Source organism: Emys orbicularis, chromosome 7 (genome assembly GCF_028017835.1).
Source record: "Emys orbicularis isolate rEmyOrb1 chromosome 7, rEmyOrb1.hap1, whole genome shotgun sequence".
NCBI lineage: Eukaryota > Metazoa > Chordata > Testudines > Emydidae > Emys > Emys orbicularis.
In genome coordinates this window covers 73644037-73927381 of record NC_088689.1, presented here as the reverse complement: position 1 = coordinate 73927381, position 283345 = coordinate 73644037, and the positions used below count along the sequence as shown (strand labels likewise).

Genomic DNA, 283345 nt, shown 5'->3' with positions numbered 1-283345 from the left:
TGTCCTATCGTCAGAGGTTAAAGAGAACAATTTTTCTCCCTCCTCCTTGTAACAACTTTTTATATACTTGAAAACTGTTATGTCCCCCCTCAGTCTTCTCTTCTCCAAACTAAACAAACCAGTTTTTTCAATGTTCCCTCATAGGTCATGTTTTCTAGACCTTTAATCATTTTTGTTGCTCTTCTCTAGATTTTCTCCAATTGATCCACATCTTTACTGAAAAGTGGCGCCCAGAACTGGACACAATACTCCAGCTGAAGCCTAATCAGCACAGAGTAGAGCGGAAGAATTACTTCTCATGTCTTGCTTACAACACTCCCCTAATACATTCCAGAATGATGTTTGCTTTTTTTTGCAATAGTGTTACACTTTTGACTCATATTCAGCTTGTGATCCACTATGACTTTCTGCAGTACTTCTTCCTAGGCAGTCATTTCCCATTTCCCACTCTACAGAAATTGTGCAACTGATTGTTCCTTCCTAAGTGGAGTACTTTGCATTTGTCCTTACTGAATTTCATCCTATTACTTCAGACCAGTTATTCAGATTATTTTGAATTTTAATCCTATCCTCCAAAGCACTTGCAACCCCTTCCAGTTTGGTATTATCTGCAAACTTTATAAGTGTACCTCTATGCCATTATCTAAATCACTGATGAAGATATTGAACAGAACTGGACCCAGAACTGATCCCTGTGGGACCCCACTGGATATGCCCTTCCAGCTTGACTGTGAACCACTGATAACTATTCTCTGGGAACGGTTTTCCAACCAGTTAAGCACCCACCTTATAGTAGCTCTATCTAGGTTGTACTTCCCTAGTTTGTTTATGAGAAGGTCATGCGAGACAGTATCAAAAGTCTTACTGAAGTCAAGATATACCACGTCTACTGCTTATCCCTATCCACAAGGCGTGTTACCCTGTCAAAGAAAGCTATCAGGTCGGTTTGACACAATTTGTTCTTGACAAATCCATGCTGACTGTTACTTATCTCCTTAGTATCATCTAGGTGTTTGCAAATTGATTACTCCATTATCTTTCCGGGTACAGAAGTTAAGCTGACTGGTCTGTAATTCCCCAGGTTGTCCTAATTTCCCTTTTTATTGATTGGCATGATATTCGCCCTTTTCCAGTCTTTTGGAATCTCACCCATCTTTCATGACTTTTCAAAGACAATCGCTAATGGCTCAGATATCTCCTCAGTCAGCTCCTTGAGTATTCTAGGATGCATTTCGTCAGGCCCTGGTGACTTGAAGACATCTAACTTGTCTAAGTAATTTTTAACTTGTTCTTTCCCTACAAACAAGTTCATACGAGCTGCAAGCTCCCCTGCTCTCCTTGTGATTGCCATTGGGAAGGCTACTTTCAGGGATAGACGGAGAAGGGAGCAGGAGGCCAATGGCTCAAATGGCAGATTCATAAGAGCCAGCAGCACTAGGTTAATGTCCCAGTTAGAAGCTGGTGCTAATACTGGAGGGAAGGTTCTGACAAGACCTCTCAGAAATCTCATGGTTGTAGGATGGGAGAATATCGAGCAGTTGTCTATGGGAGCATGGAAAGCATTGATCACTGCCAGGTGCACATGCAATGAGCTAATGGGTAAACCCAAAGATTTCAAGGAGAGGCAATAACTCAAGATGGTAGAAATGTCAGCATCCTGTGGAGCTTTGTGGCAGTGCTGGCACCAGCTTGATAATCTCTTCCACTTCACGGCATAGCATTTTCTCAGGGACGGCTTTCTGCTGTTACTGAGGATGGATTGGACTTCCTCCGAGCACTCTTTACGCTCGTCACCCATCCAAACACTAGGCTGGGAGGAGGCACGAATGCTAGAGAAACTGCGGACAGTTGTTGGAGTTCCATCTCGAGCCATGAGTGGCAGAAAGAACTGAAAAGGCAGGCAGTCCACAGCACCACTTATGCCCTTGGTTCAGCGCACAAGAAGGTGCAGGGCACAAACACTGCTAGTGATCACTCTTCCGGTCGTGGGTGCATGGAGCACATGTGCAAACCTATTGCGAATACCCATAGGGACCAGCACTCAAAGAAGAATATCGTTTTACCATGAAAGTGTGGCAAGGAGAGATCCCCTGACCTGACAAAAAGGAGATGAAAGCCCTCTACCTCAGAGCAGTCAAACCCTCCCCTCGCCATAGGAGCACGCAAGGGGACCTGATTACAGCTGACATTCGCTGTGCCTAAAGCATTCCCTAAATTCTCCATCCAGTCACAGACAGAAGTTACATCTGTTCTGACAAATCCAGACTGCCTACTTTTTAATCCTCCAATGATTTTACTTATAGATCAACAGCTTTGTTCATTGACTTATTAAAACAGTTTGTTCCATTATCTGTTCTCCCCACTATGCTCAGTCCCCCCCAAAAAACATTTCTCTGACCATTGGCTCTGGGGTTGCCTTTTTCCCATCCCCGGAACTTCACCCGCCCTCCACGTGTTTACAAGTCACCAGTGGCATCAATACTACTCCAGCTAGACCCTGCGGCCCTCCAGGGTGACTCCATCCGAGCCTGCCGCCTGGCATGCATTCATGGGGACCAGGGACAGTACCTTTACTATGAGTGCTTAGCAAGTAGACAGCTCTTTCCAGATTCAGGGCATGTTACAAACAAGGAATCAACTTGCAACCCTCCTGTGGGATCGGGTAGTATTAAACCCTTTCAGTGGGCAGGGAGGTCGAGGCCTTGAGTTGCCTGAGGCCACAGAGGAGCAGGTGTTAAAGTCAGGCTGAAAATGCAGGCTCCTAGCACCACGCTCAGTCTACACCCCTCTCTCATATCAGCCTGCTTCTTCCTTGGTTCCTCCCCTTTCCTTCTCACTTCTCAGGGTTTGTCTACACTACCGTGCAGGGTCGATCTAAGATACACAACTTCAGCTACATGAATAGCATAGCTGAAGTCAACGTACTTAGATCTACTTACTGCGGTGTCTTCAGTGTGGCAAGTCAACAGCTGACACTCTCCCGTCGACTCCACTTGCACTTCTCATGCTGGTGGAATACCGGAGTCGACGGGAGAGTGCTCAGCAGTCGATTTATCGCATCTATACTAGACGCGATAAATCGAACCCTGCTGGATCGATCACTGCCCACCAATCCGGCGGGTAGTGTAGACAAGCCCTCAGTGCATTAAGCTCAGGGCCGGCTCTAACTTTTTTGCCGCACCAAGCAAAAAAAAAAAAAAAAAAAAAGGCGGCTGGACTGCCGAAGCAAAACAAAAACAAAAACGGCAGCCGCAGGGAGCGCGTGGAGGGGCTCCCCCCTCTGGCCTTGGGGTGCCTCTCCCAGCCGGGCAGGCAGAGCCCCCAGGGGCTGCAGGAGGTGCTGGCTCAGCCGCTCCTTTAAAGGCGGCTCAGCTGGGCCGGGCTCAGAGTGGCGCAGGAGGCGGAGGCCGGTGCAGGCGGCGGGGAATGGCGTGTCCCGGGGAGCCCGGCGGCACCGTGAGCGGCGGGGATCGCTAGTTCCTGCCCCCCCGGGGGTCCGTGCCCCTGCAGGGCTGGGCTGGGACTGGCAGAGCACGGGGAGCCGGACGGGGGCTCCGGAGCTGCGGACCGGGCTGCCAAAGCAAAAAAAAAAAAAAGAACGAACCACGTCAGGGCGGCCGGAATGTGCCGCCCCAAGATTGGCCGGAATGCTGCCCCTTACAATGTGCTGCCCCAGGCACGTGCTTTCTCGTCTGGTGCCTGGAGCCGGCCCTGATTAAGCTCTAGTAGCTTGTCCAGTGAAGGCTGCAGCACGTTGCTATTATGAATCTCCTCCTTTGCCCTGTTGTCTAGCTGGAGTCTGTCAAAACTCTGGCACAGGCTTCACTTGTAACCATTAGTGAACCCCAACCCACTGCTCCTGGGCAGAATCACAGCCCCTTTCTCCACCCAGCCTCCCAGCGCAGTAACTCCCCAGCTTTTTCACAACCCCCCCCGGAAGATGCACAGTCATTTACCCTTCCTCAGTGCAGTCACAGACCACTCCCTCCCCCGATGCAGTACACTAACCAAGGCCATTGCACGAAGCCCAACTCCCTGAAACACCACCGGGGGGAGGTCCACAAGGGGTTATTCCCTCATGGGCAGTGGTGGTTCTTCACTAGAACTTGCGCAGCTCTTTGGGCACAAAGGGGCCCTAGAGAAGGGAGAGCATCAAGAACTCATGTTATAAATTATGTTTCCCTCAACTCTTCCTACTTCAGCTCTGCCTCTCGGCTAATCCCTATGGCACATGGGTGATGCATTCACCCCAAGCCCACCCACCCACGTGTATGATCACCAGGGTTAACCACCCTCAGCCATGCCATCCCTGGAATTTATCACAGCTCTCCCTGCCCCATCCCAGGCAGCTCCTTCGTTTCCCTAGATCCAGCATCCTGCCAAGTTACCACCTGTCCAGAATTCTCCAGGACTGTTCCATTTTCAGGTCATCCACAGGATATCCCAATCCCAAATTTCAGCCACTCTCCGTGAAGGGTTTGCTGGGCTGATATTTGGTAAGTTTGGGGTGTATCTCCCCACCAGCTGCCAAGGGCACTGCATGCCCCCCCCCCAACCAGTGTGGTTCCAGAAGCGATTCACTCAAAGAGAAGGACGGACATTCTATCCCTTTCCAGCAAGGAGAGGGACTTCTGGCCTCAAAAACCCAGGGCAAGTCACGGACTCAGATTCTACCCCCTTGCAAACCACAGGCTCAGAGACCTGAGAAGCAGTCTGGCACCCCAGGCTACACTTTCAACTGCTACAACATGTGATCAGAGACAAAACATAGGACCATAATTAAAGCCATGTACCAATCCATCCGCCACAGGACTGCTAAAGACAGACACCAGGTGCCTTGAAACCATGAGCGAGACAGGAATGGAGCCCCTCAAACCTTCTCAAGCCAATCCACCTGCGGCCTCCCCAAGCTCTTTCTCAATCCTAAATGCAAGCCCGCCACTGAAAGACTCAGAGATAAACTGTGTTCTAGACTCCCTGCCTTGTCACTCTGGCCCACCCAGCAGGGCCTGATAAGGGATCCAGGCATGCCCCAGACCTAGGGTGACACAGGACCTTCAAGTCCATTGAGATGAAAATGTCAGGAACTTCCAGAGCAAGCCCAAAAGCCACCACCACAAGATAAAGTTCTACTTCACCAGCCCAAACCCAGACCAGACAACAAACACCTCCCAACGAGGCAGGACAAAGCACCATGAGCCTCCCTGCCCCTAAATGATCACTAGACACCTACAATCAGCCCTAGAAAGACTCTTCATAATTCACCCCTTTCCACTCCTGGACCCCAGCCTTGATAGCAACTGACTGGATAGGACAAATCCCTACCTCTACATGTGCAATTCTGCAAATCCTCTGCACACAGGAACCCTTCCAGCGAGGACAGAACTAGGGTTAGCTTGTCAGCGCACACAAAGGGAGTCCTCCACTTCTGGTGCAATCGCAATCAAAGCAGCACATGCACCCTACCCAGGGCCGGTGCAACCACTAGGCGGACTAGGCGGCTGCCTAGGGCGCCAAGTGGTTGGGGGCGCCAAAAAGCGGTGCCCCCCCAAAAAATTTTGAACAGCGGAGCACCAGGCTGCCGCTGCTCCCTGCCTCCCGGTTCCAGAGGGGCCGCCAGCGGCGCGGCTAGTCCCTCCCCCAGGGGGAGCAGCCGGCGGTGGAGCGGGGAAGGGGAGGGTCTAGTGCTAGCAGTTGCGCCTTCTTCCCTGCGCCACGGGCCGAGCCAAGCTCCCCGCCGCCCCCGGGGCTCTCAGTGGCGGCGGCGGCAGCAGGCTCGGGTGGGCTGGCTGCCTGTGCCGCCGCTGAGAGCCCCGGGGGCGGCGGAGAGCCCGGCTTGGCCCGTGGCTCGGGGAAGAAGGCGCAGCTGCGCTCTGCTCTTCGGGCAGAGAAGCTGGGTGTCTACTCCACCTGCAAGGTACCTAGCCGGGCCGCGGGGAGTTGCACGGGCCCGCGGAGCACCGGTGGGTGGGCAGGTCCAGTCCCTGGCCTGGGGAATGGTGTATGTGGGAGCAACCCGGGCACCCCTCCCCAGCCAGACCCACCCCCTCCAACACCCACCGACCGGCTACCTTCTCCCGTGTGCACCCCCTGCCCCAACAACCCACCCTGTCCTGCCACTTTTACCTCTGGGCAACCGCCACCCAGCAATCCCTCTCTCACCCCCCCCAGCCACCACAGTCACCTTCACCCCTGCATCAACCTCGGGACCCCCCCCTCCACCTGCCATCTCCCTTCTGCCCACTCCTCCCTTGTGCAAACCCCTCCGTGCCACCTTCACCCCCCTGAAACAACCCTGGGCACAGACACCCCCCCGCCTGCCAGCCCCCCTCTTGCCCACTTCTGCCTTATGCCACTCCCTCCCTGCCACTGCACCCCCTGCAACAAGCCCCTTTTGCCTCTGTGCAATCTCTTCCCTGCCACTACACCCCCAGCCCCGCCCCCTCCACCTCTTGGTCACCTCCACCCCCTGCAACAATCCCGTGCACTCCCCTCTCTGCCACCTTCACCCCCTGGAAGAGCCCCCATATGACCCCCCTCTTTGCAGCCCCCCCTCCCCCCGGGTCCCCTGCACTTTGTGAACATCTGGGCCCCTGGGGGGAACTTGGCTGTAGGAAGGTGGGGGCTGGACATCAGAGGGGGGCGCAAGGTGGAAGTTTCACCTAGGTTTCGCCTTGCACCGGCCCTGACCCTACCTAACCCCTCCCCCGCTGCACAGCACAAGAGGGTGCTGGCACAACGCTGGGGAGCACAAGCCTACCTTTGCTGCCTTCCCTGCAGAGCCAACACAGCTACGGGAGGGAGAATTGTGCGCTTTTCCTTGTGCATCATTAACAGATCTGAGTGCTGAACTCCAGTTAGCTAGACTTGTGCTTGTGCATTGAGACCAACAGGGCTCCACAGGTGTACTGGCAGATCCTTTTGATACATGAGCTGGAAAGATCCCAGCGTGGTTGTCAGAGCCCGGGCTGAGTTTGCAGGGCTGGCAGACAGAAAACAATTCTTTCTGCTTGTGAATTGACCCCATTTGGCCTGGAATCGCTAATAGAATCAATGCAGGACCCCACAATGGCGTTTCACTAGACACTGTGCAGAGCAATGTCAACACTATCAACCTGCAGCACAACAGAGCCAGCAACCCCACTCAAAGCCAGACACGACACAGAACCCTAGACAAAATCAAGTCAGACCTAAGATTCCCAAGGAAAGAAAACCCTACACTGTACTGCTGGGCCCCCAATCTGGTCTGTCACAGGCACTAACCAGAGGTTAATGCTAGCCAATACCTTAGCACACTAGAACATAGAGGACACAGGCAGATCTTCAGCAAATACAGACTCGGTGAACAGAGGACTAGGCACAAAGGCCAGTGCGAACTGGGAGAGGGAGGAGCCTGCATCCAGAGTGAGGAAAGAGATGGAGACAGAGAAATGCTTCTTACTCTGACACAGAGTGCGTAGAAAGAGAGGACTCTGGGAGGAAGCAAATTTAGCTAGAACACGGAACACACAGAGGCGTGAAGGCAGTGGAAGTGAAAGGCAGGGCTGCCAACTAACTGGCCAGGAATGAGATAACAACAAAAGGGATTTGTTACATGCTTGGACAATAGCTGGAAATTAAGGAAAGAATCTAAAAGTAATCTGTACCCCTCCCCTCCCCAACATGCCAAACTAGTCACCTGACCCCCCCAAATGCCCCCACCCTTACCCCCGATGCCAAGCCAGCACCCCGATCCACTCCCACACCCCACTCTGAACCCCAACAACCCCTCCACATACAACCACTGCCCTAGATGCCAGGCCAGCACCCTGACCCCTAGTACCCTCGCACCCCACCATGCAGGTACCAAACCAGCACCCTGATCCACCCCATCCTGACCCCTAGCACACACCCCCAAACACACAACCCCTGCCCCAGGTGCCAGGCCAGCACCCTGATCTACCTGACCCCTAGCACTCCCCCCACCATGCAGGCACCAGCCCAGCACCGTGATCCACTCCACCCTGACCCCTAGACACACACACCTGCTCCAGGTGCCAAACCAACACCCTGATCCACCCTCTCCCCCCCATGCAGGTAGCAAACCAGCACCCTGATCCACACTCCACCCTGACCCCCAACAACCTCCACACACACACCTGCCCCAGGCACCCATCAGCACCCTGACCCCCCTGTCCGGAGCCGTATCCATACCCCGTGGACTCACCCTCCGGCTCCAGCCGCTCCTCGCTCCAGCTGACCCAGGAAAGTCCCGTCTCTGCCCCCGCCTCCCGGGGATTCCGGAGCCCGCCTCCTGCGCCACGGGACCAGCCGGGGCGGGGCCTCCCCTTCCCCGCCCCCACTCGCGTTCCGAGGGCCCCACCGGCCCAGAGACCCGGCGCGACCCCTGCAGAGCCTCGCTCAGGCCTTGCCCCCTTGGGAGGCCGATCCGAGCGGGGCTGCAGCTGAGCTGGGGGGCCGAGCAGTGAAGCACGGAGCCCAAGGACAGGCGTTCCCGTGGCTGCAGGGCTGCTAGGAACACGGCTGGTTTCACGGGGAGGTGCCACTCTGGGCTTGTACTCCTGCAGCCTGAGCAAACTGCCCCTGCCTGAACTCTGCCCCCTTTCAGGGAGGGAAGTGACATTCCCCAGTCCCTGCACGGCTCAGGTGGGCCACCAGCCAGGTGTCCTCGGGGGAGGGGGAGCAAACCCGGCGATGCCCCGCACCACTCAGGCAGGACCTGAGTTCCGCCTCCACCCTTCCACGGCACCGGGAACAAAGGGAGCAGAACTGCAGCGTCCTCCCCAGGTCGCAGAGTGCCCCAGAGCCCACCGCCTGGGAAGGAAGCTGAGGCCTCAGGAGAAGGATCCTGCAGCTCACAGGCCGCCCGCATCTGAACAGACTGTCACCCAAACATTGTCCCGCCTCTTCCCCATCGCAGGGCCCAGAATGATCAAACAGCATGGAAAGGGAGTACCAGGAAAATGATATATTTGGGGTGGGATTTTCAGCCACGTCGGAGTGACTTACAGCCTTTCCCTGGGACTCGTGCGCGATGCTTTGGAAAATCTCACTGTTAAATGCTACTGAACAGCTGGAAACAAGGAACTGAGCCAGCCCCATATTACCAGCAAGGGCTCAGCGAGCCACTGGTGGGCCATTGGCCACAGTTCAGGAACTACTGCCATAGAGATTTGGGTACTTGCTATGTTCAGGCTACCAAGGCTGTTCCTCCGGGGAAGAAAGTGAACTCTTCACACCTGGCTGGTTTTCCATTTTATTATTGCAAATTTATTTTTCCACATATATTTTCCATATATTACATATAAAATATTGCTCGCACTCCTCTCTGAACCACATGCCTGGTGAATTTACAGGGCAATTCCCTTTGAAAGGTGGGCAAATCAGGAAGCAGAGCCCCATTAACACACACAGCAGCAGCAAACTCCCCTGTCAAGGGGGAAAAAATACACATCTGTTACATTCACTCTCATACACATTTAAGGTTCACCCCCACCAGCCCCTCCTCCCGTGGTCTCATAAGGATCAGCCTCAGGAGACCAGATGACATACACTTGGTAGGACTGGCTGACTTTGTTCATGTCCTGAGTTAGGTTAGGATCCACTCATCCTCCCTTGGAAGAGATGGCGTTGGTCTACATGTAATGAAGGCAAAAAAGCATCCCCGTAGGGAGCATGCAGTTTCAAATCACATCCCGTGTTCTTAAACATTTTACAATGTGCCCAAGGCACTTTATAAGGCATAGGCAGTAGAGGAAGGCTAGTCTTGTGCTAAGAGTCACAGCTGGATCTGCTGTACACATACGTTGGGGAAGTCACTTCATCTTTCTCTGCTCCATTTCCCTCCTCTGTAACAGGGGAATGATGATAACCCACCTTCCGAGGGGCTGGGAGGCTGAATTCACTAATGACAGCAAAGTACCCTGAATGCCTCAATAGTGAGAGGAGGTGCAGGAGAACCGTGTTGGATCTAATTATACAGGACTACAGAAGGGTAAAGTCATCCTCTCCTCTGAGCACTAACCCCCAGGTGCGTGAAGTTTTATGTCAGATCTGGCCCGAAGCACTGCAAGCTCTTCAGCCCAGGGCCTTTGTATCTGCACAGCACCTAGCACGCTGCGGCCTCAGGGCACTACTTAATGCAAAGAACTCTTTAAACATATGCAGACCTGAGGGAAGAAGGTGAAGATTGTGGAAATAATTCAGGGATGGCCACACTGCAGCTTAAAACCTCTAACTTACCGTTCATCAGCCGACAGCACCTAGGAGCTCGACTCAGCCCAGGACCCCACTGTGGCTAGGTGCTGTACAAACACAGGATGAAAAGCTGCTCCTTGTCTTAAAGAGCTTTCAGTGTAGGCCAGCTCTGGGCTGAGAACAAGCAGGAAGCGGGTCAGTACGGGGGGGGGGGCATTCCTGAGAAGAGCCCACGGAAATAGGGACTTCCCTGAAATTAAAGTGCTGCCTCGGCCTGAACTATGGAGTGGCTGGCACACGGATTGCTTTCTCCATGGCGCTTCTGTATAGCCATCGGCACCAGCTCAGCCAGGTAAGCACCGGCCACGTGGGCCCACAGGACAGGAGTCTACTATAAAAGACCTAAACTGCTACAGATTTCATCTTTGCCATAGTCACTTAGACTTTGTTCACAGCCAGATGTGCCAGCATGACTTAACCCTGCTGGGAGAAGAGAGGCATCTTGCCTTTTGGCTCCAACCATCTGGTCACCCTTGATCAGCCCGGCGAGATCAGGTACTAGTCTACAATAAGCACCCCCCACTGCTCCTGAGCTAGCCGACCAGAGGAGTGGGGTTTGCAGTCTCTTTGACAGGCCTAGCTACCCCAGAGGACTCTGGTATCTCAGCAAAAAATTGCCTGACTTTGTCATCTCGTGCCATCCATGGTCCCCAGAAGGCAGCCTCTCTGCCTTCCCCATGGCACCCTCCCTGCTGCCACCTCTCCCACCTTCCTCCCTACAGAACAAGTCCTCTTTGCCTCCACCCCCAGCCCCTCAAGGGCATAACCATCTGTGCCCCTACCTCCCCTCCCTGATGTACGAGGTGCCTTCTACCAGGGCAGACCCCCCTCCCCAAATCCAGCCCGGAGGCAATGTGCCTCCCTGCAAGGGCAGCTCATGCTCGTATTGTCTCTATGTCTCACCATCAAGGAAGGATAACCCTAGGACTTCTAGAGCACCAGGTACCTTAAGCCTGCTTCCACCTCAGAGTCCCATTTACTCCCTGCCCCTCCCCCCTATCCCCTTTTAGTACCTCTCTGCTCCTGCAGGGAGAGCTCTTTGATGGGAGGTAAAAAGCCCCTGAAGGGCACTAGTGATGCTGGGGCTGTGGGTCCAGATGTTCTTAGTGTATTGTCTGCATGAGTCAGAAGGGGAGGTGAAGTCAGGATCAGCCCCCCCAATCCTTCCCCCTCCCCCCCCCAAATTGTAGGCACTTTGGTTCCTGGATATGTTCAAGGCAAGAGAATCACTGGCACTGTCTGGATTTTTGGTCTCGCCAATCTGCCCGTCCCAGCTCTCCAGGGATGAGGCCAGGTCCCCTCAGACCATGGCCAGGCCCTCGGAGTGGCTGTGGCCGTGCGCTGTGCTGGCCGTGCTGCTGTCAGATTTGTAGCTCTTGGGAGCCCGGCTGGCTTTCAGAAGCACCAGGAACGTGTCTGTGGAGATGGCGCCGAACTCAAAAGTGAAGGTGCCGTAGAAGACAAGGATATTGATGATGAAAATCCACTCGCACAGGGCGGCCACGTGCTGCAGCACAAAACTGTCCTGGACGAAGAACACGCCACCTGAGGGCGTCAGAGTCAAGGAAACCCACAGCAAGAGGCACCAGCATCTCTCTCCAGCGGGCGGGGCAGGCAGCTGCAGCGGGCAGCCTGGGAAAGGCGGGGCCGGCAACTCCCCCAGACATGTGAGGCCCGGCTGAGTCAGTGTGGGATGTACTGAGAGCCTCTACGGGGAACGGAGCATTGCTCCTGGATACAGGGAATTACCTGACCCCCAAGTGCTAGGCCTGCCTCCAGGAGGGGTCTGACAGCCCAGGGCAGGGGGTACAACCCTGAACCCCCCCCAGTGCCAGCCCCAGGGCAGGGGATAAAGCCCTGAATGCCCAAGTGCCAGTCCCACTGCCCCAGGAGGGGTCTGCCCCAGGGTAAGGGGTAAAGCCCTGAATCCCCCCAGTGCCAATCTCACTGCCCCAGGAGGGATCTGCCAGCCCAGGACAAAGGGTACAACCCTGAACTCCCGCCCCCCCCCACACCCAGTGCCAGTCCCACTGCCCCAGGAGGGGTCTGGTAACAGCAGGGCTGATCCTTAGCTTACAGCTGGGGCCCAATCCTGCTCCCACTGAAATCAGCGTCAGAACTCCCATTTTACGTCAGTGGGAGCAGAAGCAGGCCCTAGACTGGATGCCGCTGCTCGTGAGCATGATGAGTAACACAGCCACGGGGACCCTCAGCTCCTCACATGCAGGGCAGGGGGGTCGCTGTGGCTCAGGCAGCCCGTCTCTCTCTCTGCCCCTTGGTCTGTTAGCTATTGCTGGGGCAGCTTACAAAGGTGCTGAGCTAGAACGAGATGCAGCCTTTTGGAGTGAGTTTGCAGGGAGCCATCCCAGCGGGTTGAATATAAACCCACGAGCTGCAGGGCCAGCCAAATGCAAACAGTCTCCAGGGTGGAACAGGACTCTCATGGACACTGAAGGGTTAATGATCATCCCAGCGTGATCCTTCCAGCACAAAGTCTGTTGTCACAAAGGGAGCTTGGTATGCAAGGCGCAAGGGTGGGCCCTGTGCCAAGAGTCCAGAATCTCATCCACTTCAGGGAATACCCATGAGGGCAGGGCCAGCCCACCAAGTCCCCATGCTGCCTCTACCACCATTTACCCCACCCCCAGCTGTCAATCCCCTCCCTCCCCAGCAAGGACTCTCTGCATCTCCTGCCTGGCCATTTTCAAAGGAGCCCATGGGAATCCAGCACTCACATCCCACTGAGTTTCAGGGGCAGCTGGGTGCCCAACACCCTTAGGACTTATTGAAATCTCCAGCCTCTGTTTCTTGCCCACACTCCTGTATGAGCGCCCCTCATTACAGCCTACCGTCTCCTCCCCTGGGACCCCTTTCCCCTGCCTTGGCCTGCAACTCTCTGGGAAACCCAGCTCCTTCATTTTGGGACTGTGCACCTTTGCTCTGCGTACTCCACTCCAACTGCTTTCCAGCTCTGACTGCCCCAGCCTCCTCTTTGACTACAGTAACTCCTCACTTAACATTGGCTCCGTTAACATTGTTTCGTTGCTGATCTATTAGGGAACAAGCTTGTTTAAAGTTGCGCAATGCTCCCTTATAACGTCCTTTGGCAGCTGCCTGCTTTGTCCACCGCTTGCAGGATTCTCTGGAAGAGCAGCCCCTCCTTGTGGGGATTAGAACCAGGGGGGCTGGCAGCCCCCCACCCCCTTCAGCTCCCCTAAATTCCCTGTAAGGTATGTGGCTAGGCAGCTGCCCAGCAGCAGTTCAGGTGGCCCTCCCACCACTGCCGTGCGGCTCCTACCCTGCCCTCTGCCTTGGAGCTTCTCCTGCCTCCCCCCTCCCATTTTCTACCCCCTCTCCACAAAGGGGAGGAGAGGGACAGAAAGGAGGGACCTGGAAGCTGTTGCTTCCTGTCTGATCTGCTTAAAAGGGCAATGTACTTGAAGTGGGGTCTGCATACTTAAAGGGGCAATACACATCTCTCTCTCTCACTCATGCACGCACTCCCCCCCCCCTCAGCACTTTGGAAAGTCAGCACCTATGCAGCCGTGCATGTGCTGTCAGGAGAAGGGAGGGGTGTGCTCCAGCTGGATAGCTTGGGCTCATCATCCTGTTCAGTTTTTGCAGGGAAGTGTTTGCAGCTACTGCCCTGCATCTATCATGTTTTCCCCCTCCTGCCTCAGTCCATGCTGCCTTGTAGAGTGTGAGGCTACATTAACAACAGCGTATTAACCCTTGAGGGCTCAGCCGATGCTGATTCATCATTTAGCAGCAAGGCATTCCCTGGGAAATAGCCCACCCTCTGACTCCACCACCTCAACCAAGCTTCACAATCATCATTGCTGTGTACAATATTAAACTGTTTGTTTAAAATTGTTTAAAACTTGTACTGTATATGTATATAATGTCTTTTGTCTGTCGAAAAAAAATTCCCTGGAACCTACACCCCCCCCCCCCCATTTACATGAATTTTTATGGGGAAATTGGATTCGCTTAACATTGTTTCGCATAAAGTTGCATTTTTCAAGAACATAACTACAACATTAAGTGAGGAGTTACTGTGCTTATTCCATGGCTTTCCTTTATCCATTCGTCTGTACATGGAAATCTGATGCCTGGTTTGGGCAGATCTACACCATTCTGGAAAATAAAACGGAAGGGCCTTCCCAGAAACTGGTCCCTCATTGCTGATGGAAGTTCTTCCTCAGTTCCTTCTAGGACATGTAATCCTAGGGAAATCCCTTACTCTTATCTAGCTGGTTATTTCCTTTGCATTCTTTCCAGCCCCAGCGCAAGCATCCCTCAGAATATCTCCCATGGACTGCAACTTTTCTCCTAAGGGACCAACCTCTAGGCTGGGAGGGGAGTCGGACCTGGAGAGCCCTGTCCAGCTGGGGGCTGCGGGCCTCAGTCATGTCGGTTTTATGCCTTTTGGCTGCTGAGACCACACAGCTATTGGCACAGAACTCGCCAATCAGCCAGCAGAAGGTCACGACTCCAGGCCACTCGCACCAAGGCCTGTGCCCCGGGAGCCCTCTGCAGCTGCTCTTGCCATGTCTCTGCTTCTCCACTTGCTGCCCTCCTCTCTGTCAGGTATTCACAGAGTGTGCCAGCCACCACAGTGCCTGGTGCTGGCTCCAACCCTCCTCTCGTGTCCTTATACGCCCCTGCCTGTCCCTTCAATCCCTGGCACCTCCCTGCTCAGCTACACTGGTTTCTGTTGCCCTTTCGCCATTCTGGAGTTTACTGATGTGGGGCTTGGATCCCAACCTCCCCCTAGGCATTGGGAATGTGTCCCACTTACCCAGCCAACACTCCACGGCCCCCAGCGTTCAGTATTCTGCATCCCTGCCCTTCATACAAATCCTCCTCTGCATTTCCTGCCCCACAAGACGATCACTGAATCCTAGATGCCCACAGCTCACGCCTGCCTCCTTCCCACCCATCCCATCTAAAACAGAGCAGCCACGGGCTGTCTCCAGCATGCTGCGTCAGGAAACGCATTACAACCACTGCCACCATGCACCCAGCCCGCGCTTCTATACAACTCTTCTCCTACTCGGCACAGCCGCATCATCAGAGTCCCCTCTGACCTCTGGTATCTGCACTGGCGTCTCCTGGGCTCCCCTGCCATCCTGCCCAAGGGCTCTCGAGCTGCACAAAACCATCACCTTGGTTCCTATTTTGTCCGCGACCTCAGTCCAAATAACCCTCTGCTGTGTCAGCCCAGACACTAGGGGGCTTTCTTCCGGCTAACACAATATTCTCTTCTTCTCCCCCAGACACCCCTCCTTCTGCTCTCTTTATAAACCCCAACGCCTGCTAATTTAGCTGCGCACGAAGGGCCTTAGTTTAACCAACTCCACCTCGCCTTTCCCCTCACCGCACGGCTCCGATTCAGCGACCCCGCTGGGTTTGCTCCTGTGTTTGCACAGAACACATTTATAGCTCTGCCCAGCTCCCTCTTTTAAACCTGGATGGTCAGTAAATAACATTGCAGCCGGCTGGCTTATCCAGGGCTGAGGACTCAGAACACTGCAGCCGCCTGTTATTTGTGTTACAGTAGCACCTAGGATCCGTAGGATCCAGGACTCCCTAGCGCTAGGCGCTGTACAAACACAGAACCCAAAGACACTCCCTGTCCCCGAGAGCTTACTGTCTGACGGAAAAAAGGTTGTGACTTGGCAGCGGCAAGATCTGAACCTACACTTACAAGGAGCCTGGAGCCTAAATCCAGTCCCTTAGATGATTGCCCCTGCTACCAGCTAGATTGGAACTCAAGAGGGCTAAGAAAGCTGTTTGCTTGAAAGCTACAAACTGCCAGCAGCAGGGCCAGGGGGACCCCATGGCAAGGGATGCACTTTCCAGGAGTGCTGAAACAAGCCACTGAATCCTGCTGCCGAAGGGGTGAACGCTATTCCACACCCAGGCTCAAGTCTGCCATCAGCCAGTAAAACCTAGTGTGTGGGCCACCGACTTCTGCCTTCCCTCCACACCCCCTCCACTCAGCGAGCACCAGCCCCCATCTCCTTTGCTCCACCTCACCTTAGTCGGGAGAGCCTTCTCCTCTGCAGCTGTCTGGAGCACCCTCCCCAGACCACTGCCCCGCCTCGACTCTCCGTCCCATTTCTAATCTCAGCAGCCAAGGTCCCTCTCCCTTGCCCTGGCCCCCTGCTGCTATTATTTCTCCCTGCAATTGGACTAAAGGCTGTACAGCTTTTGGAGGATGGTGTCTGTATAACAGACTCGGTGCTAAGTCCAGGGGGCTGCTCCGAGCAGTGCAGACGCCAGTGACGATTTTCTCTAGGTACGGTCTGAGCCATCAGATTTGTTGCCCAGCCCGCAGAGCTGCCAACGCTGGCAATTCGTTTTCACACACCTCAGCTGCCCATTTCTTACCCACATCCTATTGCCAAGGAAAGGATACTGAAGACAAGGGTGATGAAGGCCAAAGCGGAGAGGATGCTGCGCAAGTGACCAGTCCAGTAGTGGCCCCTGGTTTTCGCCATGCGGTAAGTCAGAACCGACTGCAGGAACACAAAGAGCATGCTGGTAGGAAATGCCACACCTGCGCCAATGTAATGCAGCACCTTGGCATAGTCCACCTGGGAGACAGAAACAACCAGGTCAGGGCACACAGAGTCCCACTCCGCTCCGTCGCCCAGATGCTACAGTTCACAGCACTCTGGCCTTCCTCTTTCTAACTCTAGAGTTTGGGTTCTAGCCCCTAATCAGATTTCTGTCTCACACACACACCTGCATCAGATGTCACTTGCACGCACGCTTTCTAACTGGAGAGTCAGGATCCCAGGGCCACCATATGAGCAGCTGCCTAATTAGAACCTAAGGGGCATCTGGCACCTGGTTTCAGACACACTCTCCCCCCGACTCTAACGTGAGGCTTAAGGTCTAAACCACCACAAGGAGGGGGAGGGAGAGCTCTCCCTCTACCTGGGAGCAAATCTCACACATAGGCAGAGCTGTCTGGGTCCCCACATTGAGGTCTGAGGATTCCCCAGAGAGCACTCGCAGATGAGTCCAGACTGACAATGGATTCAGCAGGGAGACATGGAACAGGTCTGGCCAAGTACTGTCCTCTGTCCGGGAAGGGAATCCATGTTTACACGGTTTCAGCGGGTTAGTCTTTGGCGTGGCAGGGCAGCATTCCCGCAGGCAGGGGGCCCCATGCCTCTGCATGTTCCCAGCTGTTACCAGGCTGGCTCTATGGCTGCCCAGAAGGCTCAGACACACACGGTGAATTTGGCTGGCTGGCTTGATGCAAGGAGCGAATTAGAGCAAGGCTGGGGCCAGGGTCGGGGCAATGCAGCCAGCTGAGCTGTGCCCTCGGAATACAGCATCCACAGCAGCCTCCCGAGCAGTGAAGCCAGAACCTATCACACAAGGGAAAGGAGAGAAGCCAGGTGCTCTGGGCAGGCGACTGGTTACGAACGGCCCAGCAGCCCATCGCAGAGCTGGGGGTGCCCAGAGACCTAGTGCCAGCCCAGCATCCCCCATGAGGTTTTGGGGGTGGCCAAGGCGAGCCTATTCCTGCCTGTAGGTAAACATCCCCCTTCCCGAGGATGGCCTGATTGTGGGTAGAGAAAAGCAGACACCACTAGAAAGCAGCGTCTGCCCAGACACGTTTCCTGGCATCGCTTCAGGAGGAGCAAACATCCACCCTTGGCGGGCGCTGGAGGGAGAACAGACACATCTGTGATTCATCCGCTTTGCTCTTCTGATGGGGGGAGAGCCGCTGCCAGAGCCCAGAGACTTGGCGCCCCCTCCATGCACAAACCCAGGAGCACCAGTGACATCCGGCTGGGAACTGAAGCTGGGGGGAGAATCTCAGTTAACCCCATGGGAGCCAAGCTAGGTTCCACGCAGCCCTCGGGATCTGGGCACCTCGCAGTCATTCATCCAACCTCACAGCTCCCCGGGAGACAGGGCAGTGCCATTACCACCACATTACAGATGGAGAAACTGAGGCACACAGAGGCTAAGTGACTTGCCCAAAGTCGTGCACAGAGTCTGGTAGAGCAGGAAACTGAACCCTGGTCCCCTGACTCCAAATCCAGTGGCTCATCTCCCAGGGCCTAGGCCACCTTTACTCCTCTGACAGTGATTAACCCATTAACCTCCTCCCCCCTCCCCCTCAGACTGGGAACCCTGGCATTGGGTCATTTGTTTTTGGGGTGGGGGGAAATTCTTTGCCCGCAGCTAAAGCTCTCCATAGCTCAGCCCAGGGGATAGGGCTCCCCACAGAGCGGGTCACGCCTGAACCCAGTCCATGGCTGGGTTCAGGCGAGACAAGGAAGGGGTTGCCCACTCCAAGTATTGGGCACTTTGCCTCCACAGCCTTCCTTCCCTGCACCAGGCCCTGGTCTCTGATCCAGGGCATTAGCTGGCACCGCATCCCCAGGCTGATTTTGATGCAGTCTGCCCCCGTCGCCTGGAACTCTCAAACGCCTGCCAGTTCACAAGGATAAGCTCGCTTGAACCACGGTGCGAGCGTGCCCGCAAAGCTGAGCACAGAGGACTCAGGGCAGCCTGGCCCCCGGCTGCACACAAGGCAATGCTGATTCCAGGTAAAGCGCTTTACGCCCCCACCCAGAGCTGGAGGGAGCAGATCCCATCACACCCAAGCCATGCACCTACGATCCAAGTCACAATTCAGAGCCATTTCCTAGACACGTGCTGAGCGCTCTCGACTCCCGTTGGCTCAGCTCCTCACAGGATCAGGCCCTCAGGGAGCAGACTGCTTTGCCAAGCGTTTTCCCCTGCGCTGCCAACTGCTCTGCAGTCTGGGTTTCCTTGCAGCACCCTCCTGCCACGCTCCTTCTTGCGCATGCAGAGCGAAGCAAATCCCAAGACACCGCCCCTGGCTCCCCAGACATTTCAGGGTACAGCCCTTCCTAGCCAACCTCACAGAACTCCTGCCCTACTCATCTGGCACCGGCCTCCTCTGCCTGGTGCAAGAGCCTTCCCCTCTGCAGCTCTTGACATCTGGAAGAGCCATCAGCTGAAGAGAGGCCCTCTCTTTCCTGCTTGCGCCTCTATCCCTCTGCTAGCTTTCAACTCCAGAGTGCACTGCAGGGAAGCAGTTTCTGCGCGGTCTCTGCTCTCTGATGCCGGATTGCACAAGCCCATCAAGTGGGGGGAAGTTGATGAGCACACTGGGGTAGTCCCCGCTGATCTGACAGCTGGAACGGACCTGGTGACAGCATCCACTCATCCAGGTCATCTTATCTGTCCCATGTCTGATGGAAAAACCCCAGAGTCCAGGACACAGGGGCACCAAATATTGTGTTAGTGACACAATCCAAAGGGAAGGAACCTTGGACTGCGGCTATGCGAACATCCCTAGCGCAAAGCAATCCAGCCCAGGGGCGAGGAAGGGGCTGCTCTGGCCTCACGCCCGCAGAATATCTCTGCTGACCCTGTGACAAAGCTGGAAGGAGACATGCCCATAAGTGCCAGGTTACATGTTGGAGCCAGGGCTACAACCAGGATTTTGCTAAGGAGTGGGCCCAGGTGACCTGCCCGACTGCCCCAGATTTGACTGGCATTGTGACCTGGCGCACAGGCATAGGGGCTAGAACTAGGAGTGCTGGGTGGGGGCAGCACCCCCTGGCTTGAAGTGGTTTCCATCATATACAGGGTTTACAGCAGGAGCGGGCAAAATACGGGCCACGGTGCAGCAGGGCTCAGGCAGACTGCCTGCCTGTTGTGGCCCCACTCTGCAGCCTCTGGCAGGGGTGGGAGGCGGCTCTGCGTGCCCCAGTCCCCAGCACCATCCTCACAGCTCCCATTGGTCGGAAACGGAGTGGTGCTTGTGGGAGCAGGCAGCGCACAGAGACCAGCTGCCCCCCTCTCCCCAAGGGGCGCGCAGAAATGTGTCAACAGCAATCAGCCGCAGCCGCTTCCGGGAGCGGTGTGGGGCCACAACATGCAGGCAGCCTGCCTGAGCCCTGCTGTGCCGCTGGCCGGGAGCCGCCTGTGGTAAGTGCCTCCTGGCCAGAGCCTGCACCTCACACCCAGTCTCCTGCACCCCAAACCCCTGCCCCAAGTCAGAACCCCCTCCTGCACCAAACTCCCTCCCAGAGCCCATACCCCTCACCCTCTCCTGCACCCCAACACTCTGCCCCAGCCCAGAGCCCCCTCCTGCACCAAACTCCCTCCCAGACCCCGCACCCCCTCCATTAATATAGTAGAAATGTGCGGCCCGTGACGACTTACCAAAATTCGTGGAGTGGCCTCTCTGCAAAAATTATTGCCCACCCTGGTTTAAAGTTTGATTCAATGGCTCTCAGCACCCCCACTATACAAATTGTTCCAGCACCCCTGCGCACAGGGCCCCAGCACCACTCAAATTTGGCCCAACTGCCCCTCTGTCTTGCCTGCCTACCTGGGGAGACCCATCCCCCTGACCCTTGAGTACCAGGGGCTCTTTCCCTTTGCCCCAAGACTCCTGGGACTGACCAAAAATTTTACAAACTTGCACCTACGGGCACACCCCTGGGGTCCAGAGGCAGCCATCAGTGGTTCTCACAGGAGGGCAGCAGGTTTGCTAACATCAGGGCGAGTCTCTTTCACACAAGATCAACCCCTGGTTTCTAGGCTCTAGATTCCCACCGGGGACAGAAGGCCTACATGGATCTGGGTATCAGTGTCCAATCTGGGGACGCTGGCGCATACAGCGAGATGGGGTCTCTCAGCACCTGCTCACCCAATCCTGCTCAGCACAGATGAATCCTCGCTATTTCCATGCCTACAGTAAATGCTAAGCCAGAATGTCAATGCAACATGCAGACTGAAATTTGAAATGCAGAACAACTGCCTGAGCCAGCTCCTGCTGCAGCCCCTGGCTGGCTGGGGGCTTCGCTAGATAGGTTTTGGTGACAAGATCAGAGATTGCAGGGCAATGTTATTTCACAAATATTTACTTTACAAGATAAGAGTTAAATGGAGACTGGCAGCTTAGTCTGGGCCCATTAGGGGTGAGCAAATGAAGGGGAATTCCAGAGCCTAAGAGGAAAGGAAATTTACTTGCATGAAGTGAAAAAATTAATGAAAATGGGGGGTTGATCCTAAATACTCCCGTGATGCTGGAAACACCAAACACAAGCGCTGGGAGACAGCGCGCTTCGGCCCGGGTTCAACCATGTAGGGCGAGTGACAGGCAATGAGTAACCACCCGGAGCAGCGGTGGGAATGAGTGTGGTGCTTATGGCTCCTTCAGCTTTAACACGCTGCGGGGTTATTAGGAGCACAGGGAAGGGAATACAGGATATTTAACTTGACAGGCCGAACGCAACCGATTTGTGAGTGGATCAAAATGCCCCAAGAGCTTCAATAAGGAGGTTTTCTGCACACGACTGGGCCACTGGGATCCCGCTGCATGCAGCTGAGCTAGAACCCTGCGCTGGCTTCCCAGAGCCCCCATCTGTTCCCTCCCCCCTAGAGGAGGAGTCTTACCTGAAAGTTGCCAACCATGGTGAGACCGGCGGCGCAGATCCAGCCTGCTGCCAGCCCCAGGGTGTTGAGGAGGGACGGCCCGCAGCACTCGATGACGTGGGCATATCTCAGCAGGCCCACGAGCATCACTGGGAGATGGAGACAAGGCATCCCGTCAGACACACGCCCACCAGCTGCAATGTCTCACCTCCCAGAGCCATCTTTGCCCTGCCTGAGCCTGCCCAAGGGGCAGGAGAACAAGGAGCTCTTCGCCCACCCCTCTGTCTTGGAGAGGCCAAGCAGACCCCTGGCCAGCAACAGCTACCACCTGGAGATGATGACACAGAAGCCCCTTCTGTCACAGGTCCCAAGGGCCAAATTCGGTTCATTTCAGCCACAGCTCCCGGCCTTGGGGCGATGCCAGGAGACTTGCAAGCCCTCCCAGCACATACTACAGGGCAATCTGCTCCTGCTCCTAGTGCAGGAAGCTGGGAGTGCAGTGGGGAGGGTGAGGAGAGCAGAAGCCGAGGCCCCTTCTCAACTTCCAAAGATTTTGGATTAAATGTTCTCTGTGGGTGAAGTGCAGACCCAAAGGCTTTGTGCTGAAGAGCTTACAATGCTTTGGGCCAGACACGTAAAACTTCCCACACAGCAGCGGGGAACTGAACCCCGCCATGCACGGCTCTCCTAGGGCCAGGCTGCGGGAGGCACCAGTTGCACAGCAAGCTGCTGGGGCTCTAACAGGCTGCAAAGGGCGGGGGTCTGTGACACTGACGCCAGGTTGCAGTAGTTACTTGACCTGGACTTTGACACAGAGAACTAATCCACGGCACTCAGCAGCAAGGGATCGAGGGCCAGAGATCCACCCCCCCGGACTTCCCAGGAGCAACGGGGTCCCTGCACATCCCTGGAGGGTACGTTTCTAGGGCCTGGACAGGCTGGGGAGTAGCCACGCTGCCCGCCCTCCCACGCAAGCCCCCTGCAGCGGGAAGCTCTCGCAACCAGGGAACCTGGGTTTGGTTCGCTTTATATGCAAACAGACACCTCCCAACCCGCACTCTGTGCCCCATCCCTACATGGACAGCTGTGCCCTGCATGCTGCCCCTGGCCGTCCCCTCTCTATGCAGATTGGATCAGTCCCTGCCCTGGCGCTCACCCCTGCCCTCCCATCGGGCTGAGTCCCATGTCTGAGCCCAGTGAGGTTCCCCACGCTGGAGTTCTGACCCCACTGGGCCACGCCCTCCTCAGCCTCTCGTCTTGGGCTCTGCAGCAGGTGCATCTGGGTCAGCTCAGCCTTAGGCACCAGCAAAGCAAGCAGCTGGCAGGGGCCTGTGGCCCCACCCAGCTCTGCACCCTCCCCCATCAGCCGTGACAGGTCAGGGAGAGCTGGTGGCCCTGCGTATGGGAAGGGCAGCGCTGCCCCGGCCGGCTGAGCTCCTGCAGCTCTGCGTCCCCATCCCTGAGCAGCACAGACTTACCCATGAACGATCCCAGGCTGCAGATCAGGCTGAAGAAGCAGCTCTCTGGAGGGAAGGTGCCACACTTGCTGGGGAAAGGAGACAGGGCCTGTTAGAGACGCCACACGGCACCAGGCCTTGGGTGGGCCACTAGCCCAGGGGAACCAGGCCTGCCCAGGGGAACCAGGCCTGCTGGCAGTGCCACCAATAGCTGGGGCAGCTGCCCTCCTAGCCCTGGCCTTGCTGCCCCACTTGCTCCCTCCATTCCCCCTGGCTGATTCATGGCCATTTGCCGTCCCCTCCCCCTGCAGGCAGTGTGGTGCTCCTGGCTGCCTAGATGTGGTGCTGCAGGTGCACAGGGCAGGGTCTCATCAGGAAGCGCTGGAGTGGGATGGGCTGCTCACAGCTGGCACACCCCCACACTGCACGGGTACCATGCTGCAGCCAGGTCCCTGACGGGCTGGACTCGCAGAGGGGTGCTTGGTGGAGGCAGGAGGTTCTTCACTCCTTTGGTGCCCCCCTGCATCCATGGGAAGCTCTCACCTCCAGGCCACAGGACCAGGGCTGGGGCCCATTCCCAGCGTGGGTGCCACAGAGGGACGGTGGGATGGGGGGAGGTACTACCCCTCAGCTGAGATTCTTGGAGCTGCTGTCCTGGCCAGCACCCCTGAGCTGCCAAGCGGGAGGGTGGGCGCTATGGCTTAGTGACATGGTTGCTGGGGCATTGCCTGCTCCACCCATGCCCTCAGAGAGTGTCCTGCCATAACCTGCCCCCTCAGAGCGCCCCCCACAGGGCGAGGGATGCTGCATAGAACACCAGCTGCTGCCCTTGCATCTTCATGCGCCGCAGAGCCATGGCCAGGTGTTCAGGGGCGGAGACGGGCTGCCCAGGACGGCAGGGCATCAGCCACATGCACTGTGCCTGGCAAAGGGGAGGGCTCGGGAGCGCCTCACTTCAGGTGGGTGTAGGCAAACCAGCACTTCAGACACAGCCCCTGAGGCTAGCCACCACACGCACACGCCAGGGACCCCTCCCTTCCTGTGCGAATCATCCCTGCCTCCCCCCCGTGCCCAGCTCCCTGCCCTCCCCAGATCAGGACTAGCTGGGAGGCTTGGAGGGGGCTGGTGTGAGGACTCCCTGGGCAACAAGCTGGCCCAGCAGAAGCCCTGGGGCAGGCGGTATGGGGAGGCTGGAGCTCCAGGCCGTCTCTCCGCAGCTGGGAGCGAGCTAGAGCCTCCAGCGAGCATTTGACCTTTCCCCCACTTCGCAAACAGGAAGCCAAGGGGAAATTCCAACCCCAGCGCCCACTTCTACTTCATGCAAGCCGTCCCCTTCCTCCTCTGCCACAGGCGCTGTGGAGCCCGGCCTCCCATCCCAGGGCGCACACACACACACACTGCTCACACACCCAGTGTGCCACAAACACACACAGACACTGCTTACACCCTGTGTGCCACAAACACACACACACAGCTCACCCCCTGCGTGCCACAGACACATGCGCTGCTCACACCCCGTGTACCACAAACACACACACGCCACAAACACACACGCACTGCTCACACACCCAGCATGCCACAAACACACACACTACACACACACACGTGCCACAAGCACACAGATGCACTGCTCACACACCCAGGATGCCACAAACATAAATGCACTGTTCACACACCCAGCATGCCCCCCCCCCACACCCCATGCCACAAACACATGCTCAGGGGGTCCTTTCTGCAAGCACTCGCAGTCACCACAGAAATGCCCCAAGACACTTTCCCAGAGACCCCTGCTCCATGCACCCAGCACCCCCTCCATTCCCATGTGTGTACGCCACCCCCCAGCCACAAACCTCTGCACAGAGCCCATCAACCACACACTACAAACACACGCCGCCCTTCCACACAGAGACCAGCTCCACGCAGACCAGTCACCCCTCCCCCAGATCACTGGGGCGCGGGGTTGGAGCACCAGGCTTCCCAACGCTGCAAGCTCCACAGTGCTACAGCCACGGAGATGCCTCCAGACCTCAGCCTAACCCCACCCCACAACCTGCCCTGGAGCCGTTTCCCCTCTTGCTCCTCAAAAAGGATCCTGTTAATGACTGGCAGGAATCTAGCCTGGACTCACAGGTCCTGCCAGCTGCAGGGTTTGCCCACCAGCTGCTACGGAGCCCTGACCATCACCCCCACTCAGCACTGGAATCGCCCAGCTGCTGCTAACCGAGACACAGCCACAGGGTGACCTCTCTGGCCGCAGAGCCCCAGGGGCACCAGCTCAGCAGCACCCACAAGCACCCACTGGGAAGCAGCTCCGAGCTTGAGTGCCAGTCCTAGCTCCCGAGCCACATAAGCAGCAGGACACCTTCAGTGCAGGCTCTGCCAGCCAGGTCAGTTCAGCCCAGTCCCTTCCCTCCATCTGCCAGACCGGCTCCCTGCCCAGCTACGCTCTGTCCCCAGCACCTGCTCAAGGGTGGGCCTGGGAGCCAGCAGAGCTACACCCCTATGGGTTGTTCTCCGGGCCCCCAGCAGTAGCATGGGATGGCAGCAGCGCCCGGGCAATGCCACCCCTCCTACCCACTGGCTCCCGGTCTCGCTCCCTTTCCGTTCGCAGCGTGCTGCCAGGGGCAGACAGGGCTGGGAGCTCATCGCTAACAAGCACTTGGCACTCACGAGGCAGCTGAGATCCGCCACCTCAGGCAAGAGGGAAAGTTGTCAGCAAGACGCTGCAAGCCACAGGAGCACAGCTCCTGGCAGTTCCAGGAACAACCTGCCCCCCACCCACAGTTCCAGGAACCGCCCACACAAGTGCACTGGACCGGTTCAGCAGGCACTGGATTGCTGTGCCATTTAGGGGCATTTTTGCTCTTACCTGACCAGAGGAATGTGATCCAGAGTGCAGCACGAAATGGGGCCGTCCAGCCCACAGGACTGGTTATAACTCCTGGGGAGAAGGGAACAAGACACCTTAGATAAGGGGTCAATACTTGTCGGGCACCAGACTTGCTGAGCCCACCAGCTTCTGCAGATTTTAAGCCTTTGTTAAAATAAGTTTCCCAGCCCTGCTGGCTGCAGAGAAAACCAGCCCAACGTGACTCCATACAGTGCCATCTGCCTGCGTCTGCAGCCAGGCTGACACAGCTCAGAACTGGGGCCTGACCTCAGCTGGCTCAACGGGACGCCCGCACAGAAGCTTACCAGTGACATGTCAGTGCTGCTAACGATTTTGCTGTGAATCGTTTCAGCAAAACTCTTTTAGCTACTCTGGGGTTGGGGGCAGAGTCCCCCCTGCCCCCAGCCTGACCCCTCTCCAGTTTCCCCAGGATCACTACAGACAGCATCAAGCACAACTCAAGGGAGCTCTGCGGTTCAGCTCACGTGGCATCTGGATGCTGCTCCAAACAATCAGAAGCTCTTGGACCCGCTAAGCTGAGCTGTCAGGCTCCCTGGGGAGATGCCACAGGCAGGACGCTGCCCGCTGGCAGGGGTTGACCCCTCTGCTTCCAGCAGGACCCTGGAAGCTTAGAAGCCCCCGAGAGAGTTACAAATGAACCTGCGTCCATCCTCTGGACAGGCTCAATCCATGTCCCGGGAGAAGCTGCAGGGCAGTTTGAGTCTTGGGCTGACGTTCAGATCAGCTCTCCTTTTATCCAATCAGATTTGCCCAGCTGAGTCCACAGTCCTGTGCCAAGAAGCGGCTCATGGAGCAATACCCATTTGGACGGCTCCAGTCAAACAACCCCAGGGCCAGGGACCAGGATGGGTTTCCTGCAGCAGTTTAGTCCCCATCTCCCAAGAGCAGATGGAGACGGGCTGCCCATTAACTGTGCCCATGCAGTCCGGGAAAGGGGGCGTAACTCCTTCCTCCCCATCAAACAAAACCAGAGAGACAGCAACGCTCCTGTCTGCTCACTAAAGCCACACGTCAGTGAGGAGCAGCACGGGCAAACGTGCGGGGATCCCCGTTTCACAGCACGCTCCCCAAGGAGCCCTGAAGAGCCAGGAAGGTGGGCTGAAGATAAAGCCAGAGGCCTGATGGGACCTCTCCCCAGGGCTCCTAGCTGTGTGCATGCATACAGCCCCTTCCACAGCTGGCTGCTCGCTACATGGAAATGGCCCATGGTTCATGCCTGGGCAAATGAGTCCATCTTGTGGCCCATCCCCACATGCCTTGGAGAGAGGTGACTCTCACTAAGGCCTGGTCTACACTACGAGTTTAGGTCGAATTTAGCAGCGTTAAATCGAATTAAGCCTGGACACGTCCACACGACGAAGCCCTTTTTTTCGACTTAAAGGGCCCCATTAAACCGGTTTCTTTACTCCACCTCTGATGAGGGGATTAGTGCTGAAATCGGCCTTTGCGGGTCGGATTTGGGGTAGTGTGGACGGAATTCGACGTTATTGGCCTCCGGGAGCTATCCCACAGTGCTTCATTGTGACCGCTCTGGACAGCACTCTCAACTCAGATGCACTGACCAGGTAGACAGGAAAAGCCCCGCGAACTTTTGAATTTCATTTCCTGTTTGCCCAGCGTGGAGAGCACAGGTGACCATGCAGAGCTCATCAGCACAGGTAACCATGATGGAGTCCCAGGATCGCAAAAGAGCTCCAGCATGGACCGAACGGGAGGTACGGGATCTGCTCGCCATATGGGGAGACGAATCAGTGCTAGCTGAACTCCGTAGCAATAAACGAAATGGCAAAATATTAGAAAAAGTCTCAAAGGCCATGAAGGACAGAGGCCATAACAGGGACGCACAGCAGTGCCGCATGAAAATTAAGGATCTAAGGCAAGCCTACCACAAAGCCAGAGAGGCAAACAGAAGGTCCGGGGCAGAGCCGCAAACATGCCGCTTCTACGCGGAACTGCATGCCATGATAGGGGGTGCAGCCACCACTACCCCAACCGTGTGCTATGACTCCATCAATGGAGAAACACGCAACAGGGAAGCGGGTTCGGGGTACGAGGAAGATGATGATGAAGACAATGAAGATAGCTCACAGCAAGGAAGCGGAGAAACCGGTTTCCCCAACAGCCAGGATATGTTTATCACCCTGGACCTGGAACCAGTAACCCCCGAACTCACCCAAGGCGTGCTCCCAGACCCTGTGGGCACACAGGGGACCTCTGGTGAGTGTACCTTTGTAAATATTACACATGGTTTAAAAGCAAGCATGTTTAATGATTAATGATTAATTTGCCCTGGCAATCGCGGCCAGTACAGCTACTGGAAAAGTTTGTTAACGTGTATGGGGATGGAGCGGAAATCCTCCAGGGACATCTCCAGAAAGCTCTCCTTCATGTACTCCCAAAGCCTTTGCAAAAGGTTTCTGGGGAGGGCTGCCTTACCCCATCCGCCATGGTAGGACACTTTACCACGCCAGGCCAGTAGCACGTAGTCTGGAATCATTGCATATCAAAGCATGGCAGCGTATGGTCCCGGTGTTTGCTGGCATGCAGACAACATCCATTCCTTATCTCTCTTTGTTATCCTCAGGAGAGTGATATCATTCACGGTCACCTGGTTGAAATGGGGTGATTTTATTAAGGGGACATTCAGAGGTGCCCGTTCCTACTCGGCTGAACAGAAATGTTCCCCGCTGTTAGCCACGCGGTGGGGGGGAGGGGTGAAGTGATCATCCCAGAGAATTAGGTGTGGGGGGGGTAGTTGGGTTTGTGCTGCATGTTAACCCGGAAACCCCAGCCCCTCCTTTTACATTGCAAACCCATTTTAAATGGCCAACCCAACAGGTGCTTGGTATGGGAAATGAGGGCGCTGCTGTTTGAAACCATTCCCACATGTTATGAAGGTTAAAAAAGCCAAAAGACTGTGGCTTACCATGGCTGCCAGCAAGCCGAAATCTGTTGCCTGGCACTCCGTGAGTGATCTCTCACACCAAACCGGCAGGCCCTCAATACAAGAGGAAAAATGCGACCTTGTAACGAAAGCACATGTGCTGTGTAATGTGAACAGCAAAATTTAACGTGAAAGAGTGTACCCATTGTTCTCTAAAACGTGTCTTTTTTAACCACCTCTCCCTTCTCCTCCACCAGCTGCAAATGTTTCTTCTTCGCAGAGGCTAGTGAAGATTAGAAGGAGAAAACGGTGGACTCGGGATGATATGTTCTCGGAGCTCCAGATGTCCTCCCACGCTGACAGAGCACAGCAGAATGCGTGGAGGCAGTCAATGTCAGAGTGCAAAAAAGCACAATATGAATGATAGGAGAGGTGGCAGGCTGAATCGCGGGCTGAAGAGAGCAAGTGGCGGGCTGAAGAGGATAGGTGGCGTCAGCTTGCTGACAGAAGGCAAGAATCGATGCTCCGGCTGCCGGAGCATCAAACTAATACGCTCCAGCGTATGGTTGAGCTGCAGGAAAGGCAGCAGGAGCAGAGACCGCCGCTACAGCCCCGGTGTAACCAACAGCCCTCCTCCCCAAGTTCCATAGCCTTCTCACCCAGACGCCCAAGAACGCGGTGGGGGGGCCTCCGGCCACCCAGCCACTCCACCCCAGATGATTGCCCAGGCATCAGAAGGCTGGCCTTCAATAAGTGTTAAAGTTTTAAAGTTTTAAACTGCAGTGTGTCCTTTTCCTTCCCTCCTCCCCCACCCCTCCCGGGCTACCTTGGCAGTTATCCCCGTAGTTGTGTGATGAATTAATAAAGAATGCATGAATGTGAAGTAACAATGACTTTATTGCCTCTGCAAGTGGTGCTCGAAGGGGGGAGAGGAGGGTGGTTAATTTACAGGGAAGTAGAGTGAACCCTGCTGTACTCTTCTAACCGCCCTGGTGTCTGGCTGCGCGTAATCAGCGGCCAGGCGATTTGCCTCAACCTCCCACCCCGCCATAAATGTCTCCCCCTTACTCTCACAGATATTGTGGAGCGCACAGCAAGCAGCAATAACAATTGGAATATTGGTTTCGCTGAGGTCTATCCGAGTCAGTAAACTGCACCAGCGTGCTTTTAAACGTCCAAATGCACATTCTACCACCATTCGGCACTTGCTCAGCCTGTAGTTGAACAGCTCCTGACTACTGTCCAGGCTGCCTGTGTACAGCTTCATGAGCCATGGCATTAAGGGGTAGGCTGGGTCCCCAAGGATAACTATAGGCATTTCAACATCCCCAACGGTTATTTTCTGGTCCGGGAAGAAAGTCCCTTCCTCCATCTTTTGAAACAGACCAGAGTTCCTGAAGACGCGAGCATCATGTACCTTTCCCGGCCATCCCACGTTGATGTAGTGAAACGTCCCTTGTGATCCACCAGGGCTTGCAGCAGCATTTAAAAGTACCCCTTGTGGTTTATGTACTCGGTGGCTTGGTGCTCCAGTGACAAGATAGGGATATGGGTTCCGTCTATCGCCCCACCACAGTTTGGGAATCCCATTGCAGCAAAACCATCCACTATGACCTGCACATTTCCCAGAGTCACTACCATTGATATCAGCAGGTCTTTGATTGCGTTGGCTACTTGGATCACAGCAGCCCCCACAGTAGATTTGCCCACTCCAAATTGATTCCCGACTGACTGGTAGCTGTCTGGCATTGCAAGCTTCCACAGGGCTATCACCACTCACTTCTCAACTGTGAGGGCTACTCTCATCCTGGTATTCTGGCGCTTCAGGGCAGGGGAAAGCAAGTCACAAAGTTCCATGAAAGTGCCCTTATGCAAGCGAAAGTTTCGCAGCCACTGGGAATCGTCCCACACCTGCAACACGATGCGGTCCCACCAGTCTGTGCTTGTTTCCCGGGCCCAGAATCGGTGTTCCACGCCATGAACCTCCCCCAGTAACATCATGATTTGCACATTGCTATGGCCTGTACTTTGTGAGAGGTCTATGTCCATGTCAATTTCCTCATCACTCTCGTCGCCGCGCTGCAATCGCTTCAATCACCTCCTCGCCTGGTTTTGCTTTGGCATGTTCTGTCCCTGCATATACTCCAGGACAATGCACGTGGTGTTCATAGTGTTCATAATTGCCGCGGTGATCTGAGCGGGCTCCATGATCCCAGTGCTATGGCGTCTGGGCTGAAAAAAGGCGCGAAACTATTGTCTGACGGAGGGAGGGAGGGGTGAGTGACAAAGGTGGCTGTGCATCAGGGAGAAACACAAACAACTGTCACACAGAATGGCCCCCCCAAAGATTGAACTCAAAACCCTGGGTTTAGCAGGCCGTTGATTTCATGGAGGGAGGGGGAAGCAAATGAATACAGAACAAATCTGGTCCATCTATCTTTTACATCTTAGGCTGGCAGCAGACGGTGCAGCATGACTGATAGCCATCGGCATCTTCTGGGTGCTTGGCAGAAGATGCTGTATTATGATTGCTAGCCATCATCGTCAAGACGGTTCAATAGGACTGCCGGCAGGACTGAGTCTCCAGGAAACAAAACATGTCTGCCCAGGTGCCTCTGACCCAACTCACTGAGGAATACGACGATGATGGATACCAGTCGTAATACACCATCTACTGCTAAAAGGCAATTAGCTGCTGCTGTGTAGAAATGCAGTACCACGTCTGCCGGCACCCAGATGACATATGGTGACGGTGAGCTGAGCTGAGCGGGCTCCATGCTTGCCGTGGTATGTTGTCTGCACAGGTAACCCAGGTAAAAAGGTGCGAATCGATGGTCTGCCGTTGCTCTGACGGAGAGGGAGGGGCCTGACGACGTACCCAAAACCCCCCGCGACACTGTTTTTGCATCATCAGGCATTGGGATCTCAACCCAGAATTCCAATGGGCGGCGGAGACTGTGGGAACTGTGGGATAGCTACCCACAGTGCAACGCTCCGGAAGTCGACGCTAGCCTCGGTACTGTGGACGCGGCCCGCCAACTTAATGCACTTAGAGCATTTTATGTGGGGACACACACAATCGACTGTATAAAACCGATTTCTATAAAACCGGCTTCTATAAATTCGACCTAATTTCGTAGTGTAGACATACCCTAAGAGGATTTACAGCTACAGCCTCTCTGTGCAGGCAGGGAGGAGTCACACATGGCTTTTTGCAACCAGTGGGTCTATTGCCCCTTGATGGAAACCGGAGCAAGAGGCCAGGGCAGGACCAGGGCCAAGGGCAAGTCCTGAGTCAAGCTCTCATCGCAGAGAAAAGAAAGGCCAGGATAACAGCCAGAAAAATCGCTCAGAGAGCCAGACGCGATCAGAGGGAGCTGTGGGGAAGTGCCAGGATGGAACACAAGCCAAGGGGCCAGGCCAAACCCGGGGCAGGATTTATAGCTTTGGCCAATCAGCCAATCAGCAGTCGCTGTCGGCAAGGGACCAGAACGGCCAGGTCAACGGGCAGAGCTGGGAAACCTCCTGAACATAAGACCGGAAGGAACCTCGTGGGCAGCAAGTCCAGTCCCAGCCCCCACACCGCCATCGTGAGGAGAGGACGAGTGGCCTCCCTGAAATCAGACAGACGACGAGCACAGCTGCCACTTCTCAGCTGGCCCCAGCCCCAGGAATGCCTATGAACAGCGATGGCCACAGCCCCAATTCCTGGGCATTGTTACAGACCCTCCAGGGGAACTTGGAACCACCTGACCTCAAATGGGCCCCCAAATGCTGCGCTCTCACCCTGGACATGGTCCCAGGTGGGGAGAGGGACGGCTGTCGAGTGGGGGAGTCTATACAGCTCTCGAATGCTGGAGCAGACGGGCACGCACACACCCCTCCATGGGCGAGCTGCTTTCCCGTGGGTCCTGTCTTCACGTGGCAGGGCACACACGTGCCCCGGGAAGCTCTGCAGAAGCAGTGGGGCGAGGAAGGAAGGAAGGAAGGGGGCCCACACCTCTTCCCATTTGACCTTCTGAGGCCCCTCCCAGCTGCTCCAGACAGACAGGTCTCTGTGTGTGCAGTGGAGCTGTAGCTGCGCGGGTCCCAGGTCTCCATGTGGCAGCCAGTGGAGAAAGCCAGCTGCCTCTAGGAGAGCCGTGCATGGCAGGGTTCAGATACCTGCTGCTGTGTGTGAAGCTCGTCAGACTCGCAGGGTTGGCTCCGGCTGCTCTCTCATGTGGCTGCTGAGTTTCCATTGGCAAAGGTGATGGTTTCTCCAGGTCCTCCTAAACGGCTAGTGCTGACACCCAGGGATCTCCTGGCCCCAGTGCCTCCTCCTCACCCCCTCTGAGTGTGGGGCAGATGCACAGGAGAGGCTGTGTGCGCAGGGCAGCCACTGGGACCCATGAGCTGCCCAAGGTAAAAACTGACCGCGTGTCATCACACAGAATGAGCTGGTGCTGAGACAGCCTCCCACGCTGCCAAATTCTGCCATGGCAAAGCATCAGAAACCCCATCCCACAACAACGGCGCAGACACCTGGCGACCCCGTCCCCTCCGCTACAGCGCAGCTGCCCGGCGACCCCAACCCCTTCGCTATAGCACAGCTACCACACTACCCCATCCCCTCCGCTACAGCACAGCTGCCCGGCGACCCCGACCCCTCCGCTACAGCGCAGCCGCCTGGCGACCCCGATCCCTCCGCTACAGCGCAGCCGCCCGGCGACCCCGACCCCTCCGCTACAGCGCAGCCGCCCGGTGACCCCGACCCCTCCGCTACAGCGCAGCCACCACACAACCCTGTTCCTCTCCGCCACAGCACAACTGCCCGGCAACCCCGTTCCCCTCTCCAACAACGCAGCTACCATATGACACTGTTCCCCTCTGCCACATCACAGCCGCCCGGCAACCCCGTTCCCCTCCGCAACAGAGCAGCCACCACACAACTCCATCCCTCCCGCTACAGCACAACCACCACACGACCCCGTCCCCTCCACCATAACACAGCCACCACACGACCCCGTCCCCTCCGCAACAGTGCAGCCACCACACGACCCCATTCCCCCCCGCCACAGGACAGCCACCACACGACCCTGTCCCCTGCACTACAGCACAGCCACCACATGACCCTGTCCCCTGCGTTACAGCGCAGCCACCACAAGACCCCGTTCCCCTCCGCTTTGGCGCAGCCACCACATGACTCCGTCCCTCCCGCTACAGTGCAGCCACCACATGATTCCGTCCCTCCTGCTACAGCGCAGCTACCCAGTGACCCCGTCCCCTGCGCTACAGCGCAGCCACCACACGACCCCGTTCCCCTCCGCCAACACGACCCCGTCCCCTCCACAACAGCGTAGCCACCACATGACCCCGTTCCCCTCCACCAGAACACAGCCGCCACATGACCCCACCCCCTCCGCAACAGCGCAGCCACCACAAGACCCTGTTCCCCTCCGCTACGGCGCAGCCACCACACGACCTTGTCCCCTGCGCTACAGTACAGCTGCCCGGCGACCCCATTCCCCTCTGCAACAGAGCAGCCACTCTGCTCCTCCACAGGGCTGCCCTTTGAGCACAGGAATCCATTGGCTCCAGGGCAGAAAGGGCCAATTGCCCCCGGGTGGGAAAGGAACCAGCCTGCCCCTAGTTCTGCCACCACAAACCAGCCAGACGCAGCAGCAGACGCAGAGGCCAGGCCAGCGGGTCCTGAAGAACCTGTTAACAATCCTTTCACCCCAGTTCCTTGGCAGGCAAAACAACACATGGAGCAGAGAAGGCCCTGGGTCCTCTGAGCCAAATCCAAGCCTACCTGGGCAGGCCCTGGGCTCCTGTGCTGCCCTGTCCCCTCCAGGAACTGAGCCAGGGACCCCAGCTCCTCTGCCATCTCTCATCAGACAGATCTCCCCAAGCCAGTCACCAGCACTGAGCCCTCACAGCAGGCCCTAGGGATGGAGGAGAGCTGGCCAGGCCAGTGCAAGGAGGAGAGACCTTCCAGAGTTGCAGGAAGGCTGGGCTGTACGAGGTCTCTTCCCTTGGAATCAGTTGTGCCCCCATGCCGAGGAGGCAGTGCCCACAGTAAAGAGCCTAGGCAGCATCCAGGCGAGTTGGGGCATTAACCCCACACACCTGGCCAAATGCCACCTGGGTGGTTACATCTTGCTGCTTCTGTTCTCCCTGGATTGTTCAGCTGGATGTGGTAGCATTCTTCACTTCCTGTCCTAAAACTGTCACTGTGCACTGTGAAACAGCTCTCATGCTCCACCCCAGAGAAGGCTTCAGATGAATAACCACTGCTTACATTGACACAAATCTTGTTGGGAAGCAGTTCAGGTTGCTATGTGTATGTGTGTACACACACACACACACACACGTGCACACAAGCAAGGAAATGGAAAGTTAACCCACCTAACAGCTAATGCGATATTGGGATGCATTAGGCGAGGTATTTCTAGTAGGGACAAGGAGGTGCTGCTTCCGTTATACAAGGCGCTGGTGAGACCTCATTTGGAGTACTGTGTGCAGTTCTGGTCTCCTATGTTTAAAAAGGATGAACTCAAACTGGAACGGGTACAGAGAAGGGCCACTAGGATAATCCGAGGAATGGAAAACCTTTCCTATGAAAGGAGACTCGAGGAGCTTGGTTTGTTTAGCCTAACCAAAAGAAGGCTGAGGGGAGATATGATTGCTCTCTTTAAATATATCAGAGGGATAAATACCAGGGAGGGAGAGGAATTATTTCAGCTCAGTACCAATGTGGACACGAGAACAAATGGATATAAACTGGCCGTGGGGAAGTTTAGGCTTGAAATCAGACGAAGGTTTCTAACCGTCAGAGGGGTGAAATTTTGGAACAGCCTTCCGAGGGAAACGGTGGGGGCAAAAGACCTCTCTGGCTTCAAGATTAGGCTAGATAAGTTTATGGAGGGAATGGTTTGATGGGATAACATGATTTTAGTCAATTAGGCAATAACATGTCATCGCTAGTAAAATGAGGGTCCGGCTGGAGAATCTTGCCTGTATGCTCGGGGTTCTACTGATCGCCATATTTGGGGTCGGGAAGGAATTTTCCTCCAGGGTAGATTGGCAGAGGCCCTGGAGGTTTTTTGCCTTTCTCCGCAGCATGGGGCAGGGGTCGCAAGCTGGAGGATTCTCTGCGACTTGAAGTCTTTAAATCACGATCTGGAGACTTCAACAGCTGAGTTAAGGAAAAGTGGGTGGGTCAGCTTTTGTGGCCTGCATCATGCAGGAGGTCAGACTAGATGACCATAATGGTCCCTTCTGACCTTAAAGTCTATGAGTCTATGAGTAACAGCACATACCCTCTCCTCCTGCATCCCCCACCATTACCACAACTACTGGACACCACAGCCCATCCATGTTAACCTTAACTCTGCCCTTTCCTGCCCTCTGCACACACCCCTCAAACAGGTTATCCCCCCATCCCCTAGTGCTGGCAGTTGTGGATGTTGGCTGCAGCAGTGGTTGTTGGCAGCAGGCAGCTTGGTAAAGGGTTGTGTGCAGAAGGGAGTGATGAAGGACTGGCATCCCCAGGGAAACACGTTCCAGCCCAGAGATGGCTGCAGGGGAGCCATTCATGTGTCTTACCAGCAAGGGATGCAGGGAGAGACAGTCACACCTCTAACATTCCACACTTACACAGCCCTTGTATGATCAAAGCATTATACAGACATTATTCACCCTCCCGACACCCCTGGCAGTAGGAGAGTGCTATTATCCCCATTGCACAGATGGAGAAACTGAGTCACAGAGCATGGACATGACTTGCTCAAGGTCACCCAGGGAGTTGGTGGAAGAGCTGGGAGTAGAACTCTGGACAACCCTGACTTATGACCCTTGGCTCATTAATCCAGGCAAAGCAGGAGAGGTGGGGAGGGGAGGGAAGGTGTGGGGGACAGAGCAGGAACCCATCTGTCTGGGTGGGATGGGGTTAGACTGGGCTGTTCAGGGTGGAAAGAGCAGGTCTGTGGGGGAAGTGGGGGGTATGGGCAGAAGTGTTACCTCAGGGAGCTCCATCGATTTTCAGGAAGCTCAAAGCTTGGACAGGCCTCCAGACAGGGTGATGGGGAGGGCTCCAGCAGAGCGGGGGTGGGAGAGGAAGGGAGGGGTAGGAATTCCCTGAACATGCACTGCTGTCCTCCCCTGCCTGCTGCAAAGGAACAGAACCCCCTGCAGCCAGGCTCCTGGCAGCCCAGAGCCCTGGGAACCTGCCCCAAAGCCCCCTCCCCTCATCTGCTGACAGAACAGGGCAAAACATCTCCTCCCAGTCTCAAGGGGAAGTGGCGCTGCTCAGGCTGCTCGCAGGCCCCCCGGGGCCCAGTGGATCCACCCCCCTCCCACCCCAGGTTGCTGCTCCCCATCCGGCTCCTGTGCTAAATGGTCATGACAGATTTCTATAGCGTCCTTCAGGCTGGACTCCCAAAGCACCCAGCAACAAACCCACCAGAAACTGCATGCTGGAGCTGCTGCAGCCACCTCTGGGCCAGAGCCTGAGAGCTGTTCAGCAGCACACAGCAACACTGCACAGCCATTGAGGATGGAAAGTGGAGAAAGCCACCATGGCCAAGTGACCATGCAGGTGGTTGACAGAACACAGCTACCAAAGCCGAGACCCCAATTTCTCCAGAAAAGGGGCGGGGGGAGGGGAGGGTTCATGTCCACAAGGGACAAGCGGCTGGGTTTTAGGTCCCAGCTGAAAGTGCCCCTAGTACCACGTTTGGACACTGGTTCTGTACTGACTCAGGAAACAGCAGCAATTCCTGCATCACCTGAGCCGGCCCTGCAGGTCTCCCAACCAGGTACCAAACAGGCTGGGAGACCAGGCAGGATCCTGGCCTGGGGGGGTTGGCTCCTGGCTCTGTCCGGCTCAGAGTGGGCCTTTGCCCTCTCCACCACCTCTTCCGTGCTCACTCCCAGGGCCCTGCCACCCAGCAGGGAGGCTCAAAGCATAGGCTTGCCAAATCCGGCTGGGCAAAGGGCAGTTCATTCCCACTGATTTGCACAGCTCTGCCTGCAGATGGCCTGAAACAAGGCTATAGTGTAGAGAGCCCCAGCTACTCCCCCAGGCCCTCCTTTCTGCAAATGGCCCCTCTGGAGCTGGAGTGGCTTAGCAGAGTGCCTGTCACAGCAGGACTCCCAGAGACTGTCCAGTACTCCTGACCCCAGAGCTGCCTCTCAGAGCTGCAGGGCTAAGGCTGGATTGGGGCAGGGGGTCCCAGAGTGTGACCAGACAGCAAATGTGAAAAATCGGGACGGGGGGTGGGGGGTAATAGGAGTCTATATAAGATAAAGACCCAAAAATCGGGACTGTCCCTATAAAATCGGGACATCTGGTCACCCTAGGGTCCCAGAGGGCTGCAGGATCAGGCCTCTTCCCTTACCATCCGACAGAAGTGATGTGTGAGCTGCTCCGAGCTTGGCCAGGGAACGCAACAACAGCACCCTGGGAGATGGGCCAGGAATGCAGGAGCTGGCGAGGTGGCAGGGGGCCTTGGTCAATTGCTTACTCAGCTAACAGTTCCCTCTCCGCCCGCCAGCCATCCCAGGGAGGCACCGCTCTCCCCTCAGCCCAGCGGGAGCTGAGTGTGGCAGATATTTACCTGCAGATCCCAGCCACCCTAGGGCTCCTGGCATGGAAACAGCTTGGAGGCACGGGGCTGTCCCTCAGGCCAGGCCACATGACGGGCTCCAGCTGGAGGCAGGACCATGCCCCCGAGCTCTCTCCCAGACTTGGGGGGGTGGGGGAGCCAGGGAGGGAGGAAGCTGGGACAGGGCCCGCCAGACCCCTACAAAGATCTGAAATCAGGTCACTTCCCACTTTGATCGACTTCTGCTGTAACACTTTCAGGCACTCCCCTCATCCGCCGCACAACCCGCTCCCCCTGGGCACCCACCCCCAGCCCTTCCCTGGCAGACACACAAGCACCCTCCCATACGGGCGTACACCCAGCATTCACACACACATGTACCACAGCCACAGCTCCGCAAACCCCAGCAGCACCGACACCGCCCACTCAGGGCTCTATAGGCACAGCGGGCCTCGAACCCGTGTCTTCCAGCTCCAGAAACACAGGCCACAGGCATGTGAGTTGGAGGTCTATGTCACACAGCTAAGCAGTTTAGATTCTCCCCGATAGACGGCAGTAGACCATTACGGCTGGGATTTCAACAGAACCACAGGGTGTCTGGCACCCAGTTCCCTTAGGACCCAGGCTCCCAGCCTAAAATTCCATCTGACCTTACAGATGGAGGCCTCCTTCTCAGCTCCATAATTAAGGCTGAGTTTCGCAGTTAAAAGAAGGTGTTGTCTTTGCTAGGCATAAATAAAAACAAAGGCTGGTGGTTCTCAGAACTCCGCCGTGTACTAGAGAGCTCAATCTCTGTCTTACCGGCGAGTTACAACTGAATCTGTTTGGTAATCACAGAGTTAAAAAGGACTTCCCTTTGGAAAGATTAGAATTGGCATTTTTTCAGACCCTTCTCGTTTCCATGTGGCTCTGTTTTCCAGACATGAAACCTCAGAGACGGGGAGTTAAGCAGTCTCTCCTGCATAGGTTTGGGTTTGTTTTTTCAAAATTAAAACCAAGTTCTTTAGCATTACTCATCGTCAGCATTCTGTTTATGCTATGAAGCCAATGGAGAAAAATGCGTTTGTCTGAAGACAAAATAAAATATTCTGCAGGAAATAGCAGTGTATATTTTTTTTCCTTGCACCGAGAGCTGTGTACACCAGCCAGAATATACTAACCCATTGCTTCTACCTCTGAGCTCTTTACGAGACACGGCAAAGCCAAAAGCCATTCAGAGAAATGTCCAAATCGAGTCAATTTTCTAATCCCCACCTCTCCCGGACACCTGGTCCGATCTGTCCATAACTTTCCAGAAAGGTCGACCCTCTGCTAAGATCTGCCAGGAGAAGCTGCAAGGTCGGTTTGGTTTTGGCAAAGTTGGGGGAGGGGTACGTTCAGCCTCAACAGAGCAAAGCAGCGAGTTCCAACCTTTTCCATGGAGACTCACACCCCTCTACGATTCCCTTAACTGCTTATTTGCAGACTTTTTCATGCTCTGGGGGGTTTGAGTGGAAACCTTCTAACAAGGGTTACATTATTTACTGGAGCCGCCTTACTCACATATTGACCATGTTCTGGTGGGGGGCTTTATATAGCACCAGTCACACGGCCAGATCCTAAAGGGCTTTGAACGCTCGAGGCTCATCCTGCAGGCTCCTAACACACGTGACTAGCTTTACTCATATCGGCAGCTCCCTTGAAGCCAGTGGGCCTGCTGACACCAATCAGGTTACTCAAGGGCGGAAAGGTTTGCAGGACTAAAGCCCTTAATGAATGAGCTCTACGCCAGGCTTGCCTTGCCCTGCCAATGAGCCACAGCAGGTGACTGTTTCACAGCAAGGGGCGGCGCCGCCCCGCAGGTCAGGGGAGGAAGTGACGTGTACCACGTTTCATTGCAATGGCAGGGGGAGGTGGAGTGTAGCAGGCCAAGACCCCCAAAATAACACCCTACAACACAGCGCCCCCTAGCGCCATGCTGGAGCATGGCTTCAATACCACAGCTGAAGGGGGCCACCTCCTGAGTCAGCAACACTACCTGCTGCTGAACATAGGCCTTTGCTGGAGATCCCCCATCCATGTACTGCCTAGGCCTGACCCTGCTTAGCTGCTGAGACTGGTTAGGATTGTAACCCATCGGGCTCTGGCTTCTCTACAGTCTGTCTCTGCCCAGCATGTGAACAATCCACCAATCCCCCCTCACCCTACCCCACCTCCCAGAGTCAGAGGGCCTGGGGTGGGGCATATTGGTGAAGAGAGGACCTTAGCGACCCGGAGCCAGGTCTAAAGGACAATCTGGGTCTGGATGTGGGGAACAGGCCCTCTGTGGAGACATGCCATGGAGGGGAACATACTGGGCCCCGCAATCAACAGGACACCAGCCTCCAGCCCTAGCAGCCCCCCCACACTACTCCACCACCAGGCTGCGATGCTGGTATTTGGGGCCAGCTCTGGTAAACAGGAGCTGATCCACACGAAATGACAAGGACCAAGAAGGACCTGGAGTTTCCCCATCACCCGTCTAACCTGATCAGCAACCGCTTTCCCTTTGATTTGCTGGGCAAGGCCAGCCTTGGCCGGAACTAGGTCGGAGACAGAATGCCTGTGTGCGGGCTGGGTCACTGACCTCAGCCCAACCCCCAGCAGCTAGGCCGTGGGGAGAGGTACTGTGTCGCCACACCCTCCCACACACCTGCCCGCATGCAGGAGCGGCCACCAGCTTTTTTGCCGCCCTAGGCGGCGGAAGGTCCCGCCCCCGAAATGCCGATGACGACCGGGGCAGCCGAAGATCCGGCCACCGCGGTCGCCGCCCCCCAAATGTTAGCACCCTAGGCGACCGCCTAGGTCGCCTAATGGGTTGCGCCGGCCCTGCTCGCATGGCCTTGTGTCTCGGTGCCAGCACAGGCCTTTCCGCCCTGCTCAGAGAAGGACCTGCCATGACAGGCTCCGCAGCCAGTTGGTGGAGACCCCCTCCCAGCCAACAAAGGTCCCATCCCACCAGGGCTACTTACCAGTTGTGGACTGGGCAGATGTGGTTGTTGGAGAGTGCCATGGCATACCTATAGGAGAGAGAAGAATGCCTGGGTTAGTTCAACCTTCGATCCTCACTAGATCACCCCACCCACACCCCTTCCAGCCCATCACGCCACACCCCCAGCAGCACTTCCTCAGGGAGATGCACAGACTCAGGGCAGCAGCCACAGGCAGCCTCTGGGAGCGTCTCCCAGAGCAACTGAGCGGCACTGGAATGCTCTAGCTCGGAGAGTGACCCCACGCTCCCAGCCGTGGTTTACACAGCCTATTGATCGAGACTGAGGGAAGAGGGCTGGATCCGTGAAGAGCTCGGATTGATTCCCACTGCCCCTAGGACCTTCAGGGGGGAGGGGGATTGCTACATTAAGAGGATCACCCTCCATGCAGGTCAGTGTGTCGCTCCCGACGGGTGTTAGGAGAGGGCAGCACTATAATAACTAGGCTGGACGACATCAGCTCGAATTCACTGAGCAGCAGAGGAACAGGACAGGGAGAACCTGATCTCAGCTGTATGCCCCAGGGTGGGGACGCCTGGCCAGAGCACCTGAATCGGTATCTGGTCACAGCATCTCCCTGGCTGCAGCAAGGAGCCTGCACAGCTACCCTTAGAGCCACCCAATGGTCTCACCTGCCGTTCACCACCTGCCAAACCATCACTGCTGCATTTCCCTGTTGCAGGAGGACCATGGAAAGCCCCGGAAAGCAGAGTCTAGTCTAGCCACTGTGGTGCTGAATAGGAGAGTTCTAGCAGAGGGGTGCCGATCCCTACTGCCATCCAGATCCCCCAGAGTGGCACAGGGACCCTCCTCTCCCAGCCCCCAGGAATCTCTGGTACCCCAGCAGCGTTCTCCCCAGGCTTGCCCTCCACAACACACCCACTCACCAGGGCTTGTGCTCTCCCCAGCATTTCTGTCTCTTTCCCCTGAGATCCTCCTGGCCCCCTTCATTTCCAGGGGCAAATCCCCTCCATTCCCTGCAGACTGGATTGGGGAGCAAAACTCTCCATCTCGTGCAGCCCCCAGGGTTCTCTGCCCTCTTTGCACAGTCGCTCCCCGACCTCGGTCTAGACTGTTTCCCAAGCACCAAGGGGCATCTCCTGGCAGCAGCTGGCACACACCCAAACACATTCTCCCTCTGACCCCATGCTGTCCGCCGCCTCCTCCGGGCCGAGCGTCGCTCCCCCACTGCCATGGAACCTCCAGGCCCTAGCGCTCCAGCCGCCTGCCCAAAGCAGGAATCTCCGGCTGTTTCAGCCAGCCAGACTCCTCTAGGGAAAGGGCTCAGTGTGTCCCTCTCACATGCACAGTCCAGTCCTCCAAACACACCCTCCCGCACCTCGGTGACACCCACAAACACAGGGAGAGAGAGGATTCATTCACAGGCACGTCAAGCTGCATTTACAGATGGCTGCCCCTTGGGATCCAGGGCTGGCTGCCAGACAGCGCTGGGCAGCTGGGCTTGGATCACAAATTAGCCACGTGGCTCATTAAAGGCAGGAGTGTCAATCACTCAGAACTCAGTGGCTGCCAAGGTAGCCAAGCCCAGTTACAGTGATGAGTCTAAGAGGGTTGCCCAGGAGGGACAGGTGGGCAGCTTGGTTCATGGGCCTTTCCCAGGGAGAGGCCGGGATGCTGGAGAGACTGAACAGTCAGACAAGCAGGCACTGGGCCCAATGCTGCTCAGGGCTGTGCTACTCCTCACTAGCCTCTTGGAGGCGCTAGGGCGCAGGCCCGCAGTCCTTGTGCATTCCCAACGCCTGCTGATGTTGGGGGCACAAAGATGCAGGATCAGGGTCTCCCAGGGGTAGCGCACTAGTGACCAGCGCAGGGGACCAGGGATTAGGTCTCCTACTCTCTTACCAACTCTGAGGGATCTTGGGATAATCACTTAGCCTCAGTATGCAGCTGCAGAATGGTTAATGCTTCCCGGAAGGCACAAGGCCTAATGGTTAGCGTCTAACATGCTCCAAGGCCCTGGGGGGGGGGCTGGTGGTTCTCCACGATCTCTTTGCGCTGACCCTTCTGCACCAGTTCCCGCTTCGAGAAGGGCAGCTTGGTGCTTGGCCGGCCCTAGAGCATCGGGCGGATCCTGCCCTGGGCTGGCTCCAATTGTGGGCAGCTGCTGACGCTAACGATGACCAACACCCGTTAAAAATAGGCACAAGCACCAGTAAGAAACCTCTCTAGTTACCACGGTGGCCACGTAACATCCCAGGGTACTAGGGGCGTTGTACAGACAGCCAGGCCTGAGGGCAGCACTGCTGGGACACCCACAGGCAGGGCACCGCTGCCTGACGTACCTCACTTGAGGTGCAATTCCATAGGGCTACAGGGTCCCAACCTCACCCCAGGTCCTGCTCTCCCTTCCCAGGGGCTGCTGTTAACTCTTAGCACCCCGCTAACTCCCTCCCTGCTCCCAGAACAGGCATCATCAGCAGCTCATCCCAATGCACCACGAGCCCAGCTGGGGTAGCGTAACTAAGCAGGCAGATCACCCAGACCTTCCGGCCCTGCCCCTCCAGCGCACAAACCGCCGTTTCTCCTCCAGTTTCTTTATATCACACACACACCCCCGCCTTGCTCTCCCACAGGAGCTTCCTGTCCTGTTCCTCTGCCGGACTCTCTGATGTGCACAAGCTGGGGTCTGTCAGTGGAGCAGCCAGCTCAGCATGACAGGTGACAATGCCAGAGGTGCAGAGGACCTGGCTGGATTTTCCCATCCCGGGGCATCTGTGGCATTGGCATTTCGAGGGCTTCTTCCGACCGGCACAGCGACCCCGTCAGGCGTGGAAGCCACCGTCACTGCACGGTGCTGAAGCCATCTGGAGAGAGCAGCACTCAATGCATTTCTGCTCCCCTTCTATGACCCTCCGGGTGCAGCAGTTGCTACAGCAGCCAGAGGCAGCTTTAGCCAAGACAGCTCCTCTGGGGGTATTTGGCCCATGAGAATCAGCCCTGAGGACACAGCCAGGGACTACGCACATCTGAGGGAAGGGCTTGGAGAAAGGGAGCCTCAAGGGAGCTCTCCAGAGAGGACTCCAGGTAAGGCTCTGCCCTGAAGAGGGGCTGTCAAGGTGCCATTGGGGAGTCCTCTCCACGGGTCCGTCTGCACTGCAATCGGCAGACATACCTGAGCTGGCTTTCAACTAGCCAGACCAAAGCTAGCTCCAGGAATGATATCAGTGAAGCTGATCATTACTCCTGAGTCACAAGGGGCAGACACTGCCACTGTTACTCCAGCGAGTAGATCTAGCTAGATCTTAGCTAGCTGAGGTACGTCCACACTTGCTGCAATCCCACATGCCCGGCTGGAGTTCACACATACTCTCAGTGGCTCCAGGCCACCTGGGCCCAGTTCACAGGGCCATGACATCCCAGCGCTGAAAACTCCCCCTGGGCTCTGCAAACCTCCCCCAGCCCCCAGGCTCCGTGCTCCCCGCATCGCCGGGACAAGGTTCTGCCAGCGATGCAGGAATCGGACATGCCTCCAGATCTCATGCTCTCACCTGCGCTGGATCTGCAGGGCTGGCCGGAGTAATCAGCAGCCCTGAGGCTGGAGCCACACGAGAAACAGGTCTGCTCAGCACCCAGGGGCTGTTTGTCCACAGTAGGAGCAGCCTTGGGCAGCGAAGGCCCCAGGTTGACACTTACTGCCAAGAGCAAGAGCTGCAGCCTCCCCTTTCCTATCAGTTTCAGCAGCAGCCAGCTGGGCAGTGCTGTGGGTGGGAGGAACTACATTGTCCCCTCTTATACGTATGGGCAGGTGAATGGCACTGAAGACCCTTCACCAGGCAACATTCATTGGAGGCCTAGTTTATTTACAAGGGTCACTTAGGCAGGGTGACTGATGCACTAGCGTCATTACTGACCAGATCCACACTGTTTTATAGGGCTAGGAAGCCAGCAGCCCATGGATGACACCTGAGCCCCTACAGGAGAGGCTGTGGGTGGAGGCATGCAGAGGTCCTAGGTGAACACACAAGGCTGTGGATGCATATCAGGGGGAGGATGTGTAAGGAACTGAGAACACTGCACATCTCTCTCCTGTCTTCAATACGGGTCAGGCCAATTGGCCTGGCCGGAAAGGCCCCACAGGATCCAGTTTTGGATATTGCACTCCTGGATTGGACTAGGATTATTAATACAATTCTAGCGTAGCAGCATTGCAGAAGTCAGAGAACTCCGAGACGCTATGTGTTGGTCGTCTCAGCTAGCCAGATGCCTGAATTCAGTAGCGTGTACAGGAAGTAGCTTTATCCATGGCAAGTCACTTAAAGCACAGTGATGTAGGAACCTAGGCATTGCCAGACCGGATCGGACCAACAGTCCATCTAGCCCTGTAATCCTGTCTCCTGTCCAGCTGCAACAAAGGAAGATAAAGACACCACACCACACACCTGAAACCTCACTTCAGTTTCCAGATGGGGGCAGGGGGTTCATTATCCTCACTCTGGAGTTTGCTGCATTTTCTTCAACTTTGCATCAATCCACAAAGCTGCCAGGGCTCCCAGGAACCCAGAGCATTTGAGACAGAGTTAATTCAGCGTTAATTCAGAGTGGCTCCAATACCAGCAGGGTCACGGGGGCTGAAAGGCTCCAACAATGGGTAATGATAAAAAGCAACTGGGAAGTGGCCTGTTTGATTCCACAGCTTCAGCACAAGGCAGCTACTAATGGTTGGGGAGGACAGGAAATCAGGAGCCCCAACGAAGACGACACCAGACACCACCGAGAGACTTGGAGATTAGAAACATGGGCAAATAAACTGTGATTCAACTTCACATGGGGGATAGGAGGGGGAAGCAGGAGAGTTGGGGAGAAGCTGAGGCATGACACAGGACAGCAGATTAGATGAGCTGGACAGCAAGAGAGATCAAAGCATCCTTGACTGGTAACCGAGCAGGGAGGCGACAGTCAGCGTCTGGCTTCAGGATGACCACGCCCAGAACACACCTTTCAGTTCTGGGCACCGGAAAGACACTGACCCATTTGCAGGGAGCTCAGAGAAGAGCAGTAAAAATGAGCTGGAGCAATGGATTCAGGAGAAGGGATTAAACACGTCCGGCTTGGCAGAGCCACTAGGGAGGGTGATTGAAGTCTGAAAGTACGGGAGGGGAGTACGGAGGCGAGAAGAAGTGGAATTACTGGAATTACTTAGTGCAGCGAACAGGGTGTAAAGGGAGCTCAGCTCAGTTAAACTAGGAAAGGGGAAGGCTTGGCTTCGCTCAAGAGAAAAATTCCTGGCAATGAGACATGTTATCCTTTGGGAATCCTCCCTTGGGAAGAGGCGAAAGACCCATCGCCTGGGACCTTTCAAATTTGCCTTGGCAAGAATCCCGGGAAGTTCACGGCAGTGACTAGTCCTGCCTGGGGGAGGAGAGAGGGCTGATTTAAAGAGGTATTCTCCATCTGTAATTCCTACTGGCACAACCCACAGCAGGCACAAGGTGTGGGTACATCGAACCTTCAGCATCTGCTGCTAAGCTTGCTACAGGGCTGGCGAGCCCGAGACACTGACATCTCCCCTAGCCCACGCAACCCCCTGACAAGGTGACCCAGAGCCTTGAGCTGTGCTGTCCAGCTAAGACACTGAAAGGAGCATAAGCCCTCCGCCCATCTCTTCATCAGCCCTTCCAATCCACCCACCTCTTCCCCTCCAACCCACCTGCCTCGGGGCTCCCCTAGCCCAGCCCGATTTGCAGGATGGTGTCCCACCTGTAGCTTTCCCAGAGACCTCGGTTGGCACTGATCACCCATGGGGGGCAGTGATGGGATGATTGCTGCCTAGGGCCCACTAGGGGGCAGTGATGGGGGAGGATCAACAGGCAGTGTGTGTGGGGGGGAAATTACTGCCCAGAGCCTAGGGCCCCCATGGAGGCAGTGATGGGGGGATCACCAGGCAGTGATGGGGGGGGGGAAATCGCTGCCTAGGGCCCCATGGGGGCAGCGATGGGGGGCAATCGCTGGACAGGGCTCGCTAGGAGGCGGTGATAGGGGGGTGGAGGAGAGAATTGCTGCCCAGGGCCCCCATAGGGTGCAGTGATGGGGGAGGAATCACCAGGCAGTGATAGGGGAGAATCGCTGCCCTGAGCCCCGATGGGGTTAGTGATGGGGGGAATCGCTGCCCAGAGCCCAAGGCAGTGATGGGGGGGATCGCTGGACGAGGCTCACTAGGGGAGAGGGGAGAATTGCTGCCCGGAGCCCAGGGCCCCCAAGGGGGCAGTGATGGGGGAAATCGCTGGACAGGGCTCACTAGGTGCAGATACTGTGGAATCGCTGCCCGGAGCCCAGAGCCCCATGGGGACAGCGATAGGGGGTCGCCGCCCCGGGCTGGGCTCCGATGTCCGCGCTCCCTAGCGCCCCCCAGCCCAGTACTTACACGATCCACATGCCGGTGATGGTGACGGTGGGCAGGGTGACGGGCAGGATCCCCCAGGCGGGCATTCTGGTCCCGGGCAGCCAGCAGCGGCCGGGGCGCGGGCCGGGGTCCAGGCGGGGCTCCCCGGGGGCTGCTCGTCCGAAGCTCGCCCAGAATCAGCCTCCCCATCGGCGGCCCGGCCCGGCGCAGAAGCGGGACGGGGCTGCCCGTGTGCCCGGCCTCAGGGACCCGGCCGGGAGCGGGGCGCGATCAGCGGGAGCGCTAGAGCCCGCCCGAGTCGAACTCCACTTCCCCAGCGAGCAGCAAGCTCTGGGCCGGCGGGAGGAGCGACCCCGGCTCGGGACGGCCCCGCCCCTGCCCCAGCAGGCAAGTGTGCGCGGCGCCGGCCGGGGAACCCGGGGCGCTTTCCCCGCGGGGCAGGCCGGGTCCCCGTAGCTAGGCAAGCTCCACCTTGTCAGGAATCCTGGGGCCCTCTCCGGGTGGGGCCCCTCGTTGGCTCTGGGCCGGGGGTACCTAGCATGGGCCCTGCAAAGTCACTGCCCTAGAGAGGGACCTGCGGCTGCTCTGGCTTCTGCCCCAGGAGGGACGTGGTATGTAACCAGCTGACCCCCGAGCACTGTCCAAGCACTCCCTCTCCAGTGCACTGGAGGCAGGGCTGGGGTCCCCGCCGACCGGCCCAGCGCTCACAGCAAGCCAGCTCCGGGGGGTGGAGCTGCTGGAGGGGGCCCAAGTCTGAGCAAGTTAGAGCAACAGGGAGCCGGCTCCCTCCAGCAGCTGTAGGCAGGGCCCTTTGTCTGTCTCCCACTTAGGGTGACCGGATGAGAGGAAGAAAATATCGGGACGGGGGGGAGGTCCGCCGGCGGAGCAAAAAAAAATATACCGCGAAATATCGGACAAACGCCGACATATCGGGGCGTCTGGTCACCCTACTCCCGCTCAGCAGCTGGGCTCTTCTCTTGCCCAGCTTCTGGCTTGAGTAGAAACAGCGCCCCTGGCGGCAGGGCCTGCATTGCGGCCCTCGGCCAGCGTTTCTACCAGGGCCTGGCCCTGACCGGTAGTTATCTTCAGACAAAGCAGCTCTCAAGCCCTAAGGAGACAGGGTGGGGGAGAAGGGCTCTAGTACCAGCTCCTTCAGAAAGGTGGAGATAAGAGCAGCTACTTGTAACACAACCGCTGTGAATAGCAGCAAGGCCCGGAAGGGTTTGTTTGTGGAAGCCTGCGTGGCAGCTCCTACTGTCCAGAGCTGCACCCAGGTCCAGGAGCTTGTAGGCTTTCCTGCCTGGGAGTTAAACTCAACCCTGCTGGCTACTCTGCAAGCCAGATGGGAAACCCTGTTCGCTCACCAGGGGCACCTTCCCTTCCCTTCCAAGTCTCAGCCTGCAGTGCTCCATTTCTATCAGTCCTCACCTCTGGCTACAGCTGTGTCTGGTGGGAGCCGGAGTCACTACACCCAGCCTTTCCGCCTTGGAGCTGGAAACTGCTCTCTGCTCCATGCTGTGGTGAGTAGATGTCAAGGGCGTGAGAGCTGCACGTGTGACCCTGGGGCACTCCTGAGTCCATAAATGTCCCATCAGCCCAAATACCCTCTTCTATCGGAGCTGCTCAGATGCTCACTGAAGTAGTCCCTAACACCCCTGTCACTGAGGGAATTTCCTCTTTTCGATAGGTGCGGGAACGGACCTGCCCAAGCTGACAGCGGAAGAGCCAGTCATGGCTGTGGTGAAGGTGAAAGCCAAAGCTGGTAGTCAGACTCCTAGCCACATAGCAAAGCATTGGAGAGTGAAGGTGGGGGAGATAGTATTTTTTATTACCCACCTTGTCTCTCTTTTATCCTGGGCAACAAGGATACACCACCGCTGCACACAGAGTAGTTGGCATTCTACATTGTGTAGCTGGCAACAAGTGGCTAAGAAACCTTCTTCCCAGAGCCCAGGCCAGCGTAGGAGAAGCCACCCACTACAGAGGCACCTACCCCCTGGCCAAGGGATGGCTTCACTAGTGGCCTGCTGGCTTCAAGTGAACTGCCAACGCTGAGTCAATTGCAGGATTTAATTTCCATTGAGATACCTCAAGCTCCGGCTACTGCTTCCCTGGGGCAGTACACCTTTAGGATGTAGGCTACTTGAATCAGAGTAATGCATGCTGAGAGTCGTAGTCTCCATGGGTCTCCCGCAGTTGAACGTAACCACAGGCCGTTTAATTGAAGTCCATGGAGTGTATGGTCCCAAACAGCAAAATCAGCCTTAGCTATCACAGCTGCGTTCCCAGGCTTTCCAAACATCTCCTGCAGTCAACCACTAACCACAAGGAGGTTTGCACTAAGTATACTGTGCTCTTGAAACATCTTTCCCATACTGCACGCAGGGGAGGGGCAGCTAGATCGGTCCCTCCCAGGATAAGAGAGGAGGCTTGGAAGCTCGTCTCTCTCACCAACAGAAGTTGGTCCAATAGAAGATAGTACCTCACCCACCTTGTCTTTCACCTACTAATGTGAGCCCTGGGCTAAGGCTCCTGCTGCAGTTTGTCTCCAACAATGGACCATAGCTCTGAAACCCCCTCTGCTGGCAGCAGGCACTACTGCACAGACAAATAGCACATTGTTATCGCGCTACCAAGAACAATACACTCCAGTATGGTAGGGCTCCAGGGCTAATGACGCAGCTGCTGATGGATGCAGCATCCTTTGTTAGGGATTAGGTTATTTACAAACAATGGGAAGAACAGTGTAAACCGAACAAGGCTGCTTTGGGATTGCTAAAGCTTTCATTTGCACGCACAGGTGGTCTGAAAGAGATTGGGGCCAGATGTTCCAAGGAGGCTGAGCAGTGGGAGCTACTGACCACATTTGAAAATTTGACCTGTTATGGATCCAGGAGCGCTCACTTCTGGTCTTGTAACATCTAGGATTTTGGTAATAACTTTCCTCCCTCTAGCGGATTGGCTAAGTTCAGTGACTAAACATCACTGGAGTTAAAGGGACACTTCCATTTCTTTTTACATGGATTTCATTTAAAAGTGACCAACTAGGTTCAGGTTCTACAATTGCCCCTGAGTTCACAGGGCAGGTGTGTGGTTTGACAACCATGTTTTATCGTTTTAGGAGGGGTTTATTGCTTCTGTTGCAGTTCGAAAGGCCCATCCAGACAGGTGAAGCAGTAACACTGACTACATGATGTGCTGTCAATCTACAGATAAAACAAACTTTTTTTTCCATGTTGCTTCCATTACAGGCATCTTAATTGTTACATGGAACAACAGTAGGTAAAAAAAAAATCCCAAGTGTGATTTTTAGTGATCTTTTTAGCAACACTTTGTCAAGCATATGCAAAGAAGAAAAATAAAAGACCAATCCTAGCTGAAAATATATGCTGACAGTTTGCTCCTATTGTTGTACTGTACTCACCCTCTCCTCAGTGGCAGTAGATAGCACTACTGTTTGTGTGCGACTACAGTATGTATGTGCTGTCACAGTTCAGGGCAACTGCACCTGTATTTCCCCTCTATGGTTCAGCAAAGGCACCCACGCTAGGCTCCCAACTCCCCTGGCTGTCACCTCTCTTGCATGGAGACATCCCTCGCCCTTCTGACCAAGGGATCTCCAGGCTGAACAGTTCCCTGCCTTCACTGTTATTCCCAGCAGAGACAGGCTGCCCCAGCAGTTCTACTTGCTTTCTCTTCAGAGACACTTAGCAGTGACTGCCCACAGTTCCAATTACCACACAGCTCTTTTAATGGAACCCTATTTATTCTTAGGGTAGAAGCACTTCAGAGAAAACACAAAAATAATAAAAGAACCTACACACATGCTAATAACCAGAGATCATCCCAACCCTAACATGGGCTCTGGTAGGAACAGTCCTGGGTTTCCTTGTGGTTTCAAGTTCATCACAGAACAAGCACCCAGTTTTACGGGTCTAGGCCCAGTCCTGCCAACCCTTCCCTAAGGACTAGGCCCCTCTGTGGACCAGGGGCCTTGTCTGTTTGTTGGATCAGGAAGACGACTGAGCCTGTTTAAAACCAGGCTATTTATCAGAAACGCCATTCTTTGTCTGTTGGTCCCTGGAGAATGCAGTTTGAACTAGTATATGCGAACCTCTCCAGCTTCAAAGGGCTAATAACTGGAGGAATTACATTAGCAACCTGCTCCTCAACAGCATGTACTCAATTACATTGTTAATACAATGGACCCCAAAGGTATTACACCTCATTCAATAAGGTTTAACTGAATTGTTTGTCCATGATAACGTCAGTCTCACATGTGCCATGTATTTATTTTTACAGTTAAGTTAGCACATAAGCACAGGCTAGTTGATGCAGTGAAGTTACTGTCTGCTGATTACTTTTCAATAGATCCTTAACCTTCCACAGTGTTTAGACCAAAAAGATGCAGTTGCAGTGAATGATTTCCCACACAACATTTTTTGTATGGGGAGTGTGGATGGTGAAACTCTTGTAAGCAAAGGAAGTTGTTGGTTGATTGTCTATCGCAGTTTGCAGTTCTGTTTAATCAAACTGTTTTGTGTAGAACAATTACACTTTAAACAAAAAAAAAGCTACTCAGAATTTCCACGTTGGGATCACAGGAGAAGTGAAACTGTCTTGCATCAATATTGTTTGGTTCCCTAATTGTCTGAATTAAGATGCAGAGCTCCTCAGAGCAGCAAGCAGGTTTGCATTACCCTGTTTAATATGCAGTGCCCATACAAAATAGTTATGAAGTAGCTGGGAAAATGTAGCGATGCCACTGTCTGGCCAGCATTCACATTGTGAAATGAACGCACCGGGGACACAGGGTAGACATAGTGAAGCCAAGATGCTGTAAGATTGTAAACTTCAAGCAATCTACATTGGACAGAAGGTTATAAAGAGGAGTTTGGGGAAAGGACATGAGAACAGAGGGGCAGGCAAGAGACCAGAAACTGGAACTTGATATGGAAGGTGTTGGGGAGCCAGTGGAGGGATGCAAATAAGGGCGTGACAAGTCAGTGATGGGAAAGGAAGATGATTGTGGTGGCACTGGAGGGGAGAGGACGAGCTGACAGCAGCGAAGGTGACTGAGGAATAGCCCAGAGTCGTAGTAGGAGGGATGGGAGAGGGAAGGATGGATTTTTAGGCCTGCCATAAAAGCAGCAGCAGCAGAATTTGGTAATTGGCCCTTCAAATCCCAATGCACAAGGCTCCCTTCCTGGTACCATTCCAGGAGGCCCACAAGGGCTACCAAGGCAATGTCTCCCATGACTAGGCATTTAGGCCTTCGCCCTCCAATTAAAGTCAACCCAGCACACTGTTTTAAGCACTCTCTTCGGGAGGTGCTCTTACTTGATCTATGTCCCATCTTTTCGATTCCAAGGGCGTTGGGGCGGGAACTGGGGCTGTGTCCTGCACAGGTCTCAGCACACTGCAGCACTTAGGAGAAGATCCATAAAGGGGCAGAAACTACAGGGAAACACAATGTCCTTCTGGACACATGGAAACTCTAGGACCCTGCAGGAAGCCACACTCTTTTATGCCCCAGCAGACTCCAAGCCGGGGGACATGAAGCCAGGACCCCTCTCTGAGCAGTGCTGGGCTCTCCTCAGGGGAAGGGGATGGCTGCAGTCAGAGCAGCCAGGCTTTGTGCGGAGACATCGCAGGGCTGGCATCACTGGCACCTGTTCACGACCTCAGCACGGGCTGTGAATAGCTGCACACTAGCAAGAGGCCAGGAGGAGCTTTATGGCAAAACTAAAGCATTTCTGTGTCCACAAGAGCTCTGACAGCCCTACCCTGCTCAGGTCAGAGCCATTTCTTCGTAACTCTTTGCTGCCATTCTCCCCTGCAGCCTCTCTGCTGCAAGCCAACTTGGCAACCGTCTCATTGGGGGTGTCCCACTGCACAGGGACATATCCTGCTACGTGATGGGCCCGGCCAGCCTGGCACAGGGGGCAACACCCTTGCTCTTCCCAAAGCCCAGATATCAATGCCACTGACTCGAGAGAAAAGGAAGGAGCCACCAAGCTGGAGTGTTCATTTACAGGACATTTATTACACTGTAAAAAGTCCATTGGATTCCCAGCCATTTATTCCTTATGTACACTGTCTATCCCCTGCGGCTCTGGGTTTCCTCTGAGTACAGAACACGCTGGCTCTGAGTCGCTCCCCGTTTCCAATGGGATTTCTGCAATCAGCCCGGAGAATTTATAAAACTAGTTCAGAAAACAGGAAGAACTGAGATATGGTACATTCCAGCTGGCTCGCTCCGCTTCGGGAAGGGATGGCAGAGAAGGTACCGGCATCCACAGCGTAGGGAGAAGCAAAGTGCAATGCTGCCAGGGCTTTGCTGAGCTGCTGGAGCTTTGGGGGGCAGGGAAGGAGGGAAGCTGAGCACCCCAATGCCCATGGTGGGACTTGACAAGCAGCAGCTAGCTCCTCTCTCAAGCTAAGGAGCATGCAGGCCCGACGGCTGGAGAAGAGAGCACCTGCGGCTGGAAATAGGAAGGGGCCAGTGTAGTGTCTAGGCAGGAGGATGCTGTTCATTTCATGGGGAGTTGCTCCCCAAGAGCTGCTGTGGGAGAGGCATTGCTGGGGCTGCTTTCAGCTGCTGGCTTCCATCTAGTCTGCCCAATAGCTAACACTGGTTGGATTCTCTCCCTCCTCCCAGAAAGGCCTCAGCGTGTCACTCAGACCCAGAGGGAGGGGGTAGAGTTGGTCTCGCCAGGGGTGCCCACTCGCGCCCTCTCGCCATTGGGCTGGGGGGAGCTTGGTGATACGCTGCAGTCCGGAGCCAGGAAAGCGCAGCCTGCACACCATGGCCAGCAAGCTCAGAGCCACGCTGAGGGGGCTGTATGTTTCTGGGGAGAGGAACGAAAGCCAAACCCCTGCTGCATGGGGATGCCCAGGGCCTGCACCAAGAACTAGTGCCGAGGACAGTGGACATGGAGGATGAACCAGCTGGACTGAATGATCATAGGGATCCCAGGAACCCAGGCCTCTCTGCTCCCACAGCACGGAGCTTCCCTCTTCACCTGCTAACAGCAGTGGCTTGGTCACAGGCTGCTGGGTAAAGGTGGCTGCCTGGCCCCTGAGATTGCAAAGGCAAGGAGGCGGTCAGTGGTGGTCAGTGGCACTGAGCTCCCCCTCCAAGGAAGGGAGCCAGTGACTCCTGAGCAGTAGCCATGAGAAGGGAGCAGAGGCCGACACGCTCCAGGGAGATTTTAGCAGTTGCCCTGCCAAGCACCCTGCTGCCCTTCTGCTCAAGCTACCATCCTCTACAGCCAAGGTGGCAACTACCAGGGAGGATCTAGCTGGTGTCCTCCACCTGCAGCACTTCCTCAGCAAGCCATCCTCGAGCCCCCTCACTCTAGTTGACTTCAGAGGTTGTCATGGGATCGGTGGGCCGTGCAGTGGCCAGGAGGGGAACTGGGGAAGTGGCCTCAATCAGGGCAGGGTTGAGAATGATTGGCAGAGTCATAGGCGGCACCCCGACCTGCAGGGGGGAGGCGAGAGGCTGCAGGATCAGTGGTGACTGCGCCATATGAGGAGGTACATCTGTGACGGGGCTCATCTTCACCGATGCCACCGCAGAGAGAGGGGAGCCAGAGGCGCCTCTGATGGCTGGGCCGGGGCCTGGGGCTCTCTCAGAGTCTGTGAAAGGAATGGAGAGAACAATTCTTTGTATTAAACCCTCTCCCAAGTAACCCCGAGGCAAGCAGGGATCACGGGGCCTGCCCCCAGGCCGGCCTCCCACCCACGCCCAGCGGGGATCGCAGGGCCTTCCTCCCACCACCCTCCGCCGAGAGTGGATCACGGGGCTTCCCCCGGGCCAGCCTCCCCCAAAGCCGAGCGGGGATAGTGGGGCTTGCCAAGGCCAGCCTCCACCCGAGCCGAGCAGGGATCGCGGTGCCTTCCCCCGGGCCACCCTCCCCAGTCCCAGTCAGGCAGCCTGAGCAAAGACACAAGCCAGGGCAGCTCACGAGCATTCCCCCATCACTATAACCGCAGAGGGATGGAGGCCTAGGCTTGTCCAGTTGAAAACTGAAGCCCACTCCACAGCTCAGAGCCTGCTCAGGAGACCCAGCCCCTGCAGTCCAGTCTGATTGAGGCTGAAAGTGGCTCCATTGAACCCAAGCCCAGCTGGACAATGCTGCTGGGAAGGGACGAGTGCTTGAGCCCACAGGAGACTCACCACTGGCACCCAGCTCAGAGGACTTCTCCGAGGGTGCTAGGTGGGCGGCAGAAGCAGGCAGGGCAGGGGCCACTGGTTTCTGAGGATGTGGCTCTGTTGGCACACTGGGGACAGGTTCTAGATACATAAAACAAGCAGTGAGCCTGCAGCCCCCCATGAGCCATACTCCCCCCAACCCCACCATCCAGCCTCTCACCACAGTGCCCTACTCACAAGCCCCACCACCCCAGGCCTATGGGCTCACCAACAAATGCAAAAGGCATTCCCTCCATCCCAGGCCTATGGGCTCACCAACATCCTGGCACTGGAGGAAGGCTCCCCCCCCCCAGGAAGCAAAGATCTGGCCTGCAAGGGCAGGGCCGTGATGGCAATTCCCCAACCCTGCGTACCCTGGATGACTGTCTGTTTGAAGAGCTCATCACGCAGTCTGGGCAGGAAGCAATCTATCCGCTCCCAAGTGATCTCCCAGAGGTCCGAGTACCCTGTGCGTGAATCAGCACTGTGGAATATTCCAGCCGTGTCCATCACAAGCAGCATGTTCTTCAGAGACTCTGGGATGGCCTCTAGCTGCAAAGAGACACTCTTTAGAACAGAGCTGGAGCAACTCAGGGACAGAGAAATGGAGGCACAGAACAGCTGACTGAGGGTCTTGGAGCATGAGACCACTGGGGGAGATGGGACCAGGAGGGTTTCAGAGCAGGGGAGGGGAGAGGAGGGAGCCGGGAGTAAGAGTGGGAAGAGAAGGCACCATGAGGCCCAGAGAACAGGGGAAGCATTGTAGCACCCACTCAGTGCCATACCAGTAAGTCGCTGGAGCCTGCATGCATGTATTTGTCCATGAAGTCCAGGATCGTCAGCCACAGAGCAGCGAACGTTGTCAAGGAGAGCAGCGGGGAGAGATGCTGCAGGAACACCTAGAGTAGCAACCACCACCACAGTAAGGGACACGAGTTAAGAGGCAGCACCAAGCCACAGGGCTGCGACCCTCAGCTCTGGGGCTAAACCCTCCATCCCAGAGCCCTCCCTTTTTCTGGCAGGTTCAGGAGAGGGATAGGCAGGAATCCAGCCACAGGGCTCCGAGGGCTCCGGAGGCAGTGCCCAGGACCTGATCTCCCCTCCTTTAGATCTCCAGCACATGCTGCTGCTCAGCTCCGACCCCCACACTTCCATGCCTTTGGCACCCACTTCCCCTGGGCCACGGGCCAAATGCTGATCAAGGCATTATCACTGATCGCTCTGGAGGAGGAGTGCAGTGTTAAGGTGCCTGTCTCCATCCTCTGCGAACAGGAATGTTTCTGAATGCTGGGATGAGGGGGACATGCTGCAGTCTGGCAGCAAGACACCCCCCTGGAAAGCAGGCATTGCACAGCATTAAGTACAGCACGTGCAGTTCGGGGAGGTGCCCATTGCTCAGGGCTAATGCCTGGCCAGATCACACACTGGCAGTCAACCTTCAAGCCCACCCCCACAGCAGCAGAGTTGGTCAAAATCCAAGCACAACTTTTTAGCTAGACCCCAAGCAGAGTCTCGCCGAGCTGTCTGCCACAGAGCTCCGCACGCACAAGCGGAATGAGGCGCATCCTTGCCTTGGAGAGCAGTGTCGAGGCTCTCATTCTGGTCTCTTCCATCCCACCAACATCAGCTGGACTGACGTTCTCCAGCAGTTTGGTCAGCAGAGGGAACAGCACCTAGTGGATCAATGACATGAACATGCTGGGGGTCAGGAATCGTCACCACAGCAGAGGAGGTTGCTAACCTGGCCAGAGTGGCTGGCTCATGGCATTCTGGGGACTCACACCCAGGCCAGCAAGCGCAGAGGCAGCTCAGGATATGAGAAGGACAGGGCTGCTTTCACACCTCAAAGAGGTTCAGCTGGGAGTCTGGGCAAAGGGGTTTTCAGAGGGACTGGGAGTGGGGAAAGCCCAATCCTTCACTGTGAGTGGGCAGCTGCCTGGAACAGCTGCACTCCCATGCTAGCCACAGGGCATGGGAAGCCAGTGCCCTCAGCCCCTGGACGGCTTGCTCCTTGACTCCCCCATACAGCACTGCTAAAGCCAATGGGAAGTCAGCCAACTCCAGCTACAGTTCCCAGAGGCAGCGCTCCCCTGCTCAAGTGCACAGCCCAGCTGGGAGGTTACCTTATTGAAGCAGGACTCCCACTCCAGAGCATCCAGCGCCTGCAGATCATGCACAAGGAGAGCCCGCTGCAGGTAGGTGAGCGCCTGCATCCGCACCTGGCGCCGGGCATCACAGCACAGCCAGGCGATACCTGCACACGGGTGAGAGTCAGAATCTCATTTCCGCATCAAACATAGGGCGGTGTCACGTCCTCCTCTGCCACCCCGTGGGTGAGTGTAAAAGCTCATTCTAATGCAGTGCAACACTTTGCCGTGCAATCTGGAGCCTTGGGTGAGAAGTGCTAGGGAAGGGCATATGCTGACCCTCCTTCACCCCCCGGAGAGAAGCTATCCAGCACCGAGGTCACAGATGGTGAACGTAAGGCCTAGAGTGGTGAAGTGACAAGTCCGAAGTGAGCCAGTGGCAGAGATGCCAGGTCGGACTCAGGTCACAGCCCTGCTCTGATCACTAAGTCACGTCTCTCTCCAACCCCGTGGTGCTGGACGATGCTCAGCCCCAACCGTTCAGAACAGCAGTGCTGCTGCTCACTTAGTCACTGCGGCCCTTTCCCATGCTGCCCTGCAAGCTCATCTCAGCTGCCAGGCCCCTGGCCTGGGTGAAACAGGACGTTAGCCAGTGGGAGGGTATTGGTAGTATTGGTAGCAACAGCCATGTCAAAACAGCCAAGGAACAGGAGCAAACGCACTGATTTCTTCTCAAGCTGGGCTTGGACATCACTTGTCATACAGCTGCTGTCCAGTGTCCTTTTCCATCTGGAGAGGACACAAGGAGCAGCTCTAGCTGAACTCTCCTCCTTCCCCCCTCTGCAGGGCTCGGCCCTGTGTACCAGCCCCCACCCTGACACTGGAAATCTCCACCCCATCAGCAAAGGAAAACGGGGGGGGGGAGGGGGGAGGGGCGGGCTTTACCTTGCAGCAAGGGGCACCAGCAGTTGGACCACAGTGTTTGAGAGTCTGCTTCGATTTTCTTCCCTGCGGCCTCCAGGTGGCGCTGCTCCTCTGCCCAGGAGCTGTAGATGGTGGCAGCTCGTGTGTGGAGGGTGTGCATGAGGTCCAGCAACTGCAATTAAAAGCATCCAAGTAAGCAATGCACCAGGGATGCCATTTCATGGGGAGGGAGGCAACTTTAACCATGATTCCTGAGGCTACTTGGGCACCTGAAAACTCAGGATTTTTTTTCCAGATAACATCTTAGATACAGTGCTCCTGTCAGATAATAATTTCTAATTCCTATATAAAGAAAGAAAATTAAATAAATATTAAACCCACTCAGCTCTAATACTAACATGTTCTGATATCTTGTGTCAATTCACTTAAGGGACACTGGTTTGGTTTAAAATTTTAATGTGTAAACTTACTTTGGTACTAATTCTTGAATACAACTAACTATTGAAACAATTGTAGAAAAATCTAGATTACTTTCTATCACTTTTTTGCAGTTCATCAAGCTTGGAATATATCATTTAACTTTTGGAAACATCCTACTAGGGCAAGGCCCCATGAGTTTATACTGCCTGGGATTCTAGGGGTGTTACCCCACTACAAATAATAGACTAGAAACTGACTTTAAACAAGAGTGAAACTGACACTGTCAAGTCACTTTCATAGTATTGCTAACCCCAAATGTTCATGAATCAGGCTCACCAAAAATCGTGAGATTGGCTTTAAAAATCATGAGATTATGTATAAATAATACATTTGGTGTTCTTTTTATTTACATTCTTTTTATTTACATTCTGCTTTTTGAGCCTTTACAGTGCACTCGGGTCACATTTTGAAGCTTTCTCCACACACACAAGGGCTAGAAATGTCATTTCTCTTTAAGAATGAAGGATGAAATCATCACATATACACTTGACTCCAGGAGCTGGGGCTTTAAGGAAAACAATAATTATCATGAGACTCATGACAAAATCATGAGAGTTGGCAACACTGCCTTCTGTTTAGAGGCTAGTTACTTTCCAGAAGGATCTTAAACACAACACTACAGTGCTTGAGTTGCAGTTTTCACAGGAGAATATTTAAAACCAAACGCCAAGAAAATTCCACATTTTAAAGTTGAGAAAAGAATTGAGACTTCTGAGGTATCTCAGGGCCAATGCAGGCAGGAAAGAAAAATAAACAGCACTGGAGTTCTGGGCAGCTCTTCCTCTTGAAAGAAACTTGGAGGGTCAAATCTCCTAGACATTAATCAAGTAAAACTATTGCCATCAATGCCTCCACTCAGAGATATTAACATCACAATGAACATATGATTACATGTGTGGTCAATAACTATACACTTCATACTTAAATATCCGAGCCATCTTATCCAGAGTTACACATCATATATGCATTGGCTCAGGGACTACATTTTCCCACTAGGTGCCTTTGAAAATCTGGCCTTTTGTCTGTGTCCTAGGGTGACTAGACAGCAAGTGTGAAAAATTGGGACAAGGGGTGGAGGGTAATAGGTACCTATACAAGATAAGGCCCCAAATATTGGGACGGTCCCTATAAAATTGAGACATCTGGTCACCCTAGTGTGTCCCTCAGTGCCCCATCTGTACAATGGGGATAACAGCACTGCTCTACCTCACCGAGGGGCTGTGATGTGAGGCAGTCATACTGTGGTGATGGGGCCACATAAGTACCACAGATAGAGTGGGAACTTCTCTATATCTGCTATCCCTTCCCTGGGTTTTGGCTCCTTCTTTTCACATACCCCTCTCACATTTCCCTCTTTGCTGAATAAAAACGGGGAGTCTGGTGGCACCTTAAAGACTAACAGATTTATTTAGGCATAAGCTTTCGTGGGTAAAAACCCACTTCTTTACCCATGAAAGCTTATGCCCAAATAAATCTGTTAATCTTAAGGTGCCACCAGACTCCTCATTGTTTTGTGGATACAGACTAACACGGCTACCCCTCTGATCTTTTCTGAATGTAAACTTGGCTCAGAGGGCTTGGCTGTATTTCTTCTGAGTCCTCTGCTTTCTCTCTTCAACACCCCCCAGGGATTCCTGTTTTACAGGTTCATCTAAAGACTTCCAGATCCTTAATTTAATCACCAACCTTTCTTATCTTAATCACCCTGCCTCTGTTTGTAAACAAAACACTGACTCCCTGCCCCAAGAGCACAAGCTGCAAGAAGCACCTCTCCTCTGCAGAACTCACATTCCACACTACACCTCTACCTGGATATAACATGAATTCGGATATAACGCGGTAAAGCAGCGCTCCGGGGGGCGGGGCTGCGCACTCTGGCAGATAAAAGCAAGTTCGATATAACACGGTTTCACCTATAACGCGGTAAGATTTTTTGGCTCCTGAGGACACCGTTATATCGGGGTAGAGGTGTAATTCTGTGAAGTTGAGAGGTCCGCCTGGGAGCCCACCTCCTGTAGGGAACTCAGGGTGGGGCAGGACCCCCCCCCCCACACCCTTCCTAATTGGCACCCTTGCAACTTGCAGGATTCTAGTGCCCAAAGCAATGCTGTGTCCTGCCTTCCCCTAACCCAGGGCTAAGGACTTCCACTCCTCACCCAGATTCGCCCACACCAGTGAGGGGTGGGTGGGTGGGTGTGTGTCACATCCTTCTATGCCCCCCACTGGGTCATGCAAGACAGGGGGACAAACACAGTGGCAGAGATGAGCCTGTCTTTAAGGGATGGGAGGAAAAAGCACTCCTCTGGGAGAAGGAGAGAGGATCAGAGGAAGAACCAGTGATGAGCTCCCAAAATCCTAAGAACCGGTTCCTTACCGGGTCCTTGGCGGCACTTTGGCGGCAGGGGGGGGGGGGGGGGGGGGGTCTTCACTCGCTCCGGGTTTTCGGCAACAGGTCCTTCACTCGCCCGCCGTCGAAGTGCTGCCGAAGATCCGGTAGGGAACCGCGCGGTGAGTACAAGCCCCACGTGCCTGTCTCCCCCCCGCCACCCACCCATCTGACCTTAACCCACGTATTGCCCCCAACTGCCCCCCTCAGAACCCGCAACCCATCAACCCCCCCCTCCTTGTCCCCTGACCACCCCCTCCCAAGACCCCCCACCCTAACTGCCCCCCAGGACCCCACCCCCTACCCAACTCACCCCACTCCCTGTCCCCTGACTGCCCCAACCCCATCTACCACCACCCCGACAGACCCCCGGGACTCCCACGCCTACCCAACCCCCCCTTTCCCTGTCCCCTGACCGCCTCCCCATAACCTCTGCCCCCTCCAACTGCTCCCTACCCCTCCTCCCAGCCCCGGCTGGCCCCTTAGCATGCTGCTGTGTAAGGATGCCGCGCAGCCGCTGGAGCTTGCAGCCCCACCCCCTTACCCAAAAGGTGAAAGTAAGCTGGTATGCCCCTGTACAGCATACCGGCAAGAGCCGGTGTGCCATACTGGGGTGGCCCGGCTTCCCCCGGGGGCAATTTAAAGGGCCTGGGGCTCCCAGCAGGGGCTGGAGCCCCAGGCCCTTTAAATTGCCACCAGAGCCCCACTGCTGGAGCCCTGGGGTAGCGGGGGGCTCCAGGGGCTATTTAAAGGGCCGGGGCTCCAGCTGCCTCTGTCGCCCTGTAGGAGCCCCGCCGCTTCCCCCAGGGCTGGGGGAGCCTTGGCCTCCCCAGCTGGGAGCTCAGGTGGGCCAGACAGGATGGTCCTGCGGGCCGGATGTGGCCCACGAACCAGAGTTTGCTCACCCGCCCGCCCCTTTAGTAACCGGTTCTACACCAGCTTCTAAATTTAGCAACCGGTTCTTGCGAACCGGTGCGAACCGGCTTCAGCTCACCACTGGGAAGGACTAGTGGGTCGCATGGGAAAGAATGGAGCCCTTCTAGGTATGTGGGGAGGGAGCGGTCCCGCTGGAGAGAGGGAGACAATCGCAGTCATGCTGACCAGGTACAGTCTGATCTTTTCTGCGTAAAGCCTGTAACAAGGCTATTGCTCAGGGACTAATGATTCAGTTACTGAACTCTAGGTCTACAGCATGACTTCCCACAGGACAACACCCAGCATGGCGCTGCATATGGCCAGTCAAGGTCCGCATTGAGAACTGTTTCCAGACAGAGTTGACTCCTCCGCCCTTCAAAGACCTCCAAATTCCGAACACATCCTTCACTTCCCTCCATGGAAGTGCCCTAACTCCACCTCAGACACACCCCAGGGCTCACACATCCTTCGTTCCTCTATCACAGACACCCCTCACTATCTCATCACAAAATCCCCCCCATCCCAGTCACATTCTTCAGTGACCCCCACAGCTCCAGCCACAGCCTTCACCCCCCTCCCGCCCCCATCTGCCTGTGTCTCCCTTCATCACACAGGCACCTCCTACACTCCCCTTAACATTACAACCAGACACATGCCTGACCCCTAGCTGAGCACTGATAGAGATGAGCCCCACCCCTCTCGGGGGAGTTCCCACCAAGGGTGGGCAGCGGGGCCCCCAGATGGGAAAGGAGAGGAGGAAATCCTGGCTATACTTACGTCCTGACTAACCTGTAAAGACACAGTGTGGTAGCTGGCCGGAACACTCTCGTCATCCTCCTCATCGCTGTGGGAGTGGCTCTGGTGCTGGCTCGAGGCCCGCGAGCGCCTCAGCGAGTTCTCTTTTGGCTTCTTCTTGAAACGGTTGGTTTTACCGTCATACTTATGGCTCTTCGCCCGCTTCTCCTGGGACTTGTACCCTAGGGAGCACCAGGGGCCATAACATACTCCATCATACGCACTGGGATCCCAATGCAGACTGGCCTGCAAGCCCCTCTCAATCTACATGCTAACAACATGCTGAAGCAAAGGGCCCAACAACCTCATGAGGTGCCGAGTGCCCCCAGAGGTCTGTGGATCCTCAGAGCCTGTTGGAACCAAGCCCTGGGCAGCAGCACCACCAGGACGCCATTTCTCTGGCTGATGGTGCTCCTCTTTCTCCACATTGCAGTCACACGGTTCCCCTCACTGGCAGGAATGAGGGACAGGAAGGAGCTGTGGAATGAGGTCAGCACTAGCTCACTACTCCAGCACCCATGGCCGGACTGACCCCCACTGGGTGATCTGCCTGCTGCAGCCAGCCAAGCTTTAAAAGGCCGAAGTGACAAGGCCTCCCCCTGCCCCCACCCCCACCTCTGAGAAAATCCCACAGCCGATTGGCTCTCCTTCTCTGGGGGTGCGCTCTGCTTGTTCCTTGCTCCTCTGTGTGCTGTTGCTGGACGCACCCTAACCAAGCCCCGCCTCACCTCCATTCAAACTCGCCTCTACAAAGATGCGGATGGTTTTGACGCAGAGCTCGAAGTTCTCTGGAGTGACATGAGCAGCATCTCGCACAATGAAGGACAGGGACTCCACGCACTTCATGAGAGATTTGGTGTCGTGTGGGCCCAGGTCCAGACCCACAGTCAGGCTATACTGGTTCACGAGAGGAGATGGACCCTGCCTGCTGAGCCCAGCCATGGGTTTGGGGCTGTCAATGTCGTCCTTGCCAACCTGCAATGCGGAGCACTAGCAGTGTGAGAGGATGTAGCCCTGTGTGCACAGCACACACGCGTCAGCCCATCCCCAAGGCCAGAGACAGGCCCTTTTCTCTATCACCAACAGGAGGTACTGCTGCTGGCAGGACTCATCTCCCCTCCTTTCCACACTTGTCTCCTCCTGTTCACCTCCTCTCCACCTTTGCCTCTCATCCCCCTTTCCTTCCCTCACCCCCCTTGCTCTGTTCTCCAGTCCCATTCCCTTCAGACCCCACCCCACCCTGCCCTCCACCCAGAGCTGTCAGTGAACTGCACCCACTCACTACAGGGCAAGCACGAGCTAGATGCACATTGAGGAGGATGGGATCTGCAGGGCAGGGAGCTCAATGACAGCTGCACCCTGACTCCAGTGGATACATGTCCAGCTGTGGTGCTTACAGCTGTCTCACTTCTGTACACTCTGCTGCTACAGCGGATCGAGCCTTCACCCCAGGCAGCCCTCGCCTCACTCACCACCAGCCAGCCGCTGTTCACCACATCCACGTCAGTCACGGAGCGATGCATCTTGCCTTGCTTGCTGTGATCAGCATATACCTCAGAATCAGAGGTGTAGCCACGGTCCAGGCTGACATCACTCGGGTGGTAGGACAAGGAGATCTCACTGTCAGACTGAGCACCTTCAAGAAGAAATGCATAGAAGTGAGCCAAAGCCAGAGCTCCAGAGGATACAAGCCAAAAGAGGGTGCTCCAGCTCACGAGTTCCCAGTTAGAGGAGGACCTGGCCAGGCCTCATCTCCTCTTGCTTTTCCCCCATGAAAGCAGCCATCAGAGCAGCACCCTCAGGGGAGAGGGAGAAAGACCAGATCTTTGTAATAGTTTATCCCCTGTAGCAGACTCTCCTCTTCTGAGGGAACACATGATTTATGCTGGGAATTCCCACAGGATTCCCCATGCTCCAGCTGGCTAATATGGCTGGGGACCTAGAAGGAGAGAAAGTCCAACGCTGAAGCCTGGACAGGATAAAGATGGATCCCAGCCAGGGGTTCCCAAAACTGGCCTCCAAAATTGCATTTGCAAAATCTTTCACACACCCCCATTTGTGCATGTGCCCCCCTGCACCCACACTGCCTGCTACATAGCCATACAGAACCGGGGATATATGCAGATCCAACCAAAAACGTGGCCTGAACTGCTGAGCCCCATTTGTATGCATGGAAGTGCTTTCATTCCAGGCACTCTACTCCAGCGGGGCAGATCAGAAACATCACATGGAAAAGGGGAGTTTGAGGAGAATTACTGCAGTTGCTATGGTGGGACAGGGCAGCACAGCCAATGTGTTGGAGAATTTCATGCGCTAGATAGGGCCTCGGGGTCATTCACCCAGCCCCACCTCTGCACTAATCTCATGCTCTCCAATAGCCAGCAGTGTACTTTAGCATGCTGTGTCATAGGGGCTGCCTTCTCTACACCTGGCATTCAGTTTGATATCACACATTCCCAGCTAAGCAATCCTTGCTGGGGGCAGCACTGAAGCCAATGGGATCACTTATTTATGGGCAATTGCTGGGTGTTCTTGTACCAAGAAATGTCCGAATGCATTTCTTGGTACAAGACTCATGGCAGAAGAGCTTGTGGACTGTTACATTGCCACTGGGTCTTGTCGTGTGCTTGTGCCACCAACAGACAGCAGTGCTAGAAGAGACTGTAGAGAACAATCCTGGGCTGGCCCCTGGAGAAGCCAAGATGAAAGGCCCACCAGCCCCGTCTCCAGCAGCTAGGAGTCTATGGCAGCAGGACTTGCCAAACCAGCAGGCATAACGCCCCAGGACCTAACAAGTAAGAGCTGGGGAGAGGAAGGAGGCCCTCTATTGTAGGCCTATGGCAATGAGCTTTGAAGGCACATCAATCAATCATTTTGCCATGTGCGGGGGGGTGGGGGGGGAGGGAGGAGCTTAGATTGGATTTGCCAATGCTCCCAACTGGATTGCTCTCACATGATCGGTAAGTATCAAGTTGAGACAGTGGGGGACTGGTGAGCAGGTTTTGTATGAGTGGCCAGTGCCCTGTCTATGCCCAAATGGATTCAGAATCACAAATGTTTGATTGCAGTTTCCCAGCACACTGCTCTTAAAACAGCCACAGAGGAGCCAGTCTCTTCACTTCCTTGCTGTCTCCCCCTGTAAGAACATCTAGTAAGATGTGGACAATAGCTCGGTTTATATTACACCCCCTAAGAGGGGGATTAATCTGTACTGCCCAGGACAAGACCCCCCTCCCTCTCTTGGAACACAGCAGTCTCTCTCAGCAGCTGTGCAATCTCAGCTTCCATTGTTCCCTCTGGTGCACGGGCTACTGCTCCAGGAGGAGATGGCAGAGCAGAGAAAGGGACAAATCATGAGTAGGAGTGAACAGCAGGTGCTGGCTTTTAATCTTGCTAATGTAGTTTAATATCAGCTTTGTTTTCCTGCAGTCCCCTTTGCTAATTGAAAAGCCCAGGGAAGCAGCTGCTTATCTGGCAAGCAGGCATCAGATTTCCTAGCAGCAGCCCTCTGTCTTACCTGTGTCATTATCTGCCCTTGCTGTAACCTGCAGGGCTGGGGGCGGTTTCACCCCTGACCCGATACACTCCAGGAGGGTGAAGAGTGTGTACCAGTCATCCCCGGAGTGGATGTTAGCAGCATTGGTCTTCAGGAGCTCGTGGAGGCCATAGGCAACCTGGTGGCTAACTCTGGACAGCATGCTGGGCTTCATCATTAGCAGGATACGGAGCGAGAGGAGAACCTGGCCAGGGAAGGTGGCAGTGAGTGCTCACGGCCAGCGCTACATCCAGTCCCATTTCTTATCAGAGTCCTCCTCTCCCAGTTACTTAGAGCTAAAGGCTGCAGCTTCTTCAGCAGAGTTGCGTGCACTGCAAAGGACTGTGAGATTAACCCAGCCCCCTTGCTCGCTGGTGTGCAGTAGTCACATACAGTGTGCTTAGGCCCCTTAGTCCCTGGTGGTTGGCAGCAGACAATTTCTGTGAGCTGGAATCTGCTGTAGTAGGATGTCAGCAAAGCAGCACAAGCAGGGACAAGGCCATTCAATGTGGTGTGTAAAGAGTATAAAACTCCCCATCACCCAGGCAGTGTGTTAGTACAGAGAGGCTACAAGCCAGGGATTGTAAGGGTGTCCCTTTAGGCACATACGGTTAACACACAAACTTGGGTGAAAGCATTTTAGTCACCACTGTTCCACACAACACCTTTAACCCCTAGGACTGAAAGGGTGGAGAAAACCATCAGTCTGCAGTTCAGTCTGTTCACTTGTCAATTGGACTCTGAAGTGCTCTCAGATGCAGGTGCCCCACAGGGTGTGAATCTGTCAAGACCTGACACTACTTTTAACTGACTAGGCTTTAAGCGGACGTTGTCCCTTTGGCTGTGAGATTCCCCTCTCCCAGACCAGGTCCACCTACCCTCCTTCTCCATGACAAGGGGCATGTTCAGATGCCTTTGGGGGATGGGTCTTTCCCTTGCTAAGGGCCCTTGTAGGGGAATTCTTCTCCGTCATCTTCATTGCTCTGAACCCATCAGACCAGGCTCCATGGCTTTTGCCTTTTAGCTGTAACTCTCCCCTTCTTAGCAATTCAAACAGCTCCCAAAGTGCCTTGAAGTCTGCAGCAGGGCACCAAATCCCAAGACAAGTGAACACGTGGGAAGTGGTGCTGCCACAAATACAGGGAAGAGGCCAGCACTCAGAGCACACAAGTGATGCCATGCTAGGATGACTAACAGCAGCGACAGCGGGCTGGTGAGTGCAGACACAAAACCCAGTGCACCGACCTCCACCAACCCCTTTACCTGGGCACTGATCTCCTCCCGGCGCAGGAGCCGAATGGCCAGCCTGAGCAGCCCTACCACCGCTCTTTCCACTAGGAAGCAGAACTCCAGAGCATGGACGCACAGGTGATAGAGGTGGTCTCGCACTGCCTGCCAGACACATCCCACACGGTCCCTAGCCAACACAGCAACAGGAGAAAGGGCAGGGTGAAGGGAGATGAACAGCAGGGCTGAGCGGCTGCTCTCAGAGACCTCGCAGGCCTGGTATCTCTCTGCTTCAATTGGATGCTCCAGCAGAGAGTTACCAACAGCAGATCTATGGGAGCTCATTGCTTCATTATTCACAAGCAACCAGGTGAGGGAGGGCACCCTAAACTCAGCTTCCTTAGAACCTCCTGGCCCCTTTGCTCATTTTGCAACCCCTTCCCCGCCTCAGGTGTGCCAGACGCATGGGGGCTCCCACCAGCCCCACCGGCCAGCCCGCCCATTTTTAGCAGATCTTTGCAACAGGCCACCCACCTCACCATCAAGGCGATGTGGGGGAAGGGTAATTCTTGATCATAAGACTTGGCACTGCAGCTACACTATCCCCCCACCTCTACTCTAAGAGTCAGGTCTCCCCCACCTCTGCATACCTAGCTGGGGCAGATACCATTTTAGTCTCCATGTCCTCTAGGTCTCCCTGTAGTAAGCAGAGCTTCACAGGGGATGGCTCCTTTGTTTACAGGTACTGTGGTGGAACTACTAAACCCAGCAGTTGTGCTTCAGCTGGCAAACCAAGCCCATAAGGAACTGAGCCCCTGGACCTACACATCAGCTAGTCACTGCTGGAGCAGTTCTGGAGACTGTGTTTGAATGAAGGCATTGGCATGCAGCTCAAAGAATCACCTATTCTCCAGCACAATCCTCAGCAGCATCTCCAAGCAGAAAGCAGCGTCCTCCTCATCATATGTCTCCTCATCAGGAGTTACGGAGATCAGAGCCTGAAAGAGCCAAAGATCATCAGTACCCATCATCACCTCTGCATGCAGTAGAAACCCTCCCAGAGGGACCAGCTTGTGCATTCCCCCAGTCACACAGCACTTCGCAGCTTCTGCAACTGGATCAGCCATTTGGGAGAGCAGAGCTGCCAGATTCTTTTTCTGATGCGCTAACTAATGTTCAACTACCAGGTATTCAGGCATGCAGCTTGCCAAGGGAAGGCAAGAGGGACGGCCCCAGGACCCCTAGGCACAGCTACACGAGTTCTCAAGCCTCTGCTGAGTCCCACAGTGCTCCTTTAAGAAGCTATACAACAAATTAACACCTGGCTCTGCTCTTAAGGAAGTTCCCATCCCAGAGACAATGAGAAACCTTGAGCCAAAAGCTGAACTGAGTGCTGTTCTTAAAGTACTCCTAGATAAGTCTTCTGGAGAAGGACCTGCAAGGGAAATATTCCACCGCAGTATATGTTACATGGCTGTAATTACAGTGTACCCTCCTGACCACTATCCTCTAGCCCTACAACCTGCCTGTGATGCCTCTCACCTTCATGAGCTCCTGGAGGGACTCCAGCTGGAGGAACTTGCTTTCAGTGATCAGCTTTTCGGGGTCACATTGCTGCAAAGAAGAGAAGGGAAAGGGAGAGTGCTGTGAGCAGAGACACAACCTGAAGAAACACAGCTCATGCAGGTCTGCACACACAGAGTAGATTGGAGAGGGAGCTTTAAGCCCATTTCTAGTAACTCAGTCCCCGTCCAACCAATACGCATCACTAGAAGCCATTCCTCCTAAAGAACCTGGCCTCCACTGGGCAGATTTTAGGGGAGAGAAAAAGTCACCTTCTGACTGTCACATCAAGGAAAACCTGTATTTGTTACAAATCTATTCTCATCAGCTTGTGCTTAGTTATGGGACTCTAAACTAGAGGGCACATCTCAGCTTCCTATGGGGAAGCGCCTGCATTTTCATGGACTTATGGAACGTGGCTCCCCATGGGCGAGTGTTGTTAGACCTGTACGGAGAACACTACAGCTCCCTACAGCTGTGCATATGCAGGTATTCTTCAGGGTCTTTAGGTCCTTGAAGTTTTCAAGTCCTCTGGGATCCTGGCTCCAGCTAAATGGTTAACACTCCTCCACAGGAAGCGGGTACTTAGAGTTACAGCCCCACTTCCCATTATCTGTGAAGGTCTGTCCTCTCATACACACTGCGCTCAATGCATTGCACTCTGTGCCAGATTATTTTCAGTCCTGTGCATTACCTTGATGCACTCCAGAGCCATTCGCTTTGCCTCCTGGTTCTCTGTAGATGGCCCCCTCATACCAGATTGTTCTGTACCGCTGAGGGTGAGCCAGCTAACAAAGCTCAGCACTGTGGATTCACCGCTGCAAACAGAACACACACATCAGCCACACAAGAAAAAAACATGCATGTTCTCTAGCACCCACGAGGGACTCACTGGGCCACATCTCCCTGTGCCACTCACCGGTTAGATGGGGTCTCTTCCCGCTGCAGAGAGATCTTGCCATTGGGATCCACAAAGTCTTCAACCTGGAAGTCAGACCAGAGTGCATGTCCCAGTGTTCACCTCTTTCAGCTCTGTCTTCTTCACATCCCCTAATCAATTTTCCACTCTACCTTCCCATCCCTGAAAGTCTACACTATCTGATCTATACACAGCAAACACCCCGGCCCCCACATACAGACACTGTAACCAAACCTGCAACCCCACAGGCAATACACCTCTACCCCGATAGAACGCGACCCGATATAACACAAATTCGGATATAACGTGGTAAAGCAGCGGGGAGCCCCGGTCCCTTTAAAGTGCCACCCGAGCCCCGCTGCTTTACCGGTTATATCAGAATTCGTGTGGAGCCCCGGGCCCTTTAAATCACCAGGGCTCCGGCAGCCGGGCTCGGGTGGTGATTTAAAGGGCCAGAGGCTCCAGCTGCTGCGGGGAGCCCCGGGCCCTTTAAATCCCTGCCCGAGCCCCGCTGCCAGAGCTCCGGAGGTGATTTAAAGGGACCGGGGCTCCCCGCAGCGGCTGGAGCACCGGGCCCTTTAAATCACCACCGGGGAAGCCGGTCCAGTCCGGCACGCAGGACTGGACCGAACCCGATATAACGCAGTCTCACCTATAAGGCGGTGAGATTTTTTGGCTCCTGAGGACCGCGTTATATCGGAGTAGAGGTGTACCACAGAATTGGGCCTTCTACAGTGCACTGTTGCAGTCCTCACACCATTGTATTTCCCCACACAGACATGTCTTGTCATTTATTTTAGCAGATGTCAGAGTTGGAATTCATCAAATTCAGTTAAAAAAACAAATAATCTGCCAATCTGAGATGCAGGAGCCCACAGGTCACTACTGTGCTAAGCCCTTCAAGGGCTGTCTTGCTCTATACACGCACTGCTAAAGCCATGCCTTTCCAAGCGGGCTCTCCTCCCCTTTGAACTGCGACTCTGCAAAGCTGGGCTCCTCACTTGCCCTGTCTTGAATTAGCCAGGAGCTGGCTGTCATTACCTCCACCATGGCCTTGGGCAGCAGCTCTGCTCGGAAAAGCTGCAGCATGGCCTCCATGATGTTTTTCCAGCCCTCCCGCAGAATGTCGCCATGGCGATGTGCCAAGTGAAACACAGTCTTTGCTGCGATGTGGGCCTTGGGATTACTTCCAAAAACACTGGGCAAATTCTCGATAGACTGCAAGAGAGAAGAGTGGGTGGTGGTCTGTCAGCAAGACACATTTCCCTTTCAACACAACCCAGGATGGAGTGCATTGCGGACCCTGCTATGGGACAGATGATATTTCTAAGAAAGGCTATGGGTAAACTACAGCTAGCACTCAATTTTGGGGAAGGCTGGGATCAGCTGGCTTCTCTGACCCTTGCTGAAACACCAAGGGAAGACAGATTGCGCCTTTGTAGCACTTCAGCGACAACACTACTATGCTGACAGGAGGGGTTTTCCTGTTGGCATAGGTATTCCACCTACCTGAGAGGCGGTAGCTAGGTCAATGGGAGAATTCTCCTGCCCATACAGTGCTGTCTACACCAGGGGTTAGATTGGTTTAACTATGTTGCTCAGGTGTGTGGATTTTTCACATCCCTGAGCAACGAAGTTATACTAACCTAATTTCCTAGGGTAGACCAGACTTAAGACTTTGCACTACAGTAATTCATTCCAGGATCACAAAGCTCTTTACTAATACTTCATTCATCACAACTCCCCTGAGAGGCAGGAATTAACTTCTCTGTACCTCAGTTTCCCTTGCCGCCCTGGTCTACATCAGGAAATTAGGTTGGTATAATTACATCATTAGGGGAGTGAAAAATCCACCTCCCTGAATGACAGTTAAACCAATCTAACCCACAGTGTAGACAGCACTAGGTCGGTGGGAGAATTCTCCTGTAGACCCAGCTACCACTTCTCGGGGAGGTGGAGTACCTATGCTGATGGGAGAACCTTTCCCGGCAGCATAGGTAGTATCTGCACTGATGCTCTACAGAGGCACTGCTGCAGCATTTTAAGTCTAGACAAACCCTAAGTAACATGAGTATATAAGTGACTTGCTTAAGGGCACAGCTATTCCCACCCAGTCAATGGCAGGGCTGGGAACAGAACCATGAGTCCTGATCTGCAGTCTCCTGTGCTAATTACTAGATCACAGTCCTTTCATAAAGGCAACCTGTCCAACTGACCCACAGCTTACCAACACAGTGTGTTATGCCATTCCATCAAACTGATCACATGCTGCAAAACTGAGTCGCTCAGTAAAGCAATATAGCAACCATGTGAATAAGGATCAGAACTAATATGTCCAATGTTTTTGAGGAGCCCACCAACCTCTCAAGAGGAGGAACACTATGCCAAGAAATAGTCTGTGTAAGTAAGGAACAGAAAAGCCAATAACTCTGTTCTATCCCCAAGGCTAATTGAAAAGGGGTGAGAAAGATTGGACCAGTCAGAAGTGTGGCTCTTCAGATCTCATACTTGAAGCCCAGAAAACATGTGTCCCATCCCGTTATCCCATTGCTCCTGACAGAGGTCCAACTGCAAACTACTTGCTTTGGCAGAGACTGCTGTCAGTGCTAGTGACAAGAGCTGTAATGCAGGAGTGGGCTCTATGCGGCAAGCTTGGCAGGAAAGTTTCAGCTGCCTTTGTTCCATTTCCAGTGCCAGCCCCCATATTATTATGACAGAACCACAGGAACATCAGTGAGCTCTCACATCAAAATATGAAATTCAATATCCCTTGGCTTCCTCTGTGCACTGACCAGCCACATCCAACTCATCCCAACAGACAGCAACTCCAGAACACCCAGTAGGTGAGTGTCTAACTGCAGAGAAAGGCAAAAAGAATGACACTACTGAATCCACTGGAGAGCAAGGTGATCTTGCTTACAACCAGTTGATTCCTTGCAGAGACCTCTTCCATCTCTTCTCTCACAGCTGATCGCCAATATGGCGACATCTTGCAATTGCAGTACCTCAGAAAAGATACCTGATCACTAAAATGTTTGCCTAGGGAAGCAGCTAACAGCTAACCTAAACTAAAATGGTCTCTCCTTACTTTTTCACTGTTGCTCTTAGTCATCTTCTCAACCCCTTGAAACACTGCCTTCCCCTCCATTATATTACCTCTCAAATATCTGTGGTCCCCAGGCTGTATGGAAATTTAGGGCTGCAGAATGTAATTGGTACAATTGGAATACAGCTAAGGATAAGACCCTATTTCTTGTGGAAGAGCCAGTGGCATTTTTCAGGACTAGAAGTCCTTGATTTTACATCTCCCACCAAAAGATGCACTTGCTAAACTGCAACAGAACTCGGGCTGCAGTGCGCCAAATTCCAGTCTCACAATTGAATGGGATGCAGCAAGCAATTGTTGGAGTCTTGCAGGGCTTAGTCTAGTAGTTTGGTACAGTGCTCTAAAAGGTTGGGATCAGCAGATTTACATAATTCAACAGTTTTTTGATGGCATACACTCTCCTGCTTGCATTATCTACTGACACTCTCCAAGCACTCCAGATCAGGACTATCAAGTGTTTCATCTTTATGGTCCTGATCTGTAGAAGAGGATGGAATCTAGAACATCCACCAATCTGATTTTACCTGCCTCTCTTTATAACCAAACTGGTAGGGTTTCATTGTTGCCATTGCCACAATGCAAGTGCCCCCAAACACACAACGCAACGCTTGCACCCTTCTTCTCCTTCCCTTTGTTTCTTAAAAAAAAAGAAAATCCTCCAGCAACCCAGACTCATTTATCCCACCACGTTTCTGTAACGTCAGCCAAGAGAGAGAGAGAGTGAGTGTGTGTACGTACATGTACTCTAGGAACTTCTTCAAATTCCTGCTCTATTATTTCCTAATAATATGTCTACACTGCACATGCTTTACAGAAAGGTGGAGTATATACACCACTCTAGCACAGGTATAAATACCAATGCAGATGGTGAGACTCTGCTTAGGCGAGTATAGACACACCAGAACCTTATGATATGTACCTTGCATGGCTCTCTACAAGCCCAAGCAATGCCTTGTCTGTCTACACTGCTATTTTTAGCAGTGTAGTGTCCCGCTGTCTTCCTGCTGCCTGAGCTTTTCTCCACCTCAGGGAAAGACTCCAGCAGAGAGGAAAGGCTCTGGCAGAGGGAAGACAGAGGCAAAGTCTCCGGCAACTCTCCGCTGCTGGAGCCTTTCACTGCCACAGTTCCACCCTGCCAGAGCCCTTCACTGATGCATGTAGATACATGCTGCAGTGTGGATGCAGCATGCTTTTCACTGTGACATGTAGCCACACATACCCTACATGCTGCTGCCAGTGGTATGCTGGGTATGTCTACACTGAGTAGAAACTTCTGTGATTCAAGCCACCTGACTAGTCTTCAGTCACAGAGGTTTGTTTTAGTTGCTTAAGTGTAAAGCATCCAGTCCAAACAGTTCCTTTTCTCTAGAAGAGGATCACCAACAATCCAAAATCCTCTTCACTGGATTCATTCCCAGGATCATCATCCTGCTCTCACCCAACAAGATTTCAGAGATCACTTGTCTTGATCTCTTTACTTCCCTGTACCAGTGCCTGATATCTTAAATGATCCTGTGTTTTTTTTATCTGTGCACACAGTGTTCTTCTCAATGCGTTCAACTTGTAGGTTCATGAATCTTTCTTCAGCATCTTTGATCCTGGCATCAAAGTAGCATGCTGCTTCCTGATTCTGCTTAACATACTGCATGGTCCACCACTATCTACCAAATACAGGACACCTTGGAAAACTTGGGCCAAGACTTACTAACCTGGGCAAGCAGAGGAAACTTCAGCCAAAAATGTATATAGGGCACCAAGCCCTGAATGTGACTATCTTCAGAGAACACCTCAGATTCACTGGCTTTAGCACTTGGGTTGGGCTGACTCACCTGATCTTCTCATCAGATTCTGTATATCAAGGGTCAGAATTCAGAGCATTTATTTTACTAATCCCCTAAAACTGGGTAAATGCAGAGCCCCTGCCACAGCACTTTACACTTAAGCAACTAAACTACGGCATGTTTAAAAACATTTAGGTCAGAAAATGGCCATTCTCAGCACCAAATTACACTCAAAAGTTAAATTACAGGATGAACAGTTGCAATGTCTGCTCTGGTTTGGGATGTGTAAGGTCATGGCCTTGGTCACAGCAAGATGGACAGAAGTTTATTGAGTCCAAGTAAGAGGGACAGGGACTGCCACAGGTGATCCCTTCCCATCCCTGACAAAGCTGCTGCTGAAAATGCCACATAAGCAACACCTAGAAAGAAACAGCGTGGATATTAGGATATGCTGCTATGTGGAAACCCTACTTTATTACCGACAAATCACATTTCTCCATTCACTTGCATTGAAGAGTTCACTCCAGAAATCCCTGCACTGGGGCTGAAGAACAGGACAGACATATCTGCAGGGGGTGTCATCACTTGTAAAAGTTAACCTCTCCAGAGCAGAGACTTTGAGACAGAAGATAATATATGACAAGTATTTGCTTCCAGACCCCACCCCACAAACTCACCTCGCTGCTGAGGGCAGTAAACTTGCAGAGAGAAATTATGAGATTGTCAAACACATCACTCAGGCCATAGTGTGCAGAAATCATTGCACATTTCCTGAAAGACAAACCACAAGCAATGTAACCAGGACAACACAGGACGTTCCCAGTCTATAACCCCAGGTCAGGTTCCCTCTCCACTGACAATGCAGGACCATTCCCCTGCATCTCGCAACACCACTTCACAATGCATGCCAACGTTAGCAACCCACCTCTGTTCTGTGCTGCCACCCTCCAGCACAAACTACTGGCAGGTGCACAGAGATCCTGAAAGCCTGATATTTCCTTGTGCTAGTACAGAAAACAAACTGCAGCCTCAGAGACCCAGGCAGACAGGACCAAGGTCCCCAGTTCAATCCTTAACGTAAAAGTACAGGTGGTGAATTTGTTCATGGTGTTGAGGTTCAAAGTTCAAAAAGGCCCCAGCTACAATGGTGTAATAATTGAGCTTTTAAAATGTGCTTACACCTAATTTGAACTCAGCTGTGACCAAAGACCCCCCAATACAGACTGCTCTGTCTAGGGAGGGATTTTTGCCAGACCATGGAGTTTTGAGAACTAGGTTGGCCAAAAAACATGCTAGGACCTACCCTGGCCACAACTAAGTTTAAATGGTGCTCAATCACTTTAAATAATTTATTACAACAATGTAGACCATACAAAGATTGAGTGGTACCAATCAAAAGCCTTTAAGGATTGAATCCACACTAGCCCAGGGAAGAGCACTAGCCAGTACTGTGGGGCTGCAGGCTGGGAGCAAAAGCTTCTACGTTGCTAGGGAAAGACAACAGCTGACCTTCTCTATGCACCCTCCAGCTGGCAGACAGGAGACACTGCCCAAAATGGGGATGATTTACATCCACAGACTGGAAGCCTACTAGATCTCTGCGGAGGAAGAGTAGGGCTACCTGAAGCCAGAGATAGCCTTCTGGATGATTGTTTCATCTAAGCTCTTGTCAAAAACGTAGGATAGGGCTGCAATGGTGGGGCCCCAAGTCATGGTGAAGAGATCATGATCGTAGCTTCCAGGAGGCACGTGCAGGAAGATGCCTTCATCAGTGGCACCACGATGCAGCAGTACATTCCATATGTAGTTTTCCTTCACCAGGCCCGTCTGCTCTTCTGGCATCACTATTTCGTCATTTCTAACAGGGATGGAAGGAAAGGTTAGGTTTGACTCAGAATGAAAAAATCTAACATTACCCCAGCAAGCAATAGACATTGATCAAAACTACAACTTATTTGTTGAAATCTGGAGATGCCTCTTGAGGAACTTCTAGGTACTTAGCACAGGTGGCTGCATGACCCTCCTTCTGGAGGAGACTTGAAAGGGAGCCCCAGACTAAGAAGTCTGCCTCACTTCCAGACCCAGTTGTTGCACGCAATCACGGATTGAAACCAGCTGAGAGTCAGAGTCACATCCTGCCTCCTCAAAGCTGTAATCCCCTTAGCTTCGAAGTGGCTGGGCCTGGATTTACTGAATAGGATAATTTCTGAGCTGTTATTAAAGCTTCCTCACCCACAGCCAACTCTGCGCACGAAAGGACCACAGCAGTCAGGAATTCCCCCAAGCAGTGGTCTGCGTGCCAGGAGCCCCAGGGATGGGGAGCAGAGACCAGGAGCAGACAGTTTCATGAGATAGAAAGGGACAAATGCAAAAGCAAAATATACAAGACCAAGACCTGGCCACACCATCTCAGGGCACCAGTGCAGCATCAGAGAGGGACACTGCATCTGGCACTACAAGTTCTAATACAGTTGGAAGCCTGACCCAGAGGAGTGGTTTCTTAGCTACAGTATTTCACATGTGCCGCTCTCACCCTGCCATTCCTTCACATGTTGATAGAAGCCATGTTCTTTTTAAAAAAAACCTTTATCTTAAGCCTTGCGGATTAAAATACCATGGCAGGGATCCAACTATATAAATCCAATTCAATAACTGTGACGAGCCTATTACCACAGCCCCAGATTGAGATGAAGATGGTCCAAGGCAGACTGGCACATGATCAGCAGAGTTCACTAATTGTGCTCCAGAGGTCTTACAGACCAGAACAGAGCCGCTATGCTCGGTGAGTACATGGAAATGCGATAGAGGGCTGAATACTTACTTGATGGCATGGTACATGTCCTCCAGTATGTCCTGTTCAAAGTCTTTGCCTCCATTCACCCCCTTCAAGTTCTTCCGGAATTCCTGGGAACATTACAGTTAGCACCAAGATGATTCTCTTAAGAATATTTCAAAAACGCTAACTTAAGTGGCACTCAGCAACTCAGAGGCCCATATGCAGCTTGCAGACTCCATGGGTCTGATTACTTGTCTGCTTGCCTTTTCTGGGACTCAAGAAACACTGACCATTACACTATAATTCAGGGAGTATTGAATAATCCTTTTAGTGGCATGGGAGGTTTCAGTAGCCTCCATCCCAGCTGCTGACAGGCAACATTACATGGGGATGGTCCACTAATGTTACATGTGATTAGCTTCAACTGTGCATCGGGATGACAAATACACCACCTCTGTAAGAACACTGTGCCATTACTTTGAGCACTCTGCACTTCCCCAGTTGCTTATTCACTTAGCATCACTTCTCTAATCGACTACTCTTTTTTCTATTGCTTCTTTTCACTCTTACTAGGTCTTATGATACAGCAGGTCACAAAACTGTGTTTACAGAGTAAAAGCAATTCAAACCTTCCCTGCATGTTACTGCTTAGCTTTCATTTCTTCAGACTGCGTCACTCTTGTACTTAACCCCAACACTACTGTTATTTACAGTACATTGAAGAGTGATGAGTGGGCCAGACAAAACAGAAGATGGGAGAAACAGCAAACGAAAGAAAGCCAGAAAGGTGAAAACAGAACACAGTGCTATGGAAATGAAGAGAAGTAAGAGGCATCATAACAGTCACGTGCAGGGAATCTGCTCTCACCTCTAGGGTCATTGGAACATTCTGCTTGCGGACATTATGGTTATGCTGGTCAGTGTTCAGCATAATAACTGCGTAGGCCAGGGCAAAGCAGGCGTCACTATTAGCAAATGGAGAGCCATTTGATTTCTGAAAGGCAAATACAGCCACAAGTCAGATCCATGGGCGAAAGATGCACACATGACCTGAGATCTCCATTTTCCTGCCAGCACAACAGAATCCAACAAATGGACTGGCTGAAAAATCAGAACTCTACTCCCAGCTTCTGGACAACGCCCCGGAAGAAGTCACTGTGGCATCCCCCACCTACACAGTAATGTTATAGAACACCGGGAGCTCAAAAGAGGTCAAATTCACACTGTGATATGACATGTCAAGGATGGCAAACATACAAAAGGGGTGAAGGGAGCATAATTTCTTCCCACCCAGTACGCACCCGCCAATGTTCTGTGAAGGCTTCCAATAGCCTATGAATCACCGGCGCCTCTCCTGGTAAGCGAAATGCTTCTAGGTAAAGCCGTAATGCTTCATCCAGTCTTAAGCCTTGGAAATTGAAAGTCCTGCAATAAGAGCGAAATGCTATGAGAGACTGAAACAGACAGGAGAAGAAGGTAGGGCAGACAAAACAAGGCATTTGTGCACTCAGAGATTTACTGACTGGAAAACACTGAGAATCAACATACAGGAATGAGCCATACCGACTGGTGGGCAGGGAGTGGAGGGAGATGGGCAAGAGTGGTAGGTGGAAGAAAGCGGAAGGAAAGGTCACCAATAACAGCCAGTGGATAGGAGCAAGGAAGGAGGAACAGCGGTCATAGTAGCTGGTGATCTGTTTAGCTCCTGAATCAGTTCCCCTTTGTGACCAAATACAAGAAACAGATACCAACTATGGAAAAATACTCACCCCACAAAGCTCTCCAGCAAGTCTATGTTCTTACGGTCACTCACAAACTCCCCAATCATCTTCTTGTCTAGCCGGGGATTTTCTCGCAGCCACTGGGCCACCTCATTGTTGTCCATGGGGATGGCCAGAAGGTTCTTCTCCTGCAGAAACTGTATCCCTTTCCTTGGCTTCTGGTTGAACTGCTCTGTGCCAGTTATCAGGAGCTGCAGGAGACAAGCTAACAGTTACCAGTTTGGCTGAAGAGCCCTACAAAGCGGAGAACCTCTCTATGGAGATTCACTTCCACTTTTTACCTACAGGTGCTCTTGGGGGTCAAAAGCCACAAAACAAAATTACTTCAAAGGCACTGTGAAAAATATGAGTGACTTCAGGACTGAATACGTTGTTATACTTGTGTGATCTTGCAAGAGGGATCACCCAAAGCCAGATCTGCAGACCTCCCTCCTCAGAGACACAACAAAACAACAGTGACCAGCACAAACCACAAAAAGCTTCAAGTCTCAGCCAGTGACTAATTCTGATACTACAAGGTTATCCAGCCCTCCCCAACACGGTTATTCAACTAGAGCAGAGGAAGTCGCAAGATGAACTCTGAACAAATAGCAGGAGATCAGGGCTACTCCTCTACAACAGTAGCTATTTTTATCCAGTTTTTTTGGACTACTGGAATCTCATTCTAAGCCACTTACAGGAGTGCAGGTAGCAAGAGTCCTATGCACCTATGTGGCACGCAGAAGCAAGAGACACTGAGGGTACGTCTATACTACCCGCCGGATCGGCGGGCAGCGATCAATCCAGCGGGGGTTGATTTATCGCATCTAGTCTAGACGCAATAAATCGAGCCCCGAGCGCTCTCCCATCGACTCCTGTACTTCACTGGTGCAAGAGGCGCAGATGGAGTTGACGGGGGAGTGGCAGCAGTCAACTCACTGCGGTGAGTAGATCTAAGTATTCACGTAGCCGAAGTTGTGTAACTTAGATCGATGGGCACTTCAGTGTAGACACTACTTATGCCGATGGGAGGGGTTCTCCTGACAGTGTAGGTAATCCACCTTCACTGAGAGGTGGTAGCTAGGTCCATGGAAAAATTCTTCCATCAACTTAGCACTGTCTATACCAGGGGTTACACTGGTACATGTGGATTTTTCACACACCTGAGACACACAGCTAGGCCAGTGTAAATTCCTAGTGTAGACCAGGTGTTAGAGAAGTAAGAACTATAAAGAGTTCAGCAGGTGAGACAGGAACATCTGGAGCTCCATCAGGACAACCAAAACCAACTGAGAGTCTGGGACAATACAACATAAATGGATTATTTATTTATTTTTAAAAGACAACTCAATTCTGTTTATACTTCAGGACCAGGATTCTATAACAAAATGTCTACAGTGCAATAGAGCACCTGGTTAAGTAAGGGTTAACTGAAGGTTTTGTCGTGTTAAGAAAACCAAATGCACAAACAGCTACATGAACTTTACTAAAGCCCCAGAATAAATGTCAGTTCCCTGTTAGTTCCCATCACCATGAAACCGCTAGCAATGACCTAGTGAACTAAATTCACGACCATCCCAATTCTAACTCCCCTGGGCTCTCAGTACCTCAGAGCCCATCCCCCACTCCTCTCTATCCCCCCATGTATGCCTGTGTGAACTTTCTCAAAGTACAATGAAGTACACAGCTCCTGTAGTGTAGAGAACACTGGAATGCAGTCAGGATAACATCTGTTAATGATTGTGAAGTGCATAGATGCTGCCATGATGAAGCCCAAGTACCTACCTAGCCTACATAGCCTGAGGGGTTACCTTGATATGGAAAACCATTACTATATATTTGGAGATGCAGGACAAAAAAAGGTGCCTATTCCAGACTGTAGGCACCTTTGACAGTTATCTATCAAAAAAAAAAAAAATTAATCACCTGTATGATATATGGCGAATTAAACCTCTGAGCAAAAGATGTGATCCACCTTTCTTAAACAATAATCCTCAAACAACCTCCTCTCCCCAACAGCCTCCATAAAAAGCAGCCTTACAGTGGGATGTGAAAGTCAACAAATTTGGTCCTTTTTAGACCAAGGGAGGAGAGCAAATTCCAAAGCGGAAAGGCCATTATAGAGAATATCCTGCCAACAATTCCCTCCCTTATAACTGAGAGAGCTCGAACTACAGCTCTTACATTAGTTACGGGGAAGGAAGGGGGATCTGAGGTACTGCAAGACAGTCCCACACAGTTCAGAGCTGTCTAAATCAGAACCAATGCCTTAAACTCCACTCAAACCACAGGCAGCCAAAGCGGATCATAAGGCACAGATGTAATGTGCTCACGGTGAAATACCCTGCACATATACATTTTGTGACAATTTGTTTCTGAATAGATGTAAGATAGCCCCAAGAAAGCACATTATTATCTAGTTGAGGTGACAAAGGCATGAATCACAGTAGTGAAATCTGCATTGGAGAGAAAAGGTTGCAGCCTTCTAGCCTGATGCATGTGTAAAAAGCCATCCTGGCCACTGCTGAAAGCCAACCCATTCAACCCAAGTTGCAACCACCCATAAAGGGATAGTTAAAATCACCATATCTTTTGATTGCTTGCCCCAGCCTACCAACACCACCCTAATTCATCTAGACTGGGCCTCTGTCAATGAAATCATAACCCTGGCTTCCTCTCTACGCCTCCTAACAGACTCATATATACGCTGAATGTATGTATGCAGTACAACAGCTCAGCTACAGCGGTGCAGCTGTGCCACTGTAGTGCCATAATGTAGATGCTTCCTACATTAATGGAAGGAGTTCTTCCACTGATATGATTAATCTACCCCTCCAAGAGGTGGTATCTAGGTCTTCTGTCGACCTAGCTGGGTCTATAGTGGGGGTTAGGTCAACCTAACTACGTTGCATGATATTTTTCACAGCCCTGAGCAAGGTAGCTAGGTTGATCTAACTTAGGAGTAGAGGGAAAAGCCTGAGAGAGAGGGAAAACAAGACGGAACCCAGCAGAACTCCATATGAGCGCACCACTGAAAGAAGAGCAATTACCCAATGCTATCCTCTGGGATCTCTCTGAGCAGTCTCATCCACTCCCTCCTACCCTGGGGTCAGCAGGCATGTCAACACCATCTTGCTTTTGATATCAAAGACAGCTGATAGATCTAACACCACCTGCATGGATACCTGACCTTCATCCAACTTGAGGAGGAGACCAACTACTAAGCAAGTGCAGTCTCTATGCCATCCTCAGATTGGACCCTAGATTAACAAGGGTCAAAGAAATTGAGGCATCTAGATATGGGAAGAGTTGTCTTGTCACAATCTGTCAATTATCTTACCCATAAAGGGTACCCACAATTGGCCAGAATGCCATTTTCAAATGGTGGCTTCTTGAGACCAGGCTGTACCAATGCTTCGGTAAGAGTAGCAAGCAATCTACCCTTCTTGAAGATGATGATGACCACTTCCATTAACATTAGGCCCAGCAGTTTCCCCAATGGCCTCCAACAGCCTGGAGCACCATGGATCCAGAGTACAAGTTCAGGCATGAAATTTCCCCAACACTCCAGAGCACTACCAGAGTGAAACTCAAGTAGACACAAAGTAATATCTATTCCCTTAAGACACTGTCCTGCCTCCTTTGATGCAGTTTGGTCCTCAGTGTGTGACTACTGAATTTATTATACACACAAAGGTCTCAAATTAACATTCTAAAGATTTGATTAATCACAGCAAGCCAAAATGTAAATACTTTATGGAGGAAGAAACAGGACGATGTCCGGAGAACCAATTTACAGTAAGTTAACAGACCGCACCTTCTTTTTGCTCTTAATTTCCATCAGTTCCTGAGTTCTGGGCAGGAGGCAGGAAAACCGAGTAGGCTTCCTGGGGATGTTCTTCTCGGCTAGGAAGGAAAGTGAAAGTGTCATTACAGCCAACCCCTCCCCCACAACAGCATCGCTCACTATGGTGCACTGAATGATTTTTCAGTGCCCCCCTTCAATCACTAAGCCCTGCTGCACTGCCCTTTCTGCAAATGCCGTAGTATCTCACTATAGTACCTCCTGGTCCCCACCACACACAACCTTCCTGTCACTGCTCAGCAACTCCAGTACCACTCATGTGCACAGGAGCTTCTCAGCCATGATAACTTCACACACCCGGTTTATTTTTCTGCCTCCTCTGGGGCTGTTGCAGCCTGAGAGTGATGATTCTGTCTTAGAGAGTGCTGTGCTAACCGTGACTATCTGTTTTTGCTACAAGCAAAGGGGACCCACCAGTTCCAACCCTCTCCACACATACAAACATCGACAGTAGCCAGGCTCTGTCAAATACACCACATCTAAAGTAACTTGAGCATCCCATGCACATGTGTTTCTGGCTCTGAGCAGGTTCCGTTAACACGTATAGCACAGTCCACTATAAGGTATTAATACCAAAGAACGTAGGTCTGAACCATTCCCTGCATGCAGATGTTCAGTCAGAGTCAAGGTCCTGTGGGGACTATTACCTGCATCACTTCCTCCCTCCAAATCCTGGCAGCCCTGCTTCATCTGGTCAGCCATAAGACACCCACTGGTGGGCGGGCATGCCCCGGACAGCTCCGTGACCACACTGGGAGATTTCCCTTCACTCAGCACTCTCTCATTGTCTGTGGGCAAAAGAGAAGGCAAGAGAAATCAGCAATAGAAGATGGACAAGGGCTTCTGAATAATCATAATGCCTTTTACTTTAATTGCTGTTCACCACTTGAAGGCCTTTGCATGTCTTACCAAAAGAAAAGACCAGTTACTGACCTTATAGGAACTGAGAGACTTTGAGATGTGTTGCCCTCATTGATTTTGTGATCCCACTCCTTCCCTGCTACTGCAGAGTCCTGCTCCTCTGGGATGCTGTATTGACAAAGGAACTGAGGGGCAGCTGGATCCACTCTGCCCTTTATATTCTTGGGTGAGTCAGTTCCTTCTCTAAGATTCTGTATTGGTGAAGGAACTGATGCATCCACGGGTATTAAGAGCAGAATGGGTCTAACTGCTCCTCAGTTCCTTTTCCAATACAGAATCCCAGAGGAGCAGGACTTTGTGGTAGCAGGGAAGAAGGGCAGGTTGAGGAATCCGTGTTGACAACACATCTCAAAGAACCTGTAAGATAGGTCACCATTTTTTCAAGTGGTTTTCCACACAGATCCCCCTCTTGGTGAGTAACAAGCAATTATCAGTTTGGTTGGAGATGCGTGCTAGGAGCCTTGCTTAAAACAATAACTGCAAGACAAAATAGGCATCTGATGTGGAGGCCTCTACCAAAGTATAGTGTTTTTTAAATGTCTGAACCAAGCTCTTTATAGCGGTCCCAGAAATTTCAAAAATAAGGACATTCTTCAAACTGGCAGCAGAGGCTGCATTAGGTCCAGTGAAATGAGCTCTAATGGGAGTAGGTGGATCTAACCTGGCTAATTTATAATATGTCCTTATACAATTGGAGAATTCTACATGAACCTTAACACCCTCTGCAAAGATCACAGTCAGTCCAGGTGAGTTCCTGAATGATTTTGTCCTGGTAAGGTAGTATGACAATGCCCTTACTACATCATGCATGTGAAATTTAGCTTCCAGGGGGTTGAACGAGGCTTGGAGGATGAATAAATTGGTTCGTATGGAACCCTGAAACAACTTTGGGCAAGAACTTGGGATGAAGCCTAAGAGTGACCCTGTTCTTATCAAACACTATTATAAGGGGGACCCAACAGGCAGGTGTGACTCTCCCCTACCTGAGCTGATGTAATGGCTACTAAAAAGGAACTCTTCATTGTAGGTGGTAAAGGGAACACATTACTAAGGGCTCAAAGGAGAGACATCAACACATTAATACTATAGTGAGATCCCAAGAGGGTGAGGTCTCCCAAACTGGGGGGAAAACACGAGTTAGGCTCTTAAGGAATCTAGCCACTGTAGGATGAGAAAATACAGTGTGGCCCAAGATGGGGGGGATGTGCAAATATTGCTGCTAGTTGTATCCTTCTGGAATGAATAGAAGTCCCAACTGTTTCAGGGATAAAATAATCCAATATTGTTTAAATGAGTGTTGTCAAGGGAGACAGCTTGTGGTAAGATGCCTATATAGAACACCCCTTCCACTTAGCTTTGTAACTCAGTCTAGTTGAGGCTCTCCTGCTTTAGAGAACATTCTGAGCTACAGCTGAACAGCTTCTTTGGACAGATATCAGCCAGCCAGCATCCAGGCTGTCTGACATAATGATGCTGGGTCAAGCTGTAGGATGTGACCATTGTTGTGCAAGACTACGTCAGGCACAGTGGGCAAAGTGACTGGGGGCTGCGATGAGAGGTTCACTGGATCTGAATACCAGAACTGCCTTGCCCATGCCAGGGCTATCATGATCACTGATGCAGCAACTTGCCTCATTTCCTCAGTATCATGAGGATTGGGAGGGGGAAATCACATTGGTTCTGGTATTCAAAGGATGAGAAAGGCAAGTGACAGGGAGCCTAGACTGGAGACCACTCTAAAGCAGATCTGTCCATTCTTGTTCTGAACTGTGGCAAACAAGTGTATTAATAGGTATACCACTTGCAAAAGATTCTGTGTAACAAATGGTTATTTGCCTTATAGTAATTGTGGTACTTCGAGAAGTTGTCATCTGTGGAGATCCCACTGTAGGTGCACATGCATGCGACACTGAAATCTTTTGAACAGCAGTATCTGTTGGGCTGCGCCCGCACCGTGCATACCCTCCCACTTGAGGGCATTAAGGACAGAGCAACCACAACCATCCCTCACTTCCTTTACTAATTCAGAGTCCCAAATAAAGAGGGTCCACACAGATGACACCACCTCAAAGAACCACAATCACTATTAGGGAAGTAACCCCTCCTTTTCTTAGAAAATTTGACAGGGTAGATCCCACTGTAGGTGACTGCTCAGCAGTGCCCTATCTGGAAAGTGTGACTGAGGAGCCTTCATTGTCACTAACTGAATAGTGATGGAAACACTGCTCTGCCAAATTTTTGCATCTGATCTTGCAGCCAGATCAAGGGCTTAGTGTTTAAATCAAAGAAAGGGGATTACTCCACATACTGCCTTGCAAATTTTGGATACGGAATGCATAGGTTGCAGTTTTTGCTCTTGTGGAATGAACTTTTAATATTTGAAGGGAGAGGAATATCATAGAATATCATGTGATACATTGATATACACTATGTGATCTGTTTTTACGTTCTCTGGGAAGAAATGGCTTGACCTTTGAAGCACCAGAGATATCAATAAAAGTACAGGGAGATAGTCTGAAAGACTTTGCCCTCTGAAGATAGTATAGCAAGTCCCTTGAAATGGCAAGCTATGAAGTTCAGTCTCTCCCAGAGAGAAATGAGGTTTTAGAAAATAAACAGATACATTACAGATTGGTTTGAATGAAAGCCTGACAGAGCCCTCTGTAGAGTCCTTTCTTGACTACAATTATGCTACACAAGGGGTGAGAGAGGGTACTTAGAAGATGACTCCCTACTGTGTCATGATGGGGATTAAGAGGAGTATACCTCCTCTAAAGATAGGCCTGTCCGTGTGCTGTGGTTCTGCTGTATCCTCCCTAATTGGGTAGGGGCTGATGTTGGTACCAGAGGTATCTCCTTCTTCTGCTATACAGATGATTCAGTAACCATTGGCTACATTATCAACATCTTCAACCTCTCGAGAAGAAGTGACTCGAGTACCAGTTGTACAAATGGATCATTCAAGACTGAATATGCTCTAGGTACAGACCTGGGCAGTACTGAGGTGCTGGATACTTTACAAAGCATGGGCCATGGGTTTAGTAGGTGCCACAGGAACCAAAGAGAGCTATGTCAGGTCATTAGTTACCCTTCTGTTGAACCCAAGACACGTCGGATGCCTGCAGACTCTTGTGTCTTGACTTGGTAGGCAGCAAAGAGGGTGACCTATGCCTCGACTTATCTCTGGAGTGGTGCTCCTGCCTACTTCCATCTCAGAGTGACACTGGAATGAGGAAGACAACTGGGGCCTCTTGGTTGACATAGCACAGGAGTTCAGGATGGAATCTTAGCTGACTAGGGTGCTCATGGAGTGGGACTGACCAGAGAAGCGAAGTCCAGCTGCGTCCTTCCTTTTGGCATCCAGAGGATTGCATAGATGGTCTAGCTTTCTGAGGCTACTTAGAGAAGGAATGATGTATAGAACATCACTCAGGGATGTGTCCTTCTCCTAGGCAAAAAAAGGCACTTGGAGTGGACTTTTGCCAGAGTCAGTAAATGGCACTGATTCTTCACATGAGGGGCAGGAGGAGTGGAATCCATGTGGACAATCTCTCAAAGAACAGTATGTTTTCAAAGAAAGGGCAACATGCTCTAAATGGGGCAACAGCAGCAGCAAGGTTAGCGCACATGCGCATATACACAACATTAAACATTTTGTCCTAAAGGATGCCACAGATGGACTGTAGCGTTCATGGAACAGAAGAGCATTCCAGAGATGTCTCTAGAACCATTAACAGATAAGGCCATGCCTCCTGCCCTCTCCAGGCTGTATCTTGGGACAGACAGTGAGCTCGATCTCCTTGATCTCAGTTGCCAGTGACTAAGTCCCTGAAGTGGAGTGGTCTGACATCAAGGTTTTAAATGCTAAAGAGTATTGGAAAGCATGAAACTGGAAGAATGGAAATACATTATCTTGGAGTTCACTAGCTGAGTGACCAAAAGGAGGTATACAAGTGGGTTTAGAATAAATCTAGGGCTGAACATGGAGATGTTAAAAAGAAAGGTCTCACTGTTGCTTGGTTCTTTGGTGCTACTGGCAGTTTCTGTGCTGGGTTTGACCACTTCCTTCTCCTGTTGGTGGATGTTGCTCAGCACTTTGGCTTGGCAGTGTGCTTCAGTGCTATCAATCACTGTCAGCAATGCTTCAAGAGACAGCAGGTGAGTAGTATAAAGTTGTCCAGAAACCGGAAAGGCATTCTGGGAAATCAAACAGTTGAATGTCAGATGGTCTCAGATTTAACACCTTTCAAGGCGAGTTTGTCCCAGTGCTCTGAAAAAGTAAATGTACAATACAAAACCCCCCAAACTTTCCATATAAAACTCTGAAACATATAACTTGAGAACTCCCACTCATTTTCCCCCACTTAACCTTACTGTACTCCTTCCACTTCTCTGATCTTCCAGAACCTAAGTGGTCTTTCTAATCCATACAAAGCTGTTCAAGTAGAACCTTTCATCCACCACCATCTGCTCCTCTCCCCTCCTCTCAGACTCTCTGCCATCCCTCCTCTAGAGGGACTTTCCTCTCCACATCTCCACCTACACCTCCCTCCCAGCCCTGTTCTAGCTCATGTTCTGAAGTCTGCAGCACTAGCTGAAGGGAAGGGCAAAGCAGAGCCTTTTCAGGACCTTGGAGAGCAGTTTGGTGAGGTCCTCAAAGAGGTTAGAGCAGTAGTAGTCACAGTCATAGTTTATATAAAGCTCAGTGACAAAGCTGGGGATCCTCCACAGCTGAACAATGGCCTCCAGGGCCATCTCCTTCATCTCATAGGGCATCTTGGGGTTCTCCACAGTGATGATCTCCATCAGCTTCTTTATGTACATCTGGCAGAAACACAGGACAGCTCAGGTTAGGGGAAGAGAAAGGAAAGCAGGACAATACTGAGCTTTCAGGGCTATTTCAATGGAGATTTACGAGTTCCCCTTTCACATGTGATTCACAGTGTGAAATCCTCCACATTTAGTGAATGCTCACTCCAGTGGAAGAACCTCTTCAGGTTCCTGTACATTTAGTAACTTCATACACATTTCAACAGCAAACTCTTAAGGGTGTCACTGAATTATTTTACCATTCAGCGGACTAAGTTTCACTATTCCAAAAAGCTAGAGGGAAGGCAAGGCAATGTGTAAGTTTCAAAAGAACTTTACTGTTTTAATAGGAAGGGACCCAGAAAAGCCCTCAGAACCCCTCCCATACAGCTACTAACACCTAATTAATTGGTACTTGGACTGTACCCTATTGAATCAGTGTATGTTGCCACCCCATTCTGTATACCCCTACATGTCAAGCAGTTATTACTGACCTATCCCATGGGGACCATGTGGTTGTATTTCAAAAACTCACCTCCAGTTGGAACTTCAGGTGCTCTCTCATGCTCTCGAAGAGAAGGAAGCATACCCTGAGGGAGGCTGCATACAGATTGAGCCGCTCCACACTCAGCAGCTGAGCAAGGAACAGAAACATAAGGAGTGAGAGGTCAAGCCACACTATCTGCCCAGGTGAGTAGTGCTACTGTTGTATCACATAACAGATCTATTTCTGGAAGCAATCCCCTCCCCGTCTCAAGGGCTCTCTCCTGCTGTGAATGGCAGTGGCCATGCTTCAAACACTCCTCCCCTGCTTTCAGGGAACTCTAATTTCTCCTTCAACTGCTACACTTGCTCTTTTGTAGAGCATGCATATCTCCTCTAAGCAGAAAGCTAGGTGACTAGCTACCTCCAATGATGTCACTCTAAAGAATGATTAAGTACTTATTTCCAAGTCTCCACCTGCTGCCAGACTGGTCACTTACCATTTGGGGATGCAGCTCAAAACCCCATTTTCCCAGGCCAAGCCACAGAGTGTTGTCACAAAGCTACTGAGACAATGGAACCAAGCCAGTCACAACAGCTCATTAAAATCAGCTTCCTCGTCCTCTACCTTGAGGTAAGAAAGGCAGGGATCAAGAGGAGACGTTTCTGCCCTTCAGAACCATTTGAGAATTTGATGGAGAAATGGTGAGGGGAAATTATCTGGTACCAGTTTGGGGCTTAGGGGTGATCCAACAGTGGTATCTGCTGCATGAGAGGAAAAGGATTCAGGAAAGCTGGGGGAGGAAAAGTGCCCATGTGTCATCTTCTCCTATATACAACAACAGTAAACTAATAGACTCTTGCATAAATTCTTATGAAGACCTCTTTCTATCAGAGACACTCTCTCACCGGGAGAGCAACCAGATTTGTGATCCTACATTACAGCTAACCTCACCTCAGTTTCCAAAATAAAAGTTCTAGCCAAAGTGAGCTGCGGGGGAGGTGTGTTGGGTTGCCATAATTCCCACCTGGTACACAGGGAAACTCACTAGCACAGCATACCCAGTGGCGAAGCCCAAACTCACTTGAAAAAGGTGCCGGCACAACTCATCTTTCAAAAGCCCCAGCAGAGACTGGCAGTTTGCAACAGGGGCAGACTCCAGAGCAACAGTGAGCAGCTGCAGCCCCATGTGGATCATCACCTCCGAGTTGTGGCGGTCATGTGGATTAGTGAGGGAGATGAGGAAGCGGAACAGCTCTCGGATACAAGGCAGGCCGTAGGGGACCAGCGCTATTCCTGAGGAAATAAGAGCTGGTAAGAAAATGTAGACCCTCTACAAGTTTGCTCCCATCTCTTACCGATGCCCATCAAGAAGTATGGAACAATTTGTTACAGAAAATAGTTCAGGAACAGGAACTCATCTCCCTGCTCTCAAGCCGTGGAGTAGCACAGACAGAGGCAGAAAGGACACTGGCAGTATTCCAAAGCTCTCACCTTCTTTTTGGGAGGACTGTGTAAAACGTACTCCTCGGGGATTGACATAGTCCATGTCATGAACAGAGGCAGAGTCAGAATGTTCTGCCACAGATGTGCACTCTTCTAGCACCTCTGGGATAGACTCTACTGAGGCTGACTGGGTCTTCTCCACCCTGAGACCTTCATTCTTCATTCATACCAGTCATTTGGGAAGGAAGGAAAAAAACAGAGCAAGTATAAACTAATACTGCACCAGCTGCAGGTGAGGCTCATTCTCTTTAGAGTGGCCAAAGTAGCACTGGGCACTCATGAGGGAGCAAAGTAGAACTCAAACTTCAGACAGGAGAAACCTTGTACATCACTTATAGTCCATCCCCCACAACCAATGTGGGAACACCCTCTAATGTGTCTCTCAGTCTGCTTTAGAAATGTCCACAATGATAGTGCTTCAGCAGCTTCACTTGGAAGATGCTGCCACAGCCCAATCGATCTTACTGCTAGCAGGGCAGATAAAAACTGATTAAAAAAAGTAAAAACTGTATTTTTAAATTTAACACAGGTTTAGTTTTTAAAAATAAACCTATTTAAAATTACATTTGAAATTGGCAATCCATATTATGGCCTAAATTCATTAGAATCTATCAGTGGCTGAAAGCCCATACTGTTGCACGGGTGTAATTCATAAAATCATGGGTGTAACAAAGCCAAAAATGGCTAAGAACTTAAAAGTTGGATGGTAACACACCACAGATCCCAGTGATGATTGAACCTGGGGATATTCTGAACAAAAAGGGCTATCAACAATCCTTGTAGCTGTTTCCATCACATCACACTGGCTCTACTGACATTCTAGGGTTCAGAGTGACACACACACACAATCCTGGAACCTTCTTATATAGATTAAAATCATATAAATTACACATAAAAATAATATTAAGCAGTACATGTTTGTTGCCAAGTCTTAAAGAAACCACTGAAGACACAGTTAAGCGCCTGGAACCAGAGTTTGCTGAAATGCTAAACCAACATTTGATGGCATTTTCCTCTTCTGAAAGTGCAGAGAAAATATTTTCTTCATTTCAGTTTATTCAACTAGTTCAGTTCAATGACTAGTTCAGTCAAAGTTAAGAAACCAATTGGGAGTTGAAAAAGCAAGAAATCTTGTTTTCCTCTTCCAATCTATGAATAAAACTAGGTGTGAGAGGGTGAGATCTACTAGTTCTACAATCGTGAAGGACATGGTTACCAAAAAGTCAGTTCAATTCACTAACTACAGATTATACTTCCTTTGTTTAAAAAAAATCAGTTAATTCTAAATGCAAAACATGTTTTGAAAAACTTTTTGATAAAAACTTTTCTTCTTGTGAATTCAGCACCTTTAAGGTTGCTCTGTTTAATTTAAAAAAATTAAAATGCTGTTTGCGCATTTAATTGAATTTGAATTTCCGCAAATTGACACAAATCACAAGTAAAAAACTTAATCTTCTAGTAAAGAAATGCATCGTTCACCATTTTCTAACAATCAAAAAGGAGAAATTAAGAGTCTGAATAAATGCAAATTAAGCTATAATTGCTTAAATAAATGTATATAGATATAGTGTATCCTAGTTAGCAAAAAGAAGCAAACAATTTAGTGTAAAGGTTATCTTTAGTAGCAAATCAACATGTTTTAAAGGTTACCAGCTAATGAGGATGAACCTTTCTTTAGGAAAATAACTAAAATGTACAAATGCAAAACATGATTAAAACCAATCATTTAAACCAAGGTTTCTGACTTGAGGACTTGCATCACTTAAATTTAAATCAATCTACCTCGGCCTGCTAGTAAGTTTTTGATCTATATAAGTACATTTTTCTTTTTAATTGCACCACATTATATCTAATCATACTCCCTGACTAGGCAAGACCAAATTCAAGTGCACATGACCCAAGTAATCATCAAAAACTCCTCTACAAATTAAAAAATTGAGGCTGGAAAATTATTACTGAAGACAGCAAAAAGGGATCACAGCAAACTTCAGCCATCTCTGCCTTTATTAGTTACTCCTTTAATTAAGGCTGGCGTAATGGAAACATTGGAAAGGATACAGCTACATAGAAACTGGACCACATAGTTACCCTTTAACAGTAGCCAATGCCGGATAGTCTTGAGGAGAGTATGAACACATAATGCACCCAAACGATGCAATTCTCTGCTATTAAGGGAAATTTCTTCCTGACCACTTTCTATGCTCCTAACTATAGCATAGCAGTAGTGACACTGACCAAAAGGAGGGCACGAATACAGACACTAGATCTCCTGGGTTTGGAGTTGCCTCATCTGCACAGGATCATGCTCATACCTGGGGTTCAGGCTGGTGTGGATGCTCAGTGGCACTGGGCTCACTTGAAGGTATTGCTGCACTAAATCCCAAAGAGTTGACCTGGTCCAAGTCTGTAAGATCTTCCTTGGAGGTGGTTTGGGAGGACAACTCCAAGCCACTGTCTGTAGCAGGACTGACTGCAGAGGAGGTGTTTTCTGAATTTCCAGATGAGATGGGAGAAGGAGCATCAATAAAAGTAACTCCATCTACTGAGAAGAAACAGCAGCAACAGGTTAGTGGAACTGTGACACCGCCCCTCCCCCATCCTTATCATTACATGTCGAAACAGCAACAAATAATTGCTTTAACCTGGGTCATGCTGCACCACAAATGAACTCTCAAAATGACATAAGAATGCAGAAGACTCAGATAAATGAGGTATCAGCAAGTCAAGCAGATCACAAGGAGAAAGACTGGCAACTCCCTGTTATCACATAGTAGATGGAATCTAGCAGACCTAGTGAACAAATGAAGACCATATTCAAACAGAATGCATACATTTAGCTAAAATGGGAGAGGGCAGGCAAGGTTGTTGTACTTGACACAATCTGGAGGGGAAGCAGGGCAGAGCAGATGCCAGGAGGGATATCTATCAGAGACTGGAGGCCCTGCAGGAGATAGTCCTTTCCCTGCACCCCAAGTTGTCTGAACTGGAGGTACAGACTAGCTTGTGGGGAGGCAGGGCAGGAGAGACAGACACTTCCTATGTCACATCCACAAGGGGAAAGACCAGAGGAGCTCCAGTCGGAAGGCTTTAAGTACATTAAAATGGCTCCTCCCCTTGAAAGCATCGCTGGACACTGAGGGACTTTAAGGTAGGACTGGTTGGAGCATCCAGAAAAAGGAAGAACAAAGTCTAGAAGTGACAGCAAGGGACCTTCCGTATTCTGCAGTTGAGGCCAATATAGGATTGCTGTACGACTGCAGCTGTGCTGCTGTAAGGTCTCCGTGTAGCCGCTCTATGTCGAGAGCTCTCCCGTCGACATAATTAAACCACCCCCAGTGAGCTGCAGTAGCTATGTCGGCAGGAGAGCATCTCCCGCCGACATAGCGTTGTCCACACCAGCGCTTTTGTTGGTGACATTTATGTTGGCCAGGGGTGTTTTTTTTCCACACCCCTGACTGACAAAACATTTTGCCAACAAAAGTGCTAGTGCAGACAAAGCCTTAGTGCGTACCAGCAGGGTCTGCCTGGGATAGTTAGAGCGCTTTAAAAATCACACCCATCTAGTGCATTTTGCCAGCACTGTATAGACAAGCTTTTATACTCCTGTTAAAACCAAAGTTTGCATTTTAGTTTTTCAATATTGCAACAATCCCTCTTGACTTTAAGGACCCAAGTGCAAAACCTTGCTCACCCAGAGAACTTACTCAATCTGAGTAGTCCCCTTGACTTCTCTGGCGCTACTGGCACAAGTGAGTGCCCTCCAGGAGTAAGAGTTGTACAACTGGGCCCTGCATCACTGAACCCAACTATTTACTCCTCAGTAGCTACCCTCTGAGCAACATGTTAATCTGGCAAGTTTGCATCCTTATCAAAACCAGTCCAAATCATTCCTTCTCCCAACCTATCCAGGCCAGGTATGAAAAAATGCTCACAGTAAACAATTATTTGGCTGATTTATTTGGTCCTTATGGTCTGCTCAACTCTAAAGAGCTACAAAAAAACAACAACAAAGCTTCCCAAATCCTAATTCTTCTCCTGTTTTCAGTGGAAACATTCCAGAGAATTGCATACATGAGAAATTGGCCTGACTCACCTAGAATCTATTTTGAACAACACAGACCCTTGTATTGCTTCCTGCTCCAAATGTCTATGGTTAGAATAGCCGGGGGGTATACTACAGGACAGAAGGTTGATTAATGTTCTCAGGAATTACATTACCTCAGTCTAGCGTTATTGCTGAAGCAGATGCAAGAGAAACTGTACACAATTATATATTACTCCACTGCTCAGAAGCTAATTTATTCCCCCTAGGTTGACCATGTCTGAAATGTGGCATACAAGTAGTGGACTGGAACCCCTGGCAGTTTTTGTGCTTCCCACACTGGAAAAGACAACATCAACATTGTTCAACTGTTTAGACCTTATAAGGGCTTCTATTTAGAGAAGTGCCTGTACTACATGAACTTCCTTCTTCAGTTAAGAACTACCTAAAACTGTTCCTTGGTGCAGGATGGAAAATAATCCTGGGACTGGATGGACTTTTCCCACCTTTATCACTACTAGAGAGCAAACCTTGAAGGGACTGGTGACTTCTGTTCTTTATTCCTGCTGTTTTTTCCTCTCCATAAACAGAATTGGAGTCCATTTCTAAACTCTCTCCCTGAAACTATGTGAAAGGATGGCAGATTAAAGGAGAAATGAACTAGACAGATATGGAGGCATTTAGAGGGGGTGCTCGCACCTTTTAAGGGAACATGATGGGTAGGAGTCTATTTATTTACTTTCTATTCTTAACTTCATTTCAGCATATGACGAGGATGCAGATCCACACTGATCAATGCTTCCCTTCAACTTAATCAATAACTGTCATGAATATATAGAGTACCAAGATTAAATGAAAAATCCAGGGAAACAACATCTAATAATTTAGGACACAAGAATACAATATGCCTTGAAATAAGAGAAGGATGCATTTTCACCTTGCTCTACAGAATCTATAAAACCTGGCAGGTGTCTCAGATTCCAATGAAGTATGTTGGCTTGGCAAGAAAACTGAGTAGTAACTTTTGAAAGGAAAACAATTTAAAATAGAAAGGCAAGAGTTATTCCTGTAATTCCTCAATCAAATTGAGTTTCAGCAGAAACCAAATGAACATGAGAAGAGTCAGAACATTTTCATCATCTCCACATGTCAGGTGGATGCTCCAGAATCTAAGTTTTCATTTAAGACAAACCCCCTTCACGGTTGTAAGGGAAAACCTTGAAAATGTGAAGCAAGTACTGAAAGTCACATTGCAGAGCATGTTAACAGAATAAATGAATGAGCCAGAGTTACACATTATAAACTTGCATATGAAACATGTGGTGTGGTTTTGTTTAGTAGTGTATGTTGTACAGCTGAGCCTTTTGTATTACAAAAGGCAAATATAAAAAATACAGAAACTTCTGCTACATAAGATAAATGGACTCTGGCATCAACTTTGCATTTCCCCCCTCCCTGGTGTATATCCTTGTTGCAATTTAGAGATAATTGTTAGATAATGGCACAGGAGTGTCAGAGTTAAGGATGTGTGCCTCAGAAGGATTCATTTTTTTCATGTATGCACTGAGGGTGACAGACTGTTGAACTGAAATTGAATGTTAGAGAAGGTATTAATGTGTTGGTGTAAGGAGTAGGCTAATATTTGGATGTTTGTATTATGTTGGCTGTAATTTGCTCTACTTTATGATTTCCTTACTTTTCAATGTTTGCATTGTTGTGAGGAAACACCCTAAATCAGTGGTTCTCAAACTTTTTTACTGGTGACCCCTTTCACATAGCAAGCCTCTGAGTGCGACCCCCCTTATAAATTAAAAACACTTTAAAATATATTTAACACCATTATAAATGCTGGACGCAAAGCGGGGTTAGGGTGGAGGCTGACAGCTCGCGATCCCCAATGTAATAACCTCACAACCCCCTGAGGGGTCCCGACCCCCAGTTTGAGAACCTCTGCCCTAAATAGCCTTTTTGTGCATGCAGTATGCTTCAGAGCTGTGTACTCTACATAACTATTATAGCAACTTTCCTGTCTGCTTCCTTTCACTGCTATTGTTTACGTCTAATCTGTCAAAATTTAAAGAGTACATGAGATCAGAATCTACTCCACAGCCAAGAGAACCCATGTACCCAAATTAAAGGTTAAAGACTGAGACTGTGCAGTCTGTCTACTACAGCACAGCCACGGGGCATGCAAATTCTCCCTTCTCTCTGTATCACAGTAATACAAAGTAGCACACTTTGTGGTTTCTGAGGGCAGAGCTTAAGACCCAAAAATGGGCTCCTTGCATTTCTCTAGTCCCCTCACAAGTTCCCCCTGGGCCACCCTCACTTGGCCCTTCATTACGAGGGCTTCCTGCAACTCCCCCCACCCTCATGCCAAGGGCTCTCTCTCCCTGACCTTCCATTCTTTCCCTTCCCTGAATGTGTGCCCCCCACCACATTCTCCTCTTCCCCACATGCCAGGGGCTCTGTGTGCACCCCTCTACCTCTGCCTTGATGCCTGGGTCTGTGTGTTCCCATTCTCCCCTCCCCATCTCCACTTGAGCTCCATGCTTCCAAGCCCACCTGCCCAATTCCCTCCTTTGGGTCTTTGCTTCCATCACCACCACTACTCCCCACCCCGCATTCTCTTGCAGGTCTCTGCATATCCCCGCACACCCTCAGCCCCTCTTCTCCTCTGTCCCCCCCACCCTCCATCAAGTCCGTTTCCCCCACCTTCACCTAATCTCCCAATCTCCCCCAAGTCCCTGCAGCTTCCCCCCTTCCCCCACTATCCTCTCTATAAGGTGCATTACAAACAAACAGAGGAATGCTGTTGAGTTGCACATAGAGCAGTAAATATTCCCTCTTTCTCATACACTTCTTTCTAGGCTTGCATCGTTGTGGGATGTGTGCTGCTAGGATCTTTGAAGACTAACACAGACTAAATACAGAAAAACGGAGTGGGAAAAGTGAAAGAAAAAATAAAGAGGTACAGCACAGGGCTACAAGATGGACGACACCCATCTTTTGGAAACAGGTTTCCACGTACCTGTGATGTTACTGGGCATAACAGTACCATTGGTGGCTGGTTGCTCTGTCCCTGGAGAGACCTTGGTTGCATGGCGAGGGGGCCTTGGGGATCTCTTCTGTTTTTTCCATTTAGATGAATCACTCATTCCTCCTGCTCTCATTTTCAGCTGTGAATAGTGAACACCAAGAACATCAAAACAGCAACATTGTGCAGCACAATTGACCACAAAAATCTAGCCCAGAAAGGCTGCCCCAAAGGCACAAAAACAGGCAGTAGCACTATATCACACAAACCAAGCACCTCAAAGTCAAGCAAACTAGCCCACAGCACCCTACTCTAAAAGCCCACATCCCCACCCCGATTCAGGAGACAATTCACTTAGGGCTGGTCTACACTGGGGGGGGGGGGAGGGGGATCAATCTAAGATACGCAACTTCAGCTACAAGAATAGCGTAGCTGAAGTCGATGTATCTTAGATCAACTTACCTCGCGTCCTCACGGTGCGGGATCAATGGCTGCGGCTCCCCCATCGACTCCGCTTCCGCCTCTCGCCCTGGTGGAGTTCCGGAGTCAACGGGGGAGCGTGTTCGGGGATCGATTTATCGCGTCTAGACGAGACGTGATAAATTGATCCCCGATAGATCGATTACTACCCGCCGATCCCTTAGTGAAGACGTACCCTTAGTGTCATTCAATCCAAGTCCCCAGACCCTATTTTTCACATCAATGTCTCCCTGCTTTACACTAAAATGCAGTCTTCTTTAAGACTGCCCTCCAGATGCATCTCAAACATTTTCACTTTTGCCTGTTAAGTCCCTGCTAATGTTTTAAGTAATACTCTCCTAGCAACTCTAAAGACATTTAAGTAGGCACCAATTCAAACCTGTTAAGGGAGCTTCCATAAAAATGACACAGTAGGGTTAGGAATTAAGATTCTGTCATCCAGTTCAACTCCATATCTTTTGTAGTTCTCCTCAGCCACACTTATACCCTGTCACACTTGAATCTCTGCAGCAATGGGACCTTCACTTTTTCCCTTTTGTCTGTTCCATGATCAAGTCAGTTTCCTTAATATCTTATTTTTCCTTTAGCTCTTGGGAAACTAATTCCTTTTCTTTACTTGATGGTATCAGACAGCAACCATGCCCCCCTTAATCTAGATTTTAACTTTCACTCCCCTTTGTTTCTACATCTAATCTAACCTTTGAATTGTTTTTGTCTTTTATACTTTTTGTAGTACTTGTATTCTTCCTAAGTTGTGCAGACTAAGACTATAGTACCTCAGAAGCATCCAGACCAGGATTTGCAGTGTTGCACTATTACCCTATGTCATCATCACACGTGCCCACACGTTCACATTTAGTAAATCTATGGCCACAGCTAGGTCTTGAAATGGCTACGTTCCAGACAGATGTCCCCCAGAGAGAGACTTAGTTCCTCTCACTGGGTCTAGGACTTAATGCTTGTTAGTACTGAATTTTGTTGCTGCAGCCAACTGATCCAACCTCTACAGATCCCTTTACAGTAGGGTAGTTCTTCTGTGCAGGCATAACCACTCAGATTTGGGTGTTGTGAGCAGAGAGTTTCAACTAGGCAGCAAAAATATTTAACAGGTCCCACTACTGATCCCTGGAGTTCCCTTAGTTGACGTTTTTTCCTTGCAAGCCTTACCATTATCCCTCTGTCAACCAATTTCTATTCCAGGCTTCAGTACTTTATCTAGCTGGTATTTATCCAATTTTTCAGTTAACAATGTGGCAGTATATTGAATATCTGACTGAGATCCAGATGGACTATCCCCCACAAAAATGCATTTCTGATCAAACTTCTGTAGCACTGAGTCAAAGAAATTGCAAGTTAAGGCACAGAAACAGCCAGACCAACTCTGTTTGCATGCTTTACCACCTGATCAACACACTTCTCAAGCCACTCAGACTCCTCACCTCCACAATTTCCTCTCTGTGGCAACCAAAGCACCCATTCAATTGTTCAAGATCAGCCAGAATTTCTGAGCTTGATGCAGAAATCATTTGGTTATATTCTATGGCCTATGAATGGAGGCCAGACTAAATAGTCTTAATGGAGCCTTCTGGCCTTAATCTATGAACCCTTAATTATGACCATATCATTATTAGGATCTTTTATCCAAAGACATATTTGCCATGCCTATAACAGAGTTAAGGTTAGATCTCTTCTAAGCACAATTAAGTTTTAGAAGAACTGGATGTATACATTATGGCTTCCAGTATTTTTACCAATGTCATGAAAGCCTGCTCTTAGTAGCCTAGCACATTTGCAGTTGAATGGCTGTTGTGATAAAAGTACTAATTTCTCTATAGCATAGACACACCACTGTATCTCACTGATCTAATGTTATTGTCTTTTGCTTCTCTGTCCCCTTATTTTAGGTTTAAACTCTTTCATGGCATCTGAAATTGCAAGTTAAGGCACAGAAACAGCCAGACCAACTCTGTTTGCATGCTTTACCACCTGATCAACACACTTCTCAAGCCACTCAGACTCCTCACCTCCACAATTTCCTCTCTGTGGCAACCAAAGCACCCATTCAATTGTTCAAGATCAGCCAGAATTTCTGAGCTTGATGCAGAAATCATTTGGTTATATTCTATGGCCTATGAATGGAGGCCAGACTAAATAGTCTTAATGGAGCCTTCTGGCCTTAATCTATGAACCCTTAATTATGACCATATCATTATTAGGATCTTTTATCCAAAGACATATTTGCCATGCCTATAACAGAGTTAAGGTTAGATCTCTTCTAAGCACAATTAAGTTTTAGAAGAACTGGATGTATACATTATGGCTTCCAGTATTTTTACCAATGTCATGAAAGCCTGCTCTTAGTAGCCCAGCACATTTGCAGTTGAATGGCTGTTGTGATAAAAGTACTAATTTCTCTATAGCATAGACACACCACTGTATCTCACTGATCTAATGTTATTGTCTTTTGCTTCTCTGTCCCCTTATTTTAGGTTTAAACTCTTTCATGGCATCTGAGGTATATTTTTTCACTCTTCTCATTTTTCCATGTGCTATCAACTGTTTTGGGGGCTTCTTTCTTTCACCATCCATCCTTTAATCTTCGTATAGCAGTTAGCATTTTGGAAAACACAATACTGGAAGACCGTCTCTCCCCATCCCCTCTTTTCTATCTAAGACTGTGTAACCCGTTTACATGGCCTATAATTTCTCTTATTTCAACAAAGCTTATGAAAATGTTATGTCCCAATGTGGCAGCCCATTTGTGTAACTCTTCCTTGCACCACAAATTCTATTTGTTTGACTGCTAATCCCCAAGTTTTAGAGATGTTACAGTTTCCTTTGAGCTAGTTAATTAACAACAGATTTGGGACTGCACTGTCCCTTGCTGTTTCCTCCAGTTTTTCAGTAAGAAACTACCCTTCCTTAGGTTGTAACTATTCCATACATGATAGAAAACATATACAACGTGAAATGTAACAGATCTCCACCATTTAAAAAGCTCACTGATAACATTTTTTTTCATGTAGACATTCTGTTTGCTGTCTCATCTCCCCTGCTTCCCAGTTCAGAGGGATACAAGCTATTATTCATTATCCTCCACGCTTGTTAATCCTTTATTTTAACCATAGGATGTCACTAGTATTTATTTGTGCTCCAGTGCTTACATACATAGCTTTGATCCACATCATTACACCAGCTGTTGATCTTTCCTATATAGACCATGTCCTTCTATTCTGGTATTCTAGTCATGCGCCTTATCCCACCGTGCCGCTGTATTACCAGCATAGGCGCCTGCATGAGAATTTCCTACTTAATGCCCCGACTTCTAGAATATAGCTAGACCTTAGACTTTTGCCCGTTCTCCTCCTTCATATTTCATCTCCACCAGTTGCATTTTCCTTTTTTAATTTCCCCAGAAATCCCTTAAGAGTCTCAATTTGCTCAATTATAAGGTCACTCCCTGGTTCTGTGCCCCTTAATGCTTGTAGAGGTTTGACGACAGCTATCAAATCTGGTCAGTGTATTATTATTTGATTATTTTATTAGAAATAAATAAGCTTAATTTCCTCATTTTTTGACCACATTTGAAAGACTTTTAGAGATTTTTATATGGTCAATTGCATGCAAAGAGGTGTAAGCATGAAAGAGAAAAATGGAAGCATGAACCATTAAACCCAGAAAGGTTTATTTCAAAGCAATTGTAAGATATCAGATTTTGCTTCTAGTTACTAAACCCTGTGCCTGTTTCCATGACTTGCCTAAGTAATTAACCATTCATTAACTGATTGGTAAAGAGTGAAAACAAAGTCAAGCCAAGCCAGTGGAACACAGAAACAAGATCTCTTATTGAGAACTACCCATGTTGGTTTCACCTCTTCTACCCTCAATCAGGTTTTTAAGAAACAGGGAACTTTACAAACACCACTTTAACATGGTTAACTTTAAAATATTTAAGATGCTAGTTTGATTGATCTAGCTCTGTAAGCAGACGTTTGCTTTACATTCTATATCTTCCCCCCCACACACACATACACACACACACACACTCTGCCAATTTGCACCACTTGCCAGGGGCTCAAATTCAACACCGTGAGCAGACATGTAACCTCTGGGCCAGGAACACAAGAGACTCAATGACATTTCTTTATGATTTAACTTTAACACTCATTCAAATATTATGAAATACAAACATATAAACGAAGGTCTATTTAAAAGCTTTGGTTTTACAATTTAGGGGACAGTTAAGATTACCCAATAGGGCTTTTTCAGCTCTACTCTCCAGAATTCCATATTCTGCTTCATTAGGAAAATTGTTTTATTAGGACATCTCTCAGGGAACTGGATAGCTAGCAAACAACTGCTGCTTAATCAGCACTGAATTAGCATGAGATTTATACTTACTGGGTACATGTTTCACCATGTCAAGTGGTGTTTGAAGAAGGTGTTACAGTATGAAATTCTATGTTTGGGAGGTTCTGACAGACAGTCAAAGATGAAAAGTAACATCCTTTTTGTTCTTGTTTTTTGTACTGTACTTAATTTTAAAGGTGTCTCGCCAATAATTTTCTAGCTTTTATGCCCTCTTGCTTTATTATGATAATATAAACATGACCTGAAAGCTGTCCACAGCTTCTCCTCCTCCCACAAGAGGTTTCCCTCCCTCATGCTTGTTTTTACATTGGAAATATCAACAACATAAAGCATGGTCTTTCCTGATTTTGCTGGATAATATTTTGAACTTTTTTTGGGGTGGGAGGAGGGAAGAGGGGGAAGGAAGAGTATTCAAAAGCATACGCATTATTCCATCTGGCACCTTAAATAATGGGCAGGGGTGTTGCAACTTCAAAATTTCCATTCCGCCCAGTGTTTATTAGGTATTGAAGTTGAATAGAATTTTAAAACGCTGTGTTTTAAACAGAAATTAAAAATTTCTTTCCCTCTCTTAACTTTCAGCTCTTGTGATGTTATAATGTCACAAGCTCTCCAGTCAACCAGTGTCCTTCAGAATAGCCCATAACTGAATTTCTAGAGTAAAAACAAGCAAAATGTGGAATTTGAAAGAAAAAAGGGAACAATCCTTTTTTCCCATTTGCAAGTCATGCTTCAGCCGTTTTGGATACATCCAATGCAATCAATACGATATCTACAAGGATGTCCCAATTATACAGATTCCTCTGCACTTGGGTTCCTTCAAACTCCAGTTATAACCAGGAAGTTTCTCCATCCTGCTAACTTGCTCTCTCCTCCTACTTTGTCTCCATAGCCACATCTCTCATCAGTTTACAGTCTGGGGAAATTAGGGGAAATTGCCTCATGGTAGAAAAGTCAATGTTTGATTGAGTTTCCTTTGCATAAGGAGAGGAAGTGCAACTAGCAGAGCCATGAGGCTCCCGCTCTTCTCCCTTTTAAACTGCTAGGCATTGACAGTAAGATCCTAGCTGAGGGTTAGAAAAGTGGGGGCGTACTACTACAGCTTTCTCTAAGAGGTCTGGGAGAGCCCATTATTCAACAAGCCACCTTACCTGCACACGTTTGGTTTTCCACAAGATATTGTAAGCCTCAAGAGAAAAGGGCAGGGGCCAATGATTAGTAACTAAAGCAACGAGACTAGCACGTGAGCTCATTCTAGATACAGCATGGAACTGGTCAGCGTACCGAGTGGCGTTCAAGACAACAGCATGCAGAGAGAATGCAGCCCCTGATCTGAGTCCTTCCCCAGTAAAGACACTGATGGGATCAGTCATCTCACACACCTCCACACCCTCATAGACCTGGTAGAACTGGATGGGGAAACATCGTTTTACACATTTAATGACAGGTCCTTTCCCCGTTACCCCACCCCTGGGAAAACCCAGAAACACCAATCCCCATTCTCTCTTCTTCAGAGCAGGAAGTTCAACTACAATACCATCTATCAGCAAGAAAGGGGATTCACTTAAGTTCCATTCTTGTGCAACTCAGCATAAGTACCCCATTTATGGAAGTAGCTCCAGCCATAGTCTTTCCAAACTGTCCTGACTACAGAGACAGATGAGGACACGCTGAAGACTCCTATGCACTTTCATTTCTGCTCTATCAGGAGCAAAAGAAGATAGGGACAGTGGAAGAAGCTCAATCTACACTGGTCTATGAACTCAATTTGGAAGCCAAAAAATGGCTCCAGCTAAGCCGGTTTCTAATACTGTGTAGGGCCAATATGGACCGGGCCAAACTGTGGATCTAAAACACTTTTTAAAAATATTGTTCTAGTGAAAAAATGGTTTCCAAGACATTTTTAATCCTGTTTGGCCCCATTCACACCCACTGGGCAGAATGGTTTAGCTAAGGCCATGTTAGAACAGATTAAATATGGCTCTCAAACACTATTCCAAAGTCAGTGAAGCCAGAACCAAAAAGAGTCTTGGACAATACATCACAGCCCCATTTGAATGTCTGGGAGGCAGATGAACTCCCCACCACTGTGCCACGTAAAGGTGCTTACAGTCTCAGTCTGCAAACCAGAGTTGTCTGACTGTGTCCTTGTCAAGTGACTCCTCCATCATGCTTCTGCAGCCATCACCCAAGAATGACATGCAAGACTTGGTCTTTGAGGAGTTACTTAGGCTGTGGGCAACAGGCTCCTTCTCTATTTTCACTGGCCACTGGGATGATTCATCCCTTGCCCACGCCCTCCCACTTCTTTCCTTCAGAAGACTCCACAACAGTGTCCCAATTCCCACTCACCAAGACATTTAATGATCCAGTGAGAACAAGGCTCTCTCCTTTCTGGTCCTGCCCCAGGCAGATCCACAACACTGGAAAGCAACCACTGCATGCATTCTCCCCAAAAGCCATGCTGTGTCAAAAGGGTACGGGGAGATTTGCTACACACAACATAACTATATCCCAGGTGGCGTTTGCAGGAGGAAGGGAAGGAAAGAGAGATGGAGGGAGGAAGGGAGAGAGAGACCTTCAGGTTCTTAAAGAGCAGTACCCTCTCTAACTGGTTCAGGGCTTTGGGTTGTTCCCCACTACTTAGTTCCAGTTTGTTGAGGAGACATGGAGAGATCTGTGAAAGACAGGCAAATGCATGGTTTAAACAAAGCAAAATAAACCCAAAGAGAAAGAATAACCTGGCAGAGTGCAAGACTATGGGGGAGAATTGTGGCATGTGGTGAATAGACAGGACAAGGTGACAGTGTTTCAGAGATTGGACTTAGAGCATTGCCTTCATGAGCTGGGAGCAGCCATCACCTGATCACTGGATAGCTTGGGGGAGGTTTAATTTACAGAAAGCTACAGCTTCAGTATATGGCATTAGGAATTCTGGCACTTAGAGTATGTCACATAGACCAGCTCTGACCTTTCCCTGTTCTCACTGTCCCATCTTATGCTCAGCACAAAATCTGTTGCTTCCTTCCATCAGAGAAGGAAACATGCAACAATAGTGTGCCACCATACACTGCCGTGGAAGTACCAGAGCCCCTGCTGGTTCAGATCCCTCATCATAAGTGCACACTGGCAGCAGATTTCCCAGGACATCTCTATGTAGAGCACCAGTCTAAGAAGAGCAGTTCTAAAATGTCAGGGATCCAGAAGGAAAGAAAAGACGTATTACATTCTTAAACATGTGAGATCACATTTGTGGTATATACCCTACTGCATCCAGATGCTTAACACTCATTGGCAAGGCAGCTGCACATACAAGATGGTACTAGGCAACAACCCAGAGCCCTACAGTCCCCTTTCTCCTCCAAGAGGGTGTGGAGGGGAGAAGGAACATCCTCTTCCAAAGATAGAAGCCCTCTTCTGAGCTCAGATTTCCACCATGGAGCATCCCTCTCCTAGTTTCCTACCTCTTCATGAGAAAAGCCTCCAGAAACCTTGTCAACACTAGGGAATTTTTACAAGGTTTTCACAGTGCCTCACCTACCCTCAAGAAGGCTTCCTTTTTACGTCAGGGGAGCAGGAACAAGATGCACTGGTAAGCAATACAGGCAAATGTTGTGAAAGGAAAGGATGAAAAAGAAGCTGAAGAGATGTCAGAAAGGGTTAAAACATTTGAAAGCCATCACCACCAGATCCCAGGGCCTGCAGGGGTTCTAGATGAGGAGCAGCTGTTGGCTATTGCCACAGCTCTGCCTGACTTGCCCAGGCAATAATTCATAGGCAAAATTCATTGCTGGAAAAAAAGTGAGCACAACTCCACAAAGTTCAATAAAGCTGTGCCCATTTACACCAGTGGTGAATTCAGCCCTATGTTATTTAGCGTGCTTTCTTCACTGAGCTAGAGATTTCCAGGAATAACATAACCATAGATGTGAAGGCAAAGAAGAGAGATGTGAGCAAGCAAGAGGAGGCGGAGGAGACAGCAGGGAGTGTACTGGCTCTTACCTTCTTCATGTTAGCCCCCACATAGCTTTTAGGCTCTTCCTTAAAGTGAGGCAATCTGAAAGACAAAGAACAAGCAGGAATGCACACGGCCTCCCGGGCACTGGTGCAGGAAGAGAACACCCTCTTCAGATTTGGCTGCAAACACTAAGGATGGAGAACCACCTTGGACCCAAGATCTTCTCCCAGTTTCTTTCTGCTGTAGAGGATGCTATGGGAAAAGCCTTCTCTACACTATGGAACATTCATAGAAAGCACCCCACTGCTGCTAACAGTGGTACAGCTATGCTGATGTTAATCGCTTCAGGAGCACTTATGTAGCAAATTCGCTGGCTCCAGCTGCTGGTTTCAGCACTGAAAATTAAACTTGTCCAGAGCAAGTCCAAGTAGTACATTGCTGAAAATGGCAGCAGGAGGTCGAGAGCCACCTACACTAGGGCTCCCAATATTGCTAGCACCAGTGAACTGTGAATCAGTTTCTCTTCTCTCAGAAGCAGCAGTCAGATTTAGAGTAGTTATTACTTTGAACTTATCCCACTGGACCATCTAGAAGCCCTGTTATCCTCCACATTGCACAGTATATAGTCAGAAATCCAGCACTATTTTCTCCAGCCCTCAGCCTGAAAGCCTCACATTAAGCAGCCCCCTCATTGGGGGTAGAATAGATAGGAAGGTCAGAGCTCGGCAGAGATGGGCAGCTTAAACCTGTCCTCCCAAATGATCTCTGCAATAAACAGCATTTACGTCTTTACCACCCACACACCTTGTCTCCTCTCATCTGGCTTCCTTACACTTCTGGCCTTCACATGCTGGGGAGACAGCAAGCCCATGCCCCAGCTTTGTCCAAGGAGGAACAGACAAGGTAATATTTCAAAGGAAAGGCAAACAGAGCAAGCCCACCATCCAGAGGCAGTGCTCACCCTACTCGTGCCCCAGTGGTTGCCACAGGTATATACAAGTTCAGCTGCTCTCAGGAACTAGCCATGGTGGTGATATTTTCAAGTTAAATTGGGAGGGGGAAGGAAAGAGGAAGCTGCATATGGATTTATGAATAAGAACTCTGCCAAATAAGTCAAAACAATACATTGACCGTTGCTCCTTTATCATACACTTGCTTCTGAACCTAGCCACAAAGACCCATAGACCACAGGGTGTTTGCATTCATCCAGTTATCTATGTGGCCAGAATCAGAGTCATATTTCAAGGCAGAAGGGACCAAAAGACCATCCAATATATCATACACCACGAACACCAACCCAACAACCAGAATTAGACCAAAGTATTACAGCCCACAGCAGGCAAAACTATTATGTGCCAGAAGCAGAGACTAGGCAGGGCCAAAGTGCACCAATACCCGAAGAACCCACAATGGCTGGGAAATGATTAAGTGAGACATACTCAGAGAATCCTGGCAAGTGACCCACACCACAGATGAAGGCAAACCCTCCCCTCTCAGGTCACTGCCAATCTGACCTGGGGGAAAATTCCTTCCTGACCCCCGAGTTAGATCCTTAGCATGTGAGCAAGAACCAGCCAGCCAAGCATACAAGAAAGAGAATGCTCGCTCTACCTCACAGCCCCCACCCTCATATCCCATTTCCAGCCATGGCCATCCCTGAGACTTCAGAGAAAGGAGATTTTAAAAATCCAGAATACATGGAAGGTATGGTCAGAAGGAATCCCTTCCTGACACCTGCAGGTGGCCAGCTGAAACCCCGAAGCATGAGCTTTTAGAAATGTAAGACAAACTGGAATTGAGCCTGAGGGCTGCTGAGCCCTGACCCCCACAATCACAAGCAACCCTGTCAAACAATCGCACTCATAAATTTGTCTCTCTTAAAATGAATTAAATTTTTGCCCTCACAACTCCTAGTGGGAGGCTGTTCCAGAAACTCCTCCCTCTGATGGTTAGAAACCTTTGAATTTCTAGCCTTTATTTATTTGTTTATGGCCTGTTTATGCCCATTTGTTTTTGTGCCAACACTGTCCTTTAGCTTAAATAGCTCTTCACCTCCCTGATATTTACCCCCGATGTATTTATAGAAAGCAATCATATCCCCTCAGCCTCCTTTTTCTAACCTAAACAAGCAAAGATCTTCAAGTCTCCTCTCATAAGATAGACCCTCCATTCTCCTGATCATCCCAATATCTCCGCTGCACCTGTTCCAGTTTGAATTAATCTTTCTTGAACATGGGTGATCAGAATTGTACACAGTATTCCACATGAGGTCTTACAGGTGCCTTGTACAATGGCATTAATACTTCTCTGTCTCTACAGGAAATGCCTTGCCTGATACATCCTAAGATCAAACATGCTTTTTTCATAGTCACATCATATTGGTGGCTCATACTCATCCTGTGATCAACCCACACACCCAGGTCTCTCTCCTCCTCTGTTGCTTCCAACTGACTTTTCACTTTTGTACTATTGAATTTCATCCCATTTTTCTCTCTCCAGGCTTCAAGGTCATCCAGATCTTCCTGTATAATATTCCAGTCCAGATCTTATTGATCATCAATAATGCCTCCCAACTTTACTAATGAAATATGCTCATGATACAGACTCATACTTTCTGTGCCAAGGTCATCAATAAAAATATTGAATAAAGGTTGGTCCCAAGACTGATCTTTGAGGAACTCCACTAGTAACTTCCCTCCAGTCTGGTCATTCACCTTTCTGAATAACCTGTTGCCTTTCTCCCCTTTAGCCAGTTCCTTATCTACCTTGCAATTCTTGTACTGGTCCCCATCTTCTCTAATTTAACTAATAATTTCCCACGTGGTACCACGTCAAATGCTTTACTGAAGTCCAAGTATATTAGATCTACTGCACTGCTCTTGTATAAAAAAATCTGCTATTTTCTCAAAGAAAGAAATAAGGTTAGCCTGCAATGATCTATGTTTGGTGAACCCATGTTGCTTTTCCTCCCCTTTATCATTTGCCTCCATGAATTTAATTATTTTTCCTTCACAATTTGTTCTAAAGCCTGGAGTGCTACTTATGTTAGACTAACAAATCCAATTGCCCAGATCACTTTTTCTCTCTCTCTTAAATATACGTATGACATTAGCAACTCTCCAGTCATACCGCATTACCTTTGAATAGATACATTTATTAAAAATCCTTGCTACTGGACTAGCAATTTCATGTGTCAGTTCTTTCAGTATTCTGGGATGGAAATTATCCAGTGCCACTGATTTGAGTCCATTAAACTCTTAAGTTTTTCTTCCACCTCAGATGTGGAACAGAGATGGGGCTAGCAGGGCCAGTTGCAGTGGCTGGGAATGTGGAAGATGGAAGGATGTGCTTGTGGGAACTAGGAGGGTTGAAAAAAAGAGCAGAAGCACTGTATTCCCCAGTCAGCATTTCTCGGAACAAACTTACTGCACTGCTTCCTTTTGAACAGATCTCTATATTTGTATAATACCCAGAGAAAGGCTTTGATTATTTCATTGGCCAGGAAGAGGAGTTTAGGCATTGCTTACAAAAATGAATTAAGTACTGAGTTTCAAAAGGAGAGGGAATCCTAGTTCAACACTTTGGCGGTGTTGGTCAGGGCACAAGATTCATCCAAATGACAAGCTGCCCCAAGTGACCCTGAAGGAGTTTAAATTCCTTTCAGCATCTGAGGTGAAACTCTGCTGGAATTAAGCATATGTCTATTTAACACGGTCTTTCTATTACATTTTTAAAGCACTGAAATGGATTCTGGGTTTTTGAGTGGAATTTGCATTATCTGGCCAAAGAACCTTTCCTTAAATAAAAGTTCTTGTTTGGTTGTCTGTCTGTCCCTGAAGGGCACCTTAAACTATACAACTTGGTCTAACCCCCCGCTCCTGTCTTGGTGGGACAGCCCAAGAGAGAAGGACCAAATCCTCCCTTCCCCACCACCCTGAAACCATGGTCCGATCAAACGGATTTTCTGTGGGCCCCTAAGTGGAAGTGTGGAATCTTCCTGTCCATAGAGGGCCATCTCAGCAATGCTGAGGCAAACACAAGCAGGTTTACCTTGTGAAGAGCAGCTGCACCATGTCGACCAGAGTGTGCTCTGCAGATTTTCTCAATAACTCTGCGAAGACAAAAACAAATAACACAGGTGTCATTACTCAGTGTGATATTATCAAGAGGCTTCTCCAAGCAGACTCCCCTCCGAGCCTTGTTTACAGAGGATTATGGCAAATTTATTAAAACCAGCTCCAACTCTGCCTTGATGCAAAATGGGCACATACTCACAAGGTGGCGCCACGGAGCTGGGGAAAAAAAACAGAGGAGCCACTGAGCAAGAAGTTGTGCAGTGAACCTCTGACTAAGTTTCCATGAAACTGTGGAAGCTTGTGATGTTGTAAACTCAGCATCTTCCCCTTGATGGATTTCATGCACTGGGCCTAGATGCAGAGGTCTGGAGAGCCCAGACCATTTATTAGGAGCCACCACCATGGGAATATGAAGAACAAACCTACCGCTGAGCCTCATTTCAAAACATATACGGAAGCAGGACTGCATGATCTCACACACTGACTCATTGGTGAGATGGGCTCCCACTGGAGTGAGCAGCAGGGTCCTCAAAACCTGCAAAAAGCAAAGTTTAAATGTAATGCAGCACCAGTGCCATTCACCTGCACACTGAGACAGGGTCGAGGCACTCAGGAAAGGTCTGCTTGGAACCCAGGAATCACTGCCATGAGTGAAAGGAGGAGGGTTTCCAGAAGTCACTTCAAAGTGACTGTTGTGCTCAAGGGCAGGAAAGCTGGAGAGCAAGAGTGATGGCTCTGCTCATAGGCCTGGCACCTCACATGCTGCCCAACACTTGGGTTTGCTTAAATTCCTTAGCCCAAATGCAGATCCAAGCGGTATATAACTCTAGGCTTGTCTCAGAGTAACAACTTTCACTCCCTACCACCAAAGAAGCTGCTGGGTTCCCCATCCTTGCTTTCCCCACCACTGGAGAGGAACACACACAGGCTAGGATCAAGGCTATAGCACATCAAGAACTCTATTTAAAATCAATTCATTTAAGCTTTTAATTATTTTCATTTGGAAAAGCTTTTACCACAGGTACATGAGCCATCTGTTTAAAAATAAAGTCTGTCACTAAGCTCCTGCAGAGTCAAAACACTGCTCCCTCCCCCCCACATCTCCATGTAACTGGATCCACTCAGTGCCAGGCAGCAGCCATTATGGTAATTGCCACTTCTCTCCACTTACCTGCAGGATTTTCATCAAGACAACCTCATCGCTTGCCGGATCCGTGCCCACAAATCGGGCATGCGTGACGGCGTCCGCCATGTTCTCCATTCCCTCAGCTGTGCCCTCATGGCTGGGATCTGCACAAGAAAACAAGGAAACCATGACAAGAAATGGAAACTGACAGGGAAAAGCCAGCTGCAGGCTGTCGCCTCTGTGCGGAGACGCTGACCCAGAGCTGCTTCACTTACATCTGCTGTCTTTTTGTGTGGCTCGGGGTACATTCCTGTCCCTGTAGGGTCCACTCAACTTCCATTAGCATTGATAGGCTTTTTGTTTATTGCTATACGTTTTCAGTATTGCACACAGGGCACTTTGGGTTAGGAACTGCCTTTTATGTTTGCAAAGAGCTTATGTTCTAACAGACAAAGGAAAGAGGAGAGGAATAAGTGATTAAGCTGATTACGCCCGCCCGCCTCCCCCCCCCCGGTCATGTTTTTGTTGGTAAGTTATAAGACTACTCCCCAAACACCCATGGCCTAGTCAGCTGTTAACCGCATCACATTGGGGAGAGAAAAAATGTCAACGTATGAAACCAGTTTCCATTTGCTAAACTCACTTCTACTACAGGCATAGGAGTCCCTGCCTGGGGTTTCTCCCCGACAGGGAAAGAAGCTGTCCTCTGCTGCCTAAGGTCCCTCCCAAGGAGCAGGAGAGGGAGAAGAAATAGGCCAGCAGCTCTCTCAGGGGAAAAAGGGTAGACAGACAGGACCATGGCTGAGATACCAGAGCTGCAACCCTCCTACTTCAATCAGTCATCAAGACCCCTCTCTCCATTTCATTCTCTTGTATCTACAAACATGGGTGCAGCTGAGAGGGAGTTCTGGACAGGATTGTTGCCAGTAACCGTATCTTGTGCCACATTTCAGTGGCTTTGGGAAAGCTGCCTCTGGCTTTGATTTCATTCTCACTTAAACAATACCGCATTGAGCAAGAGTCTTGTTACCATCTTACCTAAACAGTCATTAGGAAAGAAAGGAGACAAACTAAACACTAGTTAATACCTCATTAATTGGGGACAGGGCTCCATGAACTCCAGCAAACACGTATCTGGCAGAAGAGCCCTGGAAGTGAATCGGCCTTGTGCACTTGGCAGAGAAGCTGCAGCAGATTCTCTCTTCAGCTCTAGTAGCATTCACACCTCAACCACTAAAGTCTACATATTAAAGAAAGCTGCCCTTGTTGTGTTCCATGCCCTCCATGCCCCATCACGGACAGCAGGCTCAACAGCGCTATGCAGGTTCTGAAAAGCTACCATGTAAGAAACATTTTTCACAGCTACACGCATGGCAAGGGATGGCATCATGCTATGTAGCAGCCTGCCATTGGATCAGGCATGGATACTACTGGCTGAGGGACAGTAGCCCACCAACACAGCATGCATCCCTATCTTATGCAGATCTTGCCTTCCTCTGATGGGTTTGTTTTTACATATTTGGGCAATGCTTATATAACTCATTATATAATGTCTTATTAAACTGATCAGAGTCTGTCAGAGATTTGGATTGGTCACTTCTGACTCCACGTCAGTGGCATCCTGTTGAGCACTGACACTTGGTGGCAAAAGGCAGCACATGGACCTCAATGTCAGAGAGATGATAGTTTCTATCTGGCGGCCTGACTTAAAAGTAGACATTTCACAGCTTAGGATACACAATGGCTTCTACCATTGCTATCATCAGCTCAGCTCCACCCGTGGTGGTGCTAGTGTAGACTAACTGAGCTGGATTAGGTGACCTTGTGATTTTAACTACTGGCTCTCATCTTTTGAGGAATTCAGGCAATTCAGGGGTCCTCTCAGCAGGAGCTTTAAGGGAAGTGGAATAATCAGAGTGGGGAGAATATGCTTCAAACCTCTCAATAAGCAAGCTCTTCTGCAGCTACAAAGAGCAATGGAGCAAAGATAGGCACATCCAAGTGACTCAAGTAGTAAATCAAACTAGCTGTAAAAACAGGTAGCAGACCCAAGGTACAGTTGCTATAATTTATTCTCATCACTTCCATTGAGGAGGAATGTGGAAAAAGGAACAATCAAGTGTTTTTTATTTTAATAAATATGAGAAGGTTCAGGGACAATGCAGCATGTAAGAGTTAGGAACACAGAAAAAAAAAAGCTTAAAGGCCTACCCACGTGTTATCCTATAGATAGTCATAGCACAGCATGAAGTTAACTCATTCCCCAAGACTTGGACTAATTAGCTAGTCATTTATTACTGGTCAGACTGCTGTACAGGTTCTTAGTAGCAGATGTATACACCAGTAAATAAAACTAAAAAGAACCAGGTCAGAACTGGAAGGGGATTCTTATTCTCACCACAATATAAACCAATTCTACTACCGCAGGAGGTAGTTATTTCTCTCAATCTACACAAGATGGATCATCTCTACTGCAGCATACAAATTCAAAGAGCGGCTACCCTGTGGTGCTGAAGGTAGAGCTAAACTGGTGAAAATCCAGACTGCACCTATAGACATGCTGAGCCCAGTGATGTTGAAAGCGAAAGTTTGTTTTAGAAATGGAAATCTAGAAAGCTGCTATGGACATTCTGAAGTCCATGACATGTATGGTGATCGTAGCAAAGCAAATACGTTTCAAAGGGAAAAGTAGAGAATATGCTTTTGAAATTCACTGCAAGCCTTGACTGAAGGTTAAGGACTGCTCAAGACATCTAGATAGGTTTTGTGAAGTGCTGCGGAGGAGCCACTGGTCGTGGTACATGTTGGTACCAGCGAGGTAGAGAAAGGTAGGAGAGAGGTTCTAGAGGCCAAATTCAGGTTGCTAGATAAAGAGAAGAAAGGATCTCCCTGGTAGCATTCTCTGAAATGCTTCCAGTTCCATGCACATGGCCAGTCAGACAGGCAAAACTACAGGGTCTCAATGCATGGATGAGATGGTGGTGTTGGGAGGAGGGATTTTGGTTTATTAGGAACTGGAAAACCTTGTGGGAAAATGGAGCTTATATAGGAAGGATGGGCTCCATCCAAAGCAAAACAGAACCAGACTGCTGGCATGTAAAATGAAATAGGTTGTAAAGCAATTTTTAAACTAAGGGCTGGGAGAAAGCCAACAGGTGCAGAAGAGCACATGGCTTGGACATGGACATGCCTTCGGGGAGGGTTTATTAAAAGGAGATACTCTATTACCCTTGTGAAGAGGAGAGGACAGAAGTTGAACAAAGTACAGGCAGGAACTGAAGAGAAACAGTCAAATGAAAAAATCCCATTCAGTTACATTACATGAAGGTAGACAATTAAATACTGACAAATTTAATAAGTGCTTGTATACAAACGCTAGAAGTCTAAGTACTAAGATGGGTCAACTTGAGTGCCTTGTATTAAATTAGGATATTGATATAATAGGCATCACAGAAACTTATCAATGGAAAATGGTAATACCAGGGTACATAGAGTCAAATATAGTAAAAATCTTAAATGAATCAAATTGTACCACAAAATCTCTATAGACAGAAATTCCGTGCTTGAATAATAAGAGTATAGCAGTAGGAATATACTACTGACCACAATCACCAGGATGGTGATTGTGAAATGCTCAGAGATTAGAGAGGCTACAAAAAAACAGAAAATCCAGTAATAATGGGGGATATCTCAACTCTCCCCATATTGACTGGGTACATGTGACTTCAGGACAGGATGCGGTGATAAAATTTCTAGACAATATTACTTTTGCTTCTTAGAGCAACTAGTCCTAGAACCCACAAGAGGAGAGGCAATTGTTGATTTAGTCCTAAGTGGATCACAGAATCTAGTCCGAGAGGTGAATATATACCTGAACCACTCTGTAATAGCAACCATAATGTAATTAAATTTAGCATCCTTGTAAGGGAGAAAATACCAACAACATTCACCACAGTAGCATTTAACTTCAAAAAGGGGAACTACAAAAAAAATGAGAAAGCTAGTTAAATAGAAATTAAAAGGAATAGTCACAAGGGTGAAATGCCTGCAAACTGCATGGAAACTATAACAAAAACATACCAAAGGCTCCAACTAAACGTGTATCCCAAATTTTAAAAAACAGTATGAGGAACAGCAGAGTAAAAGAGACAAAAGGGAATCCTTTACAAATTGGAAGTCAAAGCCTACTGAGGAAAATAGAAAGGAGCATAAATTCTGGAAAGTCAAGTGTCAAAGTATAATTAAGAGGGCCAAAAAAGAATTTTAAGAACAAGTAGCAAAAGACAAAAACTAATAGCAATTTTTTTTGTTTAAGTATATCAGAAGCAGGAAGCCTGCCAAACAGTCAGGGGGGCCACTGGATGATCAAAGTGCTAAAGGAGCACTTAAGGAAGACACGGCCATTACAAAGAAACTAAATGAATTCTTTGCACTGGTCTTCACCAAAAAGGATGTGTTGGAAGTTCCCACACCTCAGGCATTCTTTTTAGGTGACAAATCTGAGGAACTGTCCCAGACTGAGTGTCAATAGAGAAGTTTTTGGACAAATTGATAAATTAAAACAGTAATAAGTCACCAGAACCAGATGGTATTCACCCAAGAGTTCTGAATGAACTCAACTATGAAATTACAGAACTACTAACTGTAGTATGTAACCTATCACTTAAATCAGCCTCTGGAATAGATGACAGAAGGATAGTGAATGTCACATCGATTTTTTAAAAAGGCTCCCAAGGCGATCCTGGCAATTACAGGCCAGTAAGCCTAACTTCAGTACCAGGCAAATTGGTTGAAACTATAGTAAAGATCAGACACAATATGTTGGGGAAGAGTCAATATGGCTTTTATAAAGGGAAACCATGCCTCACTAATCTATTAGAATTCTTTGAGAGGATCAACACACACGTGGACAAGGGTGATCCAGTGGACACAATGTACTTGGACTATCAGAGAACATTTGACAAGGTCCCACACCAAGGCTCTTAAGCAAAGTAAGCAGTCATGGAATAAGGGGGAAGGTCCTCTTATAGATCAGTAACTGGTTAAAAGATAAAAACAAAGGATAGGAAAAAACGGTTACCTACCTTCTGTAACTGTCGTTCTTCGAGATGTGTTGTTCACGGCCATTACACATTAGGTGTGCGCGGGTCGCATGCACGGACGTCGGAAACTTTTTCCCTCAGCGGCTCCCGTCGGGCCCGCAGGGGCCCCCCCCTCCCGCCAGAGCGGCGCCCCGCTCTAGCGTATATATATCCCTGCGGGCCCGACCCTCCCTCAGTTCCTTCTTGCCGGTGACTCCGACAGAGGGGAAGGAGGGTGGGAAGTGTAATGGACGTGAACAACACATCTCGAAGAACAACAGTTACAGAAGGTAGGTAACCGTTTTTTCTTCTTCGAGTGATTGTTCACGTCATTACACATTAGGTGACTCACAAGCTTACCATTGGAGGAGGGTAGGAGTCAAGGAGCAATTGATTGAAGCACAGCCCTGCCGACCATCGCATCCTCTCTGGTCTGATGATGGATTGCGTAGTGGGCTGTGAACGTATGCACTGACGACCAGGTCGCCGCTTTACAGATTTCCTGGAGTGGAACCTGTGCCAAGAAGGCCGCCGAGGACGCTTGGGCCCTAGTCGAGTGAGCCCTGATCACCGGGGCTGGTACGTTGGCGAGCTCATAGCATGTGCATATGCAAAGCACAATCCATGCTGACAAGCGTTGTGCCGAGATAGGCTGGCCTTTTATTCTCTCCGCAATGGCAATGAACAGTTGCGTCGACTTGCGGAATGGCCTGGTCCGTTCCAGATAGAATGCCAAGGCTCTACGGACATCGAGGGTATGCAGGCTGCAGTGGCTTGGGTCCGTATGGGGCTTAGGGAAGAACACCGGTAAACAAATGTCCTGCCCCATATGAAATTGCGTGACCACCTTCGGAAGGAATTTGGGGTGCATCCTCAGTTGCACCTTATCCTTATAGAAAACTGTATAAGGGGGTTCCGAAGTGAGGGCTCTCAATTCCGATACCCTCCTAGCCGATGTGATGGCCACTAGAAAAGCTACCTTCCACGAAAGGTGCATGAGGGAGCAAGAGGGTAGGGGTTCAAAGGGCAGCCCCATGAGTTTAGTTAGGACCAGGTTAAGATTCCATGCAGGGACCGGCGGGCGCGAGTAGGGAAAGACCCTTTCCAGCCCCTTGAGGAATCGGACTACTGTGGGGTTGGAGAACACCGAAACCCCCAACTCTCCGGGGTGGAACGCCGATATGGCGGCCAGATGCACTTTAATTGAGGCGGGGGCGAGCCCCTGATGCTTGAGGTGCAGCAAGTAGTCTAGTATTAATGGTACGGAGGCCTGTAGAGGCTGTATGTGATGAGGCTCACACCAGTGGGAGAACCTCTTCCATTTGGCAAGGTAGGTCGTTCTTGTGGAGGGCTTCCTACTAACAAGAAGAATTTGCTGGACCTGGTGGGAGCACCTGTGTTCCGTATCGTTTAGCCAGAGAGATACCACGCCGTGAGGTGTAGCGACGGTAGGTTCGGGTGGAGTAGGCGACCCCGGTCCTGCGTGATGAGGTTGCGATGGAGGGGGAGGGCAATCGGGGCGGTCACGGACAGTTCCAGCAGGGTCATGAACCAATGCTGGCGTGGCCACGCCGGTGCGATGAGGATGACTGTCGCCTTGTCCCTGCGGGTCTTGAGCAGGACCCTGTGGATGAGTGGGAATGGTGGGAAGGCATACCTCAGGCTCCCGCCCCACTGAATCACGAAGGCATCTGCCAATGAGCCCGGGCTGAGGTTCTGGAATGAACAAAACTGCGGGCATTGTCTGTTGTCCTTGGTGGCGAAGAGATCCATCTGGGGAAACCCCCACCTCTGGAAGATTGAATGTAGGACGTCCTCTCTCAGGGTCCATTCGTGCATGCGGTAGGACGTGCTGAGGTGGTCCGCTAACCCATTTTGGACCCCCGGAAGCTACGCTGCCAGCAGGTGGACTGAATGGGCTATACAGAAGTCCCATAGGAGGAGCGCCTCGTGACAGAGGGGAGAGGATCCGGACCCGCCCTGCTTGTTTATGTAGAACATGGCGGTAGTGTTGTCTGTCAGAACTGACACGCTGTGGCCTTCTATGGTAGCGTGAAAGGTCTGGCAGGCGAGGCGAACTGCCCTTAACTCCTTCAGATTGATGTGAAGCAACTTTTCCTCCCTGGACCATAAGCCCTGGGTCCGCAGGTCCCCAAGGTGCGCCCCCCCAGCCCAGGTCCGACGCATCTGTTACTAACGTCAGAGTGGGTTGTGGGGTGGCGAAAGGGACTCCTTCGCAAACCTGCTGCTGATCGAGCCACCAGTGGAGGGAGTTCGCCACCCGAGCTGGGATTGTCACTACTAGGTCTAAGGGGTCTCTGTTGGGGCGATACGCTTGGGCCAGCCACAACTGTAACGGTCTGAGTCTTAGGCGGACATGTCTGACTACATGCGTGCAAGCTGCCATGTGTCCCACAGCATCTGGCCGTGGTCGTGGGGAATTGTTGGATGGAGCTTACGACCCTTTGAATGGCCAGGAACCGAGACACTGGAAGACTTGCCCGTGCCGCCACAGAGTCCAGGACTGCTCCTATGAAATCCAGTCTCTGTGTGGGGATCAGTGAGGACTTGGGTACATTGACCAGTAGACCGAGCTTGCGGAACACCTGTAACGCCAGTGCCACGTGGGAGCGGACTTCGGCCTCTGACCTGCCCGCGAGGAGCCAGTCGTCCAAGTATGGGTATACCCGCATCTTTCTTTTTCGAAGAAAGGCTGCCACCACGGACATGCATTTCGTGAACACTCGTGGGGCCGTTGCTAGGCCGAAGGACAAGACCGTAAATTGGAAATGGTGTTGGTTGATGGTGAAGCGCAGGAATCGCCGGTGGGCCGGGTGGATGGCGATGTGAAAGTACGCATCTTTCATATCGAGGGCAGCGTACCAATCCCCCGGATCCAGGGATGGGATAATAGCGCCAAGGGAGACCATACGAAAACGTGCCTTGACCAAAAATTTGTTTAGTTTGCGTAGGTCCAAAATGGGACGGAGGCCCACTTTTGCTTTGGGAATGAGGAAATATCTGGAGTAAAACCCTTTCCCTCTTAGGTCCGGAGGGACCTCTTCCACTGCTCCTACATTGAGGAGGGCCCGCACCTCCTGCATAAGGAGTTGCTCGTGAGAGGGGTCCCTGAAGAGGGACGGGGATGGGGGGTGGGAGGGAGGGGGCGAGGAGAACTGAAGGGTGTATCCCGCCTCCACCGTGCGAAGGACCCAGCGGTCCGATGTTATACGGGACCAAGCACAGTAAAAATGGGACAGGCGGTCCCTGAAACATATAGAAGGATCCGGTTTAAGGGTCGGTACGCTGTCCTCGAACGCAGCTTCAAAACCCTTGCTTATTTCCCGGCTGCGGCTTGCCTTGACCGTGGTTTTGGCCCTGGTTAGGCGTGTTGTTACGTCTACGCCTGTTATCCCTGCCCCTTCTGCGGTACGGTTCCTGTCTAGGACGAGGGTGGTATTGCCTCTGCGGCGGTTGGGGCTTAAAGGGTTTCCTCTGTGTCACTGGGGTGTGCATTCCCAACGACTTGAGGGTTGCTCGAGAGTCTTTGAGGCTATGCAATCGGGCATCCGTCTGGTCTGAGAACAAGCCTGCCCCTTCGAACGGGAGGTCTTGCAAGGTGTTTTGTACCTCTGGGGGAAGGCCGGAGGCCTGTAGCCTTGCCAAGCGCCTCATCACCACTGATGCGATTGTCCTTGCCGCTGCGTCCGCGGAGTCAAGGGAGGCCTGCAAAGAGGTTTTGGCTACTGCCTTCCCTTCGTCCACCAGGGCAGCGAACTCTGGTTGCGAACCCTGGGGCAGGGAGTCCTTAAACTTGGAGACTGATGCCCAAGAATTGAAACTGTGACTGTTCAGAATCGCTTGTTGGTTAGCGATCCTCAACTGGAGGCCACCGGATGAGTAGACCTTCCTCCCAAATAAGTCCAAGTGCTTTGCCTCCTTGGCCTTGGGGGCCGGGGCTTGCTGGCCATGCCGCTCTCTTTCGTTGACCGCAGAGACAACCAGCGAACAGGGTGCTGGGTGAGAAAAAAGGAAGTCGAACCCCTTGGAAGGGGCGAAGTACTTCCTCTCTACGCCTTTCGCAGTTGGTGCGCTGGAGGCCGGTGTTTGCCACACTGTCTTATAATTCGACTGTACTGTTTTTATGAGCGGGAGTGCAATCCTGGAGGGGCCTTCCGGGCTTAGGATGTCAACCATGGGGTCCTCCTGCTCTACAGTCTCCTCCGCCTGCAACCCCAGATTGAGGGCTACCCGGCGGAGCAGATCCTGGTGTGCCCGATGGTCAATCGGGGGAGGGCCGGACACTGTTGTGCCTGCCACAGCCTCATCTGGTGAGGAGGAAGAGGTTAGGGCCTTCTGCACGTCCTCCTCTTCCAGCAACTCCTCACCTAGTGGGCGCTCCCCTGGGATCTGTCCTATCGTGTGGGCCTGAGACGGTGCCGGGCTCGGTGCCGAGTCGGCTCTTTCTCGCTCCGGTGGTCTGGAGACCGTGGCCTCCTTACGCGAGGAGGGGCACCCTTGCGGGGAGCGGGAGCGGTGTCTCGAGGGGCCCGATCTTGAGGTCCTGGACGGGGGGCCTTGTCGGTGATAGGCCCAAGGGGTCCAGAATGGCCATTGTCCTGGCTGGCCCCACTGTGGGTGCCAAGCGGCTTCGTGCTCCCTACCGTCCGGTGCCCTGTGGGCAAATCTGCTGGACTGGCCTGAGTCTGCCTCCGAAACCACAGACTGTGACCTGGATGGCCATGGCGGTGCCGTGGGATGGTGCCGATCCGGGGTCGGAGAGTAGTACCTCCGTGACCGGGACCGGGAGTAACGTCTTGCCGACCTGGACCTAGAACGGTACCGATGACCTCGGGACCGGGAACGACTGCGAGTGGTCGGTCTCGGGGATCGTGTGGCTGACACATCCCGGTGCCCACTCGAGTAGGGCTGCTGGGTCGGTGCCGGGCGCTTGTTGGGGCCCAACGGCTGTGCGGCCCTCTGCGCTGAGGGTAGCCGGGAGTCCACCGAGGCAGAGCTCGACCGGGAACGGCGCCGTGAGCGGTGCCGAGATGGTGACCGTGATGGGCGCACCATTGCCAGCTTGCCTCTGGACGGCCGTCTTGGCGGATTATCTTTGGCTTGGAGGGGGCCCACAGCGGACAATTCGATGAGGTCCTTTGCTGCCTCAAACGTGTCCGGGGTGGAGGGCTGTTCCAAAAGCTCCTCCAGCCCTTCCTCCTCACTCGATGCGCCTATCCCGGGGCTCGACGGGCCTCTCGGCGCCGGAGCCACTGGCACCGGGATCTGTTCTGGGGTCGCCACTCCCTTAGGTGCAGTCTAGGTCTTCGCGGGCGCTGCCCTCTTATGCGGGGAGCGTCCTCGGGCCCTGGGTTGGCCCTTCGATTTTGCCGGCGAAGATGACCGGTGCCGGGGGCGGTCTTGCTGTGCCGGTGCCGTCGGCTTATGGTGTCCCGCCGGTGCCGGATCACGAACCGATGCCGGGGCACTCCGCACCGAAGTTGACGGTGCCGCGGCCTGATTCGAAGTGGAGGGCTGTAATGCAGCCTCCATGAGTAGCTGCTTAAGGCGAAAGTCCCTCTCTTTCTTAGTTCTGGGCTTGAAGGCCTTACAGATCTTGCAGTGCTCTTTTTGGTGCGCTTCCCCCAGGCAACGGAGGCACGAGTCGTGGGGATAGCTTATCGGCATAGGCTTGCGGCACGTGGCACAAGCCTTGAAGCCTTGGGCATGCGGCATGCCCCGCCGCCCAGGGCTGGTGTTGGGATCGACCAAACTCCTAACACAAAGGAGCTTAACTACTACTAAAGAACTGTTAACTACTAAGATTAACACTAAGTACTAAAGAACTGATACTGCTAAGAACACCACTAACTATTAACGCTAAGGGACACTCTGAAGCGAGAGACAGAATTGTTCCAACGCCGTCACGGACGGTAAGAAAGAACTGAGGGAGGGTCGGGCCCGCAGGGATATATATATGCTAGAGCTGGGCGCCGCTCTGGCGGGAGGAGGGGGCCCCTGCGGGCCCGATGGGAGCCGCTGAGGGAAAAAGTTTCCGACGTCCGTGCACGCGACGCGCGCACACCTAATGTGTAATGGACGAAGAATAAATGGTCCGTTTTTACAGTGAAGAGAGGTAAACAGCAGGTTCCCCCAAGGATCAGTACTGGGACCAGTACTGTTTAACATATTCCATATGATATGGAAATAGGGATAAACAGTGCGATGGCAAAAATTTGCCAACAATACAAAATTACTCAAGATAGTTAAGTTAAAAGTAACGGATCTCATTAAATTGGGTGACGGGGTAACAAAATGGCACATGAAATTCAATATTGATAAGCGCAAAGTAATGCACTTTGAAAAACATAATCCCAACTATACATACAAGAAGATTGGGGTCTAAATTTGCTGTTACCACTCAAGAAAGATCTTGGAGTCATTGTGAATAGTTCTCTGAAAACATCTGTTCAATGTGCAGAGACACTCAAAAAAGCTAACAGAATGTAAGGACCCATTAGGAAAGGGATAGATAATAAAAGAGAAAATCTCATAATGCCACTATAGAAATTCATGGTATGCCCACACCTTGAATACCGTGTGTGCAGTTTTGGTCGCCCCATCTCAGAAAAGATATATAACAATTGTAAGTTTCAGAGAAGGGCATCAAAAATACTTAGGGGTATGGAACAACTTCCGTATAAGGAGAGATTAAAAGACTCTTAGAAAAGAGATGACAAAGGGAAGATATGAGATCTATAAAACCATGTACGGTGTGAAGAAAGTGAATAGGGAAGTGTTATTTACCCATCTCATAACACAAGAACCAGGGCTCACCTGATGAAATTAATAGGCAGCAGGTTTAAAATAAACAAAAGGAAGTACTTCTTCATACAACACACAGTCAATCTGTGGAACTCGTTGCCAGGGTATGTTGTGAAGGCCAAAAGTATAACTGGGTTCAAAAAAGAACAACAAATTCATGAATGATAGGTCCATAAATGGCTATTAGTCAAGATAGTCAAGGACACAACCCCATGCTCTGGATCACTCGATAATTGCCTTGTTCTGTTCCCTCTGAAGCATCTGGCACTGGCCACTGTAGGAAGGTAGGATACTGGGCTAGATGCACCATTGGTCTGACCCAGTATGGCCGCTCTTATGTTCTCTACAGCGTCTATCAAATAAATTGGTTGCTAGTCGTCCTGTAGAAATAGCAAAGCTCAAAAAATAACTAATCCAAAAGCAAATGCACTGGGAAAAAATGGAGATGAATTCAACTGACATTAATACTGTCACAAGGTTTCCTGTTGCTGCAAAAAATTGCCATGTTATATACAGAATGTAAGTGTCGAAGCAAAGATGAAGTGTTTATTTCAGAGCAGAAGACAACCTGTGACAACATTCTGTAATGTATTTCTACCAAACTACATGCATGATGGATACTTAATTGTTTTACCTGTTTTTTTTTTTTTTTATTTTATTTTTTTAAAACCATGATTACCTGTTCTGTTCATTACCTCTGGGGCACCCTGCATTGGCCACTGTCGGGAGATAGGATACTGGGCTAGATAGACCTTTGGTCTGACCCAGTATGGTCGTTCTTATGTTCTGACTGGACAGCAAACTTACAGGCTGCACGCTACACCATTAATAAATGGCTGCATTAATACCAACTCATAACAGACCTTTGCCAGTTGGAGATCAGATGTCAAAAAGTGCGCTCAAGAACTGTGTTACTCTGAAGAGGATGTTTTCTGATTTAAGAGGTTTCAACCACTCTCTCTCAATACTGGTTAGACAACCAACCACCTGACTAGCTGGCAGAGACTCCATCTGAGAGAATGAAAAATGTGTGTTGTCCACAAAATGCCTTTAGGAGTAGGAAGAGGGAGCTGTTTATAAACATATTGCATCTCAAGACACCTCCTCAAACGTGTTGTGTTAAATATACCAGTCCTTCCACTGCGCGCTGGTCTTAAACCCCAAGTGCAGAGCACAGGCCATCTGCTCCCACACAGATCTAATGAATGCCAATTTTGGAAAGGGTTCTGGTTTGGTCATTCAATTACCCAGAGTTAGAAAGCACAGCAAACATCAGCCACACTACATTTCCCCACTCTTCTTCCCTGTTTATAATCTGGGAAAAGCTTGCTTGTTAAGAAGAATTTTACACTTTGTGTATCTTTATATAGCACTTTGATAGTTCCTGTGCTGGAGTGAAGTAAGTTAATATCACAAAAGGGAAGGTAAGAATGACAGGGCTTTAATATAACAATGCAGCCCCAGCCAGACATTCAATCAGCACCGTTAATCCCAGCCTCATTGGTGTCTGGAGAAGCACAAAAGGCAAGGCCCCTGCAAGCATCACCTAAAGCAATCACTGAGAACTTGGATTACAGGTGCTGTTCCAAAACAAAAACCAAAGGATTCTGCCATTGCCTGCAAAAATCACACACCCCACACACTTTAGAGATGGCCTCTTGCTGGGGAGCTCTGGTGTGACCTGTAGCTAATTAGGAAGTTAAAGAATGTTGTCAAACTCTCAATCATTTTCTGTCTAGCTTTGTTAAAATAAACAATTGAAATCCTAAACCAACTGTCTTTAGCCATTTATGCAGTTACCCTGCTGACTGAAACGCAGTGTGTGTACTGTATAGGTGACCCTACCTTTTAAAACACAAAGCTAAAAGTATATCTGACATTTTGGTCCTACTTCCCAGTTCACAAGCACGCACACAGGAAGTCATTGTGTACTCATTCCACTTAGAAACTGTCATGTCCTCTTTCTACCAGGATACAACAGAGCTGCACTGTTGCTTACATTTTCAAAGGTGCATGTGCTAGGAATGGTTTATTTGTTGCTAATGCATTTATTGTCACAGTACATTATATTAAAATTACATTAAAAGTTTGGCGATATCCCACCAGTTAAGCATTTAATTTTACTATTACACACACCACTGCAGAGAAACCAAGGTACCAACCAGAAGAAACAGACTGAGATGCCCATTTTAATAGGTCACAAAGATCCCAGTTTCTTAGCATTTCTTTTCTTAACTTGGGGACTGGGTTTCTTATGCTGAAGTGATGATTAGATTCACCTACAATACAAAGCTTTCTGGTAACAAGTACCTGAAACCTAAGTAAGCAGGACCTGCCATTTGTCACTAGATTCCAACTCCACAACCACTCCACCCTGTAAACACAAGATGTGGGAGACGACCTTAACTTTTGTCCATCCTTCAGATGCAATGCCTGGCTTCTTTGTTCCCACTAGCTCTCTGCCACCTCAACACAAGCAGTGGCACATAGCATGTTCTGCGGTGATTGCTGAACACAACTCAGTGCATACAGCCACGAGGGGGTGCTACAGAACAACGCAACATGCACCACCCTCCACCCCTAATCTAGTGATGTTCCTAGAGTCTAGTAAGCACAAGAAGAGTTTCAAGTTTCCACTGAACCCTAATCTCCCATATGGCTAATTTAAAAATATTAGTGCCACAAGTTGATTTTCCCCCCCACTGCTCCCAAGAAATACTCTCTCTTTATACAGACAAAGAAGTAATAGCAAAACTACTGCCATGTCAACTGTGAGAAGTGAGTTTTTCAGGAGCTGACAGAGACAATGTAGGCCACTGGACAGGGACTGGACTATAAAAAAATCCACTTATCACAGAACCGTCAAGATCTGGGAATACCTCCCCCAAGTAACCCTGCTGAGTTTATTGTGTGTGTGAACCTATTATTGTAACCCTTGCCCTCATTCTCCACTCTCCCTTCCCACCTTGTTATACTGTGTCTGAAAGCACATGGCAAACACTCCAGTGCATGGATTGCTTCTTTATATATTTCTGTGACATACCTAACACACTTCTAGGTGCTTAAAATAAATATTCCAAATGCCCTGAAATGCCTGCAATGGTTAGAAAAGACTAGAAGTCTTTTTCACAGTTTCCTAAAGCTGTGAATGGCACTAGTCAGCATCATATGAACCAAGTTTACAGAAAAAACACTTCCCCATTATTTCCTAAGTATTACTAAAGACTCTGTCATCCCCATACCATCAGCCCAGGCAGACTTCAACCCTGAGAAGGCTGCAAATATGTATTACCCCATTATGCATGGGATTTCCAGAGCATACACTTGGCTGGCATTTTGGGAAATGCCAGTGATCCAAGCCCCATACCTATTAATGCGTATGAGAGGAACTTGTTCACAGATGTCAGGGCCAACCCAGTGATGGGACCTGTAGTGTCTTCAGAACGGATTACTTCCAGGAAGGGTCGGAGAAAGACATTGGGTTCAATTTCCGAAAGCTCTGTAAGAAAAAGAGAACATAATTAGAGACTTAGCTTTCCAATGGCCAGACCACAGAACTAAAAGCCACTTGTGCTAAAAACAAATTCTTGTAAGAGGGGAGTAAGCTCTGTGGGACCTTGGTGTACAGCCAGGATGATCATCCCTTTGGTGACTGGCAGTATGATTCGAGCCTGAGACAACATGCTCGCAAACTCCAACAGCATACTACATACTAAGTCCTCACATAGCCAATTTGCTCATTAGTCTCATTCATTAGGTTGCATTTAATTTCCCCTCTAAGTAGCTGTCCAAGCTCAGTCTCTCAGGGAGGAAGCCGTAGAAATGGCTCATTACTCATTTCAGAAGATTGGTGGGAAGGTGGGGGCTGCTCCTAAAAAATGAGCACCGCAGAGAGAAGAAGGGGTTATGAAGCTCCTTAATTCTTATGCAAATGTAGTGATCTTCTAAACAGCCTTCTGGAGCCTCCTGTCTGAGCTCCCATTGTAAGAGCACTATGTAAACATCACAGAGCTACTGCTCCTTATATTAATGCTTTAATTAATTGGCAGATATTGCAGCATTTTCCTTGGATGCCTGTAATGTGATCAAATTAGCTGTATAAAACCTGACTCATCCTTCCCCATTCCCTCACAATATCCACTATCTGTGTGCATAGTAGATCTACCACCTACATCTATAGTGTGAATACATGACCACATTTGGTGGGTGTGTCCCACGGGCTTGTATTGAAGTCCATGTTCTAGACCAATTTCATTTTTAGGCAAGAGAAACTGAGCCAAACCATTTTAGACACCTTACCTCCTCCCCCAAACAACCGTGGCCTTCAGACTATACATCTAAACTTGAGAGTGAAAAAGGGGCAATTACTTACCTGTAACCGGAGGTTCTTCGAGATGAGTGGTCCCTATCTGTATTCCACTGAGAGTTATGCGCATGCGCCATGCACCCAGACCTTTTCAAAGTAGTAGCATCCATTGGTCCATGTCTGTGCCCTTGCATTGCCTCGTGGTTTTGGCCAAGCAGATATAGGGCAAGGCAGACCAACCGCATCTTCAGTTCCTTCACTGCAGATCTACCAGATCCACAGCAGATGGGAAAGAGGATGGGATTGGAATACAGATAGGGACCACACATCTCGAAGAACCTCCAGTTACGGTAAGTAACCATCCCTTCTTCTTCAAGTGATGATCCCTATTGTATTCCACTGAGGATTATTAACAAGCAGTACTTAACTAGGAGGAGAGTGTGGGAAGATGACGGAACCGTGGAACGGAGGACTACTGCCCCAAATGAGAATCATGCACTAGAGCAGCAGTCACCAAAGTTTTGAGGGTTGCAACTCCCTTATTCTGCCCCCCCACCCCAAGTCGGGGCAGGGAGTGGGGCTGCATCTCACAGGGCGATGCAAACAGGGTAAGAGGGCTGAGGCTGGGGTCGCAGCTGCGGGTGAGTCTGGGGCTGGAGACAGGGGTGGGAGCGGCGCCGCTGCCGGGCTGTGGTGGGGGCCAGCACCTGGGCCCACAGCAAAGTGAGGCTCCACTCCTGGTCTTGCCCCCAGCCTCAGCCCCAGGCTGGGAACGGAGCCCCAGCCAGTAGACAAGGATAGAGACGGGGCCAGGCACGCGCAGGGCCGGGGACACGGCTGGGGGCCAGACCGGAGCAGAGCTGGGGGTGGGGAGGGGCTGGGTGGCACTCCCACCCCACCACCGCGGGGGCTGGTCCAGGCCCTGCCACATCCCCCCCCAGACAGCCCTCCACGCCCCACAAGGGGGGGTGCGCCTCACACTTTGGGGACCTCTGCACTAGAGCATAATGAGAAGAAAAGGTGTGTACTGGACTCCACATGGCTGCCTTACATGTGTTTGTCGTGGAGCACGGCAGTAGCTGTTGCCTGCGCTCTCATGGAATGGGCCTGTATCCCATCTGGTGGGGACCATCCTGGTAGTTGATTGCACAGTGTAATGCACCCTAAGACCCACTTTGAGATTCTCTGGGTGGAGATGGCCTGCCCTTTAATTCTCCCCGCTATGGCAATGAATAGTCTAGATTTCTGGAAGGGCTTCGTCCTCTATAGGTAAAAGGCCAGGGTCCTATGGACATTGAGAGAATGAAGCCGCCGTTCCTCATTTGAGGCATGTGATTTAGGTTGGCAAACGTATGGGTTGGTTGAGGTGGAAGCGGGAAACCACTTTTGGTAGAAATTTGGGATGCAAGCACAGTGAAACTCTATCCTTATGAAACGTGGTTAAAGGGGGGTTTACCATCATGACTCCAAGTTTGCGAACCCTCCTTACAGAGGTGACAGCCACCAGAAAAGCAACCTTCGTGGAAAGGAGAGAAAGGGAGCAGGAGTTGAGAGCAAGCCCCAAGGCCTTCAAAGAGAGGAAACAGTCCAAGAGCATCAGCATGCCAACAGCTTTCTGTTGGGCCCAGGAAGTGAAACGCGTCCATTTAGCTCAGTAGGCTCGTCTCATGGAACCCTTCCTACTACTGGAGAAGACATGTCATACTGCCGACAAACATTCTCACGCTAGCAGAGGTGTCCATCCAAAAAACCAGGCTGTCAGATGAAGCATCTGTGTATTGAGGTATCTGAGTCTGCCATTGTGTTGTGAGAGCAGTTCCGGAAACGCTGGGAGTAGGAGTGGAGGATGTTTCGACATGCGGAGAAGCAGAGGAAACCAGAACTGGTGAGGCCAGAATGGAGCAATCAGGATGACCATTGCCCTCTCCTGTTGGAGTTTGTGAAAGATGCATTGCAAGAGTGGTAGGGAAGGAAAGGCATCGTTGATCTGGTTCAACCAGTCGACAACCAGGGTGTCGCCTTCTGAATGGGCACTGACCCTTCCCCTTGAGCAGTATTGAATGCACCAAAGGGGGTGGGTTGGCAAGAGCATTGGGGTGCAAAGTGGTTGATGGCTCTCTAGATTCACTCACAAATATCACTTATGCAAAGACTAAGTGTGCTGCGTGGAGGGCTGACCATTGGCAGACCAGGCAGGCAAGACCTGTGGACCTTCAGGCACTTCTGTGGAGGTTCGTAGGCTCGCTAGTGGTAGAATTGGGGAGTTCAATAGCATTGTGTAGGCGATGGCATATATATTTTCATTTCAGCGCTGGTGTATATTTGCCTTGGGATTGAAGGGTGGGTCTAGAGTCTTTCAGTGAGCATAAAGAATCAGTTTTCTGGTTGAAGAGGGTGATTCATCCTCAATTGTGCTCTATACCTCTCAAGGGAAGCCTGAGGAAGGTAACCAGGATTCCCTCCTCATGCCTATTGCAGTCGTCACTTTGTGCGAGGACATGTCCGCGGAATCAACTGCAGCCTGAAGTATGGTCCTGGAGACAACCTTGCCCTCCTCCAAAATAGCTTGGAAGCGAGCACAGTCCTGCTGAGTTAGCTTATCTACAAAATCCACTTTCTACCTATAGTTCAAGAAGTCACATTTGGCCATCAGCGCTAGGTAGTTCGAGATACAGAACTGGAGGCTGGCCGAAGAAAAGACCTTTCTACCCATAACGTCAAACCTCTTGCCCTCTTTGTCAGAGAGGGTGGTGCATGTGTGCTGTTGTCTGGACCACTCCTCATCAGCCTGGATCACCAGGGAATTAGGCAGAGGAGGGGAGAACAGAAACTCAGACCCCTTGGGGGGGACACAGTACCTCTTTTCTGCCCCCTTTGGGGTGGGGCGCATGTGTCCACAGTATGCCACATGGTGCACACCAGTTGGAGAATGGCATTGTTGATCAGTAGGGCCGCTCCAGAGGATACCGATGCATGCAAGATGTTTAGTAGTTGGAGCTGACTGTCCTGCACCTCCTCCAACGGGATATGAAGAGCATTAGCTATTTTCCTGACCAGCTCCTGAAATTGATGGTAGTCATCCAGGTCAGAGGAGGACGTCAATGACATAGTCGCATCCAGGGACAATGAGGGGAACCGCTTTGGATCTGTCGGTACCGTCGGAGCTGGGCTGACTGGCACATCGCTTCAAATGTCTCCTTGACGAAGGATGGGGTGATGAGACAGGGGATTCCTCTAGGGCTGAGCAAGACGGTTCTGAAGGCAAATATTGGAGCCAGGAGCTGACTGCACCCCCATAGCGACCTCCATGAGGTGCTTCTTAAGGTATAGGGCCCAGCCTTCCTGGGTACGGGAAGGGAAGGAGGCAGATATTGCACCTGGATACGACATGCGCTTCTCCCGAGCAGTACAGCCACCGTTGGTGCTTGTCGCTCAGTGAAAACGAGCGAAGGCAGGAAGCACAGACTTTGAATTCCGGCACCTTCAGTATTATCCAGTACCCTGCACAGGTGGCAGGGGGTTGGCAGGAAACCACCAAAGCGGCGTCCCAAAGTCTTTAATCCTACAAAAGTTACCATGAACACTAAAGCTACTACAAAAATGAGTAAAATCCTAACTATGTACAAGAATAGAAACTGTTTTTCTGGAAAGTTTCGAAAGTGTGTCACCAAGCATAAGTGGTGGGGGCGGAGAAGAGTGCTTGACCCCCACTCCGCCCCAGGCCCCACCCCCACTCCACCCCTTCCCCCAATCCCCCACCTCTGCCCCTGCTCCTCTTCCGGCCCCACCTCTGCCCCCTTCCCTTCTTCCCAGTGCCTCCTGCACGCCATGGAACAGCTGAACACAGAGGGCAGGAGCCCTGGGAGGGAGGGGGAGAAGTTGTTCGGCAGGGCCATTGGTGGGTGGGAGGCACTGGGGAGGAACTGGCTGCCAGTGGGTGCTAAGCACCCAATATTTTTTTTTCCCCGTCGGTGCTCTGGCACTGGAGCACACACGGAGTCGGCGTCTAAGTCACCAAGGACAAGAGAAAAGCAGAAGCTCCCACTCGGATTATGTGTTGGTGAGAAGGAACTGAAGACATGGTCGGTCCATCCTGCCCTTTATCACCTCGGGCGAAACCACAAGGCAATGCAAGGGCACATGTGCGGACCAACACACATGACTACTTTGAAAGGCTCCGGTTCTGGGTACATGGTGCATGACCATAACCCTCAGTGGAATGCAATAGGGACCATCACTCGAAAAAGAATGTGCTATTACCCCAATTCCTGTTGCTTTGTACAACAGGAGTCCTCTGTACAGCGGCCACAGAGACAGGCAGATGCATGGAGTTGTGTGTTGAGAAGGGAACTTTCTACCTGGGTTTGGAGATGCTTTAAGTTTAGACTTGTGAGTTAGAATACAGGCATAACTTTGACTCAGGCTGGAGCTCACTTACTTTTCAAGCTAAATCATTCTAGTGCTGATAGTTCTCCAATGCCTTCCCACAATTCCCCCTGAAGGACAGACAATTTATCCCACAGCTGACAGGGAAAGAATCCTAGAGTGTCTCAGCATAAAGAACTAGAGGCAAGAGCAGACACACTAACAAGGTTATGGCTTTGCAGTGGGATTGCTCACAGTAGGACTAGGACAACTTGGGTGCTCAGACCCAGATGCCAATTACCCAGGTTAACTGTGTAGACATAGCCTAAAGCAAAGTAATATGGTTTCTTCTACTCCATTTGTAGTGAGAAAGAAAACCTGTAGACAAAAAACCACAAGGAGCACAGAAAAGATAATATTCTGATATGACATTACAACTGTACGACTTCTCAATAGCTCATGGAAATGCAGAGATCATGAGACAGGCTTTCAACAATGCTTAAGAGTATGTCTACACTGCAATTAGACACCCACAGCTGGCATGTGCCAGCTGACTCAGGGTTGCAGGGGCTTGGGCTAAAAAGTTAATTGCAGCTTACATGTTCTGGCTCAGGCTGCAGCACAAGCTCTGGGACTCTCTCACCTCACAGGGTCCTAGAGCTCTGGCTCCAGGCCAAGCCCCGTCTACACCACAATTAAACAGCCCTTTAGCCTGAGCCCCACGGACCCGATTCAGCTGGCACAGGCCAGTCGTAGGTTTTAATTGCAGTGTAGACATATCCTAAATTTGCTTGATAGAACTGTCACAGGGTGACTGGCCCTTTAAGAGGGAGCAGGGCCAGTGCACCTGTGCCTGGTCATCTGACCCTAGTTAGGCTTAAAAGAGTGCAGCTGGGGCTATAAAGAGTCAGCGAGAGACCCAGTGAGGGGGAACTGGCTGAGAAAGAGGCAGGAAGCTGCAGGAACAGGAGCAGGACTGCCAGAGTCCCCTGGCAGGGAAGGCAGTGAAAGCTGAAAATGTAACGGGCGAGCTGAGGAGCCGTTTTGTTTAAGTTTGGACAATAAATGTGCCTACAAGAGACAGAGCGTGGCAGTGAGTCGTTAGCAAGCTGGGGAAAATCCCTGCCTTGTTATAAGCACACTTTTCTAAGGTTACAGGCACCTGTGCAATATTAAAAATATACAAAACTAACGGATCTATATTGACAGACTTAGGATCAGCTTTGAGGAGGATGGCTATCTATCAAAATAGTCACCAAGTTAATCAACCCATCGTACATACCTGCCAAACTATTCACCCTTCCCTCAGCCCTCTCTTATAAGAATCCAGAAAGATAGAGGAGTTGTGCTTTGAATGTTAATAAATCAAGGTTTCATCAGGCCCGTGTATACTAACAGTCCCAGCGCTGAGGATCCCTCATAGAAAGAGCCCTTACGTAACTAGACAGCTTCCTTTTAAGCCAAAGGCTGATCGCTCAGTGTCTGTTTCACAACTGCAGCAGTACCACACTGGGAGAGAGCTGGTGTCTCAGGTACCCAAGACCCATACCACTTGGGGCCTTCAAGATTGCTTGTCAAGAAAAGCACAGAGATGAAAAAATTGCTCCTGCCCACCCAAAGGAAGCTTAGGACCTAACACAGTCCTGCCTCTGCATGGGAGACTGACACACATGACATCTCGAGGTCCCTTCAAGCTTTACTTTTCTATGAATCCCAAATTGAGATCCTGAGTAACAAACAGATGCACTGCCTCAGTTAAGGGGACTTATATAAATCTCTGCTGTTTCTTCCCTTACTAACAAGCTTCTCCTTAATCTTACCTGTGTGAAGCCTCAGCCAGTGAGTAACTAAACTGCATCAACTATATTGACAAGACAGAAACAGAGCTGGGTATCAGGATACAGAACACTCCATAGCTCATATCTCTCTCTCAACAACCCTACTAAACACCACACATACTATTTGAACAGGAGGGATGAGCATACAGAGCCACAGTGTGTTAGTGCGTATCACATGGTAATACGTTTCTTTATCCTGCATCTAGCGTCTGGACCACATATAGGCCTTGTCTTCACTAAGGGCATGGCTACACTGGAAACTTCAAAGCGCTGTCGCGGGAATGCTCCCGCGGCAGCGCTTTGAAGTGCGAGTGTGGGGGCCACGAGAGGATTAGCTCTGAGCGCTGGGAGCACAGCTCCCAGCACTCGGAGCCTGTTTACACTAGCGCTTTAAAGCGCTCAGACTAGCTGCGCTCGGGGGGGGGGGGGGGGGGGGGATTTTTCACCCCCCTGAGCCAGCAAACTAGAGCGCTATAAAATGTAAGTGTAGACAAGCCCTAAGAAAAAGAGATGTGTTCTCAATCCAATTTAACTCTGGTTAACTAAAATCCTAGTGAAGACAAGGCAGTCTGTAGCCTTCACATAAATTAGGAGTTTGAGTGAGACTAGTTTTTAAACTATCTGCTACCTCATATGAAGGACTACAAACTGCCTTGTCTTCACTAGGATTTTATCTTTCGTTAATACACCATTTTCCATAGTGAAGACAAGGTCACAGAAGATTACAAATCTGCTACTGCCTTCAAGTTAGTGGACCTGATCGTCAATCTTATGCTTTTACATCCAGAGGTCCTGGGTTTAATCCCCAAAGACAAGCCTATCCAGGAACGTCACCTACATATGAGAAGCCTCAGGGTATATGAACCTTTATCTTTTGGGATGTCTCTGAAAGGGAGCACAGCCACTCACTAGCAACCCCATCTACTCCTGCTAGAGACAGCAGCAGATGTGTCCAGCAATGTCACACAATCAACAGTATCACAGGCAATTGACAGATCAAAATGAATCAGCACTGACACCTGATCAGTCTTCAGAAGATCAACTAGTATTGTTGCTCTATCATAACCAGGCCAGAAAACAAGAACCAAGAGAGCCTAGAGTCCCCTGTGCATGCAAAAGCCTAGGCTTATTTCTGGATACAGCACTCAGCTTCTAGGATAGTGAGGTGTTTTACATGAAATTTGCTGTAAAAGACTTTCCAATATAAATGAACACACTGTAAGCTGATGGTACTACTGTGGTACCAAAAGGCTCAGAAATATCAGAACCCACGGAACAAAGAGCTGCAAGCCAGTAATGCAGGAAACGCCGGTTCCATCTCTGACTAAGTCTTGGATTTACCCTTAAAACCCTACAGATAAGCATACAAGTCCTTAGCTCCTCAAAGGGCAACTCTCCTCCCCACACTTCTCCACTATTCAAATAACCAAAACTGTCCCCCATCGCAGTGGGGGGAGAAGCCTTTTGCTCTCTGCCTGCCTGCCCTCACCACTGGGTAGCGTTTTCAGCATGTTCTAGGGAAGCATCCTCTCCTCACCTGCTGCTGGCTGAGCCACCTGACCCATACTGCAAGAGGTGGCAGGATCCAGAAGCAGGAAAAGATGGGACAGAGTCAAACCAGCAGAGGACCAGAGGTTCCCTGCCAGGAGAAGATGGAGCTGGATGGAACCAGGTGCACTCTAGATTCTCAATCAGGATCTTCCTCCTCCCCAGTTCATTAGTCTCCTACAGGCACAAAACTCAGGTAACAAGCCATTTCTGAAGTATACAACTACTCAGGATTTCCAACTTTCTTAAGAGTTAATTTGGGGATGATCACTCACACACTACACACCAAAATAACTGAAGGAGGCATAGTCTGAGAAGAAGATAAGCTGAACCCTTTTTGTGAAAGTGGCATAGGGAAGAAGGAAAACTACACGTTCCTTTTCCCACCTAGTAATCCCCTCCCATAGACAACTGTTTGGGAGAGAATGGAAAGATTGGACTGACAAACTACTTGCCATTGCAAAATCAGTTGCGCTGTCAACTTCTCATTTGGAAATTTGAATATGAATAGAGCTTCTGATTTAAAGTTTGAACCAAACAATACTGTTAAACACCCCGATAAACAAAAAAAAATAAATCTGTGTTTATCCAATAAACATCACATTAACACTGGAAATAGTTACTTATATCTAAGGGCTTGTCTACAAGGAGCAGTAATGCAGATTACAGGGGTATGATTTGTACAGTGCACTAACATGTTGTGCATTAACAGGTCCATCTAGACCCTGCTGGAGCGCACTAAAGGTTCCCTAGTGTGCTATAAAGCAGTGCTATTTGAAACAGTACTATGTTAAAGGCCACTAGGAAACATTACAAAGAGATTAATCATTACAGCATATACTACTGTAATGAGTGATGTATATAATATACATGAGAAAGTCCCCCAAACCTCCAATTTTTGGACATCTACATAAGACTCACAAATTGCTAAAAATAAATCCCCAAAAATAGAAGCCCTAATTATGAGGTGGTGCTGTCCATCTTTGTTCCCCCTCTTCACCGAGTTCTCTATTAATAGGATTTTTGCACTATTTAAAGATCTATTTCCATTAGGATCTCCATATATAGTTAAAAATATTAATATACAAATAGAATAGTGTTTGATATTTGGAGTAATTACCTGTATTTTTTGGGAGGGGAGTGTAAGGAAAGGGATTGCTCCCTGAGCAAATCCAAGTACCTTCAGAGAGAGACTGAAACCCAGTGAAGTTTCTAGTGACCACCATCTGAAGGCTGTTCAGTGGCCTATGTGACATCTCTGGTCTCAGTCTAGTTCTTTAGGGGACTAGTGTCCATCATGTCATTAGGGGCCCCTTATTGGTTGTGTTGGCAGATGCACCAAGGATTCAACATGCAGGATGATTGAAATCTTGTACCATCTTTTCATAAGAGGACTGAAGCTCAGTGGCAGTGCATTGTTATATGGGGGAAGCCTGTATAGCATGTGCCCATGCTATATGTTATCTGTAAACAGACAACATCCCTTTCCTGGACTATAAATTCAGCACCTAAAAACAGCACTAACATTTCTAGAAAGTTTTAAACATAATTCTTGAGCTTTTATTTAAACAAAGTCAACAGAGAAACTCATAAAAATAACTCTACATTTATTCAGTGCTATTGTGCTTCAATAATGTAGTTCAGAAAGTCTCCCATCAAAGGTTCACACACCACTACAGCCAATATTGAAGAGAACTGTCAAGTCCAAAATCATATGCCCAGTACTTCCAGCACACATATTGCAATTGCCGTCTGTGCCCCTTCAATGTAGCTTTCTCAGCCATTACGCCAAGGGTTCTCAAATTGGGGGTCAAGACCCCTCTGGGGGTCGTGAGGTTATTACATGGGGGGGTCGCAAGCTGTCAGCCTCCACCCCAAGCCCGGCTTTGCCTCCAGCATTTATAATGGTATTCAATATATTTTAAAGTGTTTTTAATTTATAAGGGGGGGTCACACTCGGAGGCTTGCTATGTGAAAGGGGTCACCAGTACAAAAGTTTGAGAACCACTGCACTACGCCCTCATCTAGTCTCTACTGATAACAAAAACTGGACAAATTATCAGAGGAGTAGCCGTGTTAGTCTGTATCCACAAAAACAATGAGGAGTGAAGAAGTGTGTTTTTTACCCAAGAAAGCTTATGCCCAAATAAATCTGTTAGTCTTTAAGGTGCCACCGGACTCCTCTTTGTTTTTGTAAAAATTGGACAGCATCTTCCATTTCCCTGTTCTATTACTGGCTTGGGTTGAAGGTTCATTTACTGCTTGGAGGAGAAGGGAGGGGTCACATCCTTAAAGGAGTAGCTCAGCCCTGAAAGTTAATAGAGAAGAACTTTTGATCAAGAATTGGGGTGGGAAGGGAGACAAGGAGCTGTTTGCAGATCAATCTTTTTGAGACATCTGACTGAAAAGCAAAATTGTGCGATATCCTGGCAGCATGGGAACCTCAGGGAAGAGACAGTAAAACTCATTTCCAACCTATTTTAATAATGGCTTAGCCATCATAAAATCTGTTTAAACAAAGTATTGGGTGTTTGAAAGTTCAGACTTAAAAATTATGATGGCTAAGCCATTATTTAAAGCACTTTGGAAAGGCGTTCATGTGTTCTTGTCCCTAGGGTTCCTGCTCTGCCAGAGTCAGATGTCACATCACTTTTCAGTGAAAGTGGCCACACCAGCAAGAGGCTCAGAAATACTGATAATTAAAGATGTCTCTCCAAGTGAGCTTCCCAGCAAGGGGCATCTCATTGCATGAGCTCTCAGAAACATGGGAAATTTCTCCTCTCATTGGGCACCTGATTTCAGCTGTGCAATAAAGACTGCAGCCACCTCATTAATGTTGTGTACTATGGAGAAGAACAAACTGAGTGACTGTCAAAAGCAGATCAAAATCTCATCAAGGGTCTCCATCATCTGCAAACTGCTCAGAAGGCAGGGTGGGAGCTATAGTAAAAATTGGGTTCTAGTGATCCATAGAGGGGTTGGGTCTCCTTTAGGAAACAGCTCCAGGACATCTTCAACTAGCGTTACCATACATCCTGGCTTTCCCAGACATTTCCTCCTCTTAGATCCTCCACCCTCTGTCCAGGCGGATTTTTCAAATAAGAGCAAATGTCCAGATTTTTGCAGAGCAGACATCACAGCTCAGAAAGAGCTGGCTCTGTGTCATGATTGGTCCCTCCGCTGCAGCTACTGGCTCCCAGCCCTGGGGAGCGGAAGAGGTAGGGAGGCGCTGATGGATAGTTGACACTGCATCCTAGGCCTGCCCATCTGCCTTGACACCATGACAGGGAGTGACAGTGCCCCCCACCTCGAGAGTGAGGCCGGAAGTACCCCCTCTAGCACCCTGCAGGTACCCTTCCCAGTACACACATCCCCTCCAGTACCCCCCCAATACTCCCTCCCAGTATACACCCCCCCCCTCCAGCACCCCCCCAAATACCCCTTCCTAAGTAGGGTTACCATACGTCCGGATTTCCCCGGACATGTCCGGCTTTTTGGTACTCAAATCCCCGTCTGGGGGGAATTGCCAAAAAGCCGGACATGTCCGGGGAAATAGGGAGGCAGCATAAGCCAGGGTCCGCCTGGCCCCAGCACGACCTACCAGGTCCGCAGTGCAGCCCAGCCGCCCGGCTACATTGTAGCGAGCTCGGGCGGGGGAAGGGGGGGCGCAGCCGCAGAAGGCGGCGAAGGGGCTGCTGCTGCCCCCGGTGGCCGCGCGGACCGCGTGCCCCAGCCGAGCCCGCAGGACCACGGGGAGGCCGGGCCCAGCCAACGGCTCGGGCTTCCCTCACGGGCGGGGACTCCCCGGCCACTGGGGGACCCTTCCTGCGGCCCCATCACCCTGCGGGGCAGGGAGTGCGGCATGTGCCGGGCTGCAGGGACCCGCGCTGCCCCGGTCGCCGCTGAGCATCCGAAGCCCCCGCCAGGCAGAGGCTGCCGGGGGAGCGGGGGAGCTGGGCAGGCGGGGGGGTGCAGGGCGAGGAGGAGCAGGGCAGGCAGGGGCAGAGAGGCTGCAGGGGCAGGGGGGCGCAGGGGCAGGGCAGATGGGGGCGCAGAGGCTGCAGGGGCGGGGGGGTGCAGGGTGAGTGGGGAGCAAGGGGCACGGGGTCTGCAGGGTGAGTGGGGAGCAAGGGGCACGGGGTCTGCAGGGTGAGGGGGAGCAGGGGGCACGGGGTCTGCAGGGTGAGGAGGAGCAGGGCAGGCAGGGGCAGGGGGGCGCAGGGGCGGGGCAGGGGGCGCAGGGGCAGGGCAGGCGGTGGGGTGCAGAGGCTGCAGGGCAAGGAGGAGCAGGGCAGGCAGGGGCATAGAGGCTGCAGGGGCAGGGGGGCGCAGGGGAAGGGCAGGTGGGGGGCGCAGAGGCTGCAGAGGTGGGGGGGGATGCAGCGGATGCAGGGCCAGTGGGGAGCAGGGGGCACAGAGGCTGCAGGAGGGGGGGTGCAGGGCCAGTGGGGAGCAGGGAAGCACTTAGCAACCCCCAACCAAGAACAGAGCGGGCGGGAGGAGGGGGAATGTGGGGTGCTCAGAGGAGGGGGCAGAGTTGGGGCAGGGACTTTGGGGAAAGGGTTGGAATGGAGGTGGGGAAGGGGTGGAGTTGGGTGGGGCCAAGGGTGGGGCCAGGGGCGGGGAAGGGGCGGAGTTGGGGCGGGGCTGGGGGCAGGACCGGGGCCCCGTGGAGTGTCCTCTTTTTTAAATGTTTGAATATGGTAACCCTACCTTCCTAGTACACCCCCCCTCCAGCACCCCCCAATACTCCCTCCCAGTACACACACACCCCTCCAGCACCCCCCCATACTCCCTCCCAGTACACACGCACCCCCTCCAGCACCCCCCCAAATACCCCCTCCAGTATCCCCAACTGTACCCCCCGCCGGCAGCATCCTCTTTTGGGGAACCTGAAAGATGGTAACCCTACCTCCAACTCTCCATTAACCAAAAATTCAGGAGTCACTGTAATGCAGCATCAAGAAGGCAAATAAAGACGCAAACCACAACAGCTCTGTGGCAGGCTCAGATGACCCAAGGCAGTGTGTGTGGATTGAGCAAGTAGTGAAGGAAATGTCCGTAATCACTTTAGTAACATATTAAAGAAGCTTGGCCAGAAGAGCCAGATTTTTAGTATGAAGTTAGAAACCCTGCAACCACCGTGCTTTCACTTTCAGATCCTCTGGACTATTTCCAGTTATGAGAACACCAGACCCATTCAGTTTCAGGTTGTGCTTTTACAACAAAGTTATAAACTCCCATTCACATTGCAGCACAGTATAGTTAGGGACACTTATTTCTCACTGAAGCACTTGCTTTTATTGCAAGTTTAGATCTCTCTCTGTACTGAAAAAACTAGGAGTCATCCCGCCACTGAGCTCCGTTATATCATGCCACCTTCAATAGCAGACTAGAAACCATTCCTTCCTCTCCCTCTCTCTCCAAGCAACAGCTAATTTCACTGAGGGCAAAAGTCAGTCTCCTCCTGTCGGGAGAAAATCCCATCCAATTGCACTCCAGGGCCTAGCTGGTGAATCTAACAGCACCCCAGAAAACAAGGTGTATTAAGGCGACTCATTCCCCTGCATTCCTGGTATAGAAGATTGGGTCCTTCTGTGAAGAGATTTCATCTCATTGCTGATACACTGTTGGCACATTCCTGATCTAAAATGCTCACATAAGCTGCTCTCTCTGGTAGTTAAACTCTTCACTCCTGAGTAACTCTTATCAGGGTCTGCTATGCGTTTCGAATCAGATTAAATGAGCAAGAAAAAATAGTTTATGACAAGTTATTTCAACATCATTTATCCACAGGACAGGGAACTGCAACGCAAACCACATGACCTGCCTGACCCTTTCCTATGCAACAGCTGTTACCCTTTGATGTTGAGCCTTAAGGAAGGCTGTTGAAACTTTCTTTATTATGTGCACCTCATTGTAACACACACCAGACAACTCAGACAAGAACACAATGTTTCCAGCATGAGGCACTTTCCCTAATTAAGCATTGACTTACATTACGAACAGGTCTTTTTCTTATTAACCTGAGCAATAGGTAAAAGCGACACTAAAATTCAGGCAATTCATCCATTTGTTCCAGGACACGTGGTTTTTCCTGGTTGTGGTGCAGCCTAGTCTGAACAGTGTCCCTGAACAAATGTTTGTGTAGTGTCTAGATTAGCTATTAAAATCAGGTTTGTAACTCAAGTTATAGTGGAACAAAACATCTTGTCTAGACAGGGCCTCTGAAATCAAAAAGAGGACTGCTTCTTCTACAAAGACTGATCCTACCTCAGTGAACTACCTGTTCATCTGGCCACAGAATCCCATAGCATGAGTACCTTCAAACAATGGTAACTGGGTCCCTAGGTATAGCCCTCAAGCCCAAGGTATCATAAGAGTCCCTCCAAAGAGAACTTGTAACCACCTGACCTTCCCTAATGATCACCAAAAATGCACTCTCTCACCCCTATATAAACCCCCAAAGAGGGGGAAAGATTGGGTTCTGCATCCACCCAGGCTGGCAGCGTGAGAAGAGACTGAGGGACAGCTGTCAAGTGGGAGACTTTACACCTTTGGTTCTAGTATGCTGAACAGAGGGCCATACACACATTCCCCCCTGGGTGTTTAAAATGGGTTCTGTTGCCGCATGGCAGAGCATGCCAGCTCACTGTGGGAATCTGCAGAAGCAATGTTGTGAGGCAGAACTCTTAGTTTGTAAATCTCTGAAGTCAATACTTCACAATAATAAATAGGAGTATAACAGCAGGTTTGTATGGGGCAGAGATAAATATGGGTCTAAAATGAAGGATGTCCCAGCTAATGAGGGAGAGCTAAGAGGTTAATTACCAGTCCTTTTCAGAAAGTCTCTAAATACACTCTCCAAGTCTAATTCCCTGTGAATTAGTGCAGGCATTCAGGGGCCCTGCCTGTGTTACTGAAAGGAGAACGGTGCCATTCACAGCCACACATGAATGCAGGGCTACAATTACAAATGCAGTTTGACAGGGAGAACCCAGAGCTGTCAAGCCTGTTCTGTTTGCCTAATTTCATTACAATGGCACGAATGCTTTCATTTGTCAGACTGCAGCTTCATGTGTTTATCTCCTTTTCACTAAACATGACTTTAACAAATGATTGCTTCATTGTGCTGGGACCTCAAGAGCCCCTCAGAACTGAGATTTTATTTTGGGGGAAGGGGACATACAATATATAATGAACATTTGCCACTCGATATCTTCTGGTCAGGACACCTTCACTCATTTAAGGGCTTGTTTCCAATAGTGACTGTTAAAGTCTCCCACCTCAGCTACCATTTGTAAACTCCACCAGTGGTAGCAGTGCTGAGAGTTTTGGCTTAGACTAGCTGCCGTGTTTTAGTTTTAATAACTGCTCTTCCATATTAAAAATCCATTGACTTTTCTCATGAGCAGGCATTTGCCCTGGCATCCTCAGCTAAAATATTATAAAAACACTCCAACATCACCAACCCTGTTACACAACATGCTGTCCACCTGGCTGCAGTATTCTGCTCCAGAAGTGGATGCATTTCAGTGGCATTATAAAAATTTGAAAAGTATTCATTACTCCTTCACAAGCAGGGCTGGCTCCAGGGTTTTTGCCGCCCCAAGCAGCCACCCCCCCGCAAAACAAAAAAACAAACAAAAAAGCCGCGATCGCGATCTGCGGCACTTCGGCAGGAGGTCCTTCGCTCCAAACGGGAGTAATGGACCCACTGCCGAATTGCCGCCGAAGAACCGGACGTGCCGCCCCTCTCTGGTGTGGCCGCCCCAAGCACCTGCTTGGTAAGCTGGTGCCTGGAGCCGGCCCTGTTCACAAGGAAAACAAACGTGTTAAACACCAATGGCAAGCATGGAGCTGTACAAAGCACAAACATTCCTTGTTCCTACTCAGAGGTGCTTACAACACAGGAGACAAAAAAGAAGAGCTGCATTTACAGACCAAGATGATACACCATTCACATTTCTTTGGATTAAAAAAACCCTGTGGTGGTGTTTTCCTGATAAATAGGGTGACCAGACAGCAAATGTGAAAAATCGGGACAGGGGATAATAGGGGCCTATATAAGGAAAGACCCCAAAATCGGGACTGTCCCTATAAAATCGGAACATCTGGTCACCCTACTGATAAAGAATTGAATGCTTGGGCCTTGTGGAAGAAATAGGTTTGGGGGTGGATTTTAATTCAGAAGTTGAAGAAACTTGTCTTAATTAATTCTGACCTTACTAATTAGCACTAAAGAAACACAGATTGGAATCACACCATAAAAACTTTTCCTTAAGCTATAGTTGATATGTAATTAGCCGGATGTCATGTCCAACAAGCTCTATTCCAGCACTAGGGCAGCAGTAAAACTGAACTGAACAGCTATCTGGCATGGAAAGGTTGAAGGTCACTGGGAGAAGGATTTAAAATTAATCCTATAGAGCTCACTCTCACCCTATGACCTGAATACCTCGTCAGTGACTTGGAGGCTTTTCTTAATCAAGTCAACAAATCAATTATTCTACACTATGCATTTGCCTAGTAAATCTACTTGTACCATATAGCCTCTATTTCAGATTCCTAGGGGAATGTTGAGAGCCCTTTATGAAGAGCGGTACCCACCTACATTAAAGTTTAGTTTAAACATAGCTCCAACCCAGTTTCTAAGAACTTTCCTCTCGTACCTCATACAAGGTAGAAGTTGTGCACAATGATCAAACATTGCACTACTGTATTCCAGGAAGCGAGACATTAGATCAGGGCACAATGTTTAAAACCCACAGACACAAACTCTACACACTGCTTCACAAATAGATCTCAACCTCAATCCTGGAGAGATCAATTGCTCTCAGGTCAAGAAAAGAATTCAGACAAGCTGATCCTCTGGCAGGTTCTAGAATACTAGTATTCTAGCTTTTTCAAAGACATCAATACATTTATAGTCTTAGCTCCCAATGGTACTGGAAAGGCTTCACTACCTACCCAAGGAACTGGTCTTTTGAAATGATCTTTCTTCACAAATGCTGGTGTGAGATCCTATCTTCAAGAGGCCTTTTTTGAAGAATTCTCTCCCAAAGGTGGAAGTTACCTGAGAGACTTGGAATTACAACCATCTTTCAGAGAAGATGGGTCTCATCTTCACCTTTGCTCCAAAGAAATTCTGTGAGCACAATGGGCAAATCAGGCTAAAAATTAAAGTCTTCATGGATACCTGAAAGTTTGAAAATGGGGGGGGGGAGGGGGAAGTATCTGGGACAAGAGATGAGAAGTAGAATGTATTCAGAAGACGGCATATGCTAACATTAATGGTACAAACTCTCTCATACATCTCTGTACTTTACCTGAAATACCTCATCAGTGGTAACTCACCAAAATCCTAGCATAGAAACACTATCTACCATGTTACAACACCATGGTAGTTTTCAGGCTCTGTGCTATATGCTGATCCCTACACTGGATCATTACTGCCCTCCAAACAGTCACCAAGGCTTTGACTATACTAGATAAATTTGCCATGACTAGCATTGCTGCTTTCCTTTGCATGACTGCAGTATACTCTGCTCCTACACACACGAGCTCTGCAATCATTTATTGAAGGTGGTATCAGCCACGCTGGCAGCTTACGCTCTTTTAGGGGTTATCAACTGAGCTTTAATCATTTGAGAGAGCATAACTGTAGCTACAGAAGACTGGTACCATGCCTGATCCCTGCAGGGCTCAAGAACAGGGGATGGGTATTTCTCAGGGCAGGTTGGAGAGGAGACATTTCTAAGCGGAGGGCATTGCAGCTGAAGCAATTTAGGACAGCATAACTGTGGATACACAATAAGGCCTAGTCTATTCTAGGAAATTAGGTTGGTATAACTACACTGCAGAGGGGTGTGAAAAATCCATGCCCCTGAACGATGCCATTAAATGGATCTAGCCCCCAGTGCAAACCGTACTAGGTCAATGGGAGTATTCTCCCATTGACCTACCTGCCACCTCTCGGGGAGGTGGATTACCTATGCCAACAGGAGAAGCCATCCCACCAGTGTAGGTAATGTCTTCACTGAAGCGCTACAGCAGTGCAACTGTGCCGCAGCAGTGTTTTAAGTGTAGACAAGTCCTAAGAGTCCTTCAACTGATTCAGTACGGCTAGAATAGATAAACTGAATCATTTGTGAAAAATCAGTGCAAAAATGATCACGTGAATTACAAACCGTCTGTTCCTTCGTGTCAAGACCCCAGAAGAACCAGATACTAACTAAATAAGGTTTTGTATACTTTAGAGTTCAGTAAAACAAGAGAAACAACTTTAAACACTTTCTTTTAACATTTACTTTCTAGTAACATTTAATGGCTGCTTTTTAAGAAAAAAAGACAAGATGTCTTAAAGACATTATTTTATCACTAAAATAAAAGCCGTAAGCTCATGGTAATGTACTTTACAAGAGGCACTATCATTTGATGTACAGGACAGCCATCTCTCCAGTCACTCTGGGGTCAACTCACTGTGATACTCAACAACTGAACCTCACCTTACAGCAGATTTCTAGTAGTGGTTTACAAAAATAAGGGCTATTCCTTCACTTGAGGGCCAGCAGTCAGTATTTACACTAGCTCAGCAGTACCAATTACTGAAGAGGAGAAAGGAGAGCATCATTTTGTAAACTGTTTTTCATAAATCACTACTGAAAATGGCCATAAAGCCAAGTTAAAGTGCACCAAAAGCACAGATAAGCTTCACGCTGTCTCTGATTCCAACTAACTGAGACTGTTTGGGTAGATTTCTTACACAAAGTAAATAAACACAGGAGAATGGCCAGCCCCTGGACTGAACTTGCCCCAGCTCCAAGCTTCAGTGCCCATGGCCAGCCAATACCCTCTGAGGTAGTGACTTTCAACTCCAAATGAAATTACTAAATCAGACTAAACCAAAGCAAAAGCAGCCACCCCGTGACAAATTCATCTGCCCATGACCAAACACTGATAGTTATTGATCTTGCTCCTGTTGTGAATTAGGGCTGGGTTTCCCAAGGTTTCCTCCTAATATGAGAAAGAGAGAGTGGCCGCTTTAACAAGGCTAGCTGGGCTAAATGAAACCCACAGGGAATTGCATTGCACACTGCCAAGTCCAGAGGATGGACTGATCCATCCGTCTTACTGACAGCACAAGTTTGATGTGTGTCAACTTTAAGCACTCTTTTCCCCTTCTTCGAAAATTGGCATATGTCAAAGAAAGAGCAATTAGGTTGTAACACACTACAGAACTCTATTCAGTCACTGTATTCGTTCCATAGAGGCATTTTATACGTGCTTTACACAATACCAGACCCAAACTAAGCAGGCAATTTGAAAGCCCAGGAGAAATTAAAAACTTCTTCTACACCACTTTAAAGCATAGTAATTCTCTGCAGCTTTTTGTGACCAGCACACTATAAGTAGCTCTCTGATTGCAAATTCACCGTGCTGTCAAAAGGAAAGCTCTATTGTTTTTGAGAGGCTGGAAAAAGAGAATTACAGTTTTATCATCAATTAGCTTTCTGGCTGTTACCCTGTTCTGTTTACGCCTTTCTCCTGGGAAGCACAGGAGCAGGGAGGGGAAAAATTAAAAGGAAATCAAAGGGAAACAAATTCCAAACAAGTCAAGAGACTCTTTCTGATGCCAAAGAATCTGAAAAGCATCAGGGAAGCAAACAAAACCCTAATAACCAAAGAAGGGAGTGAAGAAAAACTTGATGAGCTCAAAAGGAAACAAAGGAGCTTTTTAATGGCATCATGTACTTCAGGCACAAAACTTCTTCTTCACCTAGTCATTTTGACTTTTATACAACATATCTCTAGCAGACCTGTAAATAATGAAGGAGATGGATTGTGCTTCTGCACCGTGTCGCCATTAGCAATTCCAAATGCTAATGGCAAACATAAATTCCATGAGTTCTGAATAGCCTAAATACCAATATTAACTTTTCATAGGTGCAAATGGCTGAGCTTCAACAAAGGGACTTCAAAATACCTTAGAAACACTACAGCTCCAAATCTTTGGAGGTGGATGAGGGACATCAGAAAATAAAAGCAACACCAGACTGCCACAGTGGGGATCTACCCAATTTTGGCTTTAAGATGTTCCCATAATATAAAATGTTAGCAGAATAAGAACAGTTTTAACATAGTAACAACTGAAGTGAGCATTATAAATGCAGCATAAAGGCTCCCAGAACAAAGTCCAAGCAGCAGGAGACTCCTATTAAAAAGGAGATGGGCTCACGATCCTCAGAAAGCAACAAATGGATATTGCCAGACATTCTTAAAGATAGGTTAGAGAAGGGAAAACTTCAGTGCCAATCCTGTGTGTTGTAGTGACCTGTTGGTAGAGAGTGCTCATGTGCAGGTTTGAACTATTGGCTCTGTCAATAAACCAAGACTTACTTTGCTTCCATAGTACCTGTGAAACTGACTAGGCCCAGATACAATGAAAGAATGATAGGTCTGTGAATTCTTAGATTTTAGCTAGGATCCTCAACCAGAATAGTACGTGTTACCTCAATGCATCTGTATGTTAGGGAAATCACACCAGCTTCCTAGTCACTACATAGATCTTCCACCCCTCTCAGAACCAGGGCCAGAAGGCAGTTGTGAAGAATTTAAATATTGACTATATCTTAAAATGATCTCAAATCTAACACTGGGTAATGATGAAATTCCATTTCATAACAAAAGGTATGTTGACTGGAACCTGAGCATGGACCAGATGGGCTCCCTGCAGCCTAGACAATGGAGCAGGTGGGCACTGTATCAGTTAAGAGCCTGTGCTTTATCTTCTTCACATTCAGATATAGGGAATTATAATAATCCAGCCCAGAAATAAATGCATGTCACTGTGGCCAGGTCTATATCCAAGAAGAAGGGGGGGAAAGTTTTCTAGCAAACTGGAAAAGAAGGTATTTTGAGATAGTTGACTACTTGACTACTCAAGTTTAGTGATGAGTCAACAAGACCCTGAGGCTTCACACCACTTAGATGAATGAGGACTGAATTCCTTCAATGGAAAGTTGGGACAGCATCTCCAAATTGGTCTTGCCTGGGTTCAACTTAAGCCACCTCCTCTTCGTCCAAGAGCTTATCTCTTGTAGATATTCTGACATCTTAAGAGTGGTGGTGGTGGTTACATCAGTGGTGACAATGGTTAATGAGATCTAGTCTAGTATCAGCAGCATATTGTTGCCAGATGAGCTTGTGGAATCTCACCATCTCTCCTAGTGATTTCATACAGCTGTTGTACAAGACGGGATAGTATGGATCCTTGTGGGACCCTGCAGCTAAGGCTTTCAAAGGAGCAGCAGCTAGCCATCACCATTAAGTTGTGTTGGAGAACTGTGAATGGAGCCACTATAAAGCAGAGTCATCCTTGTACTCCTGCTATGCCAGGCAGAGGTTAGTAATACCTTGCCGTCTACTGTATCAGAAGCTGCAGAGAGAGCCTGCAGCATGAACATGGTTACCTTGGCAGAAGTAGGAAGGAAGGCAGGCTCTGACCTTTGCCTGGAGTAGGAGGGGGTGATGAGACCAAGACAGCAGTATGTTGGCGATGGGTCTTCAATGGCCACTCCTCTGAAGACAGGATTGATCCAGTGTGTCCCCAGCTACATGTTTAAGTCCACAGACCGTCTAGGAGAATCCTATTGTTTCCATTGGTCATGAGATTAACTACTGCTGTATACTTTACATTATCCGTAGAGGATGGAGTTCACCGAGGACTAAAAATTTGGGATATTCCAGTACCATGCTCTACATAAGCTCCTCCAGGAAGTTGATACGGTTTCTATCTGGAGGTCTGCACACCACTATGAATACTATTTCAGCCACTGCCCCAGACAGCGAGCCACAACATGTAGCCTTTCGCCTACACCATCAACTTTTTGACACAACCCTTAGAAAGAAGGCAAGTAGTCAATACACTCTGGGCAACACAGCAAGTGTGAGGAGTGACAAGCCCTCCTGCACACAGGGCATTGGCACTATAACCAGTTTACAGGATGAAGTTAGTGGTGAAGAAGCAAACTATTTTCCATTATCTGTGTGGGCCAAAATCTCTTCCAATCCTTCTACCCACAGCAGCTGAATCTGTGAACGTGCTTTGGAAGCTCAGCTGGGTGTCCTTCTCCTCACTTTATTAAGACCATCATTGACTGGTTGGCCAGTGTGCAGTCAGACTGACCTAAAAGTGACAGCACAGCACACACTTTAATTCACACAGAGAAACAGGACCTGTTTGCTCAAGCCACTTCCCAATTCACACACTTATGTGGGTTTCCTCGTTTCCCCTCCTTCCCTCAGGGCACAGAACTGCCCAGCCCTCCAAATGAATTATAAAACATACATTTAACAGACCAGCACACACAATCTCCTTGCTTTAACCTCTCACCCTCAGCATTTTTGCTACCACGACCTTTGGGATAGAATCATTTATTTCAAAATCCTGCTCAAATACAAAGAAAGGAGAAGCAGCAAAGAGTCCTGTGGCACATTATAGACTAACAGACGTATTGGAGCATGAGCTTTCGTGGGTGAATACCCACTTCGTCAGATGCATGTAGTGGAAATTTCCAGAGGCAGGTATAAATATGCAAGCAAGAGTCAGGCTAGAGATAACGAGGTTAGTTCAATCAGGGAGGATGAGGCCCTCTTCTAGCAGTTGAGGTGTGAACACCAAGGGAGGAGAAACTGCTTTTGTAGTTGGCTAGCCATTCACAGTCTTTGTTTAATCCTGAGCTGATGGTGTCAAATTTGCAGATGAACTGAAGCTCAGCCGTTTCTCTTTGAAGTCTTGTCCTGAAGTTTTTTTGCAGCAGGATGGCTACCTTTAAATCTGCTATTGTGTGTCCAGGGAGATTGAAGTGTTCTCCTACAGGTTTTTGTATATTGCCATTCCTAATATCTGATTTGTGTCCATTTATCCTTTTACATAGGGACTGTCCAGTTTGGCCGATGTACATAGCAGAGGGGCATTGCTGGCATATGATAGCGTATATTACATTGGTGGACGTGCAGGTGAATGAACCGGTGATGGTGTGGCTGATCTGGTTAGGTCCTTGATGGTGTCGCTGGTGTAGATATGTGGGCAGAGTTGGCATCGAGGTTTGTTGCATGGATTGGTTCCTGAGTTAGAGTTACTATGGTGCGGTGTGTAGTTACTGGTGAGAATATGCTTCAGGTTGACAGGTTGTCTGTGGGCGAGGACTGGCCTGCCACCCAAGGTCTGTGAAAGTGAGGGATCATTGTTCAGGATGGGTTGTAGATCACTGATGATGCGTTGGAGAGGTTTTAGCTGGCGACTGTAGGTGATGGCCAGTGGAGTTCTGTTGGTTTCTTTCTTGGGCTTGTCTTGCAGTAGGAGGCTTCTGGGTACACGTCTGGCTCTGTTGATCTGTTTCCTTATCTCCTCATGCGAGTATTGTAGTTTTGAGAATGATTGGTGAAGATTTTGTAGGTGTTGGTCTCTGTCTGAGGGGTTGGAGCAGATACGGTTGTATCTCAGTGCTTGGCTGTAGACAATGGATCGTGTGGTGTGTCCGGGATGGAAGCTGGAGGCATGAAGGTAAGCATAGCGGTCGGTGGGTTTTAGGTATAGGGTGGTGTTAACATGGCCATCACTTATTTGTACTGTGGTGTCTAGGAAGTGGACCTCCCGTGTAGATTGGTCCAGGCTGAGGTTGATGGTGGGGTGGAAGCTGTTGAAATCGTGGTGGAATTCTTCCAGAGTCTCCTTCCCATGGGTCCAGATGATGAAGATGTCATCAATGTAGCGTAGGTAGAGAAGGGGCGTGAGTGGACGAGAGCTGAGGAAGCATTGTTCCAGGTCAGCCATAAGAATGTTGGCATATTGTGGGGCCATGCGGGTGCCCATAGCGGTGCCACTGGTCTGGATGTATATATTGTCATCAAATTTGAAATAGTTGTATGTGAGGATAAAGTCACAGAGCTCAGCAACTAGTTGTGCTGTGGCATCATCAGGGATACTGTTCCTGACAGCTTGTATTCCATCTGTGTGTGGGATGTTTGTGTAGAGAGCCTCTACATCCATGGTGGCTAGGATGGTGATTTCTGGAAGGTCACCAATACATTGTAGTTTTCTCAGGAAATCAGTGGTGTCACGGAGATAGCTGGGAGTGCTGGTGGCGTAGGGTTTGAGTAGAGAGTCCACATATCCAGACAGTCCTTCAGTGAGAGTGCCAATGCCCGAGATGATGGGGCGTCCAGGATTTCCGGGTTTGTGGATCTTGGGTAGTAGATAGAATAACCCCGGTTGGGGCTCTAAGGGTATGTTGATTTGTTCCTGTGTTAGTGTAGGGAGTGTCCTGAGTAGATGGTGCAGTTTCTTAGTGTATTCCTCAGTGGGATCTGAGGGAAGTGGCCTGTAGAATTTGGTATTGGAGAGTTGTCTGGCAGCCTCCTTTTGGTAGTCAGACCTGTTCATGATGACAACAGCACCTCCTTTATCAGCCTCTTTGATTATAATGTCAGGGTGGTTTCTGAGGCTGTGGATGGCATTGCATTCTGCATGATTTAGGTTATGAGGCAAGCGATGTTGTTTTTCCACAATTTCTGCCTGTGCACGTTGGCAGAAGCATTCTATGTATAGGTCCAGACTGTCATTTTGACCCTCAGGAGGAGTCCATGTGGAGTTGTTCTTCTTGTGCTGTTGGTGGGAGGGTATCTTTGTATCAGTGTGCTGTTCAGTGTTATCTTGAAAGTATTCTTTGAGTCGGAGACGGCGAAAGTAGGCTTCCAGAACGCCGCAGAACTGTATCATGTTTGTGGGGGTGGCAGGGCAGAAAGAGTCCCCGAGATAGGACAGACTCTTCTGCCGGGCTGAGTGTGTAGTTGGATAGACTGACGATATTGCTGGGTGGGTTAGGGGTACCACTGTTGTGGTCCCATGTGGCAGGTAGGATTTTAGACAGCTTACAGTCCTTTTTCCTTTGTAGAGAGGTGAAGTGTGTAATGTAGATCTCCTGTCTTATTTTAGTGAAGTCCGTTTGTATGGAAGTTTGGTTATTTATGAGAGTCTCCAGGTTGGAGAGCTCTTTTTTGATGTTTTCCTGTTTGCTGTATAGGATGCTGATCAGATGGTTCCTCAGTTTCTTTGATAGAGTATGGCATAATCTCTCACTGTGGTCTGTGTAGTATGTAGATAGCAATGAATTTTTCGCCTTCAGTGAAAGAAAGGAGAGTTTCTTTCAAATTTGTAATCAAGATGCCACATAATTTTGGCTCTGACGGTGCTGAAGTGTGTATACAGATAAGATAACCATCAGATGGTGACACGGTCCAGTGGAAAGAATACAGGACCAAGAATCTGGAGACTAGTTCTAATTTTGACTCTGCCACTTTCACCTCCTGGGTGATTTTGGGCAAGTCATGTCACTTCTGCTTCAGCTCCTCATTCTTGCCTTTCTCTCTAAAGTGACCCAGTTGGTGAAATCAGACCAAGACCCCACCAACTTGCTGTTGAGACTGCACAGCAAAGAACTCCTCTCCCTACTTTCTCTGATACAGTGAATTTTTGCTGGGTGTTTCTAAGAAAACTGAGAGGAGGAAGGTACCTGGAAAAAAAACACTTTGGAAGAGACATCACAGAACAGTTACCCATCACAATGTAGATGCTTACGTATCTATCCCCACCCCTATCCTCCCAGTTCCACTGGATTTGTTATATGATATTTAGGATTCTCAGTGATTTCATCAGTTTTCTACTATATATATTATAATTACAATACTGAATGTTATAGTGACCAGATATAAAAATTAAATGGAAAGTTTTTGTTGCTGCTTTTAATAGTTTTGAAACCACTTCAAGATCCCAAGTCAATGCTGCCCCCTTCCAATACACCCACCCCCACAAGCATCATTAGCTTAGAGTTCATCTTGCTCAACTGAGTTTCCAATCAAGAAAATAACCAGATACAGCAACATTAACACCCAGACCAAGCACAACTCATCTTTCTTCAGTACCTCAGCAACTCCAATGGGGATTTTATTTATTCATGGAAAAAGTATGGCCATCCTCCCCCTCCAGCCTGCCTACTAACATCCGCCTCTCCCCATTCAAACATCCTCTCTCCCCACTCCATCTTCCTAAAACCTGTTAACCCTGACAGCAGAAGTCAGTCACTCTGCGAATTTCTCTGATACACTGTTTAATCCTTGATAAATTATGCCAACATGCATGTCTGAAAGGAGAAGCAGGCAAGTTCCTGAGCAACATTTAGATCACTTTGTTGTATCAGGAGACTAGATATCATCATGATGGGCACACTACTGCCAAGCCCAAACATTCAAATGTCATGAGCAAGGCTCCCCAAAAATGTGATTTTTAAAATAAATAATAATAATAATAGTTTGGGGATCTTTTTGCCTTCTAGTTTGAGTCTGAGTTTACCAGTTTCTCTGAAATCATGAAAGCTAGAAAAAACGGTTACTCGCCTTCTCGTAACCGTTGTTCTTCAAGATGTGTTGTTCATATCCATTCCAGGTATGCGCACACCGTGTGCACAGTTGTCGGAAAGTTTTCCCTTAGCAAGTCCCATCGGGTCGGCTGGGGAGCCCCCTGGAGTGGCGCCTTCACGGCACTCAATATATAACCCTGCCAACCCGACCCCCCTTCAGTTCCTTCTTGCCGGCTACTCCGACAGAGGGGAAGGAGGGTGGGTATTAGAATGGACATGAACATCATATCTCAAAGAACAGTTACAAGAAGGTGAGTAACCGTTTCTTCTTCTTCGAATGATTGTTCACATTGATTCCGATTAGGTGACTCCCATGCTCTCCCCCGGAGGTGGGGTCGGAGTTAAGGAATCGCTGACTGGAGCATCGCTCTGCCGAATGCCACATCATCTCTGGAATGCTGGGTGATAGCATAGTGAGTGGTAAACGTGTGCACCAATGACCAGGTTGCCGCTCTGCATATTTCCTGAATGGGGATCTGGGCTGAGAAAGCCACTGAAGAAGCTTGTGCCTTTGTGGAGTGTGTCATAATAGCCGGGGCTGGGACCTTAGCTGGCTCATAACATGTGCGGATGTAGTCCGTGATCCAGGAAGAAATGCATTGGGAAGAGACTGGGAACCCTTTAATCCGGTCTGCCACCGCAACGAACAGTTGGTTCAATTTCCTGAAAGGTTTAGTATGCTCGATGTAGAATGCTAGCGCACACCGGACATCCAATGAGTGAAGCCTCTTGTCCTGTGCACTGTTATGAGGCTTGGGATAGAAGACTGGTAGAAAAATGTCTTGGCTAGTATGAAATTGGGATACTACCTGGAGAAGGAAGGCTGGGTGAGGCCTGAGTTGCACCTTGTTGTTGTGGAAAACAGCGTAGGGTGGGTCGGAGGTTAGTGCTTTTAACTCAGACACCTTCCTAGCCGATGTGATGGCGACCAGGAATGCCACCTTCCACGACAAATACAGAAGGGAGCAAGTCGCCAATGGCTTGAAAGAGAGCCCCATTAGCTGGGAAAGGACGAGATTGAGGTCCCATGCAGGCACAGGTCGTCGAGTCTGTGGATATAATCTTTCCAGGCCCATGAGGTAACATCCTACCATGGGGTTGGTGAACACGGAACGACCCAACTCTTCTAGGTGGAAGGCCGAAATAGCAGCAAGGTGTACCCTGTTGGATGACCCTGCTAGGCCCTGTTGTTTCAGGTGCAGGAGGTAATCCAGGACGAGTGGCATAGGCCCTTGGAGTGGAGGTGTGTGATGCTGGGCACACCAGCAAGTGAACCTCTTCCACTTCGCTAGGTAAGTGGCCCGGGTGGATGGTTTCCTGCTGCCAAGGAGAACTTGCCTTACCGGTTCCAAGCACAGGAGCTCCAGTGGGTTCAACCATGAAGCTTCCATGCTGTGAGATGGAGGAACTGGAGGTCTGGGTGGTGAAGACGACCTTGGTCCTGGGTGATGAGATCTGGGTAAAGCAGTAGCAGGATTGGGGTGTCCATGGACAGCTCCAGAAGCGTGGTGTACCAATGTTGATGTGGCCATGCTGGGGCCAACAGAATTATTTCTGCCTTGTCTCTGCGGATCTTGAGCAGTACCTTGTGTACAAGTGGGACCACTGGAAAGGCATACACAAGATGGTCCCCCCAGGGTAACATGAACGCGTCCGAGATCAAGCCAGGGCTGTGTTTCCGGAAGGAGCAGAATGTTGGGCACTTTCTGTTGCTCCATGTGGCAAACAGATCTACCTGGAGAAACTCCCACCTTTGGAAGATGGAATGTAGGACATCTGGACGGATGGACCACTCGTGATTGCGGAACGACCTGCTGAGGTGATCCACTAGTTCGTTCTGCACTCCCGGGAGATACGACGCCTCCACGTGAATGGAGTGGGCTATTCACAACTCCCATAGCTGGAAGGCTTCCCGACATAGGGAGGAGGAATGGGCTCCGCCATGTTTTTTTATGTAAAACATGGCAGTGGTGTCGTCGGTCATCACTGCCACGCACTGGCCTCGTAGTCGGGACAGGAAGGTCTGGCAGGCTAGTCGCACCACTCTGAGCTCCCTGATATTGATATGGAGTGAGAGCTCGTTCTGCAACCATAGGCCTTGCGTTCGGAGATCTCCCAGATGAGCCCCTCAACCCAGAGCTGACGTGTCCATTACTAGGGACAGAGAAGGTTGTGGGCTGTTGAAGGGGACTCCTTTGCACACTGACCGAAGGCCGAGCCAGCATCGGAGGGACTTGAGTACTTGCTCTGGCACGGTGACCACTGAGTCCAGGCTGTCACGCCCCAGGTGGTAGACCAATGCAAGCCACACTTGTAGGGGTCTGAGCCTCAATCTGGCACGTCAGACCACATAAGTGCAGGCTGCCAAGTGGCCAAGGACACTCGGGCATCCCCTCACTGTAGTGGTTGGATACTGCCTGAGGTTTTGAATGTCTGTCTGTTATGGCTTGGAACCAGATCTCTAGCAGGGGAACGCCCTTACCTATACCGCGTTCAGCATCGTCGCGATGAATTCTATTCTTTGGGTTGGTGATATGGTTGACTTGTTCACGTTGAGGAGGAGTCCCAGTCTCTCAAAAGTGTATCTGACTAATCGGACTTGAGACTCTACCTGCTCCCTGGAGTGCCCCCATATTAATCAGTCGTCGAGTAGGAATATACCTGCACCTGCGTCCTACAGAGGAAGGCTGCTACAACTGACACACACTTAGTGAATACTCAGGGAGCCATTGATAGACAGAATGGGAGGACTGACGTTTCAAACCGTAGGAACCATCTTTGCACAGGCCAAATGTCTATATGAAAGTATGCATCTTTCATGTCGAAGGCGCGTACCAGTCTCCCGGATCCAGGGAAGGGATGATTGTGCTCAGGGAGACCATGCAGAACTTCAACTTCACCATGAGGTTGTGTCCTCACAGGTCTAAAATAGATCTGAGACCCCGCTTTGCCTTGGGGACTAGGAAATAACGGGAGTAGAATCCCCTGCCCCATAGCTCCCGAGGAACCTCCTCCACTGCCCCTATGGCAAGGAGCACTTGCACCTCCTGGATAAGGAGTTGCTCGTGAGAAGGGTCCCCGGAGAGGGACGGGGATAGGAGTGGGAGGGAAGGGAGGAGCAGAATGGGAGAGAATATCCCACCTCTCCCGTGCAAAGGACCCAGCGGTCTGATGTTATTTGGGACCAAGCATGGTAGAAGTGGGATAGAAAATTCATAAAACAAGGAGGAAGGATCTGGTGCCGTGGCGGGTACGCCGTCCTCAGGCGTCCTTTCAAAAGGCCTGCTTAGAGCCCGAGGAAGGTTTGGTCGGGCCCTGGCCCTGACCTGACTGGGGATGCAGTGGTCTGCACCCGCCACTCCTACCCCTCCTTCTAAAGAAGTCTTGTCTGGGTCAAGGAGGGTAGGAATGTTGCTGTTGAGGCTGTGGTTTGAAGTGTTTATGCTGGGTAGCAGGGGTGTGCATACCCAGCAACTTCATGGTCACCCGGGAGTCCTTCAGACTGTGCAGCTTGGAGTCTGTCTGCTCCAAGAATAAGCCTGTGCCCTTAAAGGGCAGGTCCTGAAGCATTTGCTGCACTTCAAGGGGCAGCCCAGACGCCTGCAGCCACAAACCCCTTCTCATGGCTAACCCCAATGAGAGGGTGCGGGCCGCAGAGTCCACCGCATCAAGGGAGGCTTGAAGAGAGGTTTGTGCCACCACCTTCCCTTCGTCAACAATGGCCGTGAATTCAACCCCGGAGTCTGATGGAATTTACTCCTTAAGCTTCAACATGGAGGCCCACGAGTTGAAGTTGTATCTGCTGAGGATAGTTTGTTGGTTAGCTATCCTCAGCTGCAAGCCCCCCATTGAGTAGACCTTTCTACCAAAAAGGTCTATCATCTTTTAGACTCCTTGGATTTGGGAGTCAGTCAGTCGTTGCTGGCCCTGCCTCTCCTCGTTGACTCCGGTCACTACTAGGGAGCAGGGCTGTGGGTGAAAGAACAAGTACTCGTATCCCTTGGATGGGAAAAAGTACTTGTGCTCCACGCCCCTCGCCGTAGGTGGGATCAATAACGGTCTGCCACAGCGTTTTGATATTGCTTTGTATAGTTTTAATTAGGGGCAGAGCTACACTGGAGGGACCCTCCAGTGTCAGGATATCAACCATGGGGTCCTCTGATTCGATAACCTCCTCCGCCTGCAATCCCATGTTGCAGGGGATTCCGTGCAAGAGGTCCTGGTGCGCACGGTGGTCTATTGGGGGAGGTCCCTAGATCCAAGTCCCTTCAACCGCCTTGTCTGGAGACAAGGATGAGGAGGCTAGAGGCAGTACTGGGTTCTCCTGACCATCCAGTTCTCTAGCATCTTCCTAGTCAGTGCCTGTGGGCTCTGCGCTGACTGTTGTCGCGGCAGCAGTAGTCTGGCCAGCTGTCGGGGCTGTAGTTTTGGTTGCGTCGACAGTGTCCTGGACAGGCTGCAGGCCCTGTGCTGACATAGATTCCAATCCCTGAGGCGCAGGGCAATCTTTATGCTGGGGTGCTCGGCCCTCAAAGGCTACTGACCAAGTGCCCCTGGAGAACGAGCCCTGGGCCTGGTAATAAGAGCAGGGAGTCCAAAAGGGCCATTGAGGCTGTGGCTGCCAACGTGGAGGCCATGTTGCCGGTGCCTCAACTCTGCGCCGATGCGACCTGCGCCTGCTGCAGTGTGAATGAGTCCCCGTCCGAGTCAGACGACACTGATCTAGATTGTGATGACCACAGCAGTGCCGAATGGTATTGAGCTGGGGACCAGTGCAGATGTTCCCGTGCCAGAGATCAGTGCCGAGAGGCCGATGATGGGGACCGGTGTCGCTCCGCCGGGGACCGGTGCCATGAGGCCGATGCCGGAGACTGAGCCGGGGAACCGTGCACGGGGTCCCAAGTTGGGGAACAGTGCCTCGGGAATGGTGAACCCGAGTGGTGCTGAGGTGAACGGTGCCATGCTGGGGAAGGTGATTGCCGCATCATGGCCGGCTTGCCCCTAGATGTCGCCGGGTGCGGTGGTACTGGGGGCTTGTCCCTGATAGCAATGATGGCCCCATAACCTCTGGCTATCAGGTCCCTGGTGGCTTTGAAAGTGTCCGGCGTGGAGGGGGACTGCAACTCCTCCACCTGGCACTGTCTGTCTGGGGAGTTGCTGGGCGCCGGACTCAATGGTCCCCTCCGAGGAACCGAAGTCAACGGTGCCGACTCCTGGTCTTTGGGGGGGGGTGAGGCTCCTTTGTGGGACGCACTACTGTTGCACTTGGCGCTGCCTTTGGCACTGGGGAATGACCTCCGACCGTCTTCTCGTGCCACTTGTGCAGCACCGGTGAGCACAAGTGGTGCCTGGCTGTCTGCGGGAGCGCCGGTGCCGAGGGTCTCTTGAATCAGAGTCTTTCCTCGGCACTGTGTCACGCACCGAAGCCGGGGCACTCTGCACCGACGCGCTCGGTGCCGGATCCCTGCGTTCTGTGGCGGGCTGTGGACGGAGAGCGGACTCCATCAGAAGTTGTTTCAGACAGAAATCCCTCTCTTTCTTCGTCCTAGGGTGGAAAGACCTGCAGATTTTGCACCTGTCCGTTTGGTGCTCTTCCCCCAGACACTTCAGGCATGCATCGTGGGGGTCACCTGTTGGCATGGGCTTACCACAGGTCCCGCAAGGTTTAAACCCCGAGGCATGCCCCAGAGCCAAGTGGAGGTAAGGGATAGGGGATGACCCCGCACCCTAACCCAAACTACTATATACACTAAACTAAACAAACTTCTAACTGAAATCTAGACTAGAAAACTATAGGCTAAAGAAGAAAACTAAGGGAAGCACTTGCAAGGCAAGTGAACGCAGTTCCAACGGCTGTCACGGACGGTAAGAAGGAACTGAAGGGGGGGGTCAGGTCAGCAGGGTTATATATTGAGCGCCATGAAGGCGCCACTCCAGGGGGCTCCACAGTCAACCCGATGGGAGCTGCTAAGGGAAAACTTTCCGATGACCGTGCACACGGCACGCGCACACCTGATTGGAATCGACGTGAACAATCACTCAAAGAATAAATTATTTTAAAACAAAAGCTGAGATTCTCATGTAGATGCACTACTTGCTTTAAGAAAAGCATAAAGTACAGTAGAACCTCAGAATTACAAACTGACCAGTCAACCGCACACCTCATTTGGAACCAGAAGTAGGCAATCAGGCAGCAGCAGAGACAAAACAAACGAACAAACAAAACCAAATACAGTACAGTACTGTGTTAAACATAAACTACTAAAATATAAAGGGAAGTTTAAAAAAAAAAGATTTGACATGGTAAGGAAACTTTCTGTGCTTGTTTCATTTAAATTAAGATGGTTACAAGCAGCATTTTTCTTCTGCATAGTAAAGTTTCAAAGCAGTTGTAAACTTTTGAAAGAACCACCATAACATTTTGTTCAGAGTTATGAACATTTCAGAGTTCCAAACAACCTCCATTTCAAAGGCGTTTGTAACTCTGAGGTTCTACTGTAGTGCAGTACTCACAATAAAAGTCAGAACTGTAACACTATGGGCACACTAGAAAAAGAGATAGACACAACCTTCTAAAGTTGAGCCAGTCATCTTTGTTTCAGAGTAGCAGCCGTGTTAGTCTGTATCCGCAAAAAGAACAGGAGTACTTGTGGCACCTTAGAGACTAACATTTATTTCAGCATAAGCTTTCGTGGGCTACAGCTATGCATCTGAAGAAGTGAGCTGTAGTCCACGAAAGCTTATGCTGAAATAAATTTGTTAGTCTCTAAGGTGCCACAAGTACAGTCATCTTTGTGATGCTATGGATCAGACACACATGGAGAGTACTTATTGGGGGGGGAGGGAATACTCCATATTTTAAAGAGCAGCAGTCAAAAGACTAGCGAGCCCTTTCAGAAGTGTCTGACTGGAACTGGTCACTCAGTTATTTAATCCACGGTCATGCATTTTCTTCCTTTTGTACCCATGGCTCATGCTTCCAAAAATATAATGTATTAAACAGTATTGTCTCCAAAGGAAATCTCTCCATAGGTATAAGACTACATCCCTCAACACACAAGTTGCTGACCTTCAGTGGCCAAAGATTTCAGAAGGCATCCTAAAGAACTTGGATTAGGAAGTTCTCCAAGAAATCTTTTCCTTACACCACGATTGACAATGGTACTGGCACAGGATGTTCTCCATTCCTCACCTTTCAGCTATTAAAAAGGATTATGGAAATGCTCAGGAAAGAAGAGGTAGAGGAAAGGATGGATGGGGCAAACCCTCTTTGGATCTACTTCAACTTCTCTCAGTAGATCAACCTGTAGGTTAACCTGTTTCCAGATACACCAACTGTTTCAACAACCCAGACAGTTAACATGCTCCCATCACATCCTCAAATTTGCTTTCCAACCATCTCAATAATGATCACATACCTCAAAGAGGCAATTCAACACTGATCTACATCTACTAGCAGCAAGGAAAAACAGGAGCTAGGAGCATGCAATTATTACTTCTCCCAGTGCAGAATTTCTAGATTCACAGCAATAACAGCATAAAAAACACTCTGAAAAGATTTTTGGAAAACTGTATGGCCAACCAAGTATTACCCAGGGAAACAAAGTCTCACTCCTAGAAATCCACAGGGCATCTAACTAGCTAGAAAAGATGCAGGACCTGCAGAATAGCTGGGACCACCAGTTCCTACACCTACAGCTCAAGAATCAGAATGAAAATATAAAGCACTTGAAAAGATTCTATTGAGAATAGCATATGCAGATATGTCAATATACAAAAATGATTTTGCTTAGTTTTGAGGCCATTTGTCTGAATGTCTGACTATAGGTAACAGAAGGACTTGGAAGGCCCTTCCAAAAACTTGGGATGAAATCCCAAAGCTCTGAGAGAGCAGGCCCAGCACCTGTTTTCCTGAACAGTCCATTTTTTTATGCTGCATACTTTACACAGAAGCTGCATTATTCTGGCAAAGCTGAATTCCAGCCAAAAGTGCCCAGTTAATGTTTTTCGCAGCCCCCAGCCTCCCGGTGATGGATGACCGTTTTATAATGAAATACTTTATGCTCAGTCAACTTACAAATAACGGATGTTTTATCACACTGAATTAAAAATTGACAGAAAAGAGAGCAACAGACAAGAGGAGCAGTGACGAGCAGAACCAAGAGCTGTTCCTGGTAGGGGCGAGGGGAGAAGTGATGCAAGTGATATTCTACTTTAACTCTTTCACCACTCTCCTGTAACATGGAAGCATGACCGAATACTACTTAGGAAAGTACCTACAGCTTAGTCCAGGTCCAGGTTATTCTGAGACACACAAGTACGCCAGATAGAGTTCTACCTGAGGGCTTTGATCTGTAGAAGCAGACATCTTTCCGCAGTTTTCCTAAAAACTAAAGCTAATGACTAAGCTATGAAAAAGGATAAGCTCCTCAAAACACTTAAATTTCTAACTCCCTCTTCTACCAGAGCAGTGTTATAAAAATCTTTGCTTTGACAACCCCCAATAGATTGTGGGGTTTTCTCCTCCAGTGATAGGAAGCTCTACTGATCTCTGCAGCCACAGTCTACTAACCAGTTACTTTCTCCAAAAAGTACCCAAGAAAAGCCTGGCAGAGTTTCCAAAAATAGCCCAAACAAGGCAGAGGTGAAAATTCAGAAACACTTTCTACCTTTTATATATAGGAGATAATCACATCTCTCCAACAGGAAGAGTAAGGATCTCTAAATTTTGCTTACTCCAAAAGCAAATAGCTCTGCAACACTTTTTACACTAATAGTGTGGTTTATTATACTATTCACTAACTTAAGCAATTCCCTTCTTCTCAGCCCCATTAATGGTCAATACCATGAGTAACAGAAAGCATGCCTTGTTTACACTTTAGCACCCTTGCCAAAAAAGTTGGTACCAGAAACAAACTCATTATTTTCTTACAAAGACTCCTAAACACAAATACAGAGTCAAGCTTTCCCCCCACCCAAGAACCACATTAATAGCTTGCCAGAGTCTGAGGGCCTCACGTGAACTAGAATTAAAATGGAGCAAGTTGCTCTGGCTCTCTTGTTTAAGAGGTGTGGTGTGCAGAACTCAAAGCCCAAACATGGAATGCTCTGTTCTTGAGCCACATACCCATGTCTCAATACAAAAGATGAGCCACATCAGCTACACTGTAGCCACCCTGATCTCCAGGAAAATGCAACGCTATCAACAACCCGTGGAATCTTTATTCTACTGTGTGAGAGGATTACTAATATTAAACGTGTTTCTATTTTACTGGCAATAGAGGCCCCCTCCCCCACTCTCAGTTGAAAGCTGGCACTCAATGAATCACACCAAAGGGGGAATAGGGTTTCCAGCACCTGCTTCAGCTTTTTAAGTGTCCAATTCAAACTGCTGTGATCTGGCAGCAGACAGCCTGAAGATGTGGTTTTCCAGCTCTGCTAAAGGCTCACCCTTAACGGAAAAAGAATCCAAATGCAGAATTGAGTGAAAAGAGCAGCAGCAGACAAAGAAGACCACATGACCTACATCAGTACAGCCAAGGAGAAAAGCAGCTGAAGAAAAGTGTGCCACAATGTCTCCACTCTAGAACTGGATGTGGTATTCACTCCCTGCCAAAGACTGCTTAATAGTGGGCACTATTAAATACATGCTGCTTTCCACACCAGTCATAACTGCATTTCAGTGTTTGGGGAAAGGATTTCTATATAGCATGCCAATTGCTTTGGAATTCTTCAGAATGTAAAGTACCATATATATGTAAGTTATTACTAAAATGGACTTAGATTTGGGCTCTCCCCCTCTCTCCTCCACCGACACAATCATAAATTTCAAATTTAAAGTTACAAAACTACATACCCTCTTTAGGTTTAAGTTTAGAGGGTTGGCTCCTGGCGTCCATTTATCCCATATTTTATTCCAATGCACTAACAGGAAGTCTCCCATGTCTGGTTCAATAAATATACTGGTAACATGAAAACCTGCTTTAAAAGAAATGCCACTCCCACCCAAGGAAAGAAAAAATGCCAACACATTCATTCTTCGTCAGTAGCATACTTAACAAGGGATACAAGAGGCATCTGTCTGCATCAGACAGGAGAAAAACTGTACTCTTAGCACAGCTCCTCTTAATTCAAGGAGAAGTAGTATAGGATCCCTTAGGCCTGGTGAGTACCCAGTTTTTGTACCAGGATAACTATTTTGGTTAGGGATGTGATTTTACTGAAATAGTTATGGTGGTACAATTCCCAGCATGGATGCAATTACACTGGTATAAGTACTTTTATACCAGTATAACTACATCCACATTAGGTAGTTTGTACTGTTTTAACCATTCCAGTAAAGTTACTGCAGTACAACTTATTTGCAGGGTGATTGTAGCCATGTTGGTCCCTGGATATTAGAGAGTAACAAGGTGGGTGAGGCAGTACAAATTGTGTATAAATAAGCCCTTAGCATGTGCAGAAATGGAAGGCTAAAGGGAATATGATATATTAAGGTTTGCATGAAAAAGGAAAACTTGTAATTCTCCATTATGTGAAGAAAACTAATAAGAGCATCCCCCAGTAGGCCCTACCAATCAACCACAGTTTACCTTTTTCCCTTTTCCCAGTCAGATCACTAAACTTAAATGTTGCCTTATTCTCTCAAGACTACTTTTGGCCTCAACCATTCCCCTCATTTTCCAAATATCCTGAACTACTGAAACAGAAGGAAGATGCAGAATGGGGAAAGGGTTAAAGCCACAGCTGGGGGAGAGTTTCCCTGGAAAATTGGAACACATGCTGTGGCTGTGACTAAATTTCACACTAGTTCTGTGAGTACAAACATCCACCAGTGTGTGCGTTTGAGAGAGACAGAAAAAAAGAAATGCTCCTTATACATTTGCTTCACCTGCTGGGTTCCTTCAGATGGATGACATGCTCTAGGGAATGCCAGAATCCTTTTGCTACTCACTCCACATTTCAAGCAAGGATGAGGTGCCAGAGAAAGAGGGAGAATGAATGGGAGGAAGTAGCCTTCCTTTCCTCCTGCTCCCCTAGTTTTTCTGCAAACATACTATAAAGCCAAGACGAGAATCCAGAAGTGAAGATTCCATTACTAAAGATTAGATATGCCACTACAGAGACCACATGAATCAAGAGATAAGATGCACCTGTTCCACACAAGTACATTAAGAGATAAACTGACCACAATGACAAAAGTATGTCTATATTAATATACTATAATTTTCAACATCAACCTAACATGTTTTTAAACACTAATAGACAGGGTTTAACCACTTCAAGTAGTATTAGCTGGTCACGGTCAACCGTGGGGAAAGCCTACTGTTGATCAGAACCAGTTAACACAGTTGGGGTGGTTGGGGAAGGATGAAGTGGCCGAAAGTGCAAGGCAGTGGGGAAAAAACAGCCAAAGCAGACTGGTTCTGCATCAACAATGGACAAGGCTATACTGTTCCCCTGGTTTTGCTGTTACTCTGTACAAATTCAAATTGGTGAAGCTAACTCTCCTTGCCCCGACGCTGGGGCAAGCTATCTTTTACTGTTGGACCAAACAGGATGGGGGTGTTGCAGAGGTGACATGCTGCTGCCTGTTCTTATTCATTCACAGAAGTGGTGGGAAGGTGGAGCTCTGCTATCATCCCCTACAGTGATAACTGTAGAAGGATGACAACTCTTCCTCTGGAAAGTCAGATTGCTGCTCTCAGGTAAAGAGCACTTCCAAGTCTGGAGAAAGGGATGATTGTAAAGAATAAACTGGCAGCTTTTCAAAGGTGTGGGGTTTTACCCTCACGAATCTCCACCTTGGCAGGAGACTCGTGATGTGTTTTCTGCCCCACACATGTTCTGTCAGAGTGGCAGGGAAGGAATAATAAAAAAAAAAAAATTAAGTCAAGAAACCTGTCAGCAAAAGACATCACAAGTTGATAGAAGTGGCCAGTTGCAAAAAAACAGGCACTGTCAGATGCAGGGACCTTTTATTGAAAAAACTAAGGAAGGTGTAATAAAAGTGACTGATTAAAGAGATAGGGAAAATATAGAAGACACAAAAGTGACCACCTGTACTCAGCCTAAAGCATTATCCACCAAAACATCCAATGACACACAGGAAAGTAGGAAAGCCTAAAGCTCAATACTGAAGCCAGGCACTGCCTAACCCATGCTGAGAAGTGCCCTCAGAACTTCTGCTCTGCCCTCATCCTATGAGATCACCAAAATCCCCCACCCAAAAGAATTAACAGTTTCCCCCTTCATTAAAAAGCACATAGTAACTCATATGCAATGAAATTAACCATAAGTTCACCATTAATGAGGTTGTTCTTTAATGCACATTCTTTTCTTGACTCAGTCACAAACATTTGTGCAACAAAAAAGCCACTCCTCTCCCCCGCATATTGGATTATATATCCCAGACTCACAAGAAAAGACAGTTACTCACCTTTGTAACTGTTGTTCTTTGAGATGTGTTGCTCATATCCTTTCCAATTAGTTGTGCGCGCGCCGTGTGCACGATCGTCAGAAGATTTTTACCCTAGCAACACTCGGTGGGTCGGCTGAGGTGCCCCCTGAAGAAGTGCCCTTATAGTGCTGGATATATGCCCCTGCCAGCGCCCCCTCGGTTCCTTCTTGCCAGCTACTCCAACAGAGGGGAAGGAGGGCGGGTTTGGAATGGATATGAGCAACACGTCTCGAAGAACAACAGTTACAAAGGTGAGTAACCGTCTTTTCTTCTTCGAGTGCTTGCTCATATCGATTCCAATTAGGTGACTCCCAAGCCTTACCTAGGTGGTGGGGTCGGAGTGAGATGTCGCGGAGTGAAGGACCACTGAACCAAATGCAGCATCACCCCTGGACTGCTGCACTATCCCATAGTGGGAAGCGAAGGTATGTACTGATGACCAAGTTGCTGCCCTACAGATCTCCTGTATGGGCACATGAGCCAGGAAGACGGAGGATGAAGCTTGAGCCCGAGTAGAGTGGGCAGTAAGGTGCGTAGTTGGGACACCAGCCAAGTCATAGCACGCACGGATGCATGACATAAATCAGGATGAGATGCGCTGGGTGGAGACCGGGAGGCCCTTCATCCGGTCTGCCACAGCTACGAACAGCTGGGTCGTCCTCCTAAAAGATCTCGTTCATTCGATGTAAAAGGTGAGGGCCCTGCGAACGTCTAGGGAATGCAGCTGTTGCTCTCATTGAGAAGCGTGCGGCTTCGGGTAGAAGACCGGAAGGAAGATGTCTTGGTTGACATGGAAGGCAGACACCACCTTAGGAAGGAAGGCGGGGTGGGGTCGCAGCTGTACCTTGCCCTTATGAAACACTGTATATGATGGGTCCGAAGTGAGGGCTCGAAGCTCCGACACACGTCTTGCCGAAGTGATAGCGATGAGGAAAGCTGTTTTCCAGGAAAGGTACAGGAGCGAGCAAGTAGCCATTGGCTCGAACGGGGCACCCATGAGTCTGGATAGGACCAGGTTGAGGTCCCACGTAGGGGCCAGATGCCGAATTTGCAGGTACAGACTTTCCAATCCCTTGAGGAACCTGCTGACCATGGGGTTGGAGAAAACCGAGCGCCCGTTTTCGCCCAGGTGGAAGGCCAAAATCGCTGCTAGGTGTACGCTGATGGATGAAACTGCCAGGCCTTGCTGTTTCAAGGACAAGAGATAGTCTAGGATGGTAGTTACTGGCATCTCCAGAGGGGCAGTATTGCTCAGGGCACACCAGCAGGAGAAACGCTTCCATTTGGCCAGATACGTGGACCTAGTAGAGGGCTTTCTGCTACCCAAGAGTATGTGCTGCACCGAGCGGGAGCAACGCAGCTCAGATTGAGTTAGCCATGCAGAATCCATGCTGTGAGACGGAGGGACTGCAGGTCCAGATGACGCAGTCGGCCGTGCTCCTGAGTGATCAGGTCCGGCCACAACGGGAGTGGAATTGGTGTGGTCACCGACAGATTGAGGAGTGTGGTGTACCAATGTAGCTTGGGCCACGCCGGGGCGATCAAAATTAAGCGGGCCTTGTCTCGTCGTAATTTGAGAAGGACCTTGTGGTCTAATGGGAATGGAGGAAATGCATAGAACAGGTGGTCTTTCCACGGCATCAGGAAGGCGTCCGATAGGGAGCCCGGGGAGCACCCCTGGAGAGAGCAGAACACCTGGCACTTCCAATTCTCGTGAGAGGCGAAAAGGTCTATGTGGGGAAACCCCCACTTCTGGAAAACTGAATGGATAATGTCCGGGTGAACTGACCACTCGTGAGCCAGAAAGGACCTGCTGAGGCAATCTGCCAAGGTGTTTTGGACTCCCAGGAGAAACAACGCCACCAGGTCGATCCAGTGGGCTATGCAGAATTCCCACAGGTGAATGGCTTCCTGACAGAGGGGGGACGATCGCACTCCCCCTTGCTTGTTGATGTAAAACATGGCCGTTGTGTTGTCTGTAAAGACTGTGACACAATGGCCCTGAAGGTGTTCGCGGAACACCTGACACGCCAGGCGTACTGCTCTCAGTTCCCATACGTTGATGGGCAGGGTTCTCTCTTGTGTGGACCAAAGGCCCTGTGTGTGAAGGTCCGCAAGGTGAGCGCCCCAGCCCAGAGATGATGCGTCCATGGTTAGGACTAGGGAGGGCTGTAGGGCATGGAATGGCATCCCCCCACATACCGAGTTGGGGTTCAGCCACCAAACCAGGAAGGTTAAGACTTTCATCGGTACTGTTATTTCAATTATTTCAAATTTGGTGACAATATATACCTCCAGACCAGTGGCACCGCTATGGGCACCCGCATGGCCCCACAATATGCCAACATTTTTATGGCTGACCTGGAACAACGCTTCCTCAGCTCTTGTTCACTCACGCCCCTTCTCTACCTACGCTACATTGATGACATCTTCATCATCTGGACCCATGGGAAGGAGACCCTGGAAGAATTCCACCATGATTTCAACAGCTTCCACCCCACCATCAACCTCAGCCTGGACCAATCTACACGGGAGGTCCACTTCCTAGACACCACAGTACAAATAAGCGATGGCCACGTTAACACCACCCTATACCGAAAACCCACCGACCGCTACGCCTACCTTCATGCCTCCAGCTTCCACCCCGGACACACCACACGATCCATCGTCTACAACCAAGCGCTGAGGTACAACCGCATCTGCTCCAACCCCTCAGACAGAGACCAACACCTACAAGATCTTCACCAAGCATTCTCAAAACTACGATACCCACACAAGGAAATAGAGAAACAAATCAACAGAGCCAGACGTGTACCCAGAAGCCTCCTGCTACAAGACAGGCCCAAAAAAGAAACCAACAGAACTCCACTGGCCATCACCTACAGTCCTCAGCTTAAACCTCTCCCACGCACCATCAGTGATCTACAACCCATCCTGGACAATGATCCCTCACTTTCATAGACCTTGGAAGGCAGGTCAGTCCTCGCCCACAGACAACCCGCCAACCTTAAGCATATTCTCACCAGCAACCACGCACCGCACCATAACAACTCTAACTCAGGAACCAACCCATGCAACAAACCTCGATGCCAACTCTGCCCACATATCTACACCAGCAACACCATCACAGGACCTAACCAGATCAGCTACAACATCACCGGCTCATTCACCTGCACGTCCACCAATGTTATATATGCCATCATGTGCCAGCTATGCCCCTCTGCTATGTACATTGGCCAAACTGGACAGTCACTACGCAAGAGGATAAATGGACACAAGTCAGATATCAGGAATGGCAATATACAAAAACCTGTAGGAGAACACTTCAACCTCCCTGGCCACACAATAGCAGATGTAAAGGTAGCCATCTTACAGCAAAAAAACTTCAGGACCAGACTCCAAAGAGAAACTGCTGAGCTCCAGTTCATTTGCAAATTTGACACCATCAGATCAGGATTAAACCAAGACTGTGAATGGCTATCCAACTACAGAAGCAGTTTCTCCTCCCTTGGTGTTCACACCTCAACTGCTAGCAGAGCACCTCACCCTCCCTGATTGAACTAACCTCGTTATCTCCATACTGATTTATACCTGCCTCTGGAGATTTCCATTACTTGCATCTGAAGAAGTGAGGTTCTTACCCACGAAAGCTTATGCTCCCAATACTTCTGTTAGTCTTAAAGGTGCCACAGGACCCTCTGTTGCTTTTTACAGATTCAGACTAACACGGCTACCCCTCTGATAATCGGTACTGTGAGCACTGTGTCTAAATTGTCCCGGCCTGGATGGTACACTGATGAGAGCCAGGCCTGAAGTGGATGGAGGCGTAGTGTGGCATGTCTGGTCACGAAGGTGCAAGACGCCATGTGTCCCAGTAGACCGAGGCACGTGCGTGCTGTCGAGGTTGGGAAGCTTTGGAGGCCATGGATAATGCTTGCCATGGACTGGAAGCGGGCATGCAGTAGGCACGCCCGGGCGAGATTTGAATCCAGGACTGCGCCGATGAAGTCTATTCTTTGGGTCGGCTGCAAAGTGGACTTTTCGACATTGAGCAGCAGGCCCAGCTGTCTGAACAAGCTCATGGTGAACTGAACATGAGATTGCACTTGGAGCTCGGAGCGACCCCAAATGAGCCAGTCGTCGAGGTACGGAAACACTTGGATCCGATGTCAATGAAGCGAGGCAGCTACGACAGCCATACACTTTGTAAAGACCCTTGGTGCCATGGATAGGCCGAAGGGGAGGACGGTAAATTAGAAGTGTTGTTGGTTGACCAAAGCGAAGGAAGCGCCTGTGCGGCGGGTAAATCGCTATGTCCTTCATGTCGAGGGCGGCGTACCAGTCTCCAGGGAAGGGATAATGGTCCCCAGGGAAACCATGTGGAACTTCAACTTTACCATGAATTTGTTGAGTACGCGCAGGTCCAGAATGGGCCGTAGCCCCCCCTTTGCCTTGGGGATTAGGAAGTAACGGGAGTAAAACCCCCTGCCCCTCAGTTCCTTTGGAACTTCCTCTATAGCCCTAACAGTTAGGAGCGTTTGCACCTCCTGTAGGAGGAGTTGCTCGTGAGAGGGGTCCCTGAAGAGGGATGGGGAGGGAGGATGGGAAGGGGGGGGACAAAACAAATTGAAGGCGGTATCCACTTTCTACCATGTGTAGGACCCAGCGGTCTGACGTTATGCGGGACCACGCAGGGAGGAAATAGGAGAGGCGGTTGGTAAAAGGTGGGGAAGGATCCTGTAAGGAGACTGGTGCTCCGCCCTCGGGTGCACCTTCAAAAGTTTTGTTTGGGCCCCGCCGGTAGTTTGGGGGGGCCCTGGTTCTGGCCCGTCTGAGGACCAGATTGCCTCCTCCTACCACCCCGGCCGCGTCTTCTAGAGAAGTCCTGTCTCAGCCGGGGGTTAGGGTAGTTGCGCTGCGGTTGGGGTCAAAAGGGCCTACGTTGCGTCACCGGAATATGCATTCCCAATGAGCGCATGATGGCCTGGTTATCCTTCAGACTCTGGAGTCAGGAGTTAGTTTTGTCTGAAAATACCTGGCCATCAAAGGGCAGGTCCTGAATTGTTTGCTGCAGCTCCGGTGGGAGACCAGACACCTGCAGCCACGAAATGCGGCGCATAGCTACGCCCGAGGCTAGAGTCCTAGCTGCCGAGTCTGCCGCATCTATTGAGGCCTGCAAGGATGTCCTGGCTACTTTCTTGCCCTCCTCTAGCAAGGCCCCGAACTCCTCCCTGGATTCCTGAGGAACCAGCTCTTTAAACTTCCCCATCGAGTTCCAGGTATTATAATTATAACGACTCAAGAGTGCCTGCTGGTTAGCCACCCTGAGTTGTAGCTCGCCAGTAGAATAGATCTTGCGCCCGAATAAATCCAGGCGTCTAGCATCCTTGGATTTAGGAGCGGGAGCTTGTTGACCGTGTCTTTCCCTCTCATTAACGGACTGTACAACAAGGGAGCACGGTTGGGGGTGAATGTACAAGTACGCATTGTCTTTGGAGGAGACCAAGTACTTCCTCTCCACCCCCTTGGCAGTGGGAGGAATAGACGCCGGAGACTGCCAGATTGTATTGGCATTAGTCTGGATGGTCCGAATAAATGGCAAGGCTATACGTGTGGGGGTATCGGCAGATAAAATGTCCACCACCAGATCCTCGACCTCCACCACCTCCTCCACCTGGAGGTTCATGTTTTGTGCCACCCTATGAAGTAAGTCTTGGTGCGCACAGAGATCTATAGGTGGTGGGCCAGAGGAGGACGTGCCCGCCACCACCTCATCAGGCGAAGATGAGGAGGATACGCCCGGGACTAATGGGTCCTGTGGCAACTCTTGCTGGGGGGGGGGGGTGTCTGGCTGGGGCAAGTGGGGGTGTCCGACTGCCTTAGGTCCACCATGCTAGGGGCATGGGCCTGAGCTGAGGGTAGGGCCGTCGCCTCCGAGCCCCCTGGTGGGGGGGGGGGGAGGGTTGCGACTGACAGTGGCCTCCGGGACCTGGGGTTCCAAGTGGGCAGAGCGAGAAGCCCCCGATGGGACACCTTGGGCCTGAGGGTATGCCCAAGGGGTCCAAAAGGACCATTGTGGGGGTCCCTGAGCAGGATCCTGCCCCTCGTCGTGCCATTGGCTAGCACCGTCCGCGTCTTGGTCATGGACATGGTAGCCACTCTCCGCTTGGGACGACCTTGAGTTGGTGCGGGATGGCCAAGGTGGAGCCGATCACTCATACTGGGTCGCACTGTCCTGTGTTGTTGGCCTGCGCCGCGGAGATGGAGATCGGCGCCGCACTCTCGAGCGATACCGCGACCTGGACCGGGACTGACAGTCGTATCGGTGCCAGGAGGCAGATCTGGACCTCGATGAACATCTACGGGCGGAGCGGTGCCGGGAACGACTTCGAGTAGACTGGCGCCGGGAGCTGGACTGGTACCGACCGCACCGGGAAGAAGATCTTCGTGAGGCGGAGCGGCGCCGCGAGTGCGACTGGCACCGAGATGGTGATCGGTGCCGGGACTGTGAGCGGTGCCGGGACTGCGAGCGGTGCCGTGGATGAGACCAGCGCCTGGATCTGGACCATGACCTGGACTGGGATCGAGATCAGTGCTGACCCATCTCGCTCTGCGACGGAGGGCGCATCATGGAGGGCTTCCCTTTCGAGGGAACAGCCCGCACCGGCGGTACCGAAGGTTGTGACGGTCCTGGCTCGGTGAGCGCAATCAGATCGCGAGCAGTGGAGAAAGTCTCCGGGGTGGAAGGCAGGCCGAGCTCGACCGCAGTACGCACCGGGGAGCTTATGTGCACCGGACTCAACGGCACTTGTGGCACCGGAATCGACAGTGCTGGAGTTGGAGCCTTTGCGGGGCGGTCTGGCACGGGACGCTGCTCCAAGGTGGGCACAGGCAGTGCCGGCAATCGTACAGGAGCAGCAGGTTGCCTGTGCTGCTTCTTGGATCCCGGAGACAGCGAGCGGTGCCGCGCTGGTAGCAGTGCCGGAGACGTCCGGTGCCAAGAGTCTTTGCAGGTGCCGGGTCGTTCCGGTGCCGGAGGTGCGCTTCGGACCGACAGCGCCGGGTCTTGGCGCGGGGCCGAGGACATCAGGTTAAGTGCCGCTTCCATGAGGAGCTGCTTCAAACGAAAGTCCTGCTCCTTTTTTGTCCGAGGCTTGAATGCCTTACAAATGCGGCACTTATCTGATTGATGGGATTCCCCTAGGCACTTCAGACAGGAGTCATGGGGGTCTCCCGTAGGCATCAGATTGAGGCAGGCCGAGCATGGTTTGAAACCCAGAGACCTAGGCATGAGCCCGGGTACCGGGAAGGAGAGAAAACCCTTACCTCCAATTACTATATACATTAACTACAAAAACTACTATTAACTACAACTAGAAATTACTAACAACTACTCTATAACAACTATCTACAGGTATAGATGAGCTAAGAGCTAGGGAAGTGGAGATTAGCTAAGCCACGCTCCACAGTTCCAATGACCGTCACAGGCAGTAAGAAGGAACTGAGGGGGTGCTGGGTCGGCAGGGGCATATATCGGGCACCACTCCAAGGGGTGCCTCAGCCAACCCACCGAGTGTTGCTAGGGTAAAAATCTTCCGACGATCGTGCACACGGTGCGCGCACACCTAATTGGAATCGATATGAGCAAGCACTTAAAGAACCACCTAAGGTCAGATTCACACCATCTTCCTAGGTGTATATATACACAAATCCCCAGTTTCTGACTTTGTTTTGTGTCAATATCTGGCTCACCACTTCCCTTCCCCACCGCAAGGTTGGGCAAAAGAGTATTATCTCATGTATCTACTTTCACCCTAAAACTCCTTTTACTTAAAATCCCCCCTGTCCTCGTTATATTTCCTCACTGGAACAAAAGAAGACTTGGGTTAAAACAGGCATGATTCATCCCTAGGTCACACCAAAACAAGCATTCTGTTGGCTAGGAAAAGAAAACAAACCACAAACAAACCCTGAGACATGCCAGTAGTGGCCCAAGTTTCCTGTCCCAAGCATCTACTACAATACAAAGGCAATTACTGGATAATATTTATAGCGAGTCTTTGAAAGCCAAATAAAAGAATACCAAACTAATTAGCTAGAGACTCCCATGTCTCACATTCCTTCCTACCTAAAGGAAGAGTGGCCACCTTGCCTGTATTTTAAGAGGCATTTCTTACTGGATATGGTGCTAGGATGTTCCTTACAAATAGGGAGTTACTATGTAGTATCTGTAAAAAGCAACAGAGAGTCCTGTGGCACCTTTAAGACTAACAGATGTATTGGAGCATAAGCTTTCGTGGGTGAATACCCACTTCGTCAGACACATACGTTGCGTCTGATGAAGTGGGTATTCACCCATGAAAGCTTATGCTCCAATACATCTGTTAGTCTTAAAGGTGCCACAGGACTCTCTGTTGCTTTTTACAGATCCAGACTATTATGGCTACCCCTCTGATATGTAGTATCTGATCAGTTTAACCTTAAAAGCATGTTTTCAAGCAAACAATTAGACCGCCTATGCCACATTTGTACTATAGTAGCTCATCTCAGGCTCAATTAGCAATCAGGACCCTGTTTGGCTAGGCTCTGTACACACATGTAACAGAGTGAAGGCAGTGACAGAGCTCACAATCTGGAGCTACACCCCCTATTGTAACTGTATTAATAGGTTACTATCGGTCACTAAGATAAAAGTATCCGCTTGGTAGTGATATCTTAAAACCTCCACATCCCATTCTAAAGTGAGACATTGCTGCTCAATAGTGGAATCTGTTTTTTCCCCTATGCAATAACTTCGGTTACATTACCTGGAGATGTTCATGGCCTAATTCTAAAGAGCTCCCACACCCACTGAACAAAGTATGTACAAATATCAGATACTTGGATTGCATGTGATTGGTGCAGCACACAAAGGTGTCCCTTATAGATTAAAAAGTTTCAATCCATTTAGGGTTATTTTTATGTGAGCAGTTATTTTAGAAATAACTGGTGACTAAAGTGCTAGTAACAACCCGCTAAACCCAGAAGAAACCTTACCTTCTTCTTCCTAAGCTATTTAGACACCACAATTGCTTTCATCTTGTTCTGCTCTACCTTAGCATTTCAATTTTCCAGAAAAAAACCTAGCTAGTTTCTTTACAATTTAGCATGCTTTCAGATTAATAGCGATCCAGATTCTTCAATCTGTTTTACAATAACGTTCAGAGGAATCCTCCCCAAGTCGTGTTGATGTTTACTATCAAGGTAGAACACTGCATGCTTAAGCATCATCACGCAAAAGACCATTTATCATTCTCTGAAAAGTTGCCAGAGCATCATGGAGTCCAAACAGCACAGTAAACTTAAAAAACAAACAAACAAACAAAAAAAACCATGAGGAGTTAAGCATTTGCCAATATCCTTTGGTAAGATCCAATATCTAGATTAAATTTACTAATGCCAACTGACCTGATAATTCATCACTTCTTGGCACTGGATAGCAACTAAATGGACATTAATCTTACAAAAAGTACTAAATTTCATTTGACCATCCCTTTTCAGAACCAAGACAACAGGCAAACACCGGAGACAGGGACATTTCAGTAAGTTTCATATCTAGCATATTTTGAATTTCCTTAGCTATAACCAGCTTTAGTCTTTCCAGCTTTGTATATGGTCTCTGAAGAACTGGTGCATGAACTTGCCTTTCTTATGGGAAGTCACAGCTGTATTCCCACACTGACTGGTAAAGGCAACTGAATATTGGTGCAAAAAGTCCCATCCTCTCTTCAAAATAAGCTATAGCTACTTTCACTCATCTCTTCTCTAGAAAAAATAGTTGCTACCTTTATACTTGGGCATTTCCAGCTTTCTAGTGCCTGCTTTAAAACAAAACACGTACTGTAGCTGAGCAGCCATGCAGCTATTAGCCACTGATATTCCTGGTCATCCTGTATTTCGTATGGCCACATCTTTGTTAGTGGAATACAAAGATCACTGATTGGTAGCCACCTTGAGAGGGATAGGTAACATAAGAGGTGTTGCCACCCCAGATAGCCAAATACCAGAGGCCACCGAAAACAAATGTCTGATACAAAGAGTCTGCTACCATAAGAGCACTGGAGGTTCAACAAACTTCACTTGCCTAGTTTAACAGCTCCTTGTCCGGGATGCGAGAATGATAGGGATGTTGCTTTATTTTGAAACATGTAAGTTTAAAGTGAAGTAGATAGGAGAGGAAAAAACGGCACATTTAACACTAATAGGGTGACCAGATGTCCTGATTTTATAGGGACAGTCCCGATTTTTGGGTCTTTTTCTTATATAGGCTCCTATTACCCCCCACCCCCGTCCCGATTTTTCACACTTGCTGTCTGGTCACCCTGTCTGTGAACAGGTTTCCCCATCAGCTCCTGGAAACCCTGGCTAGTAAGCCCTCTGTCAGTTAAGCAGCACATACAGTCTTCGTCAGGGTACCTCCACCAAGAACCTTTATTACTGTTTATGCTCTAGGTACATCGCAACATAGCAGCAGTTATGGGGGGCTCCCTTCTGCTTCCTGGCTCAGCCTTTTATACTGCTTGCTTTCTTCCCAGAGCTATCCAGCTAGTGAGCTAGTTACCTCATTAGTTCATCAGGCTTTCTACAGGAGTAAGTGTTCCCTTCTACTCTTCCAAGGCCAAACTACCTAAGCCCCTCCTACTCTAACTACACGCAGAGCCCTGAGTGTTGTCAGTGACCAGGATGCTGGCTTCCAAAGGGCTCAATTTATAGCTACTAACAGCACCCTGTCACACCTATGTAGAATAAAAAGGAAGCAGAAAGAATCACAGCGGAGTTAAGGTCATACAGACATGTCAGAACGAGGTGGGCAAAGTTTTTAGCCCAAGGGCCACATCTGAGTGGGGAAATTGTATGCAGGGCTGGGGCAGGGGGTACGGTGTATAGGAAGGGGCTCAGGGCAAGGGGTTGGGGTGCAGGAGGGGGCCCAGAGCAGGGGGTTGGGGGCTCAGGATAGGGGGTTGAGGTGCAGGAGGGGGCGTGGGAGGGGGCTCAGGGCAGGGCGTTGGGGTGCAGGAGGGGTGTGGCAGGGGGTTCAAGGCAGGGGGTTATGGCATCGTGGCAGGGGGTTGGGGTGCGGGGTGCAGGAGGGGTTCGGAGTGCAGGCTCTGGCCCGGCGTCGCTTACCTCGAGCGGCTCTGGGGTGGCAGTGGCGTGCAGCAGGGCTAAGGTAGGCTCCCTGCCTGCCCTGGCCCCGCGCCGCTCCTGGAAGTGGCCAGCATTTCCGGCAGTGGCTCCTGGGGTGGGGTGGGGCACGCGGGTCCGCCTCACTCTGCCCTCGCCTATGGGCACCACCCCCGAAGCTCCCATTGGCTGCGGTTCCCCATTCCCGGCCAATGGGAGTTGCGGGGGGTGGTGCCTGCAGGCGAGGGCAGCGCCTGCAGGCGAGGGCAGCGCACAGAGCCCTCTCCCCTCCCAGGAGCTGCAGGGACATGGTGCTGGCCACTTCTGGGAGCGGCGCGGGGCCAGGGCAGGCAGGGATCCTGCCTTAGCCCCGCTGCACCACTGGGCTGGCAATCCCGGGGGCCGATTGAAAGCCCTGACGGGCCAGTTTGCCCACCCGTGTTAGAAAGTTGTCTGCCTGAAGGCTGAAGTGTAAAGATCTAAGCAACTTACCTTGCACTTTGACAGCAGTTTTATGGACCTGCAGGCAGCATCAGTTAATACAAGGCTAGCCTTGCCAGCAAGGTGAACACCAAGACTTTCCAATGACATAAATATATAAGACGTGGTCTATAGCTAAAACTTAGGTAAACCTAGCTTCGTCTCTCACCCAGAGGGACACAGTTAAGACAACCTAAGCCAAGCTATAGACACTGCTACGTCAACAGAAGAATTCTTCCGTTGACATAGGTACCAGCTCTTGAGGGGGTGCATTTACTACAGGGACAGAAAAAACCCTTCTGTCACTGTAGCACATGTCTATACCACAGTGCTACAGCTGCAGCTGTACCATTATAGTGCTTGCACTGTAGACCTACCCTAACAGTAACAGGAAGGATTTAATCTCCAGAACTCTGAAAAGAAAATACCAATACTACAGTTGTGCACTACTGTCTTCCTTCTGTTGTTCTACTGTGAACCATAACAAACAGTAGCAGGTTGACCCAGCTTCATTCTGGGCAGGGAATTTGTGGTGTTAACTCTCTGCATGGATTATTGTGGCAGCTAATCTGTGTTCCAGGATCTCACCCCAATGATCCATTAATATCCCTTTAATTTTCATGAAGAAAAGTTAGCAGGGAGATTTTTTAAGCTACTTGCTTAACTCCTAAAGAAATTTAAACATGTTTTTAAGCTCTGTCAAGAACTGTTCATAATTTACACACATGCACATCCCCCCAGAAGGAGAGGAGAAGGGAAGGAAGGGAGGGGAAAGATGAAATAAGGGTGAATCTTAAGAGTGAGAGTCCAACAGGGCAAAGATGGTAACTGAGGAAGGGTCAGTTGTGCGATAGCTGTCACAGGAAGATGCAGGGGTTAAACAGGGATTTGTGAAGCACACAGATAAAAAGGGGTGATTGTAAATTTTGTGGAGGTAAAAAAAAAAAAAAAACTGAGGGAGAGTAGAAGGAATGAGAAGAAAATATGAAGATACCTGGGAAGGAGAGGAAAAAATGAGGTAGAGAAGAGGTGTGGTGAGCATGGTGGAAGAGTTTGGCAGCCATGATCAATGACCAGAGTGGCAATCAAGTGAGTAACTGACTGGCACCAAAATTAGCAAGTCGTCACTAATGCTAATTTTTCTCCAGTGTACAGAAAGCCCTGGTCTGTTTATGCGACAATGAATAAAGCTCTAAATTCTCCACTAGGCAGGCACTTCAATCTGAAATGCAATTTATGATTCCCACTAATTTTGGAGTGAACTGGTAGGCTCCACTTCCCTCAAATGGGAGGCCCCATCCAACCTGATTCACTCTTTAATTATATGCCTCCTTCCTCACGTCCTTTTCTGTTAAAATGAAAAATAAAATCTATCAAGAAGAAATACCTTCAATGTTGGAGTCCTAGGTATTTTGAGATCTCTTGCTAATGTTAATTAGCCTAGTACTACTTAACTCACACCTTCCTACTCAATTGTTTGCATATCTGCAGAAGAGAGTTTTATTAATTGGCATATTCCACTGCCCTGTCCTGAATTTGAGGCTAGCAGGATTGGCTTTCCCCACACAGTATGCCAAAGATCTTGAACAGGTTTTCCTGTGAAGTGCATAGTGTAAATTCCTCTGTGTTTCATTTACTTTCTAAATCCTTGGAGCAAAAATAAGTCTTATTAAATGGCAGATTTTAGGAAGTTTCTTCTTACATTAAGCTCTCTATCCAAATTCACTTCTTGACATATGCAGCCTCCAGCTATGGAAGTCACTAACACTAATCCTAACAAGGTAGAACCTAGTGAACTTTGCGATAAGCATCCCTTCCACTCCTGTTTCTTCCCAGCCTGTCCTGCAATTGTGTCCCAATCTGCCAGCATTAACACAGATACACAGAGGTATTTATTTGATGCCTATTCCACCAAGCTGTATTCAGACTAAATCCTCCATGTGTATTTAATAAATCACACTAGTTAGGTGGGCAGGATTAGTTCCAAGTCACCTAATGACTATATCATGAGCTGCAGTATTAGAGGGATTAATATTAATCTTGGCCATTTCAATTCACTGTGAGAGGCCAGTGGCTGCTCCAACAGGAGCTGCAGCAGACAGCATGAGAAATCCTAAACAAGAACAAGAAGATTAATGAGAGTGTCCTCATTCTGCCCAGGAGTCTTCACCCACCAGGTGAATCCCCAACAAAGACAGGCTCATAAATATATACACACACCAGCACAAATACTTTGGGCAGCTGAACCCAGCATAGAATTGTCCCCCCTCACTATCTGCGTCTCCTGTAAGCCGCACCTCCGAGCACACTCAGGAATTTAAAAGGACTGCACAGTGGCTGGTTTGTTTTTTTTCCACATAAGAGCGCACACCTCATAAATTACTATAATTTTTAAATGGACTTGTGTGCAGAAATAACTGCTACAACAAGTTGTCTGTGCTCAGAGAGGGCCATAGCCCCTTGTTTTGAGTGCTGACACTAAGCAGAGCTGTGGGATGGGCATGAACACCTGTGAGTGTATTTCATTTTACAGAAGAAGTTAAAAGGATACGTAAGACTCCAAGCTATCTAATCTGCTTTATTCTCTGCACATCCAACTATTACAAGTGGGGGTGGGGGTTAAACTTCATTACTGAAGCCCTTTCCTGGGTATTAAGAGTCATCAGAATGGTAAAACAGAAGTGACTGTTAAGAGATCAGCTATCTAGAAAAAGTGTTGCCTTTCACTGTGGGCCTAGTCCCAACAAAGCTCTATGTAATGATGGTGGTCTCTATTTCTAATGATATCAAGCAACATCAGCAGAAAACTCTGGCACAAAAAGAGCTCCAGATACAAATCCTGGTTTATTTACAGGTGGAGATTAAACTACATCTAGATGAAGGAGTAACCTTTTACAGAGTCACAGTTATTCAGTGAGATAGATTGCAGAGAGCTTTTTAGAAAAAAAGTCAAACAGCTGCATTCTTAAGGATGGCTGAGAAAAAAAACTGAAAGAGAGGACAGGAGTTAAAGTAGACAGCATCTTTCTTTCACAGTGCAATTCCAAATCCTGTCAGGAACCACAGGTCTTGAATCCTGGCTCAAGGTGCTGAGCAGGAGCCTTACTCTTTCCCTGTCTGGGCTTTGCAGCGCAGTGGTGCAAAGTGCAACTGATACCTTGCAAACAGAAGCTATACCCACGAACTCAGCAGGATCAGCTGACTAGCTGCCAATTGCTGATTGGTCACCTCCTGTTCCTGCCACACCTCTTGTCTGAGCAACTAGTTGCTAGGCCTGCTGCTGACCAGACCCCTAAGACTAATTTCTTGCCCTCCTTGCCTGGTTCTCAATTCCTTGTTCCTGCTCCAACATCCTGACCCCAGTTATTGACTCCGGCTCCGACCCTTGGCACGGCTCCTGCCTCTGACTCGAGCTGTGAGCCTGGGCCTGACTCCTGACCATGATCCCAACTCTACACTGGACTTCGATCATTAGGTCAGACTGTCCCTGTACAGGCCCTGACAGATCCTCACTGAAGTCAGATCAGATAAATCGGGAGGGTAGGCCTATCAAAACTATTATTAACTCAACAGGTCTTCTCAGCCCACCAGCTACCTTAGTAACTCAGTGGATACAGTACAGAGGTGAATACGGTACACACACACTTTACAAGCATGTGGCTTATAGCCAACAGAATAAGAAAAAAATACTACATTAAATAGGACAGAATAAAGTCTTGAACTTTTGTTACACTAACATGTAAGTGATATGAGGGACTGGTGCCAATTTATCTGAAGTTTATAAACTAAACGCCAGCAAACAGACAGAGTGGAGCTGCACTGCACACAGCTGAGCAGATGGGAAGGGATCCATTAAGTGCATTATCCAACAGTCCTAAAGGCAGAATGGAGCGGCAATGGAGTTGACATTTTCTGTATTTGTAAACATTCCACAGCACTTTCACATGAGAAATATCTGGCAGTGAGGAAGGGGCATGGCTCAGACTCTTACACCTGGGTTTTCTTTCTTTAAGTAAGACAGTATCTCAGTTAGAATCTTGATTTTCATCTGAAATGCAGCACACGCTATAATAGTTGATTAGTCTGCAACGATTCAGAGAATTTCAATGCTTTGCCTACTTTTAACGCTATTCCCACAGTCCTAGTTGCACAGATATTCATGGAATTGTGATGGTCTCCTCAGGGCAGCCCAGAACCGTAAGCCATTGTGTTACCTCACTGCCTTAGCAAGAAGGAGCTTTGATGGAGATTAGACTGTGTGTCAGCTCCCTGCCACACCAGTCTGTCTGCTTCACTAGCAAACTCCTTGACACTCTGCCGGTCTAAACCTTGCCTTGCAGGTAACAATCAGCAAACCCCAGCTCCCGAGTTTCCCAGAGACGTCTCCCTGCAGTGTCCAGTCCCACTCACTGGGTGCCCTCAGAAATTATTATGTTTGCTGTCTGCAAAGAGACAGTGACAAAGTCACATCAGACTGTTAGGTTAGCTGAAGACTCATACTTAGTGTTGTTAAATTGAAGTAAGATGGTTTATAGTAAAGCTAAGTTTATTAACAAAGAACAGAGATTTAAGGGACACTAAGCAAGAATAAAAAAAGATATGCTTGCAAACAAAACAAAACGTCTTTCTAGTGACTAAAAGTTAATTTTAGCAAATTACAATCTTTGTCTAAGCAGTTTTCTTATTTACATCAAGTTACCTGCACCCCTCCAACTTTCACAGGCTCAGAAAGTGATATATCCTATCTCCTAAGTGATGGTTGCTAAAATGGCCTTTTGTTTCTGCTTATACTTCCCAAAATTCATTGTTTTGTCCCCATAGTCAGAATAACCTCCTGCTGTTCTTCCCTTCCTGTTGACTTCCCATCCCTCTGTTGATTTGTGCACAAATGGGGCTTCCATTGTTTTGATTCCATAATGCTTAATTTACATTGGAGACAGGTAGACAGCTGCCTTCCCTTCTGTTTGGAAAGGAACCTGTTTCTCCCTGTTTGGTCACAGACTTTAAAATAAGTATCCATAATTGTTCCTATAGCATTAATGCATACATTACACAATTATATAGAACAATAGTGTGTCACTGGCTTTCATAAAGACCTTGCTCAATACAGTTTTATAGTACAGTAATATTGTCTACAACCAGCTGATTCAATTGCTTGTTCTTTGGGGTTCAGACTCTCTGTTCTCCCCCTAGGGTATCTGGACCCTGACCATCACAGGAATACTAGAATGTTTCTGGTCCAATCTTTTCACTTATATGATCCTGTTTCACTAAAGTGGGGGTAGGGAGAAATCATCATCAAATACTCAAAATATACCATCCAAAGCTCCTGTGGTGCCAAGCAACTGAAAAACTGTTTCAAGAAATTTGGAAGGCTTTTTGTTTAGCTGGCTTTATACTGTGTCCCCTTTTAGAATAAAGCTCCTGGACTCTGCCATTCCATTTTCAGTAGTATGTTACATTTAGAACTTAAGATATATGCAGATCTCTTAACAGATTTTCTTCTTTCACAGTCCTAGGACAAGTAAGTATAAAGCTAGCCTCACAAATGAAACCTTAACAGGTTTCAGTCCCAGTGTTACCAAATTAAACATTCAAAAATCATGAGTTAGGCCCCCAAAATCAGGCAATTATTAATTCTTTTAAATCCCATAATTAAGCCAAATTTGGGGCACGGGAGAAGGTATTATTTGCCTTCTGGTTTGAGACTTTATGGCTCACATTTAAGATTCTCTTCAGAGCCATGAAGGCTAGCAACTTTCATTTTTTAAAAAGTAAGTTGTGATTCCGTCACACAACTAGGAGTTGGGCCTTTAAAAAAAGGCCTCAAAATCTCACGAGACTCATGTTAAAAACTGAGATATGACAACACTGCAGCTCTCAAAGAGAATGCCCCAGGAAAGGCCTCTCCCAAGCCAATGGTAATAGCAACATCAGGATATTTAATTATAAAGTTTACGCAGATGAGTGAAGGCATCAAAACCTTTAGCAGTCCAATTGTAATATTTTACATTCCTCTATGCCTTTCATCCTGCAAGACACTAGAGTGATTTACAGGCTTGATATTATAGTTATACACACACATATATGGGACAGCCAGACAGAGGCACCACTAGGACTGAAAAGAAAGCAGCACACTACATAGCATTGGGGAGTAGAGGGCAATTTTGGCCAAGGATTAATGGGCCAAAATGTTGTCATCCTATTACACCCCTACATTTACTTTTACAGTCAGTCCAGTTAAATAATTCAAACATACTAAATATACTAAAAAGCTGTACAGTGGAAGATGTCCAGAAATTCTATTTATGGGGTCTTCTAAATGTGAAGAGGTTGTAAGCGCACAGTCTTCATCAGCTCTCTTTCAGAGGGTCCCAATGGAAGATGGACGTTCAGCTTGCGGTGTGTTTTACCACTGAGAAACTGAGCAAGAGCTGTAGTTTTGGTATTCCTGATCACAACATTATATATCACTTCAGCTGAACTAGCTGTTTCCTTCCACCTGTTCTATTAAATTGCACTGTGTAATGATGTTTGTTACCCAGCATTCAAAGGAATAAAATAAGTTTAAATGATAACAGTTTCTGCACAGCTTTTTTTTTTTTTAAATCTTTGTGGTGGAGGAAACAAATTTTGATTTAGAGCCATCCCCCACACCTGGGACATAATCAGTAACTATCACAATATTGTGCATAAACAATGCAGCAAAGTCTGCTTACAACTTCAGAGGAGGGGTGGGTGGTGGGGGTGTTTATAACATTCTGGCAGAGACAGTCCAGAATCAGAGATTCTTGTATCATTAACAGGCTGAAAAACCCTCATACGAAAGACGCTATTCAGACCTGCGGACACTGTATAAATATAGGCATATGTGAGAACAATTTTTGTGCACGATAGCAAATTTTTCCTCCCCATAAAGTGCTCTATAGATGAAACCATTCTGCATGCTGCTGTGTCCACAGTCCATTCTGCACACACAAGGTCAGGCCCATCCAGTTGGGCTGCATCAGTCTCCTGGAATGCTGAAGTCCACATATTTACCATTCAACATGAAAACTGCTTTTCAAGTTCAATCAGCTATAAATGTTGCTTTGTTTTAATTTTCCACTGAACTTCCTGGAACCTATTATCAGACTGTCAGGGATGTATATTTAGCAATGGCAACACGGCCTCTCTCCCACTGCCCCATTGCTCATGTCACCTCCAATAAACAGAAAAACAATCCCACAGCAAATGGCTTTTTTTTTTTTTTGCAAGCTGTTTACTGCCAGTCCTGGATAGTGGGTGAAATGGGATATGGACGTTGAAGGGAGTCTTTATTCTCTCTCCTTTACACCAAGTGTTCCCTACTACAAGCATAGTAATTTAGCTCTCACTCTTCAGGACTCTCCTACCACCTCACTGAAGCTGATGCTTAACACAGCATCCAGTGGCTCTTAGGATTAAAAGTGAAAAATGTCCGCAGAGAAAAGCTGACTCAAAATAATCAAGCTATGTTCTCTTTACTCCTGAAAATTTCGACATTTCAGAGAATTTCTTTGAACTGTCTCTTCTCCCCACTCCCACTAGAACAATCAGTGCTTTTGGGACACAAAATTTTGGCCAGAAAGACAAACAAAACACTGGCATTCATAGAAGGGATTCTTCTCCCATAGCATGGGAGATAGGTTCGTTGGTAGATCTGTCTGAGTGCAGGAACTAGACAACACCACATGACAGAGAATTTAAACACAAGTGAGGTGCAAGTTTCTCCCCTTAGTATTTTATACTGTCTCAATGGAAAGGGTCACATTCATGTTATGGCTAAAGTGTTTACCTATAGAAACTGCTTTTTCCAAACTCCACAGGAGACGTCTCCAATTTGAGGGGGACCTTGGTGGGGTGTATGAGCCACAGTAAAACTGATGGACAGTGAAGCAATAGGATATACTTCATGCTAGATATAATTGTAACTCACCCCCTAAAAATGACTGAAGATGGAAAAAGGAAGGATACCTCTTGCATCACTTTTTGGTCCCAAGCAGCAGCTCAGATGCATGGTAAGCAGCATTGCTGAAATGCCTCCATATAAGCAAGAGCAGCAGCAACATACAACTAACTCATGAATTTGAGTCCACCAGAGTAACCATCCATTCTTTTATTTATGGCACTCTTCACCTTAAAGCCTTACAGCAAACACTGCCTTAAACTTCTGAAGTTTTATACAGTTAACCTTCTGGGTTAAGCCATCAGAAGTTTAATCTCTATTCAGATGGAATTTCCAGATCTTGAACATGAAGAAATTAAAGGACATATACAGACCCTGTTGGTTATTTTAACTTCAAGTTTGCCTGAGCAGTAGCACCTCAGTTAATGAAAAGGAAGCCAGGGAAAACCAAAGACTGAGTGAGAAATTCCAAGGTCTCTCAATAAATTGGTACAGTTTGAACAATGCTTTAGTCTGCTGATAAATCAAAATTTGTACAGTATTTGGTAAACTTGCTGTAATTGTTGTATTAATCTCCTGAAACAAACTGATTGCTACATACGTTTATTAATGGAATCTTTCCAAAATAAATTTGCCTGTGACATGCTTTCACTATCACCACAAATATATTTACATTGAAAGGCACACAGCAAGGGAAAGGAGGAACTGGCATGCCTTCCATCTCTCTTCCCCTCTCTATTACTGTATGCACCTTCCTTGGGTATCCTCGGCCACACAGAGGTCATTCTCCTTAATGCACAGGTAAAATGAAAGTTGTATGACAAGTTGAAAGGAGAAGTGCAACAGGCAAAAGGGTAAGATGAAAAAGTGGCAGAGAAGGCCAACTCCCCAGCATTCAGCTTTCTCGGGCACAGCCATATACAAGAGTTAACGAGCAGCTGCTGCAAAATGACTAGCAAGAGTTTTTCATTATAGTGAACTACATCAGCCACAAAACTTCCTTGCCCATAGTACCTAATGCCAGCTAGCAAAAACCTTAGAGCAGCATGTTCAAGTCTTCCATTGCTAAGGTTCTCTTCAAATCACTTGCAGATTGATCAACAATTACAAAGAGGGCAGCTATTCACAGTAGAGCATGGAGCAAAATTTAACTGGCATTTTAATGTGCCTAACTACTAGATAGTTTCTGCTGTGCAGTAAGTGTCCTTAACATCTCTCCATAAACAGTAATTGGCAGAAATAAGCTAATTGTATGCCATCTTCATTACTATCACCACAAGATTGCTAATCCTTCTTGCCTAACAATCAGATCCAATTCAGAGCCAGTCATTTCACATCAATTGCCCCTTCTCTAGTGGTCAGAACACTTTCGCTTTGATAACCACCTCTGCAAAAAAGGTGCAAACAGCAAGCATGAATTCTTGACTATATAGAAATCTACAAGCCTCAGTAATGCAAGAAATTAACCCTATCAAACAAGAAAAAACAGTGCAACTTCAAAAATGTATAAACTGAGATTAGAGGCCAGATTACATTTTATGAACTGGAAAGAAAGCCTTTCTGTTTTAGTCATTTTGATGAATGTCTTCCTGAAGGCCCACTTCAGGACATCTATAAGGCTCACCTTGTGACACCTACAAGAAACTAGCTGACTACATAATTTATATTTAGTGTACTTATGAGATAACTGTTTACACTGAGGAAACACGCTGAACATTGGGTGAAACTCAAACTGAGATGGGTGGGGATGGTAAAGGAACTGAATGGTGGAGAGAGATTTAATGCTGAATTTTTATTTTTTCTTACAAGTATGTAACTACCATGATGCCAACCTATGCTGTACCCCTTTCCTTCACAGCAGATAATCTAAAAAGACAGTCCATTTCCTGTCACAAACTGAGAAACAGTGCAATAACAATGTTCTTATACTAATATTAATACTTTCAGCGGAAGTAACTCAAAAGGTAGAAAGTATCATTAGAGGAAGTATCCTAGTAATATTCATTGGTTTTGAATGATTACTCACAAGTTTAAAGTTAATCCCATTGACTTCAATGGGGCTCCACTCACATGATTAAAAATTAAGCATATGCATGTGTTTGCAGGATCAGGGCCTTAGAATGTAAACTCTTCTGGGAGTGTCTGTGGCTTTATTATGTTTATATAGCACCTAGCAAAATGGGCCCTTGATTCTGATTGGACCCTCTGGATGCTACTGCAATATAAATACTAAACACGTTCATCAAAAATACAATACAATGTGGGGCAGGAAGAGCTTAGTAAACACTCAGACCTCATGTAGCCAGATTAGCAAATGGAAATTCTATGTGAACTCCGAGTGGAATCTCCTTCCACCTTTCAAATAATTTATAGCTTAATGTCAGCTAAACATAGTAACTAATCCCATTTGTCCACTGAAAGTAAATTCTTGGCTGGTCTTCCAACGTCATTGCAGACATTGTTGTCAATCCCCAAAATGTGGCCTGTCCAATCAGAGTGTCAGCACTTACCTGCTGCTTGACACTCTGGACACATGGACTGTCATATCAGTCAGTGACTGATCAGGCGCAGAAATTAGAAAGAACCTCTCTTGACACCCAGATTTGATTAGAGTCCAAGCCATGCATCAGTCTCTGAAGCCTTACAAATGCATGCCAGCATTAGCAAAAGGCAGCTTGACTGTTTGTGCTGTGGGCTGCTGTCATCTTTGTGAACACTTGGGCGAGGCCAGACTAGGGAGGATAGTGATGGTTGCAACAGTTTGAAACAAATTTTTAAGTTACTTTATCTGCCCGCCCAGGAGACTGAAGTCCTTAGTAGATTCATGGAATGGGTAAAAGAACAAGCAGAGGCAGGGAACACATTTTCTAACTTCCCACTAACAAGCTGTAAACTCTGAGCTGGAAGGGCCATCTCCAGAGTCAGGAGTTTAGTCTCCATCCCCACTCAGTCTTCGGCCTCTCTACCAAGAGGGTAAACAGTACCACATCAACTGAAAACTTGCACTAGAAACAGGACTAAGACCACCCATTTAATATAGGCCACTGAACAGCTGAAAGATTAATTCCAGTTACTACTGACCTGACCAGGACTCATATCAGAACCACAGAGTTTAGAACAGTGGTTTTCAAAGTTCAGGTCGTGGAATGCAAGGCACTGGGTCACCTTGCTCAGCACCCAGGGACCCTGGTGGCTGGCCAGTAAAAACTAGTAGTCCCTACCCAGAAGCGGCCAGCAGGAGGTCCGGCTCATAGGCAGAGGGGCCACAGAGCTCCGTGTGCTGCCCCTGCCCCGAGCACCAGCTCCACACTCCCATTGGCCAGTTTCTGACCAGTGGGAGTGGGAGTGGTGGTGCCTGCAGGCAGGAGCCGCGCAGAACCGCTTGTGCGCCTCCACCTAGGATCCGGACCTGCTGGCTGCCTCCAGGGCACCGCGTGGTACGCGATGCCAGAACAAGCAGGAAGCCTGCCTCTGCACCCCAGCTGCACCGCTGACTGGGAGTGCTGGAGGTAAACCCATGTCCCAACCCCGTGCCCCAATCCCCTGCCCTGAGCCCCCCCCAAACCTGGAGCTCCTTTCTGCACCCCAACCCCCCCATCCCCAGCCCCACCCCAGAGCCCTGACCCCCTCCCGCACCCAACCCCCTGCCCCAGCCCAGAGCCCCCTCCCACACCCTGAACCCCTCATTCCCAGCCCCACACCACAGCCTCACCCCTGCACTCCAACCCTCTGCCCCAGCCCTGAGCCCCCTCCCACACCCTAAACCCCTCATCCCCAGCTCCATTGGATTGCAGGCATCAACAATTTTCTTCAACTGGTTCACCAGAAAAAAAGTTTGAAAACCACTGGTTTAGAACACTACATCCATTTAACAAATGCTGAACCATCCCTTCCCCTGCCCTCAGCTACACTTGAATCAGTGACTTATTCCTTTACCAATCCCTCAAGCTATCTATTACTAATTCTCACTTGTCACATTAGCAGATAGTATGGTGCAAAAATTAAAAATAGAATGCTCTATTTTCAATTACTCCAAGCTGTCAAACTGCCTTTTAACAGGCCTCTTTCAAATTTGGCACTCTTAACTATACCCTCAGTCTTTAATGACTGGATCACATCCTATTACTCAGTAATATACAACTTTAGACATGTGTACCACCTTATAATATTGTGTACTATTTTGCACATTCCAGATAAACAGTCAATGGAAGTCATTCACATGCAACATCCAGTGGGAACAAGACAAGTACTCCTTTTCAAGTTTGTGGAAAGCTATAAGCTGCTGATTCCTCACCTTCCCTCAACCGAAGGCACCACTCAACAAAGGCAGGCTAAAAAGCATTACATGCAGCAGCCACTGACCTAACACACATCAACCCCAATAGGCAGCATGTCTTCAGGAAAAAGGGAATGATCTTCCAACTGGACTGACCTTACCAGTGGTAAGTTCAACGCTTCACTTCTGAACTTCCTCCTCCCACCACGAATGCAACAAGCCAATGCCAGGCTGACCTCAGATTATTTTAGCTCATGAGTCAAGTTTGCCCACTGCTGTCATCTTTTAATACAGTGCATGAGGCTGGCAGCAGGAAATGGCTCTAGAAGCCACAGCTGTTAAATAGTCCAGTCTTCATCTTCCAACTATGAGAATCACTTCATTTCCTTCTTTGATCAGCATGCCCAGAGCATAAGAACTAACCTACCATCAGCAAAAGGAGCTGTTCCCAGATAACCCCCATTGTAGAGGATCAAAGAAACCCACTTGTTGTAACACTAACAAATCTCCACAGTGCATGCAGAGATTTCAGTGATATAAAAGGCGTTCCATGAATTAGCAACACACCTACTCATCCTCTGGAGAACTTCAAATCCTCAGCCAATTATATGTCTGTAGCACCATAGATTCACATAGTGCCCAACAATCCAAAAAGCTCAGGAGGATGCAGTACAGACTACCACAAAAAGAACAATCCTCATTCTGTTCTGTGATAGCTGAATACTTCAGATAAAAGGTTTCAGAGTGGTAGCCGTGTTAGTCTGTATCAGCAAAAAGAATGAGGAGTACTTGTGGCACCTTAGAAACTAACAAACTTATTTGGGCATAAGCTTTCGTGGGCTAAAGCCCACTTCATCAGATGCATGCAGTGGAAAATACAGTAGGAAGATGGATGGATACACACACACACACACACACACACAGAACATGAAAAAATGGGTGTTGCCATACCAACTCTAACGAGACTAATCAATTAAGGTGGGCTATTATCAGCAGGAGAAAACAAAACTTTTGTAGTGATAATCAGGATGGTCCATTTCAAACAGTTCACAAGAAGGTGTTTCTTAATCTTTCCCTGTTTGCTGTATAGGATCTTGATCAGGTGGTTCCTACTTCAGATAAAAGTTACCAGTAACTGACTGGGAATGTACTGGCCATGCGGAACAACACACAAGGAATACTGCACCTTGCCTTGCAGCCTCAGAACCATTTGACGTAGCAAAGCCTTTAAGAGACTTGCATGTATGCCATTCTAACCCAACATTCCAAAAGGTATTACATTCTCCTCCTTGCAGCTAATCCCCCCTTCATTTCTCTGCACAGGAAAGAGAGCACAAACTCAGCAGCAGAGGAAGAGGGTGGCTCAGCAGGGAGCCCTGAAATTTGACTTTATGGCCCATTCTCATGTCGAATGCCAATCTGTGAAAGTCCAAGGTCAAACGGGATTAAGCTAAAGCAACCTCAGGCCACTTTACTTCTGAATGAGAGTGTCCATGCAGGGGTTTAATGTGCTATAACTAAGGCCACATCTACACTTAAACTACTACAGCAGCACCACGGCGGTACTTCAGTGTAACCACTCGCTACAGCAACAGGAAGGGTTCTCCTGTAGCTGTAATGAATCCACCTCTCTGAGAGGTGATAGTTAAGTTAAAAAGACTGGAACTATTCAGCCTGGAAAAGAGAAGACTAAGGGGGGATATGAGAGAGATCTATAAAATCAAGAATGGTGTGGAGAAAGTGAATAAGGAAGCGTTATTTACTCTTCACATAACTCAAGAGGATTAATAGGCAGCAGGTTTAAAACAACCAAAGGAAGTACTTCTTCACACAATGCACAGTCAACTTGCGGAACTTGTTGCCAGGTGACGTTGTGAAGGCCAAAACTACAACTGGGTTCAATAAAGAATTAAATAAGTTCCTGGAGGATAGGTTCATCAATGGCTATTAGCCAAGACGGTCAGGGACACAGCCCCATATTCTGTGCCCCCCTAAATCTTGGACTGCCAGAAGCTGGGACAGGACAACAGGGGATGGATCACTTGATAATTGTCCTGTTCTGTTCATTCCCTCTGAAGCACCTGGCATTGGCCACTGTCAGAAGACAGGATACGGGGCTAGACAGACTACTGGTCTGACACAGTATGGCCATTTTTATGTTCTTACGTAGGCTTCTGTTCTTAAGAATTCTTCAGTCAACCTAGCGCTGTCTACACCAGGAGTTAGGCCAGCTTAATTACATCGCTCAGGGGTGTGGATTTTTCATACCCCTGAATGATGTAGCTGGGTCAACCTAACTTTTTAGTATAGACCTGGCCTAATATGCTTGAACGTCACACTTTTAGTTAGGCTTGGCCTACACATAAACGTTATGTTGGTATAGTTACGTTGGTCAGAGGTGCGAAAAAGGCACTCCCCTGATCAACATATCTATGCCAACAAAAACCCCAATGTAGATGCAACTATGCCAACAGAGTCATTATAGTTAATGTCATTCGGGAAGCTGGTGTTCCAACACTGACAAAACATTCCTCCTGTCAGCGTAGGCTGCATCTATACAGATATCTATGCCGACGTAGGCTTTGTAGTGTAGATATACCTCTCTTAATTTTGAGAGTCCCTGTTGGCGGGAGGGGGGGAAAAAGAGGAGAAGAGAAAGAAAGACACACACACACACACACCATGGAATTTAACATGAATGGAGAATGAGATGTTCCTGAGGCCAGGTCTACAATAAAAAGTTAGGTCGACCCACCTATGTTGCTCAGGAGTATGAAAAACCCACACCCTGAGCAATGCAGTTAAGATGACAATCCTCAGTGTCGACAGCGTTAAGTCGATGGAAAAATTCATCTGTCAACCCAGCTATCACATCTCAGGGAGGTGGATTAACTATAGCGATGAGAGAACCTCTCCCCTCGCTGTAGTGAGTCTACACTGAAGTACAACAGTGGCACAGCTACACTTTCCCACTACAGTGTTCTCTAGAGAAGATACAGCCTTACACTGACCACAGCACTCCCTTACTGAAGGAGAGACAGGGCGCAAGGGAAGACCTACATATAATCCTGTAATAGCACATTGTGATAGAAAGTCCAAGTGTTCTGAAGCATAAGTGCAAGTCTAGCAGCCCATGAGTGCCTTTAATTTACACTTCTAATTTATCCAAGGTCTCTAAAAGCTCAGGAGGTCAATTCTACTTTCTCTACCTCGTTGCACATTGCTCTCTCCACTCCACCCTTTATTTACTTAAGTCCCCCAAGTTGCACTCAGCACGAGAAGGAAGGGCACCAACAGGGCGGGATCAGAACCAGAACGTCACTCCACCATATTTCGGTTGCACACAGGTAATCCCCCAAATTTTGCTAGGCAACAATGAAATTAGGAAGGTGCCCTTACTCAGTTACAGAACTGCTGGCCCGAACCCCCCCTTTCTCTCCTTGACTACACCATGGTATTATCTAACTGAAAAGGATAGCGTTGATCCTAATGGTTTCTGACATCTGATCAGAATAAAGAAACACAAAGAGGCCTGGTGATGTGTTATTTAACGCATGATTGTTTTAATTGGGCTGTCTAACTTCATGAGGCACAAGGCCCATATCCAGTGCCCCTCATAGCAACCCAGCAGTTATTTGCCACATTCCATTTGACACATCACATGATTGGACAACTGGCAGTTCCTGAAGTTTAGTTTAATTTTATATACTGCAATAATTTTCTGGGATAGAAAAGGTTAATCATCAGTACAACTGACAACAGCAGAAAAGTTGATTTACTGCAATATTATGAAGTTCTCACTGTCATACAGAAAAGCTCAATTTTTCTAGCATTAGGGTTTGATTAAAATTAATACTTAGCTCTGCTAAAGCAATTTTCCTCCATAGATCTGAAAGTATTTTATAAAGGTGGGTAGGCATCTTTATTGTCATTTTACAGATGGGAAAACTAAGGCATAGAGAGAGGAAGTGACTTCTAAAACTTCCCTTGGCAAGACAATGGCAAATCCTCAAATGCCCTTAATTCTTAATTTTCTGGTTTGTCCAAGCAAGAAAGTTGCAATTTAAACGGGTCTAAAAAAAATAATCACACCTTCATTTAAACCAGTGCAATCCCCTGCATGGACATTTATTTTGGTTTAAGGCTGGCTTACTCAGTTTAACCCAAAGATGTAGTTTTTAAATGTAATTTAAACTTGTGCAACTTTGTGTAGGTAATTGTCTTTCACTAAAATTATCCCTTGATATTTTATCAGATATTGATACACTGTATATGCAGTTTTAATAAGTAAGCATGGTGTGGTGAATGGAGGACAGAAACATAGTTAAAACATCCAAACAACCTTAACTCTGTCCTCTAGTGACAGCATTAGGAGAAAAATGTGAAAAAGTGTTTAAAAACTAGTTTCCTCTTACTCTGGATCACAAATACTAACATACCTTAATCACAATCGTGTGGTTATTGCCTGGCATCACTAAAAGGCAGAGTTAAAGTTGTTTGGGTGCCTCACTCTTTTTTATTTCTTTAAGTGTAACCTAAGCATTACTGTGCCAGGAAAGTCAGTTGTAACTATCCCAACATCCCTGTATGTTTACCTTAGGGTTGACAGTATATAATAATGACAAACTACATTTTAATAGTGTGTCTGGGGAATTCTTTAGAATTCATGTATTAATTAAAAAATGAACAAAAATCCCAAGAAGTGTTATACCAGGTGATTTTCTTATGGTGTGAAGATATGTAGTATCAACTTTAAATCTTGTTTAAATTTTAACTTGGAAAGGTAGATTCACTGATACACCAGAGCAATGAAAAGCAGTCTAAGGGTTGGTCTACTAAAAGTTATGTTGGCATAGCTACTCTGGTCAAGGGTGTGAAAAACACACCCTTAACTGAAGTAGCTATGCAGACAAAAACTCCAATTTATGTTGAAGGAAGAGAGCTTCTGCTGATGCAACCATCATCATTCATGGAGGTGGTGTTCCTATACTGATAGAAAAAACTCCTGTTGGTGTAGGCTGCATCTACACTATGATGACATAGCTATACCTGCATAGGCTGTAGTGCAAAATGTACTGGTGAATCTCTCCCTAATTTGCAAGAGGGTATTAACAGAGGTTAGTATTGTGTGAAGAAAGAAGAGGGGATGTCCACACCCCAAGTTCCAATGTCTCGCACTTTAAACCCCTCCATTATGTTCCTGGTTCAATTCCTCCAGCAGTGCTCTGCCTTAGTATGCAGTGGAGCTGAGACAGAAGAGCTATGGGGTAAGCCTTTCTCAGACAAATGCCCCAGCTAGCATACAGTAATTGAATCTTTAAAAAGCCATGGCAGTTGGCCAAATCATCTACCAATAAGAAGTTTTACATGTATCCAGTCAATCAAGTTACATCTGATGTCACTGTGCCACCACTTAGAACTCAATAGGCTGCAGACAAGTTGAGGTCCTACAGCTCAGGTAACATAACAGACAGAATAGTTAACTTCTTAATTATAACGCAATTTCTTCAAATATAGCCTATGCACATGATTTCAATAAGTTTAACTATATGGAAAGTTTGAAGAGAGTGTTCTGTTAGGATCATCTGAGTCAAAGACTGTCAGATGCAACATTTCTTAAAGGACCCATTTTTAAATTAATTTTCACGTAAACCTGTTTACTTGTGAATCATCAGAAAATTCATTTTGAACTCCAGATGTGCTATGAGTTTGCAGAGAATACACTATATTTTTCCTTACATATGTGCTCAACAGCCCTAACTATGGACTCCCATGACTGGCACCTCCATCATGAAAGCTGAAGTTTTAGCTATGGTTATTTATATCAAATAAATTTGGTGAGTTTGTCAAGTTCCTATCAGCCGTGGTAGAAATTTTGTGAGGCAAACGCCTGTCTGATACCAAATGGCTCCCTGCTTCAGCAGACAAACCCAAGAGAGAAGGAGAAATTCTCACCCAGAGGTACTCCACCCAAGTCAGGATCAAGACATCACTGGAGTAGGTTAGTGAAGTTGGCAGTGCAGCTGCCCTTGTCCTTGTAACTAAAAAAATTAATTCACTATGTGGTCAACTGGGTACCTATCCTCACCAGCACTAGGTCTGCTTTTGAATGGTTATCAAGTTGACTTAAAGATTCAGCCATCTAGTCATTTGATTGGCTGGCAGATTCCACTCCAATACTGGATCTTTCAAGCTATCGAGCATTCTAAACTATGAAGAATTGTCTGGTGGTTTCAGGGATAAATGTCCTATTGGGACCAGGCTTAAGTCAAAGGTGGTCATCCTAGAAATTCTTAACTTCCTTGAACACACACGGTCCTTCCCTGTGAACCAACATTTTAAGAAGTGAGTGAAACATGACCACTCCCAAGGGCTAGGATCTCTGCTGCTCAGCCAGTATTCTCAAAATGATGCCTATCCCCTTTCAAGTAGGAGGCTTAACCTACAGCCAATGTCATATACATAGCAGAGCTAAGGTATGCTAGAGGAGAGCACAGTCCCTGTTTCACCACTACCCTTCAGCCTAAGCCATATTTACCATTATTTTATATAACAACTGGCAGGCCAATTGTCAAGTAACTTCCGTTATCCCTCTGCAAACCCAACTGGTCAAGTTAATCCAGTGATACAGCGGCTGCAGTTCAGAAGTTGGTTTTGCAAGTGTCTTACACAATGTTTCTGTCAGCGCTTCAGAGACCCCAAACTGATTAATTACTCTTGTCTGGACCCTCCATCCACTCAGCACATTGTTGAAAGCTGTTGAAGCAGGACAACAGTTGCACCCCTCTTCTAAGCCAAAGCTGTCACTCTCTGTTTAAAGTGCCATTAACTGACCGGATTTACAGCTCCTAACCACCAGCTCAGTGGCAGCTCACTACAATTGTTTCTATTAATTACTACCTTTCACCCCCAAGTTAGATGGAGACTTGTATTCTCTCTTGCTCCCTCCAGTCTGCACTCCTAATGAGTAATGCACATGACAAGCCCTCTCATCCCAAAAGCCAAGTTCACTGCTCTTAGCCACAAGCTCCTTTAGAAGCCACACAGGCACCAGCACCGAGACATGTGTGTCTGTGTCTAGTAACATGAGAAGTAGCAGAAATTCCACTACAATTCCAATCATGGGATTTACAAATAGAAATAAAAGTATTTGGACCTGTAAAAAAAAAAAAAATAATAATAATAATCTTAAAGCCACAAACTGAGATCACTTTTTAAAATGTGATCCTCAGCGTTACACTAACAGCTTTATATTTCAAAGAAAACTCACTACTCCCCTTTTTTATACAAGTCCCATTTTCCCAACCGGGCATGTCTCCGTTTAAAACTGCACTTTACACAGGGACAATCTGCTATGCTCTTCTTCTTTACACACTTATTTCTAGCGATCAAGGTGGTGTCTGAAACTTAATACGAGTGAATAAAGAAAAAACAGAATGTTCTTCAAATGCGCCCATTTGTAGATAAACCATTTGTGCCATATCTACCCATTTGTAGATAAACACTGAAAACAGCCATGAGAACTAACAAGGAGGAAGCTGTAAGCAAGAGACTGTCCCAGCCACTACCTTTACAGATGCATCAAAGCTCACGCTAAGGAAGCCCCAGCTTCCCTTTCAGATGGTCAGACCAAGGCGCTACCTATGAGCAGTGAACAGCCAAAGTGACTATTCTGAAAAGATAAATCAAGTGTGCACCACGTTCAACTAATCCCATTTGTTTCTAATGAATTAAGAGACTAATCCCTCATGCTTCCACATAGTCAGTTCTCCACAAAATAATCTCTCTCTCATGGCTTGTTCCAGCCAGCATCTGGCCTGCATTATCAGCACAATCAAGATTTCTCAAGCCAGGTTATCTACACAAAAGGCAATTTCCCCTTGTTTTGTTTTAATTTTATTCATGCTTTTTTGGTTAGCTGTTACCTTTGTGCCCTCAAAATGCCCTTCCCCACCAGTTTTTGAAGGCTCCAGGAAGTTGGGTGGAACACATTTAAAACTGATCATTCAAAAGAAAATAAAATGACTAAAGATACCAAAGTCTCTTAATGCAATCACCAAGAAGGACAAGCTTTTCACTCTTTACTTCCCCTTTTTTCTCTCTCCAGTTCTGACTGATTAACCATGACCTTATGTTTAAAACGTCTGCTCGGGTCAAACCCTTTTGAAGGACAGGCTCGCTTAAAAAGCACCAAGGTTAATCTACAACAGATTCCATTACAGTCCATTCAGCTATTCCAGCAATGCTGTTTGAACGAGCTTCCTCCACACAGCAAGTCTTTTTCCAAGGTGGTGTTAGCTGTCTCGTTATTTTGAGAAAGCCGCCTGTGTCCTTTCCTTTCCAGCCCCTACACATGCCCTTGTCATCCTGGACAATATGGAGCCCAAGGCAGGGTTTTCCCACACCAAGAATGAGATGTATAAACACAGCCGATGCAGTTACTAAGCACAGCAACAGGCTAGGCTTCCTTTGGCTGGCGTCAAGCTCCATTTGTCCTTGACTACTACATTTTTTCACTCAGCAGCAAGAAACCTGCTTGCACAGGAGAGGCGATGAGTAACACATTAGTACAAGTGGTTGAAATGGTTCTTCATTCCCCAACCTCGTTTGGCTGGCACAGAGCAGACTAAAATAAACTTCAACTTGGGACTAGCACATTTCTATTTCAGAGCACCAAATTTGAAAGTGGAATCGCATTCCAGTCTTTTGGGGCCAGTGGAATACAAATCCAAGATTCGCTTATCTAAACAACAGCCATCAGACATGGCCCCAGGGCTCAGCCTACTCCAGTCAGTCATCACAAGGTCTGCAAAGAACAGTTGGCCAGTTTCATTGTGTGAGCAGGAAGTTTGCTGAAGGTGACTGGGAAAAGCTAGAGATGGTTAGCCATTTCAAACCTAAGTCAGGAAATCTGAGTGACAGGAACATTTGGCTAATTCCAGAATGTTTGCAGGAAGTCCTTTTGTGAAGGCTAAAAATGAAGGGATACATTCCATTTTCAATTTGCTTTAAATATAGGTATTAACACTCCTTGATCTCTTTTTATTTTATACAGAAATTCCTATAAGTGTTACCAATCGTTCAACCTTAGACAGAGTTCCAGCCGCTTTTGGTATTTATTACAGCATTAAACCAGATAAGCAAGAATAATATGACTTTTTTGCTAACATTTTAGTGTACAATACCCTAGATGGGAGGCCAGCAGAAATAAATCCCCTTATGCTACCTGAGTTGCACCTCCAGCCATGGCCAACTAAAATAAAATAAGATCCCACATGTCTTGACAGATGCAGGAGCTAGTCAAGGAAAGAGACTGTGCACGAACAGTTTGAATTAGAGAATACCCCAATGATAAAAACCTAATGATACCAATCATCTTCGATTCCCATAGACCTGAGGATTTCACCATCAAGCCCAGATTAGTGTCAGCCTTTCCTAAGAAAGGTGATACACACGAGTTAGGTCTTTATACACTTACCAAAAACCAACTGTACTCCACATCACTTGTTCAAGGTTGAGTAACAGTCACACGTAATTACATAAAAGCAAGCAAAATAGCTTCTGCGAGGATGTGCCAGTTAGGAACTCCATTACTTGAGTGACTGGACCAGAAAAGGAAAACAGCTCAAAAAAATATATTTTGCTGTCTCACCATGATTAACGGGGGTTAGATAAGAGAATGTGATATACCCAACTATGATAACTCTCAAGGCCTGCATCCTAGCAAGGGAGCTTCAGAATATGCCTACGTCCCTTTCGAGGTACCTGAGTTTCCATTGACCAGTTAAGCAAAACAATACATTCACATTTGTGAAGGGGTTAGTTTTACTTATTACTAGCACCACACAAAAAAGGGCAAGGTGCTGCTACCCTTTACCAGGACATCCAAGGGTTAAAATCCAGATGGAAGGTTCAGCCCTGAAGAAATGTCTCTAAACTGAATTTAGGTTCACAAGGCTTGTGGTGAGCTATATCTGCCTCTGAATCCTGGGGTTACTCTTGATCACTAAACGCCGATATTTGTATGAATAAAAATGAAGGGATTTAGCAAATCTTGTTCCTGCACACAGTTGTCAAAAAATCTGACCTTTACAACAGCAAAAAGAGGGGGGATTTAAAGCTTTAAAGAAAAAGCAGTGGCTGCCTGATGTATAACAAACCTTTGAAAAATTATGAAGCAGTGAAAATCCCCTACAGGTCCGAACAAAATGTGTCCAATTTGCATTCCGGCAAGCCTTCCATACATACCACTCTGCTCCTGTGTGTACACAGGCAAATAAATCCCTAGGAATAATACAACTGGGACCTGAATCTGATCTCCGGTATATTACTGCTCCAGAGCTCCATTCCAGCCTTCACAAACTGCCTTTTTTGTTCCAGATAACTAAATCAAAGCAGTCCTGATAAGCTTTCAAAGCAGGGAATGTGAGGAATGGTTTAAATGAATGTTACAACTCAACCTATTACAGGCTACAAAGTATTGCAGAAGGGGAGCAGGGGGACACAACAAACTCCATCTCTGGAAGTTTCATAAGTTCAAATCCAGAAATACGTGCCTTTCTAAGCTCCTTTGTATAAAAGCCTAGCAAAAACTCATTGTTGATTATGCAAAGGATAATGAGGATTTGGGGAGCAGGGGTGAAGTGGGGGGACAATATTAGAAAGAAGTGCTGCATTTTCAATAGGAGAAAACATGTCTTGTCATTTAACACCCAAGGGTTTTGGCCTTACTGGGTTTGAGTGTGGAAGATAGTGAATGAGACCTCATTTCCAAAAAAAAGGGCGGTGACAAGAGATCAGGAAAGAACTAGAGTTATTGAGAACACAAATGTCAAGAAACAGACTTCAGGGAAAAACCTTCTTTTGTTAAATGAACTCTGGGTTTACAATGGATGTGTGTGTTGAAGTCTCCAATTTCATCCCGAGTGCTGTAAGTTCTAGTATAAGGATGGGACACAACTTCACACAATTTAAGTCATATTGCACAACTGATCCTAAGATTGCTCTACATTTTAGCACAATGGTCCATGTGTGCTGATTTGGGGAATCTGTATACACAACTTACGAATTCTATTCAATATGAGGGGCTCTCTATCTGTATCTGTGGTAGACCGCAGACTATTTTGGATGTGGGGCTCATCATCTTCTCTGTTGTCATGTTACCTGCACGCTGGACTGAAATTCTAAGGGACAGTAATACAGAGCTTACAATAAAGCGTCACTGACTTAAGTGCTCTCCCACTGAAATGGAATAGCTCTAAAGAGGCTAGCTCTTACCCAGGAGAATTAGTTTATCAGGAGAGGGGCAGTCTAGCAACTAAATCACCTGGCATGAGTCTGGGATCACCTGAAGAGGCTGATCCAGGAGCCACCCGACAGAGGTACCAGAAGGTTATAAAAAGAGCAGGAGCAGATCCATTTAGAACTTCGGACATTTTCACTAGCTCAAGATGAGGGACGCTACTGCAGGAACCTGTTGAGGTGGAGGGAACCCTGCTACCTGAACAACAGTAGTCCCCAAAGGAAGAATAAGCTAGAATGCGGGGGCATTGCATTCAGGATGTTTGTTGTTTCCTTATTATTGTACTCTGTTTATTGAGCTTGAGTAAAGAGCAACAGTGTGTTAGAATCTAGTGCAGTCTGTCTGTGAGCGTTAAGCATTTATACCTACCATATGCCTCTTTGAAGGGGAAAACCAGAAAGTTCACACCTTCAGATGGAGTTCTGGGAGAGGGTGTGTTTGAGCTATGGTGGAGTCTGAGGAGTCAGCACTGGTGCCAAGGACTTGGGAGAGGGACCAGGGAGAAGGACTGCATGGTCTATTTCCTTTAAAAAAAAGGATTCTAGACACAGGCTCTGCATCTTGAAACTGTGCCTAGGGACTCCAAGACAGGGGCAATACCTGGACTCTCTTCAGTCTCCAGAGGTTTAAAACACCTGGGGAGCAAGTAACTGGATTCCCTCACAGCAGTTACCAAAAGGGGGCTCTCAATTGGAGCTGTGACACCATGTCTCCCACTTCCAAGATTTTCCTTCCCTTGCTTTGATTCCTGAAGCAGCCCCTCTGGATTTTGATTTTCCTTTTTGGACAAGGAAATCAGGTTGCAGCCTAGACACTTTGCAACCTTTTTATTGTAGCCACAGACTCTGAACACAGATGGCTTTAATGAATTCATACTGAAAGACTATACTAAGCTAACACTCTTGGTACTTTTTATGAACAAAAGTATTTAAATCATCATTTGAATTACCTGGCATTGTTGCTAAGAGACTGATAATGTGATCTGGAGAGTTCCAATATCCATGAAAGCTACTTCCTAGAAAGATACCCAAGTGGAGGAAGAGAGGTGAAGAATGAAGGACCTGAGCCACAGACCAAAAAAAAAAAAAAAAAAACAGCTAACTGTTCCTGCTTGATCTCTTCTTTCCCTTAAGTTTGTTGTTTTGATGCTTATTAGTTGTTGTAACAATGGCTAATAGCTTGAATGAAGGAGGGTTATGCTTAAGTTGTGAAATGCCTACAATCTTTAAACAGTGAAAGTAATGAGGTTTTCAATATATGCAAAACCACTAAACAATTCATCTTGCAATCTAGTAAAAATACAGCCATCTTAAAAAAAAAAAAAAAAAAAAACAGGGCTCAGATACGGTAAGATCTCAACATCATTTGGACAGTTGTAATGAAGTTTATTGCAGAATGCAAAAAGTTATTCTTTACAGTACAGACTAAGGCCTTGTTACACAGAGAAACTGACCAGCATAGTTAGAGCAGAACAAGCTATTCAGCTATAGCTATTACAGAATAGTTCCAAAAGGTGGCCACACTATTCCAGAATAGTCACTTGTATTCCAGAATATTGTCCATATGGGGAACCATTCGGGAATAGTTTATTCCACTCTAGCTATGCAGGTCAATTTCCCCATGTAGTCAAGACCTAAGACAATAACGTACCTGTTTCAGAACAACTGAACCCTTCATGGTTTTTAACTATATTCCCCCAACTCATCCCTGTTTGAAGATAAATACCCCTATTCTTTTCAATGTCATGTAGGAGAAACAATCCATCCATACGCACTGTTGCTGCCCCCTGGGTTTTCTATTCCCTGTTCAGTTTAGTTTTCCTCTTTCAGATGTCTCTCTATGGAGTACTATGCTACAAGGTGGGTGAAGTAATATTTTTTACTAGACCAACTCCTGTTGGTGAGAGAGACAAGCTTTTGAGTTTACATAGGGCTCTTCTTCAGCTTGAAAGCTTGCCTGTCTCACTAACAGAAGTTGGTTCAATTAAAGATGTTAGCTTCCTCACCTTGTCCCTCTAATACCCTGGGACCAACACGGCTAGAACATTGCATACATAGCACTGCATGTAAGAATAGTCTATCCTTTTATATGATGTCATATCTCCCATATTTTCTATCCCTTTAACACATCCACTCATCTTGTTTGTTAGTAGAGCAAAGATAACTGCCTAATTAGATTGGCTGCTTGGTCTTTCCTCTGATGATTCTGCAAGTTCAGAGCTCACTAGTATTGATGAGAAGTTTAGACTTGGTAATATACAAGTTACTTGTTGCTCTTGTGCTGCCCAATTCTGGTAAACAATGGTAGTGTTTGTGACGGGTGTCACCCCCGGGATGCAGTCTGTGAGCCGTTGGAACTGCTGTGCTGTCTAACAATTCAGTTGGGTTGGTCCCTCTTACACTGCTGCTGGTGATTCAGCCAGCCTCTCCAGGCCCTGTTATCACCCAACACGACAGCTATGGTGCCACACGCCCGACTGAGCTACCCGAGTGCTTTACCTAAGGCACTCAAGGACAAGCAAGAGACAACAGCCCATTTTCCAGCTTCCTAGCCTTGCACCCTTGCTGTAGTATAAACCCAGTATTATACTATGTTGCACTGCACAGGGATCTGTACAATGCAAACTCATTAATATAGTTTGCTTTTCCCTTGATGTGGGAAAATCTCAGCTTGGCTAAGACACACTGGTTAAGATGAAACATAAAACAAGTTTGTTAGCTACAGAAAGATAGATTTTAAGTGATTATGATTAATAGCAAACAGATCAAAACAGATTACCTAGCAAATAAACAAAACTGCAAACTAAGCCTAATATACTAGATAGATAGGATTTGAATTAGTAATTTCTCACCCTGACTGATGATACAAGCAGACTTGAAGATTCTAAAGGCACAGACTGAAATTGCTGTGCAGCCTGGGTTCCCCTTCCCTGTTCCAAGTCCTTTGTCTTTCAGAGCTTCTTTCAGGTGTTGTGGGGGAGCGAAGACATATCATGATGTCACTGCCCACCTTACATAGTCTCTCCATATGGCAGGAACCCTTTGTTTCAAGCTAAGTTCCCAGCGCAGTTTATGGGAAAATACAGGTACCAAAATGGAGTTCAGTGTCACGTGGTCTGGTCACATGCCCTTGCATTCCTTGCTGAGTCATACCAGCCATTACTCATAGGCTGGTTGAAACATTCACAGGAAGGCTAAGCACTTCCATGGTCCATTGTCTTTGTTGATGAGCCATTAGCACTGTCTAGCTTCTTCACTGTTGTACCTGAAAGGCTAGTTGTGGGTGTTACCCAGAGTAAGCTCATTTGAAATAGATACATAGTCAATATTCATAACTACAGATACAAAAGTGATACATGCACACATAGGATAATCCTATTCAGCAAATAACTTTGCCAATGACACCTCACATGACACATCTTATATAAAATGCATCATAATTATGTCATAATCATACCACTCTGATGCATAGGGGGTGCAGTGTCAGTGTTTACTGTATACAATGCTTTATATTTTCAATGGCCTGTACAAATATTAATTAATCTCCTTTTGCTTAGCTCCTTCTAGCATTTTTTCAAAACTTAACAGTAAATACTTTTCCACATCACAGGGTGTTGTGACAAAGATACAACAAGAAACTTACTACAGTAAAAGCTGTATTATCCGGCACTTTATCAACCGGAAAGCTTTATTAACCAGCATTTCTGATATCTCCCAATCAAATCTTCAGTCTAGTAAACAGGACTAGTATACTGCCCAGCAGGTTATGCAATTGCACATTCTGCACTCTACTTTTATGCAAAAGAGGCAGAAGACAAGTATGCAAGCTGATATCAGGGATTTATTCAAAAAAGCAGCTTCCAGGGTGTGTTATAGGGTCTTACAGATTCAACCCAATCTCCTACTCCTTCTACATCGACAAGGATAATTGATGTTAATAATGACGACCCTGGGGCACTGCAAGACTCTGAAGTGCCTTCTGACTTAAAGAAAGATTAAATTATGTTCAGTATAGTTTTAGTGTTAAGTGTATTTTTAGTGATCTGGGTGTACACCATGCACTGCCCATAGTGATATGTAGTGTCATAGGATAACCTACTGTATAGAAAACTTTACCTGTATACACTTAAGTGCTTCAAGAAACCAACCACTCTGCAGTGCAGTACTATTACTGGATTGGTGAGTACCTGTATACTATTTTATACTTTATTCATTTTATTATATTCCAATTCTTTGAAAATTGGTATTCCAGTAGTAAGTATAACTCTTAGTTAACCGGAATTTTTGACTAACCGGCACCCCCGATTCCCCCAACATGTTGGATAACAAAGCTTTTACTGTATCAGTTTTTTGTTTTTAAAAATGGCCAAGTCCTATTGTGTACTAAAGGAAATATATTACCATAGGAAAAGGAGCACTGTCCTTTTATACAAGACTGAAGGACGTGGGACCTGCCTATAATATTTTATGAATATTATCTATTCTGTTTGCTCCTGTGTTTGTTATATGATTCCAAAGGGGTTAATTCCAGGAGGCTCTGACTGCACATATGCAAGAAAGCAGACAGCAGCTTCTGATAGTCCAATTTTCTGATACCTAAAGAACAAAGCAGGTGGCATTCACTGTGAAGTTTCACCTCTATCCATGCTGAGTTCAACCATCTGGCACATAACTTGGGGGGCGGGGGGAGAACTAAGCAGGAAAACCTTGGAACAAAACTTCGGGGTGCTTAAAAAGACAGCCCCTGAAGAACAGGAGGGAGTAAGGTAGAGACTTCTGGGGAGCATCTGAATCCCATTCCCCAGAAGTTGGGGCATCTGGGATAAGCTAGGCCTACCTAAGCTTTTAGGTAAGCATGATGTGTGTGTAGACTTTTTATTGCATTAAAATCCCTTCTCCCGGTACACATTGTTCCTACTATTGGGGTTCAACAACATTTTGTTCTGAAGAAGCTGTCTGGGTCACTGCATTCACTACTGGTCACAGCTCCCAAAGGGAAGCCTTATAGATGACTGAGCCCAGTAAGATCTGCTGACCAATCATGGTTGGTACACAAGGTATAGAGCCCTGGACCTGGTGTAAGAGTGGAAGAATTGTGGGATTCCACACCAGGAATGGTGAAGCAAGAGGCCTAATACCTGTCAGGAGTACACTCAGAAGAGAGGACAGAGGTGCAGCTAGCCCTGAACTGTGGCAAAGACTACTAAAGGATGCATTGCACGTCCTACCAAACTAGTATAATTCGTCCAGTTAGCCATGCAAGTTTTACTTCTAAATTTTTGGATTTGAATTCTGAACTATGCAGCTGTGTTCAGCCTCTTGCTTCACTGGTACTGGCATGGAATCCCACAATTCTTCCACTCAGACCCAATCCAGGGCTCCGTACCTTGTGTACCAACCATGATTGCTCAGCAGATCTTACTGGGCTCAGTAAGTAACTAGTGAATGCAGTGACCCAGACAGCCTCTTCAGAACAGGCCTGGGGAGAGGGAGGTGTTAAAGAACTCCAAGAGCTTTCTGAGGAGCAAAAGTGAGGCTCTGAGGGTACAGATGTGGGAGCAGAACTGATATGGGGGCTGTATAATTGCTGGGCTGGGGAGGGACAGATGTGAGGGACAGGGGACAGAATTAATTGGAATTTTGAAATCTAGGGAGAAGCGGGAAGTTCTGCTCCATTAAGAGCTCTTGCTGCAGGGGCCAAAATCACCTTATTCAATAAACCGGCAGAATTGGCAACATTACATACACTGGGGATGAGCAGGGGGAGTTCAAAAATCAAAGAGACCAAGACGACATTTTTTCTTTCTTTTTTGTTTTTATTAATCTGATGCATGATTTTTGAACTTTTGCAGTTGACAATACTGTTTCAGTCCTACCTCCAAGAATACTTACTTTTACTGCTAGTTGCTGCTTGCTATCTAAGGGCCAGGTCTTCATTAGAAACTTTTACTGGTATAGTAATGTGTGTTCGAGGTGTTTGGTTTTTTTTTTTTTTTTTAAAGTGACATTTCTATGCCAAAAGAATCCCTAACGTAGATGCAGTTATACCAGCATAAGTGTTTTTCATAGATTCATAGATGCTAGAACTGGAAGGGACCTCGAGAGGTCATCAAGTCCAGTCCCCTGCCCTCATGGCAGGACCAAATACTGTCTAGACCATCCCTGATAGACATTTATCTAACCTACTCTTAAATATCTCCAGAGATGGAGATTCCACAACCTCCCTAGGCAATTTATTCCAGTGTTTAACCACCCTGACAGTTAGGAACTTTTTCCTAATGTCCAACCTAAACCTCCCTTGTTGCAGTTTAAGCCCATTGCTTCTTGTTCTATCCTTAGAGGCTAAGGTGAACAAGTTTTCTCCCTCCTCCTCATGACACCCTTTTAGATACCTGAAAACTGCTATCATGTCCCCTCTCAGTCTTCTCTTTTCCAAACTAAACAAACCCAATTCTTTCAGCCTTCCTTCATAGGTCATGTTCTCAAGACCTTTAATCATTCTTGTTGCTCTTCTCTGAACCCTCTCCAATTTCTCCACATCTTTCTTGAAATGCGGTGTCCAGAATTGGACACAATACTCCAGTTGGGGCCTAACCAGAGCAGAGTAGAGCGGAAGAATGACTTCTCGTGTCTTGCTCACAACACACCTGTTAATGCATCCCTGAATCATGTTTGCTTTTTTTGCAACAGCATCATACTGTTGACTCATATTTAGCTTGTGGTCCACTATAACCCCTAGATCTCTTTCTGCCATACTCCTTCCTAGACCGTCTCTTCCCATTCTGTATGTGTGAAACTGATTTTTCCTTCCTAAGTGGAGCACTTTGCATTTGTCTTTGTTAAACTTCATCCTGTTTACCTCAGACCATTTCTCCAATTTGTCCAGATCATTTTGAATTATGACCCTGTCCTCCAAAGCAGTTGCAATCCCTCCCAGTTTGGTATCATCTGCAAATTTAATAAGCGTACTTTCTATGCCAATATCTAAGTCGTTGATGAAGATATTTAACAGAGCCGGTCCCAAAACAGACCCCTGCGGAACCCCACTTGTTATACCTTTCCAGCAGGATTGGGAACCATTAATAACTGCTCTGAGTACGGTTATCCAGCCAGTTATGCACCCTCCTTATAGTAGCCCCATCTAAATTGTATTTGCCTAGTTTATCGATAAGAATATCATGCGAGACCATTTCAAATGCCTTACTAAAGTCTAGGTATACCACATCCACCGCTTCTCCCTTATCCACAATACTCGTTATCCTATCAAAAAAAGCTATCAGATTGGTTTGACATGATTTGTTCTTTACAAATCCATGCTGGCTATTCCCTATCACCTTACCACCTTCCAAGTGATTGCAGATGATTTCCTTAATTACTTGCTCCATTATCTTCCCTGGCACAGAAGTTAAACTAACTGGTCTGTAGTTTCCTGGGTTGTTTTTATTTCCCTTTTTATAGATGGGCACTATATTTGCCCTTTTCCAGTCTTCTGGAATCTCTCCCGTCTCCCATGATTTTCCAAAGATAATAGCTAGAGGCTCAGATACCTCCTCTATTAGCTCCTTGAGTATTCTAGGATTCATTTCATCAGGCCCTGGTGACTTGCAGGCATCTAACTTTTCTAAGTGATTTTTAATTTATTCTTTTTTTATTTTATCTTCTAAACCTACCCCCTTCCCATTAGCATTCACTATGTTAGGCATTCCTTCAGACTTCTCGGTGAAGACAGAAACAAAGAAGTCATTAAGCATCTCTGCCATTTCCAAGTTTCCTGTTATTGATTCTCCCTCCTCACTGAGCAGTGGGCCTACCCTGTCCTTGGTCTTCCTCTTGCTTCTCATGTATTGATAAAAAGTCTTCTTGTTTCCCTTTATTCCCGTAGCTAGTTTGAGCTCATTTTGTGCCTTTGCCTTTCTAATCTTGCCCCTGCATTCCTGTGTTGTTTGCCTATATTCATCCTTTGTAATCTGTCCTAGTTTCCATTTTTTATATGACTCCTTTTTATTTTTTAGATCATGCAAGATCTCGTGGTTAAGCCAAGGTGGTCTGTTGCCACATTTTCTATCTTTCCTATCCAGCGGAATAGCTTGCTTTTGGGCCCTTAATAGTGTCCCTTTGTTTTTGCCTGTATAGTTTATTTCATTTGGGAAACTGGTATAAGGTATACTAGAAAAAGCACTTTTTGCTAGCATAAGCTTTTCCCAGTATAGCTACACCAGCAAACTCTTTAGCACAGACCTGGCCTACTTTAAAATAAAAAATTTCTGTTTCGTAATTCAAGTATTAGCTTGTGGATGCATTGAAATCAAAGTCAAGGACAATGTAATCTTACCAAACACCTCCCCACTTCGGCAAATTCCCAGAAGGTAAACTCCTTTATCCCACAGTTTACTTAATAACATTTAAAAGTTTCAGAAAAAAGCAGTAGCAGGTCAGGTGACAATACTGCCAGCCCCCAAAATCTTGAGATTTGTTAAGCATGAGATTTTTTCAAAGGTTGGGGATTCTTTTTATTTTATTTACCTTCGGATTTAATCTTTAGGATGCACTTGGGTCACATTTTCAACCAAAAGGGCTAGACACTTCATTTTAAAAACAAAATTAAGTTGAGATTCTTATGTATTCTCATGATTCCAGGAGATGGAGCTTTAAGAAACATGACAAATAGTGAGACTCAAAACAATCATTCCCAGGTCTCACTCTTATGATCTCGTCAACTTGAATTAACACTCATACTAACTCCCTCTATTCAAGAGAAAATGATGCAGTCACACCAATTTGTATTCTGGTGATGTTTTAATCCAAGGATCTCAAGGATACACTGGGCACAGAATGAGTCTTTTCTTCTCACTCCCAATTTCCTCCCACCCCAATCAACTCTCTAACACACTTATTCCAATTTCATCCTAGTAGCTCTCCACCTGGCATTTCTTAGGTCAGCTTTGCAACAATATTACCAACACTTTCCCCCTGAACCCACCCATAACTGTTCTCCAAGAAAAGACACTCAAACCACAGTGAAATAAACGTCAATGCTAATTAAACCATATGTAATTGATCAATGCCAGTTTTCTGCATCTTAGTGTATTCCTACCACAATGAAACAGCTATTATTGTTTTCACTACACCAATCACATGAACAAACAGTGACAGATAGAATGTGACAAGTGTGCCAGCCCCCGACAACTCCTCCTCTATACTGAAAGAAAGAGAAGTCCCAGAAATGTAGGAAATTGTTATTCGGATAAAAGATAGACAACGCTTCCTTTCCCAGAACAATCTGTCTCCTGCTCTGACATCCCGTGCCTGCTATATTTACCCAACCAAAATTTGCCAGTTATATACTTCCAGCTGTACTCCAGCCACATGTCCCTGTCAATCAGCCTGAGCACAGAGGAATCTGAACAGCTCCTAGAAATCACTACATGCTAATCCATGCTGCTGCTGCTGGCCTTTGGAGTACAAGACGACAAAACGTGTAAAGCATTACTCCCCCGTTTATTTTGGAAGAGTTGTGGGACAGGAGGTACTTCATTTGACACAGCTGTTCATTTCAACTGGTTTCTTAATGGCTGAAGAGGACACCTGAACAGTGAAAAATCTGAAGTATGAAGTTGAAAATAACTGCCTGTTCCAACCCATTAATATTAGTTCTCTAGAAAGCATCTCTCAACTTCCTGAAACAAGAGGGCTGGATGCTAAACCAGGAGGCTATTAGGTTATTTTGTCAAGGGAGGACCAACTCCAAATGACAGAAAAATGTATTGGTCAAATTGCCACCCTAGTGCATGGAGGGGGAAAGGACCAAATGAAGCAGAAATGACCTCCTGAGGTCTCTTCCAACCCTAATCTTCTATGATTCTATGTATTTTACTTGTATTTTCTCTGAGCCATGGATCTTTCCTATTTTTTATCATTACTTTCCTCTATATTCTACCCCCCAAAAATACCACCATATATATGCCTGGGAGAGACAGAATGAGAGCCGAGACACATGCACGCACCCACCCTTGTTCCAATTCTGTCCCTCCCAGACATAACTTCATTATAGGCAGCTTACCCTTGTCTCCATCAGGAAGTCATTTTGTAAGATAGCCAGGGTCCTTGGCTTGCTGCTACAAACCAACAAGAACCATGATATTCAGTCCTATTAAGACAGAGGTGGGTAAACTATGGCGTGGGGGCCACATTTGGCCCTCGAGCTCCTGCTGGGGGAGCAGGGTCTAGGGCTTGCCCTGCTCCAGCGCTCCAGCTGGGGAGCAGGGTCGGGGGCTTGCCCCGCTCTGCACATGCCGTAGCGCCGCGCAGCTCCTGGAAGCAGCGGCATGTCCACCCCACGGCTCCTACGCGTAGGGGCAGCCAGGGGGCTCCGCACACTGCCCCTGCCCCAAGCACCGCCCCTGCACTTCCCATTGGCCTGGAACTGCAGCCAATGGGAGCTGCAGAGGCAGCGCCTGTGGACAGGGCGGCACGCAGAGCTGCCTAGCTGCCCCTCTGAGTAGGAGCTGGAGGGGGACATGCCGCTGCTTCTGGGAGCTGCTTGAGGAAAACGCTGCCCGGAGCCTGCACCCCAGACCCCCTCCTGTACCTGCCCTGACCCCCCTCCCGCCCTCCGAACCCCTTGGTCCCAGCCCAGAGCACCCTCCTGCACCCCAAAGCCCTCATCCCCAGCCCCATCCCAGAGCCCACACCCCCAGTCAGACTTCCCTCCCCGCACCATACCCCCTGACCCAGCTCGGAACCCCCTCCCATACCCTAAACTCCTCATTTTTGGCTCTACCCCAGAGTCCACCCCCCCAGCTGGAGCCCTCATCCCCTCCTGCACCCCAACCTCCAATTTCGTGAGCATTCATGGCCCGCCACACAACTTCCATACCTAGATGTGGCCCTCGGGCCAAAAAGTTTGCCCACCCCTGCATTAAGACTTCAAAGAACTGTTCCACCTCTCTTCAGCCTCCTGTCCTTAGTTTTTAAAGCATGCTTATTCACAAGCTCTGCCCAAGGCTTTGCCCCATGTGGCTCCACTCCTAAGTGGGGCCTCCAGGCACTGAACAATTTTTTTTAATTTGTATTTTTTTTAAATTACAGAAGACTTTGGGATTTCTATCTATCTATGGACCTTATTGGCAGGGGGAAACCACCTTGAGATCTTATTGGGAGCTGAAGATCCAAGAGTAGTCTTTTCACTCCCCTGAGCACTGTAGCTGTGCCATCCTAAATCCCAGAGTAGATGCAGCTAGGTCAATGGAAGAATGCTTCTGTCAATTTAGCTACTATCATTCAGGGAGGTGGTGTTCCTACAGCAATGAAAAAAACCCTTATGTCACTGTAGGCTGCGTCTACATATGGGATTATGCCAGCATAGCTATGGTGCTGCAATTATGCCATTGTAGTCCCCATAGTGCAGATATGGTCCAAGTGATGCAAGAGGAAAGGAGGAAGGTGGAAGAAAGAGAGCAAGAAGAAAAGTTGCAGGGGAAGAGTGAAAGGTTTTTTATTTCTAAAAACTTTCTTCCTTTAGCTCCCTCCTCCCCTCCCCTGGAATCAGCAGACAGGCAGTTTCAACCTTTCCAGGGTTTATTTAACAGGCTTAACTGAGAGTTTTTACAGCTCACAATTAAGCTTTTTAAATAAAAAGTAAAAGTTGAAATCAGCTGTGGGTAAATAATATTAAAACTCATGGTCAGACCAATTTTATTATTCAAGATGGAGTTAAAAATCATTGCAACCTTCTCTTAATAGCACATTTGAATAAGAGGCCTTCCCTGGCTATCTGATTTCAAGTGGGGGACAGTGCAAGGAAGAGGGCACCTCTTAGCTGTCCTCGATGACAAAGGATACCCTTCGCTTTAAACAAAAATTATTTCTGGATCACAGACCTAATATTTTTAAATTGTAAGTTATTCACATCATGAGTGTGCAATCACGAAACAGCCTACAGAAATGTATGCTAAAAAATTACTCCCCTTTACTTAAAGCCTTCTATGCTACTAATTTTTCAGATGTTGTTCTTTTTAGGTTTGGCCCATAATAGCATCCTATGCACATCTATGATTTGTGTATCCCTGGAAGAGGTATCATATGTGGGAAGACTGGAAACCAACAAATGAGGGAAGAAACCAGTATCTTGTGGGGGACATTGAAAGATGTTTGCATAAGAAATGCTGACTGGTGCAAAGTAGAGTCAAGTGAAAAGTGGTGCAAATTATAATTTAATAGTCTACAGATGCTCAAATTCAGACATCTAACAGATCTGAACAGCTGGTATTGTCACCTGTTGTTCCTTTGGAGTGGGAGCTAGTATGTGACCTTCCAGTGTGGTTCACGTGCACCAGTGCCCATGTACAACAAATACAAGGATGGGCTGTGAAACTCCATATAACTGAGAAGTGCCACAAAAAAACCAAATTGTAAAACTGGGGACAGCTTAGTGAAAAATGTCACTTGGAGATTTCTAATGGGTTATTAGTAACATACTAATAGTACTTAAAATCGTGATTTCAGTTGACTGCGCCTTTAATACAACAGTAACAATGGTCAGTTTCTAATCTATCACTACAATAAATATTCCAGAGAATTTTATAGTGGTTTCTCTCCATTATTTCACTTTAGTTTTCTGTTCCCTGAGAACCACAAGTTAATAGTGTCTAATGATCTACTCCAATCTGAACTAGATTGTTAGAATGTTTTATTAAAATATTATTCATTAATTTTCACAAGATTATATATGCTGTTTTCACCACAGAGTTAACTTATCCTGAGTTAGCCTAATTCAAGCGAGGGCAGTCACACTGCAAATTAACACTGGAGTTGCACAGAGTGATTGTTTTAGCAGCTGACATGTTGTGTTAACTTGAGATGTGGCCTATACCCTCCTGACTGGCCAGTCAACTTGAAATTTGAAAGCTGCACCACCTTAAGTTAAGGGTTTGTATGTGGACAAGACTCTAGTTAGGAGTAATACTTGAGTTACAACTAGAGTTAACTCTGCAGTGAAGATGAGACCTTTGAGAAATTTTATACACACATTTGTTTAAACTTGTATTTAAGGGCAGGTCTACACTTAAAACACAGCAGTCGCGCGGCTGTACCGCTGTAGTACTTCAGTGAAAACGTCACTATGCCGATGGGAGAGCTTCTCTAATCAGCGTAGTTAATCCACCTCCGCGAGAGGCAGTAGCTGTGCTGACATGAAAAGCCCTTCTGTCGACACAGCGCTGTCTACAACAGGGGTTAGGCTGGTATAACTGCGTCACGTTCAGGGGTGTGGATTTTTCACACTCCCGAATGAAGTAGTTATACCAATGTATGTTTGCAGTGTAGACCTGGCCTAAGACAGATAAGCTTTATTTCATTAACACAGGTTAAAGAAAAAGAAAGAAGAGTCACAGGTTATCTTGGGAAGTAAACACTGGTTACTAAAAACTGATTATGAGTGTAAGGAAGCCATAATAGCTACCTTATTTATAGCTCTAGGGCAGGAGTGGGCAAACTACGGCCCGGGGGCCGCATCCAGCCCTTCAGACATTTTAATCTGGCCCTTGAGCTCCCACCAGGGAGCAAGGTCCAGGGCTTGCCCTTCTCCGCTGCTCCAGCAGAGGAGCAGGGTCAGGGGCTTGCCCCACTCTGCACGTGCTGTGGCGCCACGCAGCTCCCAGAAGCAGCAGCATGTCCACCTCTCAGCTCCTACATGTAGGGGCAGCCAGGGGGCTCCTCACGCTGCCCCTGCCCCAAGCGCCACCGCTGCAGCTCCCATTGGCCTGGAACCGTGGCCAATGGGAGCTGCAGGGGCGGCGCCTGTGGACGGGGCGGCACGCAGAGCTGCCTGGCTGCCCCTCTGCATAGGAGCTGGAGGGGGACATGCCGCTGCTTCCGGGAGCTGCTTGAGGGAAGCGCTGCCCAGAGCCTGCACCCCTGACCTGCTCCTGTGCCCCAACCCCCTGCCCCAGCCCTGATCCCCCTCCTGCCCTCTGAACCACTCGGTCCCAGCCCAGAGCACCCTCCTGCACCCCCAACCCCTCATCTCCAGCCCTACCCCAGAGCCTGCACCACCAGCTGGAGCCCTCACCCCCTCCCATACCCCAACCCCCAATTTTGTGAGCATTCATGGCCCGCCATACAATTTCCGTATCCAGATGTGGCCCTCAGGCCAAAAAGTTTGCCCACCCCTGCTCTAGGGAAAAGCCTGAGAGAACACAAATGCTGGAAATTCTCATGGTTTTCTGCTTCCTTTTAATGAACACAGATGCAACTGATGCTAGGTTGATTTTGCCTAAGTACAGCAATTTGGGTGCTCAGCAACTACCTTCAAATTCAAGCAGTTTTACCAAACAAGGCTCTTGAATTTTATCCCAGGACACAGCTGCTTGAAAGAAGACCTTTAATACATCACAATGAGAGTCAAGACTATATTCTGGTACTCTTTTGGACTGACACTTTCACCTCTCAGTTTTCATAATATCCTTCCTGAAGGCCCCGATTATGCACTGAGACCAGCACAAGCCGATCCCTGCACAGTGTAGAGACCAAGGCTTGGGCTATATTTAAGTTTTGCTGACAATGCTGTGTCAGTTCAAAGTGAGGGGGAGGGGAAATCATCCCCCTAACTGACACAGCTGTGATAGCAAAAGCCCTAGTGTAGACAGTTAAATTGACTCCTCCCCCCCCCCCCAAAAAAAGCCCTCATTTTACCAGTAGAGCTTATTCTGATCAGTGCACTGGTATAACCTATACTGGCAAAAAATCTCTGCTGCTATAAGCTGCATTTCTATTGGGGGGGAGTTGCTAGTATAGTTCTATTGGCATAGCTGTATTGGCAAACCCTTTTAAGTGTAGACAAGCCCCCTCCCCTCCTACCCCCTGTGACTTTAATGGGATCCTGCTTAAACCACAAGAGGTCTGTTAACATGGAACCAATTGAAGAGTGGGGGCCAAGTTGTTTTCCAAAGATCAAGGTTTAAAGCAGGGGATTCCTTTATTTTTTTCCTTCCATCCTTTCCTGAAGGCCGTAGAAAAGCAGTAACAGACTGTCCTTGTGATATGTTGTTTTTTTGACACCATGGAAAGGACTAAGTTGTCATAAATTGAGCATTAAAATGTCTCTGAAGCATCCCTCAGGAGAAGTTAAACTAAGAGGGAGAACTAATTCAAAAGGAAGCCTTCTGAACTGGCAGCAAGAGGGAATACATAAAGGAATGGCCAATAAACTTGCTTTTTGTATTAATGTTCTCTTCCCTCTCCCAAGTTTGCAAGTATCTCTTTGAATTAATAAAACGATAGCTGTGCCTTTTAATTTGTTCCTCTCCACTGTTTCCAACATCCTCTGAGACACTAAAAGGCAACATATATTTCCCTGACGAGATGTTCCTTTTCCATTTAGCAAACATTGATATTTCTTCCCCTGTGTTCCTAGTGGAGCAGAAGCCAACAAGGTAGGATTTTGCTTACCCCTCCATTTGTGTACCAGCATCAATGACTGGGTCAACAGGAGTATGCCTAGCTCAGGGAACAGTGGTGTTCAGTAAGCTGACTCTTCTGCCTCACAATAAGCAATTACTTTTTCCTGAACAAAAAAAAATTGCTTTTGGGGGGTAATTTCTCAGTGTTAGGATGAGACACTCTTAAAATAGACAGATATTTACATTCCAGAAGACACTGCCTGCTCATCAAACTATTTTAATGTTGGTAAATGCCTGAACAAATGTGTTTAAGAATGTCCCTTAAAAACGACAATGTCACTGGAATAGGTGTCAGGAACATGGTTTCCAATTTGCACCAGTAATCTGACCATTTTAGAATTTAAGCAGGAATTTAATGTATGAGCAATTAGTCCATTCAGCTAGGGCAAAGCATTTTTAAAGAGTGGATGAGGTGGGGAGGAGTGCAGGAGAGAAAACTTTCAAAATATTTACTAGACCTGAGTCATCATATTTGCTCCTCAGAGCAGGAAATCCCAGCTATTTTGTGTAAGACTTAAACATTAGAAGAAATACAGACTACCCTTGAATGAGTAATGTGAAAACATCAGATTGGCGTGGACGATCAGCCAGCGATGTCTCCTCCTATGGTGCCACAGCAGCCAGTTCAGTTCTTATACACAGAGTTGAATAATCATAGCCCAATATAAACTGTCTAATCTGGCCCTGAAGAATTTCCAAACTCCTAAGTGCAGTTAATGAAGCGTCTTATGTAAACAGCTCTTGCATGATCTTACTGCAGTCAGCTACGGAACACCTCCACCACTCCCTTCTGTTCTAGTACAAAAGCTCCTCCCAATTTCATATCCAGACCTAGTGGACTCCAAACCTTGAACAGGCCATGATAAGGATGTAATCAGAGCTCAGTAAAGCAGGCAACCACACCCCTGGACTCCACAGCTACTACTCTGGCCATTCCCCAACTGTGTATTAAGAACTTCACTTTGTAAACATAAGGTATTTTGTTAAAATATTAGCCACTTACGTTCTTTAAGTAACTACTAAACCTGAATCAAAGCAAGACAGAATCTAGTTTTACAACTCCAGACAGGCCTCCCCTTGCTATGTGTCTCATAAATTAAGGTCACTTTCCTACAAGCTACTAGGAGTTCTAGAAAAGCCATTTTAATGACAAACTCCAAATAGATGAAGTTTAAATGGATCAAAGATAAGCAGTGTTTTGATGTTTGCTGTGACATTTAAGATTGTGCAGTGTCTTATTTGTTACACATTGAGAAGAGTTTCTGATCATGCGAGTGTTCCTACAGCTGCACTGAGCAAACTGGGCACATGGTTTCTGAAAGGTTGCACTGTTTTGTAACTATATCCTAGCAACGCTGACACTATGGTCTAGTAGTGCAACCACAGGATGGGGAGCCTGGACCTCCCAAGCACTAATTTATATTCTGACAAATTCTATGATGACTTTAGGCTGAAGAGAGGTTTGAAGTGAGGGGGACTTGCCCCTCCACCAGAAATTAATGTTCCAAATGCTTAGGCATTCATGTTGGCCAACTGAACGTCTGATGCAGCTCACTTTTATAAAATACTGATTTAGATAATATCCATTTTCTAAAGTAACTGCTACAACTATTTGATAAAACTCAAAAAGTAGATAAAAGGCACTTCCTGAAATACATGTTATTCTACTTGATTGTATAATGAAATTTATTTACCTACTGACCCACTGATATTTACATATGTCTCTAACTCAAGTATAAATGTTCCTTATTCCATTAACATATCGCATTCCCAGTGCATTCCCCAAAGTCACACTTGCTTCTCTTTGGTACCTGTGACACCAGGGTTCCACATTTTGATGCACTCCCATGCATCTATACTACCACTCTGCATTCCCCACTCACACTCTTCCACTGAGCAATCCACACTCCTATCACACTGCACTACATCAGTCCTCACCCTTACAAGCCACGTTAAAATAATGCATGAGGTATGCCCCAAACCTGCCATTCTGCACATCACTTGGAGTCATTGCAAAGGAGGTCATTGATTGGAGATATAGGTTACCCCTTCATGGGCCTGGAGGAGAACTTAGCCTGAGGAGGGCCTGTACTCTCTGGGAATTAATGAAATTCTCCTTGAGCACAGAAAAAGGGTCTCTAGTTGCCCTGCAATTCTCAGGACATCACACAGCACTTGGGCAGCAGAGACACAAGATATAATCACCTTAGAGAGAATAATTTGTGTAAACCAGCTTTACATTGGCTAACCAACAGCTCCACATCCATCTTTTTTAAGTAACTAACTGGCTGTTGATGGGATTTATCAATTCACTACACCCAGTTAACCTTCTGATCACTTGCCCCCCCCACAACTTGCTGGCTCTGGTCTTACTCGTTTGTCAGTTTATCACACACCATCTCTGCATTTTCTTCCACACTGCCCTTCAACCAGAGTGCTCTTCCTTAACTGACCCATTAGGCTACTACCTTCTTCCTTCAAATCCCTCCTCCAAACCCACCTCTGCTGGAACACCTATTAGCAATCTGCCAATGATGGTCAGGTTGAGGGGTTAACCACTTGCTTTTTTAAGTGTGTATAAAAACTGCATAATTTGATTGTTTCCTTCTGCTTCCACCCTTTGTATGTCACTTTGCTTGGACTATAAGCTCTGTGGAGCAGTGACTGTCTTCATAGGTGTTCTGTACAACACTTAGCACAAATAGGGGCAGAGTCCTGAACCAGGACTTCTTGCCAGTACAGTAATATACTACATAATAATTATGTCCTATTCTGCTAATGCAGATATGCACTAGCAGAAAATCCTCCCCTTTGTTACCTGATTGAATGTGAGAGGAAACAACACTTCTTTGTTACTGAAGTTTAATCCTCAATGTGCAAAATTTTAATGTCCAGCAAGAAGGGGGGAGGAGGGAACAATAGGGGAAGATTTATGTATTCCATGAACCCCTACTGAATTCAGGACAATTTCATGAACACTTCTATTTCCAGAGGATTTTTAGTACCATACAAATATCTTTGGAATCTGCAATCACCCACAGTCCCTTTTATCCCAAGACTCCAGTGACCAAGACAAAGACAACATGGTCACAAAGCCCTGGAACAAACCCCCCCCCCATGGATGACTTACGAGGAATCTTGACTTCAGCATCGCATCTGGCCCAGCCTTTCCACCAAATCAAACCGCAATTTATTGCCCTCTAATGTACAGTTCATTAGGCCATTTCCTTTATGGCCCCACTTCACAAAGAAGCAGTAACTGAAGAAAATAAAAGAGTGCTCAACAAGTGGGAAAGTAATTGCTCAACAAGCGTGGAACAAGAGAGGGTCAGTTGCGAGCTGTGCACATGTGGCAGCTCTTCAGAGCCCAGTCTTGAAGTGGTAACAGAGGGCTGGTGTTACAGAACACCATACTGTGGGAAGTCTACCAAGGAACAGCCAGGAGTGCTTGTCCATCTAACTCCTAAGGGTCCCGCAGGACTAGAGGGCAGGAAACAATTCCTTCCAACAGCACTGCCTCCTCCCACTACCTGCCAGGCATTAGCCATTAGATAGGAAGGCAAACGACTGCAGTGTTAATCCACCCCCATCACGCTTTAATTACATCCCAAAAACTATATTAAAAGAATGGTAAGATTACAAAGTAAAGAATACAAAAAGCAGGAAGTGCCAGTATTAAAGGTTGCCTGTGCATATGCATTCTTTAATTACAGTCTTTAATTACAATCTCATACTATTTTTTCCATAAGAATTCAGGATGGACGATGCTCATTGAATGAGCAGCTAATTCAATGTCTGCTTATCCTCATTATTTAATGTGGTCCATGCCTGATTTACCACACACCATCCAAATCCTGCACTGACAGAATTGATTTCTTCATGGGCTCTTCTATGTGCTTCACAAACATGAAGGAATTTCTCTTCACAACACTCTTGTGAGGTAGGGAGGTATTATGCCCATTTTAAAAATGGAGAACTAACACCGTGATTAAAGTCAAAACTGTCAAGTGTCCACTAGTTATGGGCACCCAGCTCGGACGTCTACAGTCATTTTTTCCAGAGTATTTTTATAGCTCTTTGTATGTTTCAAATAGAGCTCTCATTGATCTCAGCTGGAACAGAGTGAGTGCTCAGTACTTTTGCAAACCAGCCCCCAGGTGTCTCATGTTGAACACTCAGAAAGTGAGGAACACACAATTAGTGGCCCCTATGAAAATTTTTGTTTGTGATTTGCCCAGCATCACATAGGAACTCTCTGGCAGAGGCAGGGATAGGATCCAGTTCTCCAAAGTGATATTCAAATGCCTTAACCAAGAGACCATTGTCTCTCCCTGGAACCCGCTGTCCCATTCACTACATACCTTCCAAGTTCTAAAACAAACCATTAAGGAGGTCATACAAGCAGCTTCTTTCATTATACAACACTGATTTGCTTCCTGAGCTACCTCTGCCCTACGTACTGAATAAGGTAGGGGTCCTGTGGGGGAAAAAAACAGCATATGATCAAATAATTAGAGTATATCATAATGCATATGCACAAGGGGACCAAATTAAAGTTGCATTGTCAACCTTAATTCTGGCACACTCAAACCTGATTTGTAACAATGCACCAGACAGAACATTTACATTTATGTAAATAGTTACTAGCACAAGGATTAATATCCACCCATTGTATACACAAGCTGCAATTCATCCTAGAAATGCTGCTGTTGGTGTGATGAAACAGAACAATATTACAAGTTCTGTAAGGAACTGTTAGGAGAGAATCAGCATTCCCCTTTCTCGCCCATATTTCAATTTCACACCCATTCAGAAACAGTTGACTCATCCCCTTATTTCTTGTTTTGTGGAACAGAGACTAGCTGGCCCAAGCTTTAGTTTGAACAGGTCAGAGAAGAGTATCCACAGGCCTACAGCTCTTCAACAAGAGCAAAGACAAAATACCAGATGCCTTGCCTACCCTTTATTCTCCTTATTACATACATATGGAATAATCTATGAAATGTAGGTGCAAAATGAGTAATGTTCCATGTATCCACTGAATATCCAATATTGGGGAAAGAGAAGACAGTGTGTGTGAGGAGGCCACCAGTATGAAGCATCCCCAGCTCAGGCTTCTGTGTAATGTATGAGGGGTAGATTCACCTTAGACAATCCAGCAGGGAAAGATATTTTAGGTACAAGAAGAATTTTTAACTCCTATTTACTGAAATTTCTATGGCACGTTAACTCTGGTTTGGGCATTTCTGATTCATCTTTCCTAAAGTCCCTGATTTGGTTCCTGTATGTTACATTGTGGCTGTTCAGAAGTTAGCGGAGATGAGGCCAGAATGGAACGAAAATGAGGAGGGATTTTAAGGGAAGAGATAGAAGGAAGAATGAGGCAAGAAGAGAGGAAAGGGACAACGATAGCCCCATTAAGGCTAACCCCCCAGCCTAATTATTTGCATTTCTTTTCTGGCTTTTACATTTAAGAAGGTTCATGGAACATCACTATCCTCACCACATGAACCAAAGATTCATAACTTTAAGGGATGGGTTAGATGACTTAATAGGTCTCCGTCTGCAAAGGACCAGTTCCATGTCTATTCTCAAATACAGTACTTCCAGTTTAACATTAAACGACTTAAACAAAGTGCTTTCTTCTATCCCTACTCTTGGGAAAACACAAATACATCTAAATACATCCCACCATTAGGAAGTCCTCACTTGCTCAGATTCATCTCATTACTCCCAGTTACATTGACTGGTGTATACCATCCTTGGTGTAGACAGTTACTTTGAAGAGTACAAGTCTCACGCCTCTCCTTAACTCAGCTGCAGCACTAATGTTGCACTAATGTTGCAGATGTTTGTATAAATACAAGAAATTGTCCTAGATCACTGTTTAGTTGAGACCTGTCATCAAGAAAGGAAGTCCATTAACCTCCTGCAGAATCTCAGAACTTAAGTAGTAAATAGAATGAATTATCACTTATAACTGCAGACTGAAACCAAACCACCAAGAGATGGCAAGATACCATCAGAGGCAATTCGTATCATCTAACTTTCAAACTTTTAAAGGGATTTTTCTTGCCAATGTCAACCACTTCCAACTGTGCCATAGCTAACTGGCAATGCTCTGTTTAGCAACACTCCAACTGCACTGAGAATCAAAATAACCTATGTCACAAATCCATATACTCATTTTTGCTGTCGTAAATTACTGGATCTTAAATGCTGAATCAACACTAAGGTTTCAGAAAATGTTTTTGAAATTAATTCCAAACCAAGACAGAATTTCTGCACTGTTATTGCATGTGGCTCTTTGACCCTTTGTCTCCCTCAAGCATACATTTGGACTTCCACTTAAGGTAGAACAAGTAGTAATGGACTTAATCTGCCGCAAGGGGTATTCGGATTAGATATTAGGAAAAGCTTTCTAACTATAAAGGTAGTTAAGTCTGGAATAGGCTTCCAAGGGAGGTCATGGAGTCCCCATCATTGGAAGCTTTCAAAAACAAGTTGGACACACACCTGTCAAGGATGGTCTAGGTCAGGGGTTTTCAACCTTTTTCTTTCTGAGGCCCCCACAACATGCTATGAAAACTCCATGGCTCAACTGTGCCACAACAACTGGGCCAGCATTAGGAGGTAGCAAGCAGAGCAATTGCCTGGGGCCCCATGCCACTAGGGCCTCCACGAAGCTAAGTTCAGCTTCAGCCCCAGGTGGCAGGGCTCAGGGCCCCCGACTTCAGCCCCATGTGGTGGGGCTTCAGCTTTCTGCCCTGGGCCCCAGTGAGTCTAACACTGGCCCTGCTTGGTGGACCCCCCTGAAACCTGCTCGTGGCCCCCCAGGAGGCTCCCAGACTCCTGGTTGAAAACTACTGGTCTAGGGTCACTTGGTCCTGGTTCACTTGGTCCTATCAAATCCAGCCACCTATGCTGTGATGACTTCTTGAGGTCTTGTGCAGCCCTAAATTTCTATGATTCTATGAAAAGTTGAGACATGAGAAAGTGAGGTGTGAATCCAATTTCAGTACCAGCAAACTGATGGCTACCACAAGTGTATTAAATTAGCAGGCTGGGCAAAGGTTCTCTTATGGTTACAACTGTTTGACCTTTAGCCAGCTCTTAACTGCACCCAACTAACCCCCTCAGGATGGAGATTTTTCAACAGCTTCTTGTCTGAAATAAGCCATGGAGTGATTCCTCTGACCCTGATATACACACATTCATTTAAGATGTCATGAGTGTGCATGAAGTCAGAGTGCTTCTAATGGCTCACTTTGCAGCTTCTATTGAAATGCTCTAACTCAGAACTCCTGGGCCTAGAGGATGAAGGGACTCAAACCTCCCAAGCATGGCACTCATGGCCCCCTACTCCAACAGGCACCTTCTTACAGCTGTGTTTATCCAGTATAAGCCTTATTTAAATAGAGTTGATGCACACAATTTCCACAGACACCTGCTTCTCCCACTACACCACTGACATGCACAAGATTCTTCTGTGCAGGAGAGTTCAGGACAGGAATTGGCTGCCTACAAGGCACTGTACACAGCATTAAGCAGCAACTCATTCATTAAAATCCTAGCTTGCTCTGATTATGGGAATTGAGTGAGGAAAGCACTAGTGGGTGACAAGCAGTTTTCCTTATGGGTTGTTGCTGATAAGCACAGGTTGCTACAAGCCAGCACCTTTAGAATAGAGTACCATTCATAACTTATTCCAAAAGGAGGAGACATACAGCAGTAGCTCCAGCTATGAGCTCTGCTCAAGCTTCACAACTATCAGCAGCGTCCCATGACTTCAACAGCCACAAAAGTTGCAAGGATAAACATTTTTATGCACAAACCACAGCAACTATAGCATTAATGTATTGAGTTTACCGTCAGCCTGAAATCATCATTCTTAACTGTGTTAACTGCTCCATTCCAAGGTAAAACCCCATTGAGTTGAAGTTTTCCCAGTGTAGACTGAAGTTGTCTTTGATTTCAAATAAAAGCTTCCACCAGTTCAATTGAACCCACATTAGAACTGGCGGAAGCTCCAATGTAGCCAAGGCTCTGGCACTTGGACATACTGCTACTGGCATTTAAGTTCAACTTACTGAAAAGCAGGTCTGAGTTTAAGTTGTGGTAAAAATAGGCTCCAGTCTCAAAAGCTCTGTCTATACTATGGCTCCAACCTGTTTTGCTACTGTGGACTAAACCTAGATGTCACTGTTTATGTGTAGGCGGTTCAGGACAGAGAATCATAGAAATGTAGGACTGGATGGGGACCTCAACAGATCATATAGGCCAGTATACTGCACTGAGACAGGACTAAGTATTATCTAGACCATTCCAAATAGGTATTTGTCTAGCCTGTTCTTAAAAAAACCTTCTACAACTGAGATTCCACCTAGGTAATTTGTACCAGTGCTTATATACTCTTACAGTTAGGAAGTTTTTCCCTAATGTCTAACCTAAATCTCCCTTGCTGCAATTTAAGCCCTTTGCTTCTTGTCCTGTCCTCAGTGGATAAGGAGAACAATTTATCACCCTCTTTATAACAAGCTTTTATGTACTTGACAACTGTTGTCCCCCCTCAGTAGGGTTGCCAGGCATCCAGTTTTCGATCGGAACGCCTGGCAGCTCCAGTGAGCACCACTCACCGGGCCGTTAAAAGTCCAGTTGGCGGCGCATCGGGGCTAAGACAGGCTCCCTGCCTGCCCTGGCTCCACACAGCTCCCCGGAAGCAGCCAACATGTCCCTGCAACCCCAAAGCACAGGGGCGGCCAGGGAGGCTCCACGCGCAGCACCCGCCCCAAGTGCCAGCCAATGGGAGCAGTGGGGGTAATGCCTGTGGGCGAGGGCAGCATATGGAGCCCCCTGGCCACTCAAGCGCTTACAGGCCACAGGGACATACCAGCCGCTTGTGGGAGCTGCCTGATGTAAGTGCTGCCTGGAGCCCACACTTCCTCCTGCACACCAACCTCCTGCCCCAGCCCTGAGTCCCCTCCTGGAGCATGCACCCCGCACTCCCTCCTGCACCCCAATCCCCTGCCACAGCCCTGAGCCCCCTCCCGCACCCAAACTCCCTCCCAGAGCCCACACCCCCAGCCCAGAGACCTCTCCTGCACCTAAAACCCCTCATCTCTGACTTCACACCAGAGCCCTCACCCTCTCCCCCACACCTCAACCCACTGCCTCCTACACCCCAAACCTCTCATCCCCAGGCCCACCCCAGAGCCTGCACCCCCAGCCAGAGGCCTCACTCCCTCCCACATCCCAACCCCCTGCCCCAGCCCAGTCAAAATGAGCAAGTGAGCAAGGGGGGGGGGGAGAGCGAGCGACAGAGGGAGGGGAATGGAGTGAGTGGGCGATGGGGCCTCAGAGAAGGGGTGGGGCCTTGGGGAAAAGCCGGGGCGGGGCAAGAGTGTTCGGTTTTCTGCAATCAGAAAGTTGGCAACCCTACTCTTCAGTCTTCTCTTCTCCAGACTAAACAAACCCAATTTTTTTTTCAGTCTTTCTTCATAGGTCATGTTTTCTAGACATTTCATCATTTTTGTTGCTCTTCTCTGGACTTTCTAAAATTTGTCCACATCTTTCCAAAATGTGGTACCCAGAACTGGACACAATACTCCACGTGAGGTCTTATCAGTGCTGTGTAGAGTGGAAGAACTACACCTCTACCTCTATATAACGCTGTCCTCAGGAGCCAAAAAAATCTTACCACGTTATAGGTGAAACGGCGTTATATCGAACTTGCTTTGATCCGCCAGAGTGTGCAGCTCCCCCCACCCCCAGAGCACTGCTTTACCATGTTATATCAGAATTCATGTTATATCGGGGTAGAGGTGTACTTCTTGTGTCTTGCTTACAACACACCTGCTAATACAAAAAAAAAAAAAAAGCAATCATTCTGGGATGTAACAAGGTTACATTGTTGACTCATATTTAGTTTGTGATCCGCTATAACTGTTAGATCCTTTTCTGGAGTACTCCTTCCTAGGCAGTCATTTCCCATTTTGTATTTGTGCAACTGATTATTCCTTCTTAAGTGTAGCACTTTGCATTTGTCCTGATTGAATTTCATCCTTTTTCTCTCAGACCATTTCTCCAGTTTGTCAAGATCATTTTGAATTTTAATCCTGTCCTCCAAAGCCCTTGCAACCCCTCCCAGCTTGGTATCCTCCGCAAACTTTATAAGTGTACTCTCTATGCCATTATCCGAATAATTTTTGAAGATATTGAATAGAACCGGAACCAGGACAGATCCCTGTGGAACCCCAACCATCATACCCTTCCAGCTCTATTGGAAACCACTGGTAACTGCTCTCCGAGTATGGTTTTCCAACCAGTTGTGCACCCACCTTATATTAGTTTCATCAAGGCTCTGTCTCTAGTTTGTTTATGAGAAGGTCATGAAGCCATTCATGTTTGTAGTGCCTAGCAAAACAAGACTCCCAGCCAGACTATGACTTACATGAGCAAAACGATTTAATTGATTATTTTAGTAGAAATGTTCAGCTAATAAGCTTATCGCAGATTGCCTCCCAAACTTCCCCATGGGCCAAAAGCCCCAAATGCCCCCTACCCACTGCCAAGACCTCCTGTGTACCTAATATTTTTGTTGCAACTGTGCATCAATACAAAAATCTGCATAACACTGAACAGCAAAAATGATGATTGAAAAGGTGAGAACATAAAGTAAGCTAAACAGAAGAACAGCCATACTGGGTCAGACCAAAGGTCCATCCAGCCCAGTATCCTGTCTTCGGACAGTGGCTAATGCCAGGTGCCCCAGAGGGAATGAACAGAACAGGTAATCATGAAGAGATCCATTCTCTGTCGCTCATTCCCAGCTTCTGGAAAACAGAGGTTAGGGACACCATCCAAGAGAACGCACTGGGTCTACTGTAGTAACTGTATTATTCATTTTCAAATTATTAAAAAACATCTTTAAAAATTTAAATTCTGAGGCAGCTTCAGTTTAAGTTTCAGCACCAAATTACTGCAGAATCCAGGCTCATGTTACAAAGTTTAGGTCCAAGGAGTACAAGAGGCCTTTGCTATGGAAGTTGCATGAACTTTAGAAATTTAACAAATCCCATGCTCTACATCACTAATATTTCCCAATGAACAAGAGTCTCTTCTACAGACACTACCCTTAGGAGTCTGCTTGAACATGGTTCCACCTGAAACTCTGCTTATCTTGTGAATAGATGGGCTCCCACAAGTTAGTGGGGGCTTATAATTATTGTTGGTAATTCAGATTATGACTGTATTATGCAGTTTATTGAATCCTGAAGAGCAACCCTTTGAAGTGAAAATCTTGAGCTGCTGGAGGCAATGGGGTGCACCTCTACACCCCAGGCCAGGGTATTTAAGCATTACAGTCAGGACAGAGTTAAATACCCACCAGCTCAGAGGAGAACAAAAGGTACTCCACTGCAACTTGCCTAACATTTACATTGCCTCTCTCTGCTCATTAAACAGGTTTTGGTTAAATAATGAACAAACTGTATTACAGATTCCGATGAGAATTCCAAAATTATAAATCAACTGGTAAAGCCCAGAGGAGAACGAAGGGAGTGGGAGGGAGGGAAGGATAATATTGACTAATATAAAGGGCGCAGCTTGACAGTGGATATTCCTGCCACACCTGATCAAACATGCTCTGTGGGGGGAGGAAAGGGGGAGAGCAAGAAGGGAGATGGGACAAGGCAGTCTGAAATTTGCATCCGGAACAGATTAAAATGGATTCTTGGGGGACTGAGAAAATACATAATATATATTACTATAAATGCAAAACTGTACTAAAAGCTAACTCAAATGTCAAAGATTACAGCTTGAATAAATTTAAATAGAAAAGCCATGTGCTTCCATGAGTTAATGAAAGAGACATGAAAAGAAAGGCTGGATAAGAACTAAGCTCTGGCCTCACTGCCCAGAGAAGGTGCTGGGCTTAGCATAGTAGTGGACATCCTTCAGCAGACTCCACCAATACTACAAAGCACTGCTTGGATTCCATCGCATGCCTAAGGCTCAGTCAAACTGGGCAAAGCATCTGTCTCCTATTCTCAGGCATTAAAATCAGAGCAGTCACTGGTGCTGAAACTGCCTGTTTAGGAGAGCACCTTGTGATCAAAGTGAGATCACACTCTAATGTCATACACAAGCAGGCACTCTTGACACCACCATGGCAGAATGAACACAGGCCATTTTTGCATAATCCCTCAGGAGCTCACAGGAAGCTTCTGGGTTACTCAGTACATGGAACTCTCTCTTTACAATGAGCAATTAGTGGTTTGGATTGAATTCATTCGAGAGAAGTTATTGTGGACAGTGCCCAAATGTTCACCAAGCCCTGCCAGCTACTCATTGTGACTGTATGAAAATATCACGACTCTCCAGTTCAATTTCGTTATTGCTTGACACACCATTTCTGATAATGTCTGTTACTCTAATTACTGCCAGGAAAGGGCTTCAGGAGGCCCAACTCAGAGAGAATCACAGCCTCATTCAAGTGAGAGCCATTGCAGTGGTAACATATGAAATCACTTCTTACAACCAAGGAATGGAGCAGAACGTCCCTATCCTTTCAGGTGTTAGGCATAAAGGGATTCCAGGGAGTACTTGGCTCCAAAGCATTTAAACGGACTTGCTCAAGGACTTTGGGTTCTGACATGATGCCTCAGAACCAAAACATAGTCGAGAAATTTAACCGGGCAGAAACTACCTACCGAAAATTTCTGTACTACAAGCTAACAGATTTTTTTTTTTTTTTTTTTTTAAGACCAAGCAAGTTCTCCAGGCACAGAGCAGAAGCCCCTATGCCTGCAGCTAGTCATGAAAAAGGAAGGAATTATAGCTCTCCACTGACTCACTCCTATAACCTCTCTTCAGTGCCAGGAGGTGATGCTCCTGGAGTTTCAATGAACACTGCTTTCTTAGTGGGTTCCTAAACTCAGTGCCAAAAGAGTAGCGAGCAAAGCCCACCAGTGGGAATGTGCAGAGACCAACTCAAAATAAGCTTAACATTCTTGTGCCTGTAGACAGAGTTCAGTAGTGAAGCAGCCATTGCATAATATTGCAAAGTTTGTTTCTCTGTTATGTTCAGTCATGAGACAATAGAATCTGGTGAGATCTAACAGAATGCACACCTGACTTGTGAGTCTGAGAGGGAAAGGCTCATGCCAACACATGACTAGCTTAGAGTAATGCAACTGCCCTGACACTGTTAGTCAGAGAAGACATTCTGCTCCAGAAAAAATAAAGTTAGCAGGACTCACATTCCAGAGAGCTATTGGCCCATTAAAGTGTACCAATGACCCATTCTGGCTCAGAATCAGGTCCTATCAGACTGGTTTATATGTACCATATAAGAGTGACCTGTCCTCTCAAAGCTCAGGGAAATTAATCCACATAGGTTCACTTCCAGAAAGAAGGAAGAACAACAGTGAAATTCTAGCAATCATTGCAGGAACATCTATCACAGCTGCTGGCCTCCCTTCAGTGCAAGGCTAACCAGGGTTTCATCCCTGAACCCAGGAGATTTATGTTGAAATTGCAGTCTGTTTGCCATTAATTACAGGCAGCAGGTGACCAAACCTGCAGTCCTAAGAGATGGGAGGCGGAAGAAATCAAACAATGGGAGGCTCCTTTCCAAGCAAAATTTTCCTGTCACTCATGACTACGTACAGGAACAAAACACACTGCTAGTGAAGGCAGGGGGCTGGACTCGATGACCTTTCGGGGTCCCTTCTAGTTCTATGAGATGGGTATATCTCCATATATTACTTATCACAGCTTGGACAGAAAGACTACATATGTTTATGTACTGATCTCATATAATACTAGAAACATACTGGATTATAGAGACAGATCAGAGTGAACAGAGAGGCATGGGTACAATAGCTACAGATTGCACAGAAATATATTTGAAGCGTCCCTCACATGTACTGTATAAACCCAACACAATATATAAAAAACAAATGGTCAGAGGGTAAACTGTTTGTCTAAAGCTCAGAGCATCTGGTCATGAAATAAACTTCAAGGGGTCAGAGATTCATTAGCCAGTGCTACAGAAAAAGTTATAAAAGCAATACCATGCCTCAGAACAAGCAGGTATGCTAGACACCAACATTTCTCAGGTGGATGAAAGTCTAACAACACAGGCAAGATGTTTGAGTAACTGGTATAAGCACATAAATGGCATGAGATTAGTCATAAGCATGTGTACACATTCCCAGTAAAAAGGCATTTCCCCTATTTATGGACTGATTTACTATTTTCTATAAAGGGTGTACGTGTTAGTGCTTTTCCATTACTAAATATCTGATCCTTGGGTAAAAAGTGACAGTCATAAGATGCTATATTTGTGCCCAGGTACAGACATACCATATTTACACATGTTCTATTGTATATTCATACCTGCACAGTGCACATGTGCACTTACCGGTTATGTTATTTAGCACTTCTTTCAATAAACCAAAGCTGTGCAGCAGGGGATCCCGTTCTTCATCCTACAGGTTACACAAACAAAGGAAGTACTTAATGAGACAGATAGATACCTAAATCACACAGTAAAAAAGGTATGCAGGGTCCACAAAGATATCATCTCCTTTTAGTTTTCCTTCAGGACAAACCGTATTGAGAGATTTTCCAAAGAGGGGAAGATAGGTAGGTTGGTTTCATTAGTTTCAATCTCCCTATTCCATCAAGATCAGGGGAAAGTATTCAATTTTCCTTTACAATTTTCCACTGCTGTATAGCTTGGGGGTCAAGAGCAGAATGCCCTCTCAAGACTCAGCACTCTGTTTTCGCTTTACTGTCGAAAGAAAGAATTCTGATTTTCTTTCCACTACTCAATAACGTTCAGGGTAGATATATGCCACATTAACACCCATAGCAAATCCTTATGAACCAATTTAATCCTCAGAGTGATTTATAATGGGAACACACCAACAATACTTGGCACTACAACAGTAACTTGAAAAAAGAGCCACTGTAAGAAAGTTACCAGAGTAGCTACTTCCTACAGCCATAATTTAGTATATCTATTTTTATGAGCACAGGCAGCGGTTCCTCCAAGCTGCATGCACATACAGCCACAACTCCTACTGGAAGACACCAAGCGCTAATGAAGGAATGCTTCTAAGAAGGCAAAAAGACCTGCCGTTTGAAATTAAAGACATTTATGCTAGATTAGAACCATCTGTGTTTCATGTGCCATTTTACAGTGCATCACAGATATAGTACAACACATACACATTACACTGCTAAACTGAAATGCTGGCTGAGAACATCATGTGAACCAAAAATCTCACATTAGTGATCTTTTAACAAATCAGGTTTTGGAATATTATTTCAGTCAATGGCATAGCTAGCAGTCACAAAACAGACATAAAAAGATAAAGTGACAATGTACCACACAAAGGGTGAAAAATGCCCCATTTTTATTAACTTACTCTATGTCCCAAATTTACATTTCTTGGCTCTTGTGGTTTTAAACTGTCAGCCACGGCAGGACACAAAAGGCATGTAAAAATATGCTAAAATGAAACAGGCAGTATTTTCAAACACTCCCTATGACACCAGGAGAGATTCCTACAAGGGTCTGAATAAAATGTTAAAGTGAGTGTGAGGATGTATAATCATATCCCCAACTCAGTCACTTTTCCAACCCATGGGGCAATAGATTTCCAGCTTCATCTCTCGGTGCTCACCAGTACAACATACATGCTTACAAGCACATACAGTTAGAAGGTCAAAGCTGTCTAAAGTAGCAAACCATAGCAAATTATTATTCCTGTGTAACCTAGAAAACTACTGTAGGGTGCTTTAGTTTGAGGAGACAGGAAATTTGATTTTATTAAAATTTACAGTTTCTAGGTTCTTCATAACACAAACAGATCTCACCAACCCAAGCAAACTTACCAAATGCGTGTGAGTATTCCATCGAGCATTGCGTTTTATGGCACCCACCACTGTATTGATTTCACCTTGGACAATGTAAATATTCTTATCCACCATCCTGACAGTCCTAACAAATAAAGAGAATCCAGGTTAATGCCTAGTTGTTCAAAATAAAGCGCACTGAATCACCCAATGCCTTGGGCAGGAAATCAATCTGGTCCGCAGGTCTGTAAGGGACACGGTAGGGATGCAATTGACAAACGAGAAATATTTGTAGAGTGTAGGTTAGTTACAGGAGAGTTCCCAATAGAACCATTTGGGTATATTCCCAGTTTTCCACGTGCAGACCAATACAGTTATTCTACTATGAGAAAGACACCACACTTTTCCATATAAGCAGCATTCAAAGCAGCTAGCTAGATACATCAGGGGATAAGTGCAGTAATAAACAACTGCACTTGAGCTACCTGTCTCACTTATTTCCCAGTAACCACAAGAATTCCTGTTATTTATGAGTATAAGTTTACCCATGGTATAATGTCATGCACATCTACGGTGCTATGTAAACATTGCAGCCCTATATAGTACAGGAAACCAGCCTTAGACTTCTTATTTGTGCCCTTTATATAGGCTACTGCTATTTGATTTGCCTGGGATAGCAGCTCCTTGGGATGCTAAACTTCTAACACAAATGTCTTTAATCTTTAAATGTTGCTTTCACATGCACCTTAGGAGGAGGAAGAACACAAGCATGAAAAGCATGAAGTCAAGTTCAGGACAACATCAAGGAAGAAGTAAGGTTTACAGAATTGGACAGACCAAAGGGAGGGAAAATGGGAGCAGATAAAAGCAGAGATGTAGTCCAAGACAGCCGGACGTCATGCAGGGCCTTGAATGTAGGGGCGAGAAGCCTGAATTTGATGTACTGAGATAGAAAGCCAATGAAGGGATTTGCACAGGGAGGGGTGAAAGAATGGTATGACTGGAAAAGCAGCAACATTTTTGATGGACTGTGAGGTACACAGAAGTGAAGAGGCATGGATAAAAGAAGACAATATTACAGTAATTAATGCTAGATATGACCCAGGCATGGACAAAGATAGAGAAACGGGGGGTGGTAAGTAACACACAGACTGATTAAGGTTATGACACATAAGCAACAGGACTGATCAGGAGACCAGAGTGACAGGACACCATGCCTGCAAACCCAGATGAGTAGGAAGTGGAAGGCTAGCCAAGGAATGAGGATGTATAGAGGGACTGGAAGCAAAGATGAGAGGTTTAATTTTTAATCAACTGAGTTTGAGACATCAGCAGAACAATTACAGAATTCATCAAATGCAGATACTTAAAAAAAAAAAAAATATCAGAGGATCTGACACTCTCTTATGACCCTGATAAGGAAGTTTTTTGCAGAATTTTGTTTGTAGAACTTTGAACAGGCAGGGTGATTAACAACCATTGGAACAAACTACCAAGGAAAATGGCGGATTCCCCAATGCAACACAGGATGCCTTTCTGGAAGATATGCTTCAAACAAGTTATTGGGCTCAATACAGAAGTAACTAGATGAAATTATATGGCCTATGTAATGCAGGAGGTCAGACTAGATGACCTACTGGCCCCTTCTGGCTTTAAAATCTATAAAAACTAGACACCTGTTAAATTTCAGCTACTTTTAAGGAACTGAGCTTCTTGAAGCAAAAGCTCATCCCTCCCAAATACATATTCCTTTCTGGTGAAGGGTCTGTCTTCCTGAATCTAGCTCTACTCAGAATCACTGCAGCTTTATTCAGATCTTTAGAGACAGCAGTGAAGCTATAACAAAAGTCATAACACTACCACTGCTAATATGCAGGAACATTATGAGTGGCAGCAAAAGTAAACATTGGAGTTATTCCCATGTGAATAGGACTTGAAAAGAGAGGAAAGGAGGAAGAAGTATTGAATCCCCCCAATAGTCAGTAGGCTGGGCAGTGTGGAGGGAGGAAGAAGAAAGTCCCTTACATGGTCCTCTTTACTGCAATAACCAAGTGTCTTCAAGATGGACACCATATGAAATAGTGCCCTATTCAGAGTACAAGGACATCCTTGAAAAGAAGAAGTCTTCTTCCCCACCCCACAGCAGATAAAGTGCTTCCCACCAGATGCTGTCCTGGACCTTATACAGGGGAGTCGCATCTTACGCAGGGGTTAGGTTCTGAAGTCAGCGCGTAAGGCAAAAATCGCGTATAGTCAAACACTCATTGAGAGGAATGGCGGGCGGAATCGCCCGCACTACAGGTACAGTATTTAAATTGTTATTTTTCTCTCTTTTTTTGTTTTGCCGAGCACGTATAGTTAAAATCGTGTAAGTTAAATGCGCCTATGATGCGACTCCACTGTAGGTGCCTATCTTATTTTGTATCAACCTCTAGCTAATAGGTCTAAATCCTGTGGCTAGAATCAGTCTGAAATGTTTACAAGTTTCAGTTAGTATGTTCTTGTCTGCCAAATCATTCTGCTGATGAGAGCCTTCAGCAGTGCTCTCTAGCAGCCAAATGATCATCAATTGAAGAACCTGTGTGTGATCTTACATCATCAATTCCACATTCAAAAATGCTTCAAATGTGTGCCATCAAAGGCATATGCTACTATCTCACACCCAGATGGAACCCTTGGTTACTCAATAGTCAAGTACATATGTACATCTCTTGGGTACAGACATCAAGAGTCAGGTGTACTATTTTGGGAAACCACTTCAAGTCCTTTTGGGAAGCTAGTGCCTTGGGAAATACGACCAAGAGATAACACCATCCTCTGGTTAAGCTGTTAGATTTCCATCAAGTCACCTCTTTCCATCACCTTTTTTGACCCTTACTGAATACCAGTTACCTGCAGACCCAATGCCAATGAAACCACCACAATGGACAGCAATCACAGAAATGGATCCAATCCACTTCTACAATTGGGAAAGGTGATTTAGTTCAAAACCAGGCTGCTGTTGAGCCAGATGTGCAATGTTCATAACAAGCCAGTAGATCACCTATTTTGTGAATTAACTGGGTATTTGAAAGTTCATAAAATTAAACATTTCAAACTTACAGGACATATGGTGCATAAGTTAATTTATTAATTTTTCACTGATACAAATGATAAATGTATACAGTATGCCTGATTTTTCTTTGTTTGATAGAACTGCATATCATCTTTGTCACCAAATCTCTCAGCCTTTTTAAACCTGTACAGCTTTTTGAACATTGGATGAAGGATTGAAGTCACATTCGGCAGCAGAAAAATGACTTTGGTGGCAGAAAAATGGTTCACATAACCAGTCATTCATAAGATTGTTCATAAAATTGGGGTTCTACTGTAATTTGAAAATTTCTGAGCAGGATGCAGTCAAGTGCCACTGCAGATAAACTGCTATTAAGGAATAAGATTAGGGAACATTCTTCAGTCCACAAATCACATCAACAGTTCCTGCCTACTGCACAGCTAGCTAGGCTACCTAAAAACCAAGTCAATACAGTGATATAGCCTGCACTTGCCTGTAAATCTTCATATAGAAAGTTGATTTAGAAGTCTAATTCACTTGAGCTTTTTACATACAGTATAATAACTGGGAGCTGCAAGAGCTGAAACAGTTGAAGAAACTCCTCTTAAGGCTAATTCTCTGGACAAAAATCACAGAATCATAGATATGTAGGGCTGGAAGGGACCTCAAGAAGTCATCAAGTCCAGCCCCCTGAACTGAGGCAGGTCCAAGTAAACCTAGACCATCCCTGTTGGACTGATAGGGATTCCATAACCTTCCTTAGGAGCCTATTACAGCATTAAACCACTCTTTTAGTTAGAAAGCTTTTCCTAATATCTAAAAAATAACACAGAAGAGTACTTTTATTAACCCAAGAGGTTTGGTTCTTATTTCACCATACTGTGCTATGGTCTGGTGACACAGAACACACATTGGGGGAGGGATAGCTCAGTGGTTTGAGCATTGGCCTGATAAACCCAGGGTTCTGAGTTCAATCCTTGAGGGGGCCACTTAGGGATCTGGGGCAAAAGCAGTACTTGGTCCTGCTAGTGAAGGCAGGGGGCTGGACTTGATGACCTTTCAAGGTCCATTCTAGGAGATGGGATATCTCCATTTATTTATTTATTGTGGCATTTATACTCGATGAGACAGTTTAGGGTGCTCTCAAAAGTAGTTGTAACATACTACTTGGTATAAATACAACAGCACTGAGCTAGCATATGGGAACCAAGAAGTGAAACGGAATACCCTCTTTTAACTATCAAAACTGAGTGAAAAATAAAAATTAAACAGCATAAATAGTAGGGTGAATGCTTTTTCTCTACTTACTTACGACTGATTAAACTGTCTTAGCTTTTACAGTTCAAAAAGTCTTGTGTTGATAGTGGCCTTATTAAATGGACAGTGTCTTTGATCCTTTCTCCTCCAGCAATTAAAAAGGTTATCTATATGTTGTGTAAACTAGTCTTCACTTTCACTTTTTTTAAATTACCTATACTCAGTGAATTATTCATAACTGCTCACTTCACGAAAGTCCCCTCCAACTCTTTCCAGCCTAAATAATCCTAGAGTTTAGAATTTTGTCATGTGTATATACCACCATTCTGCTGATTGACCATACTGCTCTTAGCTCAACCTTTTTAATCTGTGCTCCACCTAAATTAGGGGGAGGTGACTAGAACTAGACTGTCCTCCAGCTAGGAGTGGGCCACATTATCGTATTTTATTCTCTCCCCACTGAACAATTCCAATCAGCTTTCTTAGAAGTGCTGCTACAACATGGGCAGACATTATCACGCACCTGACCAGTGACTCCAGGTCTGTCCCCTCCAGGGGATCCCATATGCAGAGAACCAATCAGTGTACAGGGCTGGTTTATATTACTTTGGCCAGAGTTTGAGTAATCTGTGTTTACCTTTGAATGAATTTAATCCAAGGCAAAACTGACCCTAACCCCACAGTTATTTCTTGACACATTCAGAGGAAAAGCACTTGGCAGATACATATGTCTCTGTCTCCTTGTAGCCAGGGAGGTTCACACAAGAGAAAGATGAAGCCGGGGGGGGGGGGGAGGAGGAGGAGGAAATCAGGCCTAAAATGGGATAAATATCACGGCAGGAAATTGTGGCAACATGTTCCCATCCCCAACCCCCCATCGGCTGGGGCTGGGCCAGGATACACCACCACCACATACACACACAGGGTTGGGCCGAGCTCCTCTCCGCCAGCACCCTGCCCAGGACACACCGTCACCCACCCACCCCCCATGGCTGGGCCGAACCCCACTCCACCAGCACCCTGTGCAGGACACACCGCCACCCACCCACCCCCCATGGCTGGGCCCGACACCCCGCCCCCTGCCCAGCGTACACCCAAAACCGGGGCCCTCGCAGCTCACCCCGCCGCCACCGACCTAGGGCCCAACCCGCCGCCTCGCCCCCGGGAGCTCCCAGCTCCGTCCCCGGCACGTCCGCACACCGCTGCTCACCGGGACAGCCCACAGCCTGCCCCCGCCCGCGCTGTCGGGGCTCCCCCGGCCCCGACTCCCCACCCGCGGGATCTCCGCGCCGCGTCAATATCGCGATAGGGGCTCGCCACCCGTCACTACTGACCCCCGCATCCAAAATGGCGGCGCCTGTTGCTAGCGGACCGGCGGCTGCTTCACATATCGGGCCGGCGCGCGGCGCTGCGGGGGAGACGACCGCGGAGCAGCGATTCCGGCCGGCCGAGGGCTGCGCGCGGGGCCGAGACAGAGCAAAGGCCAGTGGGGGGCAAGCAAGAGGAACCGGCTGCGCTCTGCTCTCACTGACGTGGAAACGCACTCAATCTAACCCGCTGCCTGGTTACTGCGCCGACGACCAAGCTCGTTGGCCAACCAGAACGTTAACCTGGCGTGGCAGTCGCTGAGTTACCCAATAATAACAACTCATTGAGCGAGGAGGCGGGATCCAAAGTCCAGCAGGCCAACGCCCCCAGTGACATAGGGAAGAGAACCAATCACATGAAAGTAAATAGAGTTGGCAATAGAGTTCCCAATAGCGAGAACAGACTGTGCTTGGGAAGGCGGGACAATAAAGGAGGGTGAATCAAGTGTGGTAGATCTGCAGCAGTGTCCTGTACGATGCATTGTGGGTACACCGAGTGCCACAGGAAACGACTCACTAGGCAGGGAACAATTTCGCAGGACAGCGAGTGTAAAAAGTGCCAGGTCTCCCGGGGGTGGAGCTACCAGCCAGCGCTGCGCAGCGAGCGTGGCTCCCAGCCTGAGCCCAGGGGCGATGCAGGCTTAGCTGCCATCATACCCCGCGCGCCGCCAGCCAGAGCCCTTGGAGTGGGGCGAGGAGAGCTGGGGTCTGCCCCTGGCACTGCCTGCTGGATGGGTTGCTTCTCGCTGCCCACAGCCTCGCCCACCCCTTGGGCTGGCTGTTTAGATTGTAGCCACTTCGGGGCAGGGACCATCCCAGTGGGACCATACAGCACCTAGCACGCTAGGGTCCTGCTCTCACTTGGAGCATCCAGGGGATACAAAACTCCCATGAGTAGCAGTTTCCAGCATTCACTACTTCATCCTACCCTTTGTTCTGTGTCATCTGGAGACAGCTATGCTGGCTTCAGGCCTCCAAGGTCCTTTGTTGTCAGACCCATAGCTAATTAAGCTTCTGTTTCCTTTTAAAGTCTCTCCTCTGTCCTTCTGCCCCCCCTCCCCAAAGAGCACCTCATAGCTCTTCAGCCTCTCAGGAACCTCACAATCTTTAAGCTCCCCCAGCTCGTAATCCCCACGGTCCTGACATTCTGACTCTTTCCAGTCCCCATCCCTACCCATTCCTGTTCCAACAACCCTAGCCTTGACCAAGGAAAGATGGTTGTTTCTTGGTGCCTCCTCTCTCCCCCAACCTTTTCTACGGTGAAGGGGCAGAGACAGAGCAGAGTGTGCTGCTGGTTGCAGTGATAAGGAGGCAGTAGTTTTGCTTCCCCTGCCAATGGGAGGCAGGATGGAGAAGTATTTAAAAACCCAGTTTAGGACTGGTAGCCTGCCTGGAGAGGTGGGGTGGGACCCAACAGCACCTCTCCATAACATCTGGCTGTCACAGCTTCAGGGTAAATTTTGCCTTAGGCAGAGTTGTAGCCCCTCTCAAGTTCAGACCCAAGGTGCAAAGCCTGCTTGTCTTCCTGTACCTCACTCTGGGTGCAACCACATGGTCCAGTCATTCAGACTGGCTCTCTGAGCTGCAGCCCCCCGGTTCCAAACCATGTTAGCTACACTGGCGCAGTGCGCTTTTGGCAACTGTAAGGTTCTCTTTGGGAGCTTATGACAACATAAGTTTCAAGTGACACAGAAACAGCATCTTCAAATCAACCAACGCATTATTTATTCATTCCTCAAATGTACAAAGAGCAAAATGTAAAAATAACAAAAGGCCAACCTCCCTGCATATTACTTACATCTTTGTAAGTTCCTCTCAGCCCCGCTAACTCCATCTCTGGCAGGGAGCAACTGCCCTTGCTGCAGTTTCTAGCTCTGTGTGTTTGCCAGCCCGTCAGTGAAAAGCTGACGTTCTGGGTGCTTCTCTTAGCCTCTCCCACCCAACTCCCCTCCCTTTCTAGGGTCTTTGAGGTTTAGAAGCCCCTTTAATCTCAGCTTTTAGCCTTGGGAAGAGTAATCCATTGTAGCCTGGCTGGGGACAGATAGGGGGTTTTCCCCAATAAACACAATTTCTATTGTTTCCTCCAGGTCTCTTATCTATGTCATTGTTTTACCTTTCATAGGTTCATACATTCTAAGGCCAGAAGGGACCACTGTGGCCATCTAATCTCACCTCTTGCATAACACAGGCCAGAGAACTGCCCCACAATAATTCCTAGAACAGATTTTTTAGAAAAACACTCAATCTTGATTACAAATTGTCGGTGATTGTATTGCCACCACAACCCTTAGATGAAGGTTTCTAACAATCAGAGGAGTGAAGTTCTGGAACAGCCTTCCAAGGGGAGTAGTGGGGGCAAAAGACATATCTGGCTTCAAGACTAAGCTTGATAAGTTTATGGAGGGGATGGTATGATGGGATAGCCTAATTTTGGCAATTAATTGGTCTTTTATATTAGCGGTAAATATGCCCAATGGCTTGCAATGGGATGTTAGATGGGGAGGGATCTGAGTTACTACAGAGAATTCTTTCCTGGGTGTCTGGCTGGTGAGTCTTGCCCACATGCTCAGGGTTTAGCTGATCACCATATTTGGGGTCGGGAAGGAATTTTCCTCCAGGGCAGATTGGGAGAGGCCCTGGGGTTTTTTTGTCTTCCTCTGCAGTGTGGGGCATGGGTCACTTGCTGGAAGATTCTCTGCACCTTGAAGTCTTTAAACCATGATTTGAGGACTTCAATGGCTCAGACATAGGTTTGATACAGGAGTGGGTGGGTGAGATTCTGTGGCCTGCGTTGTGCAGGAGGTCAGACTAGACTCTAGATCAGGGGTCGGCAACCTTTCAGAAGTGATGTGCCGAGTCTTCATTTATTCACTCTGATTTAAGGTTTCGCGTGCCGGTAATACATTTTAATGTTTTTTAGAAGGTCTCTCTCTATAAGTCTATATATTATATAACTAAACTATTGTTGTATTGTAAAATAAACAAGGTTTTCAAAATGTTTAAGAAGCTTCATTTAAAATTAAATTAAAATGTTGATCTTACGCCGCCAGCCCGCTCAGCCCGCTGCTGGTCTGGGGTTCTGTTCACCTAGGCCGGCAGCGGGCTGAGCGGGGCCTGCGGCCAGGACCCCGGCTGGCAAGGGTCTGGCAGCCAGAACCCCAGACCGGCAGCGGGCTGTGCGGGGCCGGTGCCGGGACCCCACAGCCCACTGCCGCTCAGGGGTTCCATCCGCCGGCTCCTGCCAGCCGGGATCCCGACTGCCGGACCCGCTCAGCTCGCTGCCGGTCTGGGGTCCCGGTCCTGCCCATATACAGTGGGTACCTACCTTCTCCCTGGTTCTGGCCCATTCTCTTCCTATCTCTGCACTGAGCTGAGGGTGGGAGTGCACAGGGCTGGGGGTGAAGGGTCTGGCCAGGAGCTAGAATGAGGGAGGGGGCTCAGGGTTGGGGCAGGAGATTTGGGTGTGGGGCACTTCCCTGGGCAGCTCCCATTTGGTGCAAGGGGTGCAGGTGGGAATGTGGGGGGGGGTGCAGGAGCTCCCGTTTGGTGCTCAGTGTGGGGGTAGGGATGCGGGGGGTGCAAGAGTCAGGATGTGGGGGGTGCATAGGGTGTGGGGGCGCTGGGTATGTGGGGGGGTGCAAGAGTCAGGGCAGAGGGCTGGGGGCATGAGAGGGGGTGCAGGTGTCAGGGCGGGGGGGGGGGCTGGGTATGTGTGGGGGTGCCAGAGTCAGGGCTGGGGTCGTGGGGGGGGGGTGAAGGAGTCAAGCAGAGGGCTGGGTGTGTGTGAGGGGGGTACAGGGCTCAGGGCATGGGCCTGGGGGGGTGCGGGGCACAGGGCTCAGGGCACAGGCCTGGGGGGCATGCAGGGCTGAGGGTAGAGGGCTGGGTGTGTGTGAGGGGGGGTCAGGGCAGGGGGCTGGGTGTGTGTGAGGGGGTCAGGGCTCAGGGCAGAGGGCTGGGTGTGTGTGGGGGGTCAGGGCTCAGGGCAGGGGGCTGGGTGTGTGTGAGGGAGGGTCAGGGCTCAGGACAGAGGGCTGTGTGTGGGGGGGGGGACAGGGCGCAGGGCAGAGGGCTGGGTGTGTGTGAGGGGGGGTCAGGGCAGGGGCCTGGGTGTCTGTGTGGGGGGGTCAGGGCAGAGGGCTGGGTGTGTGTGAGGTGGGGGCAGGGCAGAGGGCTGAGTGTGTGTGAGGGGGGCAGGGCTCAGGACAGAGGGCTGGGTGTGTGTGAGGGGGGCAGGGCTCAGGACAGAGGGCTCCCCTCACTCCTGCAGCCCCCAGCTGGCTCACCCACTTGGGGCCTCGCGGCACACCGCACGAGCGCAACTAGCGCTCCCCGGCGAGAGAGTCCCCTCTGGCTGTGTCTGGAGGAGCCGCTCCGAGCGGCGCATGACCCCGCGGTATGCGAGTTCCTCGCCCCAGGGCTCTCTGGCCACCACCGATTCCCTCTCACCCGCACCTGCTGTGTGCTCAGCGCCGCCGGGCCGCGGGGCTCTCTGCTCCTCCCAGCAAGTACCGATCCATGGCCGCGGCTGGGCGCCTCCTCCCGGGGATGCTCAGCAGCCAGCGCTGCTGCCACCGCCGGCCTCTCCCGCCTCCACTGCCCCTGCTTACTGCCGCCAGCAGTCGGGACCGGGTCCGGCAGCGAACCCGCTCCCCCGGCGCGCCACCAATCCACCATGGCCAGCTACACCAAGGCGGCCCAGGTGAGCGGGCCCCCTCCGCGCCCCCAGGCAGGGCTCCTCGCCGGGTGAGGGGACGCGGGAGCCCACGGGCAGGCCGTTGAGGCGGCTCCTTTCTGGGGCGGTGTGTCCTCGGGACTCGGACAGGCAGCAGCGTGCCATTAAAAATCAGCTCAGGTGCCATCTTTGGCACACGTGCCATAGGTTGCCAACCCCTGATCTAGATGATCATAATGGTCCCTTCTGACCTTAAAGTCTATGATTCTATGATTGTTCCAATGGTTAATTATCCTCACTGGTAAAAAAATTATGCCTTATTTCTAGTGTGAATTTGTCTAGCTTCATCTTCCAGCCATTGGATTTTGTTATATCTTTGTATGCTAAATTGAAGAGCCCATTATCATTTTTTTGTTCCCTGCGTATGTGTAACCAAGTCACCTTTCACCCTTCTCTTTGAGCTAAATAGATGGAACTCCTTGAGTCTGTCACTATAAGGCCTGTTTTCCCACCCTTTAATCATACAATCACTTCCTGCTTAGTTCCTTTAACAATCCCTATTGATCTAACTCCCAGCAGTCAGGCAGGTTAATATCAAAGAGATAACCTGAGGGGAATATGATATCTATAACAAATATACATAACTCCCCCATTCTCCACGCCAGCTTTACTTCCACCACATTGCACCTACCTTCTCAAGGATTCCTGCCTCCAGAACTGTTGGTGCAGTTCCTGAGTTGGCCAGAGGAGCTGTGGGCTACCTCTGCAGCACACTCCTCCCAGCCTGCCTGGGAGCAAAGGGCTGGGCCACGCTGAATTTAACAATGTACTTAGATTGTATACCCTTTGGGCATGGGCAATCTTTATTCTGTGTGTACAGTGTCTAGCATAATCAACGCCTGGTCCAGGACTAGGGCTCCTAAGAACTACTGCAATAAAAATGTTTTTGAATGCACAGTGTATCACTGACAGTAATTTGACATTCAGACACACTGCTTTATAATCACTATTTTTCATATAATTCAACTTTGGGGGAGAGGGGATTATGAAGCATTTGCAATATTGCAGTGGTGGCTACGGGCCAGCTAGATTGGGGCTCTGTTTTGCTAGGCGTTGTGCCCTGCTCCAGAGATCTTACAGTTTAAGCCAAGACAACAGGTGGATCAGACTAACAAGCAGGCTGGGGATGGGGGAAACAGGATGTGCAACATTTAGCCAGTCAGAAGCAGTAATCACAACTCTACCTGCCTAGCCATATTTTTGATGAAGAAACAAAGTTTTTGGAGAAGACTCTGAAGCATAGGCCTTCCCTGGTTAGCTGGGCCCTGATCCAAAGGTTGCTAAAACTTCTCCCTATTAGGTGACCAAAGCAAAACGTTTCTTCTCTCCAGGGAGTGACCTCCACCAAGGCTGACTGCAATACCCTCCCATGACTTAACCAGCAGGGGCACGGGGACTGGGTCACCATTTCCTTCTAAGCCCAAATGCATCAACCCTCATAAAACCCCCTGAGTATTGCCTGCCTGAGAATCAGAGGGAGAACTTCAGATCCATTGAAAATTTACTTAGGACACAATTACCCCACTTTTAAGAACACTCCAGTTCTGGCACCCCCTGACCAGGGAACCTGCATTTCCAGGGGTGTACCACCCATTTAAGGGACAGTCCAGAGCTTACGGACAAAACATTCTGGCATCTATCATGAAGACCTACCCCGTGCTGGGGCAGGGTCTATAGAAACTGGAAATGGAAACTGAGCAGGGTGGGGACTAGAAATTATGCTGTTCGTTACAGGTTGCTAGTCTGACCTATGCCCTAGAGATTTTAGTTTTCTGCCTCTAAATTTGGTTGCTCTGCCTCAAGGTTCTGAGGTAACGCTCTTATGGACTGAGTTAAGTGGCTCCACCCCTGACTTTATGCTTAAGAAAAAGGCAGGAAGTCTGTCTGCCTTCTAGAACAATAAGAGCACTAGGCAGTCTGCTGGCTGGTGTGAGTTTGGAGGTCTTCCTAAAGTGGACATTGATTCTTTTGTGAGTAGTTCAATTTTGGCCTCCCCATTCTTGCCTTCTGTACACCGCCTCAACATGGACGGCAATGAGAATATTTAGAAACTTGCAGAGCTACAAGTTTCAGGCCATCAGTGGTAATTGCCACCAGCAAGAACGTCAGTGTTCCAACCAAGAAGGGTGGAATAAGAAACAGTATTTGCTAGTGACCTGAGCATAGACCAGGGACTCCTAACACTGAACCCGGTTCTTTCTGTGGCCTTAGGCAAGTCACATAACTTCTCTGTGCCTCAATTTCCTCATTGTAAAACAGGCATTAGAATACTGACCTACTGCAGAGGGGTTGCAAAGGTTAGGTAATGAGTAGAGTTCTCAAGACAGAGGGTCAAATGCTGGCCCTTGGCTCCTTCCCTTTGGCACTGCTCCAGCAGCATAAAGGGGACAGAAAGATGTTTCAGTGAGGTGGCGGTGGATTTCCCCCAGCCATATGTGAATTCCCAGCTGACACAGTCAGCTTGGCCAGTTTTGTGCCACCCACTCCTGGTGCTATCCAACCCCAGTGATGGGGGCATGGTAGGGGTGTGGCTGGAGCATGCTGAACTTGAGTCTGCAGTCTGGCTAGAAGTTTCCAAACAGTAAAAGCTAGCTCGAGCTTCCAGGATCATGGGGTTAGGGCCTGGAAATCCCTGATATCCCCTCACTCTTGGAGATGGAAGGAGCAGAGTTCAGGTGCATATGATACTCTGTCCTGTAAGGTGCAAAGCTGTTATTTATAGAAGCTTGTCATGGAACCTGAAACTGAGCCAGCCAGGAACCTTCCACATGCACTCAAATGCATCTCAATGTGTTGATAAAGAGCAAACATTGCAACGTGTTTTGCATTGTTGGGAGACAAAAACATTAATATGATACGGCACCACAACTGTCTGTCTAAAAGAAAGTTCACACACAATACAGCACTGCATTACCCACACTGAAGAGCCTTCAGATGCAACCCAAGCATTGCACTCTCCTGATCTGACATCATGCTGATACGGTAACACAGCATCTGGACAGGCAAGTTCTTCAGATCAGATCAGCACCACGCAACCACGACCAAGTGAGCACTGTAACAATAACCTGGTACTGCCCTCCCTGGACCAAGGAACACTGACATGACACTGTATCACTCTACTCAAACCTGTGAGCATGCACGTGGCACTGCTCCCTCAGACCAAAGAGTTTGCAGATGTAAGAGCAACACACAGCCATGGACAGGCCCATTGTTTTAAGGGTGTCCCTTGAATTTTAAAGGTATTACACTTGGTTCTTATAAAGCAGTGTTATTAAATCAAGGCAAAGAGGATAAGAATATGCATGAATGCTTCTGACTCCTATTACCACCACATCTGGGTTCTACTCCCAGAACAATGATACTGCCTCTGAATAACTTCTGTGCTGTATGTTCTCCTTAAACCAACAAGAAGCTTATAGAAAGTCAGCCCCAGGGACAGCAAACTCACTGAATATAGCAAGCCTAGATCTTGCCCAGCAATCTAATTAATTCAGTCATTGCCCCTGGACCTGATCTCACCTTAGACAGCTGAACTGCTGATCCATCACACTGACATCCATGAAGAGCTTCAGGAGAGGTAGGCCATGTGATTCTACAAAGCAGCCCACCGTCGCTGCTCTTCAGTATGGAGGTGCAGTCTATGGACACTGTATGCTCCAAACTGCCAGGCTTCTGCTTTGATCAAGCTGGAGAATTCCAGGCTGTCTCCATAGGGCACATCTCTACTGTTAAATGACTGACAGCTACCATAGTGGCCCTCATTTGGACCAAGTGTGCCCCCCGCCCTGCTCTCTTGCTTACTTCACCCTGCTCCAAATCAATATAGGCCTCCTCCATGAATTTGTTAGCAATGTTTACTAGACCCAAAATTTGCAGCCAGCCATCTCTGTTATTGCAGCCTGCATTGCTGGACAGAACCAGCTTTGCAAGTTCCATTACCCTTGGCAAATAAGCAAATGCCCACCCCTGCCAGCCCACAGTAACCCATACAAAGAGTTACTGAATATTCTGCTGCCTCAGTTGGCTGCTATACTGCTTGTATGGAAGAGCCAGCCCTGCTGATAGACATTTACACATGGTCAAGATATGACTCAACAGGGCACTATTTAGAGCTGCCACTTTATTTTGCCATTCAGGATAAGCTATGCACAGATCTTTGTCAGAAGAGCAGTGGAGAGGACCATGATGACTAACCAGATGGAGGGTTTGAATTGTGTATAGTACAGACTATAGACTACAGTATACACTATATGTATAGTCATTTAGTTAGGTTTCACTTTTTAGCAATTCTAATCTGAATTGACACCAAGGGGGAATCACTCCTTTTCTGTCCAAAGGAGGACTAACACCGGACAATGTCTTAGCTCAGGGAACCAATGGACACTATACAACATGTTCAGGCTGTAGCCTGTGAGAAGTGTGCACACGTTCCCAAGCTACAAGGAAGATAGCTGTCCTCGATGCAATATGCTACATGCAATAAGGAAGTGATATGAGCAGCAACTTCATCATGCGGCTATCACTGGGAACACTGGGCCCAGAAAAGCCATTCCTCAATAAACACTAGCTACACAGAATGAATGAAAGGTGCAGTCTCCTCAAGAAAGTGAAGTATTGGGCTCATGGACACGTGCCACAGAAACACTATGACATGGTATAGTTTGGAATATCTTGAACTTGAACCCGTAACCTTCCCTTGAAAATTGTTAAGATATCCCCAAGGGAAAGTCGCACACTTTCCTAAGGTGTCAAGAGGTAGCTAGCAAGAAGGCAGCAAGACAGACTTCTATCCAAGGTACTCATACAGCACCAACCCTTGTAGCATCTAGAAATGAACTGAATCCACACAACCTTATTCTAAGGAGGAGAGCAAGCAACATCTGAAGCCTATTTCTGAAATATGTGAATGTTCAATTATTGAATATGATGGTAGCCTGTCTGTTGAGTCCCAAGGGCTTCCTTCCAGGCTTTTCCTCCATCCCAGAGTCTTATTTGGGTACAGTAAGAGGGATGCTGTAGTGAGAATGATGCACTCACCTTTTCAGGGGCAGTTACTATTCAATAAAAAAGTGATCACACTTGGGGGAAAAGAAGTTTTGTTTAGGTCCAGAATCACTTCCTTCCCTTTGTTCTCTGTGCATTTAATCTCTCTGCTGAGAAGGGAGCTACTTCCACTGTGGTTTTAGTTTGCTTTTGTTTTTACTGTGTTTGTGTAAAGTAATAGCATCTGTCTCCTGATCTCAGGTGAATCCCTGGTCTTCCTCTCTGGCAGTGAACTCTAGGAAGACAAGATGATAGCTAAGAAGTCTTGGCACAAAGCAGCAACAGCTGCTACTACAGGGTATTTTTAAATCAATGGCTAAAAACAGACCATGATAAATCCCAGAGAGACTATTAGAGGGTGAGCCCTGCAGTAACTGGGAATTTGGCCCAGTTAAAGATTTCCTAGCTCAGGTCAGGATCATCTAGTCCAGCAGTTCCAAAATTATGGTCCATGGGACACCTGCTATTAACTAGCCGTTAACATGGTGCTGGTTCTTGTTTCCAGCAGCTAAAATTAAACAGATGAAAAATAATTTTGTTTCCTTATTACTTTTCAATATAAGCAGTTACTGTAGCTGCTTCAGAGATGTTACACAGTTAGAAATAGTGACTGTGATTGTGAAGAGGCTCACACAAGACAGTCTCCACTAAGAATGTGGTCTACCCCACATGAGCCCCTGATCTAGCCCAACTCCTTGCACCAGTACAGAAAACAGATCCCCAAGAGGAGGGGATGTGCAATGCATCAGTTATCCAAACCATGGTCATTTCCAGGGTGTTCCCTCCAACTCAAAACCTTATGTTCAAATTTCAGTTGCCACAAGACATTTGTATAACTGATGCTGCACTATCTCCAATACTGTGATAATGGAACTACACTTGCCCATCCCATGACTGAGACAAGCCTATATAAATATACCTCCTAGAACTGGAAGGGACCCTGAAAGGTTATTGAGTCTAGCCCCCTGCCTTCACTAGCAGGACCAAGTACTGATTTTTGCCCCAGATCCCTAAGTAGCCTCCTCAAGGATTGAACTCACAACCCTGGGTTTAGCAGGCTAATGCTCAAACCACTGAGCTATCCCTCCCCCAAACTCATAACCTACAGGATTGTAGTAGAGCCCCTTAACCACTCAGCCACCACACCTCTCTAAAATATATGGAAATATACCTATCTCATAGAACTGGAAGGGACCCCAAAAGGTCATTGAGTTCAGCTCCCTGCCTTCACTGGCAGGACCAAGTACTAGTTTTGCCCTAGATTCCTAAGTGGCTCCCCTCAAGGATTGAGCTCACAACTCTGGGTTTAGCAGGTCAATGTTCAAACCACTGAGCTATCCCTCTCCCAGTAAAAAAAGGATTGCTCTTTGTGAGGGGAAAGACTAGGTTCAGTTTGCTACCCTGTCCCTCGACGTTCTCATTTGGAATTCTACAGAGGGCAAAAACGTTGAACCAAATCCTGTAGTCTTTGCACAGGCAAAGGTCCCATGGAGGGCTATAAACATTTTGCCCAAGTAAGAAAGGACTTCAAGATTTGACCCGTCAAGAACTAAAAGAGAAAGATGAGATCCAAGCTCTGCTAGCTGAATTGCATGACAGACAAATCCTTTCCTAAATCAGATAAACCAAAACATGTCTCCAAAGGAGCATTTATGTCTACACATTTATATCACGTTCAGCACAACAGTACCTGAGCATCATATAGTTTGTACACCTGCCACCTGGCATCTTCAGAATCCAGAAGAAGGTTGAGTCACAAAACAACCTCTGTCCAAAGAGCAAATATGTTTTCACTGAATTATATGCAATCAGATGTTAGGTGGAAGAGATCTACTAAATCTAGTCAGTCCCTCTGCCAGTGCAGGATTTTCACTGTGGATCAGGTTTTATAAAATGTAGAGCTAAACCAAATTCATCTCAGTTATGACTACTGACTTCAGAATGAATGTGGCCCCAAGTCTGGTCACATAGTGGTAATAACATGCCAAAGACACTTGCCAAAAAAATTCAAATTATTGCATTTTAAGAAGAAAGAAAAAATGCAGCAGCTTTCAGTGATAGTCAATATTGTGATAAGAAATTAATTTTTTACTATCCAGCACTGTGTGTTGGATAAACATGTGTGTTCATATTATTGAACTTAATCCATAAAGCCTAAATCCTTACAACCTGCTTGTTGTAATATGCCTGCTTTTGGCACATTCATCTTTCCATACATATCCATATGTCATGTTATGCATTTAACAGGCTCTCTAAATACAGCTCGTAAATCACAGAGAGTTAAATTTACTCCCCACAACATTACTTCCTAATCTCTAAAACATATCAGGGTGAGAGCTAGAGGGTGACCTTTGGCATCATAAATCTCAGGAAAGGCTGACATGGAAGTGACCTCAAGAAATGCTGAATACAGAAATAGGTATTCCCCCATCCAGTGCCAGAAACACCTTCCACTCGTAAACCCCTTCCATGCAGTAGTCTGCAGGAAAGGGGAGACACCCTAGGTTGGAACATGCCAGCTAAAATGCCAGTCCTGCACACACTTGCACACATGCTTAGTCTGTGCATTTGCAAGTCCCAATTAAGTCCATGGCACTATTCATGTGCCTAAAATTAAGCACCAGATGTGTGCAAGTATTTGCAGAATTGGGGCTTAACACTGTACAAAGACATCAGGACAGGACATGAAGACAACATGCATTCAGCTAAGGGCCAGGGTCCTGCACCACAATGCAGAGAATGGAAGTTTTGCAGTTTACTTCAATAGGAGAAGAACTAGACTGTAAAACTGCCAGGGATATTTAGGCTGGCAGAATGTAACTGAATTAGAAAATATCACATATATTCTAGGGTTAGACACCCTAGCTTTGGAGAAAATGCCATGTATTGACAGTGCAAGTTATTACTATGTTGACTTCCACTTTGGCCCTTTATTACAAGCATTCCACCAGTATGATCAACCACTTGTTTGATATGTTATGTTTTCCCTAATCAACCGTGGTGTGGTGGCTCCATCTGTGAAGCAGGGAAGATGCACAATACAGCTGCAAAAGTAGAGGAGCTTTCCCTCCTAGATCTCAAAATACTTTGCAAAATCTTATTGAAATGAGCAAGCCTCTAAGAAGGATTTTAGAGAAACCAAACTTTAAATGCTAAACTATAGAAAGAAATCATTATAAATTGGATGGTGCAGCAGAGCAGTTAACGGGATCAAACTATGGCTGAGAAGGAGACTTATTTCCTACATTTCTTACAAAGTAAGCTGAGATTTATATTTGAACCCAAGGAATACAATCCGTCCTGTCTTTCTATGGTGTTTATAAAAAACACCATTGCCACGGTACCTAATATTCCCAAAGACCCTATCCCCATGCAGGTCTCCAACAGGATAAAAGATGCCGGCATCTCTGCAAAATCAGCTGGTTGACCATTCTCGCCTTCCCCAGGGACAGTGCAACTGGAGGGAAGCCTCTGCATTCGGGCACGTGGTGGAAGCCCTGTGCCCACTGGGTGGGAGCAGCTGAAGGTTTGGGAACGAGAGGAAGGAACAGCCCTTGAATGGGGGGCTAAGAGGCGGGGACCAGCCAGCTGAGGCCTGGGTAATCCGCCGGCTCCCGAGCTCTGCATCCCGAAGCCTGCGCAGCAACTCCCCTACCACTCACTTCGCGCAGCTCTTGTGGGCGGGGATAGAGGGAGACGGGGCGGAGCCTAACCACCCCAGCGGGCAATTAGATGGGCGGACCTCTGGATGCAAATCAGCGGCCTGTGATTGGGTCCCTGCTGATGGGGGCGGTGCCTGAGGGTTCACAGCTGGACAGGGCCGGTGCCTGGGCTGGGGCGCGCAGCTGGAAATAGGGCGGGCTGAGCGCGCAGAGCCGGGGAGCAGCTGGCTGGGGGCGCCTGCTGCCTTCCATAAAGTGAATGGCCACAGTGAATGGGAGTCAGTCGACAGGAATCCGCCTCCTCCTCGCCTCTCTCCATGAGTCACAGGCGAACAGAGCGCAGAGTGCCCAGCAGCAAGCCAGGGGGACTTACCGTCTGACAGGCGCGGAGGAGCTCGGGCGCTGGGGCGGGGGCAAACTTCCCTCCTTTACCCAGGATTAAGGCCACCCGGCAGCACCAGCATCTGGAACCGCTGTAAGTGCTCCCCCGCCACTTATCGCCGCGACGCCTTGCTGCGGCATGCAGCTCTTCGGGCCCGTTTTCCCCGTTAAAACTCAGGCGTCAGCTCCCTGCAACTTCTGCAAAGCTGCCCTCGCGTCCCGCAGAAAGAGCACCCACGGGAACGGATTAACGGAGAGGTGTCTGTCCGTCCTTCGCGTCCCATGGCACTGCCAGGTAGCCAGCTCTGCCACGGGCGCAGTCCTGCAGTCCTTCTGCACCCCTAACTCCCCCGCGGCCTCCCCTGTGGTGGGGACACTTACGTGGGTCAGCAGGAAAAGGCAGGATCGGGTCCTGAAAATCCGGTTTTGGAAAACAGACGGGCATGCTATTCACCGGGCTTTCTTAGCCGGGCTGGTAGCAGGGCGCAGCGCCTTCAGCATGGAGGCCTGCGGGAAGCTGGGCTAAGCCAAGGCGACCCTTCTCCGAAGGTCTAGACTATTTTGGTCTGTTTATGTTGCTCCGTTTCTACAGCCTAGATCGCCTCCAGTCCAGCCAGGCTTTACTTCCTAGGGCACTAGCTCGGGACACCCGGCCGCCGTTTCTAAACTTAGTCATTTTCCACTTAGCCGAGAGAGAGGGGCAGAGCTGTTTAACTTAGCTGGGGTTTCGCTGTAAATAATGCCATTCCGGGCTGCTAACTCAGCTGGTGGCAGAGTCCAGGGGCGAGGGTTTGGGGGAGCAGAGGCGGGGAGCCACCGCCTGGGAAGAGGAAAGCAGCCCGACGGCTTTTGGACAGCTGGATAAATGATATTTATGTAACGAACTAGCTCCTGTTTACAGCAAAGCGACCTCCCTGCAGTTCCCAGCTCGGAGGGGAGGGAGGGCTGGGCAGTTCTCCTGCACCCCCTCGCATGGGTGCTGCACCCTTGCATACCTAGCCACAGAGTCACCCCCCTCCTTCATTGCCCCCCCCCATTATTTCTGCGGAATCCGGCTACTGAGCTGAAGTTGCCACCGCTCCCTTGCTTTAACTAAAATCCAGAGAGCAGGGAACGAATCCAGCCCCGAGCAGCGGTCGGCAGGGTTTCCTTTAACATTAAAATGTCCCAAGTAAAGAGCGAGTTCTAAGGCCTGCGTTCCCCGGCCGAAATGCGGGCACTGAAACCGGATTTCAATCCTATTTCGCTGCGCATTTCGATACCGACAACAGCGGCTACAACAACAACTCGCCCGGCGCGTCCACCTTCTCCACATCCAATTATTACACATTTCCCCACGCCACGTTTTCATTCGCCTCACATTTAAACATCAAGATTTGACATGAACTGAAATCGCCACCAAAGACCTCTTAAAGAGACCTTCCGTTTAAAAAACCCCGCATTATAATGTGTGCATTAGCAACGAGGAGTATTTGTAATGGACAGGAGTAAAACTGCTATGTAATATCAAATTTTACATCGTATAAAATTTTACGCTAAATATGCACGATTTACTAGTGCTAAATTACGTATATGTACACACTATATATAGTACCAATCATTTAATTTTAGTAAAGTGTTTAGATTTACTTTGTACAATACAGATGAGTAAATAGCGTGTATACAGAACAAATTATATCAATTCTAGTATAAAATAATAAGTAAATATTGTGTGTATATTAGTTGTCTATATTCTACTAACAAGGAAATCGTGTGTATATAATATAGTATCAATTCTAGTATAAAATAATTAAATCCTGTGTATTAGGTGTTTGTATTCTACTAATCACAAGAAAACAGTGTATAATATAGTATGAATTATAGTGTACAATCAGTAAATAATTGTGTGTATATTAGTCTAACAACAGGGACATAGTATGTATATAATATAGCAATAAATAGCGTGTTTCTCTGTACACTATTGACTACCTGCAATAATCGAAAGCGATAGAAATTGTTCCAGACCCAAGTTAATTTCCATTCAACGAATATTTGGTAGAATCCTGCAGCGTGGCCTCTGCTTTAAATGTTTATTATCCAGTTCGGAGCGCACCCACGCGAGCCTGTCCGTTCCTCGCAATTCTCTCTCTAGATTCATGCCCACAAACAGAGCAGGTATATGCCCAGAGCTCGCCCAGCACTTTCACGGCGAAGAAAAGCATTTGCACCGGGCCAGATTATAGCAGGCCAAATCACAAGCAGATACTATATTTGCATCCGATTGTACGGAGTGACTCTAGTGGGTGGCCTTCTAGAGTTGTGTATATAGTTCCTTTAGGGTGACCCTCTAAAAGAGTGTCAGGCCCCCCTACCCCATCGCTGGGGAGCGGGGCTCTCCCTCCATTGCAGCTGCTGGACCGGGGTCCCCAGGGGCTGGCTGCGAGAAGCGCTGTCCTGTTTCGGAGCTTTGCTCACGGGGATTGGGGGCTGCAGATGCCTTCCCCAGTGTCACACCCGCCAGCCCCGTGCGCCTTCTCTGCAGAAGAGGCGAGCGGAGCAGAAGGGGAACCCGCCCCCCCAGACCTGTTCTGTAACTCCGCGGGGGTCCCAGAAACCAGCGTCTCTCCGAGCCGAACAGCCGGCGGGAATAAAACAGCCCATGCACCACTAAGGAGCACCGACCTCCGCCAGGGCCGGGCCCTCCAGATCAGCCCCCACGGGGCCCTCCCTGCCTGTGGGTCTCCCGCTCTCGGGCACCTGGCTCATCCTCAGGGCCCTGGAGGTACCAGCGCCTTCCCATCTGCCTCCTCAAGCCAGGAGGAGCCTGGGAAGAGCAGTGGTTCTTTCCCGGGCCAGGCCCTGCCTCTGGCTGGGGGTGCGGAGGGGAAGGGTGTTGAGGGTGAGGAAGGAGCAGACTAGTGGGACCCTGATCCGGCCCTACAGAGAATGCAGCCTGTCCCCCCACCCCCCCTGCACGCAGCCCAGTGAGAGGGCCGGGGCCGGAGGCCCCCTCCTAGCAGTCCCAACCGGGGCAGGGCGCCGCGGCTCCTTCATTCAAGCCTCCACTGAAAGGAGCCGAGGCTCCGCTGGCAACGGAGCTGCGGCCTGTCCTGGCCACCCGGCTCCAGCCATTGCTCGGCGGCTTGATGCACCTAGTAGCCCGCTGGCCGGTGGGTTCGGCGCCCAGGTCCGCAGGCGGGGGGGGGGGGCTCCCGATTGAGGTGGAGCGGCCGGGTCCCTAGGGCTCTGCAGAATGCGGAGCGCGGGGCTCTAGCCGCAGGGAAAGTGCCAGGCCCAGTCTAAGGCAGTCCCGAGACGGGGTGAGCCCCGCAGGGACAGCAGGGAGGGTTGGCCGGGCCCCTGGCTGCTGCCCAGAGCCCGTCCTCTGGCCGCGGGCTCTTTCCCCGGGCGGGTCCGCATGCAAGAGAGCTGCCCCGTGCTGCCCGCAGCCTCTGCCAGGGCCCCGGCCGGGGGAACTGGGCCGTCCCCCCTCCCCGGCAAACTCCCTCTTTATAAGCAGCCACTTACCCTGAGCCCTTCCAGCTGGTAAGGGACCCACCTGCCGCCCGCTCTGTGCTGCCGAGCCGGTTCCAGCCCGCTGGATCGGGACCTTTCCTGCAGCCAGCTTCTCCCCCCGGGAAGAGCGCGCCCCGGGGCAGCCTACTAGGAGGCAGCGAGCCCGGCCTGGATTCTCCCTTAGGCCGCGGTGGAAGTCAGCGGGGCCGGTCGCTGGAAGCAGCGTTTGCCCCGTGAAACCCTGGGCCAAGGGGAGTCGGAGAATAGAGGCAGAAATATCGGGGATGGGCCTGATCCGGCTGGCGGGGAGCAAGTAATACAAGCCCAGCTGGCTGCAGCTAGGGGGTGAAATTTACCCCACCTGCATGTACCGATGCACTGAGGTTCTGCCCCAGTCCCACCAGCCTTTGCTTTATTGCCTAGGGCTGGTCCCTGCAGCCCCCTAGCCAGAGGATCTGTCTGTCTGCACCTCTCTCTAGCCTCCGGCCCCAGCATAGGCTGGGGCCACCGGGAGGCTACTTTCACAGGTTTGGGGTTACAGTTTGGGGACCTTTCTCAAATTTTCAACAATGTTACCATGAAAATTCCACCACTTTCTAGCCAGCTCTTTGTTACTGTTAAACACAGCTTTTGATTTTCTTGGGCAAGCCTAGAGATAACCCCCAGTGGGTGTAATTGGTTTGTGTGCATGGGGATAACCTCAAACTCTTGCAAGACCACTACTCTGGTTAGCATACCTCTGTTCACAGCTAAATATCAGACCAGACATCTAGCTGGAGGAGAGCTAGAGAGGTTACATTACATGAGGCTTATGCAGCTGAAGCTCAAGGATTTGAGTTTAGCAGGGGCCACTTGAGCAGACAAACCCTAGTTCTCCATCTGCCAAAGGCCTTGTCCACACCCAAGTTGCACAATCGAACTAAATGGGTTTAGATACACAGTGTCACATTGGCACCTCCCCCCAAAAGGCAGTACCGTTAAACCCCCTTGCAGGCCTTCTATCAATTTAGCTTAAACTGGCATCACTAAAGCAGTGCAAAGACCAAACCCCACCGTGTATGGGGAGGAATGGATAGCTTTGTTGTTAATCTCTTGGAGGAGGTAGCTCATAGGTTCCTTTGGTATGGACCATCCCGAAACATGTAGTGCATTCCTCTGTAGACCATGCCCTCAGAGAAGGTCAAGATTTCAGTGTCTTCATTAAATTCCCTGATCTAGATTAAAGGAGACAGCTGCTGAGATGAAGCCAGACCCTCTCCTGGCAGAGGGTAGCTGGTACTGAGGGTGCTAGAGATGCCCTTAGTGATGCTCCCTTGCAGCTCCTTTAGCACTCCCTGTGTGGGAAAAGTGCTGGGCTGAGTGGCTAGCCAACTGAAATCTATTTATCCACAGAACAGGTACAGCTGGCGGGAGGGGAGTCACCAGAACAACTTATCTACACGCTGTCCTGCCAAACCTCCACTATGACCAGGAGGACCCACATTGACGGTGCAGAGGGGAGTTGTGCCTTCATAACATGCTGAATCCTTGGCATCTGTCCGCTGTGATATGCTAAGAAGGGGGACAAATGGTATAAACTGGTGGTGACGTGTGGTTGTGTTGGACACGTGCCCGCTGGGAACTGGCCCCACGTACTGAGGCCACCAAACCCCTGTCAGATAGTTACAGCTTGTGGATATGTCGAACGTGGGGTAAATTTGAGTAAGTGCCAAGGCCCTGATTTCTATTTGCAATTGCCTGAGCCATCCCTAACCTTCCTAAAAAAGAAGGGCCCAGATCCTCAAAGATATTTGGGTGCCTTCACAGCAGGGCAGAGTTGGGCACCTAAATACCTTTGAGGGTCTGAGCCAGATAACAGTTTCCCCTGCCTTTCACAAAGGAGACCTTTGAGGAAACGCAGTCCAGACGCTCCACATTCTTTATTCAGAGCCCATTTAAATTCTCATATCTGAGTTGTATTCCTCTTTAGAGCCAGTATCTTTTCTTCTGGCAGAGAAATAGTTACTATGCTCCTTTAATATATAGTCTTTCTCTAGAGGATAATGCAGGTAATCAATAGCTCTAAAAGCTCTGAATGGATTGCAGCTGGATCAGTTAATATTCCCTGCGTGCAATCAGAAACAATATGAGGAAATGCTCCTCTGTCTGTGAACAGCGTCCCAAAAATTTATGATAGAGGGGTGAACCTGAGTACAGAGACTCTGCCAAAAAGAAAGAGAGAGGAACCAGAAATAGGAGATCTGGCTCAGAGGATGGGATGAATATGGGATCTAAGCCCTGACTCCCACAGAAAGGATGTGACCCAGAATGTGAACCCTGGCTTGCAGGGACAGGAGATGAGCACAAAAGGTGAATCTGGCCTATTAGACTAGGTGAATGAGGGCTGGAGCCCTGGTTCAGGAATGGGGCATTATGGTGGTTCTGCAGACCTGGTCTAGGGAAATGGTCGTGAATGCGAGAGGAGACTTGAACTATAAGGTAGCCTAGAAAAAACTGGAGTGTAACTGGGTGGGGGCTCAATTATTTCCTCCCTTTTTTAAAGAGAAAGATAAATGCTGTTAGTTATTTGGGGCCTGGTTCTAAAAGGTACTGAGCACCCTGCACATCTGTTGAGCTCGCTGGGAGCACGCAGCACCTGGCAGGAGTGAGCCTCCTATTTGGAATCGGTGCAGAGAGGGGACCAGGAGCAGAAATTTTGTGCAGCATTCTGGCACTCCATTCATCTGCTCATGCTCCATGTTTACAAATTGGAATCAAAGTTAATGCCAAGGTTATTCAGAAAGACACTCCTGTCAACACATTGCTGAAATTAGTTGATTTTCTAGAAGACTAGAAAAGAGGATTCTGATGACACCAGGCTGCCGTTTGATTTCCCCTTTTCCTATTTGTGCTCCCCCTCCCCAGCACCCTTGCCCTCCCTCCCATTTCACCTCTGAATATTAATGCCTCTGGCAGATTGGATAATAATGTGACTGGGAATTGAATGAAGCTGGTTATTAGCTGCTGGACTCCTTGATGTATTTAAGGGAGCCCCATGTCTGTTACTGAAGGATCAATAGTCTGAGGGCCAAGAGAAAGGCTGGGGGTGTGTATGGGGCAACATGGCTCTTCTCTGGCAGAGTTGTCTGAAATCAACATCTCAGTCTAACCTAAGGGAAAGCCTCCAGCAAGAGGATGATATGATTTAGCCAGAGCAGAGAATTCCTGTTATATCTTCATATACAGAGCTGTCATTTTGCAGCATGTACAGTAATTAAATATTTAAACGTTGCCTTTCTGTAGGGAAATAGATCAGCTCTTTAGCATTAGAGAGCTACTGAGAAATGATCCTGTTACTGATAGATTTAAAAAGCTTGTATGGGGATCACCATTTGTAAAATGAGGATAAAGGTACTGACCACCTTTGTAAAGTGCTTTGAGCTCCACTGGTGAAAAGTGTTTAGATGAGATATTAATTATTATGGGAAGTCTTCCCCGCTCTCTCACAACTGGGTCAGTCAGGACTTTCATTCAGTTTATTTCCTACATATTTGCACAAAAATGCCCAATCCTGCACTTATGAACCCAGGGGTAGCCTTGCCATTAGTTTCAGTGGGAACAGGATTGGGCCCATACACTTTTAATTTGCTCTTTGGTGCCTTTCCTTTAATAACACTTCGTAGTATTTTGTAGCACTTCATCAGTAGCTCTCAAAGCACTTTACAAGGGAGGTGGGTATCATTATCCCCCTTCTGCAGATGAGGAAACTGAAGCACAGAACAGTGAAGTGTCTTGCTCAAGGTCACCCAGCAGGCCAGTGGTGGAACTGGAAGTAGAACCCATGTCTCCTGAGACCCACTCTGGTGCACTGTCCACCATCTCTGAATGCTCTGCAAGCAATTACATTTCACAGACTGTCTGTGAAGCAAGCAAGTGGTGTTATCCCCATTTTACAGCTGGAGGAGCAGGCAGAGACATTAAGGGTACATCTACACTGTAAACTGCCCCCCAGCAGCAGTGAATCTCAGAGCCCAGGTCAATTGATTCAGGCCAGAGCCTGGGCTCTATCACCTGGCGATGAGGCTGGGTCTTGGAGCCTGGGTTCCAGCCCCAGTGGAAATGTCTACACTGCTGTTTTTAGCCCGGTAGCGCACCCAAATCCCTTTACCCAGGCTCTGAGACTCGCTGATGCGTTTTTTGTTCTTGCAGTGTAGATGTATCCACAGCTGTTAATTTCTAGTGCCCAATGTCACAGTTTGGGCCGGATTTTGCCATGATGCCAAGCACTCCACAGCTCCCATTGCCCTCGACTGGAATTGCGGGGCCTTGCCAGTTAAGACTATTAGGCCCTCGATGTCTCAGACTGGCCCCTAAAATCAGTGGCTGTTTGAGACATCCTGAATTAAAGGGACACCGATTTAAAAAATGCCATTTGTCTGAAATAATGTTCCGATGCTTAAGATTCCAGTAACTGAAAGATTGGAGAAACATCTCTGTTTTAGTTTGTTTGTTCTGTGCATTCAGTAGCACTTTGTATGGTCTGTTTTCATCATTTCCCCACATAAGCCCTGAGCCTCCAAACTGTTCCATACAGGCAGTCCCCTGCATCCATTTGCTGCCACTCAGGTCAATGGGGCTTCCCACGAGTGCAGGGATCTGCCTACCCAGTGCTGCTTGCTCGATCGGGGCCACAGTCAGTCTGCTTCCTCTCACTGGTTGGGTCTATCACCCAGCGAGAGGGGACTGAAATTTGAAAATAGGAAAGTGTGATTGTTAAATCAAATGAGCCAGCATAGGACCGGAAATTACTTTTAACTTACATTTTTTAAAATCACATTTCTAATGAAAGGTACCCCGATGTCTGCACGCCATCTTTATCTATCCCCGCTGCATCAGGGAGGGACACAACATATTTTGTAACAAGTCTTTTTTAGTGATCCTTAAATATATGGTGGTGCTAAATGACAGAAGTGATCCTTGTATAGAATATATGGTCATAGGGGAGAATGGAGATTCAGCCACCTGGTTTTGTGAATTTAAAGAATTTGTCAATTTAAAAATCTTATTTTAAACACATTTATTTACCCATTTTTACTAAAAAGACCACAGATTAGAACACTTTTAAAATGCTTTATTTATTTTTAGCCATTTTTTTCTGTTTGTTTCTGAGTTCGGACAAGGAAAATCACATGAAATTAATTTCCCCTTTGTTCCATTAGTTTCGTTTTGGGGTTTTCAATGCCGCTACGTTTGGTCTGCAGATACTACAGGGACATTTGCATTTGTTTAATTTGCTGTTAAAATAAATTCCTGGCTCGTTTCTGTGGGGGTCTGAGGTTTTGTATAAGGTTGGCTTTGATCCTGGTGCAACTAAAGTTAATAGCAAAATGTCCATTTTACAAAACCTAAATGTTGGACCAAATTTGAATCAACACCTTCAGTTTAAGTGTGATTCACAGGGTCATATAATACTCCTGATCTGTGTACAGAATCCACGCTAAGGTCAAAGGAAATTTTAGGTGTAAGATAAAGGGTCGTATATACACTTTCATGTCAAGTTTAAAAGGGTTCTGTGGATTAATTTTTTGTTGGTGGGTTTAAATGACGGTATTAAAAAAAAAAACGCCTCTGCCTCCTATTCAGGACGCTCCGTGTATTGGCTCAGATGTCTGTTAACACTCGAACAAACTGGGGATTATGCACCTCTACCAGTGAATGCAGGGTACAAATCCTTAGGAATCTGTACTCAGTGCCACTAAGTTGTGTGTTACATTAGATGGTAAGCAATTACACGTTTTGATTTTGATGAGGCCAAGATATTTCTCAGTGCAACCATTTTAATTCCAGAAGTAGGAGGAATCATTGAATTGTTTAACTAATGTGGACATAAACTAGCAAATGGGAAGTTTTGGTTATTTAGCTGTTTTGAAAAGATTTTCCTAGAGACAATAATTGTATGCAAATTAATTATGGACCTGTTCCTTACGCACCCAAAATTCCACACCTTACATTACTTCCCACATTTCAGCCTTGGATGTGACAGAGACTCAAAATGAAGAACAAAAAAATTATTCTAGAATCTCACCATCTTGATTATTAATTTGCAACAGTAAGCAAGAGGAACACTGCGTTTGTGTGTGGAATGTAGTTAGCTTTGGGACTGTAATCAAGGACATTTGAGGGTGTGCTGCACAGGGAGTTCAGAACCTGGGATTGGGCCCTATATTGATATATTTTGTTGTGATAGGTGCTCACTAGTTATTGATAGATTTTAATTATCCCCTCTCTTCCCCGCTATTTATAAACACGGATCAATTATCATTTTGCATTGTAAATGTGCCAAAAATCAGCTAGCCCATGGACCCAATCCTGCAAACCTTCTGTGCACTGATTTGCCAAGCGGGAGGGCTGTTCATGGAGGAATTACAGGATCAGCTAACAAGGAAGCTCCTCCCCACTACAAACAGTAACCCTCCCCCCCACACACACACACACGCACTGTCCCCCTCAAACAATGACTGCATAAACAAATTGACCTTCAGGGCATGTTGCAAGGTCCATAAACTCCAGCTTTGTCAGACTGAGGAGTTGGGGAAGCAAGTTCTAGCATAGATCACAGAGATGCACTCTCCTGAGTCATACCAATCTAGGGACTGTCAGCTGGAGTGTCCCCTTTTCTTCTGTATATTGTGCTCTGAGATCATCGGCTTGTTTTATTGTCAGGTGATCTGTGCTGCGTAATGGATTTATTACAGTTTTTTTTTTTTTTTTTAAGTATGAATAGCTTGGGGAAAAAAACCTTAGGAAATCTTGTTGCCAGACGCAGTTGACACTAAACCCCTCCAGTGCTGTGGGTTTGCACTTTAAGACCATACACCTCCTTCAAAGCAAACCACCCTCTTGTGCAATCTTGCAATAACCAATGCAGCCTGTCTTTGGGGAGGCGGGCACATAAGGGTATCAAACTCCACTGGCATTTTCAATATTCTCACTTCAAGACACTGCTGCCCACTCCACTCCACACTGATTTTGAAAAAAAATGTCAGCTCAGCCCCAACCCGAAATTCCACTGGGCTGTGTTGGTCTTTGTTGATGTTCATCACAAAATAAATGTTTATGTAAGTTACAATCCCCTCTCTGTCTCTTTCTCTCAAAATGCTGGCAGATTGTAAAATAGATCAGCTCTGCGGCAGTCACTCCACCGAAGCTAGGGATAGGTAGAGTGCATTACATCCAAATTAAGTGGCTCATTGTTTCTTACCTTTGGTGCTGTGCATCATTCTCATTTCTCTTGATTAGGGGCTGCCTTAAGCTGGTTTACTAATTGTAAGTCCCCTTTATGTCTTCAGCAATGTCTGAGTCATATACTGCCTTCCATCTGCATACAAAGCTTAGTGACATCAGCTGAAGTTGCATGGCTGGACGGATTCTATACTAAGGGCTTGACTACAGTTTTGGTACCACTATCAGTTGGTTGAGAAACTCAGTTTACAGGCATAAGCTATACTGATTTAAGCACCTTTATAGCAGTGTAATTGCATCCATTCTAAGAACTGGCCTGGTTTGATTATTTCAGGATTAAAAAAAAAAAAAATCACACCAAAATAGTGTATTAGTCCTAAAAAAACCCCAAACCTGTTTAGTCCAGGCCTAAATCTTCAAAGCCAGTATCTGGCCCTAAATCTTCATTCCATGAGTGGAAGAGACAGTTCTTGTGTGTTTCATTCAGTTGAGTATAGGATGTTGATCTTAGGTTGTCAGAGAAAGGGCTTGAACAGGTGGTGTTTGGCTCTCATTTCTCTGCATGGTTCTGTGTGCAATCTTCATTTCTGACTGCTGCCTCCACCTCGACCAGGGTGTCAGAGTTCATTGTACATTTTTAGCTTCAGCATTGCAGTTTCTACCATGTAGATATATAGGCCTGGTCCCAAGGCTGTACATGTGAGTAACATCTTTGAAATCAATAGGAATATGCCTATGAGTGAGGGCTGCAGGATCAGATGAGGCATCAGTGAATAGAGATCACTACTATAGGTATGTACAGATTAGACAAACACTGAATCTCTCTCCATTTTACCAGGTCATTTGTTTAAGTCTCAAGTTTTTCTTCAGACAGAATTTCTAGGTAAATGAGCTTCAACCCCACCCCCACCAAAATTAGTGTGATTATTTTTTCTTGAAAACTCTTCTGTAGCACCTATTGCCTTATGCCATGTCTACGTTAGGAGTGTTTTGGCAGTATAGCGATACCAAGATACTATATCGGCAAAGTGCTCCTAGTGTGGACATAGCTTATACCAGTGAAAATACGCTTTTTCCAGTTTAGCTTATGCCTGCCCCCCACCAGCGCATTTTGCTGGTATAAACATATCCATACTAAGAGTTTTTGCAAGCGCCGCTTTGTTGGTCTGGGGTCACACCTCTTTATACCCCTGCAACAAGCTATGCTGGCAAAAGTTTGTAGCATAGATCTGGCCTAAGTATGCACGTACCACACAGGAAAGTTGTCAGGCATAGCAAGACCTATAGTGGGCTTTGCAGATTCTTAAAAGTCTACAGCAAAATATAACATTAGGTGTGGAAAGAAGCAGGGAGTTGCTGCTTAGTAACTACTTTACAATGTGTAAGGAATAAAACCTACATTTCCTGCTTTGGTTGACCAGTTGGTCAACCTTCTTGATACCTTCTAACAGCAGAATTAAAGAGTATAAAGATTCCTATTATCATATTACTTTGCAAACTGCTTTGGGATATCCCAACTAAGGAACATGCTGTATTCCAGTTCTATTCTACTCTGCCCTCTCGATTAAGAGATTATTTTAGACCCAATACAATTTCACTTCAATGGAGCTGTGAATGTCCCTCGGGACACCAGATACATCACGGTTTCAGGGGAAGCATATAAAACACCATTCCATCCCTTTTGGGGTGGATGTTTATTATGTATGGGACTCTAAGTCACAGTTCTTCCCTTGGGGCACACAATACAGACCATCAAATAAGCATAGAGGACATTTAATTCCATCCTAATTCTTTGCCCTGGACACACTGACATGAAGCTGTCAATCCTTGGAACATTTCCACTGTAATCATTACAATCCACCACAACATGTCACCAGTGATTTATTAAAACTCTTGTCCTGGACCAAGGGTTAAATGATCACCCTCCTCCCCAGTGGCATGCACATTACTGGGGCAAGAAGTAAAAGCATAGCCCATCCTTTGAGCTGCCTACAGCACTGGCACTCTCTATTCAACAATGCATTAGGCAATGTCTGATAATTACGTGCATTTCCCTGCTACCTCTTATCTGAGGACCTGGAAGCACAAAAATGCAGCGCCCCTGGTAGGTCAGGATGATTAGCACCATTTTAGAGACCGGAAACGGAGGCCCAGAAGAGTTGAGCGACTCACCAACTCAGTGACAGCACTCCTGGATCCCAGGCCAAGTGATCAGAGAGCTTCCACTGGAGGCTAGGGTGACATCCGTGAGTCGAACGTGGCTGGAAAGTCAGCTTGTCCTTCTGTCTCCTGAAGGCTGGGAGTTCCCTTTGCCAGGGGTTAATGTGGCACTTTCCCAGCGACGCTCACAGTGACAAAACCAGTGTTACAGAAATATCTGCACGTGCGAGGGAGACACTTGTCCAGCCATATAAACAGGCAGTTAAAAAAAAACCCAACCACCAAATCTAAGGCAACAAACATCCAGGGGCCCGAGGGCTTTGGCAGGGGGAAAAGTGTCCCAAGGCCAGCAGATGTGTCATCTCCCAGCGTGCCCGAGTTTGGGGTTAGAGCCCACCGGCAGTTGGGAGTGCAAGAGCCAAACCAAGAAAAAGGGTTTATTATAAACTGACTCAGCCTGAGCTGAGGGATGGGGAACCATTTCATCCTGAGTGCGCCTGCACACGCTGCTCAGCCAGTCCAGCACTACACACAGCCGCAAGGCTGTAGAGGACGGCAGATTACTCTCCTGTCCTGTAATGGATTTGTACTCTGAGTAACTGGTTTGCTGCTGCTGTTTATCTTCTAGTGATTAATGGGCTGCCTCAGTTCCTGTTGCCATTCCATTAAGATCAAAAACGTAGGGGAGTTACACTGAGCGGTTTTGCAGCAGAAGATTCTGTTCTGCCCTTAGTCTTATTCCTGCAGTCCTGACAAAATTGGGAGCTAAGGCCCAGCAAGGAGGCCGTGACCCCTCTGTCCCTGCCCTTCTTTTTTTAGCTGGAGCATCACTATAAAGACACTGCAGCTGAAACACCTTTGAATGAGTTTTTGTGCTGGATTCTCCTGCTCACATGTGTTTCTGGGCCTGGGGTGCAATGGCACTTTAAATCCAGGCCCGCTGAGCACCACATGCCTGGCTGGCCTACCCCCAAGCCTCTGAACTCCCTGAATCTGGATCCCTGAGTGCTCCTCCTGGATTGGACAGGCAGGAACCTCAGTTCCCCTTCACACCCTCTGCCTATTCCCCTGTGACGAGCCGGAACAGGAAGGCAGAGCTGTTCTACCATAGGCCGGCCTCTCTCAGGGACCAAAGTGAAGAGAAACACATTGTCCTCATGAAACTGCAATTAAATAAACCTCAGAATGTTTATCGTGGCTAAAAATAAACCTGTCCGCAGGAGGGGGTGAACAGGAGTGCAAGGGGAATAGGGACTTGTAGGAGAGAGAGGGAAATTAATCAACTAAATTCCATCAGGAGAAGAGCCCTTTCCAGCCGCCTGATATCTTGGCTTGATGGAGCAGAGGAAGAGAGGGTCTTTCCTTAGGAGATCCAGTGTAATAATTCAATTGCACCTTAATCTCAGATGATAACTAGAGGTGGGCTCTTCTCCTCTGCCAGTTTATATTATGACATTTAGAGACTGTTTTTCAGCCTGAAGGTGGATCCTAAGAGGTTATTGAGACAGCGTATCGAGCCAGTACTGAAATATCGCCACTTTGGGGGTGAGCCACAGCACCTACCTCATAGCACCAAGCAACCAGATAGACAACCTTGTATCTTTAAGTTACTAGTCCAAGTCTGCCCAGCGTTGTCATGTGAAAAGGTTTTTGCTATCTGATGGTAGTTAAGTAGGGTTACTACATAGCAACTGTGAAAAAACGGGACAGGGGGTGGGGGGTAATAGGCGCCTATATAAGAAAAAGTCCCAAAAAACAGGACTGTCCATTTAAAAACAGGACATCTGGTCACCCCATAGTTAAGGGACCTACGTGCCATGAGTTTGGCAGTCTCGAGCAGTTCTCAGTGGACAGCTGTCTACACTACATAAACCACCATTGGCTTCCATGTCAGCTGCTAGATTTCAGTCAAGAAGTCATGGTGCATTTGCCATGGTGTGACCGAGTATCACTAGAATTAGGAAAGAGAAGCCATATTTTTTAAACAAATAGGGCTTGGTCTCTATTTGTTTGCTAAGGACGGGAGCCCTTAGAGAAGAATGAATGCTCCTCTTTCCCACCCAGGCTAGGATAGTTTTTTCCTCAAAACTAGAAAAGGGGGTAAAATATGAAGGCTGAAAAGAATAATGCTTGCCAGGAAACTAGACAGCACATGGTACACAACAAATATACTTCTCTCCCAGAGTGGGAGAAGGAAGGCCTGTCCTTCCACTGCCTCGTAAAGCACACTGGGAAAGGAAGGGGAAGAGTCTGAAGGCCTCTGCAATGGAGGCATTTCTCTAGTATTTGAAAGAACAGGAGCAGGTGCTGCCAAAAGGCCTCTGGGAGAGGAAAACCTGGGGTGTGGAGGGGTAGCAATTTGAAGGAAAAAGCCTCTTGTGTATATATTTAGGAATCTGTCTCTCTGAGCCCTATGGCTCACTTGGCTATATGTAAGTAGATGTGTCTGTTAGAGCATTTGAAGATCTAGGGTGTCTGTTATACTATCTATACTTATTTATCCTACTGCTGCTATAATGGGTAGGGTGTCTTGACCCATCCGTAGGTGCTAGAACTAGGGATGCTGCTGCAGCCCCTGGCTTGAAATAGTAATAACAACCCAAAAACATGGTTTCCACCTTCAGCACCCCCATTGTAAAAACTGTTCCGGTACTGACCCATCTCTTGATAGTGACACAGACTGATCATTCTCTTCTCACCTCCTTCCACAGCCTGGCAGAGGCACAGTGGTGAAGGTGTTGCCTGCTCTTGTGATTATACTGTGAGGCTTGTGATACTATTTTTCTTAAAGGCCCAGCTCCTGGAGTCATGTAACAACATGAGAACCTTAGCTTTCCTTTTGAAGAAGTAAGCTTTTTGTCGTGGAGAGACGCTCGTAATTATAAGAAGAGTGTACCCTAAAGGCTCCAAAAGCACAGGCGACACACAAACCCCCAACTTTTTTTAAACCAGTCTTATGAGTCAGGCCCCATTATGAATGCTTGTGGGGTGGCAATACTGGAACAGTGCGTGAAGAACACCTGCCATTGTCCATGTTGTACCAGTCTTAGGCTGCTTGAGAACTTTTGTCTCCAGGACTGTCACGCCATCACCTTGCCCCAGTACTAGAGTCAAACAAACAAACAGCGTGCACGAACTCTGCATGATACCTTGGGGAAGGGACTGAAGCTTATCCAATGAAAACACTGCAAGGAAACATATATTTGCTCTCTGCTCTGTAAGGACTACAGCACCAGTCACTCTGAGCGAGCCTGGCTTTCATATTACTACTACAGTAGCTACCCTTAAAGCTGTGGTTCTTGAACTTTGCCATGCTGGACCCCCTCTCATTTAGCAATAGGGGCATGTTAGAGTGGTCATGACTCCCAAGGTTGAGAATTCATGCTTTAAAATTGACATTACCTTTACGATACAGAGATATTTCAAATGTGACCATGTGGTAACTGAGCAAAAGCTGACTTCAATGGTAAAATCTTTCCCCAAGGACAGATAAATCACAAGGTAAAAATCCAGCAATGCTGTGTAGCGTTGCTCAGATATTTATGTAAGTCTATGGTCTTGAAATAGTGGCTATGTCTCCTCTCTACCAGTTGCCTGAGATGATCTTGGGGAAGCTGTATCAATGTAAATGCTTATGTTGTGCCACTTGCACCATCACAGATCCTTTCCGCAGCATGATGGGATGGGCAGATACTCCCAGGTGTTTGCTTACCTGCAGACTGCCCTGTGGTGGAGTTTCAGTGGTCTGAAAGACTGAGACCTTTCACTGTCTTCCCTATATGAGAGTGGGAAAATTCACCCATCTCTTTAACTCCACTAAGCTTTAAAGATAGTGGTTAGATTTCTTTGAAGACAGTTCTAGCTAAATTGTTTCTAACCTGATTCAGTAATAGATGGAATCAAACTGTGTTGAAACGACTTTTAAAAACAGGTTCTAGTTTAGTTCCCTATCTAGTTAAAAGCATTTTTAACATGGTTTAAACAGATTATGCTGTGTCCATACTGCTGGTTTAACCTTGTTTATACTGTCAGCCTGAAGCAGTTTAAAAATGAATGTGTTTTTTGAACCATGGGGATTGGATTCTCTGTTTTACACCTGGGCGTCACTTACAGCCGGGCAAAGTGGCTGTAAAATGCTCCTGTTCTGGTCTGCTAGTGTTTCCATCCCAGTTGGCACAGATGTAAATGATGCCACAAGATGCAAGACAGGAGAGAATGAGGCCCCTATGCAAATAGGACCCCACATAGGATGAAAATGTCCTTTAGCTGCAGACAGGCAGGAGTCTCAATTCCTCCTTAAATCTGGTCCAGTGCAGAGTCAAGCCCTAGAAGAGAGGAAATTGTGCTTGACAGATGCAATCATATGCAAATGGCTGTAGAAGAGGGGAAATTATCATCTACAAACATTGGGCAGAAATTCCATCTGCCGCCTCCTCAGGAAGGGCTCTTAATAAATTCTGAGACAGCAAAGTGACACACATCTTAATCAAGCCTTAATCCAAGGAATTAATTCACTGCGCGTTTCTGCATAATTCCAGGAGTAATGCTAAAAACCTTGGCAATATCAGCAGCAGATGGACTCCCTCCAACTCCATGCAAAGGTATTAAAGAAAACACAGCCCCTGTCACATCACTTCGTGTACATACACATGGTGAAAAGCAACGGAGCTTATGCAGTCTGCAGACATCAAAGGCCGGGCTTGCAATGCGGTGGAAACTGGAACCTGCCTCAGAACAAATGAGGGGCTCCTGCCACGCCCTCCCTGGACAGGGGATCGGAAGCCTGCAGCAAGACAAATGACTGGAAAATGGGCACTAGGGCAACTGTGTCCATTCGGGAAGACACAGACCTTACAAAGTGAGCAGGGAAAAAAGGGGAGGTTGACTCAGATCAGTGTCAAGACACGTGTGTCGGAACTCTGGGGGCTCTTTGAACCGAGGGGCTGACTAAATGAGTATGTAGGAGGAGTGAGGATAAATCGCCCATGGGTTTAAACCGAAATCCGTCATAGGAGCTATTGGATAATAGTTATCAGAATTAATAAGACCCTGCTCTTCCACTCCTGGTGGTTCTCAAAGCACTTAACATGCACTAAAGGCACTCAGCACTGGCCTCTCTCCCTGTTAAACTCAATGGGAGTTCTTCTATTGACTTTAGTCGGGGCAGAACTAGGCAAATGCTGAGTGGTTTTTGAAAACCTCACCCCATGTAATTATCATCCACAACCCTATGAGGTAGAGTAAATAATTATTATCCCTGCTTATGATATACATGTTAGAGAATCCCATCCAAATGCCCTGGATTAGAAATCCCAATTCCTAAGCCACTGAATTTTGGGAATGTAGGAGATGTTTCCAAACCAGGATGCAAATGTCACAACTGATCCTATATCTGCAATGTCTAAATCCAAAACTCCAGGTCTGAACAGCCCCACACTCTGGAAGCTTTGAAATCCTACTTTGGATCCCAGTGTATTGCCTCAGGTCAGCTGCTATTCAATTTTAGTGGGGCTCCCTGGCTATTGAATGGGAATAGTTAGCACAGGTAAAGGTCACTTTAGAAATCGGCGTGTTCTGTTCACTCTTAATGAAGTAAGAGCACAGAAAATATTGCACATGCGCAGTTGGATAAGAATCTTAAGTGCTGCCTGACAGCAAGGTCACAGGTCAAATTTGAGACCTTAGTGCAAATCTAGAGAAACTTCCCTTTCTAGCCACACATGGTAGGGCCTTTAACTCTTACTAGTCTGGAAGGAATGTGAAGCTGACCCCTGGTAACCTTCAGATACCCCAAATTAGGATGAAAGCACTTTCCCCACCTTAGCTTTTCCTTAGCATAGAGCAATCTGGCAGGCTTTGGTCCCTTTGTAAGAGTGTGGCAGGAAGACACTGGGGTTGAGTAATACAAAAGGTGGGGGTGGGGGTGCTATGCTTTCCTGCAGAGCCACTGATCATTACTAGTGCTCAAACTCTGATACCGTAGGTTAGAAGGGGAAGCATATGGACACATAGAATCACCATTAGAGAAGAACCTGGGGGCCATAAGGAAAAGCTAAGACCTTTTTAGGTTAAAAGTAAGGGGCCATCTGAACCAAGCTTGCTTTGTCCTCAGTCACCCAAGGGTGTTTACTCTTATACTAATGCAGGGTTTACAGGGATCTGGATGCGTCTGGCCTGTCACCGAAAAGAACGGCATTCACTTGTAACATTCTAGCTCTGTGTCAGCACTTGTGCACGTGTATCTGCCCTCTTGTTTGTGTCCTTCTGTTACTGTGTGTCTGTGCATATATGCCTGTGTATCTGTGTTCGCGTTATGCCTAGAAGTGATTCTATGGGACTCCCTAGTCCTGTTTTTGTGTGTGTCTGTAACATTATTTAGACTGGAGCAGCTTGTTAAGAAGCAAAGGAGAAGGCGAGGGAGACCAGGGGACGATAGGAAAGAGGACAGGAGGGAGAGCTGGATGTTTTGGGAAGGTGCTAACTGCACTTGGCCGGCCACAGGGCCACTTCCTCAGATCTCCATTACGCAGCCTGCTCCCAATGTTGCTATTTCAGTCTGAATGTCACCTATAAATTGGAGGCTCTTTCTCTGAAGGCTGCAAATAGAAGTGCCATTAGATAATCTTTGATTTATAGGGCAGCTAAGTGTGGAGTTTAGTGAGGGCTGCGGCCAGTTTGCCCACTTCCCAGCCAGGAAACCCAGATTGGGCTGGGGTCCTGCTCCTGCAGGTTTCCTTTACTTTTCCTAGCAGAACTTCCTCTGCCCTGAATTGGCTGGTCCCTTCCCAGAAGGGGTAGGGAGGGGGCATGATGTGAGCTCTACCTCCCCACTCACTCTGTGCCTGTTTCTGCAGCTCTCTCCTCCTCCCCCACCACCGACTCCTGCCAGATGGATTTCAACCTGCTGACGGACTCAGAAGCTCGCAGCCCTGCTCTGTCCCTCTCGGATTCTGGGACCCCTCAACACGAACACAGCTGCAAGGGGCAGGACCATAGTGGTAAGTGCAGGCTCTTCCCCTGAGACCCTTCCCTTCCCCTCCCTGACATTGCTGCCTGGCCAGAAGGGGTGGCAGAGCTCTCCCACATAGCACCTGCACTGAATGGACATGTCTCTGTTTTGCATGCTCCTTGGTGATAGTGCTAGGAGACTCTCTAGCAAGAAGACTGGCTGTGTCACTGCCCCAGGGATCAGTTCAACGTGATGCTAGAGATTTAGGCTCCTGGGACACTTGTCTGGTTAAATGGGTGCCGGGCAGATGCCTTTACTAGGTCCGGGCCTCATTGTGTTCGGTGCTGTATAAACAGAGTCAGTGACAGTCCCTAGCCAAAATCATTGCAATCTAAAAGTGGGCCCAATAAAAAACACCCCCAGCACTTGACATTTGGATCTTGGGCTCTTCCTTGAAAGGCTCCACCCTCTTCTACCTCCTCCAGAAACTCGGCAACTAACACAACAAGGGGCCATGGTGTCTTCTTTGTAAGCCTGCAGATAGATGATGGTTTCCTAGAGCTGACTGTGTAGGTTGCAGACAGGCTGGAGGGTTCGATTTCTGCTAGGAATTAAAGCAGGCTAAAGGCTACAAACATCTCAGTGGGCGTGTTTCGGGGATGCTGATTTTGATGACAAGGTTAGTCAGGAGCCTGACAGCTACAGATCTGTCCTGATCCCACACCTGTGTCCTGGGAAGGAGAGATGAGAGCAGATCAAGCAGCTGCTTGGGAGATGGAAGGGAGAAAAGGAAACCAGCTTATGAATGGAACAGTTTATTATCCTATTCCTAGCAGCACACAGGGAGGCGCTGCACTTCCTTGCTTTCTAATTAGAGCATCACTCCAGATCTCAGTCGGCCATTCCCATAGACCCACAGCGACCTACAGAAAGTATAAAACACATCCGATCCAAAGTATGTCTTGTTCCCTTCCGATCCAATCACATCACCAGGAGTTTAGCAGTTGACTTCAGTGAGAGCAGCATTGGGCCCTTGGAGGGAGCACAGTCCAGTGTCTAGAGCAGGGAAGTCGGGAGACCTGGGCTGTGCCACAGACTTGCTGGGTGCCCTGGTGCTAGACCGCAGACGAAAGGCCACAGAAATGCAAAGTCTGTTTAAAAGGTCTGGCACCACCATGTGTTGTGGGTGGGTGGTCCCCCTTTTGGGAACTGGGAAGAGACACACCCGTTCCCAGTTTAAGCCATAGACAGAGGGAAGGTCCAGCTGTCCCTAAGTAGTGTGACTTCTCCTCAGTGCTGGGGCCCTCTGGCTGAGAATGGCTTCCTTCAGAGGCATCGCAGCTGGCTGCTTCCTCTGCTGCGGTTTTAGCCCCATTAATGAGTTGGAGCAAAGCTGGAAGTGGGGAAAAGGGCATTGAAGACCCAGGGAGAATCTCCCAGCGGAAAGGCTCCTCCAAGGAGTTACAGTCAAACCTCCCAGACCACTTTTGGTTTAATGCTCTTTGTGCACTTAAGGCCCCATCCAACTACCTTGGAAGCCAAGGGCCAGGTTCCCACTGACTGAGAATTCCCCCCCCCCGCCAAGAGAGCAGAACCCGGAAATGGCTTGCACCGCCCAGGGCCGGTTCCGGAGCGACTGGGGATGCAGACAGGGCCGGCTCCAGGTACCAGCTTACCAAGCAGGTGCTTGTGGCGGCCACACCAGAGAGGGGCGGCATGTCCGGCTCTTCGGCGGCAATTCGGCAGTGGGTCCATCATTCCCGTTTGGAGCGAAGGACCTCCTGCCGAAGTGCCGCAGATCGCGATCGCGGCTTTTTTGTTTGTTTGTTGTTGTTTTTTTTGGGGGGGGGGTGGCTGCTTGGGGCAGCAAAAACCCTGGAGCCAGCCCTGGATGCAGGCACATCTGGGTACCGGGCACAGCCAGGCCATAGGGCTGGAGCAGCGAGCCCTGCAGCACTCTGGAGAGCCCCTCCTTCAGGTAACCCTGTAGTGTCCCGGGGACCCTTGCTACAGAGGCTTTAGCAGCAATAAGCGGCCGGGAGACGCCCCCTCTCCCCCTGCTAGCAACGGCTGCCAGGTTCAGCTTCCACTTGATCTAGGCCCAGGTTCCAATCTCTGCTGCAAGCTCCGCGCCCTACAGCGCTCTCCTTCCCAGGCGGACCGCGATAGGCGCTGCCCCAAAAGGCAGCCCAGCACCCGACAGAGCAGCCCCCTCCCCCCTCACGCTGTCACTCCCGCCCCCACGCAGGGCAGTGGAACGCGCTGTCACCCGCGCTCACAGCGCACCCGTGTCCACTGCGTGAAACGGCCACCGACACAGACGCGGGCAACCTCGGACAAAGTCACACGCGCTGGGCACCGCCCAACAGGCAAACCAAAGTGCCCCATACAAAACGCGTGTGCGCGCCAGGCAGTGTCATCCAGTGCGCCCACATCCACCACACTCAGCTAACAGCTCCACCTGCCTGCTGCCCCGCACAGCCCCCAACTACACACACTGCACCAGCAACCCCCCCCCCCCCATCCACTGCCCACACATCCCTGCACCGCCTGATCCAGAGATACCCCCGTATTGCAGACACAACCAGCTCAGCTCTGGACACACACACTCGCCCCAGACACCCAAACAAAACAGCCTCTGGCTACACCCGCTTCATTTCGTCCCCCGCGGGGCCCCCTCTCTGCGCTGCTGTCCGATTTTCATTTTTTGCAGTGGGCTTTTATTGTTCGTCACGCGCAGTTTATGTTTAAATCCTGTTCCACGCCCCCCTGTTGGGGTTTGTTTGTCGATTTCAAATTATTAATCCCGGGTCCGAGCGCCTGGTTATTGTCCTGGTTTCATAGGTCCCAGTTCAATCTGGTTTCGATTTTTTTGGGCGTTCATACCGGTGTTTTCCATTCTGCGCTATTCCTTCGCTTCCTCTCCTTTCTCCGTTTCCCTTTCGCCCGTGCTGGGATTTCACACGCGCTTTTTTGCTTTCCAATGACATTTCCCATCCCAAATCTAACTTGTTTCGGGTCCCACCTGCAGACTTTGGTCTCTTTCCCGGAGAACTGCGCGATCCGGTCAGTTTTGCCCCTCCGTGCAGTTTCCTGATGAAATACTCGTGTTCGAGGGACTGGGGGGGGGGGGGGGGGCTAGGAGATCTTTGTTAATTAATCGGGAGCCGAGGGCTGGATCTGGCGCGGAGAGTAACTGGGAGGAGGAAATGCTCAGTTTCTGGGCTCGATTCTGCGCCCGCCGAACCCGGGTTAAAACTCCCCCCGCTCTCACTGACGCTGCCAGTCTCTCGCCTTTATCCCCAACCTGGATGTGTGCGGGGCAAAGGGACAACAGGTGGGGGGCAGCTGCAGTGCAGCGCGAATTCCCGGCCCGGCTCCGTGCAGACACCCGGCTTCGGATCCTTCAGGGTTCAGCGCTCACGTCCTGTGCTGAGACCGGCCAGGTGAGCTGTGCCACCCGACAGCAGAGCTGGAGCCCGGCTCCGCTGGGGAAGGCAGGGGGCTAAGGCGAGCCAGGGCCGGGGGCTGCAGCTTGCCCTGCAGATTGGAGAGGGGAGTGCGGGGGAGCAGGAGAGGGCCCGGCCCGGGAGCAGCCCCCAGTGGAAATACTTGGCTGCAGGGTCAGCGATCAGGTCTAGGATCGAGCGCTGCAGCAGGCAGAGCCCCCAGCCCGGCGCTATTCTCTCGCGGTCGCAGGAGAACCAGCTGCGTTGAAAATGGGGCGCAGTCAGTATTGGTGGCAGGGGTGTTAACAGCCACGGCTTCCTCGGGCACAGTTGGTGGAGGCGCAGGACCGCACCGACAGCGGCCCAGCCCTGCTCTGATGGCACCTCAGCTAGTGCGCCTGCCGGGGACAGGTTAGAAGCGGATTGCCAGGCGCAGAGCTAGGGGGTGAGGGCCGGACGCATCCGCTTGCTATAATTAGGGGGGTCCGACTGAAGGTTGTAGGGCTCTGCCCACAGGACCGCTTTCTGCTCTGCTAACGGCTAATTATTAAATCAACCTGTCTTCCTAAACCCAGGCCAGGCGGGTCATTCCCTGAACCACAAGGATTTATCCTTACCCGCTTTCCCGCATCCTCGCTGGCTAATGGAACCGTCGCCGATCTCACCCGTTGTAAATGTCCAACCCCACATCTACCTGTCTCTTAGCCTCACCTTGTGGCAGTGAGTTCCACCGTGTTCCGGGGCACCCGGAGATGCCTCGCCTGCTTTTCACTGAACGTGGCCAGGTTCTTGTTAGGCGAGGGAGCGCAGGAGTCGGTTCCCAGCTTGCCTGGGAATCTACCGCCCTCCTGTCCCCTCCACCGCCTGTAGGACTCCCTGCGGTTTGGGACATGTGCGCCACCAACAGGCCAGCGCCGCTGCAGGCAGAGCGGGGAGCGGTAGAGCCGCTGGGACCAGACTCGTGGGACTTTGAACTGTGACTGAGGAAGGGATGCTTCCTCCTGATCGCTGCCTTCCCTATCCAGCGCCTCCCGCATGTCCTGGCGGATCCCCCTCTCCCTAGCTGATGCAGCGCTCCCTCTCCAGAGAGCTGGGCGCTCCGCGGCAGCCTCTGAGCTAGCGAGCTGCAGCTCCATAGAGCAGAAACCTGTACCCGTCTCCCCGCCGCTACCGGGATGCACACCGCTGCACAGGGCCCTTCTTTTCCCTGCTGCCTTCAGCCCCGGGGAAACTCTGCCAGACTCCCCTGCCTGCGGCCCGCCCTCAGGAGCAGCCTAAGTTACAGGCAGCTTTACACTGAACCAAGCATCTTCTCTGGGGCGCTTCCGCCTGCTGGGCCCAGATTCTGTTCCGGCTGATCGGTTAAAGGCGTCAGCAAAAGACACTTGCAGAGATCAGCGCGGGTCTGGCCCACCTGTCTCCGCTCCCCCGAGCGCCCCTGCCCGGTTTCTGTGGCCATGGCGGGCCCTTCCATCCCTAGCAGCAGGTAACGCGCCCCTCGCAGATCTAGCGCTTCGCCTCTTCAGTCACCAACGCCGGCAGGCGGCTCCTGCAGCGGCTGAACAGCGCTTTCCCTGCAACAAACGGGCTTTCTGAGCCCCCAGGGATATGTAACAGGGGCAGCAGCCTGTGGACTAAAACTTTCCTGGACTCCCCCCCCCCCCCCCCCAATCAACCCGGCTAAACCCGAAGCGGAACGAATCCAGCCTCTGTAAACTGCTCTGCCCCTTACCCTGGAAATAAAGCTTTGAGAACAGCCCCTCCCCCAGCCCTGCACGGTTCCCAGGTAACCCATCTGGTTGTTTTCAGTAAGAGTGCACCGATCCCTTATCGGCCAGAGCTGGTTTTGGAGCGTCAGCAGCTTCCTGTTTAGTTCTCGCTGCTCCGGCTCGGTTTACACAGGCCAGTGCCAGGGGACCGGGGAACCCGTGGAAGAGCGCCGTGCAAAGCGATCCGTGCCCCTAACTGCAACTCCAGCGAGTGCCACGTAGCCAACGAGCAGAGCCAGCGGCCAGCGCGCTGTTTGCTCTGCCCCATGTTTCATTAGCACCAAATCTGCGCTGTACAGAAGTGGCAGAACTCACCGCAATAGCTCAGCCTCTAAACAACACATTTATCCCACTCTCTGCTCTCCGGGACATTCCCCACCCCCTGGTCCCCGATCCTTCCGCGCCCCTGGCCCCACATGCACCACCCCCAACTATCTGCCCCCTCGAGGGCTCCGGGCTTTCCCTTCCATGGGCACCATCCCGCGCTCCCTCCGCGATAGAATAGCAATTCCTGCGGGCCTTGACTGGCCCAGACGGTTCCTTCTCTCCTAATCCCACCTCCCAAGGGACCAGCTGTCTCTGGCTGGTGCCCCTAAAGTAATCCCCCCTAATTGAACAGCCTGCGCAGTTAGCCCAAGGTATCTTCATTAAGCACCGTTTGTTTGACCTTGGGTAGAAAATAAGGGGGGGTGGGGGAGAAATCACACAATCATCAAAGCTAAGCAGCGCCTAGATAGAGACGGCAGAGCTGGCTGAGCCTTAAACTGAAGTGCAAATATTGGTTAAGTGAGATGAAAACCTCCTGCTTCCCCTCTGCCCGTGCTCTCAACCTACCTATCCTCTCCAGCATCCCAGCGAGGTGTGTCTCCATGCCTCCCCGACGTGCTGGCCAGGTGTTACCAATTGTCATTAGCACCTTGATACTTCCTTTGTAGCCAAAACCTCGCTATTCAGTTTCCCGGCAGAGCCTTTCAACCCCCTTTTCATGACCACGCTTTAAATCTCGGGAGCCCGTTTCAAAGGAGTCTAGAATCTCGGTGTAAAGGGAAATTGTTTATATCGGAGCCACAAAAGCCATTTATCATCTTGGGTTTGTCAGAGTGCACAACCCCTGCTAGAGGTCTGGGCAGATACCCAGAGCAGGCTCTTTCAGCATGCTAATTACTTACTCTCTCTGGTTTGCAGCCATTGGCATAACGAACAGAACAGTCCTAAAATCAAATTTATATTGGACAGTCTGAATCCCTCCTTTCTTCTAACCTATTGTCCCCTGGCCTTAGTTTTTCTTCTACTCAAATTGTTGTTTCCAGTTACCTTTCTCTCTCTTTACCCTCATCCCTGGTAGCTGCCTCCCCATGATGTCACCATTTCTCTACCTTGTTCTAAATTGGCTGGCCCCTCTCTTTGCAAGAGCCCAGTTCCATTCCTCCTCAGTTGAAAAACCTTGGCCAGATGAGCACCTTCTCCCCAGTGCAAAGACTACCCTGCTGCCTTTGGAGATGCACACTCTGTTGCAGCTAATCAGCTGTGGGTACTGGTTGGAACTGGGGATGGGGATTCAGGACTTCCATTCAGGATTCTGCTCCTGATTTGCTTTGTGATTTCAGGCAAGTCACTTCACCTGTTCTGGGGCTTGGTTGCCCCAGCTACCAGATAGGACTAAATTCTTAAGCTTCAGTGTCCTGGGCAGCTGTGAGGTTTAATCAGTGTGTGTTTAGTGTGCCCTCTACTTCCTTTCCAACTGCACAGCACGATCCTCTCTTGGTTCTGCCATGCCGAAAATCCTTCCCTACAAACACCACACAGGGGAAGCCAGGGCCAGCAAGAATGGGAAGGAAGGTGTTTTCCCTGAAGCATGGTGCTCCCCTGGCAATACTATACCACCATGCAGAAGCCACTTGCAACATTAGCTGGTAGTACAGAGCTTCTGTCCTCTGGGAGTGGGGCACTGCGAACAGGGCACCAAGGGCACTGGGCATGCTGCTCTGCAGACGTGTGCTGAGATTTGTAAGATTAGGACCAGGATTCCCCTTATCTCCTTGGGTTCCACACAATTACCCAGACAGTCTTGCACCCCTGCTCAAAGGTGATGATGCCTTGGGCTTAGATGGTGACAGTCAGATATTTCCTGAGACTAGGGATGATATAGCCCATGAGCAGTGTGCTATGTCTACACCATCCCTCTATGTCCCATGCATTGCAAGCTTCTCCTGCCCTCAGTAGGCATTCTGAGCAAAGGCTGCAGATTGGGGCATGTCATTACTACCTTAGCATCAATTCCTTTGGAAGTTGGTGGCGTTTTGCCATTGACTCTCACAAGCAGGCTCTTACACCTGTGCTTCTCTCTTTGAAGGGTTTCAGACCTAACAAAACGAATGAGGCTTAAACTGAATATTGTCCCCTTGTGGATAGTCCGACCATTACTTTCATGCTCAGAAATGGCATCTACCATCATTCCCTTTTTATTCTGTTCAGAGGCCAACAAGGGCTGAGTCCCTCTCCTATGACATTGGTTCAGACCAGAGGAATAAGAGTATAGTCTCCATTGGAACCACAACTGTAACATACACATTAAAAGCATGTGTTGTTGTCAAAGAGCATCAACTCAATGGGGGCCAGAGAAATTCATCTGCTTCCAAAGAGCCCTCAGGAAATGGGCAGTGTCCCCACATCTAGATAATTATAGCAGTGCTTAGAGTGTCACAAGGGTACAGCAGTTTCCTGTGGGTCTATTTTTAGGTACTACATATTTCCACCTTTTGAATACACATCTTCAGCATTTTTCATAGTCTCAAACAACATTAGCTGAAGAAGCTGTCTGAGCCTGAGGTTTGATGATGGGGCATGGAGCCTTCCTCCATTGCCAAACCATGTCTGGCTGTCGTGAGCTGATGTTTGGTTAGGTGTTTATGTTGAATATTTGGGGGTCTCACTCGGCTTCCTAATGGTCAGCTGTCTATGCCTATTGACATGCTCCCTTCTTCTTAAATGCAGCTGAGAGGCCAAGGGTTAAATGGGCAATGGAGAGAACTAACCTCCCATCCTTAAGAGGTGGCTGGTGGGGCAGCATGAGGGAAGCCTGTATTGCCACTGCCTGTGCTGTTGATCAATAGAGAACATCCCTATTCCAGGGGATCAATGCGGTGTCTTTTGCCAGCACTCAGTTCACACATTAACACTGAGACACATTTGCCTGGAAGGTTCAGGTTGGATATGGGACTCCTCTTCCTTCCTGTACTAGTTCACTTCGCTAGTAATACGCTGTATTCACATCAGCTAATTCCCTCTCATCCAGACATTGCTCCTCCAACCTGGGCCATGGATTTGCTCCTTGACAAAGGCTGTTTGCAGCCTAAATGATACTTCCCTCCATTGTGTCTCTCAAAAGTAATTAGAGGCGGGTTTTCACAGCAATGGCATATAGACGGCCCTACTGTTTGTGCAGCAATGGGATACCACAGGAAAGGGTCGGGGATTAGTAAAAGCAGAAGCTGATTGGGACAGGGACTGGGCCTAGCAGAATGGCCTGATTTAGTTAGGTGCTACTGTCATATAACCAGCCAACAAGAATATGCATAGCACCATAAGCACAACTTCTCTTAGTGGATAAGCAAAGAGAGAATGGAAATATGGGAACTGCCAAGTCAGACTGAAGTCCATCTCTAACAGAGCCAGAACCAGACACTTCAGAGGAAGGGACAAAGAACCCACTAATGAACTATTATGGCATAAACTTCCTAAACTCTGTCAGTTAGTGGTTGGCTTATAACATGATGCATAAGTGTTTATTATATCCTAATTATGTAACTGCAGGTGTTTTCCCGCTTATCCAGATAAGTGTCCAGTCCTTTTTTGACTCACTACTAACTTCAGTGATATCCTGTGGCATGGAGTTCCGCAGGCTAAATATGCAGTTTGTAAAAAGGTATTTCCCTTGGTCAATTTTACATGAGTTGCCTTTCCATTTCATTATATGTGCCTTTTTGCTCTTTAAATGAAGAAGAGAGGAGCATCCAATTTAGTTCCCATGCAAGAAGAGAATCTATTGGACCAGTGGGCTCCTTAATAAGTCCCTCTTATCCTCTCTCCCCCCCACCATCCTCAGTGGTAGAGCCTGCAAATAAATGATTTGATTTCTCTGCAGTGTCCTTACCTTCCTTAATTGCTCACTTTACTCTCTACTAATTCAACAGACCCACTGATTTTTCTCACAGGTTTCCTGCTGCAGCTATAATTAAAGAAATTCTTGTTAGCAGTTCGTATCTTTGGCTATTTAACCTTCAAATTCATTCTTAAACCTTCCTAATTTCTTTCTTATATTTTACCAGCCATAGTTATTATACTCCATTCTGCTGGCTTCACTAGGGCTGAATTCCCATT

The 283345-nt window shown here is 48.4% G+C and overlaps 3 protein-coding genes across 3 annotated transcripts in view; 1 reads left to right on the top strand and 2 right to left on the bottom strand.

Annotated features, from left to right (window-relative positions):
- Positions 1-11557: 11557 nt before the first annotated feature.
- On the bottom strand, positions 11558-48005 carry LOC135881874 (transmembrane protein 150A-like). The gene is made up of 7 exons (XM_065408596.1): positions 47941-48005; positions 41541-41588; positions 26035-26106; positions 23187-23254; positions 21730-21857; positions 16682-16859; positions 11558-11802 (listed from the first exon to the last, which is right to left on the bottom strand). Exons 1-7 carry the CDS (start codon positions 48003-48005, stop codon positions 11558-11560), a joined length of 804 nt encoding a protein of 267 aa, XP_065264668.1.
- A 5947-nt stretch (positions 48006-53952) lies between these two features.
- On the bottom strand, positions 53953-240125 carry GBF1 (golgi brefeldin A resistant guanine nucleotide exchange factor 1). Its single transcript, XM_065407097.1, has 41 exons — positions 240069-240125; positions 234462-234567; positions 232981-233047; positions 128322-128453; positions 113094-113212; positions 112349-112457; positions 111897-111957; positions 107891-107945; positions 106467-106565; positions 99032-99179; positions 94271-94497; positions 91947-92115; positions 91537-91748; positions 90504-90602; positions 89789-89983; positions 89170-89356; positions 84886-85026; positions 84191-84279; positions 80383-80585; positions 79915-80038; positions 79482-79607; positions 78659-78741; positions 77459-77695; positions 76515-76608; positions 71992-72168; positions 70951-71015; positions 70726-70849; positions 70011-70082; positions 69372-69466; positions 68505-68658; positions 67224-67446; positions 65179-65342; positions 64435-64681; positions 63701-63888; positions 59152-59302; positions 58243-58373; positions 57691-57792; positions 56905-57018; positions 56494-56671; positions 56105-56221; positions 53953-55563 (listed from the first exon to the last, which is right to left on the bottom strand). Exons 1-41 carry the CDS (start codon positions 240074-240076, stop codon positions 55280-55282), a joined length of 5676 nt encoding a protein of 1891 aa, XP_065263169.1. The 5' UTR covers positions 240077-240125; the 3' UTR covers positions 53953-55279.
- A 33562-nt stretch (positions 240126-273687) lies between these two features.
- Positions 273688-283345, top strand: part of PITX3 (paired like homeodomain 3) — a 21053-nt gene continuing 11395 nt past the window's right edge. The window contains exon 1 of the mRNA XM_065408145.1: positions 273688-273796. Within this exon, the coding sequence (XP_065264217.1) occupies positions 273688-273796 (109 nt within the window). The remainder of the gene's footprint in view (positions 273797-283345) is intronic.

Excerpts from the sequence above, each read along its gene's own strand:
- LOC135881874 (XM_065408596.1), bottom strand. The coding sequence starts at position 48,005 with ATGCCCGCCTGGGGGATCCTGCCCGTCACCCTGCCCACCGTCACCATC. Across the intron at positions 26,107-41,540 it reads ATCTGCCCAGTCCACAACTG|GAGTTATAACCAGTCCTGTG; the intron begins GTAAGTAGCCCT and ends CCTTCTCCCCAG. Across the intron at positions 16,860-21,729 it reads CCATGGTTGGCAACTTTCAG|GTGGACTATGCCAAGGTGCT; the intron begins GTAAGACTCCTC and ends TCTGTCTCCCAG.
- GBF1 (XM_065407097.1), bottom strand. Across the intron at positions 71,016-71,991 it reads TGCCCAAGGCCATGGTGGAG|GTTGAAGACTTTGTGGATCC; the intron begins GTAATGACAGCC and ends TCTGACTTCCAG. Across the intron at positions 55,564-56,104 it reads CTCTGAGCTGGGTGCCAGTG|ACTCTGAGAGAGCCCCAGGC; the intron begins GTGAGTCTCCTG and ends TTCCTTTCACAG.